This window comes from Calliopsis andreniformis, chromosome 5 (genome assembly GCF_051401765.1).
Source record: "Calliopsis andreniformis isolate RMS-2024a chromosome 5, iyCalAndr_principal, whole genome shotgun sequence".
NCBI classification, from domain to species: Eukaryota; Metazoa; Arthropoda; class Insecta; order Hymenoptera; family Andrenidae; genus Calliopsis; species Calliopsis andreniformis.
In genome coordinates this window covers 21,272,722-21,499,456 of record NC_135066.1, presented here as the reverse complement: position 1 = coordinate 21,499,456, position 226,735 = coordinate 21,272,722, and the positions used below count along the sequence as shown (strand labels likewise).

The 226,735-nt window shown below is 32.4% G+C and overlaps 13 protein-coding genes and 2 long non-coding RNA genes across 32 annotated transcripts; 7 read left to right on the top strand and 8 right to left on the bottom strand.

Moving 5' to 3' along the window:
* Positions 1–33,202: 33,202 nt before the first annotated feature.
* On the top strand, positions 33,203–46,257 carry Sans (SAM_USH1G_HARP domain-containing protein Sans). Its single transcript, XM_076378979.1, has 7 exons — positions 33,203–33,324; positions 33,858–34,019; positions 39,897–40,169; positions 40,355–40,628; positions 41,347–41,652; positions 45,330–45,528; positions 46,001–46,257. Exons 1-7 carry the CDS (start codon positions 33,203–33,205, stop codon positions 46,255–46,257), a joined length of 1,593 nt encoding a protein of 530 aa, XP_076235094.1.
* A 2,514-nt stretch (positions 46,258–48,771) lies between these two features.
* On the bottom strand, positions 48,772–55,686 carry LOC143179266 (HUWE1-associated protein modifying stress responses). 3 transcript variants are annotated; one of them, XM_076378405.1, is made up of 6 exons: positions 55,064–55,660; positions 54,770–54,841; positions 52,443–52,614; positions 52,075–52,220; positions 51,415–51,570; positions 48,772–51,333 (listed from the first exon to the last, which is right to left on the bottom strand). In XM_076378405.1, the coding sequence occupies exons 1-5, from the start codon at positions 55,254–55,256 to the stop codon at positions 51,428–51,430; spliced, it is 726 nt and encodes a 241-aa protein (XP_076234520.1). In that variant the 5' UTR covers positions 55,257–55,660; the 3' UTR covers positions 48,772–51,333; positions 51,415–51,427. The 3 variants fall into 3 exon arrangements, with proteins under 3 accessions (XP_076234520.1, XP_076234521.1, XP_076234519.1); XM_076378406.1 differs by having other exon boundaries at positions 48,772–51,570; positions 52,075–52,217; positions 55,064–55,686; XM_076378404.1 differs by having other exon boundaries at positions 48,772–51,570; positions 55,064–55,654.
* A 6,532-nt stretch (positions 55,687–62,218) lies between these two features.
* Positions 62,219–64,947, top strand: LOC143179441 (regulation of nuclear pre-mRNA domain-containing protein 1B). 2 transcript variants are annotated; one of them, XM_076378674.1, is made up of 5 exons: positions 62,219–62,481; positions 63,161–63,465; positions 63,544–63,678; positions 64,151–64,426; positions 64,526–64,947. In XM_076378674.1, the coding sequence occupies exons 1-5, from the start codon at positions 62,331–62,333 to the stop codon at positions 64,673–64,675; spliced, it is 1,017 nt and encodes a 338-aa protein (XP_076234789.1). In that variant the 5' UTR covers positions 62,219–62,330; the 3' UTR covers positions 64,676–64,947. The 2 variants fall into 2 exon arrangements, with proteins under 2 accessions (XP_076234789.1, XP_076234790.1); XM_076378675.1 differs by having other exon boundaries at positions 62,405–62,497.
* A 1,640-nt stretch (positions 64,948–66,587) lies between these two features.
* On the bottom strand, positions 66,588–68,139 carry Cnep1r2 (CTD nuclear envelope phosphatase 1 regulatory subunit 2). Of its 2 annotated transcripts, none has more exons than XM_076378089.1 (5): positions 67,908–68,139; positions 67,483–67,578; positions 67,242–67,333; positions 66,955–67,089; positions 66,588–66,869 (listed from the first exon to the last, which is right to left on the bottom strand). In XM_076378089.1, exons 3-5 carry the CDS (start codon positions 67,267–67,269, stop codon positions 66,712–66,714), a joined length of 321 nt encoding a protein of 106 aa, XP_076234204.1. In that variant the 5' UTR covers positions 67,270–67,333; positions 67,483–67,578; positions 67,908–68,139; the 3' UTR covers positions 66,588–66,711. The 2 variants fall into 2 exon arrangements, with proteins under 2 accessions (XP_076234204.1, XP_076234203.1); XM_076378088.1 differs by having other exon boundaries at positions 67,262–67,333; positions 67,908–68,137.
* Positions 68,140–80,245: 12,106 nt separating this feature from the next.
* Positions 80,246–122,076, top strand: LOC143179664 (uncharacterized). Its single transcript, XM_076378978.1, has 12 exons — positions 80,246–80,303; positions 83,068–83,137; positions 85,477–85,790; positions 88,606–88,688; positions 90,663–90,852; positions 91,873–92,099; positions 94,118–94,407; positions 97,137–97,922; positions 98,211–98,357; positions 103,912–104,013; positions 119,091–119,394; positions 121,887–122,076. Exons 1-12 carry the CDS (start codon positions 80,246–80,248, stop codon positions 121,959–121,961), a joined length of 2,646 nt encoding a protein of 881 aa, XP_076235093.1. The 3' UTR covers positions 121,962–122,076.
* Positions 114,032–154,418, bottom strand: LOC143178725 (uncharacterized). 4 transcript variants are annotated; one of them, XR_013001845.1, is made up of 6 exons: positions 154,063–154,418; positions 152,620–152,896; positions 152,264–152,547; positions 151,936–152,176; positions 151,695–151,854; positions 114,032–114,050 (listed from the first exon to the last, which is right to left on the bottom strand). XR_013001845.1 is itself a non-coding variant. In XM_076377526.1 (5 exons), the coding sequence occupies exons 1-5, from the start codon at positions 154,249–154,251 to the stop codon at positions 151,793–151,795; spliced, it is 1,053 nt and encodes a 350-aa protein (XP_076233641.1). In that variant the 5' UTR covers positions 154,252–154,418; the 3' UTR covers positions 150,494–151,792. The 4 variants fall into 4 exon arrangements, 1 of the variants encoding a protein (XP_076233641.1); XR_013001844.1 differs by lacking the exon at positions 114,032–114,050 and adding an exon at positions 143,654–143,895; XR_013001843.1 differs by lacking the exon at positions 114,032–114,050 and adding an exon at positions 149,055–149,919.
* Positions 122,077–142,555, top strand: LOC143178726 (uncharacterized). The gene is made up of 3 exons (XM_076377527.1): positions 122,077–122,270; positions 124,359–124,580; positions 141,619–142,555. Exons 1-3 carry the CDS (start codon positions 122,124–122,126, stop codon positions 142,090–142,092), a joined length of 843 nt encoding a protein of 280 aa, XP_076233642.1. The 5' UTR covers positions 122,077–122,123; the 3' UTR covers positions 142,093–142,555.
* A 724-nt stretch (positions 154,419–155,142) lies between the features above and the next one.
* Positions 155,143–157,249, bottom strand: LOC143179116 (RNA-binding region-containing protein 3). Its single transcript, XM_076378166.1, has 6 exons — positions 157,196–157,249; positions 156,528–157,007; positions 156,295–156,439; positions 155,772–156,221; positions 155,493–155,643; positions 155,143–155,407 (listed from the first exon to the last, which is right to left on the bottom strand). Exons 1-6 carry the CDS (start codon positions 157,214–157,216, stop codon positions 155,248–155,250), a joined length of 1,407 nt encoding a protein of 468 aa, XP_076234281.1. The 5' UTR covers positions 157,217–157,249; the 3' UTR covers positions 155,143–155,247.
* A 1,039-nt stretch (positions 157,250–158,288) lies between these two features.
* On the bottom strand, positions 158,289–159,582 carry LOC143179063 (uncharacterized). The gene is made up of 2 exons (XR_013001891.1): positions 159,429–159,582; positions 158,289–159,063 (listed from the first exon to the last, which is right to left on the bottom strand). It is a non-coding gene; the product is annotated as an uncharacterized LOC143179063 (long non-coding RNA).
* An 89-nt stretch (positions 159,583–159,671) lies between these two features.
* Positions 159,672–166,487, top strand: LOC143179062 (putative ATP-dependent RNA helicase DDX5). Of its 4 annotated transcripts, none has more exons than XM_076378063.1 (7): positions 159,672–159,986; positions 161,134–161,385; positions 161,461–161,698; positions 162,519–162,799; positions 162,862–163,355; positions 165,261–165,309; positions 165,624–165,762. In XM_076378063.1, coding segments are annotated over exons 1-7 (1,326 nt in total). In that variant the 5' UTR covers positions 159,672–159,984; the 3' UTR covers positions 165,634–165,762. The 4 variants fall into 4 exon arrangements, with proteins under 4 accessions (XP_076234178.1, XP_076234177.1, XP_076234175.1 ...); XM_076378060.1 differs by lacking the exon at positions 165,261–165,309 and adding an exon at positions 165,969–166,487 and having other exon boundaries at positions 159,673–159,986; positions 165,624–165,866; XM_076378061.1 differs by lacking the exons at positions 159,672–159,986; positions 165,261–165,309 and adding exons at positions 160,604–161,050; positions 165,969–166,487 and having other exon boundaries at positions 165,624–165,866.
* A 702-nt stretch (positions 166,488–167,189) lies between these two features.
* Positions 167,190–174,500, top strand: LOC143178856 (uncharacterized). Its single transcript, XM_076377756.1, has 6 exons — positions 167,190–167,313; positions 169,404–170,611; positions 170,685–170,744; positions 172,433–172,663; positions 172,748–172,921; positions 172,997–174,500. Exons 1-6 carry the CDS (start codon positions 167,306–167,308, stop codon positions 173,161–173,163), a joined length of 1,848 nt encoding a protein of 615 aa, XP_076233871.1. The 5' UTR covers positions 167,190–167,305; the 3' UTR covers positions 173,164–174,500.
* Positions 174,501–175,745: 1,245 nt separating this feature from the next.
* On the bottom strand, positions 175,746–176,392 carry LOC143178857 (uncharacterized). The gene is made up of 2 exons (XR_013001860.1): positions 176,043–176,392; positions 175,746–175,946 (listed from the first exon to the last, which is right to left on the bottom strand). It is a non-coding gene; the product is annotated as an uncharacterized LOC143178857 (long non-coding RNA).
* Positions 176,393–178,598: 2,206 nt separating this feature from the next.
* Positions 178,599–186,313, top strand: Pect (phosphoethanolamine cytidylyltransferase). Of its 7 annotated transcripts, XM_076378176.1 has the most exons (8): positions 178,603–178,654; positions 178,744–178,780; positions 180,562–180,699; positions 181,144–181,323; positions 181,424–181,850; positions 181,938–182,158; positions 182,337–182,444; positions 182,595–182,637. In XM_076378176.1, the coding sequence occupies exons 3-7, from the start codon at positions 180,569–180,571 to the stop codon at positions 182,437–182,439; spliced, it is 1,062 nt and encodes a 353-aa protein (XP_076234291.1). In that variant the 5' UTR covers positions 178,603–178,654; positions 178,744–178,780; positions 180,562–180,568; the 3' UTR covers positions 182,440–182,444; positions 182,595–182,637. The 7 variants fall into 7 exon arrangements, 5 of the variants coding, with proteins under 5 accessions (XP_076234293.1, XP_076234289.1, XP_076234290.1 ...); XR_013001897.1 differs by lacking the exon at positions 182,337–182,444 and adding an exon at positions 183,140–186,313 and having other exon boundaries at positions 178,599–178,780; positions 182,595–183,064; XR_013001898.1 differs by having other exon boundaries at positions 178,599–178,780; positions 182,327–182,444.
* Positions 186,314–186,910: 597 nt separating this feature from the next.
* Positions 186,911–199,773, bottom strand: LOC143179121 (uncharacterized). The gene is made up of 5 exons (XM_076378173.1): positions 199,495–199,773; positions 197,037–197,173; positions 193,861–194,311; positions 188,028–188,202; positions 186,911–187,730 (listed from the first exon to the last, which is right to left on the bottom strand). Exons 1-5 carry the CDS (start codon positions 199,771–199,773, stop codon positions 187,489–187,491), a joined length of 1,284 nt encoding a protein of 427 aa, XP_076234288.1. The 3' UTR covers positions 186,911–187,488.
* Positions 199,774–218,954: 19,181 nt separating this feature from the next.
* Positions 218,955–222,903, bottom strand: Exu (maternal protein exuperantia). Of its 2 annotated transcripts, none has more exons than XM_076377889.1 (6): positions 222,793–222,903; positions 221,315–221,619; positions 220,937–221,218; positions 220,543–220,735; positions 219,958–220,100; positions 218,955–219,876 (listed from the first exon to the last, which is right to left on the bottom strand). In XM_076377889.1, the coding sequence occupies exons 2-6, from the start codon at positions 221,600–221,602 to the stop codon at positions 219,562–219,564; spliced, it is 1,221 nt and encodes a 406-aa protein (XP_076234004.1). In that variant the 5' UTR covers positions 221,603–221,619; positions 222,793–222,903; the 3' UTR covers positions 218,955–219,561. The 2 variants fall into 2 exon arrangements, with proteins under 2 accessions (XP_076234004.1, XP_076234005.1); XM_076377890.1 differs by lacking the exon at positions 222,793–222,903 and adding an exon at positions 222,447–222,577.
* Positions 222,904–226,735: the final 3,832 nt, after the last annotated feature.

Here is a 226,735-nt window from a genome sequence, read left to right as displayed (position 1 = left end):
TAGGACCACCCTATTCTAATGTTATATTGTTTCTTATACTTGGGTAAATGCGGCCTATAAGATTGTATTAATATATACGTGTATGTATAAGAATCATATTAATCCCTTAACGCGTAACATATGTACGTGACCCATGAAAATTCCTAGGGTATTGCCTCTAATACTTTCCAAGGGATTTCTCACGGGGGAATAATACTTGGGTACGCCGAAACGTTCAGTTTGTGCAAACTCCTAACAACCATAAGCACAGCCATAAATACAATGAACGTACCAAAATACTTCGCACACCACTAGAAATGTAAAAAATGTATTACGTCTAAAGGCTAACAGTCTATACAAGAAAGATTTGTACATTTTTGGACGATAAATGTGAAAAAAATCTGACAGTGGGCGTTAAGTTGTGAACACGGATCTTAAATTCGATTGAAGCGTATTTCGCAAATATGTTAAAGAGAATAATGAAATTAACGAATTTTATACAGTGCTTAGATCTTACATAGAAAACTACTTAGTAAAAATGACAATCTATTGATACCAAGTGATAAGCGTGTTGTTTTTTAAAACGAGAAGCTTGATGGTATGTTATAAATCTATTTTTATATCTCCCGTACGGTAATACGATGTTGACGCAACACAGTTATGCACTGAGTTAAGGAAGTTTCCATGCAACCGATTAGAACTTCATAATGAATTTATTACAATCTTGCAATACAATTGAAACCATTTTTTTAACTTACTATGATCGATAAAATCAGAAAAATTTGTATGAACAGAATTCATGTGTAATTTGTGTTCTATAATATTAAACAAAGAAAAACAGAATTATACAGAAAAAGCAGTAGATAAAAAACGTTTTCATGCAGAACAGTTATTACTCGTTAAAAATAATTCATAATTCAAAATATATCGTATTTCTAGTAAGTGGTGTAACCACCATTCGCCCTTATAATCAATCGTTGACCTTGTATCCTTGAACTAGTTGTTTGTTATTTCTAAGTCAATTAAATTCTATTCTATTACTATTCCATTTTATGAGTCTTTTTCTTACTTGTAATGTTGTATCTTTGCAACTTGTAATGCGTATCCTTTTATCTATTTATATCCAATGGTTACGGAGACGTACATAACTACTTCGGTATATTATATACAGGGTGTAACAAAAATGTCGCAGTTCCTTAAAAGGGGTGATTTAGGGGGTGATTTGAAACAACTTTTTCCTTAGCGAAAATGTAAGATGAGGCTTCGTTAACGAGTTATTAACGAAAAACACCGGCCAATGAGAGCGCGAGTTTGCCGCCCGAGCGACCGCGATAGCGTTGGGTACGCGCGCTAGATGCTACAGTTGTACTCCGAACAAGAAAGTCGTCATACATCGAAGAAAATAGCATTAGTATGAAAACTGAAAGCGACATAATAAATAACACCGAGTCCTTTTTTTGTTTATCACTTGAAGTGAATAATTACTTAAAATCGAGGAAAACTACGTGCAACGTAAAAATACAAATATGTAAATCTCTTATTCGCATAACGTATAAACGAAAAAGTAATACAACGAAAAATAAAGGAAGAAGAGAACAAACTTCACCTGTAGTTTGTAAACCTGTGTCACTGGGTCACTGTACCGATCCTGGTCATCGACCGTCGAAATGGTTTATGCTAGGGCACGCGTTTAGGTAATTTATGGCTTTATTGTTTTGGTTTCGAAGGAGACATGATCTCGGAGTGTCCGAACAAAGAAGGTCTGAGGTGCTTAAACTACGTGGGGGGTACAAGGAGCTTCTTTGGAAAAATTCTACCCTGCCATAAACCATTCCAGAGGTCGATGACCAGTATCGGTACAGTGACCCAGTGACACAGATTTACAAACTACAGATGAATTGCATTTAATTCATTAATGATTATTATTTTTTAAATCTAACGCAGACTACTTTCAACGTTTCTATCTTCAACGTTAATTCTCCAATTCTCCGTTCATTTCTTTTGTTGCATTGCTTTTTCGTTTATACGTTATGCAAATATTTTCACACTAATGCTATTTCCTTCGACGCATGTCGACTTTCTTGTTCGGAGTACAACCGTAGCGCCCAGCGCGTACCCAACGCTACCGCAGTCGCTCGGGCGGCAAACTCGCGCTCTCATTGGCCGGTGTTTTTCATTAATAACTCGTTAACGAAGCCTCATCTTACATTTTCGCTAAGGAAAAAGTTGTTTCAAATCACCCCCTGAATCACCCCTTTTAAGGAACTGCGACATTTTTGTTACACCCTGTATATCTACTTTTTGCCTTGTTGAAACATAAGTACGCAACCAACTTTTATTTCTTACATATTCCTTCAATATATCTGAATGAACACATCTAAATAAATATATTGAATCACTATAATTCAATAAATTTTAATTCATAATTCCTGAAAAGCTCATATTCCTTAAAATAAAAGTAACTCTTCCTTTCTTTATGTATGACTACAGGGATGTTTCCAATTAAGTTTATTAATATTTCATTCATTACGCTATTATTTTCTTATTGGATTCAAAAGTATTAAAATTCGAATTATTACTAAATGTTACAGACTTTTACAAATGAGAGTGCGGTATTCTAATAGCTAACTAGAAATTCTAGTTAGATGAATGGAAATTTGTTTGACGCAGGCTAAAACAAATCTGCATAATCCAAATCGTCTAAAACGTCTAAGTTTCTAAATGATGAAAAATTCAATACATGGCAATACGATACTTTTCGTAAAAGGAAACTATTTTGTTCGTTTCTTACGCTGTATGACAGAAGTATGTTTTAAACTGGAAATAGAAAATTAGAAAAGAACGAATCTTACTAATTTAAATAGTAAAATTATTACCCATTTATGAAAGATAAACGAATGCTAGGGAAGTAACTGGTTCTGTGCTCCTTTGTGCACATTCTTTACCACTACTTTAGTACTTGTGTATTTGAATACGCATTAATTTTAAATATTATAACATTTTGATTTGTGAAAAATTTATTATAAAATGAGTACGTAAATATTATTTGCTTTGAAACTTTAAGCCGAATGAAATCATAAAATTGCGATCAAATAAAGATTTGTTACACATATCTAAAACACGTAGAAAAGCAACACAATTTTTAATCATGTAGTAGAACTTCGATTAATCGACTGAAAAACAAATTTGAAACTAAAGCAATCTTTTCAATTCTTAATTTTCAAAACTTCCCTAGACCCTCATTGCGCCGAATAATCGAAACTTTGAATAACAAAGAACATGGACAATCGTGATCCAGTTAATCTAGATTTTATTGTAATAATAAGCTTTATCCTTTAAAATGTAACCTTCGTGCAAAAGTTGACACTTGTATACTTCTTGAATAATTATCGAAAAATATAAATTGAATATTGGCATCGCTCTGTTCATTATTTATGTCAATATAATGTAAATGTATGAAATACATGGCTACTAGTTAACGAGGAAAACATAATCAAGCTGTGATGAAATAGTAATTAAATAAGAATTAATAGCAGTAGACAAGTTTGTTTGTTACCGTAGTCAGTGCTGTGAACACTTTGCAAGATATGTATTATTATGTCAGAATTTAACCACTGTAAATTGTATACGGTAATTAGTGGGAAATAATTATTAAATATTGGGTTGATGCATAATTTTGTAGCGTTTTCTTTCTAATGGCAGTTTGCTCAAGAACAAAATTTTTATTTTTGATTTAAATAATCTTTTTTAATTACAGGTTAACAATTATGGAGTCTCAAGTAGAGCAAAGAACATTCGTAATACTTATGTTTGATAATAAGTTTAATCAAGAAGTCAGTGCAGCGGAGATGACTAAAAATATTTGTAAAGTATACAGGCAGGTCTTAGTTGAGTAAAACATTGTAAGAAAATAGTTTTTTCGTCTTTTCTGAAATTTTCACGTAAAGGATACTGCACCATCAGGACAAACATGTGACTTTGACAAGTAATGTGAGCAAACTATGTTTCTAATTTTTGAACTTTTTTCGTAGGCTGTGGATGGACGATTGTTAAATGGTTGCAGCACATCATACTGGCCAATTCACTAATCAACTGACACGGAGATCATAGATAAAAGAGTTTAAATGGTCTTCGTCAAAATCACATGCTTGTCTTAAGTTTTTTATGGCGAAATTTCATTCTCTAAAACAAGACAGCTATTTTGTTATCGTGTTTTTGGCCAATTGCTATGTCTTTGTACATACTACAAATGAAGAGCTCGTAACAAAGTTAAAGTTAAAGTTTATTATTTTTTTAAGTAAGAATATATTCTAATGGTTAGAAACGAGATCAACCATATAATGAAATCGATCTCATAAAAAACACAACATGTATACTATGATGAATATTTTGTTAAAAGGAATATCAATTAATTGAACAAGAATTAAACATGCTACAGTATTTTTTACTCTTTTAGAAAAAAATTGAGAAGGTCCGTTTTTATTATGAGCTTTTCAAATGTTTTTAAAAGTGTAACGTCCCTAAAGCGATGCTACGTTGTCCATGGAAGAGCGGCTTTCTGATGGACGAAAAGTGGGGTTCGTGTGGCGTGCGGTTAAGGAGTTAAAATCCAAAGCTTAGATCTTTCTTGACAATAATTTATTCAGTAAAACCCTATTCTAATTATAACGTAAATACAATACTAATGCCTATTCTAATTCGTTAAATATTTATAAGAACAAATAAGGTTAATTATTATGTACAGACGAGGTTATGTTGATCGTAATCGTTATGCGATATACTTCTATCATTTATCTCGATAACGCGAGAGTTAGGTTATGTGTCTATGCTTAAAATTCGTGAATAGAAGTTAGGTTATGTGTCTAAGCTTTTACATTCGTGAACAAGAGTAATTATGCTGTTATTAATTATTAATCCGTATTAATTGCGGTAGAGGATCCTCTATTTTAGACGATACGCAGTGTAAGTGTGTGTGTGTGTGCAATAGATCTTGTCTCGTATGCCCTGGTCGCTGCCGAAGTTATAGGTGGCTATAACCTAAGAGCGGTCTCAAGGTTTCATGAAACATATAATCTTTGCTTGATTGCCTAAGCATCCGTAAGCCCTTCGTTATCTTTTCTACATCAGTCGCTACCTTCGAGAAAAGACTCTTCAGGAGCGGTCTTAGAAATGCGTCCGACTTGGAATGGCTTCTAGCGCTTGTTGGCAAGCGATTCGTCTGCTTACGGCAAGCACGAACTCTATATTAAAGGAGCATCAATTACTATTTGGTAGAACGGTCGCTACCCCTAAAGGAGCGGTCTCGATCTTTAGTATATCAGCTACCTCCAAGATGTCGCCCGTACTACACTTGCTTAGAATCGTCGTAGTGCACCTGTCATAAAGTTACTCAAGATTGAACCTGTAAAGGAGCATCGAATACTCTTGATCTCTGGAAAACGGTCGCTACCCCTAAAGGAGCGGTCTCGATCTCACTGGACGAGTATCTCAGCTGCCTCCCAGATCTTTGTCTATTCGGAACCTGATGCCAGAGAGAAGTGTGTTCCTGCTGCTTTCGCAGCTCCTTTTATACTCGCCAGTCGGAGTTCGCACATGCGCAGTTGTTCTAATTCTAATGGCGCTCTTATTCTAATAGTGACTGTTTTAATATGAAAACGTACGAAATATGTTATACTTATATGAGAATGTAATTAAAATCTATAATATATAATGTGTGTCGTAATACAAAAATGTTTATTAGTAAATGGATAACAGAATACGCGCTTATATACAGTAATAAGATAGAAATAGAAAGAGATAGATATGTTTACAATAAGATGGAGAGAGACAGCGATAGTAGAAAGAGATAGAGTGAAATAGGAAGAGACAGAGACAGAGACAGAGACAGAGTCGTGGGGCGTTACAAAAGCCAGTACTACAATAACTTCCCAAGTAAACTCAAATAAAAGTAACGCAGATATTTTTTCTTTTCCAGTTAAGGGGGTACAGTAGTCACGTGACTTTTCGAGGTTAACTGATCGTTATCTGCTGTTACAATTTTCATTATAATAAGAACAGTATTACCTACAGACACGCCGCTATCTAATGAAGACGAGATGGAGTCACTCCACGATTCTGAGTTGGGAACGCAACTTAGAAAATTTCCCCCTCCATTACATATTGTTACGGATTTGAGCGCGCACCGCGAACTCGCGAACGCCGGGACATAACTCGACGCGCTTATTTCGTTTAACGACTTTATTCACTACTTATCTGTACCAAGTTCTATTTACAATTCTCGTTAATATCTGATTTTTCTGTCGTAACTCCGTATGTCCGATCGTTGTGACAGCTGTCAACGGACTCTCTCTCGATCGATCTTTTTGACGTCTCTTCTGCCGTCTTCTTCTTATTCTTGGTGCGAGCGCAGCAGGCACTGTTCGCATACCTGGTGCTCGCAACAATATATTAGTATATCAGTAACGTGTACGCGAGTTTGGCATTTCAGACAGTCACGAAAAATTGAGGGAGAATGCAGATATGACCCTTATTCTTTCTCTCTTGAAACGTTGAGATCTAACTGTTCAAGTTGCTGGCAAGCAACACAAACCAGGCACAATTTTTTCATTTACCCAAATATTTTCTTCTTCTCGATTTGTAAAAGGGGACAATCGAGGATCCAATCTTCAAGAGGCGCAGAAGATTCAAATTTCTGGAATCTCATTAAAATAAATAAATTATGGAGAATATGTATTGATTTATTTTTATGTAAAATTAGATACGCATAAAATTAAGAATATTTAGGTCAAGCATTTGAAAACACATCTGTTTCACATTTATTGCGATAATAATGTATCTATATAATCCACACTCTAGATGTTAAAAGCTAACAATAACTCCATAAACTGACGTAAACTATCATCTGATTTGCTCGAAATTTTTAGTAGTAGTTGCTAATACTATTCTGTTCGTTTACACGTATGGAATTTCTGGTTTAACGATGTATATTTTTACTATTGTATGGGGAGTCTCTGTCTTATGGGTCCCGGGACAACCACCTAGTGTCCGTGCGTACATTCGCTACTGATGCGATCTCCAGAAATTTTTATGAAATTTTCAGGGACGAATTTTGAGATCAAGTGACGACATTCTGGAGAATATCTCTATGTGTATTTTTTATGAACAATTAAAACATTGTCTGTCTATATGTACTCTGACGTGACCGCCCCGTCGAACCATATTCGGGCTAGGACGAGCGTGCAGGATCCGGTCACTACGCGTCCCACTCCTCGATTTTTCTTGTGGGCGCCAGGTATCTTGCGATTCCGGCGTGGAACGCGTTTCCCGTTTTCCGAATCGCAGCCCAGGCTAGCTTTTAGCGCGGAGAGGGGCAAGGTTCTTTCAGGGATAAGGTGAGGAGCATGTCTAGGATTTTAGGTTCTTACAGCGAGAACGCCAGTCAAAACACGGTTTTCTGATATAAAGAAAAATATATTCTACCGAGAAACGTACAGGTCTTAATCGAGATTATTACACGCACTGTTCCGCGTCACGTGATCGCAAGAAGATACCCGTTTCTCGCTATAGCGATCGTGTTACAAAGGTTTACGGACGGCGACAACCGTTCGCTATTACGCCGCTAAGCCGCGGGCTCGCTGTTCGTTCGAGCCCGCAGACTCCGAGAAACCCGTCTGCGAAGGCTTTCTTCCTGTCGCACAGCCTACACAACCACCAGGAGTCGGCCCTCTCGAAATTTCGCGTTCGATCCGAGCTATTACGAGTCAACCGGGGAGAACAATGGGGGAAGACTTACCATCTGCGACCCAGTCGGCATCCCGTACAAGAAGAAGGCCGAGATCGCTGCGTGCGGCAGGATCGGAACGCGGAGCGAGGTGGCCAACTTCGTGCGTATCGGCTGGTTTCCATCCATCGATGTGTCCTCATACATCCGTGGTGTTGCCCTCCCATCGTGCGTCCTCCCTGAGTTGGCTCGATGGGCAACGACAGCCTCCCAATTTAGGCATCGCGTCACTCGCTGGGTGGAGTGACCCTGGAGCGGCTGGTACCCTAACCGCTGCCCGATTCCAAAGATTCGCCGCAAGAGACGGCTTTGATGGCTCCGTTGTTGTCTAGCCCCTGTCTCCTGCCAATGTTCGCATCTAGGCCGCCGAGATAATCATGGTAGCTTGAGCGTAAAAGAGATGTTAGTAACGCATTAGTATGGTGCACACTAAAGGCCCCTCTTGCCCCAGGAAGGATTCGGCTTTGTGACTGGCACTTGTGCCCCATCACAGTACTTAGAAAATAATAGTCGTCACAAGGAAGGCTGCTGGGTAGCTGCGGATGATGATTTTTTTTTAAATGACAGATCATATGTTCAATACCCAGTATAGAAAAGACTTTTCTATTTTTTTTTTTAAATATTTCAACTGTATATAATATTACTTCACAAATACTGCAATTTTGGTATACAAATTTTCACATTCGCAACGTTCTCAACTCAGAATCATAGAGTATCCCCATTTCACTTTTATTAGACAGCTACGTGTCTGTAGATAAAGCTGTTCATACTACCCGCGATCTTCTAATTAACGTATTGTGGAGCTCACTGTACAAATGAGGCAACTACTTTTGATTTCCGTACCTTCTTCAAGTGAAATAGAGTAATGTTTTCTAGAGATTTCGTAATTACCGAGAGCTAGAGCATTCCTAGAAATTGGACAACTACTTTTGATTTCAGTAGTTTTTTCTAGTCAAATGCTAGTAAACATTTTTTGGGATGTTTTTTAATAATATTTTTTTGAAGCTTATTATTTTTTGGGTTTCATTTTTGTGGACTAATATTTTTTAAAGGTACTTTTGGGAAGCTTATTAATATCTTCTAGATGTTTTTGGGAGTTATTTGCTATCTTTTGGATACTTTTTGGGAGGCCGGGGGATTAATATTTTGATGTTTTGGGGTGGGGGCCGAGGCGGGGGAGGGAGGGGGAATTTCACTTATTTTTACTATTAATGTGTAGAAAATTATTTCTAAACAATATAGCGTGTTCACGTGTCTTCTTCTTACTTATTATTAGGCGTGCGATTATACTCGCATATTCGAGTAACTCAATATTCGAACCAAAGAAAAATTCGTTTTGCGAACCGTGTCGAGCACTGGAAAGAACCAAGCAACTTGGAAAAATCAAGTCGTTCCCAAAACAAGCGAATAGTTTCAATTGTTTCGAGCGGCTCGAGAGAATCGAGTAGCTCGAACTATTACGAGTTGCTAAAAGAAATCGAGTAGTTTGAATTGTTTCGAGCGGCTCGAAAGAATCGAGTAGCTCGAACTATTACGAGTTGCTAAAAGAAATCGAGTAGTTCGAATTGTTTCGAGCCGCTCGAAAAATCTGAACAGCTCAGTTCGACGTTCGAGCGTATTTCAAGCGGTTTCAGCTTGAGATATCGTACATATGTACATATATCATACACGTTTCAGGTAAATGAATATCATGTAATTTATAACATTTTAGTCATAATTTCGATTTCGATAACCTTGATTTCATAGAAGTGCTCTCACAAAGCTATTTCTGCAGAGGTGGTGGGGTACTAATTGCCATCAAACGTATTTATCAAAATATTTTGGTCGAAATTACCGCCAACATTCTTGAACAATTGTTTCTATCAGTTGTGTTGGGACCCCACCGCCTTATTCTAGGCACGGTTTATATACCTCCCACTCCAAACCTCACTATTTACGAAAAGTATCTCATCAGCATTAAAAAAATTTTTCTTCAATATTCAAATTCACTTATGCTAGTTGTTGGGGGATTACAACTTTCCCTACCCCACCTCCTACCCTTCTCCAACTCCTAATATTGACAATATTTCTAACTCCATTCTTCAACTGTTTACTAATACTTGGAATTTATGTTATCTTAACCAAATTAACAATATTAGCAACTCTTATAATTCTATACTCGATCTTGTATTCACAAATATTTCTAATATACTTATCACCCATCTTTAGTAATTCAATTTTCTGGAACACATCATCCTGCATACTCTTCTCCGTACCATCCAACATATAATTTTAAAAACTGCAATTATAACGATATACTTCCTGTTCTAAATTCTGTTCAGTGGGATAATTACCTTAGTGGTCTTTCGGTTGAAGATGCTGTTTTTTTTAATATAATATTTTACAACATGTTATTGGCTTATGATCCTTTGCGTTATACTAGCACACCAAATGTTCTTACCTAGTTTAATCCTGAACTCAAGCGTCCTTTGCCCTATACGTGCAAAAAAAGCGCACATTACTATTACAAAAAATCTAACGACCTGAATGATTGTCTTACTTTTAGCACCGACCAGATAATAACAAAACTAACATTCAATGGAGTTTTGTATCTTAGGTCAAACTGCCTTACCGATGCATAGTTTGCGAACTGAATTAGGCGACCTCTACTCACGAATAACGTTCACTTGGAGAACTACTCCAACCTGTGGTAAAATATCAAATAGTGTGTGTGCTTACATACGTGTGACTTCTCAGAATAGAGTCGAATTTGACAGTTCATTCAATATAAAAAAGGAACTTTGGCCACCCACGCTTTAGCTCACATACTATGTGTTACGAATTGAAACATTGTAAAAAATGTTATTTTGCATAGTTATACATATAGTCACTTCGTTACTTTTGTCTCCACATTATATATAAATATAAATAATATATATATTAAAGTATAATATGTTCTTTTACATAAAAATAATAAACTAACTAATTAAAAAGACTATGAAAAACAAATTCCAACTTAAATAATTAAATATGTTAGTGTCAACGTATTTTAAGAAAGAATTTGGGACGGTTAGCCGAACGAGAACGTGTCTTTGAGGAATTTATGATAGGGTCTCAGTCTGTCTGTTTGAGGGTGCATGAGATTAAACAGTCCCGTTGGTGACTGATGGCTGATGGCTACGTTTAACCTCCCAGCTATCGGGTGTAGTGTGACTGTTTGGAAGAAGAGCGAGTATTTAGAGAAGGCAAGCGGCCCGACAACGTATTGCTAAAGAATGGGAATATTGTTCCTAAAGGATCTGGCCACGGAGTGGGGAAGGCTATGCCCTTTGGTAACAGGACTGTGATGAACCCCACGGCACTTACCCTAGAACCGTCGTTTAAGGAACACCTTTCTTATTCTTTGTGTTTTTCTGACAAATAAATTTCAATACAATTTCTTACAAATTTATCCAAACAAATTGAATCAGAGGACCATATCTAAATTTTAAAATTGTTTATTATTATAAACAATAATCTAACGAATTTTTTCCAGTTCTATTTAAAAGATCAGAGCGTTATTTATAGCAAGTCATCTTGCGATTAAATAATTCAAACGTTACGAGTATTAAGAAAGTTAAATATACATATTTTTATAGATATCCTCTAGAAGAATATAGAAAAAAATATAGAATCTCGTTTCAAAAATATCAGTGACCTTGAAATCTCGTAAGAAAAAAATGAGTGGGAAAAATTCTTTCCATTGTTAAATTACATTGTGTAATAATAAACAGGACAAGTATTTAGGTGCTCTCATTTAGCTTGTTTATATACTATAATTATTATGTTTATTTATTATTTCTATTTACATAAAATTATGTTTACAGAAAATAATTAAGGGGTTACATTACTTTGAAACTTTATAGAGATTGCAAGTTAAAGTAAGCTATTATATAATTATTACAACATATAACAAATATTGTTTCTTAGTACCATGATATTTTTTTAGTTATGTACATTAATATATATACATTAAGAAGTTTTTATAGTTTAATAGTTCAAATCGTTAGAAAATTGTATTGTTTAATAGCTTAATACATTAAAATATTTCAAAATTTAATATCTTAATAGCTGATATGTAGAGTATTGTAGAGTATAGTTATTATTTATGTAAGTAATATATTTAATTATACTAATACATAAAATTCAAAATTCTATAATCTCAACACAGTCTTTACTGCCCTAGCTGTATGTACTTTGCATTTTGCATTGTTTTATTGTATTCCATTCTTCTGTGTTATTGTGTCAAATATATTTGTAATGCAATTTTAAAGTTAATATCATACTGTGAACTTTTATTTGAATTAAAATTTTCAGGAAACTTAATAAAGGAATAAAACTTAAATAATCGTATGTCTTATTTTCTAAATATTGCAACTTGATTTATATTCTTCATATTTTGTATATTTTAACATAAATGAATGAAATTCGCAATGTAATTATTAATTATTACTCTTAGATAACCATTCAAAAATTGCGGGCTTAATATAACCTGCCTACTCCATTTTAATTGTAATTCCAAAAACTCGTAGCGTTGCAATCTGCTTTGAGACTTCGCCGGTAATATTGGCGGTGACACTAAAATGATAATGGAGTGGTAGCACACCAAAAATCGGGAACAAAAAAATACAGAGGGTGTTAGGTCTATTATTATCTAGTCGGTGCTTTTAGTCGTCTGACAAGGAAAGTTCGGTGAGTGTTAATCGCCGATTTTAATGAAACTTTGTACAATTATTCTATGGTCCTACCTAAGAATTTTGCCGTACAAAGTAGCTGCCCATACGCATCTTTAAGGGAGAAACTACCCCTTTAATTCAAGTCGCCCTTTTCATTTCAGTGCTTATAGCTCACAAAGTATAAGCGCTATAAAAAAATGTCACATACAAAAGTTTTACTGATTTTCAAGATCTATAAGATGGCTGTAACAAAATCTTGAAAAAACGGAGGTAAAATTGAATTTTTATAAACAATTCGGTTTTTCAAAATTTTTTTACAGCCATCTTATAGATCTTGAAACCCAGTAAAACTTTTGTATGCGACATTTTTTTATAGAGCTTATACTTTGTGAGCTATAAGCACCGAAATGAAAAGGGCAACTTGAATTAAAGGGGTAGTTTCTCCCTTAAAGATGCGTATGGGCAGCTACTTTGTAAAACTCTTAGGTAGAACGATAGAATAATTCTACAAAGTTTCATTAAAATCAGCGATTAACACTCCGAACTTCCCTTGTGAGAAGTCTTTGTAAATCTGCTACTAAAAAAACTATACTAGTTATATAACTAAGACTGAATCTATGATTTAGAATAATACAAAATCCTTCTGGAAATTTATAAATTCAAATTGTCGCTCATCACCACTACCTAATGGTGTGAGTAAGATTTGATGGGCGAATATATAGATAGGAGAATTAGGAGTGTTTTGGTCTGTGGGTCGCCAGTTTGCGGTCCCTGACCTAATACAATGTCCTTTAACAAATCTGCTAAATCTATGAACACTGATGTTGCCGAATTATTTGCAGATTGGTTTTCACAAAACTGTACTCTTTTTACTCACAATTATAACTGTAAGATTACAGCTCACAACATTCTTGACCTCCATACTTTCGATACTTATATTAACAATGTTTTAAAGGAAATTGGCAATCTTTCCAGTGATAAATCACCAGGTTTAGACGGTATCCGTACAATATTTTAAAAAAAATGTAAATACATATTATCTAGACCTCTTTGGATTATTTTCAACCGGTCTTTATCCACTGGACGCTTCCCCAGTCAATGGAAAAAAAGCAATGTCATCCTTATTTTCAAATCCGGTGATGCATCCAACATCACTAATTACAGACCCATGTGCCTGATTGACACTATGGCAAAGATTTTTGAGAGCTTAGTTTCTAATAAGTTAAAAGCTCTGTTACACAATATGTTTTCGGGTAATCAACACGGTTTTCTTACTGGATGATCAACGGTGACTAACCTAGCGATTTACTATAAAGACATTGCCGCAGCTCTCCATATTAATTTTACGTTGACTCGGTTTACTTAGACATAAAAATGGCTGTATGAACCATTACACTTTGATTGACAAATTCAGCAATCAAGGTTTATGTGGTAACCTTCTTTGCTGGATCTTCTCATATCTTACCGGTCCTACTCAATTTATAAAAAGTAAAGATTGTCTTTCTCATGATATCCATGTTCCGTCTGGCGTCCCGCAGGGATCCCATCTTGGACCCTTACTATTTTTATTTTTTATTAATAGTATAGGAGATTCTTTGGAACATTTTCGATATCTCTTGTTTGCAGATGCCTTAAAGACCTATAAAATCATGAATCTTAAGAAACTAGTTGATTGGTGCGATTCTAACGGAATGGAGTTTAATGCAGATAAGAGCCGTTATAAGTGCTACGGTTCTTCCGAAATCATAACCCTTTTTTCTTCAATTACTACCTTGGTAACCTAACACTCTCAACCCAGCCCAGCATTCGTGAACTTGTTGTGACTTTTATTTCAAATTTTTCATTTGATATGCATATTAACAGTATAGTGTCTGAAGCCTATAGATCGTTAGGATTCATCCTTAGAAATTGTAGAGAGTAAAAAAATCCATACACCATCTTTTATCTCTACAACGCAACGCCCTTACCTGACCTATATTGGAATCCACATTGGTTATATGGTGACCTTCGACTCTCAAATGCAAACGGTTAATAGAAGTTATTCAGCACAAAATACTTTGATATGTTGCCTATAAAATGGAATAACCATTATCCAAATTTGAGCACAATTTTAATTCTCTAATGACTCTTTTGAATGTTCACATTCTAGATTTTAGAAGAACCGTAGCTGATCTTTGTTTTCAATACAACATCATTCATGGACACAAAGCGATCTGATTATAACCTCTTCCATTAACTTAAATGCTCCTTTCAGACCTACCTTGCACCTTCTCTTATTTAAACTACCAATCCTTGCATCTAATTTAAACTTTCTAGACACATTTACCTGAATCTGCCTAACGGCCAATAATTATAGTAACCAAGTTGACTTTTTTACTAATAGCATCAATATTTTTAAATCTCAACTACATAAGTACCTACCTGATTAGTCTCATAATAGTCTTATATTTATTTCGATTTTCTTTGTATGTGTTTCTGCCGCTCACCTTTATTGTAGTTTTGTCTTTTACAAATTGGGTTTTTTACCCATTAATAAATAAATAAATAAGTAATTTGTTATTTTTTTATTTTTACTTTTCGTTCTATTTTTTATTTTATATATTTGTAACAAAGGTTGATAAAAATATCAATATAAATAAAAAGAATTAAAATAACTATTTAGATAGCTATTCAAACATTTGCAAATATTTCATAATTGCAATTTCATAATTTTTGTTAATAATCACAGAACTCGAAAATATTGCTACAAAAGAGGTAGAAAAGTGAAATTGAAAAAAAAATGTTGATAACGAATGATAAAAAATAATACATAGGTAATTCATTCATTATATCGTAATTCATAATCAAAAACAAATCAAATGTAAAAAATAACTGTTACTTTAGTAACAATTTATTACTGCGTAAGTTTTCTTAATATATACCATGTGTAACAAAAATGTTGTAATTCCTTGAAAGGGGTGATTCAGGGGGTAATTTGAAACAACTTTCTCCTTAGCGAAACTGTTAGATGAGGCTTCGTTAACCAGTTATTAACGAAAAACGTCGGCCAATGAGAGCGCAAATTTTCCGCCCGAACGACCGCGGTAGCGTTGGGTACGCGCGCTAGATGCTACGATTGTACTCCGACCAAGAAAGTCGTCATACATCGAAGTAAATAGCATTAGTATGAAAACTGAAAGCGACATAACAAATAATACCGAGTCCTTTTTTCTTTATCACTTGAAGTGAATAATTAATTAAAATCGAGGAAAACTACGTGCAACATAAAAACACGAATACAGTTTTATCGTTTAAGCAGAATCAAGAATAATAATTACTTAATGTGAAAGGACAAGGAATACGTAAATTTCTTATTCGCATAACATATAAACGAAAAACAATGCAACAAAAAATAACGGGAAAAGAGAACAAACTTCACCTGTAGTTTGTAAACCTGTGTCACTGGGCCACTGTACCGATCCTGGTCATCAACCATCGAAATGGTTTATGATAGAGTAGAATTTTTCCGAAGAAACTCCTTCTACGCTCACATAGTTTCCCATCGTTCTATTATGAATTAACTTACACTACGACAACAAGATTGAGAGAGAAAAAAATCAGTATCCGCCAAGAAAACACATACTTTGCAGAAGTGCACAACGAACGGACCATCAAGCAGTTTTGCAAAAGCGGTCACTCCACTCTTTTACTGCCTACGTATACAATGCTTCCAGACAGAAAACAGACACATCGTGCATCGGTCCAAAAGGGTCCGCGAAGAAGAGAAAGTCTTTTCCGTCCCCGAAGAATAAGAGTAAAATTTTTAGCAACACGTGTCGAGTTGTCGCGGCTAGGACCAGTCTAACCACCTTAGCAGAGATCAGGATCACGCGTTTAACGTATATCACGAAACATTAAAATCAAAAAGTGGAAGTACAAGTTCATTAAACAGACATTTGAAAGATAAACATTGAGACAAGGTGAAATTCTCAGTATGATATGTTCCACCGTTTAATAAAAATGCGACAGGCATTAGATATTACTTATATATGTAAAATAATATATAATTCAGTATTATATACATAAAAAGGATAAATGATATGTAGCGAATTAGTAAATCGAAGCATGAACGAGTAAGCTATTTCTTTCCACAAATAAGTTACTAAGTATGTATCTTTGTTATAAATAATCAGAATAACGTTATGTTTGGTATCATTTTCATCAGGAAAGCACAAGGAATTGATTGGTGTTACTTGTATGAAAATCCGTTTGCAAATAAGGAACTTCAATTTTTCCTATTCTTAATCCCTAATGCTATCCTTGTCTTTTATGACTTCATTGATTTAGGGTAGCTCGAGCATTGACACTAGAGTGAAACCCTTTTTTGTGACTTCTACTGTCGTGACCAATAATCTCCGCGGCCGAGAGCAAAGGCAGCCCAATCGATTACCAGTTACGATAGAGGCTTGCGCCCAAACCCGAGCACGGCTCTCAATCGAGCAACTACTCTACCAGTCACGATAAAGGCTCGCGCACAGACCCAAACTGCAGCTCTCGATCGATAACTACTGTATCGATGTGGCCACATTCGTCTAACATGAGCTAAATGTACTGTGTTACGAGACGGGACGCGAGGAGTGCGAGAGGTCGATGAGGATAAATATATTTCCAAAGAATAATATAGTGGTTGAAATGTTAGTTGGTACAACGGACAAAACTGATGCGAGGTCAGTGAGCTGTTGGGATTACTGTAGATGAGGACGAACCTGATATAGAATCAAGGACCCTCTGAGGGTAGATGTGCTTGCGGACGAAACTAATCTGCGATCAGTGAGCTGCAGGAGTGTGAGTTTCGTACACGCACCTGATGCGAAATCAGGGAGTCATCAGGATCAATTTTACAGATGAACTCAAACTAAATTGAGGTGCTGTTAAGGAGGTTGGCGAGTCTAAAAAGACGAATCTGATGCAAAATCAGGATGCTGTAAAGAGGTTGAATAACGTACAAGGTAACCTATGGTAGAATTAATTTCAATAGGCGGCTCAGGGTCATTCAGCTCCTCACGCGCCTTTCTGGTGGGTTCCCCCACCGCGGCAGTTCCCCGTGCGCGCGGGCGCACTTGCCGCGCGTGTGAAATATCCGTAAGCTCACTTCTCTGTTTCACCAGAAAGGCGCGTGAGGGGCTGAGTGACCCTGAGCCGCCTGTTGAAATTAATTCTACCATAGTGTTACAGGTAGCTGTAGAATACAGACGAATCTGATATAAAATCAGATAGCTGCTGGATCGGTTAACTTTCGTGAACGAACTCGAATAAATCGAGGAGCTACTAGGTTGAATATAGTTTTCTTCGGAAGTAAGGGCATGCGGACGAATCTAATGTGGATGAGAGAGCCACAGGAAATGTTAGTAAGCCTCGTAACTTGTTAATTATTAATTGATACAACTTGAATGATTAAGTTGTATCGTGGAGGACCTGTCAACTTCGAATAGGATCGCTTATGGTAATTATAAGTTTCAAAGCAATCTAGTCAAATTACAATGAATACTTTAGTATATTCTAAAATCAGTCTTTCCGTACAGATGTATAGTGTAGTGTTGTCGCCTAGAGTGTATAATTCTAATGCTCGGTGTTAACGCACCGATGGGGGGACTTACAGAGAAGTCATAGAAATTGCCAAATAGAATTTATGCCGACCCACGGATTCTGTGAGCTTAAACTTTAGACTCGAAATGGAACCTTAGCCAGATCTAACTGAATAGCAACCAAGTCTGACGAACTTGACTGTCAACGTGACGGTACTGTTCTGTACTCGTTAGAGCTAAACTCTTGGGGTTTATATAGGCCGAAAAATGAGTAGGGACTCAGTGGAAATTTCCAAATAAGGAAAGTCTTCGTGGTTGGTACAGCGTCATGGTTGCTACCCAACTGCTTGAAGTCGCGCTTCTATTAAAATAACGAAAAACGCTAGGGCGTTTTCTTTTAACAAGCAGAGACTCGAATATTTGGGAAAGTAACGGAAAATATTCTCCGTACGTAACAACTGATATATTTAGTTTATAACCCGTTCGTTGTAAGGTCGATTGCTAAGAAAAGGAATATTTTTTTAGAAAATTGGAACTAGAAATTGGTAATCTGACTAAATTATTAAATCTAATTCATGAGAAACAACTGCCAACAGAGTCGATTAATGCTATTAAACAAAAAAAGTGTTTCCATTATTAAACGTGGAAAATCTTGCACTATTTAAGGAGCAATTGAAAACAAAATAGTAAATAATGAATTTGTAAGCAAAAAAAATGTATAATTCTTAACATGAATTACATATCTTTTCTTTAAAAAGTGGTATTATCAAAGATTTCTTCAACAATAATAAAATATTAGCAAATTGAGCAATATACTAATAATCGATTAATTAATTTTATTATATTTTATTGTGCAAGAGTCTCTTTGAAAATACTCACTTCTCATAAACAAAATTGGTGGCAATACGTATAGTATGTATTTTTAGGTACTGTTTTGATTTTAGATGTTTCATATGTAATATATGTGTATGTAATAAACAAAATTATCTATGTTTAATGAATTTGACTGTTTTTTTATTAATAATTCAAATCTAAATAAATAAAAGACAAAGTAACAATGTTTCTACGTTACGTAAGTGTGATATAATGACGCTACGTAACAATGTTCCTTGAATGAGCGGGAAATTGTGAGTCATATGTAACGCATACTTTACATTCATGTTGCAAAACATGTGATTTTCAAATTTGTAACATCTATATAGCATGAACATAAATGTGTTTACTAGGAACTCTTTGTCCCAAGAAAAGTTATAAAGTAAAGCGTATTTCACAAATTTTTGTACGAGAAACTTACCTTTTCTTGGAAGTAGAAAAAGGTTCCAGTTAGATAAGAACATTTATTCTGCTTTCAAAAAGATAAAGTTCTGGCAAGTAAATTTTTCGTGACAGGATACATGCGTTTGATGTTGAAATCTTGAAATAACCCTTTCTTTAAAATGAACCATTTTCTCACAACACAATATGCAAATGCTACGTAAGATAAAAGTCACAATGTTCTGTAACTTTTGTTATCTAAATAGAACATGACATAACTCATGAACAGATTTGAAATACTCATCTCAAAGTCACATAAAACATATAATTTTACGTAAAATTTTCTATAAATATTGCGGAACGTAGATGTCACAGAAATCAGATATATAATTTATTAAATTTATTACATTTATCATATTTATTAAAAGCATTTTCGAAAAATCATACACACATACCTATTGATGCGAGCACCGGGTACATAGACATTGCCTGCTGTGCTCGCACCAAAGAACAAGAAGACGGTCGAAGAAGACGTCTTCGATGATCGATTAAACAGAGTTGCCTGACAGCTGTCAGAGAGAGCACGTCAAGCCAAAACGAGAATTGTAACATAAAAGCGTTGTAAATTCCCTTATTATTGTAAATAAAATAGTTCAGTAATTAGTGTAACCGTAATAATATCCCCGCAACAAACGCGAGCTTGCGACGCGCGTGAAATCCGAAACGTTCGTAACAATATATACAATACAAACATCTAAATAAATTTTTCCTACTTTCTCAGATAAAATTCCTCAACATTAATTACTCTAAAGCTCGAATCTTTCTGTATATATAGCATATGACTGGATAGTAGTGAAAAATGGAACTCTAAATGTCCATTTTGTCGTATAAGATGCAGTAACGTGCAATTTGAACTGCAACAGCGTAACAGCCAAAATAAAACTTTTGTAAAAATAAAATGAACATCAAATTTATGATTGGTAAAAATAAAGAAAAGTATTTACATATTGAATTTATCGGGTTTTCATAGTAATATCTTGTACTAATATATATTAATATATAAAACATTTTTTTTTTAGATAAAGTCCTAGACACATTTGAAAACTTCAGAGAAGTGGATTTTGATAGACAAGGCTAGGAGTGGTTTCACTTAGGATGGTAGCGGAAAACAAGATTTGAAACGAAACAAAAAGAGGTTAAGTTATGTATGATACCTGACAACATATAAAAAAGAACTCTGTACAAAATAAAAAATAATAGTTTAGTGAAAAGAATTCAAATATATTTTATTTGTTTAACTAATAGCCTATAAATATTAATTATAAATAATTATTCATTATGTAACAATATGGTTAGTGCTATTACTCTGGGGTTACATCAAATTTACATAGCAAATGTACAATAATTCACATTTATGTAGCCTGAGGTACCTGGTGTAAGTCACAATATTAGGTTAATAAGGCAAACATTTTTACCCATATGTTATCTTTATGTGATCCTCAGGTTACATAACCAAAATAATTTGTACGTAATAAATATACTCATGCACACACTCTATTATTCTATTACAATATAAAATTGAGAAAAAATGTCCTGATATTTAAATATATAACAAAATAAACCCTAGTTTCAATTCTTTAAATAATGCTAATTAAATAACATTACTTAACAAAAATAAATTACCTCAAAATATCTGTTAAATAATATAAGGACATATCACCTTTCCAAATTTGTACTAATTGAATATAAAATAGTTGTTAAAACTGAACTTTTATAAAAGAGTTAAAATATTAAAGTACAAAGCTAACCAGAAGAAAAATAATTTAAAAGTTAAAAGTTCAATATATAACCTTTATTTATAAAAATTTACAGCTTCACTCGATCCCTGCTGTAAATGTACATATACATACATACCAGGCTTGGGTACATTTTATTTAAAATAAAATAACAAAGAGGAAATCATTTAAAACAATGAATTATTTCAAGTACTTATTATTTATATTTACAAATAACATAAGAAGAGTAATTTTATTTTGTGACCAGTTCAAACATATTACATATTTTCAAATACTTTTTTATTATTTGAGTCAATTCGTTTAAATAAAATAACAAGTAATGTGACAATAGGGGATTGTTAAACTAAAGTAATTATTAAACTTAGAATCCGGATATTTTTACAATAAATAAATTTACAAAAAAAAGTTCCTCGGAAAGATATTCATATTGAGCGCTTTAAAAATTATTTGAATAAATATTTGATCAAATAAGAGATAAAATAGAAATTATTTTATTTGAGAATCAAATAACGAAATAATCTAAAGAAAAATTATTTGTCTGTTTAAACAAACTAACATGTGATTATATCAAATAATGGGTTTCCAAATAAGGTAATATATTATTTTAATGATCAATTTCAAATACAGTGTAACCTCGAAGTTTGACTTTAGTTTGTTTAAGATAAACGATTCACCTTTCAAGTTGTATGATTTTCAAGTGAAATTTTCCTATTTGAAATAATATAATATGAATGAATCTTTTCCAGATGCCCAAATTTGACACAGTACGAAACATTTTAAATGCCTATTTCAAAAGATCATATTAATAAATATCTATTGATGAAATAAGTTCAATAATGAAGTATTTGTTTATAATATTACATGTACGAAAAATACTGGATAATAATTAAGCAATTAATAGTTTTAGTCTGGTATCCATTAGTGGAAAATTAATATTAATATCTCCACGACCTAAAGAGACATGTGACTCTTTGAGTTTCAAATTGCCCGAACTTCGAGGTTCCACTATAGTTTATTTCGATAAATCCCAAGTCTAATACAGTAGAACCTCGATTAACCGAACATTGGATATTCAAAATTTCTGTTATTTAAGATTGCACATCTTGGATGTAATAAGAACAAAAGCACAATAGAATATCGATTAAGACTCGAAAAGTGAGATAATAGTATCTTGCTAAAGGAAATAAAACTAGCTATCAAGTTTGCTGTTTCAAGTTTGAATTTTGTGGTACTTCGATTAATTGAGGTTCTACCGCACACGTATCAAAAAGCAATGTCGATAGAGTAGAAACAAGTCGCACGGTAGCGCAACGGAGCAGCCAACGCCAGGTGGCGGGTGATATTCAAACTGAGACACGGCGCAGGTGAGAGACGGCGGGAACTGGTAAACGAGCGAGAGAAGGCTTATCAAATTGACGGAGAAAGCAAGACAGAAATGGTGAGGGGCACCATACACCGTCGTACCTTCGTTTGAACAGTATATCGGTGGACGCCATACTCGGCACGCGTGGTTCCTCCGCTCCGCTGGAGACATGCATGATCTCTGATCCTCGTGTTCGTGTCATTACACAAAGCAACCCTTATATAAGAAGTACCCGGGACCCTGCCCCTACTCTACGGCAGGGATGTTTTGCCATCAGTAACGAAACTTTCAAGAGGATTCCGGAACAGGATGACGTCCGAGCGATTTCACAAGTGAGTTACAGGAACGCAGACGTTGTACGCTTAGCCCCGAGTTTTCATGCTTTTGTTTCCTGACCATTAGCATACGTTTACGCTGCATGGAGATAGCTATTATATCCGAATCAGACCCAGAAAGCAGAGAAATGTCGCGAGTCCAGGTTCTTGTCTCTGGTATGAAAAAAATAACATGCCTGGTTAACCATGAGAACGGAGCATACCGCGCTGAAATCTTGATCATTCTGGTTCGATACAGTCACAGAGAAACTTATTGTTTCGTCATTTCTACAATATCGAAAGCCAGACTATTGCTTTTTACTTCGATAAAAACTACTACAAAGTTTTCTTTATGCAATAGAATAATATTTCGTAAAATATTGATCGTTAGACTGTGAATGTTTACGCATTTACGAAAAATTTAAATGTGTAAAAAAGGACAGAATGCACATAGTATGCAAAAATGTACAAAGTATTGAAAATGCAGCTTATCTTATAATATTTGAATAATGAAACAAATCTTTACTTACAATTAAATTCTATTTCATTATATATGTTGAAGATATGAATTTTCATAAATGTTCACACGCTATTGATTATACATTATTTAGTTCGTTATACTAAAAGTGAACTGCTAATTTATTTAAAATTTTTAATTAGAGTTATTTTTAATGTTAAATTGAATGTTAAAGAAAATTACCGTGTTAAAAGCATGTTAGTTAATTAAAACCATGTATACGTTTCATAAAGACAGTAAATGTAAAAAAAAAAAATCTAAAGTACCTATTCACCTAGGGGCAATAGCTAGCTATAATCCCGATTGTATTCCGCTGCAATACATACCTACAGGATGACATAGAAATACTTTGCTAACTGATTCTATTCTATCTAAGGAAAAAAAGAATCGTATAAACATACGTTCAAAAACCTTTTTTTCCGAGATATTAACACAGTTTTTAGAAAATGAACATTCTAAACTTGCTATAAGGGATCATACCATTAGCAATACAACGTAAATGTACTCGAATTTGATTTAAACATGAAAGAACGCTGGCCCGCTTTCGTCGATTTTACTGCCGTTTGATTTTCTAGATTTGAGCTCTGGTGGTTGGGTCCTCTAACTTGCGATGTTGTCACTTCTCTAACTCGTGAATGGTGCTTCTCCCACGTGACGCGCGCCCTACTCATTATGCCTTAACCAATTATCTACGGATACTTACAATTAGTTGTGTGTCCTCATAGATCCTTGCTTGCTGCTGTCGTCTTTCCTTCTCAGCGGGGCTATCTAGCGCTATTTCAATAGTGGTTGACAAGAGTGTCTAATCCTATTAGCAATTTAAGGAGGCTCATGTCGCGCAAAAAAAATTATGAACAATTCGGTTTCATTTAACTCAAACTCAAAACAAGTTAAACAGTGTCTTAAACTACCTCGTAACTTCTTGCAGGCCCGTATAATATTAAATCGGTTTCAGAATCCCTTAGATTGATAAACGAATACGAAGAAAGTAATCAATTTAGCATGGGGTGTCTTGCAGGTGAATGAATCTGCTTTATCGAGTCACTGAGAAAAACGCACTTGCTCCTAAGGATAGAAAGAGAGATCCAATCGCCTACACAATCTAACAACGTTCCTTGAAATACGCATCTAGCTTTAGATGCCGAGCTATGTATCGTCCGCTTGGCACGCGCAAGACTCAACTTTAGAAAATCGCATTGCAACAATTATACTAATTGGTGAATTGATCAAGAAGAACCAATTCCAAGACCTCCCTGATATAACTTCTTTGGATTTTTATTTACATGCATATCTAAAGATTTTAATAATATACAAGGAATTTTTGACGGTCGATGAAATGTCAGTGTAAAGCGTGTACTGTTGCAGAATAAAATCATTTTCAACAATTTCTTTAAAACAATTTAAAATTATTAAAATATACTGCCCTAAACAAAAAATATGTAGATCTCGAAAAAGAACTACTAGACCTGTATATCTGTGATCTTTTTTCATTCTTAGGAAGTGTAGAATATGCTATCAAAATGGAACCAAAGAGGTACCTATTTCAGTGTCACCTTATATATAAAGCATCAGCAGAGCGTGTGGAATTTATGCATAAGGACAGCTTTGCTTTTATTCAATTCAGCAGAAAGATTTATCGTTCAACTCACTTCGATGGGACATTAGTATCACGTTTCTAGTTCTAGAACAAGAACAGTTGTACTTAACTAAATGTCATAACAATTCATTACTCAAGTAAATATATTAAATAGTATAATAATACAGAATAGTTATAACTTTATACATATATGAAATGAATTGTACACAAACTCATGAAAATGAAAAGGAAACTGCTAAGTAGTGAAACAGGGTTTTAAACGAATCGTCTTCCTATTATAGAATACGAATATTTTGTTCTTGTAGAAAGTGTTTAAATCGTACGTTGAACCTGAAAACACGACAAAAATGTCTTTGAAGAGAATTGCTAATAATATTTTATGGTACTACTACCTTAACGCACATTATACCTAATTACCAAATATAAGAATGTGATAATTACAGCAAACACGTAACGATAATATGAAATTATTGAGAAACTTATTTCGTTTAAAAACATCACTTTTTTCATTTAATATTATCATACATAAGTACCTATAGTAAGTATTCTGATACAACTTTTTAATTTACGTGCTGACAAAATAGGAGACATCAAGTGATGATATAGAAAATAAGGAATTTTTGCACAATTTATAATTTAATTTATTAGATAAGTTTATTTTCTGAAAGACCATACATGCTGACTTAGTGTCGGTAAATCTACGATATATATTTATATGTGTCGAGACGCGTGCACAGTAAATGATTTGTAACGTGGAGGAAATTATCGTGCTCGTTACAACTTCGCGCGTACTTTCTCCAACTCCTTTGCTCTCTTTTCTCGGTAACCTTTATTGTGACCATCGTTTTTTTTTTAATTTGCGTGTAATACTGTCGCACAGTGTCCAATTTAAGTAATCTACATGAGTAGACAAATTAAGAATACTAACTTTTTTGTAATGACAGAAAATCAATTACTCTGGTTTTTAAAACAGAGATTTAAAACACCTAATCTCACTGAAATCGATTCGTAAATAATCGATGTAAATAATGTTACATTTATCTAGAAACTTATAACTTGACTTAACTTGATATTATTGAGAAAACAAGTTATTGTTTCCCATTAGTTTATATTTATTATGTACCTAAACATTTTTGGAGACGATTTCATTTAATCAACTGTATACATACATGTTCTGGTTCTATTCACTAATCATCTATGATGATTTTTTAATAGCTTACATTGTTTGAACCAAAAATGATAAATTTTAGTTACAAACTTTTTATAAAAATGAGAAAAAGTAGCATTTTTCAAGTAGTTTACCTAATTAACCTAACATTTTTTAAGTAGTTACTTAATAATACATATACATTATATACATAATTATTCCAATTAAAAGTCCTATTCCTCTCTACATCTTTATTTTCTTTGTTAATATTCAAAAATGACAAAAAATATTCGTAAATACGTCTTTCAACAAATTTGTCGATTCTGTGTCGTCTAGCATTCAAGATTAAAGTCAACAAAAATTACAGAATAATAGAGAGTAAATCTTTTACGCCGAATGTTTATAGAAACGTATAAAGTCTTGTGTAATGAACCTTAATTAGAGAAAGACTAATTAGAAGAATAGAATACGTACAGCGAATAAGACGTATGTGTCGTATTGTTGTGCAATTCAATTCGTAATTAGAATTAGAAAATTATCAACCAAGATTATCAGGTAATTACGTATCAAGATACGGATAAATATAATACGGAGACGAATTTTAAAGAGCAATGACTTTTTAATATAATAAACTCCTTTTTATATGTACAATATTTTAATTATACTATTGACTAATTGAGAACAATATTTTACTTCTGCTGTAGTAAAAAAAGAAGTTATGCTTTTATGCAAAATATTTTATGTACAATAGTGAATACAAAAAAATTTTAATTGCCATTTGTGTACGTCAATAATCTTATTCATTAGTAAACTTCTGTAGTATAAATTTGATCTTATAATGATCAAATCCATATATACTGTTTTTTTAAATAATTTTGTAGAATATAACATATAACTAAAAAATAACGGTCACTTTTGAAGTTGAAATAAAATCGCTTCTACATTTTAATTACGTTAATTTTGTCCATATTCATAATGAACTACATTTTCCCAATAAAAAAAATGTTTTAAATTTAATTTTTGTAAAATTCATACTTGTTATTACGATACAAACAATCTCATCTTAAATTCAAAAGTGACAGAATTTTCTTGAATATCTGCTAAATATTTCATAGCTTTTTTTATAAAATTATGGTATTTTATCTTATGGTTTATACGTCTTTCAACTTTTCTTTTATGTATTACTTCATTTTAGCTTAATATTAATTACATTAGTACAGTGACAAACAATTTATTATTTATTCTTGGGCAGTTATCCTTGCTTAGCTAAGCTCGTGGATTTTCTGTACACGCACTACAGTCCGATTTTCTAGAGTTCAGCCCTGGTGGCCGGGTCCTCTAACTTGCAATGATGTCGCTTCTCTAGCTCGTGAATGATGCTTCTGTCGTGCGACCCGCGCCCTACTCATTGAGCCTTAACCAATTATCTACGAATACTTAGTTAGGTCCTCACAAGTCCTTGCTTATTCCCTATCTTTGTCTGGCGTCTGTCATCTCCTTCTCAGCGAGACCATCTAGCACTATTTTAATGATGGTTGACAAATGTGTCGAATCCTATTAGCAATTTAGGGAAGCTCGCGTCGTATAGGAAAAATGGCGGAACTCGGTTTAATTTAATTCAAACTCAAAACAGATTAAACAGTGTCTTAGGTTACCTCGTAACATCTTGCAGGTTCGTATGAACCTTTCTTGATGAAAAAATACGCAAAAAGTAAACAATTTAGCATGGAGTGTCTTACAAATGAAGAAATCTGCTTTATCGAGTCACTGAGAAAGACGCACTTGCTCCTAAGGATAGAAAGAGAGATCTGATTAGCAACACAATCTGGCAACATTGCTTGAAATGCGCATCTAGCGTTGGGTCCCTGCTGGGCCTTGTGTCGGTCACTTGGCACGCCCAGGGCTTAACTTTGGAAAATCATACTGTATATGTATACATGCCGTGTCTATATGGTCTAAGATTGGGCCTTAAGGGGGTAGATCCGGATATGTCACAGCAGGGACATTACCGACAAAATTAGGCAAAAACAGTGGTTTACGACCTGACACTTTTGGCCATTATACGAGAAGATTTTGAGCTGGAAAAGGGTTCAGTAAAAAAAAAAAAGTTCAAGGCAGCGCGGTCTGATCATGATTTAACAAGGTTCTGCTGATATTTACTAATATATGAACCTTACAAAGTAGAGAAAAAATCGACCATTTACAGTCGCGGAATTTAAACACTTTTATGTAATTTAAAGAGCGTTTTGAACGAAATCATGACCAGACCGTGCTGCATTGAACTTTTTTCTTTCGAATGAGCCCTTTTCTAGCTCAAAATCTTCTCATATAACGACGAAAGTATCAGGGCATAAACCCATGCCCCTCAGTATCGCTTCTTGCTGAGTTATCGATAAAATAGAGTAAAATATATGACAAAATTAGTTGGGCTTATGCGAATCAGACAACGCCTAATTAAAAAGACTGCCGATGTGGAGTCGGAATCTGTGATAACTAAATTGGCGTATCTTCATCGTGGGTATCTTCAAAATAAGCGTTTAGATAATTGCACATGATAGTTTCATTGTAAATAACATGTCCCAGGTTCGATACCTGGTCTCGAAAGAATTTTTTCTTTCTTTCGTTAGACATTTAAATTCCATATAACGCTATTTTATGAACGTTGAAATTTTGTTATGCAAATTTTCATTCATAAATACATATTTAACACATACATATAGGGTGTTTCTAAATTCGTGGGAAAACTCGGAGATGTAGGTAGTAGACAAGAAAATAAACCGAAAACTTCCTATACAATATTCTCGGAAACGCTTAGTTTGTTAGTTATAAGCGGGTTTATATTTCGTAAAATACCGATATGACAGTGGCCCATCCCCTTTAAAGGACTAGGCATCTCTGGGCCTAAGTGAGCCTCTGACGACTCGCAACGCATGTCGAGAGATACTTCATCAAATGGAAAAGCGTACTTTCTAATTGAAAATACTATTGATATTTATCTACGATTAAGGGGTTGCTTTGGCATTTTTAGAAAGTCGAAAATTTTGCTTTTTCATAAAGGGATATCTTGAACCTGTTTAAATAACGTGGAAAAGATTTCATACTAAAATATTAAAAATAACCCCCAGAAAGCGAGCTGTATAACTGAATTTTATCGTATTCCCGTCGATTTTGATTTCCGTTTGTCTCGGTGATATGTTTTTGTTGTTAAAATGGATCAGGGTAGTTTTTTCTGGTGACAGTTATAATCCTAAATCTGCAAGGTTTCTCATAATCATGTTTACTGATCTTTCAACTAAGTTTCTGCATTTATTTATCGGTGAAATTTTTGAATAAACTGCAATGTCGTCTGCGAATTTGGAGACGTTAATACTTTTCGGTAAGTTGTCGGAAATGTCTCGAACGTATATCATGTATAGCAGCGGACTGAGAACGCCTCCTTGTGGAGTGCCTGTATACTGATCTGTATTCATCACTGGTGTAGTCGGTATAAACTAGTCTTTCATATGTTAGGAATCTGATGAATCTAATTAAGTTTTCTGAACATCCCACTTCTGCAAGTTTTGTTATTAGTATGTCACTGTTTACATTATCGAACGCACCTCTAACGTCCAAGAAGGAGACAATGACATATCTCCTGAATAACATGGCTTCATCCACTTGCAGGGTGAGATTGAGCAGATTATCAACGCACGATCTGCCTTTTCTAAAGCCGAATTGATAATTAGGTAAAAGGTTATTGAATTCCACCCACCATTGTAGCCTATTTTTTATAAGAGTTTCAAAAAGTTTGCATAGGCAGGAGGAAAGGGTTATTGGTCTGACGGTTTTGCCATCTGGTTTGTCAATAAAATGAATGAAAGAGTTTTTCCAGTTCTGTGGGTAATCTTTATGTTTGAACATTTCATTGTATATGTCCACGAGTATTAATTTATATTTTATCGGCATATTTTGTAAGATCTCGTAGTTGATTCCGTCCATTCCAGACGCTGATTTTAAATTTTTAGACTCTAAGGCTATGTTAAATTCGGTAAAGTCGAAGTTTGCGTCAAAAAATTCGTTTATGTTGCAGTAAATATGGCAGTATGAATCCGTTCCAACCCACGGAGGACTTATCTTATTTAAGGAAGTTTCTATTTTCAATTTTGTTTGGAGGTTTTCTGTAACATGCGCGGGATTAATTTTGATCCATTTGTTTTTAAATATCTTGCATTTATTCCAGACGTATTTCGGGTCAGATTGAAAGTTAATACTTTCTGCAAACTTTTTGAAGCTCTCCCGTTTTTTACTTTTAAACGTTTTAGTCGCTAGGGCGCATGTTTTTTTATATGTTATTAATTCCTTTAGATTTTTGGTGTGTTCCCACTTTTTGAGTGAGGCACGTCTGAGTTTTTTGATTCGATCACATTGGTTGTCCCACCAGGGTACTAGGTTCTTTGCTTTGAACTGATTTGGTTTATTTTTAGCTGGGGTATTGGCTTTTACTGCTTCGATAATTATTTTAACAAATGATTCATATTCATGTGGTCCGAGCCACAGGTTTCTTCATTTACTTTTGTGATAATTTTGTCTACTATGTTCATGCTAGATGAGACAAGATCAATGTTTGAATTTAGATTTCTTTGAGTGTCTATGTGGATAGAAGAATTTGCGTTATGTAAAAAGAGATAGTTATCGATACTAGTCCAGAATCTTTCACCATTTTTGTCGGTTTTTCTCCAATTCCATATTTTGTTATGAGAATTAAAATCTCCTACTAAATGCTGTGGTGATTTGGGTTAATATTTTCTACTATTTGGTTCCGTTGCTCTTGCGTTAAAGTGAGACCTGGGGCTCTATAGCAAACAATCAGATCAAAGGATGGAATTGTGTTTGTGATTTGAATTCCACTTATTGCTACAGATTTATCAGGGGATTTTATTCTAGCTATTTCTACAAATGCGTATTTCTTACGGATTAAGATGAGGATGCCTCCCCCTCGAAAATGAGTCCTGTCTTTTCTGAAAGATACAAAGCCTGTAACTTGGAAGTCTTCATCTGGTTTGAGCCAGGATGTATGTGTTTCAACACATACAAGGATGTCGATTTCTTGAAGGATAAATTGTATTTCTTTTTTACGTTTCGAAGCGCTTCGCGTGTTCCAAAATAGAATTTTTAATGTTGCAAGGTCTTTCTCCATGTTCGATATTTTGATTTGGAGTATTATGTGGTGTAGTCGTCGCTGGAGTTTATGTCGTCGCTGCAAGAGTTGTCTGGATCTCCTGATTGAATTCTTTTTTTAATTTGAGTGATGCAATTTTTTATATATCGTTCTTCAAGGAAGTTGTATGACTCTGTGAGTTGGTTGATTAGAGCTTCGGTGTCCATTGTGTATCTTTTTGCGATGTTTAATATATCTGGTTCGCCTTGCGTTTCAAATATAAAGTTTACGAAGTTGTCATACGTTAGCGGATGTTTTTGAGCATTTGATGTAATATAGTATTTTGCTGGTCTGAGTTTTTTCTCGATATCGCTAATGGTATATGTTTTAACGTTTGAATTTTTAAAACTTTTTTTTGGTTTTTGAATCACTTTTTTGATTCTCTCTTCTTTGCCTGTATCGTTTGTATCTATTAAATTAGAAAGCTGGTGGTTGATGATCCCATGGACAATGATCTTTTGTTTTTATTGGTGGTTGGAGGGAGCATAGTTTGACTCGTATGTTTTTCTAAATCGTTCGCGTTGGACACGCGAATACTGGACGTATTCCTCTGTAAAAGCTGTTTATTTTGGGGTATTGGTGCATTCCTGTCTTGTGAGTCTTGATTGTTGAATTCGGTATTTTTGCAGTATTTTGCCAGATGACCCTCCTCTTTACATAGAAAGCAAGATACTTTTTTCCGTTGAAAAGTAAATCCAATATACTGTATTGTCAAAGTTTATTTGCAGCATATCTGGTAGTTTTTCAGTATCTTCGGGTTGTATGTACATTTGCCTGTGAAAGCTAAGTACATGGGCATATCTAGGGGTGTTTATAGTTGCTCTAATGTTTGTGATTTGTGAGGTAGGCTTAATATTTCGTTTTAGTCATTCTTCTTCTATAATGGAAGAAGGAATGATTAGGCAAACATTGGATATTATGATTCGTTTCGATTTGGAGATTAACGGACGAACTTCCAAGGTATGCTGACCGATGTTTACCTTCGTGTGATTATCCGTAAGTTTATCTGCTGTCTCTTTCGTGCTTAGGTATATACAGACTCTTCCATGGGATATACACGCGATACGTAGCGAACGTTACTTGGTTGTACTATATTTCCAACTGCCCCTGTATAGTCTTGTACTGTAAGGCCTTCTAACGAGTCTAAAATTATTGCTTGATCTTTTGTCGGATACTGAACTTGTTACGCCATTTTTGCGTACGACATTGAAGGATTGACTGTAGTTGTTGTAAATACCATGTTTTAAGAGAAGGTGTTGCAAGTGCCTCCATAGTCAGAGGCGAATGCAGTTCTCTTCTCCCCTTTTTTCCCTTATTTAATCTAAGGGAGATTAAAGAGGTGGTGTACTATCACTGCTCCGTTGTCACTCCCGATTATAGACTTTTTCTTCGGTAATACTACTTTTGAATTCACTCGCTGACACTCTGTCGTCAACACGTCTTACCTCTACGAAGGTTCGCAGAGAACCACAAAGCTCAATTCTTCTACCAAAACCTAACGATTACTTACTTCTTCGATCCCTGCCAGAGGCAGTCATGTGTATTTACAGATACTACAGTATCTTTCTCAACTAACACTGCTTCAATGATTGGTTCTTCAACTGACCATTATTCATGAGCAGAGGACGCTAAAAACACCTCTGAATTTCTAAGTCGGTACTGTAATTTGATTGTGGACACAAAACTCTATAAGATGTACAATCAGTTCGTATACTTACAATTGGTCAATCCTATAGACTATAGGTATTATTCCTGTAACGAAAACTGTAACAGCAGATGCCAACCTGTCAATCTCGAAAAATCACATGACTACTCTATCCCCTTAACCAATTATCTACGAATACTTAGTCGTAGGCCTTCACAGGTCCTTGCTTATTCCTTACTTTTATTTGGCGTCTGTCGTCTTTTCTTCTCAGTGGGGCTACCTAGCGCTATTTCAGTGGTGACAAGGGTGTCGAATCCTATTGGCGAATGAGGGCAGTTCATGTCGCATAGAAAAAATGGCGAACAAATTGTCTTCATTTAACTTAAATTCAGAACAAGTTAAAGAGTGTCTTAAATTACCTCGTAATTTCATACCAGCCTGTATAACATTGAATCGTTATCAGAATCCCTTGGATTGGTAAAACAATACGCAAAAAATAATTAATTTAGCATAGGGTATCTTGTAGATGAAAGATGCACTAGCTCATAAGGATAGAAACATAGATCCAACCGAATATGTATCTAGCGCTGGGTTCCTGCTGAGCCACGTGTCGGCTGCTTGACACGCGCAGGGCTCAACTCTGGAAAATCGCACTGTGGTATGACATTACGAAAAAATCGGAATATTACGAAATGTACGAGACTATTCGAGGAACTTGTGCTTATGAGTTCGCCATAAAATATTTATGATCGTGACTAATTTTAAGCCACAAATTAATCAACTTATTTCAATTTAAATTTTAAAACGTACATATCAACGAAAGGAGAATGAAAGGGATGGTATTAGAACGAATGAAAATTATTAACAATTTTACTTTAATTCTGTAGTATTCCAATTCAAAGGTCTGAAATTCAATAATCAAGTAAATATTTGAACGTTGTTTAGATAATCCTAAACTATTTCAACTAAAGATGTAATATTTCTTTGAATGGTTGCACATAATCGACAATTATTGATTTTTTCTATAGAGCTGCACGTGACGGCGCCTTGGACATCTTAAAAGAAACAACTAAAAAGGATTGTAACGCACGAGATGACGGAGGAATGACCCCGACATTATGGGCAGCCTTCGAAGGTCATATAGATGCTCTGAGACTGCTCGTCGCCAAAGGGTAGGCTCGCAAAGCTATTCACTTAAGAATATCTTCGAGAAATATTCACGAATCGTATTCTATACTTACTCTTTACACGCTTAATTCTTAACAAACTGTACAACATTTGTAAGAAGTTGCACAATACTATTATCAATTGAAGCGTTCGAGACAATAAGGATATAATTACATAAGCCATGGTTTAACAAATTCGAGATACAAATAGAAATATGCACCACGATGATCGCGAACCACTTAATAAAAATTATACAAAATATGAAAATTAGAGTCACTACGCTTCAATGTCTTTGTCTGCTCAATTAAAATATTTACGTTCTTTTAAATCATCAACATGCTATACATATAAATCACATACAATTCAACATGACAGATAAACAAGAAACTACTCGTATATAGAAACTATATGAAAATGCGTTATACATACAGCATAATTTCAATAAATTTTTACTCGATTCCAGGATTTAATGAAACCCTTTTTAGTTGATTTTCTCAATATGTATGTATAAGCCCAATATGGCATTTGTCCTTATTGTCCCAAACACTTGAAATAATATATAAATCTGTATCAATTTACCGTATCTCTTCCGAAAATTGACAAGAAACCAACATTATATGTACTGTAACAACATAGTAAATCTGTCCATTCTTCTAAGCTGTTCACCAATATTTTCCTCACTTCTGGCTACAGTCTTGTTCTACCTGATTTATAAAGTACAAAGTAGTTAAGTTTTCCACGGGAAAATATGAATAACTACGCATGCATACTGAGTGCAGATTACAAATTCGAATTTATTGTTACTTGGCCTGATAAATGGTTGAAATTACGTTTCTTAATATTTGTAGAAAACATTTATATTTAATAAAAACTATTAATCTGTTCTATAATTGTACTAAATCAATAATAATTGTGTTCACACATTTTTACATACACAAACAAAGGAAGTATGCATATATACGTGAGAGTTGAATTTTCGGCGAGGATACAAAATCATATGAACACTGCTTTATTATCGATTCGGAAGAAATTACTGAACGATCAAAAAACCGCATCCTCTGAATTAGCTGCTATTGGAGGAGCGAGAAAATTTAAAAAAGAAATGGTATGATACCGAATAGTGTTAGGGACGACACAATTAATATGAATTATTTAGTCATCTTTAACAGGTATATTTAACTAGTTATTAATACATTATAATAACTGTATGTATATCTAGTAGCTTCGAAATAAAATAATATACTTCGGCTTTTTAGTTATTTTATGCGCATGTACTTAATTTCTAATTTCATGGAATACAAGAAATTAGCATAACATAGCAATTTTTGGGAACGTAACTATCGTATTATACGGTATTACCTGTAATAATTAGAGAAGTTTCATTTAAAATTGTATACAAAATATTTTTATAAGAAAATATCTCCAGAAGGACAGTATTTTATTACTGAATTTCTGCAATGAAGAAATGCATATATGCTAACAATTTTCAAAGTAAGCTAACAATTTAACAAAGAAACTTTAAATTCCAGCGAGAGTGCCTCGTTTAATCTTGAAAGTGAACATGCAAATTAAGCGCGAGGTCGTCGTGCCTACTGATTATGAAAATTTTAACAATACTTTGCAGGAATAACATTCTCGAAGCATCGAGAAAATACTATCCAACGGTGCAATCCTGTGAGTATTGCCAAACATAAACAGTCGACAAAGCGATGAACCTATTTAAGATCGGTATATGTAGTTCTACGAGGGTCAGTCAATATGTAAAAAGACAAACGACTACTGCTCCAATATAGTTTATACAATTATAATTTATTTGTTTTTGAATAGAATCCTCTACTATACGTTCATTTTCCAAATCGGTCAATTCCAGAAAACCCAAATATTTATATTTGTTTTACATATAAAAAGTTAAGCATCAATCAACTGCTTTGACACTAGAAATTTAAACAATTCACAAAGTGAAATTAATTTCTTTGACTTGTGAACGGTTCAATTATGCACTTTTGCCAACACTTTATTAACGTTTTTATACCAGTAGCAAAGAATTATTTATCATGTTACCTAAGTCAATTTTGCACATTTTTTTCACTTCTTCAATGCTGCAAAACTTAACTCCATGTAATAACTCTTTCAGAGACCACACAAAAAGAAATCAGATGGGCTAAGATCTGGACTATAAGATGAACATAACAAAATACTCCAGACTATTTTGTTCGATATAGTGTTAATTGTACAGTACATAAAAAAAGCACTCATTTTCTCTGTGAATCTCGTGGGTTTATCTAAATCGCAATCATCACATTATCTTCAAGCATTGTATTAAATTACAATTTTTTCTATAGCAATTTATCTATCGCCAAGAATAAGTCCATGAATGTGAATTTCTAGAACTGGAGTTCACATTTGTTCGGTAGCCCCGCCTGATGCCTATCGATAACATCCGTTCGGCAACTTTTCAATCAAACAACTCATTTGTAAAAATTTGCAAGATTCATACAACTTGTATATACCATATGTATTGTTTAAGCATTCTAGAGTAAATTTCAGATAATTTAACACCTTTAGAAACAAAATATGTTATTACAGAACGTTGATCTTCCAAAATATATACACCTTTCGAGAGGAATTGTGTTTTATAATTGAATGATTATATATACTAACATAAGTGACAAATGACTGTTTTAAATAAATTATAAAGATACTAACTTATGAGTCTGAAAGTATCATAGAGGAAAAGTGACACAAATGAGATACTTCTATTTAAGAGAACATAACAAGAAAATTAAACGATCATTCTAATTTTAATTGATACCATTAAAAAAATCCGTTATTCCATTATAATAATGGACGGTACCAATAAATACATTTCTACATATACCGATATTATTTTTTACTGTTTAGAAATGTGCATTTTGCCCCATTCATAAATTGATTATAGATATGGAATGAAACAGATAACAGAATAAAACAATATAATATTATCATTAATTTTATAATTATTGTTGCTTTAGGTATTACAATTATAATATTATTGATTTTTCTTAGATTTTACTGCACTAATAAGTTTTACAATAAATCTATATATAAGTACATTTTAAAAATAAAATATTTTTGTAAGATTAAAAAACTTGTAAGATTAAAAAAGAATAATCTATGATCTCAAAATATTAATAACACAGCTGAAAAAGCTTTGAGTAACAATATCCTTAATAAATATAAAATGTCTATGTGTTCCTTGCATAAATATCGTTATCACATTGGAAATTTAACTTGTTTAATTACTACGTTAAAGAAAAGGTACCTGACGTTTTATTTTATTATTCTTGAATAAATATCTAATCAAATGTGATCATTAAGAAATGAATCAAAAATAACAATACTTCACAAGACATTTTGAGTAAGTAGGAAAAATTTTAGTTTGAGACACGAAAAAAGTGAATCCTAAATTAGGTATGGTGGTATGGTGGAACATGTCATAATGTGGATCCAAAACAAATATAATTTCATCGTATGCAGGTTTACCATTTTAAAATAATTGCAATGTCCCATTCATACCATCTCTCCCCTATTTCTTATTTGGATATTATTTAAACTAGAGGTTTTATCTCTTTACTTATTAAATGATCCTCGTATTTACCTATTACATACACGTCTTCGTGAAATACTCATATAAAATGATGACAGATGGGGGAAACCGGAAATATATACACTATAATCTGGCATCATGGCATCTGTCGCCCCCACGAACGGAAATTGCGGCCAAGTGAGCACCGATGAAAAACAACTGAATGCGATTTGGAACAATGCTAAGGGGAAAAGGGTATGAAAGTGAATAGCGCAAGGGAACCAGAAATTGGTATTTTTAAACACGCTTGTTAAGCTTCTTTATGGCGGCGTGGCATAGTCTACGCTATCGACATTTTGTATGAAAACATTTCAGCAAATATTTCAAGAATTTGAAATCATGATCACTTAAAATTTATAACTTTAGATCAAGGAGAGAATGATATTTAGCAATAATCTGATCAGAATAGTTCGATATAGTTATGTGAAAATAATACTCGAATGACTGCTGACTGATTGAAAATTATTTGGGCCTAAAACAGAAATAGACAAAGAAAAAAATGTAAAAAAAGGACGAATATAGTGTTCCTATGGACCTGAAGTTTTTCGTTGTGTTCCGTGCGTTTTGTTATTATGTATAGTTTAACAATAAGTTACGTATACATGCATTTCCTTCCGGTTTAGGAGCAATTTACCCTAGTTGTCTAATCACTTCCTTGAGAATCATTACTCGAATCAAACGAGCCCTTATAATATCATATGTAGCTTTTCGAAGTATAAATCAATTTATTGTTAATTGAATATTTAGCATTACAATTGAAGTACAGTATTCTTAGAAAAGTCAAGTTTGAACAAATTAAATGTATACAATTATGAGACGTATACTTCGACTCAAAAGTATTAGGATACTTGCTTGACCATAACAAATATTTGGAAAATGTTATGAAACTATTCAATTATGAATGTTAAGTAATTTATTTGATTCCATATTAGAATATAATATTCAGTAATTAATTTATTACCAGTGACTCCTTTATAATTTTTTATACAAACAAATATTATTTAAGATATGTTTAACATATTTAAAACATAAAGAGAAAAGAGGAAACGTACTTTGAAGAAAACGATGATTCTTAAATTTAAACGTGTAAATGAATCAAATAAAAAAAGACTACGAATGAAATCTTACTAACAATATAATATTTTATACATGACTCCTAATAACATAAGATTTTGAAAACTTCATTTCGAACAAGATGTTGCGTTCAAAACAACTTGAATTTTGCTCTTAAAGTGTTTCAAAAGATCACTTGTGCTCCGTGGAGAATAAAATAAAAATTGAAACACGTGTCTTATTGTAAACAAGATCAGGTGTTGTTCGATTAACTTCGATGCAGTTGGGGTACGACGGAAATTCAATATAATACCTGCTATCCCTCTAGAACTTCGTTTCGCTCATATGTCATTGCGTGACAGGATAGGGGTTTGTAGGGCCCATTTGTGCATTGCAGTCGTTTTCGGAGAATCGATCCCTTCCAACAAAAACATCAATTTGTGCAAAAACGAAATAAATACACAAATGTAGAGATAGAGTTTTTCAATATTTTATTAACATAATAAATAAGAGCTTTTTACTTCAAACTTTACACTTTTTCACAAATTCGTTCACACGTACTTTTAGAATTCTTTTTAATTGGGAAAACTACTGCTAGGATTTTTTCTTATTTGTCCCGTTGCAAGCTTTTATGTTTACCTCTTATTCAATTTTCTTAATTTGAATACAAAAATTTAATTTATTTTTAATTTTAATTGATTTTTTTACAACTTATTTACGTAAATCATTATGTTTAATAGACATATGTTCCACAATGGTTTAACACTAATCAATGACTTATAAATCAAACTTTCATGTACATAAGCAAATGTAATGAACGATAGCTGTGCAATAGTATTCTCTTTCTAAATTCATGCCTACATGTACTACATAGTAAATACTAGTTCATTCGAAATTGCTACTTTGAATTAGCAGGATCGAATTTTAAAATTCTTTATTTCTTGCTTTTTATGTTAAAATTAATTGTTATAAACCGACAGACGTATTTCCCAACATTATGTAACAAATAATAATAATAATATTTAACATTATTTGATAAATTTACTACAACATTGTTCTTTCATATTCCATACCTACTTTCTTCCATCTACATCTAATTTTTTCATCTTTTTCATGTAACTCAATGCAATTTCACATGCAACAATTCAGATAACGACAAAAGGTAAAGGCAAAGTTTTGTATTTTTTAACGATCCTGTATGCAGGGGTGATCCAGACAAAACCGATTATTTCGGTAACACGGCGCTTCACCTGGCAGCAGCGAGGGGTCACGAGTACTGCGTGAAATTCCTCGTCAAATTCGGCTGTAATATCTGGTCATTGGATATCGACAGACACTCTGCCAGGGATTTAGCTGCTATAAACGGAAAAGAGGTAATTCTTCAATTTTTGGATCTCGCCCAGGCAGATCAGGAAATAAACAATCGCAAAAAATGTCGATCTCTTCGGGAAAAGGCAGAAAAGGAGGCAGAGAAAAGGTATTTATACAATTATCGTCAAATCTAAAGACATGAATTATCTGATAAAATAATTAAATTGATAAAAATGTATTTGCATAAAAATCCGCAGTCTAATGATAACCATAAAAACTTGACGATAAATTCTAATTTAGCTTACGCAATAATTGTGTTACGATGTTTTATTTTATTGATTCTGTAAACAGATTGAAGGAGTACATGAAAAAACAAAAAATGGCAGAAATTAAGGCTGAGAAAGAGCAAAAGAAACTATCGAGGGATCGATCGCAATTGGACTTGACTACGGTAAACGAAACCGGCATGCTACCTCACAAACCCAGTATATTGACCTTCAAAGGTCGAGTGAAGCCTTCACCAACGTTCAGCGATATAGTCGGCACTACCGCTAAAAAACACGGTAGTGCAGTCGGTAGAAAGGCCTTAGCGAAAAAATCTGTCGACGATTTTAAAGTTGTAGAGGTACAATATTTCTTAAAAACTATAAACTTCTATGTCATAAATTGAATTCCTCATCATCTTTGTTTTTAAATATACGGTAACACTAAACTAGGTGGCCTTACCTTGATGACATATCTGATCTTTCTAAAAATAAAAAAAAGTCACACAAACTCCGGAAAGAATTCCGGAAACTCTTCCTTTACGAGATATGAACACTTTTTATATAAAACGGAATATTTTAGAAATATTCAAAACTTACTTAAAAAAATTGTTGGATACGATTTGCTTTTGAAAGAATAAGTACTTCGCATCAACGTTTCGTACACATTTCTGCTGTTTGTCTCATTCATATCTGGATATCTCCATAAGTAAAAATCTAAAGGAGTTAGATTGGGAAACGTGCAGAGAATTGATTCTCCTCTGTCAATTCACCGATTGGTATAATTGTTACTAAGATAGTTTTCAGCCACTCGACTACATCGGGTTGGAGCTCTATCATGAGCAAATCACATTTAAGTACATATAGGCAACAGTATGGCTTCTCATATAGAAAGTTCCCCTTTTACAAATTAGGTTTATATCTCTGAAAGAAAGACTTTTTTGAACCAACGTTTATCTGATCTTTATTCATAATCAGCAAGAGTACAGTACGTTACCAGTATAGAACCACCTGTTTCTGTGTCATCCTCTATAATAATATGCTTTGCATTTCTGACATTTTGCATAATTTTGTTCCCAGATTGAAATGAATGGGAAAAAATCGATCCGCAGCCTTACTGGTTTCAGAAGAGATTCCGAAGTGATGTATGTAGGAACTTACGAGACTCAGATCCAGCAAATTGGAAGGAGAGGAAAAATCTCGGATGTGTGGGGCACTTTGAGCAAGGCACAGAGCACACCTGATCTTCTAGGCGACCGCAGCTTTGATGAAATTCCAGAACAACGCGATGAAGACACGAATGGCATGAGAGATAATAACTTCTTGCAAGAACCTGCGAGTATTTTTAATAGACCTGGCTTTGGTTCTGTGGCATTTAGAAAAGCGGTATGGTATAATAAAAATTAAAAACATACGTGCGTGCGTGCGTGCGTGCATGTGTGCGTGGGTGGGGGTGGGGGTGGGGGTGGGGGGGGGGGGGGGGCTGAATTATCAGGAGTTAAGTAGTTTACTCATAATAATTGGAAGGGCCTGTATGAACTTCCCCAATACAGGAATTTGTGAAGGCCATCACTTAAGTCTTAGATCTAATCAGTCACAAATGAATAGAGAGAAAACAACGTTTAAGCAACCAATTAAATACAAGTTAAAGAGGTAATTTAAAAAACTAGAAATAAGATATAATAGAATTGAAGAAAGAAGGAACTCATTTCCATAGAAAGAGAAAATTATGAATAAAGTGCTAACATGATTCCTTTCAGAAAGTAGAACCTATGGGAATATAATCTAAAGGTTACCTTTCCAAGGGTGAAAATCATGGGGCAGGGGAGAAAAATCTCGACACCCTTTTCTTCTTGTTATACCTACTTCAGCTATATTAAAATCAAACCTTATTAACAGCACTACTATTGAAGTGCGACAAGTCAGTATACAATTAACATTAAATAATAATATACAGTATATTAGAATATATCATCCATCTATACATATAGTGCTCCGCGTTAATCAAGAAGCGCAAACAATCATTCAGATTAATCAACTCACCCTTCTATTGTGATTCTATCGTGCTTATAATTTATTATAATATTTATTATAATTATAATATAAAATTATATTATATATTTGTGAACCTCTACTTTAATACGTTCATCCACTACAGTGAGATTTTCCAGAGTTAAGCCGTGGGCGTTCTAAGCGGCCCGCACATGGCCTGACAGGGAACCAACGCTAGGTGCGTATTTCAAGTAAAGTTGTCAGATTGTATAGCCAATCGAAACTTACTTTCTATCCTTAGAAGCAAGTGTGTCTTTCTCAGTGACTCGATAAAGCGAATTTCTTCATTTGTAAAGTACTCCCTTCTGAATTGCTTACTTTTTTCGTATTCGTTTATCAATTTACGCGATTCTGATACCGATTTAATATTATACGGGCCTACAAAAAGTTACAAGGTAGTTTAAGACACTGTTTAAACTGTTTTGAGTTTGAGTTAAATGAAACCGAGTTGTCCGCTATTTTTTCTGTGCGACACAAGCCTCCCTAAATTGCCAATAGGATTCGACACCCTTGTCAATCACCGTTGAAATAGCATTAGGTGACCCCGCTGAGAAGGAAAGACGACAGACGGCAGACAAAGATAGGGAATAAGCATGGACCTGTGAGGACCCACGACTAATTGTAAGTATTCATGGATAACTGGTTAAGGCCCAATGAATAGGGCGCGCGTCGCGTGGGAAAAACACCATTCACGAGTTAGAAAAACAACAGCGCAAGTTAGAGGACCCGGCCATCACGGCTCAACTCTAGAAAATCGGACTGTAGCAATGTTGCTGATTTATCCAATTACAGGGTATCGTCTCGCTTAGACGTTTTTTTTTACCCTAACTATTATCGAGAGGATTTCATTTTTAGTGGGTGACTTTATTTAATAATTTGAGTCTAAAGCAGAGGGAGAAGTTTTCATGGTCTGAAGGTCATGTCTGAAACCCTAGTTTGTCAGGCCTACTCTGATCAGCTAATGTCTGATCCCTATTAATCATTTACTTGACTAATAAGGAGAATTTCGATAAATCCTAGAGAGCTCAGTATCGATTTGGGAATTAGTCTCTCAGCGAAAGAGACAGTCCCAAACTAGTTCAACGTAAATAAGTATGTATAGTATGGATAGGGGACTTTTGATTAAGAAAATTCTACTCAACAAAGGAGAGAAGAAAGATAAAAACTCAAATACTTTAGCAAGTAATCTGACAATGAGTTTTTGAAACTCATCCTCTATTAACATTTTTGAGCGCACAAGTGTACACTCTTTGAACAAGAGTCCTACAATAGGTAGCAGTCAAATACACCGATTCCTTCACCGATTATACTCCATTGTATAATATATCCTTTGATTACCCACAAGCGTCGACGAATCTAAAAAGTGAGGTGCGCTGGGGTGCCGCATCTTTTGTAGTCTCTGAAGAAAGTATTTTCGGGTTTGTAATCAGGAAAGTTGTGAAATTAGAGTAAGGAGGAATTAGTATATCGAAGGATAGAAGTAAGGGGGTTAATATTAATAGGTCTGGCTAGACTAATAGATACTGCCTTGCACCAGAGAAGACGAATCGCCTAATGTAAATAATAAATACCCTTTTAAGTTTAAGCAATAAACAGGTACAGTTCGTCTCTGATGAAGATGCTACACTCAAGAATAGGCCGTCATTCTATGTGGGCAGTGCCCGAGCGTATAAACAGAATACTGGTCATCGAAAAACAAAGCAGAATTCGGAGGAAGTTGTGAATAGCTGGGTAGAATAGGGAACTATTTAATACCTTTACCTAGTAAACAGGGTAACGCATAACCTGCTCATTTGAGTTTATAATTTAGCACTCCATCGGGACTAAGAGAAGCCTCGAAAACCTCCTTCCTGTTTCACTTACATAAAATAACATAAAGTGTCTAAAATGTTATAAACAAATGATACTTAATCTATTAAAACATTATCCCAATTTGTTGTTAAACTGTCGTAAACTTTACAAATCATACCTAATTTACTGAAGTGTGAAATTGATCAGAATAATAATAAAACAGGATTAAAATTAAAACCATCTGTTTACTAAATAAATCTCAGTACTGAAATTTTATCTGAGAAATAAAACTAACACAAACAATAATATCAGTGATTATACAGAGTGTTAAAAGAAAGAGTTCGAGACTTTAAGGACTTATAGTACTCACCGACAGGAGTAGAAAATGTCTAATCAACATACAATGGTCCTAAAATCAATCCTTTTGACGAAAAATCGACTTTTATTAATAATGAATATTCGATACCGTGAGTGAGTTTCTCCACGGCACATTCGATGTATATAAAGGAATTGATTCAAAAATACGTTCACGTATGTCAATCTACGATTCGTAGCATTGAGTTTTGCATTGTAGCGGAAGGAAAACACATCGAACATTTACTATAATATGTATAACAAAGAATAAAGTAACTTAGCAAGTATTAGTAATAACCTTGTGTTGTCAACCTTGAATATTTTTCTGAATCAATTCCTATACTTACATTCAATGCGTCGTTGGGAAACTCACAGTATTAAATATTCGTAAATAATAAAAATCGATTTTTTGTCAAAAGGATTGACTTTAGAGCCCATGTAAATTAGATATTTTTTACACCTATCGGTGAGTACTATAAGCTTTTAAAGTCTTGAACCCTTTTTTTAAACAACCTGTATGTGAAAGTAAACATGATTGTCTTAGAAAAAGAATAATTTTCAGAGACACTTTTTAAGGAATATCCTAATATAATAATTATGTAGATGTTCGCGGGTACCTGACTCAGGTCGGATCGAATTGGGACACGAAAATATTCAATGTTCGGTTATCTGTAACTTTTGGGTACCTGAAATTGAAATCGGATCGGGTCGAACTCAAGATACCAAAACTTAGTAACTTTCGAGCACCCAAATATAAAGTTGGACTCTCGTATACTCCTAATAATGATTTATATTAATCATTCTAAAACATAATTTGACATTTATTTAAACTAACTTGAGAAAATATTTTTATTTTTCAATTTCAGATAACTACTTTCGAAAATCTACCAATCTCGCAAGTGGAAGCGCATCAACAAAACGGTAACTCTTGCATGAATGGCTCTTTAAACGGATCTTTAAATGGTCACAGGTCCAGTTCAAATGGGCATAATGAAGAAATCAGCTTAGGCAGCGCAGGTAGCCTAGCACGAAGGCAAAGTATGTGGGATGACGATTTACTTTCAGGTAAATAATGATTTTATCATCTTAGGAAAGTCTACATAATTTTATCGAATGTTGTTGCTCAATTATACTCTATAATTATAAATTCAGTAAGTGGCTTATGATTCGACTATGTAGAATCTAAAATATAAAAGTTTAATACGTTCATATAACCCATTTGTGGACCAGAACAATTTTAACAGTGATTTCTAATAATATTATCAGATCTGTTCATTATTTTTCAATTAAAATTTTTCATAATTTTGAAAAACATAATACATAGAAAACTGTTGTTTGCTTGTGTACTGTTCATAATATGGATCTCGGACTATATAATAAGCAATTATAATGTTCATTATTATCAATTAAAATAGTTACTATTTATATAAAAATCAGCGAATTTTATGTGAATTGAATTCTTGCCAAAAATCATCAAATTCCAATTTTAATTTGAGCTTAAAATTTGTAATAAAGATAGGATTTATAATTGTAGAAGAGGAAGAAGAAGAAGAGGAAAGTGGCGAAGAATGGACACCCTTACAGAGATTCTTAGTTGCCAATAATCTATCGTCCATACATCCCATTTTAGAATCAGAACAGATTGATCTGGAAGCTTTAATGTTATTAACCGAAGCTGACATTGCGGCCTTGAAACTTCCGCTTGGACCTAAAAGGAAGTTGGTAAATGCGATAGCGAACCGGAGAAAGGCATTGGATGCACCGGAAAACATTATTAAGGACAGCAGACTATAAAGTTTTAGTATTAGTATAAAGAAACCTGAAGAAGTTTTAAAATATCCTGATATTGTCTGATAAAGTGCCTAAATCATTAATAAAATATTATATAAACAACGTTTAACATGAAAATAGCTTGTATATAGAAGAATGATAAAAAAGCCATAAAAATATTAACATTTGCGTTTGGATTATAGTTCGTAGTAGAAAAACAATTATATAAATTAAATATACATACATTTGATTGAAATTGGACTAATAAGCACAAAATAATATATTCTACGAAGATGGACTAATATATACGTGGAATACAGAATGTGCAAAATAAAAAGTAATATTTAGTAGGTAGTGCCTTCATCCGAATACACTTGTTACATAATTTAACAAGGTTTCTTAAGGCACTAAAAAAATTATTCTTAATTTTACTTTATTTATTCTTCTCTAAATCCGTCATTTCGCGAACATATTGACCCATCTTCATATTTTGAATCAAATTTTTTGTTATGATTAGACTACGTAAATGAATGAAATATGTGACATTTTTAGCCATTTATTTCAATAGACTGTACAAATATTTGTTTACTTTTGTAATAAAACTGATTTGAATTATTGTCGCCATAAAAATGTAAATCGTTCACTATGATAAATGAAGGCGTGCAATAATATAATAATTCTTAATTCTTAATTCTCGTTTTTTGTATGGTGCTTTAAAATAGTAGAATAGAATGTACGCTAAGTCTACGAATGTAAATGAAAATGTATAAATGTCGATTTAACAAAATATGTTTCTTTATAAGTACAATAAGCAATAGAAAAACACAAGATTCAAGTTTCTATTATTCAAATGTTATTCAAGTGCGATAAACTTTATACAAACTGTACAAACTAAAGGTAGAATATGTAAATATGATAATTAACACTTCGTGCAGTCTATGCAGTACGACATCGTTTTTTAACGATTTAACCGCAATCTGTGTATAAGAAATAGGTAATAACGATAACATTTGTTTTCCTTGTAATTTTATTTGTAAATGATTATCTTACAAACAAGAGACGCAAAAATATAGAAGCTTCTTATGTTTGCAAAAAATAACAGCACCATTTCTCGCCTAACCGCAAACATAAACATCTTTCATGTCGTATCACGGCTCTTCTGTGTTCATGCAAGTAGAGAATACGATGGTACGCTTGTAGATACACAAGAATAATATCGCGTTGCGATAAAGGTGCATTAGAACGAAAAAAGGCTCGTAGAAAATTTGTTGGTGCTCCGTGCTCGTCACACGTACGCATATTTCTATGCACCTATATGAACAGCTGTACGAACTACATTACTGTGAAAAAGATATGGTATAGAAGTGATTTCCTCGCGATCTCTCATTTACTAAGGCTGTATGATTAATCGATTAATGGATCAATAAATATTTCATATCTGTTCAACTTATCCAATTGTTACTTTAAACAACTATCGATTTATTAATATAAAAATGGACTATTCAATTTGCCTTTTATTATTAATCGATTAATTTCAGAGCCCTATAAAACTACGTTTGTCTATTTCTATATGGATACACAACAGTCGGTTTTTTATAGTGGCCACTTTTTCATTGGAAACTCTTTTTGGCAGCAAGTACAGATTACGCATCTCTTCAAAAACAGACAGAAGTCTCACTGATTCACAACAGAATTACTTCCTGACGTAAAATCTAAGTTTCTTATAAAAGACATGCTATTCATATTTTTCCTATTGATTCATTATCTCTAACTTTCACTTGCGAAACGTATTGATTTACAGAATGTTTTATTTTAAATAATATGAACAAAATAAAACAAAATTATTTACTTTCTAAACGATGCGCAACGATATCCTGCATTGACTGCATATACAAAAGAAAAAATATTTTATCTCTTTGTGAGATACAGCACAGATTGTTAACAAGATTAACTTCCGTATGAGAAAAGGAAAGCTCTTTATGTATGTGGGAAAACTCTGTTTACTGACCTCGAAGTGTTTACTGACGTGCATGGTTAATTTTGCATTATGCAATCCAGAAAAATATCAATTATGTCGACAGAATCTTGCGAGTATTCAAACAGCCCCCCCCCCCCCCCCCCCCCCCCCCCCCCCCCGTTAAGACAAAAAGAAACAGGACAATATCTGTACAAAATGACTCAATAATCGAGTAGAGTATCTGGTTCCTTATTAATAAAATATTCCTAAATATGGCATCTTCAGCATGTTACTTTCTTCTATGCGTTTTCATTCTTTTATGCCGAGACTACCTTTGTACGAAAGATTCATTATCAGTGAAACACTTATCAAAGAAGAAATTATTTTCAAAAAGGTACTGTAAAGAATCTACAGCCCTTTAAAAAAAATATAAGATCTAAAAGAAGACTACTGATAACTACGTTTCTCCCGTGCAAGGATAGTCCTCAATATTGTAATTTGCATTTCGTTGGAATGGAACTTTTAGAACTTTCAGAAATATGACCCTGCATTGCCAAACTGGTCAGGAAAGTAGAGTCAAATGGAGTCCTTCGAGTTTTATTAACTGCCGATCGTATGATAAATATTATTAAAGCTATCGCATAGTTGTCAGTATTAATAATTGGTAATAGTATTAGCAATAGACCTAAGGCTATCGTTTATCGTTATCAATTATAAACGTACACTATATTTACAACGGAACAATAATTTCTGCTTGCCTACGGAACGGTGTTCGAACGATACTGAGAAGAAGAGAACGAATAGAAAGCAAATTCACTTCTAAATGACTTTCGAAGAACAAATGAAAGGAAATTGGGAATGTTTATCGTAAGATAATTGAATTTTATTCTTAAATAAATTTGTCGGCAGTTTGATGAATTAAAACATTCCTGAATTTCCTGTAACTTGTAATAATCTTCGAAATTCAGATAGAAGAGGCACGAAACACAACGCCTAAACATAACATACATTTACAGTAATGTTAAACACGGAGCGATAAATCAGTCCAGTACAAGTCTTTGAACATAATGCTCCTTATAAAATACGTACGTATATGTACACAGATACAATATATATATATATGTGTGTGTTTGTGTATATATATATACATATATGTATAGGAAAGAGCTGTGTCTCCCTGACAATGGCTACATCAAAGACGGAAAGCTTACTCATCGATTAGGTCCATATTAGCAGTCGTGGAAAAGCAGATCCCTTTGCATAAACTGTCTGTGCAGACGTTGTCCGAGATACATTTTAACACAAATTTTCAGCCCTTTACCCCTTAGCATATACGTTACAAAAAATAAATCAACATTACGCTATCATGACCTTTCATCACTATTCAATTGACATTGAATACTTAAAAATTGGAAGAGACTTTTTACAAATAAATCCTTCCCACCGGTCCGTTTATTCCATCCATCGATTCTGTTTGATATAAGCACTGCTTATCCTAACTCGTTTGAGATTTATAGCTACACGAAGTCTATTTAAGAACTTTATCAATAGTTACACAATGAGCATCCGCGACATATATGGAAAGAATAAGCGCGAATATCTCTCGCTTGTCTTGTTCAATATTTTCTTCGAACTTTCCTTCTGAACTCGACCTTATGTTATTTGAGACCTTAGCGTGAATGTGACACGAGAAACGTTGCGGTAGGTAAACAAACCTTTTTCGATTCCTTCCAAGGGATCGCACATGAATGTACATGTTAAAGTAGATATAAAATTACAAACGAGAGGATTACAGAAAACAAATATATTATCTAAAAGACAGTTTTATGGTTGCTCTACATATAGAGGTCGTATAAGAGAAAATGTAGATCCCTTGCTTATAAATGATAAATAGAATTTATACAGTACAGAAACCGAACAATTTATCAACGCAATTTTTTCATTACCAATATTTTTATCCTTTCTCCGATCGTTCAATCTTTTTTATTGCCAACAAAAACCGTATAAAATGATCTTTTTATTGATAAAAGCCTCCAAATATCAATCACCTATGATCACTTAATAATCATAACAACATTATAATCAGGGGGCTAAGCGATCCTTTGGATTATTAAAGAATATTCTACAATCGTCCTCTCCCTGTCCCCTGTTACCATCAAATTAAGATCACGAATAATAATATAGTTATAGCATATTAAATTATCATTTCACCACTTGTCAACATTCGATTTGAACATGTTATATTACATCATAAAACGGCTGAAAAATATCACGATTAGCTGCATATTTTAACGTACACACCGGTTATGTGTAAAATATATTAATTGCAGCTTTTAACATTTCATAGTGCATCTAAGGTCGGATCGCTCGAAGACAAGGAATGAACCTTCCATTTTTCTTGGCTCGTTGTTTATCCCTACAACCACCATTTCTTAACTCTACTTACACATTTGCTATAGGCTCTTCTTCTTACGTATACATCTGGAAGATATTGATTATCCATTGTACAGGAACCACAGAAAATGGACAAATAACGGAAATGCTTCCATCCACACAAGAGCTATTTGTTCAATAGATTCTCCGTAGTACTTGCCCAATAGATAATCAGTGTTTTACTTACAGCGACCCCGGAAGGAGAGGCTATAACAACAAATGAAACTGAAATTTAAGAAATGATGAAGCTTGTGGAGTTAAACTCAGAGCGGTCCAATCATAGAAGGCTTCGATACTCTCGGTTTATGGATCGATAAACTAATGATCATGTATACAGACTTTTTGTACATAAAACAATGAAATTATGCCTCGAAACACGTTTGTATTATCTCGCCACTAACAGAAATAAATAAATAAATAATTTTTTTAAAAAACTCTAGCGTAGAGAGGTAATCTGTCTTTGTGTCGCAACTTGAAATACTATTAAGATATCATTCTCTCAAATTGTGGCGATAATTTTGACGCTATAATTAATTATTTTCTGGAGTTAAATGAATTACTTTACTAAAGATTAATACCAGACTTGAAAAATACAATTACAGTCACCAATAGCGAGACACAATAGACTAAGATATTCGAAATATACGAACGTGTTCTATATAACAATGCAAACCACTGCCATCTTCTTCAAATGATTGTTTAACCAGGACCTATGTAGAGAAGTTGAATCGTTAATAATTAACTGATCAATTGATTAATTAAAAGGGAACAAGGGAGTGAAGCTACTTTACACATCGCGTGCTGTTACATGAAACGCGAACGTTTGTGCGTGGGAGATCCCATATCCACATCATGCGAAGCAGGTCGTTTGTGATGCCGAGCGAATTCGCTAGTAATAAAGGCTGACAATTCGGCTTGCCTTCCAGTACGTCGAGACATTGGTGAGCCTATCCAATTATTAAAATATTTTCATTAATTCAAGGAAGTGGTAAGTAAATCAAAGCAAGAATAAATTCATTATAAATACACATAATTATAAAAATATATAACATATGAAAACTAAGAAGTATTACTGATCATTTATATAGGAACTCAAAGTTAAACAAATAAACTGTATCAATATATTTTATAAACAGAAATAAGAAATAAATGTTATATAAGCACAAATCTGAAAATGCTTAAACAAAATTTATAATAGAAATATGTAGCATGAACACAATAGTGACTTTCCATTTTAAAGTTCTATTCACCATTTTTAATGTAATTTTAATATTGTTGAAATATTGAATTTAGTAACTTACATACTTTGTATCTACCTAACATTGTATCACATCACTTGTAGTCATAGAATACATTGATACAGTTTGATTATATTTAACTTTCAAATACTATATGTAGCAGTCTATACATAATGCTTACATACACGATTAGGAACACAAAAAAATTCTTACCAGATAATGCAATTGCTTCCCTAAATGTGTGTAACTCAGGATCAGGATCATTACCAGGTGTTGGTGTTGGTGCAACAACCATACTTGGTGTTGAACTTTGCGAAGGAGGCGAACCACACACCATCATTCTTGGCTTAGGTGAACTTCTGAAAATATATCAGTGATACATTTGAACATATTTATTCATAAATTCTTAATTATACTACATTTAAATTCTGCAATAGTAACACTAATATTACATTAACAATTACACTTATGTATGATAAAAATACTAAGAGAACATTTCTAAGCTATCAAAATTATTTATTATAAAAAATATTAATAATAACGCATTTGTTTACTTAGTAAAAATGTAACAAAGTATTTACCTATGTGAATGTGGTCGAGGCGGTGGTGGTTTTCCAGCAAGATATGCTAATAAGTCTTCTCTGCGGATCATACGCCTCCTTTTCCTTGCCCAATTCATTATTTCCTTACTACGTTTTTGTCGACCCACTTCTGTACCTAATTCACTACATCTGCGCATACTGTCCACTGAATCTATTAAGATGTTAATTATAATTAGAAATACAACTATATACAAATTATTTTATATAATTATTTATACAGTACATTAAACCATTAAGAAAATATTTGCAACTATTTACTATTTTATTAATAATGTAAAGAGACTTAAGAACACTGATATTCACTGAAATATTATTTAATTATATTCAACTAATTTTTCATTAAGAATCGACTTTTCTTAAGTTATAATATTAATAAGTGGAGACTCTATATATCAATATAAACTTAAAAATCTTGTTGAAGATACCTTGAGACAATTTTATTAAGGGTGTACAGACAGACATAGTATTAATACAAAATTAATACAAAATGTATCAAAAATTAAGTTTTAAACAAAACTAATGGTTTCTAACTCTTGAGATTTATGACAACTATAATTATTCAAATGAGGTAAAATACAGAGAAGAAATTCAAATATAGGAATACACAGTGTTACTCCTAATTTACAAGCAATACTAACAGAAATATCAACATAAATTCCCAAGCCAAACACAATTAGCAAATGCCAAATATAATATTTGCAAATATTGATTGTTAACATTAGTCACTATTAGACTATGGAAGTTTATGCAAATTCATGTTTTCAAAAACTGAACTAATCACCTGAAACCTAAATACAACCCTACTTCATTCTTTTAGTATAATGTGTACATTATTTTGGATATTTTATATGTATATTTTTGCATATTAAGTGCATTCTGTATTTGTTTCAACATTTAAACTTCCTATAAATACATAAATACCTGCAATCTAGTTACTACATAGCTATAAAATCATCTATCGATAAACTCTAGGTTTACTACTATTCTCCTTCATAAAAATCTGACCAAAATACCTTATCAAACAAAAATGATAAGTTTCAACTCTCACTATTCATGACAACAATAATCATTCAAATAAAGTAAAATACAAGTAAACAATCTAAACATAAGAATGCAGTGTCATTCCTAAATTAATTAACGATAAAATATCAATATCAATTTCTAAGTTACACAAAATTAACAAATGCAATATTTGCAATTATCAATTAGTAGAACATGAATATTTATACAAATTGAAATCTTCATTGATACTATTAAAATAACGAAACAACGAAAATAAATTAAAAATTCGTTTCAATTTCCAAATACAATATATTCTTTACTTTTGATCTTTTCCATATTTTTGCATATTTTGTACCTTTCTGCATACTTAAATTTTCCATGAATACATGAAAATCCAGTCTACTGATCATTAACATTAGTCATTACAATACAATACAATATTATAGTATAATATTGTATCTATCAATACAACAAAATTATTTATAAATCCTAAGACTTTATTTCTCTCCAATAATTTTAGTAAATTACTTACTAAACAAAAATGATAGGTTTCTTTCAATACTTATAACAAAAATTATTGAAACAAAATAAAATACAAATATATAGAAACATAACAATGCGATGTTACTTCTAAACTTAGCTAGAGTAACAGAAATATTAACTCTTGTGCAATGTTTTAGGACAATTTGATACCTTACCGCAATCTTAATTTTCATTCAATACTTCTTTAATAAGAATTCAATCTACATAAAATTTGTCATCTTTCAATAATAATACATAAGGTATATATTCTCATATAAAAATATAATTGCCATTAATTTATAGCATTGAAATTCATTTAATTATACTTGTATGTAACAGTTCTTCGAGTAGTGCATAGGATAATATTAATTTCTAAAGTAAACACAATCAGCAAAAATTAATCAGTAACATTAATTATTACATAGTTACAAGATTATCTATGAATACAACAGAATTATTTATAAACTATAAGAGTTTACTTTTCTTCACAAACATTCGTAATACTCTAAAAAATTCACATTAATTCGCAGCTGACCTTCAGTATTGGTCAGCTGTGCAAAGCGTTCCGCCGCACACATCCACACAAGACACACACATTAATAGTGCAAATGAGTGACGGTTGCACAAAAGGATGCCCAAGTGGCGGGGGCGAGGGTCCAGGGGTGGGGGAAAAAGCGACGAAGAAAGGTCGACATTGAGGCAAGGAAAATGCTTGAGAGTGAGAGAGAGCAGGAAGGTTTATCTCGCTCGCATTGTTGACAAGAGAAACGAAGTACACGCACCTTTGTACAACGATGTGACGGTGCCAGCGGCAGTTTGGAAGGGTAACCACAGAGAGACACCCTGCGTGCGATCTGCAAAAGAGCAAAAGTGAAATTGGTTAGACAATCAGATCGATATGCAAGGCGAAAAAAGGGAATCGAGGCAAACGAGGAGCGAGAACAGTGGCGTATCGTCTGAGCACACAAAATGGATGTCGACTGAAATATGAAACAGCAACTGCCAGGAACCAGAGACACGGACTTATCTCGCTGCTCGGTCCTCGTTCTCGGAGACAGTGTGAATGTTTAGCTCGCCTTTGTACAGCTGGGCGATGGCCGACGCCGTCGTCTGAAAGCTCGTCCACATCTGCTGCGAGTAGAGCTCCTTCTCGTTGTGCAGCTGCGTTTCGTAATCAGGCTCTGCCTCCAACGCCTCGATGCACTGTTGCTCCCAATTGTTGTACCAGATATCCATTATAGGATCCTCTTCGCTACGATCCTCGCTCATGGCTCACTTCTGTCGTATGCTCACGCCTCGCCCACACACTCGCGAGTACTCCGAATCGCGTAACCCTAAACTCCGTCGTATCTTCTAGGTTCTTGATTCCCAATGCACTCTTGCTTATAACGCGAAGTAACTCGCATGCACGCCACCCAAGTCAGGTCGCGGCCATTACGATGGGCCTCGCTCGAGGATCTCACGAGTTTTGGCAATATGCAAAACACGAATTGCTAGGCACGAAGAACGAACTAACGAACTAACCACTAACCCAACGATGATACATAATCCCTTTTCACCCCCTGAGTGGACGGAGTACGCACTGATCTCTGGGAAGCAATGCTGCTCTCTGCAAAATTATATGAGGCAACATCGAGACAAATCTTGTGCTGTCGATATGGAAGAAAATTATTTTGCCATCTGATATTTCTCTGCATGAATGAATGCTGCTGAGTTTCTCATATTGAACAACCTTATTGGCAGGGAATTTTCTGTTTTTTAAGAAAATTGTAACTATATTTCCTATATGCACATGCAATTTATATTAATGAAATACACCTATCTTAATTTATTTTTCTGTGTGGTACATAAATAAATTTTTTGAAATCTTTAAAACCTTATCTCCAGGGAACGTTATATTGTTATTGACTTAAGTATACGAATCACAAACTTCTATATAATACACTAGACTGCGAACTTAGATCATATATACTACTAGACACGGAATGTATTACGAGCTCGGTTAAGCAAAGATAACTGCCAAGTGTGACGTCACACTTACAACACACACAATACAATACGCACTTGTTAGATCATAAATTAGACCATATGTATACATTTATAGACACGACCTGTGTATAGTGCATGTATAGGAACTTCAAAAATTGAGTGGAGCAAAGATAACGTGGAAAGTGTGATATCGCATGTGAGCAAAAGATAATTTGACACGGCATACCGACACCAACATCACAGCATTCGCGCTACGTACGAGCTATGATCACCTTAGTTACTCCATTTCAATATCGAACTTACATTTGATTAAAAACGGTACAAACATGCTGTGTCGTACTTTTATTACTTATTTAAACTAAATTATGTTTTAAGAAAATAATTAGTCGGACACATTTTATAAAATATTATCAATATCTCAATATCGACTTGAAATTAATTTTGCAAAATTATGAGCATTATTTAAAATTGTATACAAATTAATTGTATATAAAAATTAACAACATATTCAAGTTGAGCATTAAAATAGTTTTACACATTTGAAACATTGGTATATCACTTTTTTGAAACCGCATAGGTAGTATACAAAGTGGAAATTATAAAGCGTTACAGACGAATATCTCCAAAAATATTGATTATACGCAAAAATTGTTCAGCACCGAGGGAAATATTATGTGGTAGAACTTTTATTTTTCTCGGTAAACGTGCAAAGATGAGGTAAAGGTCACGACCATTTTTCCAAATGAAACTATACTTTTATTTGTTGCTAGTATTGTAGCTTATTTTAAGACAAATTTGAAAACTATCTACAGAAGTTCGTTCAAGATCAAACTTGCAAGGAAATGCCAAAAAAGGTGATTGAAATAAATGTATTGATATTTTAACGTAATTGCGTTTTATTTGTACTTTACTAAATGTTCAAAATGATTGCCTTGTACTTCAATGCACTTAACAATGCTTTGTTCAATTTATTTCCAAAAACTAATTTGATTATCGCTTTACAAGTTTATTGTGTATTCATTTCATTCACACGTTTTATGCCTTCGAGGGCATGAGGCAATCATTTTGAACACTTACTAAAGTACACATAAAACGCAATTACGTTAAATTATCAATACATTTATTTCAATCACCTTTTTTGGCATTTCCTTGCAAGTTTGTTCTCGAATGATCTTTTGTAGATAGTTTTCAAATTCGTCTTAAAATAAGCTACAATACTAGCAAAAAATAAAACTATGGTTCCATTTGAAAACATGGTCATGATCTTTGCGTAACCTCACCTTTGCGCATCCACTGGGAAAAATAAAAGTCCCATCACATGACATTCCCCTTGGTGCTGAACAACTTTCATCTGAAACATTTTTGCGTATAATCAATATTTTTGGAGATATTCGTCTATAACGCTTTATAATTTCCACCCTGTATATCGTACTAGCACAGCTTATACACCTTGCCCGTATGTGACGTCATGATGATGTTTTATCTATACTTCGGGGAAATTATCTGACGGCGTATCTATAAATGTATATAGTCTAAGGGGCAAAAGATAATCATTCAAAATGGCTGACACCTCAAAATGGTTATACCTCTCTAATAGTACCTTTCGAAAATACCTTTTTTAAATTTCACCTTCACAATTTTTCCAACAAAAAATTAAAAACAAAATTGCAAATTTCGGAGATGAAAACACACTGATATCTTCTAAAATATTGCGTTCTTCGTATATCTGATTGTACAAAAAAATTGTACCTTTACTGTCCTTAATTGCACCCTTTTTACTTTTTCGAAATTCACAATAGTTTAGTCACAATCAGCAATTAAGTGATTTTCTAAAACAGGAAGTACCACTGCACATGCGCGACAAAGCAATAGGCGGGAAATTTAAGAGGTTTAATGTTCCCATACGTAATTAACACAGAAAATTAAGTGAATCAACTAAAATTTTATGATGATTATGAATTTTATAGAAATCTAGAATTAGCACCTTCCAAAAATGTACTCCTCCCCATTTGCACCTCTATAAATATGTGAAAAGATAGTAATATAAAATAGAGAATATAGCTAGTATGTTAGAAAACACACTGATAAATCACAAAAAACTGCATACTGTAAAACGATCTTAACATAAAATAAAAGGAATTAGACTGTATGAAATTGCACTCGTCCCAATTTTACAAAAGTCACAAGAATTTAGATAAGAAAGTATGTTAGGTAACTACAGCGACGTTAAGTAGGCTTGTGCAGTTCATATTATTCCTGCAGTGAATATTTTCGTTTAAAATATCTAAGTCAACATTTTGATAATAATACCCTACGAATATGTACATTTTTTTAATTGCACCCTCACGGTTTTTCCGGAAAGGCTGGAAAAAGTTCCAAGAGTGACGATATCATATAGTGTGCAACATCCATCTAGCGGAAGGCGGAACAAACAGAATATTTGAACTTTTAGACTAAGGATAATTACAGCAAATGTCATGAAATAAAACTTATTTTCGACCTTTTCCGACAGAATACAACTGTACTATAACACATTCTAATCGCATTTTCACAATTTTTCTAAAAAAGCCAAAGAAGGGGTACCCTCTGGGCTTGCTGAAAAACATTCATATGTTTCTTGGATTAAAATAATATTAAATATAATATAAATATTATGTATTTGAGTATTTTTTAGGATGTTAACTTAAAGCAATGTGAATCGTTTTCTCATACATCTTCATTGGACCTAGATAATCAAATTTGTATCATATCTTATGTCACTTTATCTCGCCACTTCTAAAAATGTAACTTAATGTTTTAGGAATATAACTTAAAATTGGTTAGCATATGTGAAATTTCATGTTTTCAATGTGTACAGAAAAGTCTGTCCTTTTTTATAGAGTCATTGTTACCTGAGTGTTGAAATTTTGACGCGGATAACTTGTCAGTCTTGCGACCAATTAATTGAGCCCGCGAGCGCGGAATAAAGTGGCTAGCCTCGAACCCTATGTGTCATAAAATAAAACTACCACCCTACTTTCCAGAACTTTCTTCCTTCAAAATAGTCTGAGGTGAGGGTAGTATCATATCGTGTGCAATATCCATCTGGAGGAAGGCGGTAATAATCAATTATATTTGTCATAAAACATGACAAAAATGATTGCTTTACAGTATTGCTAGAACGTTTTTAAAACAGTCTCCATGCAATCTTGTCCTGAAATATTACAGCCAGCTTGCAGTAATGTTGCGATATTACCCACTGCAAGCTTGAGATATTCCAGCAACGTAACTACAATATTCGGTGTTATGTGAATAGATATTTATTTATTTATCCCATATAAAGAATCGACAATACAGTTTTCAAGAGATTGGATATGTTTTTCATTTTATCCTTTGTCAGTAAACAAGTTTTAATTTTAGTCTTGTTGACTGACAGTGTCCACATCACCCTTAAGAAAAATCTTCAAGAAAGTCAAGAGGGCTGCTTTCTCCCTTTTTTTTACTTCCAAGTATTATTGTTAAAACATTTGGAACTGACTCGTCGAGGATCACCTTAAAATTCAGAAAGGATCGCATTTCGACCAAAAATGTTATAAATTTCACATACTTTACGTCTTGTAAAAATAAGGAATTAAAATTCAACTACGATTATCAATTCAATATTTCAACAAAACGCTTACAGAAGACTCAATCAACGCGTGAGGAGTTACGCAATTAGCAATTAACCCTAAAGGAGCTTTGCAGACAGACTTTCAAATCAATAATTGAGATCATCATAAATAAATAACACAAAAATATGCGAATAAAAATAAAACTGAAAATTCAAGTAACTCTAACATGTATTTATTGAAAAAATATGATCCTAGTTCTGCAAATGCTCTAATGCGAAATTCTCTGTTTATTCCACATTGCATGATTTCAATTCTTAATTTAAAAATCCTACAAACGCATATACGAAAACAGCTGATTTTAAAAGATTGATCTACTTTTATGCCTTTTAAACGAGAATATTCACTGCAGGCAAGCACAACTAATAAGAGTTATATAGTCATGTATTCTTTATACAAACATTTACGAACTTCGGAAAATTAGCGAGACTGCAACTAGAATGAGTCAAAGTGAAGTTTCTCTCCGTTGAAATCTATTGGAAACAAGCGGTATTTTACGAGATATGTACGTTTATCAGCAAGCTCAACGGTAAGAGTATCCTATTTTTTGGCTTTCTCGGAAAAATCGTCAAGGCGCAATTGAAAAGACGTACATATTCATAGGGTGCTTTTATCAAAATATTGATTTAAACATTTTAAACGAAAATATTTACTGCAGGAATTATGTGAACTGCACAAGCCCACATAACCTCGCCGTGGTTACCTAACATACTTACTTCCTTATCTAAATTCTTGTGACTTTTGAAAAAAAAGGAGGAGTGCAATTTCAAACAGCCTAATGCTATTTATTTTACGTTGAGATCGTTTTACAGTATGCAGTTTTTTGTGATTTATCAATTTTCTAACATACTAGCTATATCTTTTACTTTATATTACTATCTTTTGGCATATCTATAAAGGTGTACAGGGGAAAGAGTACATTTTTGGGAAATGCTAATTCCAGAATTTCACAAAATTCATAATCATCATAAAATTCTAGTCGATTCACTTAATTTTCTGTTTTAATTACGTATGAGAACTTTAAACCGTTTAAATTTCCCGCCTATTGCCTTGTTGCGCATGCGCAGTGGTGCTGCATGTTTTAGAAAATCACTTAATTGCTGATTGTGACTAAACTATTGTGAATTTCGAAAAAGTAAAAAGGATGCAATTAAGGGCAGTAAAGGTGCAATTTTTTTGTGCAATCAGATATGCGAAAAATGCAGTATTTTAGAAGATATCAGTGTGTTTTCATCTCCGAAATTTGCAATTTTGTTTTTAATTTTTTGTTGGAAAAATTGTGAAGGTGAAATTTAAAAAAGGTATTTTCGAAGGGTGCTATTAGAGGTATAGGCTAGTATTGTTTTTTCGAACTTACAGGCTGTGGTGGTGCGGTCTTAGATAGTAGCATCCCAAGCAGTCGTCATGTGCTATCTGGGATTGGACGTTATACTAACCATCGAGCATGTGTGAATCTAGTTTTGAAATAATTGTTAATAATGGTGGAAACCTGTTGTTTTACGAAATTATAATTCCCAAAATATACATAATTCATATTTAATCAATTCAATATGTTTGCTGAAAGTTAAACACGTTTACATTCCTATTAATGTCGAACAGTAAAAGTTTAATACGTTCGGAACATCAATGAGTCATTCTTTCGAAATTGCAGATATGTCATACTAGCATAGCTTATACATCTTACCCGTGTGTTACGTCAAGTAGATGATTTTATCTTTACCTAAAGAATGTTATCTGATGCTGTGTCTATAAGTGTACATATCGTGGGTCTAGCGGTCGATGCGTTTCAGGACGAGGGGGTGGTGATCACCACCGCTATTTGCCTGTGGATGATAAGTGGTGCCGCCTATGTCATATCATGAAACTGTTTTAAATTTAAGAATGATTTGACAGACCAAATAAAACGAGGTTAAAAACTCCAACGCTGACTCCTTCTAGTCCAAGCGTAATAGAACAAGCAATAAAAGTAAATACATACATACATAAATTTGATTTCTCATTGTTCAAGCTTTAGAAATATCAGTTTCCAGAAAATATAACAGAAAAAGCTGATAGAGGTATTATAGATGCATAGAGGTATTAAATTAACAGGGATTATAAGTAGTGCACTGTGTTTTTTATAAGGATAGTATTGTTTTTCACATTGTATAATACTTTATTTCTAATACTACAATTATGTGTTCCAAAATAAGAATTGAATGATATTTTTAAAAAATGTAGACTAAAGCAGTGTATATCACGATATTGTTTTATGTGACCACTATACAATGATGGCGGTACGTAGTACCAAGCGATTTCAAATCACGCGACTAGTATTAGTAATTAAATATAATTTAGTAATAAACTGCATGTTGTCCACATGCATATGACGGATGCTACTCCCTTTGTAACAGGTTAGCTTCACCTCCTCGTCTAAAAGTCCACCAAAGTCCACTTGATACTCCATTCTTTAAATCCCTGATAACAGGGTATGTTCAGTTATCGATCGCGAAAACCGATCATGTAATAGCAAATAGTTATGAATCTTAGCAGAAGATGGCACTTACATTCAGAGTAACGGAGATATGCGGTAGAGTGCAACATTTTGTTCGCCATTCGTGTTTGTATTTCAGCTGTGAGTCGTGCATCGTGCACTTGTACGGCTCGTGAGTTGGAATACGAACAGTTTTGTATATTTTCCTTAACGATATAGCATTATAATAAGAGAATGACAGGGTTTACTGAAAGTGCACTTGTGAAACGATTAATGGACTTGAATCCCTCTCAACAGAGTATTCAAACACTTTCTCTTTGGTTAATTCATCATAGAAAACATCATCCGACCATCGTGAAAGTCTGGTTCAAAGAAATGTGTAAAGGTACGTGGCAACTGTCGTAAGTATATTTTTCCTAACGCTCTTTTTATGCAAAACTTCAGATTCTAAACATTATTTTGTTAGAATATTTTGTCTCAGAAAATGTTCGAAATTGAATACGTGGAAAGTAGGGTTTGTTGAAATTTCTAGGTTAACTTATAAATTAGACTTTCACTGCGTAATTGTAGAAATATTTCTCTTAGCTGTATGTCAGTTATTCAGTTACATTTACATGGCTACTAGTTGATAATATATTATTACAATACAGCATATTTTATATAGTATTGTAACTTTGACGTAGAATTCGTTTTGGGTAGCACACTATTGCACATGATTATAACTTTAATTACTTACATATATAATATATATATATATATATATTCATGATAATATGTTTAAGGGTATCATGAACTTTTATTATTTATTTTTTGACAGTATCAGGACACTTTATTTTTATATCTTATAATTATTATTAAGTACTTAAGTGTACCAAATATATTCAAGAATTTTTATTATAAATCATAAATTGGATTTCATCACAGATAAACTGAGAGTTTATCATAAATATTCTTAGAATATGGTAGACTAAGGTACATTTTTTATATCCTTAGAGTTATAAATGTACATTTTCTTGCTAATATTTGCATTATTCAAAATATGTTTTCAATGCATCTTTTTTCAGTGAAGGATAATCGGAAGTTAATGTTCATGTACCTAGCAAATGATGTTATTCAAAATAGTAAAAAGAAAGGCCCCGAATTTGGAAAAGAATTTGAAACAGTATTACCAAAAGCTTTTGAGCACATGAAAGGATTTGATGAGAAAACAAGGGAAAGGCTAAACAGATTGCTTCAAATTTGGGAGGAAAGAGGAGTTTATGATAAGTCACAAATTGCAGAATTCAAAGCTGCTTTCACAGACACAACAAAGGATCCAGGAACGCCACCTCCAAAAAAGAAATTGAAAAATGATATAGAAAAAATAAAGGTAATATGAATTATTGATTTCATAACATATTAAAATCATTAGTTATCGTTAAATTAAAAAATCTATTGTATATTGCAGAAAGACAAAAAGGAGAGAAAGAAATCAGAGACTGAAGTTGAAGTAGATGGAACCAAAGAACTGCATGTTACGTTAAGTCCACGTACTCCTGCTGGAGATCCACCAGAAACAGAGGAACTCATCAAAGCTTTAATGGTTAATACCATTTATAAAAAGTACAAACATTCGGAATATGTATCGTTAGCAATAAACTATCTTATATATAGAAAAATATATGTTGAATCCATAAGGCATATTAGCAAGCATATTTACAGCTTGATGTATTTCCACCCCCAATAGTAATTTTATTCTATTTATCGTCACCGATTTCATTTATAATCAATCTCACAGTGTATTTTTTCATATTTCATTCTATCCTATAAATATTATTTCGTACTTGATTAAGAAATATATTGCGTTAATTTTATTTTAATGTAATACAATAAGTAATTAATTTATTATTTTAGAAATTCCGAATATTTTTATTTGACCGAGTTAATAGTTTTGTAATAAAAGGTTTATCATTCTCATATGAATTTTACATAAGTAAATCATATAAGAAAGGTAAAACAGTGCTTGTAACATAAAACCTCGAAGGCGATTACTAAAATGGCCTTCTCCATTTCAGGATTTGGAGAATACAGCGTCTTCAGATGCTGGTGTTAGAGAACGTATTGCGTCTTTGCCACCAGAAGTTTCTGAAGTTTCACTTCTTGCAAATTTGGCTGACAGAGCAGCTGCCGATCAATTGAGTGTTGCAGTAAATGAAGCTGCTGCATTGTTAGCAGACTACAATGGACGATTACAAGCAGAAATGGAAGATAGGAGAAGATTGTTAACTATGCTTAGAGATTATACGCTGGCGCAAAGACAATTACTTCAGCAAGCACAAACAACTTTAGAAGTATGATCTTAAGCTTGAATTTAAGTAGTTAATCTGATACTTATTGAAAATACAAACAGATATGCATAACACAATTTAATAATACATATTATGTTATAGGACTATAAAGAAAAATTGAAAAAGGTATGTGCAGTTCGGTCAGAAGTAAAGTCACATATTTCAAATCTTCCTGACTTGACACAGTTACCTGATGTTACGGGTGGTTTGGCGCCTCTTCCTTCAGCTGGTGACTTATTTTCAATGCACTAGCACGTAAGTTCAAAGACTATGGTCATTGAATTATTGTTTAAGTTCCATGCAGAGATGAATGCAACCATGCTATGTTAGCTTGGTTTTTGTAATGAAATCTTATACAATTACTTTCTATTTTTCAATATTTAATACATCAAATATTGGTCAGCTTTCTAATATAAATAATTGAAAATACCATAAAATTCTTTTACATAATACTTTACTAATGCAAATGAATAAATGATCTAGTTAATTCTATAACATTTTGAAATTTATAAAATTGTTATGCAAGTAGCCTTCAATGCTGTATTTTAATTGAAATTTATTAATTTAATGTTTTTTTTAAATATCGAATTGATAAAAGGAATACAAATTCATTTTTATAAATGAACTGTGTAGCAGTAAAATATTGAACAAATTTCATACAGTTTTATTTTTTACTAATAAATAAATCTATTTAATCAATTACACAAGTTTTAAATATATTACTTTTATTGAAATTATTACAAATTGTGGAATATGTAATAAATCCTAGCAAATATGTTCTAATTTTAAATGTTAAATGAGGAAAATTCACAGTTTCATTGACAATTGCTAAAGGAGCTCTAAAAATATTATTGTATAAAGACTTCCAGAAGGAAAGTAAACAAAGTGTACACATAGACAAGATAACAAAATATACTTTGCACATCCGAAATATGCTATTAGAATTACCCACACACTGAAAAAATTCAGTTGTCCAGTGATTGCTGACCAGCAATGTTTAGGATATTGCACTTATATTATGTATTTGATAATCATCCCTTCTGTATATATATATTGTAGGTAATATGTATAATTCTGGGACTGAGAAACACATCTTAAAGTGTAATGCTGCAATTGCATAAATACTGGTCTATATAAGTAAATGATATAGTGTACGTAACATTGTACGAAATAAATTGCGTGATTGTGGATTGCGAAAATTGTAATAATATGCAAAATATTAATATGAATAAATGTTTTGATCGTTATAATCTGTCTTTTATTTAATGTTATAACAAGTATTATAATCATTTTTCTCAGTCTTATCTTTGTTTTATGAAATAAAAATTGTTATAAATAGCTATAATAGTATTTGTACTACTAATTGTACTAATAAAAAGTAAGAAACTAACACATATTTTGTAATAAAATTTTATGAATATATAACGTAATTGTAATTACAACTATAATTAAAGTCTATCAGAATGAATTTTATCTATTTCTGATATATTTAACTTTATTTTTTACATTTATTGAACCAATATATAACTATATTATGTTTGTATATATAATTGCATTTTTATATATGTAATTTGAAATAATTAAATGATATTGTATGTACAAAAGTTAACTTATGTTAACTCTTGATAAGTATATTTGGCAAAAGTGGTATTGTGTTTTCTTAACTGAAGGTTAACTAATATTCATCACAATACTGCACGATTACATTTGCAAATTTTGTATTACTATATGTACAATAAATAAGACTACTTATAAAAATATTTAACGTGTTTGCAATACACACACTCTCGCAATTAAAAACTATATAATTTAGGAAGTCATGATATCAACATACATATAATATATATTATATATGTAAGTTACCATTGCATTTACTATTACACAAAATCTATTCACAATAACTCTGCTAATTAATATTTGGTACGTATTTCTAATGTTATTCATTATTAAAGAGTGCTCAGCATAAATATGTATAAAATATATGTAAATTAAATATTCCCCACACTTGACACTACATTTCTCAAATACAAAATCTTTTATATACAAATGATTTAATCTAACATAGTTCTTATTTTAAGTAACTCAAATTATCAATCTGAAGCTTCTAGTATAATAACGTTATTGCATCTATTGTGAGAAAAAGCTAAGAACTTTGTAAACTAAAACATTTTTAAGTTTCATGGTTTTATCATAAATGCGTTTTGTACATACATTTTTTATGGACACTCTGTACAGTACTTAAAATATAAATAATTTCTGAAATTAATATAAATTCTACATATTCTTTTTTAAGTTTCATGAGGATGTGGTGGCCTTGTTGGTTTAAGAATTAACTTTCCAGTATCATCACAGCTCATATTAAAATCACCAAGGACACTCCTAGCTCTCTGAGTTATAATACTCGGTGCTATTACTCGTCTATGGACTCCCATCATGAATAATATCACTGAAAGTAAATGAATTTTGTTCACATACATATGAAAGAAACGTACTTTAATCAATGCCAGAATAATACTATCAATTGCACTCACCTAAAACAATGCTTGCAATTGCAAAAAATGGATGATTACATAAACTTTGAGTAAACGAAACAGCTGATGTATTTGGATCTGTTAACCAATGCCATGCACCCACAGCGGTGCAAACAGAAATGAAACCCAAAAGCACTGCAAATGTTATGTATAATTATAAACCTACTTCACATTTCAGTAACTATTAGTTATTATTTATGTAAGAAATATATGCGCGATTAATATGAAATTTTGTTATCATTTTGGAGCAATATTTTGAAAGAACAATGTTCGAGCATAACACGTACAGAGAAATAGAAAAACGTACTTCTCCATCGCAGAGTAGCTGGTTGCAAGCTAGCGATCACTTCAGTTAGCCGTCTCTCGAAAGCTTTTAAGTCTGGAAACAATTAGAAGAAAAATAGGATTAACCTCTTAGTCTTATTCATTCGTTACTGCACACTGTATGTTATTCCGATGCAACTACGTATCTTCTATTAAACGTAATAAGATAAATTGATATTGAAATCAGTAACTCCTGGTTTTTACCTTCACAGACTGTTTGATCCAGAGACATTTTTCTTTATTTCATATATGCATTTGATTGAGAGGGGTGACAACAGGTTACACAATAAACAACTCTCGCTGCAACAAAATCGCATAGACTATAGACATTCGCATCATTCATGCCACTAATGTTAAAGAGCTTGAAAAAATAAATGGTGAACTCCATACTATCGATATAATTTCTATTTGATTTTTCATTAATTTTTTATTTTTAATAAAAAAGTTAATGTAAAATTGTATTGGAAAATACTAATGCATTAAAGTTGTTACTATTATCTCAATTTATAAAGTTTTTATTTCATGCACTTGTGGTTTTTGAATAATGTAAAGCGTTAAGAAATTTAATCAAAATCTTATATAATTTTGTGATTATTATAGTACCGACGAGATATAAAAAGGAATTTTACATCGCCAATATTTTTTCCGGTTTCCGAAGCCAAGGAATTTGAACCCTTTATCATTTTCATGTTACTCCCTGCGTTACCGATTCAACAAAGTAAGATTACTGAGAGCTTAGACCATGTATACTTATAAGACACGGTCTGTGTATAGTGCACGTATAGGAACTTCAGGAATCGAGGGAGGCAAAGATAACCAAAGAGGATTAGATAGAGCGGAAGGTTCCATAAGAGCCCTATGTTAAAAAGTGTGGCTCATTTCGTTAATCCGTCCCCTTGCCCCGCACCCCGAAAACAGTCCTATCCTCAGTACCACATCTGACGATTTGCTTCACAATAAAGTTTAAGGCCAAATTTTTTCTTCCATGTTCTAAGGTTGTTCTAACGAAGTTCTAAGGTTGAACTTGAAATTTCATACTTGAAAGAAAAAATTTGGTCCCAAACTTTATTGTGTAAAATTCTAGATACATACATACATATATCTGGCATTTTTGTATACTTTTAAGGATAAAAGACCAAAAATATCGCGATTATCAACCGCTCACAGTAGTTTGATCACAAATGGCATACACGGGTGGCAAGGGGACGCATGTTTTCAGTTGACATGCATAAGAAAAATACAAGAAGAGAAATCAACTCATAAAACTGGAATACTTACTTTGGTTTCTCAAATAGTAGATGGCGCTGCAAAAAGATGATTCAAAAGATGATGGCAAAAGATGATTCAAAATCGTTAACACGGCATTAATTTACATTATAAATGATTAAAAATGGTGCAAATATGTTATGTTCAAGGATTAAGAAAATAATTAATTAAACACCTTTTACAGAATATTATCACTCTCTCAATATAAAATTCAAATAAATTTTGCAAAATTATAATGTCCAAAATATATTATGATGAGTACTATTTAAAATGATGAAACTAAAGTAAAAATTAATGACTAAAACATATACCTATAAAAAATATTATCGTGTATACTTTAAAAGGAATGTATGTATCCACTTATTTATTTATTTTTTACAAAAATTAGCAACACAGTCAAACTGAACATTAAAATAGTTTTATATGTTTGAAACATTGGTATATCGCTCGTTTGAAACTGCATAGATAGTGCATCGTACTAGCATAGCTTGTACATCTTACCCACATGTGACGTCACATAGACGTTTTATCTTTCTATCAGGGAAATTACCTGACGTTGTGTCTATAAGTGTATTCAACTCTAAGGCTGACAGCACAGCGAGTGTGCAGGCATTGACATTGACTAACAAAGAAAGTTCGGTGAGTGTTAACCGCTGATTTTAATGAAACTTTGTACAGTTATTCTATGGTCCTACCTAAGAATTTTTCCGTACAAAGTAGCTGTCCATACGCACCTTTAAGGGAGAAACTACCCCTTTAATCCAAGTCGCCTTTTTCACTTCAGTGCTTATAGCTCACAAAGTATAAGCGCTATAAAAAAAAGTTGCATTCTTCGTTGTGCTTGGTATAAAAAATACTTTTGCTTTAAACATTTTTACGAAAAATATCATTATTGTGAAAATTACGTACAATAAATACATGAATAAATTAATAGAATATAATCTCGGATTGTATTGTGGAATCCTATTCCATTATTGTAGACGGTGAGATCGAAATATTACACTACTGTCACTCCCTGATTGAATGTTTCTTAATTTTGAAATAAATAAAAATTATAAAAAATCATGGGTAAAATTAACTGATATTGCTATTTTTTCTCCCCTTTTAATTCTTTCTCCTTCGTCCAGAGCTGCCAACTATAATGCAAGTTGTGCTATTCCATACACAAGCCATATGTATACAAAAACTATATTACATTATTATCGGTAGCATTCAAAGGTCAGAAAATAAGGTTTGTTATTATTGTCGGGGCATTGTAACGAACAACGATAACAATAACACCTGAAAATCAGAATGAAAAATGTAATAATTGGATATTTACTTCAATTTACCGTACCAATAATGGCGAATATTACACTATACAGAAATGATGCAACGTTTTTGTATACAAGAAATAGAATAATTGTATATTGCTATAAAACACTGAATTCGCAACAAAAAGCTCTTTATTTATCTGAAATAAAAACATTTTTTGTTAGAAACCGGGGGGGGATATTTAATTTTTATAAACAATTCCTTTTTTCAAAATTTTTTTAAAGCCCTCTTATAGGTCTTAAAGAACAGTAAAACTTTTGTATGTAACATTTTTTTATAGCGCTTATACTTTGTGAGCTATAAGCACCGAAATGAAAAGGGCGACTTGGATTAAAGGGGTAGTTTCTCTCTTAAAGGTGCGTATGGGCAGCTACTTTGTATGGCAATATAATTATTCTATATGACTATAGAATAATTGTACAAAGTTTCATTAAAATCAGCGATTAACACTCACCGAACTTCGCAAGTATACGAATAGATCAAACATCCAATGTATTTTTCTGTCCCGGGCAAACGGGGGTCTAGAGCACCTTTACAATTTTTGTATTATTCTCAACGTTGTTGATTCAGTCAGAAAATTTTGTTATTTCGCTAATATTTCAAACGTAAATTGCTATAAATCTTAAGTTTACTTTCACTTTCTTAAAATTGATTTTATTAATTAATTTCAATAAATAAATAAGTGTTTGCTTCTGGAAATTTTTAACACAAGAATTATGTAAATGTAACTGAGATCATTATGAGATAATATTTGCCGTTTTAAATTAATGAAATTGATGGTAAAGAAAATAAAAAATTTCCTGTTAACTTTTAAAATATTAAACGAAACATAAAGAATTTAGATGTTTTGCTGAAACAGAATCTGCTTATAATTTAACACTTATAGCTTAATATGAAAAATGCGACATTATGTTTATACAAAGGATACGGTAAGAGTAAGAATAGGTAAGGATACAACGCATAATAACAAAGTTGATATTTTGTGACAAAGTCATAAATCTTCAGCTGCGAGGCCTTAATCCACCTGCCCTGCCCCTTATATCGAAAAGCGAGGAATCCTGAAGCACAGACGAGTATACAGAATAGACCGGACATTTAATGGGTTTTTGTGTCTCATGTTCTGAAATACCGACTTCCCAAGAAACAACTGGTTTTCGAGTGCCCTCTGCAATTTTCGACCGATGGATGTAGAAAACACTTGCGTTTTCATTACTGGCGCTGGTAACGCCAGTAAACGAGGAAATATGCCTATCATACCATCTACTATACGAGGTGTCCTACTAAACTCTTCCTCTTATTTATCTCTATAATTTTAACTAGTAAGCGGAAATGCTATTTACAAGGGATGTATTGTTGCTTATACCAGAGTGGCAATATATTTATTCTAAATGAAATGGCTAATTTTCTTGATTAAATTCAGTGGAATCAGGAATTCTACATAAAAATACTATGAAGGAAACATCCCAAAGTGTCTGATTTTGATGAAAGACATGTTTGTCGATTAGCCAAAAATATTAGATACGTATTCTTTTTATCTGCTGGTACACACGTTGAAGGTTTTAAAACCACCCCCAATTTTGGGGGTGGAAAACATATTTGGTTTAATATTTCGAAAACTATTACGTCTAGCGAAATGGTCTACTAGAGTGATTGCATATTTTTCAACGACGAATCCATTTATGTAAACAGTTTTTGAAAATATCAATTTGTTTAAAAAATATATTAAAAAATAGTATATTTTTGCTGTCTTCTTTGATTAAAAATTGATTGATCTCTTTACAAATTTGTATGTGAATATTATGAACCAATACTCAAAATACGGATAAAATGGAATTTTGAAGTTTGACAATATAAACAAAATAATAGCAATCCTAATTAGATTACATCTTGTGCGAAATTGAAGCCTGAAACGAGAGGCTTTATGAAAAACAGATATCTTTATAATGCTTTCATCATTATGTTATGATATATATTGTTTATTTTTCACTAAACGTATAAATAATAACACCGCTAGTGAATACTCGCAATGTCTCGCACTCGTTACAAACAGTTCAATTGGTTCAGTGTTGGTGACTTTCGCATTGATGAAAATGTAGTAAGTGAAGAAGTTATTCTCATCAATAACGATTTACCACATTCAAACAATTAAAGTTTCGCTAATTTGATTGATGATATTTTTAAAAAATACTTATTTATATAGTGTACGTACTACGTGAAAATCTTCAGATTTTAAAATTATTATTTTTTAATACATTAATGAATCTATGTATTTAACCATTTTCTACAAAAAAGGTGTTAATCTATCTATGTCAAAAAACCGTTGAGTTACTAGATATTTAAATATCAATTTCTTCAATCACTGAATATAGATATTCTAATATAAATCTATCTATAGATATAAATATTAAATCTATCTATATACATATAGATCTATCTATAAATAATATATATATATAGATCTTCTAAGCTAGTGTTTCAGTTACGAAAAAGCTAGTTATATCAAATTATGTTTCTTTCGAAATCATTTAACTTGTATTTACAACATTTTTTAATATCATCAAAAATAAGTGATATATTCCCAGATAATAAAGTTAGGCGGACCATTTTATGTATAAATGGATAGTGTAAAAAGTATTTCTACAGCAGTCAATAACAACAAAACATTCCATGGGCTTGGAATAGCAGATTGATGCAGAACAGTTGTAAGTTTCCAATTATGGGTATCTCCAATATAATATACTAATATTATAGACTGTATACTAATACGGTCTATTCCACGCGAACTCGATCATTTTTGTGTCTATATGTCAGTGATTTTGATGATATTAAAATATATTGTAGTCCATGTACAATGAAGGGGGCCAGGGGGTAAAATTAAGTCATCATTTTGATAATGTCGAAATTATTTAAGAAATACAAGCCTTCAACGTTTACAGCTTTTGACGATTTTTACTACTGCCTTCACGTTTGAATATATCTCCAAAACTGCTAAAGGTACAAACTTTTTCGTCAAAATTGCTACCTCTTCTTCAAAGTATCACCGTTTTTTCAATTTTGCATTATTTTCTTGCAAACTAGGTTTAACCACATAATACTTATACTTATAAAGGAGATAAATTATTTTAAATTTTTTACTTTGAACAAATACCAACAGCGTGCGCTTCATTGCACGCCGATATACTATATGATCTTAACTCCTCCAGGCTAAATTAATATTATTCTCAAAGAAAGGATTTATTTTTGCTAGAATAAAATTTTTTATTAGTTTATACAGATTTAAAAAAGATTTTTATAATAATTAATAAAAATTAGTACAATTTCGATACAGAACAAAATTCCTAGTAAGTAATTAATATTTTACAATTTCTTCTTGTCGTTACTACAGAAGGCTTCGTCCTATATCCCGTACCCCATGTAGAGTAGTACACCACGCTTTTAAGAAATCATGTTAAAACTGCACAGGGGATTTGAAAACTATGTGTTTTGTTTAAAAACTGAACATACCAATTGAACCATTAGTATAGAATCAACCATTTTTGAAAGAATATACATATATAATTGTTAGGTATGCAGATTTTAAGCGTAACTGGAAATGTGGTCGCAGGCATACGGAAAGCTTTCTGTAACTATAAAATAAGAAACGGTAGAAATAATTATTTTATTTTTTTATGCACTACTTTAGTTCTCGTCGTGGGCAAGTCATTTACTTCAATGAACTGAAAAATTAACTAAAATTTTAAAAACCTGAAGTTTTCAAACCCTCTTTGTTAGGACTTTTCTTTACATTTGGCAAGTATTGTCTACCTTTGATGTTTTAAACCCTTTTTTACGCCTTATAGTGCACAGTATTTCATTTTTTCAATACAGTCGTAATTATTGCACATTATAGAATTTCAGTATATATTACAGAATGCAGTCATACCATAATCGTAAAACGCGGTATACGTTTTTGGTACAACTAGAAACACAAGAAACAGAAAACAAAGTTCTTCCATGTTGTACAGAGTATTGAACCCAGGCTTTCCGGTTAAAAACTAAGTTCATTCATACCTACCTAGCCGCCTTTCTACTATGTAGGTGTATCGCTATATTTACTGTAATTGTTTATAAAAATGCGCACAGTTTCGATACGGCACTTTTACCTTCTTTTTACTTATATCTTTAGTTTTGTTTTCCAGCTTTACAATAAAAAAGGGGTTTGAAAACTTATATTATATATGAATTATATATATTTTCAAAGTTTTGATTTTTTATTAATGATGGTATTAATAGTTGACGTAACTGTAAACTGCTACAGCTAATTAACGTACAATATTACCTTTTTGCTTTTCAATCCATAGGCAGAATTAGACAAGATAACGGTATATTTATACCACTTTACGTTTTATACTATACGATTATGATGAAGGCTTTAATTACATATTTATCTCTGTTTATAAATAGACAAACAGAGAATTAACATCGCATGTCAGTTAATTGTAGCGTTTTTTGATAATGCCTATTATGTTATTTATTACTTATGCATCGCTTAATATATCTCTCAATTATTATCGATACTTTATTTGTATATCGTGACACAAAATACCGTTCTTAAACAATCGTCAAGAGACAAACAAGTGGGTATGACTGGCTGCCGACTCCTCGTCGCTAAACACACCAACCCTTAAAACTAATTGGAAGGGCAACGAAAAGAGAGAGAAAGGAGGAAGAAGAAAGTCGAGGGTGTAACAGACGAAAAACAGATTTGAGAAAGAAGTTCGAACTGATGAAAAAGAGTAATAAGAGAGAAAGTTGAGTGACCCACTCGGGCCTGGCGCAGAATAGTCAACCAGGCCCCAGCGAGACTTTGGAAAATAACCATAAACATAGGAAAGCACAGAGAAAACTAAGAAAAGACTATCCCCTAAATTTCGCATAAGTCGGGTCGCCAAATGCTCATTCCACCAACCAGGCTCGTTCGCAACTGTGAGAAATTCCGGAAAACGACTGCAAGAATCTCACACTCAAACATTGACAAAGGCGTAGTGGCAGTATCATAGCTGCCACAGTACCATCAATATTAACGAGAATAATGCTCTCTTAAAAAAACTGACTGGAAGTGAACAACCCAAAAAGAAACTAATCAAAATAGCACTGGAAAAAAATATGGAGGAAATACTCCAATCAAGCAAACACAAAATAGACGAAACTGATAAATTGTTGAACTGCGACCAGCTTGAAAGCTTTATAGGAAGTACATATAAATCATCGAACATACCAAAAATAGTCCAAAACTACGTAGAAGACCTCTCAGCTCTGCATGCACGTATGAGAGAGTTATATCCTTATTTAAAAGATAGGTGCATCAAAAATCAATTTTCTAAAACTATAAAGAAACTGGGCACAACTACGGATCTAGACAATGACTAGCAAGAACTATCAACATAAAAGAGAAAGAACTATTAACCTAAACTTAATATACAACTTAAGCAAATTCAATATGGAAAATAAAATTTTACAGAATGTTAATGGATTAAACCCTCGCTCCGAATTCCTCTAAAACCTCATAAATACATACTAGCCAAATATACTCTGTATTCAAGAAACCAATTTTAAAGAAAGTACCTCAATTGCAAGTAGAGGATTAGTAATCTACTATATTAAGAGGAATCTGTATTTCACGACGACTCCCATACAATCTGATCTAGAAGCTGTTGCCATAAGTGTCTCATTTCCTTCAAGAAAAATTACAATTTGCAACATTTATATCCCGAATAACCATAACCTCCACATTAATGAAATAACTAACCTAATTGCACAACTATCGAAACCCATCGTAATAATAGGCAATTTCAACAGTCATAACCTGCTATGAGATTGCAAGCATACAGACACAAGAGGCAAAATACTGGAACGTACTATTCAAAAACGTGTTTTTGAATTCGTGACTAATACAGTGGGTAAAAAAAGTATTTGTACGCCTTGTTTTTTGGTAATATCTCTATATAAACAAATGAAACAAATGACTATGTGCTAGGTAACAATGTGTAATAATGCGTTACAAAAAAATAATACAGAAAATACTTAAATTTAAAGGCCAAGAAAGTATTAGTATATTTATCTATATAACGATTTTATACGTATAATAATTGTACTACTCACTGGTTAAAACTATATTACCGACTACTTCTCGAGTTTGTACTGAAAGCAACTTCGAAGGTAAAACAGTTTCGAACGTCATGACGGGCAAGCGAAACGAAATACCTTTGTCAGTACAAGATAAAGTGATTTTTTTACGCAAACATGGCGAAAATTACAGAAAGATTGAAAAAATGTTAAATTTAAACTTTACTACAGCCCAGTATATTGTAAAAAAGTACGAAAAAACGAAAACTATAAATAATATGCCACGATCAGGTCGGCCGAATGCACTCACAGAAAGAAAACGTTAGAGCATCATCAAAGACACAACAAAATATCCACGTGTAAGTGTTCGGGCACTGCAATGATATTGCGACAATATCAGGGAAGAAAGTGTGTATCCAAACTGTCAAAAATGTTTTACATTCTGTTGAAATCAGAAGCTGCGAGAGCTGCGAGAAAGAAACCATCCATAAACAACACGAACAGGGAAAAGCGACTAGATTTCGCTAAAGCATATGTAAATAAACTAATAGAATTTTAGAAGCGTGTTATTTTCTTTGTCGAATCTAAATATAATATCTTTGGGTCGGATGGGAAGAAATTTGTCTGGAGAAAACGTAATGCTGAATTTCAGCAACAAAACCTTATACCGATTGCCAAATATGGCGGAGTACACATGATGTTATAGGGTTGCATGGTGTACAGTGGCGTAGGCCAAATTGCATCTATTGAAGGGAATAAGAATACATACTATGATGGACATCAAAGTATTGCGTGATAATTTGGAACAAAGTGCAGTTAAATTGGGTCTGGACGAAAATTATTACTTTCAACAGGACAACGACCCGAAACACACGGCTATGAAAACAAGAGAGTGGTTACTGTATAACGTCCCTAAAAATTTATGAACTTTTGAAAATTTATGGCACTTGCTGGACATAGAAATCAGGAAACGGAAGATATCAAACAAAAGTGATTTGGAACGAGTTATTCTAGAATAATAACTACACAGTTCGAGCTACACAACAGATTCTCAAAAAAATCCAGTGAAATCTACGCCATTAAAAAAGCCATAAACTACATCAAAAGCAGCAACCAGAGCAAGTTTCTGATTACAATAAATACTAATTCGGAATTATTTCCATCGGACATGCAAACTGACAGAATTCTATATCCAACAATACAATAAATCATAAAAGAAGTTCATAAACTTAAATTGGAATCCAAAGATATTCTACTTACGATCACTCCACTCCAAGAAGATGCAACTTCAAACAAGCCACAAACAACTAACACACAACAACCAAAGATCGTCAAAGCCAGCAAGCAGACACCAATTTATCACCAAGATTTCCAAAAAGTCCTCCGACGAGCACTAAAATATTATGAACTATGTGTTACGAGCCGAGGGCTAGATAGTCTGACCGAGGGTCAGGGTTTTGGAATATTGTTATTTTTTCGTGGATGAACCAACGGGTAACTTTGCACCCGTTGGGAGCCACCTCACGGATGTGGACGAACCAGTGCGCAAAGGCTAACACCGGGAGCCACTTGTAGGTTAGGAAAAGGATCTTCGCAAGGATTGTGAAGATGTTAGTATAGCCTCGTAACTTTTAAATTTATAGTATATCTCGAGCGGTAAAGATATATTATTTGTGGGATCGTTACGCGTTCGCTTCTTATTGGATTTAGGAAAGTTCTTGATTGAACTAAGTTCAATTTAACAAACCTTATAAAAATGTATATTATTACGAGTTTAAGTTGACTCAAAGGAATACAAGTGTTTATGAATTTAACGTGTCGCGGAACTAAGTCCTCTCTCTCTAGATTACGCACAGAGGTATGCGGGAGACGCGTCGTTAAGACTACGTTACAGTGAGTTTACTTTACGTACTGTACTCTATAATTTTGCTTGAAGGAGAACTAATGCTCGATCTTGCTTTCCAGTCTAAGCCGCGTACTAAACTCAAACTGGATTACGAATGAGCCCGCTAGACCGAGTTTCTTAGCCTTTTTATAGTCAAAAATCTATGAGAAAAATGGTGGGGACTCGGCTGCATCGCAGAGTTTCTGAGAAAAATTGAAAGATATTAATTTCGAAGAAATCTATTAATTTGGTGTAATGGAAATGCCTATCGGCCCTTACATGGTGACTTCCAGGCAAAGTCAAAGGTCAACGGAAGGAGCTTTGAATCGAGCCCTTTCATAGTTACTTTACGTAACTCGTCTGGACTCGTAACATATGAAAAAACACACACTTATCTCATATCTATTCTACTCGGAAAAGCTTATTTGACAAAAGTCCAGCACTTCTATTCAATAGAAGAGACCAAGTATCCTCATAAGACTGAAAATTGGACATACAAAAATAACACATGCACATCTAATAACGAAAGAAGACGAAAGCAAGTGTACCCATTATAACTGTACTATCTCTGTGAATTACCTACTATGTTGCGGAAATGTACTTCGCAAAAGAAATGAATTCCACCTCCCAAGCAATCCTAACGTAGTTTTAAACGATAAATTGCTGTGCAAAGACCTTTTGCTCTTCCTTAAAGGTACTTAAAGATAACATGTACAATGAAATATAATACAGGAACTCATACTCAAGCTTACATAGAATATAACACAGAAACATATACTAAATTTTAATCCATACGTCTATTGTTAACTTATGCGAGTACAGGGTACAAGGTAGACTTCTTACAACTCCATACATGATGTATTAATATACTTTTATATTTTTAAGTAACTGAAACATTACATGTAAATACTGTAATTGTGATGTGGTTACTAATAACTGAAAGATGGATGTTAAACTACAAAAAAAAGGTCATACCCTGCCGGTGACTGCATCAATTTGTAATAATCTAATTAATCTACTCTAATAAATTAACTTTTCGGCACACCTTCTATTTAATTTCTGATCGATATTCTAATTGTTATTCTTACTACTCACAGTGCTGCATTCTTATTTCATGCACAGCCGCTAACGGTGAGCGTGACACGAAAATGGTAATGGTGCTCTACAGCCCCAAAAATGTGAGACAAAAAAAGTATTGCATGTTCAATCTATTCTGTATATTCGTCTGTGATTTAATCATATTCCAAACTGTGTCGATAACATTGAGCGTGACTTAAAAATAAAATGAGTCCCAACTCATTGTCATAATTTATTAGATTATTCATGTGTTAACTTAGGGTACATACCTACCTAAGAATTTTCTACACTAGCCGCTTTCGAGAATACTTCAAATATGTTTCAATTTATAGTTTTGCATAATAATTGTTCTCTGTTAGCAATCTCAATACTGCATACATTAATAAATTTAATATTCAAAAGCAAATCGTGATAGTTATACTCTCAGGTGAATTTAGAGTACTGGCAGAATTATAAATTGACATTACAATTTGAGAGCACTGTCGAGAGTAACTATTATCTCTAGCAGATTACGTGTAATTCATGCATTTATATTGTGCCCTCACATTTATACATTTAGTCGAAGATGCGATCTCTGACCGCCAAATGGACGACTGGAGGTCATTATCCCTTATCTCGCTTGTCTGGTCAATATTATCGACCCTGACAGCGGTGTAAGAGTTCCGTGGTTGATTCACGATTGTTCCCATAGAAACGTGCTTCGCGATCGAATCGCGACCGCGCTCACCTTTCCTTTATCACATGTGTGTCGTTGCAAGGTAAACCTTGTCCAGTCTCGTGACTCTACCGCAGTCTCAAGACTGTGGCTGTAAGGCAGAACAACATGGATCACATTTTGAACACATTTGAGTTTGTGCTTTAATTGAAATCCATAAGATAGAATTTGTGTTCTTAGCGAATGAAGATTAAATTAAAGGAACTCTTTTTTTAAGAAATAGCGTAAGAAAACGTAAGTCCATAATACAGAATCGAGGTTCGACACTTTGAACATTGATATCTGGAAAATAAAAGTTTGTGACTTATATCGTTTTACCTTATGACCATAGCAATATTGACACGACCCACGATGACCCCGTACACCGTCTGCCGACGTCCAACAGTTTCGGACTAAACCAAAAGTTTGCACCGAACATCGTGGCGCTTCGGAAAATCGAGTGATCCTTCCTGTTTGGATAGCTAAATTGACACGTAGGTAGAATCAGCGCGTTATTGGTAAACAAAGGCTGGATGGTGTAGACTTTTTGGTTTCTTTTTCGTCTATTTAATTGCATTGTCACCGACTGCGCTGATTTCTTTCTCGCGCTGATTACGTCGCCAAGAATGACAGGAAGAATATCGCTAGTGGAGCAGAAGAGAATTCAATGGGCAAACGAGAGAGGTAAGTTTTTAAATTAACAATATTTAGTGTAAAGTTCATTGGTGTAATAGAGTTACAGTGACTTACAGGTTCGTTCACGTGTAATTAGGGATGGTATCAAGGTCAATATTTACTTACGAATTAAAGTGAATTACAATATTCAAACCGTGTTTCACAGATTTCGAATAGTACTCAGAGCCAATAATTTTTTAAAGAATATATTTGCAATGTGTCCAATCTATAGAAGTTAGTTTTGAACCCTAGATAAGTACTTGCAAGTTTGAAAAACGCATTTATAAGTACAGAACAGAGATGAGAAGTCCAGCATAACCTTGTATGTATTATTCTATTTATGAATTAATGACGAATCACTAATTTCATGAGTGTACACACACATGTGACTAGCAGAAACAAAGGAAATTAAATAATAGGGAAAAGTTATACTGCTAGAACCAATCGGATCTCCATTACTGTTGCTCGACTTCCTCTCATCTCTGAACAGTACTTTGACGATGAAAAGAATCGAAAATTTTACAAGTAATACTCGAATGTTGAAAATTAGAACTTTATAACAGATGTTGGGAGTTGAAGGAAAGGGCATTTACACCGCGGAATCTGAACGCACGATACTCAAATCTACGAACTGATTGATAATTTCAAATTTCAACATTTTTTAATTTTTAAACATTCAAATATTTTAAATAGTAGTCTTTAAATTTTTAAATTTTTCAAACGTCAAACTTTGAAATATTGAAATTCTTAAAGTTTCAGATACTTAAATATTTCATGTACAAATTTTTAAAACTATCTTATATATTTATTTGAATTTTCTGAATTGGGATTCCTGGAAATTATTTAAAATATGTATAAATCCTCAATTTTGCAACTGATCTAATCTTGAACCTATATATATGTATATATTAGGTAAACTTTAAAAATATGAATGAATTAGACAACCTAGACAATTAGGTTGCTAAGTGTAGTCTACACATGTGCGCTTTAAAAACATTCGACTTCGTACATACAGGGTGACCCATTTGAAGTTTCGCACGTAATTATCTCCTACACTATAGCCCATTTCAAAAAATGTTTTAAATAAAGCTTATCCTGTTACGGATGAGACATCATGATGGTTATCAATCTTCTCTCGGTGAACGTTTTATTTAAAGTATTTTTTTAAACGAGCTATAATTTAGGAGATCATTAGGGAAAAGTTACCGAATTTGCACTATTAAAAGATGCTACATAGATGTCAGCATGCCTAATTTGTAAAATCTGATAGTAAAAGTCAACAATTTACGCAATAATATTTGTTTAATTTCGTATCTATTCCTACAAAGTATATGAACCCAAGTGAAACATTTTGTGCACTTTACCATATTTTTTTCCTTGATTTCACATAAGGTACAAAACCACTCAGAATCTTTTCTTTCTTCATAATTTGCTCCTTTGAAACGGGTCGGTAGGCTTCGATTCTAAAGAGGGTTCGAATGTTGCATTGCGTTATTTCACTTACACTTTGGTTGGTTTTAAAAATATCTTTAAAAGGTATATTGGTATTTTCGAAGAAATGTGGTCTTATAAAATTTTTGTACATTCTTATAATTTCAGTTATTGTTCTGCAGAGTGTTCCAGAGTTAATGGTATAAACGGAAAAACAATAATTCTAAATACACGAAAAAGTAATATAGAATAACATTTCTTAATATTGCGTTTCAGTTTCGAGAAAATTGAATATGAATTATAATCGAGTACAAGTAAGGAGAACACTCATGGTCTAACCATTGACTTTTTCTATTATAAGCTGTTAGATACATTCGCTTCTCCTCGCTTACCCTTCAGATGCCTAGAATTGTACTTCGTTATTCATTCTTAACTAAAATTCAAAGTCAATTTTCTTGAAAATGAAACATGATATCAAAAAATTATAATGTATATTTTCGTATTTTTTTATTTAGAATTATCACTTATCCGCTTGTACCACCAGATCTTAGATATCCTGTGTAACTAAATCACGCATAAATAGCATCATAATTGACTTTAAAGATAGCATAGAAACAGTAATTTGGAAGAGCATAGAATATTTGAGAAAATGTTTATCAAACTTTCGAACCTGTTTGATATGTATTGGAGTCTACTTGGAAGTATTGCCTTCGTTTCCCAGAGTACTCATGAAAGATTCAAGTCTATCTAAATTAAGTTTAAGTGTATGTGAAAGTATTGTTTTTATCAGTCAAAGTTTAAACTTACATATAAAATGATGTACTTGATCCCATCTCTACATGTAATTGCAAAATGAATTAATTGCAAAATGAATTAATTGCAAAATCTATTATAATGAAATATCTTTCATTGACCTCGTTTCCAATTTTTAACTTAGCTCTTGTCCAGTTTCCTTAATTCTGATACAAAAAGTAAAATATCTTTAGTATTAGAACTTTGTAAAGTTAATAATTTTTCGTGAATAAATTCGTGAATTATAATATGTGTATAGACAATAGAGATAGAACATGAAAAAAGTCAATAATTTTATAAACCATGGCCAAATGTATCAGAATTCCTAATGAGTTCCGTGTGCTACTTTTTCTATTCGTGTTAGATTGAAATCACCGAAACTTCACTAACTTTATGCACGAGATTGTCTAAAATTGTAATACAAATAGTCAATGGCGACTTAAACAATGTTTATTTACGTGTATATTGAATTGTATGTATATGAAGGAGATATTAGCATCGATCTGGGTAATATTGGATAAGAAATTAATTATTTATACGAACATCATAGAAGAAATGGCGCGGCTTGGTGGAACTTGGGGAATTTTGAAAAATAACATCAACATCCGCACCACTAATCGGTGAGTATCAGTAATGTAAGATTGAAGTAGAAAAAAAGATAGGCTAGATTCATAAAATTAAAGCGTATTATGTTTTATACACTTTTTATAATTTTAACATGTCGGCCCCATTTCGTTTTAAATTCAGAATACAACATAGACTGATTATTCCAAACAATATGATTTGTATAAGTTTCGGTACCTAGTACTTACTACAATTTCAATATCTTTTTCGCTATTTTTATTTAAATTTGAATCGTAACGAATCGCGAATCACTAATAACCCGCATAACACGGGATATATCTGTGGCTTTAAGGCAAAATGATCTGTCACATTTTTGAAAATCTTGAGTTAAGGCTTTAATTGAGATTTAGGATAGAAGAAAGAGCGTTAAAAAAATTGTCTCACTTAAAAATCAGTGTTGGGGGGTATTGCCCCAAACTTTATCTTTTAAGGAGTCTTATTTTTTCATGTACTAAAATAAATTTCTGTAAATACTTAGGAAAATTATATTTTCCATGTACTACTTGCTCTCTCCAAAGGTCTTATCTGCTGTGAAACTTTGGAGTTTATTCTAGCTCAAAGATTAGAATCCTCTCCAAAAATAAGCAATATTTTATATAAATACCCTCTCCCCCTTCCGCTACCCAGTCCCGGGTTTCATAAAACCTTAATGCGGCCCTGATTGAAGATCAAAACTTTAAACGTCATATCTCAAAAACAAAAACATATGACTTAAGGGGGTACGGTAGTCGCGTGACTTTTCGAAATTGCCAGGTCAGTATCTGCTATTACAGTTTTCGTTACAGGAACAGTATTACCCACAGACAAGTGGCTGCCTGATAAACGCAAGACGGAGTTATTCTATGATTTCGAATTTGGGATGGAGCTTAGAAAATTTCCCCCTCTACTGCACACACTACTATACGAGTTATGTGTACGTGAACTCGATGCTTCGCGATCGACTTCGGACATTTGCGGAAACTAGAGAAAGTGCAAATATGTGTCTTACTCTCTCATCCTTGAAATGCCATATTCAACTGCTCAAGTTCTTGGAAGTGGCACGAGCCACGTACGATGTTTCCGATTGTTGAAATATTTTTACTGATTCAATATAGCACTGAATCGTGTGAATGTAGTGGTATTTATCAAACGACACATGTTATTTGTATGTGTATAACTTTTACACGTGTCACATTCTAAATACCACTACATTCATATTATTCATTGTTTGCCCACATCCATACGATCTATCGCAACGTTAATTACACAACACATTTTTAAAATTTTGAAACAACTAAACAATACATGTCTTAAAACTTTTTATTTAGAAAATAAATCTCTTGATATTCTGGTATCCGCCTCTCCCACTTCTGTAACCGCCGCTACGACCCCAGTCAAGGTTCGTACCGCCGTTCTTCCACTTGTGTTGTGTGAGTTCTTTTTCTATAATATTGAAAATTGTCGATCGCAAAGGGTTAAATATGTCTGGGCAAATGGAAATATCGCGCGCGGTTTGGGCCGTTTGTCGGCAACTTGGACAGTATTTCAAGAGCGAGAGAGTAAGGTTCACTTTACTTTCGCGTTCTCTTTTGACTTTCCGAGTCAAAAGTAGCCCAAAGCGCCGAGTTCATGTACACGCGATTCCTAAGGTGTATGTAGTGGAGGGGGAAATTTTCAGTAACCCGCATCGCCAATTTGAGTATCACAGATTTCGATTCCACATCGGTAGTCTTTCAAACTAGGTGCCGCCTGGTTTGCAAAAGCCCAACTAAAGTCACATTTTTTGCTCTGTTTTATCGATAACCCAGTCAACAGCAATACTGTGATATGGATTTACGCCCTGACACTTTTCGTCCTTATATGAGAACATTTTGAACTGGGAAAGGGTTCATTTGATAGAAAAAAGTACAACGCAGTGCAGTCAACTCACGATTTCGTTCAAAACATTCTCTAAATTACATAAAAGTGCTTAAATTTCTATAGCTGTCAATGATAGATTTTTGTCCTACTTTGTAACACTCGTATTACTAAATATCAACAGAATTTCGTTAAATCACGAGTTGACAGCGCTGCATTGAACTTTTTTCTTTCGAATGAACTCATTCCTAGCTTAAAATGATCTCATATAAGGACGAAAAGTGTCAGGGTGTGAACCCCTGTTTTTGCCTAATTTTGTTGGTAATGCCGCGGCTCTGACATATCTGATCGTACTCCCTTAATAGGTCATTTTGTCTTCCAACTACAGATATTAATAAACGTACTCAAATGAAGTATGGCGAGGCTTATCGATCCGAGTGTAGATCAAGTTGCAAAGCCCTTCCTACATAGACGATACATAATAAAACGCATAATGCAGCGGCTACCTAACCAGCGGAAGAATGTCCTTGGCGGAAACGAAGGACAAGCAGGCGCCCTCAAAACTCTTCCGTGCTGGTGGCCATTACGGAAGTACCGTCAGCCTAAAAAGCCTCGCGACAGAGAGTTCCGGAAACGGATCCACGAACCTGAAGTGTGTTGACTGCAACGGTGGTAGCTTGATAAATCTGCACGAGCAACCGGAACTGTCGCAAATCAGACACAGAAGCCCGAGTCTGCCGCCGATTTACAACAAGGATCAACAACAATATCTGTCTCAGGTCTGTCTGCACGAAACGCCTGCACAGGATATTCGTAAGCACTTGCTGAAACTTTTGCACTTTGCTATGTATATTGAAATGAAAATAAACTTTAATAAGCAGACTGTAAATATTTATGCAGCTAAAAAATGGAACACCAAGATCCAAACATACGAGAAATGTGCAAGCAATATGCTAAAGCTGTGCAAAATGTCTACCTATATTAAACTAATATTGCATACAAATTTACAAAATAGTAGTCATTTTATTATCCTTTTATTTATGATAATTTGTATTACAATATTTGTAGATACATACAACATTCGTCTTCTTAAAGAAATTAGTTTGAAAGTAAAAAGATGATCCTCTACGATAAATGACACAATTAGTATTTGGATCTAGACATTTAAAATGACTTAAGTAGTACACTGAAACGACCTCTTTATCTTTTGTTAGATGAATTACTCAAAATTTTTACAATTTTTGACAGTGAATGATAACCAGGATCTTTTTTAATGATACGATTAAATTTCTTTTGAACTGTTTTTCCAAAATCACCGAATATATTTTTTATAGTTCCAACTATTTCAGTCGCTATTATTTCAGTTTTATAGTAATGGGAAAAGTCTCAAAATAGATTTTTGTATACACACAGGGTGTTTCCAAACATGTGGAATATTTCTGGAGGGTAAATTTAACACAAAAAGACAATGAAAAAAAGATCATATTGGCATATGTCCGGAAACAATTAATTATACGCTATTTTATATCGTGTACGATGTGGTACTTTCTTTAAGACCTGTCACTGTGTACTGTGTGCCACTCATTTATATGGTCGAAATACCTCTGGGCCTAGTAGAACTTTAAAGGGCATAACACACCGTGTAGGCAAGAAATAGGTCAGCGTTTTACATAATATAAAATAGCATGTAACTAACAAAGTATGCGCTTTCAGGCATATGTGCATTTGAACTTTTTTTATTATTTATATATGTAGAGTCTATCCCCCAAAAATCTCCCTTATATTTGAAGACATCCTGTATATGTCTTAAATATTAACTTTAATTTTCATTCTCGGAAAGTTTTGAAATTTGTAACATATTCATTCATCTGTCGTTTTCGTAAAGTATGCAAAACATGTGTAATATGAAAGCTACATTTGTATTTCTATAAATATCTGTTGTCTAGGTATAATAATAATTGGACGAGAACTTATTTATTTAGCAAGAATAGACATAAGAAACAGTGTAGTCCAACAGGCATAAGAAAATTAAAATTATTATGGACTAATATTTAGGTTCTCTTAAAATGAATGTAACCCTTTATCTTAGATTTTTCTTTCTGCATGTGTCAAAGTTAATTTAAACGAATAATTTAAACGTAATTTAAACACTAATTTAAACTATGTAATTTCTAAATGAATATAAGGATTTTTGAACTCTTCCTTCTTTAACGAAAAAATTTTTTATCGTTCCATGTATTAACATGGGTAATTATATGCTAAACTGAGTCACGAACGGTGAAGCTAGATTTATACGACAGAAAATAAAACATTCATCTTTCCTTTAAAAGATGTAGAAGCATATACATTAATGAAACTGCAGTAAAGTAGGGCAGCTGATAGTAGGTACTTAGTATTGATACTATTATGAAAGAAGGACAGGTCAGTGGTTATTTTCGGTTTACTGGAAATGGTTTAAGAATTGAAAAAAATTCTTTATCAGAATAAGGCTTATAATTCTGTGATTATACAGTAAAACAGCTTAAATTACACAGCTTAATTATTAATTATTTTCAACACATTAGTATCGAGAGTTTAAAATTTCAAATATTCATGAAATATTTGAATATTTTATAATATATAAAATTGATATTTTATAATATATATATACCTAGTCGTTTTTAAGGTAAAAGTTCTTTTATATCTTTTTCTGTTAAAAAAAAGTATCTGCAAATTCTATAATATTTACCTTATAGATTTCAATTATTTACATAATCTCAAATGTTTTGAAAATGTGACTTACAGTTAATCAAAATATTTGGACACTTATACAATGTGTTTTTAATACTTTGCATTCACAATAAACATGCAATAAATCGAAAGAAGCACTATTTTATATGACATAGTATAATGTATGAATAATAAAGCAAAATAAAGCAAAAAAAAGTAATACTAAATACCGTGCTTTTAATGTTGTCGTGAGAGTTCAATATAACTTCTGTGTAACTATATCTCTCGCGTAGGGAAAGCAAAAGTAAGGCAGTCTGGCAAATCGATTCTCATCGTCGAGTTCATTCACCTCTTAAGTTGTCACTTAACACATGGAAATCTTAATGATTACGTTCCCTAGTAAAATTACGATTCATCTTTCTATAATATAACTTTTCAAATTAAGTATACATATACAAGGTATGTCGTAATAAGTGAGCAATAATAGGCTGATTCAACACCTACAAACAATAAAAAAAGTTCATATAAACATTGGTCTATTTTATTTTGTTTACAAGATATAGCGAGTTTTGTGTTCTGTCATTTCGTATATGTATATATATCTGATTACCTTCACAGGAAATGCACGAAATGAGTACTTTGCATTTCAACATGTGCCTGGAAACATCTTGTCATTGATATGATTACTCTTTTAATATTTCTTGATGTTCTCTGAATTTGTTGAAAGCTCTGTTCAATGTTGTATCCGAGTACCTATTTCGATACTTTCAATACGCTTTGCGTATACTAAGGACTATTTCACACGTATCTCGCATCGGCCATCCAATTTCGGATATAAGGATTTCAAATATTCCCACATATCTCGTAAACAAGGTGAAATAGGACATATGTTTACATGAACCTTTTTCATTATTTTTAGCTGTTGAATTAGCCCTTGAAATATTGCCCTCTTTCAAATACCGAGATTGTCGAGAAAAGCAGTTCGCGACGAGCGTGGAATACGTAAATAATCAAACCGAATTTTCTAATTATTTTTTAGTTATAAATATTCAAATATCCGACAAACGGTCCGTAGGTGCTAGTAATTGATGTAATTATGTCTCTGTGTAGTTATTAAGAGTTTTACAAATACGGAATTAGCCGATACGCATTTGTGTTATCGTTGTGTGTGACTTTTTCGAAATATTCACGTAAACTTTCTGTAGTTCTTTCATAAATTTCTAGCGTGTGTGGATTGAACAGAAAATTAATAGGAGGGTAAACACATTAACCCTTTCTATTCCAAAATCTCAGTGGGAATGTTTTGATTTGCCTTATGCATTATTATAAGTAGGCAAGTTTATTGTTAATCAACAATAGGCAGGTTTATTGTTAATCAACAATCTCCTACGATTTTATACAAAACGGTTCGCAGAATTATCTAGCCGAGACAAGCATTGTCAAATTTTGCTATATCTCTATCTGGTAAGTGTAAGTCATTCGTTGTTTCAATGGCAATGATCACCACTGCGATTCGATCAGCTGCATTTGCCGCGCGCCCGATGTGATCGATAATGTGAGACAGTTTGCCTGATTACAGACGGATTTTATCAAATTTTTAATAGCTTATAAATAATTAACGAAGCTCTAAACAACAGACCATCATTCTTAATTTTCGTCTTATTGTGATTTCGAGAATCGCATCTTAAAATTTCTTCTACCTGTAGCCGAACACTATGTAATGGATGTTTCATAACATGTGGGACCCACTTTAGGAATTGATTGTATGGCTAAAAACAATGAAGAAAAATTATACAAACACATGTCCTATCTTTTTTCGTTTCTGAGATATAATGAATTTTATAAACAGAGCAAACTCTCTGTTCGGTCTCCCTTTCCATAGTCCGCAATTGTTCGTAAGCAAGATTTTTAATTGAACCTTTTTTCTTAATGAGAAACTAACAGGCACAAAGTACGTTGATCTTTTGAGCACGCATTTATAGGAAATATTAGAGGAAGTTCTTGTCGATATTAGATTTCGTATGTGGTTAATACGTGATGGAGCTCCGCCGTATTTCAGCTGAGTAGCTAGACAATTTTTAACTCAACATTTTGCAAATAAATGGATTGGTCGTGGGGGACCTATTACATGACCTGTTCGTTCTCCAAATTTGAATCTATTAGATTTTCATTTGTGGGGACATTTAAAATCTATTGTATACGTAATATAGATTGAAAATGCTGAAATACTACGAAATAAAATAGAGCAAGGCTTAACCACCTTGAATATCTCGCTTACTTTTTGTAACAGGAAGGAATAACAGAGGAAAAAGTTGCTTAATTTGGAGGAGCAAATATTATGGTATACAAAAAATTTGTCTGCATGCAAGACAAATGACATGTTGCACATGAGCTATCATGCAACAATGATAAAAATATGTCGTTCTATTTAAAAAAATTGCGATAACCTTGAAATCTAAATAAGTGTGACCTTGAGCCAAATTTTTTGCATACAATAATATTTGTCCCTCGAAATTTTTTCTTCTGTCATTTCTTCCTATTACAAAATGAAAGCAAGATATTCGAGGTGGTCAAGTTATTTTGTTCACCCTGTATATTAAGAAAATGTTATTCTTGCATCTTCATATTTTAGAATGTAACTCATATTATATTACTGTATTTACCACGATTTTTGACAGAATGGAGGCAACTTAATATAATAAACAAATTTTTATTTATTAATATAAAAAATTTCGCTAATAATATGGAAAATTTTAGTAGGGCATTCCAAGGTTAATAAACGATACAGTGTCCTACCACGGTTTGCCACCGCTATCTCGTGTTGGTACAGTAATCAGGTTCAGTGTACTTATATGTATGTAAGTTTATGTCGAAGAGAACACGCTTTGAAGATTGATACAGATGTGAAATTACCGCTTTGTCACGCAATCCTTTTACTATTCTTCCAAGAATAAATTCCTGTCATCCGTTTTTTAGGGCCAACAGAGGGATTTTGCCGTGGAAGGTTTACGGTATCAGAAAGAAAAGTCTCAGCAGTCTCATCATCGATTTTACGATCGTCACGAGAACTCAAGGAACAACTACGGTTCCCAGGTCGAAGAACGCGAAGGCGAGACTTCTGGTTATGCTAGCGACTCTGTCGACGTGCCCGTCTCGGCCACAGGAAGTAAGATTTCTATTGGGTATTTAATATGCAATGTACACTGTTAGTCAAGTGAAGAATGTAATAAATATAGCCTTCGATATTTTAAGGGGTGCATAAAACAAAATAATAAAAGCAGTGGTGATCTGCTTTCGTTTTGCAATGATAATGTCATAAAGTTAATATCCTATATACTAAACTAACAATCAGAGGATTCTGTAACTTACAGATGTAGTCTTACAGAAGGGCAAAAAGAGAATAAAAAAGTGTTAATATATTTTGTTATATCTCTTACGGATTAATTTTTAGAAAGTTTCAAAAATCAGCGATTCTTTTCCTACAAATATCTCGTTTGACATATTTCCTGCAATTATGTTACAGAACATTTTGTGATCAAATTGAGGTACCCTACCACCGTTTAAAATATTAAAACGTTTGCACATTTGTTACATCTTGTATAGGTATTGGTATTGTTATATTAAACAAAGCACTTAATGCAAATTATTTTTTTCTTAAATCCTATGAACATTTTCTTCAGAGACTGTACACGTACTTATATATTTATTTAGGAATTAATTATATATTTAGGAATAATTATATAATTATTTTTCTTCTATTCTTACATATTGCGATCAGGGAAATAAACTCTGAAATTATCAAATAATGTTTTTCAAATTACATACCTGTAAATCTCCCTATATGTACAATACTTATAGCTGTAAGGCAAAATGACATAAGTCACATTCTCAAAAAATTTAAAATAATATTTTTATTGAAATCTGTAAGGTAGAAGCTGTATTTTGAACAAGAGAAAATTGAATTAGAGGAACTTTTCCCTTAAAAAACAAGTATGCGTATAATAAATTGTAAGTCCAGCATAAAAAATTAGGGTTCTAAACTTTAAACATTAATATTTGGGAAATAAGAATACATGACTTTTGTTGTTTTGACTTATAATCACAAGTAAAGTAGCCTTTTGTAGTTACTGTATCGAATTAAGTAAAAAACAACTGCATACAAATTCCATCTAATTTTTTGTTTTAGCGCAAGTAGGTGGCTGTAAAGCACCAGAAGTAGAAATGATTGAGAAGACTTGGCAGAATCCTTATTATACAAGATCTGAGAGTTTGTTGCCACCATCAAGGAGATTATCTGATGGTAGAATAGGCGAACTCAACAGGCCAAGGTGGGGCAGTGTCTGGGGTCAGGAGACAGTTCGAGGGGATCCACCTCCGCCATCTTGGTTGTCTAGATTAGGACATTCGAGCCAAGTATGATCAAAACTTTCTACAATTTTGTTTTAATCGCCTCCTTTTTTCGTTCAGAGCAATCTTTATTATTTAAACGTTTTTTATTGGAATTTAAATCAAAGGAACTTTTAATGGCGGTGTTACTTCAGTTGTGTAAAATAATTTTAATTTATCATATTAGTATTCATGATTTAGTTTGAAGAATTCCCTAAGTATACAGGATTACAAAATGGAGATGTACATATGTTGTTTCTTCTTTTTATGGCATGGTATCTTGAATTTTCGTTTGGTCAGCATTATAGGACTTACACGTCTATGGTTGTGTTTCAATTTCACTGCGAGTACTGCGAAAATGATGTCATCATAGCAACTTGTCAATAGAGACTTAGTCAAGCAAGTTACTGTGATGAAGACATGTTTGCAGTACTTGCAGTGGAAATGGAACAAAACCTATATCAACATTAACACAAATTTTTACCTTTCTACGTTTAACCGAGATTGTTTATTATCTGAGCCGATGGGCTTGTTTTGAGATACCTTTCACTTGTCGAAATTGTGTTGATCTTTTGTAGTTCAATGATATAAATCCTACATAGGGTGAGTTCCTCTAGCTCTTTAAACCAGACATTAGCTATATGTTTAAAAAATGAATCGGGACAAAGCAGTCACACTGCAAAAATAATAAAGGGGAATTTCCTCTTTACTTTTGCAATTTAGTCGCTTTGTTGTGTTTCATTTTTAATGATATAGCTAATGTCTGGTATTAGGTACCGTCCGGTGCTAGAGAAACCCTACACTACATTCGTCGACACTCAAAAACTGTAATTAGAGCACGCCAGCAAATGTCGTGCTGTGCCCGGATTCAGGTAGGTGCTAACAATGAAGTTACACTGTTAAGTTTGCTGGCATGCGTTAATTGCAGTTTATGAGCATTCACGAATTCAAAAATTGTAATCTAAAGGGAAAAGACCAGAGAATGCAGGCACATTTTCTTCAAATTTCTTGACACTTGAACCGGGTTGAAAACAAAAACATTTTTATGTTTTTTACATTGAAAAAATCTTTTCTGGAATATGAAAAAATTAATTTAGATGTACATATATATCCTGCAAGATTAATAGAAAAAAGCTGAATTTTGTATCTTGAATAGTTTTGGAGATATAAAAATCAGTAAGCCGGCAAAAACTGTAAATTTTAGAGGCTTGTATTTTCTAAATAATTTTTAAATTATCAAAATGATGCCCCCCCCCCCCTCGGTTAATTGCACATGTACTACAGTATATTTCAATATCACAAAATATTATTTTTCTACCTTTATTTAAGAAAAACCTTAAGTGTCCGGTACTAAGGGAACTCGCCCTCGTAGATTATTCGTTCTTTATCTTCCATCGTGTTGCAAATACTGTTGAAAACGTTGCTCCCCTTACTGCATACTGCATACATAGCTCTACTCTGCTGACTTAACGGACTGTAATGTGTTATCGCTTTTAATTTTTCAAATTCTTCTACAATATGTTGTTTGAAGTGTATGTTTTCAATATCCCTTTTATACACCTGTTCTTTAATATGCTCTCATAGATATCTTTAAACAAAAACTTTTTAATTGCTACTTACATTATTTATCTTTAACAAAAGATACCCTTCATTGACTTAATCTTCCGTAGGCAATCTGGGTCATTAACGGCAAAGGCAAAATTGTGTATATTCAGGCTTTCCTTTAAATTTTCATTTTTAATGAAAAAAGTTTTAAATATTCGGTAATTATGAGGATACAGGTGCATCTCACCGATTTCAATGGCCTGTCAACATTCTAAACAACTTTTTCTTATAGATATTATGGTCGCTAGATTTTGGTTTCTAAGATATCTGCAAAAAATTTTTTTACAAGATGGATAAACATTCCAAAACCTTTTCAGATTTTTTGAAATCCTAGAACATTAAATAAATTTGGCTTGGACAAAAACGATCTAGTTTGCCTTCGGAGTATGAAAAAATGCGTTTGCTTGCAAAAGATTAAATTTTACCCAATGTTCATGAAGGTATTAGTTATCAACCACGAGAGTACAAGCAGTTCGGACAGTTCGACAGTAGGTTCTACTGGGTCTGATAACAACAAAACTTACCTTCGTGGTCAAAATATTCCTGTCGATGACAGCATTCTCCAAGAACGCGAGGCGAAAAGGCAAAAAGCTTTAGAACTTCAGAGCGCGATCAAAAAGCAACTCGAAGATAAAGATCGTCAAAGGAAAGAAGAAAAGGAGAGAAGATTGAGAGAAGATCGCTTTGAGGAGGAACGAATTAAACGAGAGAGGGAAAAAGAGAGGGAAAGGTATAGTTCTACTCTTATCACCTTTAGTTCTAACTTCCTAACCACAGGTATAGTGAGAATTGCCAAGCTAATATTTACTTAGTTTTAAGGGGTTACATCTACCTAGAAATTCAAAAAAGCTATACAACTTTGGGAATTTTGTTTTCTTTAAACATGTATGGAAATAACGCTCTTGTTCCACTAAAAGATACATCTTTTAAGTGTATTATCCTAAATTCTCATGAAGAAATATTAACTAAAGGAGATATTATCGTTAATAGAAGACTTATTTCTTTTTCAGGTACTTGCTGGTGGACATTCCCTAGCCCAAATAATGCATCTGAAAGCAAAAAGTCAAATGGATATTAAAAATAGATGAAATTTAAAAATCCTTGACGATCTCAAAATTTTTATTTTATATTCTATTACAAAATACTGGCTGTGCGAAGTTGAAATGCGGAATTTGAATGGAAAAATCGTCCGTTCTTTTTAACTATTGGAAAATTAGGAATAACATTTAAAAAAGTGAAATTGTCAAGGACATTGTAATGTTCATAAAAATATCTCTTGTAAATTTGAAGTGAATTGGTCAAGTGGTTTTTGAGATGTAATGTCCACCGTATATGAAAATCATGTTTCGAGAAACACACGTTTAAAGTTTTAAGTATAGTTTTTTATAAATTTGTTGATTTATCTTTAATTATATATTCCAGGCCCATGTGAGCTATCTTCAGTAGCAAGAGCAGTTTCTTGGTATTGTAATTTTCTTTTTCTGCGAGCTATTCTTTCTTAGCGTGTTGCTTCTCGAGTTTAAATTTCTGTCAAACGATTTCGCCATGCGTCTTCTTCGTTACAATATGTGGCACAATTCCTTCCAATTTTAATACTTGTTGCATCCATAATCCGTTTATATGTTATTGCACCTACATTAAATAGATAAACCGCAATATTTGTTGTAATGTTTACAATAGGAGCCCTACTAGAAATAACTTTCGGTGCCATTCTCCAGACAGTGTTATTGAAGTTTTCGTTTGTATTGTATGTGTATCCGTCAATGCACTTCGCTAATAAATTTTCATCCAAAAGTTTCTCAAAAATTGGCCGAATAGCTTAAATAATACCTTTAGGAAGAGGCGGTTTATATTCATAACTATGTAGTGTTTCTTCGGCATTTACTCTTTGCCTAGAGCACCACGACTCTTGTCCTCGGGAACAATAATCATGCTGAGATTTTTCATATGGCCTATAACACTAGGCACTTCGTGTAAAGAACTGAATCCGCGTTTCCTTCACGTTCCATCACTTGAAACTGTGAGCCCTTCCATGCCGTAACCTGCATTTGCTTCCTTTGTCAATTTCTTTTCTTCTTCAATACTTCGGTATAACACTTACTTCTAAACAGTTGATGAAGCTTTTAGTAAAGAAATTACAATTAAATTATATGTGGCCTGAAAGACTGGTTTGCGGCAAGAAGACCTATAGCAAACACAAATCTACGATTTAATTCGTATGTGTTTTTCGCATACAAATAAGACGGAATGCTTAGACTTACACGTAATGAACCAAATGACGGACTTACACGTAACATTAATTTTGAAACCAAGACAACGCATAGCCACACAACTAAATCGTATATTACTTTCACAATGTTTGCATTTCACATGTTCACTTATCATAGAAAATACAGTATTACAGTTTAATATAATATAAGATATAGTTTAATTTATAGAAACATAGTCATCTATTGCACTTCGATGCACTAGTGGACACTTTTTCTACCGGTTCTTTTTCTTTTTCTTTATTGGACGCTTCCTCTTCCTCGAACGATCTTTCTTAATGACTGTAGAAGTTCTAGCTTCGCGAGAAATTTTCACTTTCGATAGCATAATTTTAAAAAAACTTCGTTTTACTTTTTTTAACCAGATGCAAGGAATAGTAGACTGAATGCGTAGCGAAATTCTTCCTAGTCTTGACTTTGTATGCTTTGGTAGTAATTCTCAAAATGTACTCAAATGTTATTGTACCCCAAACACCACCTCATTGCTGTAAAAAGCTAATAAAAGTCAAAGTGGGGGTGCATCGATTTTTCCACCGGAAATCCCAATCAAACGGTTACCTATTCCGTCCGCCGTGGCCGTCGTGACTGCCGCGCGAACCTGTATCATTCAAAGTTATATACATTCATTACTTTTTGAGATATCGATATACAATTTTCAGGATATATTCTTGAAACCTTAGTTTTTCAAATATGTAAATTGATTTTTTTACCCATTTCGGTAGATGTAACCCCTTAATGCATCAAGAAAAAATTCTGTATTCGCTACGAAATTTTTTCTATGCCTTGACAAATACATCCAGGGTACTTCTGCTAAAGAAAGTTGTATTTTTTCACACATTTAACAATAAACAAGTTAGAAGTTAAAAAAGTTTTAAGATAGATATGAATACATCGGTCTACGGAAATTTTTAGCACTGTATCCTACTATGGATGGATCGGTACCTTGGCACTAAGAGGATTAAATAATTAACTCCGATTCTACATTTTTCACAAATTTGCAAATTTTAACCTAATGCTTCACGAATATTTATATTTTTACATAAAAGATTTCAAGAGAATATAAAAGAGATCGTAATATAAAAACATATCGAAAATATAATGTTCTTGAAGTTTAAAAGTAGAAATTTTCTCGAGTACATACCAACAGTCGTAGAAATGTAGATAATAAGAAAATAAACTATTTTTGCTTCAGATTTGAAGAAGAGCAAAGACGGTTAAAAGAAAGGGAAAACGCCAAATTCAGGCAAATAGAAACTATGCGTGAAGTTCTGGAGGCAGCAGAGCGTTTGGCGAAGGAACAAAAAAAATCTCGAAACTCTCATCGTAAACATGAGGAAACTTGCGAAGAAAACGCCATCACTTCGTCCAAGAATTACGAATCGAATATATCAGGCACCAGTAGGTTTGACAAAAATTGCTCGAACGGATCTTCACAAAATATCATTTCTAATAACGATGCTCTAAATCTAAACACTGAAAAGGAAGTTTTGAACAAGGGATTCAACAATAGCGATAAGGAAATACCAAAGATTTTGGAAAAATCAGAACAAAATGAGAAGGATATAAAATCGGTCCAAGTTCCTATCAGCAAGGACGTAGCTATTGTACTGAGTGGCAGACTCGAGGACTCAGAATTATTGAATAAAGCTAATCTACAATTAGTTAACCTGGTATTGACTCCTACGCCGAGGAGATTCGACAATAATTCAACTAATTTATCTGTAGGTGTACACACTATCATACACAATTCAGCAGGTTCAGGTTTCCTTTCGAACTCGTCCAAGATGCCATCGACGATCGTAGAAAACAGACTGCTCACACCCAACAAGTACAGAATCACGAGTGGCCGTGATTTTGGCACGCAGACAGATATAGAAAACGATCTTCAAGATATCGAAGAAAGAATGCCAGAGATCAAGGAGGTTTCTATGAAGGACCGCAAGGACGCGACGAATGCTAGTAAAAGGGACATTGAAAAGTGAGTCGTAATATGATGCATTGAATCGCTTCAAACCTTGAAGAGTCGTAGAGGATATTATTCTTCTGTCTTTCAAATAGACGTGGTAATTATTGTTACATTTCGTTCCATGACATCCTATTTTTATCGCACTTTTAAGAAGAAATTCAATTATTTTACGCGCTTTTTATTGTTATAACTATTTTTCAATTGGTGATATATTTAATTTCAAGAGTACTTCTTAGGTATTGTAAATGAGTTAAGCTCTTATGAATTTTATTTATATTTTTTTATGAAGTTTTTTTTGAGTATTATTGATTTACGTGTGAAAATTGTTTGTGTAATTATAAGGTCGAACTTTGGCCCGATGGGAGAAATTAGTGTTAAAGCTCTGCCACGATCGAAAGTTCAATCTCGAACAAGAATCGAATCTAGACCACAATGGAATGCCAACAGGTAACTTTTTTATGTATCTACTAGTAATTTAGTTTCTAACTTTAAGTAAGAATTATCTTAACACGTTCACCAAAAGGATATTTACTAACTCATTTCTACATTCAGGAAGTTGATACAAGTTTCATAATTAGAAATACCAAGTGAAAGAAAGTGAAGAGTATATACAGAGTGTCTCAAAATAATGGGACAATCTGAAACATGCTTATTGTTCATGTGAAGAGAAATCGAAAAATTGCTTACCATTTTGAAATTTAAGGCTTCGTTTCCAAAATATTAGCAGTCGAAAATTGAAAATTTGACTACCAGGGCGCGGTTTAAAGAGCAAACGATTGTTCGCGCAGCGACATGCGTTCGTAGTTCGTAATGTCACACAAAAGACACGCGTATATACATGCTCGTACAAAGTTTACAGTTGATTGCGCACATTCATAGTTTTTTAATCATCTTATATTTACGATATAGTTTTTAATACACTTAATTGTCAAATTTTTCAAAAAGAAAAAATGTTCAAACATATACGTTGAAGCACCTTCATAGTTTTTAAATTCACTACATAAATATTAATTTTTTATAAAAGGTGTTTAAACGCATCTTCTTGCACTTCTACACGTTATTGTAGTCTTCTTAACAAAAAATTGCGCACACAATTGCACATATTCTTAGTTTTTATTTGATCGAACGCATTCGATATAAATCACCGTAGTGTTTGTTCGTTATCAGTTTTGATAGCGTATACATTCTCTTTAACGTAGCTCCATAAGAAGAAACCTAATGGCGTATGTTAACTCTTTCTTTTGGTCAGAACATACGGCTGAAACGAAACCAATAACTCGCTCAAACCTCTCAATAACATTGAGAGCAACCCGTCGTGTCATTTTGATCGGCTCTCTGACCTGACCGTGACATAACCGTAATTCTTTCGATCTCAACTCCCTATTGTCCACACATTAACGGTCTATCGATGTTGGAAATTATTTGTGTGAGTTTCGTGTGGGTTTACATAACTCCGCATGTGCGAATTTGGAGAGTTGAACATACCACTTTTCGTAAATGTACTTTCGTCCATCCACAAAATCTTATTTAAAAAGTGCTGATCATGTTGGCATGTGTTTAACAGTCACGTGCAAACCTCTAGCCTAACACGTTTATCGCACGACTGTAAAGCTTAGACGTGGTACAAATAATACGGATAAAGCCCTTCTTCTTGTAGTATGCGTTGAACTGTACATTCCGAGTACGCTCTACTTGCCGTACACTTGTTCTGGGGTTTACAATTCCTTGGAGTAACCTGTCTTCAACTTTGGTAAAATTAACATCTCTTGTTCGCCCCCTCAATATATTGTACATCTTCCTCATGTTGTGGGTGGACGTGTGGCGATTTCGTGGAAGGAGGACAAGAGGCTTTTCGGAAAGTTGTGTCGTAAATTCTATTGATTGCCCATGGTTTTGCACTTCCTATTGGTCATTGTTTAACTTTAGAGAAGCTAAATGATAGAAAGAGGAGAACAAAAGGTCAATACTTTCTCTAGTTTTCGGATAAACTTTTCTCATAATGTTTTACGATATATCTTAAAAAAATAACTCTTTTATCCTAAAAGAAATAAACTGAAAGTCACGTTTTCGGATAATAGAAGTTTCTGCCACTCATATGGTAAGAAAACTGTAAGCCCTGTGAGGGATTCAAGTTACCAAATTTGTCCAGCGATGTCTACATTTTTTGCCAGGTATAGCTCACGTGTAATTACGGAAGATTAAATCTGGCTTTTACTGGTATCAAAGACCGCGGCGCATCCCGCGCTAGGTAGCCGATACACACATTCCATTATTATTTATTTTCAATGATTTTATTATTTTATTATTTATTTTCATTATTTATTTTCAATGATCTCAACAAATAATATTTGTAAATCTGATCCTTTATGCCATCCTTTATGTCGTACACTATTACGGCACGGTTGATCGTTTTTAGTGAATGATACCTTTTCTGTAATAGGTACCCTTACTTACAAATTGTCACTTTACTTAATCTTTGATGCAATAGTTGCAGTAAATTTTTAAAAATAACGGTACATCTCGTTTTCGATAAAGGAATCTGTGTTTTCATGAAATCACATGTAAACATTTACCTCAGAGATTAACAAGGGAACATCGCGAGGTGTAAATCTCCAATTCTGACATATTTTTTGAAACGATCGATCAACATTTACTCAGTGAAAACAACGAAAATATACTATTTGTTAATATATTTTTTAAACAAATTGATATTTTCAAAAACTGTTTATATAGGTGGATTTGTCGTTCAAAAATATGCAAGGGCCCATTTACATCATTTTGCTGCACGCAATAGTTTTCGAAATATTAAGCGAAATATGTTTTCCACCCTCCACTTTAGGGGTGGTTTTCATCCCCCTAACATGCATCAGAGCCGATAAAAAAATACGTGTCGAATATTTTCGGCTGTTCTACAATCCTGCCAAGTTTCATAAAAATTGGAGATTTACATCTCGCGATGTTCCCTTGTAAGTACTGACAAATTGTATTTTGTATTGTGTGTTCCATTGTTTACATACGTGTTATGTAAAACAACTACAGAGAGTTTTGAAGACGTGGTTGTTAAACACACACCAGCATGATCCGTACATTTTAAATAAGATTTTGTGAATGGACGAAAGTACATTTACGAGGAGTGGTATGTTCAACTCCTCAAATTCGCACATGTGGAGTTATGTAAACCCACACGAAACTCACACAAATAATTTCCAATATGGATTGACCGTCAATGAGTGGGCATTGACGGGATAAGTGACGGCAAAATTATGGGATCATTCTTTCTCCCTCATAGACTGTTCGCAGAATCGTATTTCGATTTTCTTATGAATCAATTACCGGGATTATTAGAAGATATTTCGTTGAACATTACACCACGTATGGTTTATTAGAAAAACCCTTGGAAACGAAGCCTCAAATTGCAAAATGCTAAGAGACTGTTCAATTTTTTTTTTTCATGAACAATAATCATGTTTCGAATTGTCCCATTATTTTGAGATATCCTATTGTATATGATAAATACTCAGACACTTACTGTGTGAAATATCCCAATAAGAAGACAACCTAAAAATGCATGTCCCGATACTTGAATTACATTCCAGTAGTTAAATATACTATTTTATGATGCTATTTTTTGTTTTTTCTTTTTAATTTATTAACTACAATGTTGCATTAACTAAAAAGACGCTTTTAAGACATCCGTGTAGTATGTATTACAGTACGTCTTATGAACGCAAATTTCGGAAGTTTTTAAGACATCCACGTAGTATGTCTTATGATACGTCTTACAAACGTTAATTTTAGACATTTTTAAGACATCCACGTGGTATATCCTATGATGCATCTTAAGAACGTAAATTTCGGACATCTTTAAGACATGCATGTACTGTGTTTTTAAGATGTCTTGTAGACATAAATTTCGCAAGTCTTTAAGACATATGCCGTTGGATGTTTTTAAGACGTCCAAATTATGTCATAAGACATTCAGGCATAAAATGGATATAAAACATACGTCTTCAAGACGTTGAGTGCTATCTGGGTAGGTACCATGACGTAGTAGATTACTTGGATATTTACTTTATAAGATTTACATATTTTTTATTCAGAAATTCAGCTAAAATTCAATAAAAACACCGCGCAAGCATCTAAGGAAATTATCTTTTAAATTTTTCTGACTCACATATGAATCATAGAACTGTGAACTTGTGAAGATTTTGATCTTATTGTTAGATGATTGAATAATGTCTCTCACAAGTTAAAAATAAAAATAAAAATAAAATTTGCTGATATCGCTTTCCTATTTTGAATTACAGAAGCATAAGCGAATAATAACGTATTTATATTTTTCACTTCTTGAAAGGCCTAAATGATATTCTCTTTTAATTCATGAGAACTTTAGTTATGTTTAGAATACGCTTTTAAAAGAAATACACTCGTCCACAAAATTAAAGAATCACTCAATATTGTGGCCAAAAAATTGTTCATTTTTTAACTGCTGTAACATTCTGAATGAAAATCGTACAGCAGTCCACCTGATTGCATTCTAAAGGGTGAAGTCTCTACTTTCATATCTCTGAACTGAATTGTTTTGAAAATTGTTCACACTAGAAGAAAATGGAATGAATAAATGAACTTATATTTTTTAAAATTTTACAAACTTAAACGACTCTACGAACCTTAACAAATTTTTTGCCGATTTTTTTACTATAAATTTGTAAAGGCGGGCTTCCCTTCATAATGTTCTTCTCAAAATTGATATACGATTCTTTGTTACCGTCTTATTGCATTTTAAATGAAAAATGTTCTTTATGATGAAACGACATCAAGGTCGACATTTCCAGCAATGTGTAAACTACCAAAATAAATTAATTATTGAAACTTACTGCTTATAAAAATTATGTCAAATCTTGATTGATATTGTGCATGAACACAAATGATAGTAATGATAATTAACTGGATTAGGTGAACGAAGCAGATTGTATCTAAATACAAGTATACTTATCGAATTTTCTTGAAAACAAAGCCCCATATAAACAAATTTTATTTTATATTTTCGGCTTATTTTTATACCAAGAATCGTCTCCTTCTCGATTGTATTAAGATTTGGGAAATACCTTGCATACTTTTTGTACTTTGCAAAATTGCTATTTAACTGACAATGAAGATAGTGAACAAATATACAGGGTGTCCAATTACGTATGGGAAGTATAGTAGAGGTGGATTCTACACATTAAAATAAAACAAGTTTACATTTATAAAAGTAAGCTCAATATAATCATACGTTTGAGTTACAACTTATTTCTTGTTGTAACAATGGCTTCAAAGACATTGCTTGAAATGACCAACTACAGCTTTAATACACACGTAAATACATTTTACATTACATGTCCATAATTGTACTATTTTCTATCTAATTCATTTTCTACACAAATTGCCAATTATTCGCAATTCATAATAAGCATATCTTGCATCATTAGAGGTAGCCTGGATACTGACATGACTGTTCTATTTATAATAAAATAAAACTATATACAAATTCGTCTGATCTTATGACAAATCATGTCAGATATATATTTATATAAACTTTCTTCTAATTTAAGTCTGTAAAATCTATATTCTATCTATATGCTATACCAAACACTCTTTATACATATGTATATAATATGTACGACAGCAGGTGTCAGAAATTTTAAGGCTTCGTTTCAGAGTTACTAATTGTTGAGAAAACGTTTAAAAGGGCGAAATGAGTCTGATTCAGGACTTATCTTACTGCCGGTTTGCATTAGGCAAATCAGATACAGCGAAGTTCATAGAATAAATCTTGAATCAAACACATTTAATTTCTAACTCTGAAGCCTTAAATGCATTGTAGCCATTCTTGAGTTTCATTTTATTTTAGCGTGTAGAATCACTCCTTATAATTTCTGACACCTGTCATTGCACACTCTGTAATGTATTTTTCAGTGAAATTAATGGAAAATATCTGAATGATCCAAATAATTTTTAGACCAGGCACTCGATATCGTACGCAAAGTGAAAAGGATCCACATTATCAGCGTCGATTGCGAATGAGAAGACGTCAGGTTGAATCTAGCGACGAAAGATCCAGGTACAAGTAACTTTTCCTCTTTTGCTCAATCTTCAACAGTTATGATGTTAATGTTAATACATAATATGATCACAATCACTACGTTTTTATTATAAAAAATAATTAATGGATTGAAAGAAAGTTTACAAAATTTAACTTTATTCATCTCTGTAAGTTATTCACATATGGGGGAAGGACACAAAGCTCGTCTCCCAGTTTATTTATGGTGCCAACTTTTGCAATTTGGTGGGGATTGTGTAATTAATAGTCACATGACATTTTAAGATTGATAGGTCGATATTTGCTATTACAGTTTTCGTTACAGGCATATTACCTAGAGACACACGGCTGTTTAATGATGGCTACATTGAGTCACTCAGTGATTCCAAATTAGAAACGCGACATGGAAAATTTCCCCTTCCACTACATATATTAATATACGAGTGCGAAAAGCCGTGAGTTGAGAGGAGGCAAATGTAACTCTTACCACTGACTAACAAGGAAAGTTCGATGAATGTTAATCGCCGATTTTACAGAAACTTTGTACAATTATTCTATGGTCCTACCTAAGAATTTTGCCGTACAAAGTAGCTGCTCATACGCACCTTCAAGGGAAAAATTACCCCTTTAATCCAAGTCGTCCTTTTCATTTCGGTGCTTATAGCTCACAAAGTATAAGCGCTATAAAAAAATGTTGTACACAAAAGTTTTACTGTTTTTCAAGACCTATAAGATGATTTTAAAAACATTTTGAAAAAACGGGGGTAAAATTGAATTTTTATAAATAATTCGTTTTTCAAAATTTTTTTAAAGCCATCTTATAGGTCTTGAAAAACAGTAAAACTTTTGTATACAACATTTTTTTATAGCGCTTATACTTTGTGAGCTACAAGCACCGAAATGAAAAAGGCGGCATGGATTAAAGGGGTAGTTTCTCCTTTAAAGGTGCGTATGAGCACCTGCTTTGTACGGCAAAATTCTTAGGCAGGACCATAGAATAATTGTACAAAGACTCATTAAAATCGGTGATAAACACTCACCGAACTTGCCTTATAAGTATAGAAATAGCCTTAAGAGCCTAGAATAGTTACGTGTCTTTTCGAGATTGCTTAATCGGTATCTGCTGTTACAGTTTTCATTACAGAAATAATATTACCTACAAACATGTGGCTGCCAAATGAATACGAGGTGGAGTTAGGCTGTGATTCTCCCCCCACTATACACACTACTGCACGAGCCGCATCTATATGAGCTTGGCCCCTCGGACCGCTCCGGATAGTTTCGGCAAGTTGCGAGAGAAGGCGAGTATTAGCCTTACTCTCTCATTCTTGAAACGCTGTATTCAACTGTTCAAGTTGCCGGTAGGCGGCACAAGCCACGAGCCTCGCGATTTTTACGATTGCCCATATATGATCACTTTCTGATTTATGTTAGAAAGAGACCATTCGGTGAAACTCTCAAAGATTTTTATGACACTTTGTGTGACGAGTGTGAAGCTGAATATCTTGTATTAATATACGTTTTTTCTAAATAATTAAAACAAAGTCTATAGACATATGTTCAGAAAAGAATACATTACTCAAGGAAAGCGGTTGAATAACCGTAGATGATAGTTTCTTTCCATTTAGATAGAAGTGCCAGATCCTGAGTTCCATACGTAGTATGGAAAATCAATTTTCTTTTTTTGTTTAAAATATTTAAATTATTGCACGTAAAGTTATTTCATAAATACTGTAATTTTTTTATACGAATCTTCATTTATAGATACATATATAATAAATATATTTCAAGACTTCTGTAAAATGAATACATATTCCATGTATACGTACGTGCATATTGTACATATGTATGTATTTGTAGGTTTTTCGGGGAATTAGAATTACATATAGGTGTTTCGAATTAACAATAAACAATTTAGCTGTATAACAAGTAGTACAAGTAACAACATCTTAACAATAGTCAATACAGTTCGATTGTTTGAAGTTGCTTGTAAAAGTTCAAGTATCTCAGTTACATATGGATCTATAAACAAAAATTTGCATTACAAATGATCGTATTTGTGAAATTATGTTACACGCAATTTAAATTATAAAAAAAATTCTTTTAACGTCTTGTATCGAATGTAGGACCTGTCATTATTAGAGAATAATAATTATCTGCAGATATTCAAACCTTCCTTGAGGATATCATGAATTTCTAACTATAAGAAGGCATGTAAAAAATAAAATTCTTTTATAAGACGATTGGTTTTCGGGAAAATTGAATTTAAAGATTCGGTTTAGTATGCGTGCACTTGACTATCTTTTCATTAGTAATTGTATTGTTTTACATTTACATTACAGAATGAATTGTTGAAAGTGTGACCGTTCTTGATGTATACAAATCCTTGTTCTTCGAATCACAGAGTCATAGAATGATGTTACCGTATTATAATACTTTAATTTCTCAAATACTAAGCTATTTATCGAGTCAAACGAAAAAATTAATGTACGGTGCAGTTTTAAGCAAAATTAATGTACGGTGCAGTTTTAAGCAAAATTAATGTAATGTGCAGGACGCACTCTAAATATTCTGCAGTTAGAAGAAATAATACTGGCTTTATACAAATTAAAATATCGGAGCACCACAATATCAGTACGTGATTCTCTGATTCGGAGAAGAAGGATTTGTATGTATCAATAATGATGGCAGTTTCAACAATTCATTTCAACATACATATACAGTGTGTCCACTGTATATGTATCTATAAATGAAGATTCGTATAAAAAAATTACAGTATTTATGAAATAACATTACGTGCAATAATTTAAATATATTAAACAAAAAGAGAAAATTGATTTTCCATATTACGTATGGAACCCAGGATCTGGCACTTCTATCTAAATGGAAAGAAACTATCATTTGCGGTTATTCAACCGCCTTCCTTGAGTAATCTATTCATTTCTAAACATATATCTATAGATTTTGTTTTAATTATTTATAAAAAATGTATATTAACACAAGATATTCAGCTTCACACTCGTCACACAAAGTGTCATAAAAATCTTTGAGAGTTTCACCGAATGGTCCCTTTTTAACATAAATCAGAAAGTGAATATATATGGGCAATCGTAAAAGTCGGGGGCTCATCATGGCTTGTGCCGCCTACCGACGACTTGAACAGTTGAATACAGCGTTTCAAGAATGAGAGAGCAAGGCTAACACTCGCCTTCTCTCGCAACTTTCCGAAGCTATCCGAAGTGGTCCGAGGGGCCAAACTCATATAGATGCGTCTCGTGCAATAGTGTGTGCAGTGGGGGGAGAATCACAGGCTAGCTCCATCTCACAATCATTTGGTAGCCATGTGTCTGTACGTAACATTATTTCTGTAATGAAAACTGTAACAGCAGATACCGACCAAGAAATCTCGTAAAGTCACGTGACTACCCTAGGCCCTTAAGGGGTTTCGTATCAACAGTCAAACTGCAGTACCAACTTAGAAATTCGAAAGTGTTTTTAGTGTCATCTGCTCATGAATAAGGATCAGTTGAAGAGCTAATCATTGAAGTACTATTAGTTGGGAAAGGGGCTGTGGTGTTCATAAGTACATATGACTCGTCTCTGGCGGAGATCTACGGAATAAGTAATAAAATAAGTTAGGTTTTGGTAGAAGAATTTGCTTTGTGATATTTCACGCTACGCCTCGACTCAATCTTGCTTTTCAGAAAGTATACGATTCAGATGGTATAATAAAAATGATGAAAAATGACTGGATTATGTCGCAATTGCTATCATTTTTATTGGGTGAATATAAGGGGCTCGTTCATTCACATTTACCATTAATTATGAAAAAAATGGGCTACTTCTCTGAATTTTATGAAATTGGAAGAACTCAACTCAAGGCATCCTCTAGATCTATTGTGCACGTGAAACATCTTGAAAGAAGTAAATTCGTTGCTGTTTATATATCTTCTACTTTAAAATGTTCCGTTCTAATGAATCTGTTAAGTTTCTTCAGATTTATAATAAATCTAGAAGAGCCGTCTGGTTTCGGAACTAGGAAGTAGTTAGATAAGAATTGATCTTTACATAGACTACAAAGTTCCACTACACCCTTCCGGACTAACCTGTCTATGGCCTTTTTCATTCTTCGTATCTCTACGGGGGAGGTCAATCTCGCTCTAGGTTTCCTGATTTGTTTAGGCTTTTTCTGAAAACATAACTTAAAGCCTGTTATGCATCCCGGAATAAACTTATCTGGACTGATTTCTTTCAATTTTGATACAAAATACTTGAGTCTGCCAGCTGGAGCACTTACATCTATTTGTATTTACCCTGACTCCTGAACCTGGGATGACCCTAGTAAGGGGTCGTTTGGTTGTACGGTTGTCTTGTCTTGAATGGTAGACGATATCTTAGCTGTGGATATTGAGGTCCCTGTTGGTAGCCTGATCTTCCCAGTAATAGCCTCTTTCCTTGTAGGCTGCTTACGTTTAAAGACCTCGGTACTAAGTCGATGGCAAATTTTTTAAGGTTAGAGGTTTCCTTATAGAGTCGCTACTTTTTCCATAGACTTTGCCTCCTTGAATGTTTCTACTAGATTATTTCCAAATAGGAATTCTTCAGTCTGAGTATTTTCTAAAACATTCCTCGTATTCCTGTCAACTCCTGCCAGGATTAAAGCGACTCTTGAGTCTGCCAGGCTATGCATTAACTCTACTGGTATTCTTCCTGCATTGTATAGTCTCTCCATAAACTCCACTTTATCAAGAGTCTCTTTTTCCACAATTAGGGTTGTCATTGATAACCCAATGGATGCTACTACAGCACCAGCCAATTGATGTCTTTCAACCATTCATGTGTTCCTCTTCTTGGAGTGTTTGGAAAGTTTTAGTAGAATCTCGGGATTTAATTTTGACGTTTCAAGTCCTTTAGGATTTCGATACTTTTCTAAAAGTTTTCCTTTGTCCTCCTTACTTACGCCCTTTCTACTCCAGTGGTTCCATATGCTAAGAATATCTGCATGTACCTTTATCTCTAAGGCCTTGGATTTTGATGGATCTTCTCCAAAGATCGATGTGAATTCGTCACCCAGAGGGTTTTCTTCTTTTCCTGATAATATTACTTCTGTTGTATTAACAGATTTTCCTTGTCTTCTATAATAGAGAAAACGACAAACTAAGGATAGCGGAGAGGCGTTCAGATATGTCCTGCGAGCGTATTACAATGTCTGATTTCTAATTTTTCCGCGCTAGCATGGAGGTTTGTTTTTAAAATGTTAATATATAATTTATATTCTATAATCTCTTCTATGAAATGTAGTTCTTCAACTCCAGCAGCACTCATGCAATCCTAAACACTAACCGACCCACCACCATATGTAACAGTAGGCTGCAAGTTTTGAACATTATAAGTTTCATTCTTTTTTTCTCCTTACAGTATAACGTCCATCGTAGTCGAAGATGTTCAATTTACTTTCGTTTGCAAAAACTACATGATTCCGGTAGTTTATGTCAGCATTTCTATAAGTTTCGTGAATTGTAATCTCTTCGTTCTATTTTGGCCACTGACAAAACATTTCCTACGTGCTACTCTTCCATGATATCCTTGTGTCCGTAAAAAATTTCTTATGGTACTAGATAAAATGTTACTATCTAAGAAATTATTAAGATCATCTGCAGTTTTGCGAGCATTTAGTTTGGGATTTTTGTTAATCATACGAAGAATAATCTGTTCGGCGAGCTCACTAATTTTTCGTGGATACCTATTTCTAAAATTATTTTTTATTGTTTTACGTAATCCGTATCAATTAATTATGTCTTGAATCGTAGATCGAGGTCTATTAATGATACGAGAAATTTCTGAAAGAGTTTTATACTGATTATGTAAATTTATAATTATTTTCCTCTCCTCAATGATCGTTTCTACATTTTTTCGACCCAATATGCTGTTATAGCCGTTAATACTGTGAGATTATAAATGCTACTAATCGTAACAGTGATTTCAAATATATTGACACTGTTAAATATCATACAGAGGTGACCGACTTTTATTTATAATATACATTGTAGTCCTAAACAAAAGCTGTACAGAATGAAATTGTGTTGACTTTTTTCGAAAACTATTTGAATATCTATAGTTTCTTTAAGAAAGTGATTGATTATCATTACTATTGCTTAAAAATTCATGGATAGAATGTTCTAAAATAGAATTTTGTCTTTCTGTATTTTCTTTAACTTGAAGATTTTCTACAGAAATATCGTTTTCAATAACATTATCTAAGAAAGAATCTGAATAAATTAAAATGTTTTCATTAATATTAATAATTGGATTATAACTTGGAGATTGTACATCGGACATTGAGGTAGAAGCTTCCTGATCAAAATTAACATACGACAGATATAAAGACTTTTTAGCATCTTTTTTTTAGTACACCTATAATACTTCTGTAGTTTCCTTTTTCCAGACATATTTAAATGAATACAAATAAATAAAAACTTATCTGAAATACTGAAAATAACTCTTACTTATTGTTTGTATTTCGAAAAAAAATCCCGGAGCCGTGCCAAGCAACCGGCGCGGCGGTCAGCTCGGAAGGGACACAATACCAGATGCACATTTTCCGCAACGTTGTCAGATTACGTAGGTGATCGAATCTCTTTTTTTGTCGTTAAGAGCAAATTCGTCTGTCTGACAGATCCAATAAACCAGATTTCTTTTTCTGTAGGTAACTCAATGTAATGGTGCCCGTGTGAAATCGACTATCTCACTTTTATGAAATTTAAATTATGGCTATTAGTCACTTTTTCGACAAATGCAGGGAATTCTGATCACGATGCAATATTATATAGATACTCAGATGAATTCTAGTGCATATTATACTATTATATGTGATAAAAATGCATTTATTTTATGTAACACTTATTTAAATCTGCATAGTTTACAGTTTCTCCCTATCCCTATTGTACTTTTTTTTTATTTCTCATAAAAGATACCAAACCACTAACGGTGTGTTACTTATATTAATTTAATTCTTAAGCATTATTTAAGTAACTGTTACATACAAATATTTGCAATATATACATTTCTGTTGCACAGAATAGCATAACTTGAACTGTTTTATGAAAAGACATTCTTCAAGTTGTCCACCATTTCTTCCGTGCCTCGCGAGCCTTCCTAAATTACCTGTAGAATATGATATGTTTCTCAGCGACCATAGAAAGAACGTTGAAGGTGTTTGCGAAGAAGAGAAAATGATAGACGCCAGATAAAGACAGAGAATAAATTAGGTCCCACAACTAAGCAGTCGTAAGTAATTAGTTAGGACTCATTGAGAATGATGCGTGCCGCGTGGGAGAAATACCATTCACAAGTCAGATCCCCAGCCACCAGGGGTCTTCTTTCGAAACACAGACAATAACAATGAAGTACTATGGTACATACACGACACACGATGAACAGTGATCAACAACCGAATGCAAATTGACGCCCTCGTGGGCCCGTGTGCCTCCGCAATAAATGAAAATCTCTCGTTTGAGGATTGCCCAACGCGATATTTGTTCCATTATTTTAACAGTTTTAAGGATGTTCATTAGCCATCGAGAAACACATATGAGACGTTTCGGGTAATAAGGGTGAACTCAACAATTTCAGAAATATTTTTGATTTTATTCGCCCTTATAGAAAATTAATAAAAAGCATTTCTCTTGAAACTTGAGTTTGTTATTATGTACTACATGTGTACTCATATATGCGTAGGAAATTGTTCTCAAGAGTAAACAGCCAGAATTATCAGTAATATTAAAAGTATAAATAGTATTATATACACATAACTTCCTTCTATAAACAAATATTTGAAAGTACTCTCAAGACCCGAAAGTAACTAACCGAAGTAATAGAAATTCTTTAAATATTATGCAATCTCATAATACTCCTTCTAATTTATACATGTTATATACAGGGTGTTCATTTGAAATCTTTAAATATCTCAAAAGCAACACATTTTCGGGAAAAATGTTAAATATAAAAGTTACTCGGTTTCAAAGGGAAAATACAATTATTTTTTTAATTATTTTTTTTTGTTATTGAACACCTTCAAGGTTATTTGAAGCGTAACCTCGTTTTTTTTAAATGTAAACCTATATTTTTATTTACAGATTTTTATTCTATGCCAAAAAAGAACAAACTTTTGTATGAAACATTGTTTAATCAAATTTTATCTTAAAAAGATATTTAATAAAATAACGATTTTTTTCAGTTTTGGTACTTCGAAAGTAAACAATGGAAAATTAAACGATAAATATTAATGAAACTTTTTTATAATTTGTTATAACTAAATTATGACAAATCAATAATAATTACACATTCTTACGTGACTTTTTTATTACAGAATAAACTATAAATGTTCTTTAAGTCTCTGAGGTCGTGCTCATCCTGTACAGCAGGCTTTATACATATGTATATCCAAAACACAAACAAAGACTCAAAACAGCAAACTGTCGTCGTTCCTAAGATAAAATGATAGGTAGTTGTTCTTTGGAAATTCAATTATAAACTTGTATGAATTTCGTTTGTCTTAACCATGATTTATATCTTTGATGAAAGAACAGAAATTATTTTTATTTATATATATGAAAATCAATGTGTTTTAAATATGGCTACTATTTTCAATCAAAGACATCCGAATAAAAATTGTTCTGCTTCTTTTCTGTTGAATCCCCTAAAAAAATGTAAGCAAACTGGATCTGTGAATAACAGGAAGTGAACTCATCGTCATGTCCTAAATGAATTAACTCAAATCGAAATTCTGAGTATTTTGTTGGACATCCAAATAATTCAATAATCAATGCGTCACGTACTACTCGTGTATCTATTGGTTCAATTCATAAGACGCGAAAATTAAATAGATATCATCCCTATAAAATGTAAATACATCAAGTATTAATTGAAGATAATCCTGATAGGTGAATGGAATTTTGTGAAAAAATGATTGATTTATTGAACGTTAAGCCGACATTATTAAAATGTATTTGTTTCTCTGATGAGTATATGTTGTAGCGACGAGCCACCTACGTCAGGCTCGCCACCGCCCATGTACAAGGGTTTTCTCTTAGGCTTAGAGTACATGTACCACGATCGCAGTTACGATTATGACTGACAGCTGTCAAACTATCAGCGCAGTCGATTTTCTGCCGTCTTCTTGCGAGAACCAGTTGGCTGTGGCTGCATACCGGGTGCTCGCAACAATAATTGTAATCTCAATAGTCTGTGAATAAACAGGTGTCCCAAACTAAGTGCAGGAGCCAGAAATGGGAGATTCCTGGGGTGATTCTAAACAACATTTTCCTTTGCAAAAATATCCTCCGAAGCTTTGTTAGCGAGTTATTAACGAAAAACCCCGACCAATCAGAGAGCACGAATAGCGAGCGCTCGGCCGACCAGCGACAGGGCACAAGCTACGCGGAGCGTCTGCTATTCACCGTGCTCGAGGCTTGTACAAGAAACTCAAAGTGTTTACGTCAATGCTCAATTTCTCCTAAACTATTGGATGAAAAATTAATAAAAAAATCAGGGCCACGTTAACTATTGAGACACATATTACACAATTTTTTCAGATTTTTAAATTAATTATCCAAGTTGTAAAAAATAAACAACGAGAAAAAAGAATTTAAAAATGCCGATTTAGTAAAGTAATGTCATAGTAAAAAAATAAAAAGCAATGTTTTCGTAGTTCCTACGGATTGTACGTTATTTTACTGTGCATCAAAACATTGAAAACTGTACAAGAATACTTATTTCATAATGAATGAACGAAAATTGGACGTATTAGTTGCTGTAATCGGTAAAAAGTACGGAAACATTGATTTTTATTTTTTAATTATGATGGACCAAAGCAAAAAATGTTTAAATGAATTGAAATTAATAATATGACTCTAGTAATATGAGTAATTATTATCGGTAAAACTTACCCATTCGGAGAGGAATTCACTTGCTGCTTGAACACTTGCTCCATTGGGTCACTGTGCCGATTCCGATTACTGGGGGATAATGCCCAAGTAGCGTTGATCGCAGGTATAACACTACAAAAAGCCACCTTACATTTACAACACTTCGCGGTCACTAACATTGATTACTTCACTAAATGACCACTTGACCTTTTAGTGACCGACAACCGATTATTTTGAAACGTTCTGCAGCATTCCGTAAATAAAAACAAGATGTTACACAGTTCGGCAGCGAAATTACGATCGATACTGACGATTTTTTCCGAAGTCTCTTTCCTCGTGCCCTCGCATTCCTCCAGCGCGACTTCTCGGGGTGTAGTTTCGTCAAAATACTCGAATTTGATTTGTTAGTTGACACCAACGAGGTTGGATCTTTCTCGGTTACTTTTTTTAGTGGAGGTGGTACTCTCTTCTTCGGGTCGAAAAAGTCGCAAGAAATTCTTGGGGGAAAGCAAAGGCATATCGGATTAGTGTAGGAAACCGTAACGAGTATCTCGCAGATGTGGCCGTTTATGATCACAGCTCTGACTTCTTTCCTTGCGTTCTTATCTAAGACTCGAATGCATCTCCTCAGTTTTTTCGGAGTCCGTTCTTCATCCCCTTACATCCCCCAAAACGCGCGACTTTAAGGGCGTCACCGATTTTGTACGACGAAAACAAATCGGCATTGATTGGCCTTTGACCTAAAGAAGGAAGATCTTTCTAGTCACCCTGACGGGGGCAAAGGAACCGCCCTGATTTTCTCGCGACAAAGGTGGAGGAGACCTCTCCTTCAGGTCGAAAATCAGCCGCGAAAATTGGGGAGGAAGAACGAACCCCGGAATAGCGTGGCTCGAGCGGGCCCACGCGCGTATTTTCCGAATGTTTTTATGGCCGTATTGTCCCGCGAATCAGCGTCAACCCTCTGAGTCCGAAGAGGATGAGCTGGCGAAGGCACCGATTGCGGGGCAATACGGCCCTCGATGGTTATTAGGGAGGAACATTCCGCTCGAAGAAAGCACAAAATTACTTTATTCTGCCAGATGTGGAATTTTTGAAAGTACGGATGAATACACAAGGTATTTAGAAGGAACTCGGATTCCCACATCTGGCAGAAATAAACGCGATTGTCTCTTCGAACGGAACACATTCGAAGGCGACGCGACGTGGCATCGGTCTGTCGCCACCACATTACACCTTTGTAAGATAAATCTTTGTAAGATAAAATACGATTAAAAAATGATTCATACAAATGTTTATTCTTTCTTTGCATAAAATAAAAATCTATAAATGAAAATATAGGTTTCCATTTAAAAAAAAAAAAAAATAATTAGAATAATATTTCCCCCAAGGAATCTAGTAACTTTTGTATTTAACATTTTTCCCGAAAATGTCTTATTTTCAAGATATATAGATTTAAAGTTTTCAAATGAACACTCTGTATACATACATCAATAATATTAATTATGGATATCAATATCGCAAAAAATTAGGAAATTAAAAACCATATACTACTGAATATTTTAAAAGATATTTTCCAGCATTTTAATCATTTGTAAAACCTTCTACGAGATAATTGTTTTTTGATCAAAAAATTTAATTTATCAGGAAGTTAGCGAGAGTTACAAAAAGAATGTAAAAGATTTACGAGGCGGATGTTCTTAGAAGAGTACATCCGTAGGATTTTCCAAACGGACATTTCTACAACGTGCGAAGCTCAAGCCTTAGGAACATTCGTAGAACTTTTCAAATAGACGTTCCTACAACATATAAAATTTAAGTCCTAGAAATATTCTAAGGATGTTTAAAATGGACATAAGACGTTTAGATGTAAACCGAACATGAAATGGACGTCCTTTGGATGTATGGTGCTATGTAGGGTACTAATACTTTGAAAACTAAGGCCGAGCAGTGATTACATGTATAAAAAAGTTGTTCAGAATGTTGAGTTCAGTTTTACAACATATTCTAGTTTCATAAAATTCAGAGAAGTAGCCCATTTTTTCTACATAATTAATGATAAATGTGGACAAACGAACCCCTTATATTCACCCAATAAAAATATTAGCAATCACGACATAATTCGGATCTTTCTTAATCATTCATAATTCATATCATACTGTCTGAATCGTATACTTCACGAAAAACAATGACTAGTTCTTCAACTGACCGTTATTCATAAGTAGAAAATGCTAAAAACATCTTCGAATTTCTAAGTCAGTACTGTAGTTTAACTGTGGACACGAAACCCCATAAGATGTTAAGTCTATTCGTAGACTTAGTCAATGCCCACGTGCCAAATTTGGGCATCACGGACCTCCTGATTAGGCGCCACCCTCTGTGTACTAGTAACTAAACTTGTCACTTTTTTACTCTGTTTTATCTCTAATATGGCAAAAAGCATTGCCGAAGCGCCATTACACTTTTCGTCCTTAGAAGATTATAAATTAGGAAAGGGCTCATTTAATAGAAAAAGGTTCAATCGAGAGCGCTCTGGTCATGATTTCGCCAGATTCTGCTGATATTCAGTAATATGAGTGTTCAAAATAAAACAAAAATCGATAATTCATAGCCATAAAATCAAAGCATTTTTAGGTAATTTAGAGATTGTTCAAAATAAAATCATAACCAGAGCGCACTTGATTAAACCTTCCTCTATCGAATGAGCCCTTTCCCGACTCAAAATCTTCTAATATAAGAACGAAAAGTGTAATGGCGTAAATATCTTTTTTTTGGCCTAATTTTGTGAGTAATGGCACCGCCTTGTTAAGGTCTACCTCCTTAAATAAACAAAAGAATCCATCAATTTCACTGCAACTTATGACAGATTTTTGTTTTACAAATATTCCAGTGTGATGGTTCGTTATATTTAATATCACGTTTCAATGTCTAAAGTATATAATTTGAAGTGGCAAGCTCGTTCTGAAATTTGTTAAGTAGAATTGATAATTACATTGAAAAGTTATTTTGTGCCTAATTTTGTTCCCTTATACTGGTTCTAATGTTTTTGTGTTCTATATGGTATGCAGCTTTCGAGCGATGTAAGAAGAGAAAAATGGATCAGATGTACTAGATGTTTCAAATGTTGCACCTCATATAAATCAGTTTTTGTATAATTTTTGTACATAACTGTACTGTTTACTTCTTGTTTTATTTACACTCAATTGAAACACTATTTGTTGGATTTTATAAATCAATCATTTTCTAAATATACAATAGACAACTATAACATTTTGTCAACCTACTAAAAACTGTTTTGTTACCATTACACTTAAGGAGGATGAAATTAGGAACATTTTTTTACCAAATGAAAGGCTGTATAACTAAGGTTTTTAAGTGATTATGCATATTTTTTCAAATTATAACATACATTTGCTTTTGAAGGAGAAGCAGAAAACCGATGCAAGGCAAAGAAAAGTAGATTACATTCCCGAAAAAATTAAGTTTATACTTTGATTGAATTCTACTATCCTATTTACTCGTTACTTGTTGAGCGCTTTTAAAATTATTTATAGATAACATATATGACTAGAGATATTTCATACTGAGGTTAAGAATTGAGGTAGGAGAAAATATACATAGCTCAAGATTCTTGTTTGAAAGAAGGATAGTCAAACATAACAAAATTTATTATTCTTTAGACATTTAAACTTTTAGTCAAACAATTCTATAGGTTCCAAGATAGCATGTATGTGCAATTATTTCTAGGAAATGTGATAGTGAAGTTATAAACAGTGTAGATAAAGTTGTCGGTATATCGAAAGATGTATTAAAACTTTTGGTGACTTTTAATGATCATAACTTCGAAATGAATGTACCTATAAAATTCAAAAATCCAAATACTATTTTGTAAAGAAAAGACGATATCTATATGTATAGCTTATCAAAAAATACCCAAATTGTTAATTAAGGTAAGGTGAGATAATTCAGGTATAAATTCAGATAAGGTATTAGCTACAAATATTTTGTGAAATATGTTTCTAATTATACTACAACACTTCTCAAACAAGATGGATAAACTCCTTTACAAAAATCTACCATAGTGATAATTCTATTATACTGTACTATGTGTGCTATGTGTATTTGTATATCGCTCATTTGCTGCCACAATGATATAACTCAAAAATTTGTTCCTTTTGACTTATTTCTACAGAACGAACTGTGTTTCCGTTAAATATGTAGTTACCTATATTATCACATTTCCCTAAAACTCGTGCGTCTTTAGTTATGTCATTGTTGCAGCAAATGGTCGATACGTACTCTAAATTATTGATAAGTAAATATTTTGCTAAGTTTTGTTTAATGTGTCGATTACTGGGTACCTAATCCTAGTACATACAAACTCTGTGATCTCACCTGCAGTCCGATTTTCTAGAGTTGGGCCCTGGTGCCAGGTCCTCTAACTTGCGATGTTGTCGCTTCTGTAACTCGTGAATGGTGCTTCTCCCAAGCAACGCGCGTCCTACTCATTGGACCTTAACCAATTATCTACGAATACTTATGTAGTCATGGGTCCTCACAGGTTCTTGCTTATTGCCTATCTGAATCTGTCGTTTATCGTCTTTCCTTCTCAGCGAGGCTACCTAGCGTTATTTCAATGGCGATTGACAAGGGTGTCGAATTCTATTGACAATTTAAGGAGGCTTGTATCTCACAAAAAAATGACGAACAACTCGGTTTCATTTAACTCAAATTCAAAACAGGTTAAACGGTGTTTTAAACTACCTCATAACTTCTTGCAGGCCCGTATAATATTAAATCGATATCAGAATCCCTTAGGCCTTAGACTGATAAACGAATAGGAAAAAAGTAATCAATTTAGCACGGGATATCTTACAGATGAAGGAATCTACTTTATCGAGTCAGTGAGAAGGGCACACATGCTCCTAAGGATAGAAAGAGAGATCCGATTGACTACACAATCTGAGAATGTTGCTTGAAATACGCACTTAGCGTTGGATCCCTAGTCCCTAGAGTAGGGACTCCCTACCGGGCCATATGTCGACCGTTTGGCACGCCCAGTGCTCAACTCTGAAAACTGGCACTGTAGTATGGACTAACTACAAGTTGATGTCCTAATAATAAGCCTAAATACCTTATGAAGTACTATTACAGTTTCTTTTCTAATTTAATTAGATCACCGTCTCCTGATAGGCGAAAGCTAATAAATCTCAAACCGATCAGTCGAACAATAAGCAAGCATAGAGTAAAACTCGACAGCTATGATGCCGATTTATCAATGGATAGCTTAAATTCCGTCGTACAATTGCGAAACGACAAGAAGGGAAGCGTTATTATCGAAGATAAGACTGGACGAAACAAAACTCAAACAGGCAACAATCGAATTAGTGAGATTGATAATGTGAAACAGTCAGAAACTGAGAATTCTAATATTTGGTGCGGACAAGAAATTCTATCTAAATTATCAACCTTGAAAAATGTATGTATTATAATAATAATAATAACGATTAAACCAAGGTGTTTCAAAATTACAAGTAAAAATTTTAAATAATAGAATACTACTTACATAGTTAATAAATGGGTGTTAGTACTAGTTCATAATATGGGTATTAGTTTATAAATTTCATCAAATAATAACTGACAAATCGAATAGTTTTGTTGTTTTTATTCACTAATAATTGAAAGTATTCTCCACTTAAATAATCTATAGATAATTATTTTATGGGATCACATAAGTTAGAAGTGCAGTGACTGGATAAAATTGTCGACAATAGTTTCCTTTCTCAGCTGCTTAGTATCAAAACGTAAAAGAATTCATATCGAGTAGCTTAGAAATTTGCTTAAATGTTTGAAAATTTAGTACCTAGGAAATTTTTATTATAAAATATGTACCATTAAAGATAATTTAAAAATTATTTTTTTGGTTCTGCACTAAAGTGTATGACAACCTTTACATACATGAGTCTCAGGATTGAAAAAGCTTAAAATGTTTTTTTAAAACTGTCTCAGTAAATATTTTTGCAATTCATTATGATATTGTAACAGTTAGATTGTAGTGATTATATGTATAAATTCAGATTTTCAGAAATACTATTGGAATAATAAGAATAAAATAAGAATTCGTTTCAAGGTCAAAATATTATACCATATAATTACTTTACTTTTGATATTATTTTATATATATTTTAGCATATTAGACTCCGTCCAAACAGAATCGTCGCAAACGCGAATAGAGTTGAAAACAACCTAAGAGGATAGATAAATGAAAAACACGTGCTACAGACAGAGTTAGAAGATTCCGAGGATGACCAAAAGTACCCGAAAATCCTCAAAACGCATAGGCAACATTCGGGGCAAACATCTCGGGTCTCGAAACAGCCCCGAGATCTCTCTGAACGCGGCCTTACAGTATTCTCGCAATAGCGGGCCTCTGAAGCTACACGTCAGTGGTACCGGATCTATCCCCACTCCTAGCGAGGGAACCTCTTGAAACGGGTAGGATTCTGGCGACAGTTTGCCTGTGCTAATCTATTTAGGTTCTGTATAAGTGAGACCATACTAATGGTGTTGATAACAGTTTTTTATTTCTAGTTTTTTATTAATAAAAGTTTTAAAAATTGATTAGTGAGATTTTTCTGATTAAAATGATACCAAATACGATATCATTTCGATCATATTTACTTTTTAATAAATGCTAATAATTCATTCTGTTTCAATATTACCCTATAATGATGCACTGTGAAAATTTTTAGAATCATTTTCTATCCTTCGCAAATTCTTCAATTACAGGTATATACTAAAAAAAGAAATGATATACATACATACATACAGTATTTTATCAGTATAAAATAATATATAAACACAAACTTGTCTGACACTTCAATACATACTCAGCTTTAATAGTATATTGATATCCTTATGACATGTAGTTATATTTATAATACTTTATAGAACCGATTTTGTATACTCTGAACCGTTTTGGTTTTCGTTTTCGTAATCACTTACAGGTTTTTTAGCTCAGATGTTACAGCAAGTGAAAATAAAACTAAGCATGACATAATTTTAACCATTTGTAAATTATGAAGAGTGATATGAATGTAATAAAAGATATGTTAATATACATTGAACTAGCAAATATAATTCAAATTATATCATGTTTGGTATCATTTTGATCAGAAAATTCTCCTCAATATGATAGTAAAATTATTATTTACTAAAAAAACAAAAATAAAAAAGTTTATACTTTCTAATGACGTTATGTTAATGTTGTCTCACTGATACGTAGATGTTTAAACCTCTTCGGGACCTCGACATTCAGTCCTTCTCTCTCTTTCAATCACTGTCTTTTTCTGCAAGAAAAGCAAGCCGCCAACTCTAATTCCGAGGTAATGTGACGCCAAAATTCGTAGTACACGTAATTTCATTGATTCTGTCAGAACTAGATTTAGGGGTTGCAGGGACGTTCGAATAAGCTTATGTTCACTTGCTAGAAACATAGTTCTGAAAACCCTCTCAGTAGCTCGACGAGAGGATCCCCGTTGAGTAGTGGGGATAGTCGCGAGCCTTTTTCGGGGTTTGAAACTCGGTCGTTTTACGGGACAGTATTGTACCCACTCGATAGTGGCGTCAAACCAGTTCCAAAGTTGGTACCACTATTGCGAGAATACTGTATATGTATTCAATATTTTTTTGCACATTTAAATTTTCTATAAGTGCATAAACATCCACATTTTAGTAATAATAAATTTTAATTTTACTGAATCAAATACTTTAAAATTTTTAAATAGCATCAGCCAAACAAGTTTAAAGGACGAGGATTAAGAGATTCAAAATATTATGTTATCATATTATTTTAATTAATTCTTACAAACTCATTAGCAGTACTAGAAGCTATTATTTGTAATATTGAAACGCTTTGTAAGAAATAAGGTAGTGAGTTTAAGATTTTACATGAAATGAAATTGTTTCTAGGGCCTCTTAATGAAACAGCTAGAATGGGATTCTGAGAGATGCCTAGTCTCTCCCGCTGCATCAGAAATCTATTAACAATAACTATGCACTCGCGTTCTCGAGCATATTTTCATTTTCTTTTTTGTTTTGTTTTTGTAGAACGTGAGATTGTGCGAGAAGCATGAGATGACGAGAAAGTAGCGATTCCGAATTTAGAGCAGACATTTTAGTATTTTTCTTGGATTACAGATGTAAATAATGGCCTTCCAGTTGGACGATCTTTTGAAGGAAGACAAAAAGGACGCAAATTTATTGCCCGATTTAAGTAAAGCGACTTGTAATTCCCAAGACGAGTTCCGACGACTTCTCGAGAACTGCCCTGAATTTAAAATTAAACCGGAAAAGGTTGGGTTGAACTTGTTAAACCAACTGCTTCTCTAAAATTTGCACAACTAACACATTCACAGTCCAGTAAAATATTCAGGAGATTGATACAAGAATTATTAGAAATATCAAATCATACGAAATGAAACGCATACTCTATTAACAATAACATTTTTTTAATCAAAAATTCAACAAGAATATGATGAAAATGTTATAAGGAATCGTTCAAATTGTTCTGACCTATATGTGAATTGTAGGATTGTAAAATTGTTAATTTGGTAACTTTCCAAGTGCTCGAACATACAACCAAAACGAATTGATCATAAAATGTTCCCTTCAAAAAACAATCTTTGTCCAAAACAATTTTTTCATAGTTTTGCAATTTTAATAGTTTTGATGATATCAATATTTAAGAGATATTTTGATTTTGACACCCATTTTTAAGGAATTTGGACGAATTTTTTTAAAGAAAAAAATAGACTATTTGGTACTGAACTTTTGTATACGTATTTACTAATATTTAAAGTAGGTATACAAATTATTTTTTTCAAAGGAAAATAACACTGTTCAACAAATTTTGACTTTTTTTCGATTTTGTAAACGTGAATAAACATTTCTTATAGATTTTGACGTGCTGATTACGAATCTGCAAACCGTTTTGTTCCAGAACGTACAGTTTTTGAAAAAATCAATTTCGAAAAAAATGACAAATTTTCAACTTTGGGATTTTTCTGTGCTTTTGCCGTAGTAGTTATTTAGTTGCTCTTTGCACGAAATAATTCTGTGAACTCTCCCGAATAAAATAATATAAATAGTTATTAGATTATAAACATCGAAATAGGTTTAAATAACAATTAAAGTGAAAAGGACACCCAAAACGCACCCATTTTTGCTGATATTTTTCACTTTATTTCAAAAAGTAAAGGTCTAGGAGAAAATTTGACTATAACACGCGATAGAGCAAACCTTTCCACTAAGGAAAGCATCAAGCGAATGTTCAAAATTATTTTTGTTTTCAATATAGAAATAAAATAGTTTGGCGAAACGCGCGGCGGCGGCAGTGGTACTCAATGATGTCATGCGTATAGGGTCCGCGGAACGGCAGGCGATAGGCGAGGCGTCCAGCGGCGCGCGCCGCCGTCATTGAGTACCACTGTCGCCGCCGCGCGTTTCGCCAAACTATTTTATTTCTATATTGAAAACAAAAATAATTTTGAACATTCGCTTGATGCTTTCCTTAGTGGAAAGGTTTGCTCTATCGCGTGTTATAGTCAAATTTTCTCCTAGACCTTTACTTTTTGAAATAAAGTGAAAAATATCAGCAAAAATGGGTGCGTTTTGGGTGTCCTTTTCACTTTAATTGTTATTTAAACCTATTTCGATGTTTATAATCTAATAACTATTTATATTATTTTATTCGGGAGAGTTCACAGAATTATTTCGTGCAAAGAGCAACTAAATAACTACTACGGCAAAAGCACAGAAAAATCCCAAAGTTGAAAATTTGTCATTTTTTTCAAAATTGATTTTTTCAAAAACTGTACGTTCTGGAACAAAACGGTTTGCAGATTCGTAATCAGCACGTCGAAATCTATAAGAAATGTTTATTCACGCTTACAAAATCAGACCCGTGTTGAACAGTGTAATCAGAATTATACGAGCTATGTGTTCTTATACGTCTTTGTAGTAATAGTATAACCTAAAATCCTCAAAATATTGTAATTTCTTTAGTCTGCAAAAAGCGAAAAAATGTCTAAAAAATTGGAACTTAAGCTCTGAAATACCACCATTTCTTTAATTTTTCAATCTTTCTATTTCATTTCGATTCACACCATAGACGCATCCGCATCCATAATCCATACTAATGTAGATGCCTATTTACTATTTACTCATTTGCTTTAAACATGTACAGAATCTCAGTAGGAAATAATAAAAAAATCAGTACAAAAGAAAATCTCAAAAATGTCATAAAAAACGCACCTGCAGACCAGAATACTCCCTTTAGAGGTTAAACGAAACATGTTTTTAATTTATATACAGTATAAGTATTTAAAAGAAATTAAAAATTGTCAGCAGTATCAAAATTAAACAAAAACTGTGAATATGTAGGTGAAGAAAGATGACACGAAAGTTCGTGACAAGGAATTTTCTTGGAAGCCAACTCGAAAAGAATTAAAGGCGCTTGGGAGAGAATGGAACTACGGAAATCCAATACCTCTCGAAATGAGAGACTTAAATCTTCACGAGCTACAACAGGTTGCCATTGATTGGAGAATGCTGACGCCCATCAGACCAAAACATCGACAGGATGAGGATATATTTTCGAGATTGGTACGCACAACTCAAACAATTGCAACCGCATCGACACACACATATTCTCTCTCTATCTCTCTCTCTCTCTTACTCTCTTTTATTCAGTGGCTCTTGTATAAAATAGAAAAAGAGTGCTAGTGCGACTAGTCAGAATCATATGAGTTAGTCATTTTATAAATCATTCTCCATATCGTATACTTTATCTACAATACATACAACTGATTTGCAAACGAGTTATTCGTATCTTGTTAATTATTATTATCATTATAAGCTAGTTACAACCTTAAAGAATACCAAATGGCTTAAGAATTGACACACAAACGATTTTTATCATTAGAGAATAATATATTCAAAATTAATATATGAAATGTTCAAAATATCTTTAAAATCTTTAAGGAGTTTTAAAACAAAAGACAATTCGAATCTCGATAACTAGTAATTGCTCGTCCATGAATTGCTCATTGGCTCATTGGGAACTCTCTTCTATTAATCACCATGAAGTGAGCTTGAAATCATAATTTCATTCTGTAGTCTGAAAAATTTTACTACGCCCTAAAATAAGACGAAAATTATGAATGATAGAAATGTGTCTGAAGCCTCGTTTCAGAGTTATCAATTGTTGAGAAAATACTTAGAATTCCCATAAAATATATCTGACTTGGGACATATTCTACTAATTTCACTATACTCAACCAGGTTGCTGTATATCGACAGTAAAATAAGTCGTAAGTTTGACACATGTCACGCATATTTTACATATTTTCTCAATAATTAATGACTCTGAAACGAATCCTTAAGGAGGTAGTGACTTTTCGAGATTGACAGGTTGATATCTGCTATTATAGTTTTCGTTAGAGGAATAGTATGACCTATGAACACGTAGCTGTCTAATAAGTCGAGAGGGAAGGCAAATGTGACTCACTCTCTCGCTCTTGAAACGCTGAGATTCAACTGTTCAAGTTGCCGCCAAGTGACACAAGTCACGCACGATCTTTTCAATTGCCATTCAATTTTAAGACTGAAAATTTTTTCTTAAAACGGGGTAATAGTGAATCTACTCTTAAAGAGATCCAAGACCAAGGTCCGAAATCGCTTGCAAGCGACCTAGCACGAGCGGCTTCCTCACTCTTTGAGGAACAGTCGTAGAGCAGGGTCCCTTTGTGAATGTAGATGTCAATGCCTGTTACAACTGCAAGTATGCTCACGATGGACGTAAAAAAACCAGCAAAGATGCGTGCTATTCGTGTTCCACTAGAGGTCTCGTGGAATACCTTAGGTGCAATACGTTTCACAAGACTTCCTGTGAAACAAAAATAATCCTGTACTTATTCATTTTCAGTGTTCCTGAACAAAATAAGCTCTGAAAAGAGTTGATTTGTAATTTCCGTCGATCTGTAAAAATCTGTCATAGTAGCTCTTAAAAGTTTTGTGGCCGTTACTGTTCCTCATTAGTACGATTTGGTAGCTCTGAAAAAAGCTGTTTGTTTTACATACACCATTCATTCTCTTTCGCTCTGTTAACTACTAATTACAGTACTTATTTCTAAATATGTATAACGTTACCACTATCAGTACAGCAACTACGACCACTACCATCACCATCACCATCACACTATTACCATTACTAGTAATATTCACCCTATCTTCTGACTCGAACTAAGAACGAGACAGTATTTTAAATATACATATAATAATCTGCTTTTATGAACAGTCTTCGCTCTTTTCATAAAAGAAAAATGCTGTTCGCAAACATATGTAGAACCAAACATTAATTTTACTTTTACGATAAGCTTGAAGATTTCGGGAAACAACGGTGATAAATGGGCGTAGAAGTTTAAAACATTTGGGTCCTTTTGATTTTTTTATTTGAGTCGATCAGGGCGGACGAAAGACAAATATGGCGCCAACCTTAGTAAGAAGAAAGAAATAAAAATATTTCAAATAATGACAGTTTTAATATTGTTTTGTAAAAAGTGTAAATTCCTTTGGTATTCATTATGTGTAGTGCATGTGTTTAAGAATTCGTTCCCTGCAAGAATAAGAAAACAAAACCTTTCAATATTCAGAACGTATTTTCCGCTATGTATCATAAAGCTTTATCTGCAACACACAGCCGCTGAACGGACAGGTAAATACCATAATGATGAGCGGTTCTGTGATAATGGAACAATACAACGACAAGTCAAGATAATAGGAGTCACTGTTAATGTAATCTCCAAAACTGTAACTACCAGCCAAAATATAGTAACTATAATACTACCAGCCAAATATAATAAAAATTTCTTTCTTTCACTGTAAGAATAAACTGCTTCAAATTTTGAAAGAGTACATGTGCTAACGATTGTCCTCTTGATTTTTAAACAATTAGTATTATTACAAATAGTTTTCGAAATAATAATAAAACATTATAATTTACTTTTCTACCATAGGGAATAGTTGGGAAGCTTAGAGACCTTGATGCCTGATTGCTTCATAGAAAAAGATATTTTCACATCTAGGACCATATCATTCATAGAAAGTGTTACAGTGTGAAATTACTTTTACAATATAATCTCTGTTTATGTACAAAATATTTCCAAAAAGGAGAATGCTTATTCGTATCGTTATATGTATACAAAATGGTCTCAGAGCATTTGGGAGTTCATTAATCCTTAAAAGCGTTGCTAAAAAGAATTATTTTATGTTCTAAAAATTTCGAAGAAGGAAACACCAGTTATGATCGTATTATTGCAAGAAAAGTACCTTTTCAGGGTACCGTATTGTTTGAAAACCTAATTAAAAAAATGAAGGATACGCGGCAGATAATAATTCACATTTCGAGTGGATCACCAATGAAAATAGCTCGAATGTGCAGACACCCTTATTGTCTGAATCTTCATTGATAAAGGGTTTCTTCATATAATATATTATTTTTATTTACAGTTACTGTCACTTTAAATTTCTGCTCTCCTAATGAAAGTGATATCAAACACGTCATTATTCCGATTATTTATAACTAAGATACTTAAAACATTAAAACTTAAAACTTTGTTCTTAATCTCTAATGCTATCCTTGTCTTTCATGGCCCCATTATTTTCAAATGTCGAGCTCGAGCTTCGTTCGGTTGTCAAGCGAGACTCTTCTTTTTTTGCTTGTGTTGTCGTATACTACCAATTATCTCCATGACCGAGATTAAAGAAAGCAGAATCGACTACCAGTCACTATAGAAGCTTTCGATCGAACCATTACGGAAAGTTCAAGGTCCAGGCCATTGTATCACGAACTTCAAATTGGACCATATACATATACGTAGTCGTAGAACATTCTTGTGCAATTTTGGTGTTTGAAGTGTAAAAGACAAAATATTTACAAAATTTCAGTTTTCTTCTGAAAAGGACGAAAAATTAACCGAATTCGTCGCCTCTTATCGTGTTCTGTATGATGCGAATGATGAAGATTACAAAAACAACATACTGAAAGAAAATTTATGGAAAAACATCAAATATATTAAAAAAAAACACGTAATTATAAATTATGTAATCATATTGTTATTCATAAATATTATAAAGCTTATACATAATAAAGCAGGTATGTATGTACATATTAACCCTTTGCACTTCGAGGTTCTTATTTTCCATTCATTTTATCCTCTTAGAAGGGACAACGGAGTGCAAAGGGTTAAATGTTTTTTCAAATGTTAATCATATACGACTCCCAATACAATTTTTCTGCTATTGTACGACTACCCCTGGTGTATTGAAATACAGACGAAAATCCCGTATTTCGAGTCTTTCGATATTGGCAAAGTCTCCTGACCTCGCTAAAGATCTAAACATGTCAATAGGTTGCATTCTTAATTCATCATTTTGCCGTGAAGTGTTCTTATTCATGTATTCCTTACGCAACATATTATGTAAATAGCATGTTCCGATAACAATTAAGTCTGTGGTTTCCGGTAAAACCACTACTGGCAAATACAATATCTTAAAGGTCTGCGATAAAACTGCAAAGGAATTTTCAGAGACCCTTCTGGCTCTGCAAAGACGATAATTGAACATTGATTTTGTGACATCTTCTATAGCTAGGTTTTCTGTATAAGGTTTTAGAATATGGTTACTAAGTTTGAAAACTTCATCTTCTAAAATCACATGCGGTACTATTATGGCAGATGCTGGCAATGCTTTTTCGACGAGAAATGGGAAATTTCCCGAACAAATATTTGGACTGTAAGACGAAATCAGGGAATTTCTTGAAATAAAAACACAAGGCGTTTTTAAGACTGCACGTTTACTGCACACGGCGAAAGTCAGTACCAGAATGGTCTTTTTGACCGTCTATTAGCTGTGAGGACGCCTTTGTTTACCACCACCCTGCCTGTGCCATTATTCATGTCCGTCTAGTTCGGTATTAACGTTGATGAAATGCCGTTGCATTCATCAATGGTCGCCTAAGATATTGGTATATCTATGCTCAGCAAAACTGATACACGTTGCGTCGTGACGCACGTTGCATCTTTCTTTTGATTTCGTCTGATGTTGACGAATATCCCTTTTTATCATCTTACGTGTACGTGGTCGTTTTTTTTTTATTATGCAGCCTTAAGCTTTTAGCCGTTCTTGTCCTTTCTATAACATAACCAAACGAATGTAAAACAGTGTTTAAAATATTTAATTAATCACTAGTTTCTCTTGTCAGTTATCCTAACTTAGTAACAAAAAGAAACAACATTAAAAAGATACAAACAAATACAAAAGAAAAACATTACGCATCATGGTCCTTTCCCTGGATTGTAATACACGGTTTGATTTTATCAGCGGCAAAGATTGTTCGTAATCGTTTGGCTCCTTCTCGTAGGTCTTCTACGCTATAGAGGTCATTTGGTAACACCGCTTGAACACGGAACGGCCCCTTATATTTGGGGAGTAATTTCCGACTACCCCCGTTGAGGGTTCACTGATTATACTAACCAGCACCAGTTCGTCCAGAGTATACCTGCGATCTTCTTTTTGCGTTCTATCGTAACGTTCCTTCTGTACCATCTGTTCTTTGGAAATATGCTCTGCAATATCTTTGCTTAATGCATTCAAATCCAAACGATCCATGTTTTCTCGTACAGCGTTCATTACCACTCCTTCTGCTACAGTTGTGGTGTCACACCTATTCAACGCCTTCATCAGTGTTGTATTAATGCTTTTATTGTGCATGGTCTTTATAGCACTTTGCACTTTTTTAACCTGAACGTCCCAGTCTCTTGGATCTTGACCAGCAGCATTTATTGCCAAAGCATCAAGAATAATTTTATTATAGCGCTCACATTGTCCGTTCGCTCTTGTAGCCACTGCGTTAAGTACATATTTGATACCATAAACCGAATATAGGGCGACAAATCTGTTGGACGTAAAGCTCGTTCTTTGATCACTTATTATAGTTTATTTTTCTTTAGCGTGTATTCCTTAAAATAATGTTTTGTTTCAGAAGATTCTTCATTACTAGTACGGATTGTTCTAATACGCGACAGCTGTTCGTCTTGCATTTGAACTGCGACAATCCATTTAGCTTCGGTGACATTCACATAAGCAATATCAAGGATGGTCGTTTGAGGGTTTCTGCTAAGTGCGTCGCGTGTGCCATTCTTACTCCCAGCCGGTACAAAATGTCGAACGTGTATTCTTGGACCTCTAGCCACCATCGACCTATGCGTGGCAATAAATCTTTTTTCGAGAAGGTCGTTCTTAACGCGTTACAATCAGTCACTATTTTAAATTCTATGCCCAATAAATAAACTCTAAAATGCTGTAAAGCGAAAGCAACAGTCATCGTTTCTAACTCGTAAGAATAATAGCACATTTGATCCGCTATTGTTTGTTTGCTCAAATACGCAACTGCTGTCATATTCCCATCTTCCTATTGCTGTAATAGTATCGCTCCCACACCTATAGGAAACTTTCGTTTCCGCCCAGGTGGTAGCAACAATCTTGTCGCGACTAACCGCATGATACTTAGATTGTCACATGCGTACCGATGATAATTCATCTACATGACGCACCCAGTTTTCAATAGTCATGTCTTCTTTGGACGGATCATACAGCGAAATCAATTGCTCATCACCCGGACATGCATAACTCGGCGATTTCGCACGAGACGTAGGACTACGCGCATTTCCAGTCGCCTGCTCTAAGTGATCAAAAGGATCATCAACGCGTATGTTACGGGATCGCGAATCGCATTTACGCGGACTATGCGATCGTTCCCGTGAAGTCCGCCTCTTCGTGCTGCGCGAACGCGATCTGGATTCTCGCCATCGTGGAGTACGCGATCGTGCATGCGATTGCGATCAGTGCAAGAATTGTTCTAACATATATTTCGTATACGTATAATTCTTATACGTATATTACGTATAATTCTTGAAGTATGTCTTTTACAATGATACTTATGTATGAATGTGCGAAACGTAAATGACAATGATCGAAATGTTTCTCTATTAGCAAGAAACCTGTAAAAAATAAATTACCTATTTATTTTAGCCGCTAATTATAAAAAATGGTGAAGAAGAAATACATTTATGAAAGTGAAGCGGAACAATAAATGCTGCACAGGATCCGCAACAATAAAATCGAAATAGTCGTTATTGGAGCAGTTAAATTTTTTAAACAATGTATCTTATGAAAGAAGGCAAGTATATTCTATGGACAATAAAAATTTCGAAATATATCTATACATATATATAATAAATTAAAAAGTATGTTTTATAACACTCGCAGTAATATGCAGTTACAACAAGTACAAGATTCCAATTCATTGTCTTCAGTAGCAATATATACAACCGACATGTCAACAACATCTTCCATACTTTCAATAGATACAACAAGCACAAATACATGTTATTGTGTCGTATACCCGGAGGATGGCAAATTAAACACGAATTGTCGAGATATATAATTCAATACTCTTTATTACAAAACGATGTGTTCAGTTCAGAGGTCTAATTCTTTCTGACAAAATAAGGGGGTGCAAGGACAAGGAAAAGCTTAGTGGGGAAAAGAGGGTAAAGAGAAAGTTTTGGGTCCTTGGCAGGGAGGCCGTTTTTATGATGGTATGAAGTGGTTGAAAAAAACTCTTGGGACTTGACGTTGGCCAGATGCCTACATTTCTGAAGAAAATAAGAAACGAATTCTAGGAGTATCTGACAATGTACAGACAATCTGCTCCCGAAGAATCAAATCCCATTGTAGACCCAGTCACACAAAAGAGAAAACAAAACTCGCCCAATACTAATAAGAGTAAACGACATGAAAATGACGGTGGTATTCTTAGAATTTTAGAAAAAAGAAGTGTAGACAGAGAAAAACTATTAAAATCCATAAGGTTTTTAAAAAGTATAGCAGCGACAGTACTGACGTTTCCACCACACTTAATTCGACAAGCAAAATATGAAGTATTGAATATAATAAATCAATTGGAAGAAGAAGCCATTCAATTAAAAGAAAATCGCGAATGGAATAGTGATCCATATCAATTAACTCGATTATAAAAAAATGATTCATATAATGTATTGCACGATATTATCAGCATAATAAAATAGTACTAGTATTAAGTATTATTAAGTATTACTAGTATTAGTTATTATTAAGTATTATTAGTATTAACTATTATTAAATATTATTAGTATTAGGTAATAGTATTTTCAAGTATTATATTATTTGCAATGTACATGTATAATTAGTGTTATTGAAAAATATAAAAATTATTTTTCAAAAATCATCTTACCTTAATGTCAGAAGTAATTTTTCAAGTAGTGAGATAGGACGTTTCATTCTTCCGTATGATGATTTTCGTAGATTATTGCCGACAAGGTTGTTACGAGACGGGAGGCGAGCAGCGCGAGAGACCGTCGAGGATAGGTATATTTCCAAAGAATATAGTGGTTGATGTGTTGGTTGGTACACGGACGAAACTGATGCGAGATCAGTGAGCCGTTAGGATTATTGTAGACGAGGACGGACCTGATGTAATATCAGGGAGCCTCTGAGGATAGGTGTGCTTGCGGACGAAACTGATCGGTGATCAGTGAGCCGCAGGAGAGTGAGTTTGTGAACGTACCTGATGCGAAATCAGGGAGTCACTAGGATCAGTTTTACAGACGAACTCAAATTAAATTGAGGTGCTGTTAAGGAGGTTGGCGAATTCGAACAGACGAGCCTGATGCGAAATCAGGGTGCTGTAAGGAAGTTGGATAATGTACAGACGAACCTGGTATCAGGTAGCTGTAGGAAGTAGACGAAACTGATGTAAAAATCAGTTAGCTACAGGATAGGTTAGCTTTCGAGGACGAACTCGAATAAATCGAGGAGCCACTAGGTTGAATGCAGTTTCTTTGGAAGTAAGGGTAAGCGGACGAAACTGATGTAAGATCAGAGAGCCGCAGGAGATGTTAGTGAGCCTCGTAACTTTTTAAATTATTAATTAATACAACTTGAGCGGTTAAGCTGTATCGTGGTGGATCTGTCAACTTCGAATGGGATCGCTTAAGGTAGTTATAGGTTTGTAAGCAATCTACGCAAAACTACAATGAATACTTAAATATATTCTAAATCAGTCTTTACGTACAAGTGTACAGTGTAGTGTTGTCGCGTAAAGTGTATGATATTAATGCACGGTGTTAACGCACTGGCGATGCGGGGACTTACAGAGTGGTCGTAGGAATTGCCAGATAGAATTTATGCCGACTCGCGGATTCTATGAGGTTAACTGTAAACTCGAAAGGGAACTTTAGACCGATCTAACTGGATAGCAACCAACTCTGACGAACTTGACTATCAACGTGACGGTACTGTTCTGAACCCGTTAGGGCTAAAATCTCTGAGTTTATATAGGCCGAAAAATGAGTGGGGGTTCGTTAGAAATTTCCATATAAGGAAATTTCTCACGGTTGGTACAGCGTCGTGGTTGCTACCCAGCTGCTCGGAGTCGCGCTTACATTAAGATAACGAAAAAAACGAGAGTGCTAGGGCGTTTTCTCTTAACAGGCAGAGACTTGAATATTTGGGAGAGTAGACGGAAAATATTCTCCGTACGTAACAAGGTTTAAGATAAAATCTACTTGTCCTTTATTTAATCGAAAAAAATGTTCTATATGTTTCTTCATCATCCAATGAATGTTTCCTTATTAATATATTGCAATAACCTTCTGTACCCGATTTTTATACATCTTCTTCATCACTTTCTCTTTTCCTTTTCATCAGAAGTGCTATAAAAATTTCAGCATTCTCTTCTTTTTCTAACAATAATTGTAAGAAAAAATTTCTGTTCATTTTAATAAATTAATGCTATATCTCCACACACTACAGGCAAAATGACTTTCCTAATTCGATAAACGAATTTCGAATGGTGTGGGGGATTGATGAATGCGAGAATACGCGATACATACTATGTATCGACTAGCGATTGTAGAGTGGGGAAACAAAAAAAGATAGACGCTATGGTAGAATTAATTTCAACAGGCGGCTCAGGGTCACTCAGCCCCTCATGCGCCTTTCTGGTGGGACAGAGGAGTGAGCTCACGGATATTCCACACGCGCGGCTAGTGCGCCGTGCGCTCGGAGAACTGCCGTGGTGGGGGAACCCACCAGAAAGGCGCGTGAGGGGCTGAGTAACGCTGAGCCGCTTGTGAAAATTAATTCTACCATAAGTCCCTAGACGCGGCGTCTGATGTTGACAAGAAAGCCACCTTGCGTTTAACGCTGCGAATCGTAGAACTCATTAGGACGCATTGCGTCACAGAGGCGCAATCGTATGCGTCTGACGCCTGCAGGAAATCCTGCCTTTAGGCTACGCACATAAGCTCATCGCTCATACTATAGCTCTCCACTTTGTTGCCCGAGTCGTTGAAATAATTTCGAGGATATCCTCTCATCCCTAGAGGTAGAACGTTTTGGCTTGCAATGGCAATGGAATAAGCTTGCATCAGTAACAACTGACGGAGCTCCTGCTATGATTGGTTAGTTACTCCGGATTTGTGGACCGTCTTTGGACAAAATTTTACAACACCTCTAGAAATAATTGCCTAACATTGCATCATTTATCAGGAACATTTATGTGCTAAGGGCGTTAAATTATGCAATATTATGGAAGCTGTTGTCAAAACTACTAATTATATTAGGAATTTTGACAACAAACGTAGACAGTTTAAAACATTTGTAGAGGAACTGGACGCTGAGTATAGGGATTTGCCAGACCATACAGAAGTCCGTTAGCTTAGTCGCGAAAAAGTTTGAAATTGTTTTTTTCATTTGCGCGAGGAAATTCTCTTATTCATGGATATAGCAGGTCGTCCAGTTCCCCAGTTCAGTGACAAGATTTGGATAATGCATCTTGCGTTCTTATCCGATATTGTCGATCACTTGAGTGACCTAAATCTTTCTTTACAAGGCCGAGATAGAACAATATTACAGTTAATCGATTCAATTCAATTTTTTAAATGTAAATTACAATTATGGATGGGACAATACCGTGCCCACAATTTACATAACTCATTTTAGTAAATTAAAATCAGTTTCAGTAGAGTCAGTAGTAGATTTTGATAAATTTTAGAACACTTTGCTATCACTACACACAATTTCTTACGTATTTTCAAGTTTTTGCTAAAATAGATACCTATTTAGATATAGTCATGGCATAATTTCAATTTCAAGCTCATAAGGCTCCAACAGTTTTACTATTAGAGTTTTTAGAATTACAGAATACCAGGTTACTAAAGTTAAAGTACAAGGAGGAATCAAATGTTTTAAACTTCTGCGCCCATTTACCACAGTTAAAATTTTCCGAAATTTTCAAGCTTGTCGCAAAAATAAAATAAATGTTTGGTTCCACATATGTTTGAAGACTGCTCATAGAAGTAGATTATTAGACGTGAATTTAAAATACTGCCTCGTTCTTAGTTCAAGTCAGAAATTATTACCTGACATTTCTGCACTAGTCAACAAGAAACAGTTTCGAAGATCAAAAGAACTACTAATACTAATAATGTGAACATCACTAGTAGTAGTAGTGATGGTGGTGATGGTAGTGGTAGTAATAGCAGTACTGATAGCGGTAACGTTATATATATTTAGAAATAAGTACTGTAATTAGTAATTAACAGAGCGAAAGAGAGTGAATGGTTTATGTAAAACAAACAGCTCTTTTCAGAGCTACTACGACAGGGGTTCACAAATCGACGAAAATTACAAATTATCTCTTTTCAGAACTTATTTTGTTCAGGAACACTCAAAATTAATATAAGATTATTTCTGTTTTACAGGAAATCTTGTGAAACACATTGCACCTGAGGTATTCCATGAGATTTCTCGTGGAACACGAATAGTGCGCGTCTTTGCTGGGCTTTTACGTCCATCGTGAGCATACTTGAATTTGTAACAGCCATTGACATCTACATTCACAAGGGACCTTGCTCTATGGCTTCCTCAAAGAATGGGGAAACCGCTCGAACTAGGTCGCTTGCAAGCGATTTCGACAAGTTGACCGAAAATTTGTATTACAAAATTACAATGTTCTTAAAATACTGTTACGTGCAATTTAAATATTTTAAAAAAAAGAAAAAGATCTTTCCAAACTGGGTATCGAACTTGGGACATGTCACTTACAATCAAACTATCATCCGCAATTACTCAACCGCTTGTTTTGTGTGGTACAGCAGAGAAGAGAATGATTGGATGAAGCTGAAAGTAAAGGATATAATCTTTTTATAAAATCCTTAGTTTTCGGAAAAATTGAATTTGAAGTTTGTCATAGTCATATACATATATTTGACTATCCTCGGGCTTTATACATACACTTACTGACAAGGGTTAAGAAACAAAATAATCGTTCAGGAGTTACTGTATATTTTTTATCTTCTATGATACATACATTAATCCACAATAAATTTTGTTTTGAATATGCATATACACTCAACAAAAAAATTAAGGGATCACTTCTACGAAGCCGCAAAATGGAGCCAAGTTCAAATAGTCTTAACTTTGGCAAAAACGGTCGTATTGATAATATTGAAAAGTCGTTTGAAAGCGTGAAATCTCTACTCTCGCATACTGTTTTCAGATTTTAATTTTACTATTTTGTGACAAAGTTATAGCGATATAAACGGAAGTTTAAACTTTTTTTAAATTTCAATCAACTTTCTAGTACTCCATAGGGTACAAATAATTTTTTAGGCACATCGCATATTTATACTAGTCGAAAGCGACTTCCTTCCTGTGTAAAGTAAGTGTTTACTGAATGTTGTACAATTTTTTTGGTAAAGTTATTCAGCTTTGAAACAGAAACCGTCTCTTTGACTTTAATTGCTACTGAAAGACGATAGAATCATCGTAGAACGTAGACCAAAAAAGCAGTAGAAAGTTTAAGCTTTCCTTTTGATGATACATTGTTTACTTCAGCAATTTAATTAACATTTCGGTACACTAGATCTTTTCGAAAATATACTTAAAAATGGTACAATCTACAGTTTTTCTTTATCTCGTTGCATTTCGACAACAACTGATCGCAGCATCATGATCTTAATCTCATTTTAAAGCGGAAGGTCTGCCGATCGCGATATTTCAGAAAATGCTGCCATTTTATAACGAGACAACGTCAGCAGAGTGGTCATTTCAACACAATAATAATCCAAAACATTCTTCTAAATTAATTAAAACGTTTTTCATGGAACAAAATGTTAATGTAAATGTTCAAGTGACCAAGTCAATTTCTAGACTTCAATCCAATTGAAAATTTGTGGAATTATGTTAGACGTCAACTGGGAAGTTATTCTTTTACCAATAAAGCGGAATTAGTGCAAAAAATTACAAAAATATGGTCTAAAATTGCAGTTGAGCTCCGTGTTCGATTAATCTAATAATCTAATCAATACCACGCAAATGCCATACAGTCATCAAATTCAAGGGTTGTCCTACATCTTACTAGACTACCAGAAAAATTACCTGCCATTGTTTTTCTTCAAAGTGGTTATCTAATTTAAACAAAGTACGTTTCTTAACTTTTGTCATAGAAATTTTGTTATGTTTCTTCGACTCAATATTAGCTATAGTCTTTATACATGTATATTCGAAACAAAACTTAGTGTCCGTTAATATATGAAATGTTATCTTTTTATACTATTTTTAATTCCAATGTATTTATCGTAGAAAATAAAAAAATACACCATAATTCCTGAACGATTATTTTGTTTCTTAACTTTTTTCAGTAAGTGCATACGGAAGAATAAGCGGTGCTAATGTCATTATTTTATGTATATCTTCCCGGTTGTATCACGTGTCCTGCTATAGTCTGTGTGTAGATTTGTTTTAACTGTTACTCAGAAATACGCATGAACACGAGATACTTCACAAAATATCATCGTTTAATTTCTAGAATCATCTTTCAGAATTTCATACAACCCGAGAGAGTACGCTTCACTTTACAATGTAAAGTGAAATCGCTCCTGAAACTCGAACGTTGTTCAAGTTGCGCCCCAGCAGCGGCATAAGCCATGCGCGATTTTTTCGATTGTCCAAATATTTTCACTTTTCAACTTACAATTAGAAGGAGATAGTGAAACACAAGATTGGTGGAAATATGATATATTTCATAACTTCTTAGAATTAGAAAAATACAAGTACGAGTAAATGGCCAATTATCAGATCCTCAAAAAATTGAAAACGGTGTACCGTAAGGATCATTGCTCAACGTCACACTCTTCCTCATAGCAATCAACGATATAATCGCTACCATCTCACCTCCACTCAATTGCACGATATTTGTAGACGACATCACAATATTCACTACAGGCAAAAACATTCAAACAGTACAAGAACTGCTCCAAAACACCCTCGACAAATTACAGAAATTCTCAAGAAAAACTGGGTCCAAAATATCTAAAAGCAAAACCACTACAACTCTATTCTCCAGAACCAACAGGAAAAATGCACAACCAGAACTCTATCTAGGATCTCAACAACTACTAGTAATTTTGTATACAAAAATCTTAAGACTGATATTTGACCAGAAACTTCCTTGAACGCGCCATGTTAAAAAACTTACAGATGAATGTAATAAAAGACTAAATATTCTGAAAAGTCTTGCAAGCAAAAATTGGGGAGCCAAAGCTCAAATATTAACGACCACATATAAGGCTTTCATTGTATACACCTCTGCAAAACCTAATACAATATTATCAAAATGATCAACCCAATCCATAACGCAGGAACTCAAATAAATATTAGAGGGTCATTTCCACGCCAAATCGATCACTTTTTGACCTCGATATCAAGGATTTTGTTCAAAATTGAATATGATGTAGTCCACATGAAATTAGGGAGGGTTTAAGTCATCATTTTGCTGTTATCAAATTTGTTTACAAAATACAGGCGGTCAAAGTTTTCAATTTTTGCCTATTTTCGTGAAACCGGGGTGTACTTTGGAATTTTTATCTCAGGAACTATTTGTCGTATTGAGTTAATTTTTTTTTATTTTAATCGGGAAGGTTTGGCCTATTTTAATAATATATTTTTTAATTGGGAACTCTTTTTTGCAAATTTCCCTTAGAGGACCGGGGGTCAAAAATTAAAAAAAAAATATGACCATATTCCTTGAACTTTAGCCTACAAAATAAGCTATTGCCGAAAATGGAACTCGTAAAACTAACTCCGCAGTGAGCAATTATAGGTAGTGGTGCGCGCCGCTTCAGGTAAGCGGCCCGCGCGCCCGGAGATTACGGTCGCCCGATCGGACCTCTCGCATCCCATATTATTTGACTGAGGTGTAAAAACAATATCGACAGGTCGCGTATCAGTCTTAATGATACATCTACCCAGCTGGCAATAAATGGAAAGGAAGGTGTTGAAGGAAAACATTATGTGCCACAAGACCTTTTGGCGCAGCCCTTGTTTAAATACATATTTCAGGTATAAATGGTACCATTAAGACTGATACGCGACCTGTCGATATTGTTTTTACACCTCAGTCAAATAATATGGGATGCGAGAGGTCCGATCGGGCGACCGTAATCTCCGGGCGCGCGGGCCGCTTACCTGAAGCGGCGCGCACCACTACCTATAATTGCTCACTGCGGAGTTAGTTTTACGAGTTCCATTTTCGGCAATAGCTTATTTTGTAGGCTAAAGTTCAAGGAATATGGTTATATTTTTTTTTTAATTTTTGACCCCCGACTCTCTAAGGGAAATTTGCAAAAAAGAGTTCACAATTAAAAAATATATTATTAAAATAGGCCAAACCTTCCCGATGAAAATAAAAAAAAATCAACTCAATACGACAAATAGTTCCTGAGATAAAAATTCCAAAGTACACCCTGGTTTCACGAAAATAGGCAAAAATTGAAAACTTTGACCGCTTGTATTTTGTAAACAAATTTGATAACAGCAAAATGATGACTTAAACCCTCCCTAATTTCATGTGGACTACATCATATTCAATTTTGAACAAAATCCTTGATGTCGAGATCAAAAAGTGATCGATTTTGCGTGGAATGACCCTAGAGCATTTAAAACCAGCCCCATCGTCGAAACACTGACCGAAGCTAATATGATACCATTGTCCTTCAGAAAGAAACAACTAATTGTAAGTTTCAACTATGCCGTCTCATTAGCTGCGTCCCCTATCAATCCAGCGTACCATCTTTTGTTCACCAATAACGAACCAGAACAGTCAAATAAAAAACGCAAATTACCTCAACCCTTCAACAAGGATTCACGAGTAGCTGGAAGATATTGGATTGTTGCTTTCAAACATCAGAACAAAAAAACAAGTTAAGATTCCGCCCTGGAAGATCTAACCACTCAAAATAACCCAAATCAATAGTACAAACAAAGTAAAACAGAAGCCCAACATAAGTCTAACCAAACATAACAATACACAACAACTCCACCTAACTGTAGATGTATCCCGATCTCCAAATGAACCAAGATGCCACAAGCGGAACACGGAGATTCCATATATTGTCTAACTACCTTTCAACCAGCTCTTGGAAATTATATGCCACTCTAATGATTCTCGAATATATCAAGCAAGCAGAAGAACATAAATACATTATGTATACAACAGAAATCAAAGTGCCAACTACTATTACCTCTAATAGCATGAACCCCTTAGCCCAAGAAATTTTGGAAATATTACATGAAATGGAAAACAGCGAACGAACTCTGGAAATACTATTCGACGAAACACCGTTGACCCCCAAAAATACCTCCTTGCCCACAGAAGCATTCAATTCATCCTTACAACCGGCTTATCATAAGGATCTCAAAGCAATTATTAAAAACAAAATAAAACTAGTGTGGAATTCGACGTGGAAAAATACCAGTCCTAGAGCAGCAATACACGTGGTCCGAGATGAATCTAGAAATTAAACGATGACATTTTGTGAAATATCTCGTACTAATGCGTATTTCTTAGTAACAGTTAAAACAAAACAGATCTATACACTAATTACAGCAGAATGCATGGTACGACCGGGAAAATGTACATAAAATAGTACCACTTAATCTTCCATATATGTATGTTTAAAGCCCAGTGATCGTCGGGCTAAACTAAATTACATAAAAATACTTGAATTCCGCAACTGTAAACGATTGATTTTTGCTCTACTTTGTAACACTCGTAGTATTCAATATCAACAGAATTTCGTGATTTAACGAAATTCATATAAGTATTATAATCTCTCAAATAAACCCTTTTGCAGATCAAAATCTTCTCATAGAAGGACGAAAAGTCGCAGGGCGTAAACCCATCTTTTTGCTTAATTTTTTCGATAATGTTACCGCCTTAACATATCCGAATCTACCTCCTTAAATATATTTTCGTCATTCTTGATTTTCGTCCTATTTTATCATGTAGGATTATGCTTTAAAATTTCTGATACCTGTTGTCAAACACTCTGTATACAGTGTTTTAGTAAACATAAGTCCACAAACTAAACCAAGGAAGCTCACTACATAGATATCGTTTTATCCTTAGATTATACAACAATGGACACAAAGTAATAAAAAGTTCTATTTTCCTGTACATTATAATCTTCTTTTGTAGGTGGAAATGGGAAAACTAGAATTAAAAACGATAGCCAAAGAGCGTCAATCGACGGTCAGTCCATTCAGACGGAGCAAAAATCGGGCTGGCATAATCGAAAGCAGCGTGAAGATTTGCACAGAGTGCGGAGAAGAATTTTGTTTCGGCGAATTCTGCAACGATATTCTTTACGATTTATTCGAACGGGTTTCTATTACGATTAAACAACCGAAAGCAAAGATATCTGCTGATACGGAAGCAATAATAGCCAGTTTAGACCGCAAGAAGAGGCGTAAGAAGAAAAAAAGAACGAAAAGTAAGAGCAGGACTCCTAGAAGGAGTGTCAAACTGTTAATTCGGACTAAGGGAAAAAAATCTATTGGTAATGACTTAAAAAAAAGTAGCAAGGATCAGATTAGAGACAAAGGTCAAGAGTCGAAATCTGTTAAACCGTTCAAGAGAAAGTGTAGCAAATATACCAAAAAAGGATTGTGAAAATAATAGTAAAATATTGAATAATAAACATAAATTCGATATTTACTAAAATTAAGTTCGTTCATTTTGTAAACTACATTAATATGTCTATTTATTTGTAAGAGTGTTTAAGTATCTTGATAGAACTACTTTAAAAATATTGTAATTACAAGTATAAAGTACATATGTATTATCAATTTATAATACTTATATGAATATAATATCTATGTTACTAGAGACAAATTGTGTAAGTGTTTAGTCGGTAAACTCGTTAATGAAGTAAAAATCAAAAAGAATAATATTCTGTGGTCCCTTGAAACGAAATATTCTTTTGTTGCAAGATTTTCATAGGACGTAGAAATCTGACTTTCTTTGTGCAATATCTAGCTTCTAAATGACTATAATATTGGCGGACAGGCGCAGTGAAAAGTTGCAACCGAATACTGGAAAAATATAATTTTTATTTGAAGTTTACCTGTTTTTTACTTTATCTACCTTGTCATCCATTTTATTTCTTTCCTTGTCCATATTTTCCCCGAAATGTCACATCGCAAATAAACATTGAATGAGAAATGTTCTGCCATCGTAATTTCGTTGATGAAACATCAATTTGTATTTTTATACAAATTTTGAACTCGAAGTTAAAATAGACTTTTACAAATATATTTTAGAGCATTTTAAATGATGATACGTAGTCTTTACGAACAAAATATTTCTCTCACAAATCGTGTATATTTTCACTAAATTTAAAAGAAAATGGTCACTTATATTAATATATGTATTATATATGCTTCACTCTTTCTTTCTTTCAATTTCACTCTCTTAATGCAACTTAATATTAAATCGTACGCTAATAATGAAACTTGAACTGACCGAAATTACGCACATTTTACACAAATATATTTACACAGTTATGATATTAACAGTAAATATTAGTACGTTATATTTTCCGTAGGTTATTGCAGCAATTACAATGCTTTTGGTGAATAAAATACTAAATACTAGTCTTACGTTTACTCACTCTGCACTCTTTTCTTATTCTACATTCTGCGTCATTTTCTCCTATTCTACTTCTGCGTTTTTAAGTGACAGACATATGTGCATCTATAAAGTAACAATTATTTCATAAAAAATACTTTATTGTGTCTTAAACTAAACATAACATATCAACTACTAAAAATACAGCAGTCTTACAAAATTACAGTTAAGGAAAGAATATAGATACATGTATATACTATGTATATACGGGATGTCCCAGGTTTTTTCAGCCAGACGGTGTCAGTATATTCTACAAGCATATATATATATATATATATATATATATATATATATATATGTATTATATATATATAGCATGATGTTTTCGTTGGACACTGATCGACACTTTTGAAATATCTCTAAAATCTTAGTAAAAGACAATATTATTCGATCGTTATTTTTTTTCTTTTTCTCCTATCTTTTTTCGTTTAAAGGTACATACTACTACCATAGTACACGATATAGTTGCACACAGATATATAATTAAAAGAACATTGCTGCTTAATATACATATGTACAATAGCAATAATACTCTTCGATTGTAATTAAGCTTCAAATTCAATATCTTAGAGAGAATTTCTTGTCAATGGTACGAGATTACGTACAGAGCAGTTTTTATTATGATCTTGTGACAGCAAAAGTGTTCCTTGACGATTTATATTTATAACAATAAAATTACAATTTCTCGAATGAAGTACGTATAAATCTTATCCAAAATATGATATCCTTCTACCATTCTTTTAAAATTGTTGCACCTAATACAATTAGATCTGAGCAATCTTCAACCTGTAACAAGCGATTAACATGGTATCAGCTCCGCACTGATCCTAAAAATATCATAACTTGTGATACTCTTTTCTTTATTCTGATTATTGAGTACCGTCCAAAATTGTATCCAATAATTTTAAAGGATTATTACGCGAAAAGTACTGAAACAAAAGGGCTTACAGTACTGACAAAACAAAAATGGAGGAAAATACAATAACAAAATAAACCATTTTGAATGGAGAGGAGTGGATATCATTTCAAATTGTTATGCTTCAGTCATTTTATAGCAGTAATTTAAAGAGATGAATCCAAATTAGTCTTCATTAAAGTCGTCAGAGGTGTGAAGTCTTCATACGAAATGTTTTGCTTAATTTTGGATAAGTCTAACAAAAATTCATTACTATACTATTGATAACTTGAAATTTTCTGCATTGCCGTAGACTGTAGACTATACTTCCCCACATACTTTAAATCTAAATCTAGTACATCGCCTTATTAGTTTCAAAACATTCAGTTTCATTTTGATATTTCATTAAGTTTAACACGTGGAGAAGATTTTGACAAAAGAATTTTTTCAATTTGAAGTAGTTAATGAAGTCATGGCAATGAGAAAATTTGCATGCCGTACTTAGAATAATATGGACATGAAACTTCAAGTACATTTTTCTCGAAATCATAGTTTTTGACCTGGTATTAAGTAAATCTCTGAAATTATTCATCCGATTTACTTTTAATTTGGAAACATTATTTCTTATAAAATTATTTACAATCCAATGTATGTTTCTTTTGATATCTTAATTTCAAATGTGACGAAGGTTTAAAATTAAACTTTTTCAGCAAAAACATTTTTTCCTTAGAAAGCTGCTGCTTTAAAATTAGTTTGAAATCCATGCTATCCTACATTTTACATACATTTATAAGGAACAAAATTTCCAAATTTGAAGTTTGCTACCTGCAAACACCGTACGTACCTACATAGTTTGAAAGCAAGATAGTATTGACTAATAGATGACAAGTATGTAAGCATGTAAGCCAAAGACTCAAGTAATTCTTAATTAAATAACTATTGCAAAAATTTATAATAATTTTAATATTTGGATCCTTCATTTGTGTAGTGAAAATACTGTTACCCTAATAACTAAATGTAAAATAAATTAAAAAATTAAAATCTAAAAAGGTTAAAGGACAGCCAAAAATAATGTGTATGTATTTCTTGTAACTGCAATAACTCAAATTTTAGGGGTGAAAATACCCTCTCAAAGTTTGATCCACAAATAACTAACTACAGCAAACGGTTAGAAATAAGAAACAAATTTATTAACAAATATTGAATAGTTTTTGACATACTAGAAGAAAATGCTAGAGTTAATAAAATATATTCAAAACTATTTTACAAAATGCGTTCGCCATGTTTGTGTGAAATGATACAGCTATTGTTTGTATAATAAATAAGATAGATCTTTTTATTCCAAAAACAACAATGTACATATATTTATAGTATCCTTAATATTTTAACAGAAAAATTAGATTTCTTGTGCTACCCGTCCGTGAACTCGCATCAAAATCGTTTGCTTGTAATACTCGTTGGTATGGTTTGCAATTTATATGTACCTACATATGAGTACAATGTATGTAACTATTGAACTGCAAAAATTTATGCATTCTAGTGATATATGGGTACCTGAGCTACGATTCAAGTCGGGCACTAGTCTAGTCGGATCGAGTTAAAATGATTCTTCATGACTTTTAAGTCGGAGTTTGGACATAAATTTTCAAGTTCAGAAGCACAAAAAATACATATCTATTACTTTTGGCTGTTCTTTATGTTTACAAAGTTTCATCCAAATCAAAGTCTGCGACTTAAAAAACGACCTTCCTTTATAAATATTAATCAGAAATGTATTGGGCACAACAAAATTCTCCAGCCTTAACTGGAATCAATGTTCCCAAGCCCTGCATCGTTAAACTGTCGTAAGTTTATAATTAGATGAACATTATATATAAAAATATGGTAATATTGTACAGACCTTATCTACAGATTCGACACCTGCTCAAATTGTTCCGATAATTAAAGTTAGATAAGTACCTCAGCAATAAACGTTTGCGATCAGCGTTGAACTGTGAAAAGCTTTTCTGAAGATATTCATTGTAATACAAAGTAAATATTATTAAATTATAAATAGAACAAATACATTGATTGTATAGTTTCATTACTTGATCCACTAACTATAAAAGAATAACATTCAGTTTTTTTCTTCTTCACACTCACTATTATATCAAGAAATTATCCTATGAAATAAAAATATCATAGCCTGAATAAAAGCTTACTTTAAACTGTTTAAACTATAAGTAAAATCTTGTAGATACTTTTTCCTAAAATTTTTACTTGTTTAACAATAGAGGCGTTCTTCACTTATCTATTTTTTTATATTTTTTCAACTCGTTAATTCTATATTAGATATAAAATAATTCGTGCTCTCCCTTAGGAAACAAAGTTAGCATTATATTCTTCAATTTAATTAGTGCTGTTTATGCAGCTATATAACATTTTCTACGTGCAAGGAAAGCGTGCATCATATAATTCAACGCTGATCGTAACATTTACATATTTTTACCCTCTGTACGTTTAGACAAGCCGAGTGATTCATTCAAATAACTACCCATGTGACGCATATAGTTTCTGTACTTCAAAAAATTAAAGATTTAAACGTGATGACACTCTAAATAACTGAAAGTGACTTTTGCCAAAGATTATTGCACAACAGGTATCACAAAAAAATACGTTTTTTTTTAATAATTAACTCAAAAATAAGGTCTCAAATGCAGTTTTATCATTTTTCAAATTAAGATGAGTGATGAAGAATGATCATTCTTGATTCAAATTTCTGACGCCTGTTGTCGAACATTCTGTATAAGATACAATTTTATTTATATTATTTATATTTGAGGTAAGTAGTTGAGATTAATTTGATTTTGTACAATAATATTCCATTATCTCGCACTATTTAGAGAATCGAGTTTGTATTCGTAACGAGAAATTTCTGGATATTTATGTCTTGAAGTTCAGATATTTAAAAAATGATACTTAAAACAGATTAAATCACTCTTGCGAAAATAGATTAAGGATAAAAATATAAAATCTTAATAGCTATTTAAACATATTATTTTTTTCATTTCCTCTTTTATAAGTGGAAGCTATAAACGATGGTATTACCACTTAGTAGTATTATTTTACAACGCTTATGTAACCGTCAGGTATATATGTATAATGTACTTATCACAATATTTTGTTTACCATACACCCCAAATAACATTCATTCTGTTTTATTATTTATCGGCCCCTTTGCATATTAATACACAACACTAACAAATTGTTACGAGCAACTGGCGTTATTATAGTATGCATTACATGTAGCACTGATAAATTGTTATAATAATGTATTCATCATAAACACAACTACATCTAACATTATTCTTTTAAAGATTCTTTTGTTCTTGTTTTTCTTTCCAGAAAATAGACGTCTAAGAGTTTGGAATAATACACAATTCTCGACTTTAAGTATGTTCAAAGATATCCTTAATTCCAATTCTTCTGTTAAGACATTACTGCCCTTGTAGAATTTAATTCTATTTATTCATATGGGACATGACAATATATGCATACATGCATATGTGTGTAATTAACAATTAAATAACTGTTACTATATGATATAGAAAATTACTTCAGATACAGCTTCTGATGTGTAATCACATATCATATATGCTCTATATGTATCCTAGACATGAAATTTCCTTCTTTCAACTTTTATATAAATATAGATATTAACTTGACTAACTTTAGAAATCTTCTGAAACCTTTTTACAATTGCTCCTACAAGCTTCTCAAAGTAGCAATTATAAAGCAATTCCAAATTTTAATCTTCAATAGATGCATTAGATTTATTTAGTATTAAGACTTGTCTACAACATGCAATCAGTTGGAGACTGTGTCAACAAATTCTTTCCTAGCTTAAATGAATTAAATGAAAAATTAAAAATATTATTTGAAAATTAAATGAAAATTTTTCTGTTAGGAGAAACTATAAAAAAAGTACAGAAGATTTCCAAAAATTACAAATCTAATATCTAAATCCATGTCAAAATTTAAAGAAGAAAATTTAACTATATTGTCAAATACAATAAGTGAATTATACTAATTAAAGTTAGGAAAGCAACGAATTCAATTCTTCAGTTATAACTTTCATTTAATAGATTCCAAACATATATTAGCAAACATCTTAAATCTGTACCCTCACTTTGATCCGAGCAAGGAAAAAAATTACATTTTTGAGATTAAATGTCAATTCATGTAATAGACAGTCAAAAATCAAGTACAAAAATTGGTTGTGACATTTAAAATTCAGAATTTGGTAATTTCAAGGAAAAAGAAATAGTATGTACTATTGAGATGCATGGTAGGTAATCAGGTACTTAGCAAATCGTTACATGATTCTATGATTCACATGTCAGGTTTGCTAAATAATATTATCCTATCCAAACTAACTTATACTCCAAGTCCAACTGCTCAGAACACATCACTACTAAATGTGATAATTTCTCCATTACAAGCTGCATACACGCCAATGAAGATCAAAACTCAACTGAAAGATGTCCTAACAGAGAAGCTTATGCAAAATAGTACTTAGGTTAAAATTATTAACTTGGGAAAAGTTGCAATTGCTAAATCATGTGTCTAGAACATTTCTTGAAACTTGTAGAGTGTGTTGATGACCCTAACTCTTGCATACGTAATAATTACAGAACAAGCCGATTTGACATTCAATTAAATTGCATATAAAATCGACAAGACTGTAGGAACACCATGTGGCATTCATGATAACTAATAGTACATTACACAAATTAATAAAAAAAGTAAAGGCATTAAAAGTTCAGTTCTTGGCCAAAAGCAACTTCTGCCAGGAGGTAAAGAAAGATCTGACACCAGAGATATACTAGTTCCACTACATTTTTAGAATGCAAAGTCAAGTGAAAAGAGGAACGAAACATTAAAAAGAAATAAAAGCTATTTGTGAATTTCTTGCACAATACGGTAGTTTGCAAATATTTTCATTCTTAGTTTCGCGAGTTACAACTAAAGCAAGGAACACAGCTTGGAAAGAAAAAAAATGAAGAAAAGATCTTGGTAAAAATCTGTTAAAGATGTTCATTGCAAATGTCCTTACAAAAAGATACAGCTAAAAATCTGTTGTAAAATCCATACAAGAGCTTTGCCTTGTCCTTTGCATCAAAATACAAATTAATGTAGATCAGATCAAAAGAAATGGTACAGTGCCTCTCAGAAATATAGTGACTTAGGTGGGACTCACGAAAATGGCATGATACTCTTGTGGGTGCAAGCCACCAAATGTGTTCCCCGCTACTTGATTCAGGGCTGTATCTTATTTGGTCGCATTTGTTTTCTTAGTCCCCACAAGGCTTCCTGAACCGTTTCCGAGTGCATGATCAGCCACCGAAACACTCATTATCAGAGGCTTGAAGAACTCGAACCTGCTGTTTTTATGAAGTCACTATACTTTCGATAGACATTATACCATAGTATCATAACGTGTCACCGGAAGAAAAAAAAACAACCACCGGTAATAATCGTGCAACAAAGAATGAAAGTTCAATATGGAAGGCACCCATATTTTCCAAATCTGCAAGTAGGAGCCTAAAGAAGTAGAAGAAAATATATACATGAAAAATATATGTACTATACGTATATATTAAGGATAAATATGTATAGTTATACTGGACTAGTTATAAGTGTAAATAGGTAGATTAAGTAATTCCTTAGTTTAATTTTTGTAATGTAATATTTTGTACATAGAAGTTCTGCGTAAGTTGTGTGTGTTGTCACTGACAAGGGAGCGATCTAGCGGTCAGGTAACAGAGCACGTAACACATTCTAGTCATTGCAACGAATAAAAATGTCTTTTCAGTTCGTAGACGCAAGAATTGAGATAGATAGTTCGACACACAAAGCAAAACAATCGAATCCCCCTAAAGTAAACAACAAACCAGTGTAATCGATAAACTAAATCAATAAACTAAACATGGCATAAAATGTAAACAGCTGGATTAGATTGTTCGTAGAAAGATTAGAATACAACAGAATAGTATAGATCACTTAATTCATTTTTTTATCAGATTCATTTGTAAAATCTCTCCCAGGTTGTGTATTTTTATTGAAATTATTTTTCTAAGTGAAATGATAAAACTGACAAAACTCAGTATTTTTGTATTAAATATATAAGGGTTACACTTAAAATTACTATCCTAATTTACATTAACGTTATTACTTTTTCAAAAACTATTAATCAGTTATATTTCTTATTTTAAATGAAGATATATTCAAATGACTTTCATTTCTATGAAATAAATATTACTATTAATATAATATACGTTATATTTCTACTGTTTGGAAGATATATTTTGATTTAAAAAATGTTACTCAAACCGTTTTATAGAGGAAAAGTTCATTTAATTTACAATATGTAATGTTTCCTTTATAACCGTTCAATTTTTACTTAACTTAGGTGTTTCTAAAGATAATATCTATGTAAATTCGAAATGGTAATTTTAAGTGTTTCATCTTGTATATAATAAATAGGTACTCCAAAAGTCAACATACAATTTTTTTATATAATTACACTGTAATGGATTAAACTATTAAATACGTTTTTTTAAATAAAAATTAAATACTTCACTTATACATTCTTATATAATTCTGTAAACTGTATCATAATGACTTTCACAGTACCTCATTCCATTTCTTTTCACAACTTGGCACAAACTTTGTCACAGATTCGTATATTCTTATATATGTATATGTATATATACATATCAGATATATATAATATATACATATATTATATTATATGTATATTGTATATAATGTATATATTGTATGTATTGTAAATATTGTATATTGTACATATATATATACATATACACATATGTATCAATTCTTGTAACTCATTACTGATGTACTTTGTATGGTAAAATAGTTCATCATTAGAAAGCATATAATTTTGGATCTATATGCTGAAGTAAGTTATTCGCTATTGGGTATACGAAAATATCTCTCTTACAGTACATTAAAAAGGACATGTACATCAGCAATGCGAACTTTTCCCCACATAGAGATTGTCCTGCACTTTATTATTTTGGAATATATTTCGTACTTTCTAAGTTTCAGCTTTCTATCGTTCACACGTATAACATTTAAATTAATTACAGTGGGTAATATAAAATCAGCATTCAAAATATAGACAATATAGATATAAACACATTTGTTGTTGTGACAGAAAATTACAATTAATCTAACAAAATGTTTTTGTTAAGATTTCTGAATTAAATGTAAAAAAAAAAAAAAAATAAGTACTATTCCTTAATAATTCAATTTTAATTTGAAAATTTTATAAATATACACTACAAATATAGCTGTAAATTATATGCTACTATGTAACACAACATTATGTGTACTCACTAGATTTTTGAAAGAATATGTGTAATAATTATTTTATGATGAAAACTATGACCTATGCCTCTTTCGTTAAATGCAAGGCAACTCTGTTAACGCAGACAATCAGTATGTTGAAAGAATCAGTAATCTACAAAGCCCTTTTTCCTTTGTATATCAACTTATACACCCGCAATTATGAAGTCTATAAAACGTAATCGACTGAACAACCTAGTCCAATTAAAGTCCATTATATACAAGGGAAAGGAACAATTTGGTCAGGTGGTCGATTGGTAAGTCACTTAAAACGCACCTGATGAGTCCGAAATGACAAACGTCGTTTGGACTAAGCAGGATTCTCACTCTATTCCTCTTCGCAAGGAACATAATATTCATTACATTTAATCATCTTCAGTTGTCCTTACGAGCTTTCTTTTTACTTTTCTTCTGTGGTTTAGCTTCCGTCCAAATATCTATATTTCAAAAAATATTGAAATTTCTGATCTTAAAATTCACACTTGCATTAATGTTAAAATACATGTAGAAACAATTACCTCCTAGTTCATCGAACACGACACCACTCTTTTCTTGTGTTTGTATACCTGCAGAACTTTTTTCTTCAACATTATCAAAAGCTTCTATATTGTCTTTTTTCTTTTGCGTTTTCTGTTCTTGGATTTTATTATCTACCTTTGGTGTAGATTGAGTTAATGCAGGTATATTTTCACTTTCGGATACTTTTTTATTCTTCTTGGACTTTGCAGGTTTCTTCTCTTCTTTTTCTATTTTTTCAACCTTAAATAAAAATTTACATTAATTATTACAATATCAAATAAATATAACAAAGAATATTTGAAATAACTTCATGGACGTTTAAGCTACCTTAGGTTGTGCTTCTTTTTCATGCTCTTTCTCCTTAATTACTTCTTCACTAGAAATAGGTACAAGAATTACATCTTTTTTTTCCTTTTCTTTTAACTCCTTATTTTCTGTTTCCTTAGCAAGTTTATCTTTAATCTCAATCTTTTCTGATTCTCTTTGTTTAGCTACAGCTTCATTAATTAAATCAGCTTTCTTAACAGCCTTCTTAGTCTTCTTTGAAGGAGATTCTTCCTCTTTCTTCTTATTCTTCTTATCCTTTCTAGAATAAGCTTGTTCCCAATCTCCTAAATTTCAAATGTAGAATATATAAATATTACAATTATCAAATACTTATGAAGAATTTAGTGAAAGCTTACCTTCATCAAAGTCTACTGGTTTCTCTTGAAACAAATTCTTCAAGTTCTTCTTATTTTTTACTTGTTCAATTTTATTTTCTTTACCAGCCTTTGCTACAATTTGAGCCTTATCTTTCTTAAGTATAGAAAGTTTATTATCATCTTCTTTTCGTTCTTTCAACTTTCCTTCTGTATCATCCACTTTAGACACAGCTTTCTTTGAAATATCTGTCTTTGCTGATATGGTTTTTTTAACAGGACTTGCTTTCTCAGTTGAAACTTGTCCATTGGCAGATCTCTGTAATTTACATAATTATATTTATTAGGTGTCCATTAATAATACCATTATATTTTATAACAAGACCTCATTAATTGGTTTAAGATTATATTCAAAGGGTTCTTTTTAAGATTTATCATTCTGTCATTAAATCGTAGTTTAAGTTCTTATCTTGGTTTTGTCTTGGCCCTATACCTTTATCATTAATACATTAAATAATCAAAACCCTAAATAATAGATTCTTTTAATTCAAATTGTAAGATTCTATTTTGTATTTTTTACTTTTTATAAAACTAGAAATTATAATCAATTATACGATAAGTATAATTATTAACATGTTTGTAACCAAAAGTTAAAAGTATTCTTTGGAAACATCATGTAATAGTGTCTATTTGATATTAATTAAATATATAGACTATATAGAGCATTAAATAAATATAGGTTTTCACATTTTGTGTGTAAACTTCTCTGCCAAAGCTGCGTTGACATTTGTTGAATACCCAGTCAGTATATCAAATACATATATGTTTACTAAGAAGAAAGTAATGATATATCCTTATAAGGAAATAAAAAGATTCTTGTACTTCTAAAGATGAAGAAACTATTCCATTATTATTGAGGTCTAAATGTTTCTACTCAGAAATAAACAAAATGATGAACAGGTAATAACCATTAACATACAAAAGACAGAATTTTATTCAGATAAAATACTAAATTTAGACTAAAAATATACACGTAAATGAAAGAAAAAAATTACATACTCATCACAGAAAGGAAAAAACATTTATATGCGAGTTACGTTGATTCATACACGAGTCAGGGAACTCAGAGCGCGTTAAACACCTGTGAATGAACATGGACACCATACAAGAAACAAAGTAAAAGTTAACAGAGAAGTTTAAGAAAAACTAAAGTATCAAGTTGAAATTATACACATATACAGTTCTGAATCGTGTCCTAGGTATCAAGAACAACAAATGCGCAAATAAACAAATAACTATTTAGCACGACAATGCCAGCTGATTATCAACCATGTGTGCGTGTAAATCATTCGCCACGAATAAGCAACCATATGGAGACAGACGTATGGACACATATGTATTGTCATAGCGAGACTGTCAGTTGTTTCGAAAAAAGCGAGCAGATACATGTATTGTTCAACTGTTTCACTTGCGAACTGTGCTAACCTTTTCCTTGATCTTGCTGCGTTTTTTGCTGGCAAATTTCCGGTCCACGTCGGAGCCCGTCGAGAGCTGTGCAAAAGGTGGTTGTTCGGCCTTCTTGAAACCAAAGACGAAAACGAGAATCGCGCATACGAGCACGATACCCACGGGCAACGCATATTGTGAGTGCTCTAGTAATAAGCTGATGTCCATGGCAATATAAGGGACGTGTCAACGTGTGCGAGACCGACGACGAAAATGAGGGACGGCAGTGGAGTAACGACGACAGCACATACGGTTACAACTCGACGGTGAACCGGACGCTCGGCGCACACAATACAAGCTCCCCTAAATTCAAAACATAGCGCTCCAACGGGAGGCCCGCGAATTACTGGATGCCAGGCGGGCGGCAATCTCCGCTGACGCGGCTGTAACATGCTACCACATGAATCAAACGACCTTTTATTAACGAAGGCCAGGCCAGACTCGATCACTTTTCATACATAATAAATCATAATTATCAAATTATTTTCACTAAAAAGTAAAAACACTGATTTATTTGAAATTTGAAATAATAACAATTTTAAATAGTGAATGATTTCATTATTTCTTTATTTCAAATTTAAAAAAGAAACAATCATCAAAATAAGCAAATACATGTGTGCTAATAAACTAATATCTTGAAATAATTATTTCAAATATTATGAATTTTATTTACTTTAAAATAAAGAAAAAACAGGTTTGAAAAAACAATGCTATCAAAGCCAGGGTTATGAACTATTACAGTATATACTTTTATACTATTAATTCCTATTATTTCCTATATTTTTCTAATAAATCTGTATTTCCTATATTTCCAAATAATAATCTTCAAAGTAACAATTCGAAATATTCTTTGGAATAGTTATTTCTTATTTCAATTCCATGCTACACCTCCATTTCAGGTGTAAATGATTAATGTCTAATTTCAATGATTTTAAGAGTGTACGTATGTTTACGCATTTTATATATTATATCTATTTGCACGCAAATTGTATGTAAAAAAAATATTGTAGGATTCGTAAATCCAGAATTGTTAGGTTTCAAATATAATGTACAGCAATTTACAAGCAATATGTACAAAATGAAATTCTTTTATTAAAAATATTTTCATTTATCGATAGTAACATATAAGATATAAGATAATATAGGATAATAATATAGTTTTTCTTAAGTTTTAACCACTTTAGCGAATTGCACAACCATTGGCTTATCTTTTAAAATATAACCATTTGTTTCATCAAGAGCTAACTGCGCTTGTTCTGCATTTTGTAATGTAATAAATGCTTGACCTTTCATTCTACCCTCTTGCATAAGTCGTACATCGTATCTAAAATTATAAGAGTTCTTAACTGCTCATGTAATAATTGAAATGAGTTATTATCATATTTTAAATAGAAATAAAAAGTTCTTACTCAAACTCTGTTTTTAAATCTGGTATTACATATTTTCTATAAATGAAATGAAGATCCTTTTCTTCAACTTGTTTCGCGAGGTTTTTTATATATAAACGATTTGATGGTTTACCAGGATGATAATTTTTAAAAACTGGTAGAAGCCTTTGATCTATAACGTAAATAAATTATTTTAATTTTCTTTCAAAATATACTTTCTTGATTTTCTAGTCTAATTTGTATTAGCGTCATAAACAGTATTTATGCTGTAAATAATAAAAAGGAAAATGTGATTGTTACCATTGGTCGAAATTTTATTCTCTGCTAATTCTTTGGATGTAATTACTTCTTGCTGCGTAGATTCAATACTTTTACTTTCGTTCGTTTCAACATTTTTAGAAGATGGAAACAGTAAACCAAATCCACTGTCCATAGCATTATCTGTTTCTGCACATTCATCCTTATTTGAAGTAATTAGTAACTTTTCCACTGTTTTCAATTCAATTTTGAGATTCTTTGTTTCTGTACGTTGTACTGGTTCAAACATATCTTCTGCTTTTATAATCTTTTGTGTGGAGCTTGTAGCTGTTATTTGTTTAGCAGGATTAACAAATTTTGGTATTTTTAAGCGTTTTGTAGATTGTATACGTTTTCTTTTTGCTGGAATAATTTCTAAAGGTCGCATTGCATTGTCTTCATCATTGGATTCTATTTCAGATTCTTTGTCTGTGCCGTCCTCTTCATTAGAATCTGATGAGTATAATGAATTACATACACAATAATATCTATAACCGAGAAGAAAATAAGGTTGTAATTTTATTACCATCATTTTCCTTATAACAAAAATCTCCTTTGCCAAATATATCCTTATATTTCTCCATATTATAGACTTCTTTAAGCATTGGAAATTCTGCTTCTAATTCTACAAAAGGAGGTGGTAAATTCATCCTGTTCATTAAGTGCAAAACCTAGAACAGGATACTAACATAAATTGTGCTTTAATATAGATATAAATTCTATATAATAAATATTAACATAAATTTTTACTTAATTTACCTGTGTATAAAAAGCTGGTTCTCTCAATAATTGTATGGCTATTCTGATTAATGTATTCTTTGTTGGAGGTGAATATCTATATTGTATATTTGGTGGAGGTGGCTGAGTGAAAACTTGATTCATAGTCCAACTATTTAATTTTTGTAAAAATGCTTGAAAATTGGATCTATTTGTTGATTCTCTTTTGTTTTCCTCTTTTGTAACTTTCTCATTGTAAATCCCATTTTCTGTATTGTCCACTGATATAGATTTCTTAGCAAATTCAACAGTCAAATGTTGTCCTTTAACATTTAGTTGATGCAAACGTAATAATGCTTCAGTGGCTGCTTGCTCAGATGAAAATTTAGCAAAAGTTATAGTATATTTTTTCGATGGCCTTAGAGTTCGTATTTTAATAGCACCATATTTTTTAAATAATTCAGTGCGTCGATCATTAGACAGTTCTGGTGGTAAATGAAGAATTCTGAGAGTATCAGATATCTAAAAGAAAATATGTGAAATATAAAATACTTGAAATAGCATTCGCATACTATGTTCTAAGTTCAAAACATAAACAGAATTAATTTCATAGGTTAGATACAAAAGGATACTTTAGAACAAAAGCACAATAAATGTTTTAGTTTACTCAATTATTTCCTAGTTATACATGTGTAAAAACAAAAAATTACATGCGCTATTTTCGATGTCATTATAAATTAATATACACAATAATGAGTTTAAAAGTAGTCAATCACCAACACCAACAATTATTATTGGCTTAGCTAGCTTAGACCTTAGACCATATACACATGTATGTGCATACATATGTGGGGCCTGTGGCACTCATGTGAAGTAGCTCACAGTAGTAACCAATTTTAATAAAACATAAATCAAAAAATTGCTCTTTAATTACCTATAATTGCTTATCAATTACTTTTAATTATTCGCTTTTAGTTCTCGACATATTTCTAAAAAACTTTTTTTGGAAATCTAGAGTCTTTTATGGGTTGGTAACGAACATTCAATATTATAAAACCTTTAAAATAATGCACAAAATAATCTAGCGAGGCTATCCAAAAATTGCACAAATAATTGCTTAACCCTTAATAAATAACAATTAGGTCAATAAACAACATATTTTATAAATAAAAGTATGAAACAGAAATCTAGTAATTTCTAAACGCGCATGCGCAGATCCCTAGTAACTTTAATGCAGATCATACATTCACATCTACATGAAAACTGAAAAATTTGTTCCGTCATATCGCGCAGTGACTTTAACAATTGCTCTTTAATAGTTCCTTACTGCCCTGTAATTACTTTTAATTGTTTATTCGTAGTTTTCGAAAACTTTCGAAAAAATGATGATGCTATTACAACTGTGTTAAGTTAGCAGTACATACAAGTTTACAATTTTACACCCTTCCAAAAAATTGCTCTATCTCATTACAGAATGGCTTAAATAATTGCTCTATAATTACTTTTAATTGCTCACTTCTAGTTTTTGAGAAATCTGTAAAAGTCATCGTGCTATTCGCACCGAAGCGAATATGTCATATGTTGCACATGTCAATCTTCTAGGTTACCCCGATGCATAAAACTTGTATATCAATAAATAATGGATTAGACAATTGCTCTTTAATTGCTCCTTACTGCTCTATAATTACTTCTAATTGCTCAACCGTATTTTTGCGAGGAATGGCCAAAAAAGTATCACGCGGTTATGACCAAGTGAAGTCGGCTGACAATGCTTCTGGTATTTTCAAGAATTTTACACTGATGCACATAGTACATACTTTATGTTTTTCTGTTAATTATTTGGTATACAATAATTTAAACTGATTGAGAAAGGTAATGTAGCTACGTAAATACGATTTGGCGTAGAATGATTCATCATTTAAAATTTTCAGTTTGCAGCCTATATCAAAGACTGTAATGAAATTAAAGAAATTATCATTCTCGTTATTTTAAATGTAATTGAAAGAGAACAATATTTATTTCCAAGTTTTTGTTATGACCTGCGAATTAGTTTCACGTTGCAAAAATTATAAATGAGTTTTTATTACAAGTTCACTAGCATTCTTAAATCTTTCCACCTTATTGAGGTGTGAAGTTTTGTACTTCGACAATATTGATGTATGGTTCTAAAAGTGCAATTCTTAATAGCAAACAGTATATCTAATATTTTTTGTTATTGCAGTATATATATATAATTTATAATGTAAGGTACATGTGTGCAAGCCAATTAATATTTAATATTTCACACTTTCTTCTCATAATTTATTATGTTTTAGTTATGGAGTATGGCTTACAGGTATATGTAAGCTACAGTTTCCTATTTATTGAATCAGAAATATATAGTTTACTCTTGCAAGCCTCATTTACTACCAACATATAATAGCATTGGATGCAAACAAATGTGTAATTTAATATTTCACACTTTGTTGAATATTCTTATTTGCAAGTGTGGGTTGTAGGTATGAGCCAAGAGTTTCTGTACATTCAGTCAAAAATACAGTTTATCCTTGCAAGCCTCAACTACTCCAATGTATAATAGCTGTAAAGCAAAGTTATAAAATGATATATGTGTAATTGTACCAATTATATTTTTACTATTCACGTCACTATTTATATTATATTGTAATATTCTCTTTTAATATCACATTGTGTAAAATAATAATGTCAAACGTAATTATTAAAAATGAAAAAAAAAATGATTAAAATGATACATATCTCCGTAATACGGTTGTATATACTTTTCTCAAATGCTTACTTCTGGCATAATCTTTAATTAGAATATTATTTGTTAACAAACTATTAAAAAATAATTGCTTAATATGATATTACCACAGAGGCTGTGATATTAGGCTTGAAATATACCGCGTTTTCCACTGTTTCTTCGATATCTGTCTTTCCTCTTACCTACAATTCCATAGAAAATGATGGAAACATATTTTTTTAGAGAACTGACAACGCTGTCTCTATGGTATGTACGATTTGTACGGATTTTGGGGTACGACATTAAAGGTTCCGACAGAAATTTCGCTTCTGTAAGGATGCTCTATACCTGTGCCCATACTCCATACTGTATCCAGATATAGAAATCAGTGGCTAAAATCTATTGAGCCGAGTGTTGCTTGTTTGATTCACTCGTTGCGCGTGTATTACTACGCCGGCGCTGTCATGGAAACAGTTTACAGGGAACTACTTTCGGAAGTTCACTTGTCATTTGATCTACCGGATTTACCGGCAAGTTTAAAGATATTAAAGTTTCGATTTTATGTGCGCTACTTTATTTGCCTGTTCTTCGACGAGAAACCCAAGAATTGTTCGCTATATATGAGATTTAGTACTTTCAATAGGATTAGTGATCAGTCTTTTATTCACTTCTTCCAAATTATTGATTGGTTTTCGTGGAACTAACCGCAAAACGGAATAATCTGCTGCTCGTTGGGTTTGAGGATATTCTCATTTCTAAATGTAAGTTTTCCATGACAATTCAATTTATTGATAGGAAATAGAAATTGACGTCCAACTTTTTAGTTCTATAGTTCAGTTATACTTTTTAATATACATTTTTCAAAGTAGAAGTAATTTCTTGTAAGCAATGGTATTAGTAATCAATAATCTAAATTTATAATAAATAATAATTGAAAATTCTTATATATTATTGTATACACATTTAAATTATTATATATACATGATAAACTAATGAATCTTTAAATATGTTTAATTTTTAATTCTTAGTTTTGCTTAATAATTTAATTTTTAATTATTAATTTAGTTCAATTCACTTAAAAATTTCAATCTGATTAATTTATTATGTTCCATTTAATGTGGGTCAGAGGGAAATAGAAATTAAATACAACATGAAATGCAAATATATAATGGTACTATCTTTATAATGTATATACAGCGTGATTCATTTAACTGTTTCACCTGAATCTACTTGTAAACTATATGCTATATAAAAAAATGTTTCAGGTAGAAGGTATTTAGTGTAAAGAGGAGCATACAGTGCAATAATTAAGTTTTTTGCTATTTCACTTTTTTATCAAAATATGAAGGTCACCTTAAGTTTTTTAACTACAATATGCAACATTTGATCATGTCATTTAAATGTCTAATGAATACAAAATAAAAAATTAGTAAGGTACATGGGGTCAAAAATTAATAGTTACTGAGGTATTCTCCAGTGAAGAATGGTGAAACTCTTGTGCATGAGAAATCCACACAATGCTTGCTTCGATACAATGCTTGCCACACAAGCTATGACCATTGCAAATATAAGGGACTGCATGGTCAGAGCATGTAATGCAATAATTCAAAAACAGTTACACATGTATCACTCATATTGCTCGATTTCCTACGTGATTGCATTGATTCTAGTGGACAATATTTTAGTTTGAGGAACTTCAGTATTACCAAATGACATTGGTAGTACTAATCTAACATTCCTGCATCCTTCTCAAAATAATTAAACTTTTTTAAACATTTTTTCCTATCATCAAATACAAACAAGACATACAAGAAACTTGAGTTAGGTGGGACACTTATATGATAACTTGACCTATCTGACTCAGTATATTATATAATTTAATTACATTTACATAATATGTGTATTTAGGTTTAACCATAACAGAGACCACAGCAGAAACCGTCGTGGTGGTAATAGCCGAGGTAATAGTAGAGGAAGTGGAGACAGTCGAGGAAACACTATGAGTAGATTTGGTACTCGTGGTAGAATAATTAGTAATAGTAATAGCGGTATAAAAAATAAACAACCTGGAGGAGGATTGAGAAAAGTTAATTGGGATATAAGATCTTTGGAGCCTTTGCATAAAGACTTTTATATTGAACATCCTGCAGTTAAAAATAGGTGATAATTTGAAATTTATTTTACTTCAAGTTTTGATCTATAGTATTTTAGTTTCAATTTAATATTCTGTATTAGATCCAAAGAAGAAATAGGTCAATTTCGAGCAAATGCTGAGATAACTGTGAAAGGTGATAATGTACCCAATCCAATACAACATTTTGAAGAAGGAAATTTTCCCCCTTACATTTTGCAAGAAATACATAAACAAGGATATTCTCAGCCTACAGCCATTCAAGCCCAAGGATGGCCTATTGCACTCAGCGGCAGAGATTTAGTTGCTATTGCTCAAACTGGTTCTGGAAAGACTCTTGGAGTGAGCCAGATAAAAGATATATTCATTTTTAATTTCTAAAAATGTATAGATGTTTTTTTTTCTAGAAGTTTTAGCTTGCATATTAAGTTTCAATATACAGGGTGGGTGGCAAATCATAGTACAACTAGCCAGGGGGTAATTCTACGTAAAAAAAAATAAGAAAAACATTTGGTACTCAATTTTTTCATCTAAGGCTTCTTACTTGTTTACTTTTCGTGTATCCTATTACCAGTTGTCTCTGTTCATGCTAGTGTTTAAATATTGATAATGATAGGACACTTCAATGCTGTTGTACAATCGTCGACTATGACTACGATTTTCATGACACTCTGTATGACTCTTCTATCTGGATGTCGGCAATTAGAAAATTGTTCTGCGTAATATCTACTCACAGCAGTGAGTACCTTGCTATAACTAAATAATTTGCAACAAACAAAATGAAATAAACTGTTACGCAGTCAGATAAACTATGACTTCTATTAAACATCAAACTATCTGGCTATTTCCTACAGTATCCTATCATTATTAATGTTTAAATACTAGTACAGACAAAGACAATCGGCAATAGAATACACGATAAGTAGATCGCATTGCGTACTTGAGTAAACTTCAAATTCGATTTTCTCGAAAACAAAACCTCAGATGAAAAAATTGTATGCTACTTTTTTTTTTTTTTTTTTTTTTTTTTTTTTTTTTTTTTTTTTTTTTTTTTTTTTTTTTTTACGTAAAATTATCCTTTGGCCGGTTGTACTACGATTTTCCTCCGACCTTGTACATATAAATGAAAAATATTATTTATATTAAGGCATTTTCATTTCAGTACATTTTGCCAGCAATTGTGCATATTATACATCAATCACGTCTAAGTACTGGTGATGGCCCAATTGCTTTAATTTTAGCACCTACAAGGGAATTAGCTCAACAAATTCAGGAAGTAGCTAATAGTTTTGGTGAATCAGCATCTATAAGAAATACTTGCATTTTTGGTGGTGCACCTAAAGGACCACAGGCACACGATTTAGAAAGAGGTGTTGAAATATGTATTGCCACACCAGGTAGACTTATTGATTTCTTGGAGAGAGGAACAACAAATTTGTCCAGGTATAATATTACTAAATTTAGTTGAAAATCTAGGTTTATACCATTGAACATTATTTTTCCAGATGCACATATTTAGTATTAGATGAAGCTGATAGAATGCTGGATATGGGATTTGAACCCCAAATCAGAAAAATCATTGAACAAATTCGACCTGATAGACAGATTTTAATGTGGTCAGCTACATGGCCTAAAGAAGTTCGAGCTTTGGCAGAAGACTTTTTGATTGATTATACACATCTTAATATTGGTTCTCTGACATTGTCAGCCAATCATAATATTATCCAAATTGTGGATGTTTGTCAAGAATTTGAAAAAGATTTGAAATTATATAAATTGCTTCAGGAAATTGGGAACGATAAGGAAAATAAGACAATCATTTTTGTTGAAACAAAACGTAAAGTAGATGATATTACAAGGAATATTAGACGTGATGGATGGCAAGCATTGAGTATTCATGGTGATAAAAATCAGCAAGAAAGAGATCATGTGTTACAGGAATTTAAAAGTGGAAGAGTTCCTATTCTTGTTGCAACAGATGTGGCTGCTAGAGGTTTAGGTATGTACCATATTTTAAATTTATAAATTAGATATTAAGATATCGAATAAATCTGGGATTTGGCAACACTTATTGGATTAGCCAGTGATGCGTTATTAATAAGACCAGTGGACAGCTATGTATGTAGCAATGTGTGATATTTTATGTAATTAGTTAAAAATTTAAGTACACTGATTAGGCTATATTCTCAGTTAGTTTTTTATATTTAATCGTAGTTACTTTTTAAACAGGTTTGTATTTTTGTATTAATACCTAAATAACATTTAGATATATAAGTGAAACAAATCAATTTTAATATTAAGACTTTTATAAAGGGTTCTAAAGAAATGCACACAAGCTACCACTAAGACTGTCTGCTTTTCTTTTTCAGAGGCACAGAGTACCCTAAGTGAACGCGGTGTACTGCCAGTATTGGGCAGACACAGTGAATATATTATTTTCCTTTGTTCATATTGTATTAATAAAAATATTCAAATTTTAATTTTAATATATTTTTCAAGTAACGTGTCTTCAGTTCTTAACATTTTTTCAATATTACATGTACCTTCAGAATCATTTAATATAAAATCAGAAACTTTATTTAATTTTATTGCTTTGCAAATATTCGCAAGAAAAATGAATTGTAGATAGTAACATTATTTTATATAAAGAGTGTTTCATAACATGTGGGACCTACTTCGGGAGTTGATTGTATGCTTAAAAACAATGAAAAAAAGTCATATAAACACATGTCCTAGCTGTATTTTGATTGCCTGTACATAAAATACTCAAAATGACCACCTTGCATTTGAAGACAAGCCTGCACTCATTTTGTCATTGATCTGGTTACTCTCTCTATCATTCCTGGTACCTCTCGAAGTTGTTGGAAGCCTTGCTCTATTCTATTTTGTAGTATTCCAGCATTTTCAATCGATATTGCGTATACAATAGATTTTAAATGTCCACACAAATGAAAATCTAATGGATTCAAACACAGAGAAGGAACAGGCCATGCTATAGGACCTCCACGATCAATCTATTTGCAAAATATTGATTTAAAAATTGCTTAGCTATTCGATTAAAATGCGACGGAGTTCCATCATGTATAAACCACATATGAAGTCTAATATTCACTGGAATTTCCTCTAATATTTTGTGTAAACGCGTGCTCAAAAAATCAAGTACTTTGTGCTTGTTAGTTTCTCATCAAGAAAAAAAAGTTTAATTAAAAATCTTGCTTACGAACTAGTGCGGTCTATGAAAAGAGAGGCCGAACAAAGAGTTTGCTTAGTTTATAAAATTCATTATATCTCATAAACGAAGACGGATAGGACATGTGCTTGTATAACTTTTTTTTCCTTCATTGTTTTTAGGCATACAGTCAACTCTCGAACGGATCCTACATGTTATGCAACAGCCTGTACATTTACATTTAGATTTATAACGGTACTTACCAAGATGTTAAATTAGTTTTACAAGAATTATCATTGGAAGTTACGGCATTCCACTTTCTAATAATTGAAATGAATGTCTGCATTACACTTAAATTCACTGACATTCGTTTCTATTACTAGAAGATAAAGTGTTATAATATCCAACCATTCTTTTTTTAAAACTAATTCAATATGTGGCTAATTTTTCTTATTAAACTCTAAATTAGCAACTATCAAAATACTTCTAACTTACAAAACAAATTTATTTTCATATTTACTGGTTTGTTGGTATAATAGTTTATGTATCATTCTTAAATATTTTTTGGTGCCTCTAATTTTTAAAATTATTCTCTGGTATCTGAAATAATTAATGCATTCAGGCTTAAACCCTAAAATGCTGCCTTTATCCCAAAGCAGACACTTCCGCTGTGTCTGTCTAATCTCTAGGCCATCATTTCCATATGAAACCAACTGAATAGCCCTACTTTAACAGTAAATGGGGCTGTTCTTGCTGATTTTACAATGGAATTTCCAAGGAAAAGGTGGGTGGTTTTCAAACCTGATTTACAGATTAATTTTGTTGCTAAATACAAACCTGGGGTTTAAGCTCTGTTCCAATAAAACCTATAAAGATTACTAAGAACCTGATGTAATGTAATTATTCAATATATTTATAATTTATTCTACATTGTTTATAGTTTTAGCAATCAAGATTTTGTATAATTAATTCCACAAGTTTGAAGATCATTCTATAAGTTTGATGTAATCAACAGATGTGGTGATGATTGCTATAAATTCTCATGTGCTTACCAGCAAATATTAAATGTTTTTATTTTTTTTAAATATTTTATCACAGATGTAGATGATGTCAAATATGTGATAAATTTTGATTATCCATCATCATCAGAAGACTACATACATAGGATTGGTCGTACTGGAAGAAGGAGACAAACTGGAACTGCCTATGCATTTTTCACAAGCCATAATATGAAACATGCTGGAGACTTAATAGAAGTATTAAAAGAAGCAGGACAAAATGTAAATCCTCGACTTACTGAAATGGCTGAATTAGTTAAATCAGGAAATTTTGGAAGTCGAAGTATGTTTTTGCATTATTTTTGTTAAACATTAGATAAGATTTTATTAAATGTGTATATATATATATATATGTGTGTGTGTATATATACGTGCAATGTATAAGGTGGCAAACGATTCACGGATAGTGATAGAAATAATAGTAGAAGAGGAAATAATGATAGCAGAGGAAGAGGAGGTTCTTTAAGAGGAAGAGGTAGTGTTGGTGGACGTAATGGGAATTCTTATCACTTTCCTGCAAACAGTTACTCAAGCTCAGATTATAATAATTATAATATGAAACAAAATAATTCAATTAATCAAAATATAAGTTACGGATATAATACACAGAGAATATATGGACAGAGTAATTTAACACAAAGTTATGGTTGTGACGATAATTATAGCAGTAATTATCAGTACAGGGGAACAACACATTAAAATTGAATATATACTACTAAAGAACAGATTTCATCGTGAAGTGTCAATTGTTATATATTTAGTTAAATTTATGTTCAAATAATAATAGAATAAATCTGCTTAAACTGTGTAAAGGTAAGCTAGATACCAAAGAAATGATGTTATGTATTTCATACATATTATGAAAGCATATATATTAATGTAATAACAGTCGAAATAAAATTTGTTAAATAGATGTGTAGTTTTTAATGTCCTACTCTGAAGTAAAACGTGGAAACATAAAACAATATAAAACAAATAAGGTAAATTTTACAAGGTACTGGCAGTTCATTGTTTATGAAAAAATATATATATATATATATAACTGGTTTTTATAAACATGTATATATTATCCCTAGCTTGCTCACTTTATTTTAATGTAACAACATGGTAACAACCGGTCTTAACGGAATTTTTAAATTTACAATTACGATCAATCAAGCCAATGTATGATACGTGTATATCAAAACTTTTTATTATGTAAATATTTTATAAAACTAAATTAGAAGTAACTTAAAATTATAGGTACATAAATATTTTTCTTACATTTTTGTATTTTATACATTGAATTAGGAATAATGTTTTTTCTTATTCAAATATACAAAATATAAAGGCGCCAAAGAGACATTTGAAATACCTTACTTCCGTATATCCCTACCTAAAGCCATTACTTCCGGCGTTTCACACATTATAGCATTTAATTAAATATGTACATACTTATTACTAATGTTCCAACATTTCTATATGTAAAAAAGTAAGCAATTTTTTTAAATACCGTTAAATTTTATGAAAGTTGTAATAACCATAGTGCATACATAAAATACTTAAATGTGAAATAAAATGGAACTATTTCTTGGTACATTTGGACGCCATGACATTTGTTTTACAGATCTCCTTTGGATCGAGTAACGATTGAAGCGTACCTTTTGGTAGCTTCGTTCATTGGTACGCCGATTTAATCAGGAAATATTTTGAATTTCCAAATTAAAGATATCACGTATCTCCATGAGAATGTAAGTGAAAGAAATTTTCTATTAATATTGCGAAAAATTTCCATTTTCCGATGAATTTTATATTGTCATTTAACGTCTCTGATTGACTATAAGTTACTCCATATTGCTTTCATCTTGGCTAAATTCTTTATTCTTATAGAGTGCATAGAATTTTTATAGTTAACAATTTTCATAGAAATATCACGCTTTTTCTTATGTTAAGATCATTTATATATAGGTTATAAATTTAAGTTTATTCTATGAACATAATATAAATTTCACGTATCTGATGTACATACATGTACAGGATACAATAAATATACCTTTCAATAATTTAACCCTAGCATACTCTTCGAGTCAATTTAATATAAAATTGAAATTTGGCATTAACAAATTTTTTAATAAAATCCCTATTTTACAAGATATGCATAAGTACCTGTTACTCTAATGTAACATGGGTCAATTTAATTTAAAAATTTTGGTAGCTTGTGCAAATAATGTCTCATTAATGCAATCTACTATGTATGTGTATATCACTTATAGCTACAGGAACTAATAAGTTGTAATAGTTGTTCTATGCGTTTCTTTACTATCAATAAAAAGTCAAGTATTATATAGTTGTTGCTTTCAGATATGTTTAATTTTTGTTTTCCATGTGAAGGTAATATGTACATAATATAAAAAATATTATATTTTTTGTGGAAAATGCATAAGTAAATTTTAATTTAATATAATTTAGTTTTTGATTAATATTTTAATTCATTTTGTTAGCTATATGATAAGAATATTCATAATTTTCAATATAAAAGCAAAGTAAGCGAAATATTATAAAAATATTTTTCATTCTGTATATATGCATAATATATAAATTTTATATTTTTTTTATGTGGGTTAATTTGATTTGAATAGCTCTAGTGAAGCAATTACAATTTTACAATTAGTATGCAACAATTAAATAATAATAGAGGAAGACAAATGGATTGCAAAATACTAGCTTATTTTTATAATCTTAATTGATTTTTCTTTATTACTTTCAAATCTTCTTCATCAATATTTTTCTTAGAACTCAAATATAGAAAGAAACTTGCCCAAGTTGATACAATAAGGTTTTAAACAGTGTCTATAAGCTATAACTGATCTCAGCTGATCTGTGACATAAAACTATAGGCTTTCACATAGTAAGGTCCTGTATAGGAGAAAATTCAAGAAACTATATCATAGAGATAGTTCGTAGGACCCTGAGTGAGGCCTGGAGTCTTTGTGTCATAAAAAAAGTGTCAAGCCTATTATACAAAAATCTGAGAGGTGTAAAATTTGAGACTACTTCCTTTATGATCTTACTGTATCTCCTTAGGCAAGTAGTAATAGAAAAAAACCTGATTCTATGGCTTAAGATAAAGCAAAATTGAAAAGCAAAGTAGTTTTAGTAAAAACAGTCTCCTCTGCTTTTAGCGTGAACTTAAGTCTACTTTATACAGGATGTTTCACAAATACATGTCAATATTTCAGAAGTTGAATCTACACACTAAAATAAGCAAAAAATGTCATGAACATGTCTTATATACCTTACTACTCGAGTTATGGATCATTAAAGAAAATATTCAAAATGTTCACCACGTGCCTCAACACATGCTACTGCATGCCTTATAATTAATATAGAATTTCATACTGGCTCGAAAACATTAGGGGTTCCTCAAGTAGTCTCAAATCTATTTTGTATCCTTTGTTGCAGTTCGTACATATTATTCACTTGAACTAAATACTCATATTTTAAATGGCCCCAAAGGTGGAAATCTAATGGGTGACGGACACTTTCGAACATTTTGTTTAGTTATCTATAACTTGAAAAGTAATGTATGTAGGACATATGTTCAACATTTTTTATTTATTTTAGTGTGAAGATTCAGCTCTTGAAGTATTGACATGTACTCTTAAAACACCCTGTATTGGTCAATAATCATTCATTAATACTTTAAATGATGCTTTCATCAAATTATGATCACTTCCTATTATATTTTTTTGTCAATTGTATTTTATATGAGATGTAATTGACATAAAATATTTCATTTAAATTCAATTCTTAATTGTTAATTACCAAATGTTTGATATAGGGCGTATCGTGACCGTGAACGTGGCGACAGAAGAGGAGGTGGAGCCCGTGGAGGTGGCCGTTTTGGTGGTCGAGACGGAAGTAGTGGAGGTGGTAGATTTGGTGGAAGTTCAAACAGAGATGGTGGTTCTTTTGGAAATAATAACTTCAAGAATCGACAACCTGGAGAACGTCTTCGTAAGCCAAGATGGGATTTAAGCACATTGCCTCCATTCAGGAAAGACTTTTATCAACCACATCCTAATGTTACGACTCGAAGTCTGCATGTAGTTGAAGCATATCGTTCAGATAAAGAAATTACTGTAAAAGGTACAAACGTACCAGGGCCAAATATATACTTTGAAGAAGGTGGATTTCCTGACTACGTTTTGAACGAGATCCGTAGACAAGGATTTGGAGAACCAACTGCAATTCAAGCCCAAGGTTGGCCTATTGCTTTATCTGGGCGCGATATGGTTGGAATTGCTCAAACAGGGTCTGGAAAAACATTAGCATACATTTTACCAGCAATTGTACACATAAATCATCAACCTCGGTTGAATCGAAATGATGGGCCTATAGCACTTATTTTAGCACCAACAAGAGAACTTGCACAGCAAATTCAGCAAGTCGCATCAGATTTCGGAGTTTCGTCGCAAGTGAGAAATACTTGTATTTTCGGTGGAGCTCCAAAAGGACCTCAAGCTCGTGATCTCGAACGTGGTGTTGAGATTTGTATAGCAACGCCTGGACGTCTTATCGATTTTCTAGAACGTGGTACAACAAATTTACGTAGATGTACATACTTAGTACTTGATGAGGCTGATAGGATGCTCGACATGGGCTTTGAACCACAGATTAGGAAAATTGTTGAACAAATTAGACCTGATCGACAAACTCTTATGTGGTCTGCAACATGGCCAAAAGAGGTTCGCAATCTAGCAGAAGAATTTTTAACAGATTATATACAAATTAATATCGGCTCGCTACAATTGGCAGCCAATCATAATATTCTTCAAATTGTTGATGTATGTGAAGAATATGAGAAGGAGGGTAAACTTATGAAACTCTTGGAAGAAATTTCGAATGAACCAGAAAACAAGACCATTATTTTCGTCGAAACTAAGAGAAAAGTGGATGATATAACGCGTGCAATTAATAGATATGGATGGCAAGCAATTGGCATCCATGGAGACAAAAGTCAACAAGAAAGAGATTATGTATTAAACCGTAAGTATTAAATAAAACACTTATTTCCGAGTATGTAGACAAATTCTGCCTAATACCAAAGAACATGTTTCAGAATTCCGGAATAGCAGATCTGCCATTCTAGTAGCTACAGATGTTGCAGCAAGAGGATTAGGTAAGAATCTATTTACACATGAGTGGGTACGATGTAAGGGTCAGGCTGCGATGGTTATTTCACGTTTGTGAGAGTTGTATTATTGTGATGTGGCAACGGATAACGGCATGTGCCAGACTGATTGACATTAGTCCTTTCTTGGTGTGAATGGAAATTATATACAAAACAAATAAGGTTTCAGAACAATTAATTAACACAATCAGTGATTCAAATTTCCTATTTATATTATCTCTATTAACTTATTATCCAGGGAATTCAGTGATATTATGTGAAACACACTTAAAAAATTAATACTATTCTCATTTTTTCAGCACGACAATAGAATGATACTTTATAATTTGTTCAGATTAGGTGGATTTTGGCATACTTTTAATTTTTGAGATATAATTTTAATACATGTAAATCAGTAGTAGAATATCTTCTCAATTAAATTATGTTGGATATGGTGAATTAATAGTGAACTATTATAAGTTTCAATTATATAAAATGCAGTGAGAAGATATTTATTACTACCATATAAATTGAACTAAAATATTAAATTGGATTAGTATCAGAATTAAAAGTAAGTCAAAATATTTCAGCAGTAGAATTAGAATAGGTGAACAGGTAAGAGAGTAGGAGGTTGATCTCTTTAAATTTTGTTCTGATTGAGAAAAGTCTTGTCAGTCTGGTATTAACGTGCTGTTCTATGTGTTTTCAGAGGCACATGCGACGGAGTTTTATCAATGATAAGAACTCTGGAGAGCTTGCTTTGGAATATATAATTGAATGGGGCGTGACTGCTGGTCTCTGTCCCCGTGCAACAAGCTACCTAACGCTGTGCCTCGGCCCACCGTGCCACTTGAAAAAACACACTCTCACTCTGTACCTGCGACGGTCCAAAGTATGGAAGTCATAGTGTTAGGGCGTCTAGCATACAAGGACTACAGAACAGGATAGATTTTGATCACTTTCTTAGATTAGAAAGATAGGGAATGGCACTATATTGTTTTGCAGTGGCTGTGAAATTATCTTCTGCTTTAAATTTTTAAAAAACTGTATCGTTATGTCCATGCTTATGTCTTTCTGATAGTACTTTTAGTACATATTTGCAATAATTTATATTGATAATGAATAATTTGTAAACTATCGACATTGCAAAACAAAATTGATGTTAAATATGCCATGGAATGCATGTGGGGTTGATCGGAGAATGCACATGGTGCTCATCCAATGTTCCAACCTCACCGAAGCAATAACGCAAGGACCAAATTTTCAAAGACCAGCACAGATCCATACTTTGGTGCGGGAGAGAAGGGTGTGAAGTTGCTAAGAGTAAATATACAGCTCGCTAACGCATAAAGCGAGAATTCCATGAGAACCATCTGAGCTCTGATTCCTCTACATTTCCAAAAATGTATTTACGTTTCCAGCTTTTGGCAACAACAGGTAAATAATATAAAAACTTGCTCTTTGTGGTCAATGTTCTTCTATTCTATGTGATCATTATAGATGGAATTAAAAATAATATTCACATTATTTATTTAATTTTTCTTTAAAGTACAAAGTTACATTCCATAATTCCATCTATATTACACATTTTAATATATGTATTAATGCTTTACTTAATTCGCTTTGTAAGTTACTTGAACCACAAAGACAAAAATAGTTTACAGTTTCTATGATTATAAATGCATATTATTGCACAGATGTGGAAGATGTTAAGTTTGTGATAAATTTGGACTACCCGTCCAATTCAGAAGACTATGTACACCGTATTGGACGTACAGGACGATCACAGCGTACAGGAACTGCTTACGCCTTTTTTACACCTGGTAATGCACACAAGGCTACTGACTTAATTCAAGTTTTAGAAGAAGCAAAGCAAGTTGTGAATCCGAAACTTTATGAATTATCAAGGAATCCAGGAATTTATAAAAGTACGTTGTTTTTTTTTTCTTTTTTATTTTTAAGTGGACCAATTTAGTATTATTATTTCTTATAAAATTACTTTCTTTTCATAGGAGGTCGTTATGGAGGACGCAGTGGAGGTGGAAGTGGACGCGGCTCTGGAGGTCGTGGAGGTGGTTCACGAGGATCTCGTGGTGGACGCGATGGAGGAGACAGAGGTGGCAGATTCGACCGCTCTAGCGGTGCTGGAGGTGACCGAGGAAACAAATGGAATGGAAATAGTAGCAGTATGGCTTTTAATAAAAATTATAATTTTTCTAATTTTAATCGAACAATAACTGAACTGTTTCTTTCCTTTTCAGGTGGTATGGGAGGAGGTAATTACAATAGCAAAGCATTTTCTCAAAATAATTATGGCGGAGCTTCTGGTGGAGGCTCTGGCACTTATAGTCAAAACGGCGGTGGATATGGAGGAAGTGGAGGAGGCGGAGGTAGTGGGAGTAATTATAGACAACAAAATGGTTATTAATTCTAAAATAATTAATTTCGAAAAAAGTCTCATGTAATATAGTTTTAAAAAGAACGAAAAGAAGAGTGGTTCTATCTGATATAGTATGTTTTCCATATAACGTGCTTCTTATTGTGACTGGATACAAAGTAGGGTAAAATGCATGCGGCATCGTTACCAATCAAGGTAAAAAGATTGATGGTATTACAAGTTCAGATTATGTTGAGTGAAGGACACTCAAAAAACATTCTCTCTTCTAGTAAAAATAAACATAAGTGTAACACTAGGTAAAACATTATCGATGATCTTCGACTTATGATTCTTACAATTACGACCATTATCTTTCTTTATAATGTAGCTTAGACTAGTGCTGTCAAAGTTTGGGTTGATATAGAAACAAAGAAATGATAAAATTTGGTAATAATACCAACTAGTATTTATTTTATGAGGCATTTTTATGAAGTAAAATATTTCTTAAATGAAAAAGTTAACTTATAGCAATTTATTTTGTGATTCTGTAGAAAATAATTAGGTCGTAAGTGCACGAATCATTGTATTATTTAAAAAAATACAATGCACTGCACTGTATTAAGTTTAAGAGCGCACAAAAGTTTTGTGCGTTGTAGTATTAGAAATTTAATAAAACAGTATAAATATGAAATCTAAACGATTCTGTATAAAATTTGATTACCATGTTTTACTTTCCTTGTGCGGAAAGTGAAATGCTTTATTTATTAAACTTTTAATTGGATTTATAAATATACGTTAATATAATTTGATAGCCAATAGTAATTCAACGCGTAATTTATTTTTAAAAAGTGCTGAATCAAAATTTTTGTTCTATAGTTATTTTTCAATTTTTTTTTATCGTTAATCGAGTATTATGATAATAAATCAATAGAAATGATCAGTGTTATGCTTCATAAGGAAATAGCTTATTGTTTGAGGCATTTATCAGAAGTCATACAATCAGGTCAGAGTTTATTAATTCATTCCAATATAACGTCTTTCTGTACAGTTACAATTTTTCGATTTTATGACTGCCGATTACATATGCCTGTCTAATTGTTTTGGCAATAATAGAACTTTTTATTGTAAAGTCATGAGTCATTCTTCGTGGTATTTAACGTATGTATTAATGCGTATATTTAAATGTTTTATGGTATTGCGGGGATATATTTTTCAATGTTAGATGGGTAAATCGAAGTTAATACGTCGAAATTATAAAAACGTTATAATAAAAGTATTAAACGTCTTATTGATACAGAAAACTTTGTAGATCTGAAATTGTTCTAGTATTTTTATATTGTACAATGTTATCCAATAAATAATCAAATATCTCAGTTTTGCAGTACTGATATTGCAGTGTATCATTGTACTGTGTATTCATGATTCTTTTGTACCATATGATTTGTAACATTCTTCTTTTGGTTAGTTACAAAAAGTTTAATAATTTTCAAATTCTGTAGTGATTTATTTCAACTTATATTATCTAATTTACACAGTGGTTTGTGTGTAATGTAATTTAGATAATATGTGTTTGAATATGTATGTTGGCTGTACAATATTGTTTCAATACAATGGCACAAACATTCTTTCTTGAAACTATTTGTTCATTTCAACTGGTCCTCGCCTCGGAAGACAAATTTAAGTTCATAAAGCATTAAATAATTTTAGAAATAAGTTTATTACGATTTCGGAACTTAAGATCGGGATTGTACTGTAATTCAGTCGAAAAGTTGCTTGTATATGGTTTAATTGCGTTTTTCCTATTTTATATAATGAAAAATGTTGAGTAATATCACTGAGCTTTTCATATATTGTGATACAACATTATGGTGAAGCAGTGGCTCTTTACAGCTCTGTTAAGTAAGAGCAATGTAATCATACGACTTAATGCCAAATGTATATTTTAACGCAACAAGAAAATGTATATTAATGTATATTAAAGGTGTAGCAAGGAATTATCTTGTTGATAATCTTGTGCGATTAAAATATACTTTTTAACATATTGGTCATTGGCTTTATTTTATTGTGTAGAAAGTTGTAAAAATATGTAGGACATTTTAAGTTCATTTTTTAATCTAAATAGCTTAAAGACGTACGAAACGATACCTTCTAACAATATGCATATGTGCATAGTTACACGTTTAAAATATCTGAATTACCTTAGGATCCTTAAAAACTATCAAGAGTGAGTTAACTTTTTACGCAGATTCTATACTGACAAATTGTCTCCTTCACTTAGTAATATTTAGTACACATTATTTAAAAAATTGTATTATTTATATTTTTCATTAGCTTAATAGGAATAAGAAAAAAGGAAAATAAAAATAGTTTCTATATCTGAATATTAGATAAATTTTTTTAGGAAAATTTCGTGAAGGCTTGTAACAATTTAGTGAATTAATTAGAGTCTGATTAAAAATGTTTTGAAGAAAACTTTTACAATTAAGCAAAAAGAAAAATTTCGAGTTTTAGAAAAATCTAGTAGTGTTAAACCTTGATCGATCATGCGATCCATTATTATCTATATTTCCTATCATTCAAGGTTACGATTTTTTTATCTATTAAATGATAAGATTGAGAAGTAGAACTCAAGCCATGGTTTACGTATATCTATTTTCTATTTATAATAAACATTAACGGTATTTGTTTAACTATTTTTAACATAATTAAATTTAAATATATAGTGTGATTATTTTATCTGAAAACTCTCGAAACTGCTGCCCCGGTCTTGTCTCCATTCTAGATACCTCTTGAACGCTGGTTGTAACCTATTATGGAGCTCTCAATTCTATAACCTAAAAAAATACGAATAGAAGCCATTTCTTCTTAATAATTATTTGCATTGTTAGCGCACAAAATTTTTAGTTGTAAAATGTTTATAAACTATTTACTTGGCTTCACTTCAAGTTTTTGCTCCATGTCATCCAAAGAATATGAAAATGATAATAGATTGACAGTGCACATAGATTAATGTGTGTGATTGATAATCGTTTGGATGTGGCAATATGATACAATAATAAATACTAATAATGATGCAGTAATTTTATAACCTTCTAGCATACAAATGAGATGATGAAACAACATATTATTTAATGGTGGAGCAGCAGAATAGGTTATCCAACCTGTTAGTCTGTTAGATTGTTACATCAAGAAACCCGTGAATTTATTCTGTCTTCTATACTCTAACATATTTATAAAAAATCTCTCACAACGAGTATCTTCCGTGAGATATAAGAGTTAACTCTTGTTACTTGCCTATTTAAAAGTGAAGACAGCCTTTTGGTTTCTAGTTTTAGGTAGACAAATGAATGAAACCTTACGTCAAGGATATTGGAGAACATAGTCTCTCATAGGTTATCATTTTTATTAAAAAATGTATTAACTAAAGAACAACACGTTTCTGTGACAGGCTGTTCTACTGTAACCATTTTAATAAATTACAGTCGATCTATTATATGTACCATTGAAGCAAGACATCAAGTTGATACATTTAATTTCAGAGGGGCTCTTATATCTCATTCCATATTACTATCTAAACTGTCTGCTATCGACTGTAATGGTCTCCTCTTTGAGCGGATCTCAAGTTTTGTAACAGGTTGATCATAAATAGTAAAATTTACTAATAAGTACATTAGACAATTTTAGCTAGTTCAAATGTCCCTCAAGGATTACATTGTCAGACCTCTGCCGTTCAATCTCTTTCAACGATACCTGTAGGGTTGTTACTAATATTAAGCTTCTCCTTTCTGCGGTTAACTTAAAAATCCTTTATGCTATTGTAAATGGACATGACACCATTCTGCTTGAGATTATTTTCTAATCCCAAGATTAGATTTTTTCCAAAAAAGTGGAGTCATGAAAACAATCATAGATTCAATATATCCAAGTGTGTCAGGATTCATTGTTGCCAGTATTCCTCCTTTGGATATTATATTTACCTCCTATCTATCTTTTAATGATCACTATCAAAAAATAGGCAATTCAATTTTCTAGACACTTCGATTTATTCATCGTTTTTCCGTACTCTGCCATGTCGGTCCACGCTTCGCCCGTGATGACTGTTCATACAGATACACCTGCTTGTGTTTGTTGAATGACAGGGTTCTGACTTGGCAGGGGTGCAGGAAGGAAGGGAAGGTGACGATAGCGTGTCGTCCCGTGCTGAACACGCTAATTCGAGGTTCTCCTATTTCCTACTTTCCTACTTGCTCCTACTCATGGCCCGAGGTCTGGACCTCTCCCAGCTTTGACCCCCGCTAACTCTCCTCAATCTGTGTCCGTTCTCTTTCTGCCATTTAGTTAATGAGTGCGAAGGAAGAGTAGGGACAGAAAGCGATAACTCGAGGGTGGGCAAATGGTTCAAATAGAAAGACAAGTAGGATTTTTCTTTCTACAAATCAAGTTTTACGTATTTGCGTTATAAATAATCGGAATCATATTGTATTTAATTGGAAGAACACAGGGGGATCGATTGATATTATCTGCATGAAAATCTGTTAGGTTACAGTAGGTTAATACATTTTTTAATAAAAATGATTATCTATGAGAAACTATGTCCTCCAATATCCTTAACGTAAGGTTTCGTTCGTTGGTCTACCTACAACTAGAAACCAAAAGGTTTCACTCTTAAACAGAGAAGTAACAAAAGTCAACTCTTATGCCTCACGGAAGATACTTGTTGTCAGAGATTTGTTATAAATAAGTTAAAGTATAGTATGTAACAATATAACAATTTAACCGACTAACAGGTTGGATAACCTATTCTACTGCTCCACGATTAAATAATATGTTGTTTCATCATCTCATTTGTATGCTAGAGGGTTATAAAATTACTGCATCATTATTAGTATTTATTATTGTGTCATACTGCCACAATCAAACGATTATAAACACGCACATTACCCTTGCGCACTATTTAACTTTGAATGACATGGAGCGAAAACTTAAAATTAAGCCAAATAAATAATTTGCAAACATTTTATAACTAAAAATTATATGTGCTGATGATGCAAATAATTATTAGCAAGGAATCGATTCGTTCGCATTTATTTAGCTTACAGAATTGACAGTTTCATAAAAAACTACAACCAGCGTTTAAGAGGCATCTAGAGCGGGGACACCGGAACACGGGGACGAGCCCTCCGTATTTCCTGCTCTGGCCGATAGAGGCAGTACTTTCGAGGTTTTTTAGTTAAATTGGACACTCTGTATTCTGTATGTACATACATATATTATTTTGCAAGCGTAACTGCACTAACAGGTTCCTCTAGCTCTAGCACTCGAACCTTACTCAGAGTAAAATTTCAATACAAAAACTTATTTCAATTTGCAATTCTGTTATATAAAATTCTAAGCTCATATAAAATTCATCATTTGTATAAAGGTCGATAGGTGGGGACGATGAAGTGGGAAGGGATGTGGTTCATTAAAAGTGTAGGGTGCGCGAGTGAATGACGCGCACTGCACGCACACAGCACACAGTACATTCCAAAATCTTCTCGGTGTAATATGTTTTACGATTATCCGTAACTAATTACTGAAAAAGTTCCTTTTTCTTATCTTAGAATATCCTCATTTTTATCGTTATGACAGAGAACCGTAAAGAAGTACGAGTTTGGTGCGATGGATGGTGAGTTCTAATCGAATTGGCTATATTGCTCATTCAGTGTATGTTTCACGTGCTTGTTTTTCAAAATCGTTAGACGACTGTGATTTTTTGGTACATAGTTAACAGTACACTAATAGATAATATGCTATTATATGTGAATTAGTGCGTCGTGTTATTATAACATAATAATAATGTTATTATAACAATGGTATTGCATTGTAATGATTTCTCGGGTATTTTCCTTCTATCTACGTTTTTTTAATTCGACTGGCACTTATTTGTGCTCTTTTATCAAGGTTTCCTTATCTTGAATTTTATGGCAGCAAATCTTATATTTGGCAAATTGTTTAAATTTGGCTTTTTTAATTATCTGACCTTTGATATCGCGTCGGCTACTTGTAAGTACTATTTATTGAGAACAGAAAATGCTTGAAACTTTTGGAATTGGTGGCATTTTGTCAAGTAATTTCAGTTTTTTGAAAAAATTTCACATATTAGAAATTGTCTTAATAGTACAATACTTTTTTTAATATGATTCAGTCTGATTCATTTAATAAATAGCGATGATAGCTTTATAATAATAGCTTTATAATATTATTTTATTCTCTTTGAACAACATTAGAATTAGTTCTTATTTCTGAAAATTTACTTTTTCATTCATTTTCTTAACCAACTTTAAGTTAGTGTAAAGAATATTTGAGCATTTTAGTTAACACATTCATAGCCCATTAAAAGAATGCTGATTCACTCCTACCTTCAGGATATATAGGGTGTCAGAATTTTTTCTGGCATAACTTTGCCAGCATATTCTATAAGCAAAATGAAGAAAAAAATGCATTCTCATTATAATTCCATTTCAAAATATGCAGTATCAGTATGGTAATAGTTAATTGACCATTATTCACAATAATAGATAGGTTGAGAAGGAATAATTTCCTGTGCGAAAGGAAAAGTTTACTAAAAGGATTTGTGATGTATCTGCTGCAATTAAGGAAAATGAAGAAGAAATTAAAGGTGCATTAAATTTTATTTTTTTATATGCCAGTTCTATATCTGTAATAACAGATAGCGTTTTGCAACAGAATTATAATGCAAATCCATTGAGAAAGCAGTTTATTGTTATTTTGTACTTTTATTATAACTTCTTAATAAAGTGTTTAAGAGCATATGTTTATGTAACATCTTTTCTTCGTTTGACTTGTAGAATATGTTGGCTAATTTATATTGGAAAAAAGTGGGATATCCTGTATAATATATCAAATTATATATTTTTTAATCAGAAATTCAATAAGAATCTAATAAAAACTATAAATCAAGGTTTAAATTATCCTAATCACACGTGGATTATGGAACTATGAACATATTGATCTAAATGAAACATTCTTGAGAAATGAAAACAATTGAGCTATTTTAAAGTTTTATATTTTAAACTCTGTATAATCAAGTCATAGTCTACATTGTAATTGAATTTATAATTATTGAATAGAACTGAGTAGAACATGAAATAAAACCAGTTTAAGAAATAATTAGATACAATAGAATATAATATCAATAAGAAACAAATTTGTGTTTATAGTTAGTTTTAGGATATTTATACACATTTTTATAAAAAGTAGAATTTAAGTAAAGTTTTGTTTCATTCTCTATATATTATAATGTTTACATTACATTACTTTAAACATTTTTTTATTTTTTCGCTTATTATTTTTATTCTATATCTTTTTACATACTTAAATTTCTTATAATTGCAATCTACGTATAGTCAACTGAGTATTTCAAATACGAACATTTTTCTGCTGCAGTTATGATATGGTACATTTTGGTCATGCAAATTCTTTGCGACAAGCAAAGGCATTAGGTGATTATCTAGTTGTTGGTATACATACAGATGAAGAAATTACTAAACACAAAGGACCTCCTGTATTCATGGAAAAAGAAAGGTATGTTCCTAATATAGGAAAACCATAGATTCCGTCATTAAAATGCAGATATTTATTCAAATTCATATTTTCATAAACTCAATTAAAAAAATGGAACCTATCTAAAAATTCATTTCACTCATATCTTTACTGTATTAAGTGTATTAATACATTTAGTATATTAAAATTTTCTATAAATGCATAAAAGTTCGCATCACAATAACTTTTTTTAACTCTGTGCTAAAATGAATTTTTTTTCTACTTTATAGAAACTTAAATAATAAGTATTGAAGAAATTAAAATGAGAAAGAAAATATTTCATAAAATCCTTAGTATCGTTCACTTTAAAAGAAATCTTGTAATCAATTTCATCTGGTTAAAAACATTTTATAGAAGAGAGAACTTTTGTATATTTTTAAATTGTTTTGCATAATTAATAATTATAATGTAAGTATCTTATATCAGGTACAAGATGGTCCGTGGTATTAAATGGGTTGATGAGGTGGTTGAGGGTGCACCATACGTTACAACATTGGAGACATTAGACAAATATAACTGTGATTTTTGTGTTCATGGAGATGACATTACTATGACCGCAGATGGTGTAGATACATATCATTTGGTTAAAGCAGCTGGTCGTTATAGGTATATTTCAAGTGATAAATCAGTATAAAAGTATCTCCATGATTTTACTATAAATTAAATGTAATAAATTGAGCAATACAAATAAACATGATTATTATAGAGAAGTTCAAAGAACAGCTGGTGTATCGACAACTGATTTGGTAGGACGTATGCTTTTAATGACACGACAGCATTTTAAACAAGGAGACAGTGAATATTGTGTTGACAGGGAGCCAAGTAAAAGTATGGGTCAAGATCGAACAGCTCGAAGTCCATGGACAGTGTGTTCACAATTCTTACCTACTACACAAAAAATTATTCAATTTAGTGATGGAAAAAGTCCACAACCTGAAGATAAAATTGTTTATGTGGCAGGAGCATTTGACCTCTTTCATGTTGGTCATTTAGATTTTCTTGAAGTTGCGAAAAAAGAAGGTGATTACCTTATAGTTGGACTTCATACAGATCCAGTAGTTAATCGGTACAAATGTGGTAATCATCCAATTATGAACCTTCACGAGAGAGTACTTAGTGTACTAGCATGCAAAGTAAGAGATGAAGTGTATTAGTTTGAAAAATGAATCGAACATTAGATCAATTACAACATGTTTAATACGTATTATTTGTTTTTACAGTATGTTAATGAGGTGGTAATTGGAGCACCATATGAAGTTACCAAAGATCTTATGGAACATTTTAACGTTTCGGTTGTTTGTCATGGTCAAACCCCTATAATGCCTAGTGAAGATGGCTCGGATCCTTATGCTGAACCAAAAAGGCAAAACAAATTTAAATTACTGGATAGTGGTAATGATATGACAACAGAAAAAATTGTTGAACGTATTATTCTGCACAGGTAAGTTATTGTTATGTAATAAAATTGATTGTGCTATGTTATATTTATAATTCTAAAAAGTTCCATACAATTATTAAGAAATTGATCAATTAATAATTTGTTGAATTGTGCCATCTTATATTTTATTAGTTTTCATTTAGTTCACAGTAATCATTTTCTGACTTACAGTATTTTACAGCCTTTTTTTATCATTCATCTATTCATGCTTTATTAATGGGATATGCAATTTAATGCTAATAAAACACCTCATGGACTCATCTTACATTTCCACTTATCTTTAGTTTGCGTAAGTGTGTATGTCTTATATTTTATGAGATATTTATAGTTCAATTATCTTAGAATAGCAAACAAAAATAAAATAAGAAAAAACACATTTGCATATCCCAACTTATTTTAAAACAGGTTTATCATATTTTGATATAGTGTTTAATTACAGATTGCAGTACGAGGATAGAAACTTACAAAAAGAGAAAAAAGAATTAGTAGCTTATGAAGCACTTATGAAGTCTAAGAAAAAAGAAAGAACTGAGTAGTTTACTTTGAACATTCAAAATGTGTGATAGTAATATTTTATAAGTTTCCATGATTACTCAAAAATGAAATATTGATTTGCAAAGTGCAAAGCCATAATGACACAATGATTATGGGTAATAGCCTTATAATATCAAGCTCATGTAAAAGATTTATGAATGATTTTAACGAATAGGTTTATCTTATTATTTTATATATAAAACATTAGTTAGTTAGCAGTCATTGTTGATTTTATGTACGTATGTGTTGGAAAAGATTAACTTACGCTTTTTCATAATAGTAAAACTCATTGTGCAGTACCTGTATGTATTTATTGAGCACCAAAGAATAGTAACGTTTGCAATTGTTACTGTTAAATACATATATTTAATTAACGTAAGTATACAGTGTAGTGTAAAGTATTGCCTCCAACAGTGATCACTAGAGCTACCCTCATCATTTTCTTCGTAGTTCCTCGTGATGAGACAGTACAGTCGGAGCGAGCGAGAGGATTTCGACAGCTACAAACCATAAATTTTGTTTGGCCCCATCATTGTATCGTATATAGAAAAAGAGGACAGAATAGGATATATTTTCTCACTCTAGTACTAGCGCGACTCTGTTCACGTTTAAACTCATATGAAACATATTCTCCAACCTACTGGTTTGCTATCGCATAACTTTGACTTGTGTACAATAATTTAACGATTATTTTATATTAACACACAAATGTTGTTATAATTCCAAATTCATAGTTTCATTTTTACAAATAATATACAAGTTGTTTATTTGTATCATTTTAACCTTTTGTGGACAAGACCATTGAATTTTAAATTTAGATTCATTTCCAACGAGGTATAAGTGTAAGAAGTAGTTATAATGAAATGTACTAAGACTTGCTTGTTCTATTTTCGCTTTTCAATGTATCTGTATAATTATAGAATCCTGATTGTTAGTCTGGCATGTAGATAAGTAAGTATATTAACTTTAAAGAATTATGATTGCAAAATGAAAGCAGATCCGACATTGTGTCGTAGGATATTCTGTGTTCCATTTGAACTCCCCTATCACCCTTTAAAATACTGTTATGTAAAGTACTGCCTTGCAAATTTATCGAGGTTCGAGAACGTATGTGGCCAATTTTTAAGCGTGGTAGATCTGGTAAATCTTGAGCATGTTTTTTCTTCATTGAACACAAGTGACATAGATGTACATGGGATACTGAAGTTCTACAGTAGTTTGTTGAAATAAACATCCTTGGCTGTGGAATAATGGGTCTAAGGTACACTTATTTATATGTATATCTTAAATATGTTATACTGTAGACTCACTGTACAAAGTCAGTTTCAAAAACTGACTGGGACATGACTGGGATAAAGACGGTCAACTTCGAAGACAAAATCCCGAACAGTTTCCAAGGTATTACTGTATATTGTTTATACTCTGTATGTGCATTCCTCTGCAGCTTTTACCGCAAAGTGATGTCGAACGAAATTTTATGGCTTGTAACTGTCGCGGTACTTTTCACTCTAAGCTTCACAACGTCGAATATACAGTATCAAATTATACAGCGCGCTAAATAGTCTACTCGTCCCTAAAGCTGTACATCTACACTTGGCCAACAACGAGGAACATTTTATTGCCTCTCGTGTAAAAAATAAGGAAAATATAGAGCACTTTTAAAGTATAGATTTTAGACACAAAGGAATGAAAAGTTCAAATGCATGTATGTCCGAAAATGCAGTTAGACCCTATGTATAAATAACAAGAGGTGACAAAATATTACATACTTGTTGCCTCAGTGTAGGTGTAAACATAGCTGAACGGAGATCGCTGATAGTCCCAAGTACATGTATACTTTCGAGCGCAATCTCCGTTGGAGACAGTACTATGGAAAATATAGATTTATAGGTAAATGTACACTCGTATTAATTATAAATATAGGGTACTTCAGAAATAGGTGACCAAATTTTGGTATCGTATTCTGCTTTCTCTTAGAATGAAAAAAGTCATATAAACATAAGTCCGAGAACTTTTACTTTTCGAAGATACTGCATGTGATGAAATTCGAAATACACCAGAATTTTTTGAACATCTTTAACAATTTTTAAAATGTTGATGCCAAGTGTGTATTATTGCACAAGGAAATTATTTTTAGCAATTTCTTTAATTAAGTTTCAAGTATTTATAAAATATTTCTTCACAAAAAAAGCGTGTTCATCTCGAAAAGAGAGTTTTCGGACCTATGTTCATATGACCTTTCTTCATCCTTAGGGAGAATAGAATACGATACCAGAATTTGGCTATCTATTCCTGAAGCACCTTGTATATACATACATATGTATAAAATAAATTATAAGTGCCACACTTTGTAAAATAATATATTATTTTTATTCTGTACTATAAAACATTAACCAAAGAAGGATTTCCATCGTACGCAGAATGTGAGATTGTGTAAAATGGATATAATAGAATTATTTATTTTATTATAGATATTATTTACATGTATGTTCTAAATAATACATATACTACAGTATTGCCCCGATCGAAGTCGGTTGAATGAGTCATCATGCCATTACGAAAGTAGCATCAATGAATAAACCTAATCATTTTTAAGGAAATAATTTAAAAGTTTTTTGAAACCACTTTTTGCGCGATATTGTTAAAAATAGTTCATGTATTTAACATATTCTCATAGCTGTGATGATGGTCATTGTTTATCGCCACTTTGAATTGATGATTTCTTCTAGCAATGCTTGTAATAAATGACATTTAAGGATAGTACAGCATAGCATAGCATTTAACTTTTAAGCAACCTTAATAAGGTTACAGTTACAGTACTAGGTAAAATGACAAGTGTATTATTGAATCATAAAACACTCTAGGTTTTATTAATATATATTTGCGTGACTAAGAGGATGTGCAAAAATATAGAAAAATTGCCTGGCGCTAAACGTGTTAAGATTGAATTATTTTTGGTGATCAGGTTTCTTTGGACTAAAGTCGCTGGATTCTAAGTTAACGAAAAGTAGTGGTGGGGATGATCCACCGTTCTCGATCAAGGCACAAAAGTCGACGTCAATTGAAACAGCATACTGTATGTTTTAAGGTGTCCCACTAGAATTAATCACTATTCGTTAGAACATGTATGTACGTACTGTTACTTAAGCAGATATAGCGAGGTCCTAAAAGCCCAAAGATTATCAAGGAGTCCCAGAGTTAACAACTCTGACGTTTCAAAACAAACGCATACTACCTTTTTTATGAGATACGAATTCTAGACCTCACTCAGGGTTGTCTTTACAATTTGAAGTTTCAGTGTTCTATACTATACCACAATTATATATCGTCTAATAAGACCATGGATTCCTTTCGGTAGTTGAAACCGCTACATAGGAATACAGTGTACGATCCTAAGTCCCATACGACTTCGTTATATTTCCTTGTGCAACAGTTTTGTGTGATTGCACAGCGTTGTTGCACATTGCACTAACTATTTATAGGAATGTATGTGCTACAAGGTATTACAAAAGTAAAAATCAATTTAATTTTCTATAAGCGATCCAGTATTCCTGAAATAACAATGATATTGACAAGAATGTAATAATACTTTATTTCATAATAAATAATCAAGCTATGCGGTCATGTACACAATTAAATATTTAATTGTACTTATTTAGCAAAAATACGTTACTTAAACGATTAAGTTCCATTTAATGATTTTATCTTAGGTATGTACATACACCATATTGGAGTTATACAATCACCTCAAAGAAACTCGATATTATGAGGTTGATAGTAACAAGTAGGAATCTACTTATAGGACAGGATCCTACAAATGATGTTAGATTACTATTATAAATAAATAAATATACACACTGTCTCAGGTCACGTAATAGCACTGCACGTTTGATAAATTTATCAATGCTGAATGAACAAGGATAGTTTTCAAAGTCATATATATTTAATGTGAAAATTGGAATGAAACGAAGTTCTTGTGCAATTTCTTATAGGGAACGTGCAAAGTGAATGAATTATTAAGAAAATAGTGGAAAAGTTCAATTATTGCAGACTGTAAATTCCTATAGACTTTCGTGAATTTTTGCATTATAAATAATATAAAATACTACTATATAAATAAATTAGATTCTATTAACTTCTTAAAGGGTTAAATTTGTTCCATACTAAACATTGTGTATTTGTATATCAATATTCTTTTAAAAATCACTGATATGGAAATATAGCTATAGGTTTCTCAGGGTCGCATTTACAGTAAGGCGCACTAGGCGCAAACTGGAGTTTCTCTAGATATAGAGCTACATTTTAAAACTTTGTTCCTTACAAACAATAATATAAAAAACAGTCTAGTGTAAGAAAATTCCTTAAAATATATCACGTTGCTACAGCTCCTTAGATACGACACATGTATATTTATTTTAACAAATCAATTTAGTTGCTACTTTTTTAAAAATTGCAATTTGAAGTGATTTATTTTGATACTTTTTTAAGTGCAAAATTGCAAATGTATATACCAAAGTTGAGTTATTTTTATTTTAGTAAAATGAGTTATGAAAATTTGGACTTTAACTAAAACAGACTTGTTCTTTTTAGACCTCACAATGATATTGCGCCTAGGGCCTCCAGAAATATAAATAAGGGCCTCTAAAAGTATAAATATGGTCCTGGGTCTTTTCATAAATTATGTATCTAATTCCACACACACTGTGGATTATTTGGTTGATTTCATTTTCTATATCGTTGCATAAAATTTACTTGATCAGTACGAGTAAGTAAAATACAACGCTTACAATATTTTGCTGTTATTGTACAGTAGATCGACCAGTGTATCCTGGTGTCGTTTCAGAATACTTCTTTGCTCGGTTTCTTACAAGATCGTCGATTGATTTATTTTGTGATAAAGTCGATGATAAATTATGTAAACGAGATGCTAGGTAGCACATAATAACGGCTGATAACACGAGAAGTGTACCGAATCCCGATGCAACATATAGAAAAGTACCACAGCTATTTTCCAGTCCAGCCGTCACCTTTTGATATAAATCTGGAAATTATTATACTTATTAAAACAAGATTAATGAATAAGTTTATATTAATTATAAAGTGTAAACAAATCCGTTAAGTAAATTCATTAAATTCGAAATTAAGATGGCAAGATGATAGTTTTCATATTTTCCAATATTTTTACATATTGCACGAATTTTATACTTTTTTGTACATTGAAATTTCTCGTAAATTCATAGAAGTCCACAGTCTAGAATATCTAATCAAATTAAAGTAGAGTATTTGTTTACAAGTCTGTTTCACGGTAAAGTAAATTTTGAATTTTGTTTAAACTCACCATCAGGCATTATCACCGTGTATTCGATGTTTTCCTTAAATTTTGTGTAAGGAGATGAGTGATTGTATTCTCTTATGGAGCGCATGACTTTAGATGAAGGTTTATTTAATTTTTCCGCAAATCTTTTTCTTCTTTTTCCATGCCCAGATGGTTCATACAGATCGAGACAAAAATCCTGGAAATATATTAAAATACTTTCATTTTTGTAGACGATATACTATAACCAAGATTTACATTTAAGGTATAATGAAATTTTCTGCTTTATAATTCGTGAAGAAATAATGAAGCGTTTTGAGGACGCAAGTATTTCTTTCCTGCTACACCTAAAATCTCAACATTCTTCATTTTATTAAGTATACAAATTAACTCGGTACTCTTAAACTGAACTAGTTGTATTTTTATTTTAAATTTACATTTCTTCTCATACTTTTGCAATTTTTGAGTGGTGACTTATAAAATTTGTTAATGAGATAAATTCATTAAAAATTTTGAATGTTGTCTTCGTGCAAATAAATAATGAATTTTGTGAAACAACGTATCCAATTAATTTGTACACTTAATACATTACAAACTGTGAAACACTTTTTTAGCTGTTGTGATATACATATGTAGGATTTTAATATGTTTATTACTGGCGGATTAAGGTATACTGGGATCGAGGCGTAATACAAAATATGACATAAAAGTGAGCTATTATTAAAAAGATTCAATTATAAAAAAAAACTGTTACGATTAAGAAATTTTATTTCTTCATAACAAAAAAGTAAGTAATCTTTGGTCAATTTCGACTTTCGCCTTCAAGGCCCTCTCGTCAAGGGAGGTATAATCCGCCACTAATGTTTATTCTGAGAACAATTTTTGTTAGTTTCGACTATAACCAGGTGAGCGTTATATCAAAATTGTTAATGTTGGTTTATCATACATATGTTATAAGCTGGGTTATTTCACAGCAAATCGGACACTTTTTGAAATACCACCTCGGATTTTGTTCAAATTTTGATATGTTGTAGTCTGCAGTGATATTTAAATGTATGTCGAAGGATTTTTCAAAATTTTGGAAATTGAAAATATTATAGCTACTCAAAGTATAATGCTAACTTTTTTTCAAAAAAATTGTAACTCTTGAATCAATAAATACACGAGAATTGGCTTCTGGGTAGTTTTTGTGAACACATAAGGGTATTAAAAAAATATTGTTTCAATTTAGAAAAAGTTTTTTTGACCCTTTTTTTGTAATTGTTTCAAGCAAATGCAATTTTTTAGTACCAGGCACGAATCTAAATATTTCAAAAAAATTAGAGATATAGGCCTACTCGTCCTCTTAACGGACATATTTTCAAAAATATGGACATTTGAAAATTGATTGAGGGTGACGCTGCGTCACGTTGAAGGGTACTGTCTGCAGCTTGATGGTAAGGCACTAGTGGCTCAACGGCTATACTTGCTATTAACGTAGGGGGTATACGACTGCTGTCAAGTATAATACGGCCAATAGATATTAAGACTTCACTCTTTGTCAGTGATACTTATTTGGAATATTATTATATATTATTATTTGGAATATTAAGTCGTCATAGTCGAATATTATTATTTGGAATATTAAGTCGTCATTATTTAATGGAAACCACGGGGGGGGGGGGGGGGGGGGGGTGTATTCTTTTATCGGGGTAGGATAGAATATGGTAAGAACATGGGTTATTGGATAAGTATTGTACCATATCGTATAGGAAAGTATACTTATATAATATAATGTTATATTTAATATGATATATTATATTAATTAATATGATATATTATATTAATTAATATAATTAATTATTTAATAATTTTAACAATTTTTAAATTTTCACTGTTGGAGTAAACTGTAGCCGACAAACCAGACAATGTGTCTGTTGGTATATATAAATAAAAATAGTAGGTTCTAGAAGTAGTTCTGAATGTTCTTTATATTCTTTAACTGAGCAGAATGTAAAGTTAATATTCTCAATGTTAGAAGTCGCCCAATCCAACAATTTCTGTGGCATTATGATTTGATCTTGTAATGATTTTGTAAACTAGCTCGAGCAATAAGGCGTTTTAAGAACCTGCCAACACTATCGCATGCATTTTTGTCATATGAAGTTGCGAAGGAGTGCCACTCTGCATGGATTCCTTTGAAATAAAAACTGAGATTAAGTAAATTGTGATAGTAAAATGAGTAAGTATCAAGTAAATTGATTTAAGTAAATTAAAATAATTTTTGTAATGCCAGTACCGTATTTTTCTATAAAAAATTGTTTTAAAAGTGTTTGAAATAAGTGAACAGCTATACTATCATGTTCGTGTGAGTATGTAAACTTTGCATAAAACATGACAGAGTTGTCATATTTTAGACTGTTATCCATTCGATGATAAGCAACCAATGTGTGTATTGTTGCTTGTTTGTTAGACAAATGGTAACTCTGAATTTCATCGAAATGAATAATTTTATGTGAAATCTTCAACAACAAAAAATTCATTAGGCATTAATGTCTAACATTAATGACAGGTATAGCCACTGAGCCGCTAGTGCCGTACGATTAGGTGGCACACAGTACGTTTCAACGTGACGCAGCATCACCTTCAATCAATTTTCAAATGTCCATATTTTTGAAAATATGTCCGTTAAGAGGACGAATAGGCCTATATCTCTAATTTTTTTGAAATATTTAGATTCTAAATATTATTAAGGTACTAAAAAATTGCATTTGTTTGAAACAATTACAAAAAAGGTGTTAAAAAAACTTTTTCTAAACTGAAACAATTTTTTTTAGTACTTTTGTGTGTTTACTATAACTACCCAGAAGCCAATTCTCGTTCGTTTAGTGGTTCAAGAGTTATAATTTTTTGAAAAAAGTTAGCATTATACTTGTTGTAGCTGTAAAATCAACAAGTTTCAACATTTTGAAAAATTCTTCGTTTAAATATCTTTAAAAACTACAACATAGCCACGTTGGAACAGAATCCGAAATGATACTCCAAAAAGTGTCCGATTTCCCATGGAATGACCCAGTTATTAATCGGCAATAACTCAATAGCCATTCGTCCAGCCATCTTTTATTTATTAATCACAACAGTAGTTCAAGCTACTTATGTATTATTAGCCAAAAGTTTGGAATTACTTGTTAATACTCTATTAATGTTATACTATACTATATACTATATAAAGTGTTTCATGCAACTGGGCCAGGCTATAGCTCTTAAATGGTAAGAGATAGAAAAAAATTTCATTAGACAAACTTAAACAGTATTGGATGATGCGTGTTTCGGCGTATGTGTATGTTGTATCTGTATGTTAACAAATGACGTTCATGAGTCTGACAAAGACGGCAATTGTCAAACGTAAACTAAGAACAATGAAGTTAAAATATCGTCTGAACAAATTAATTTTCGACCCAAGTGCCTTAATACTTTTTGGTAGAGGATAAAGAGAGGCATCCGATGGTGCACAAAAATGTATAGTTTCGTAGAAAGAAAATAGAGACGATCTTAAAATCATTGAAACGCTTCCATTTTCGGAGTAAACACATACGCCGAAATACACATGATCTAATACTGTTTAAGTTTGTCTCATGAAATTTTTTTCCATCTGTTACTGTTTACGAATTATAGCCTGGTCCAGTTGCGTGAAACACACTGTATAGCAAAGTAGATTCAGCTCGACGTTATTTGCAACAATAATTATAACGTCCTGTGTAATCAAAGAATGTAATAAAGTAGTGCATCTGATCTTTATTTTTCTTGATTGTGTAAGTTGAAAATGTAACAAAATACAATATCCCACTCATTTTATGTCAATTTTATGTGACAAAATAAGTAAAAGATTCAATTGTACATCTTCACGGAAGCTTAGAAAAATAGGTGAATTATATAGTTTTTGTTTCAGATCATGTTAAGCAACAAATTAGCTTGAGATTTGACTCTTCCGCAGCCATAATTATTCAAAAAATTCATAGCTTCCGGATGGATATCGTATGATACGTATCAGAGCCCCTTACCCTTGATACACACTGCAACGTTTGCACAATAATGCGTCGGCAACATACTGAAGGTAGATGCGACATTCCTCTGGTAGCCATGAATGTTATTTTATTATTTTTGTACAAAAAGTACAAAATGTTCTCATTTCATAAAGTTACAAAACGGCGAAATTTAAAGTAGGAAACTTAATTTATTCCTTATAAATGTATTTAAAATGTAAACTACAATTTTTTACTAATTTTGAAAAATAAAGAAACGGTGACTTTCTAAAGAAAAAATTTAAAAAAGAGCTGGAAAAACGACTTGAATTGTTCATAACACTTCAACAAATTAAGATGTCAAAGTATAAGCTAAAGTAATAATTGTTATAACGTTAGAGTTAAATTGAAATTCCAAATTTAAATAAGAAAGATACATATGTCAATGTCGGGATGTGCTGAGTGCCTGTTAAAAATGTATGGCATCGAGAAAAACATGTTTGAAGTTCTAAGTTCGCATTATTCTGAATATAATACACAATCCTTCTCAATGCTTTAATTTTACCAATTACTTCAATTTCAAAAAATCCTTTTAACAGAAGCTTCTATACGTATGAAACCTAACAAACTAGCAAATTTTTGTAAAAACCGGTACATCGTACTGGTAAAACTAGTCTGATGTATGTCGTGTTTAGGCTTATTTTAATTGAGAAAGATTCACCAATTTTCTATTACTATTTTTAAAAAAATAGGATGAGAATGATAAAAAATCAAATTTTTGTCATTAGACAGCATTCCCTACATTATAGCGTCACCAGTATGTCTCCGAGTTTTCGCCATCGGAAGAAAGATTTGAGGTAAAATACATCATCAAATAAAAATACTGATAAAGATTAAAAAATTATTGAATGCTTAAGATGAATATTACAAGAATAAAAAAGTTATTTTCGGTACGTGTGTAATTTAGCGGCCTTTTCTAATTTTGCTTATTTCGCAAAAGTATTTTTTTAAAACACTTTATTTTATTATTGAAACGAGAAATTAATCGGGGGAGATGATAAAGGTGCTCTGTTTGTTGTTATTTTCATCTAAAAACGTCAAATTAAAAAATTTTGTTTGTTTTTTAACAATAAATATATAGTATGTATAATATTTCTTTCTTTTAACGTATTTAATAATAATAATAATAATATTTACTTACGAGATAGATAACTCATTAGTGAAAAAATAAATACCAATGTATATTATTAATATATTCTTAAAATTAAATGTTTAAGAACTTTATGAGGTGTAATTTTATCGAATAGGTATCGAAGTTATAGGTTTGGATTAAGTTTTTTAGGGGTGGTTTCGAGTTAGATTTAGAAAAATCTAATCCAAGTCTGTAACGTCGATCATTATAATTTCAGTCATCGAAGGAATGTGTTATGCTTTATTCTTGCAGGACCGTCGAAAATATAGAATACTTAAACATTTTTATCTTACCGTATTGGCAAAATCTAAAAAAAATTCTTAATAGGTCACTTTTTTAAGAAGAATAGTAAAAAGTACATTACTTTTCTGAACCCTTCGATTGACTTTTCGTTTTAGTCACAAACTGAAGTTTTTTAAACAATAACTAGAGTGAAATACCCAAAATTGGGAAAAGCCGCTAAACTGCACATTTACTTTATCCTTATCCATCGAATGAATTTTGTATTTGTAACTCTTAGAATAAAGATATTGAGATCATCTTTCATTTGATTCGTTATTACGACGACACTTTTATAATTACTTTTATAACACCATTTTTATAATTACTCAATTTAGAAAATAATTCCAAACCGTTGGCCAGTGTACATTTTAATTATTTTTACCGGTTGGCAGTCTTGTGGTTCCATGCAGGCTTTAATCTGCGAGTGAATCCACAACGTGGATCGTTCTCTCATGGAGCTAAGAAGGAAAGCCTCGAAGTCGAGGAAAACCTCGTTTTTTCTCTCCCGATAGCGAGCTGGTTGATGAGGAATTATCGACGCGAAGTCGCGGTTCCTACAGCCGTCCTTCACCAGTACAACACTTCCTGGTGCGTGTGGCTGATCAGGGTCAGGACTAACAGTCACTTCTAAGAGTTTAATATAGCCCCATGCACTATCTGGGCTGATTCTTGCTCTCAGCTGAAGTTTTGTACCGATGGGTACTGCTTGATCGACTGTTTGAGATCCCAACGAGTCTGAAACGTTGCCAGTGGCCTCACGATAAAGGGCCACTTCATATTCAAGCCGTCCTGGAGTCTCTTCGACCACTCCTGACACCCTTGCTCCGTGTGGACTAAAAAACATTTTTTTTCAAAATTAACGTCATATCAAGTACACGGTTATTAGAGACCAAACTTGTATGAAAATTGTTATTATATATATTACTTCTTCTTATTAGTTTCTTTAACGAATTTAGGCAGTTATGAATTTTATTATTTTTGACAGCATGTATCCTTTAGAACAGATTCCAGTTTGTATTTGCTGCGAAGTACATTATATTTCGGTCAATTAAAGATGAAGTGAGCTGATTCCTTCAATAACAGCTAGGATCGAAAGATTTTTGAGTAACCTATTCTAATGCGAGTTATAGTAACTTGGTTTCTTGTAGGTAATGAGAGGATTATTTCGCATCTTTCGAAAAAGGATTCATGAATATTTTTCATTAATTTCACTTTTATTTCATTTAGTTTCATTTCATTCCATTCCATTTCATTTTATTTAATTTCATTTCATTTCATTTCGTTTCATTTCATTTCATTTCGTTTCATTTCATTTCATTTCATTTTATTTCATTCCATTTCTTTTCATTTCACTTCATGTTTTCACTCTGTTTTCCATTGAAATATTTGTCTTTTGTGTTTGTAAATCTTCTCTGAATAGGTCATTTTAGTAATCAATTGTATTCAGGGTACTTATTTGTGGTTTCCTTTGCAGGAAAGTATTAATTTCATGAAATATTTGCATTATACTGAGTAATACGAATCCTTTTATCTACCTTTTAATAGCCAGGATGGGATCACAGAAAATCTTTTGTTCCTTTTCTTTACAAATTTAATTGTGCAAGGTATTGTATTAGAAAAATCTGAACGAATTGGTGGGTCATAAACAGAATAAAGCTGGTCCAGTTTTAAAATATTGTTTTAAAAAAGTGGCTCGAAGCGAGACTGGCAATATAGTGATAACTATACCATTTAAAACGTAATGTATGTGATATGAAGAACATTTCGTTTAACAAGATTGAAATCTATTGTACAAAAACTAAATGTGCTAGAATATTCTTTGCTGTACTGGAAAAAGACAAAAGTTAACAAAAGTCGTTTCTGTTATGAGCCGCTTTTATCAGTCAATTTAGTTAATTTAGTGTTTCTTCGATATAGACTCACAGTTTACTGACAAATTTATAGTGAGGAACATGTTTCGCAAGTCAGCTCATGTTCAAGATACTTTACTTTGGTCCTATCAAAGCTGTGAGTAATACTACATACATCTAAAGCTTTTTGTGTTAAATAATTTCAAGCTGTGTATAAACCATTAACGACAATTTTATAATGAAAGAACATATATTGTATTATGTTATTTGCTGTTAGTAGAGTTAACCTAACCCAATTCCGAATACCCTAATATTCGAACGTTCTGTGATCTAAACCGAATGTCTACTAACAACCTTGGCCTTTTCCGTGACAGACATCCATATAACATAGAGGGTGCTCTCGAATTAAATGGCCAGATCTGAAATATTAGCTTATGGCTTCAAAACAAGGAAATTTTTCTCTAGAACTATGGTTACTGACGCTTCCTTTAAGAGATATTGGCTTTAAAAATTACCAGACTAAAAAAATAATGTGATCAATAATATCGTCAGGTGTATCTCACTGTCAGTTATTGTTTTGCAGAAATGGAAATGTAACTATTATCTAAATATTTTGTTCAAAACAATGGCCTCCAACCCAGGAACACGCATTACACTTTATTGATGAGGGAACATATGGCTAACTGACATTGTACATCTGTAATTTTTGTACCCGTTTGCACTATTCCCAATTTTAAAGATAGAAAATTATTAACAGATACTTCATACACTTTTGTTTCAAAGCTTCTAATACAAAAAAATCAACAACTGTTCGGCTGGTGAATGCGGGGTCCAATTCACAGGAGATGTTTTAGTTTTTATTTATTCATTCTTATAGTTTTATAACTTTAGAAATCAATATCTCCCGAACGAAACGTTTGCCAGCACATTTCCAAAGGAAAAATTTTCTTATTTTGAGGTCCCAAATTCATATTTTAAGTCTGGCTACTTAAGCTGGGAGCACCCTGTATATTCATATGTATATTTTACTGTATTTATAGTATAAAATATAAGAAATACACATACATTCTGCGATAAAAATGAGAATAGTTAGAGAGATATTGTGCACATAAATTTTACTCAAGCTAAATCAGCAAATAATAGTGATGATGAAAATATGCCTTCTTACGTTGCACCGTTCCAGATATGTATTTAGAAAACAGTTTTAAGAAGAATGTTACTCTGCAGAATTACTTAAATTAAATAACTTAAATTGAGTTTTTTAAATATTGCTGAAATTGTCATTTTTGTTAGTTTCTATTTTTTTAGTAACTGAGCCTTTGTATCAGAAAATTGATTGTTCTATGATTCATACATTCCTTTACTGGATCATTTTTGTTTACATATTGCTTCAAATATGAGAGGATCTACTTCAAATTTTACTGTACCATCAAAACCATAATACCTATGTGTAATATGATGAATACTTTGTTAAAAGAGAAATCTAATTGAACGAGAATTAAAGATGATAGAGTACATATTCTTTGCTTTTCTAGAGAAAGACAAGTTGATAGGAATCGTTTCTTATGAGCCGCTCAATTATTATTCATTTTAATATCGTATTATGTTATTTGAAGTTGATATATTTTGTATAATTACATATTGTAGTTCCTTTGTGAACATGGCAGGGGTTGTTGATAGATTTTAGCAAAGTGAAATATCGACTTACAAGGTACCAGCAAAGCCAGCTGCTTTGTGTCGAAGTAGCGTTGGCTCAGGAGGTCGACACATCAGAATCAACTCTTGATCAGCTAGCATTACAACACCAGGAAAGGCCGGAAACCATATTCGCAGATGAATGAATCCCTGATGATAATATAATCTCATTTACCTTGTTAACCTGCGTAAACAGAACCTGTTTCTCTTCTAAAATAATTACCTACTAATTAATGTCATTTGCACTTAGTATGTTTTAAAGATACAAGTAAGGAAGGCTTGATTGGATTTGCTGCTTTTGATTTAAGTTTTCTATGTACGAATGAAATTTTAACCCATTTCATAAATAAAAAAATTTATGTTTCTTGCTTCTCGTTGAGTCTTTGTTAAGATGGTAATAATTAGTTTTTAACGCTTTTTTCGATAAAAATAAATTCAATATTATGATATTTGGATTTTAAGGATGCAAGATGTGAAATTATAGTGTGTGGAATTTAAAAATTATTCTAATTATGTATAATTATAATTGAAGACAGTAAGTGGAATAAAGTTGTGTTTCGACTCATTTTCATTCTTTTTTCTAAAAAAGAAAGGACTCAGAAACTCACTGGTTCCACTTTCGTGATGTTTCATAGTAGAAGAAAGTTGGTCAAAACAAGATGATCAGATAAAACGGGATACTCACAATTAGTGTTCTAGTGAATTCACTTATAACGGCATTAATATTTTTTATCTTTAATTTAAACATATCGTGAATTGCTAAAAAGAATGTATCACATATAGTGGACGCATCAGTAACAATCTTGTGTAAAACAGTATGCCTATTAAAATTTTCTTTGATGAATTTTTTATGATCCCTTCATAACTAAATGTTAATTTTTAGTAGAGCGATGACAATAATTATCTGTATTATATAATTCGAAAAACAGATCTGCTACTTACTTTTATTTATTTTACTGTTTTATTGGAGATAACTTGGAGTGGATTGCTAGACAATTTTGAAGGAGCGATGGTTCGAAATCTGACATTTTAGCTAATGTATAGTTTTTATATTAGCTGGAGCTAAATGTGAATTTTTAACCAAGTAGTAATAATAAAGTACACATCTAATATTTACTTCAATTTTTCTTTGAATATAACTTTCAGCTCCTCTGTTGGACAATTTAGTAGGACAATTTAAACAGTTTAGCTAGAAATCTGACATTTCAACTGAGGTATGGCTCTTATATAGTCATAAATTTTCAATGCAATTTACAAAAACTTAAATATACACATGTATCTATCCCTTTAATTCTTTACAATCATCTGGACAACGTAAAAGGTGAATTTAGCGGTGTATAAAGTACATACGTGTATAAAGTAAGAGTTTTTGAAGCTTTATAGCTCAATTTTAAAGGCTGTATTTTTAAAACTAATATTATGTGAAATACTTAAAGCTTTCAAATGGAATTTTTGTTCGCAAGTCTCAGTCCTTAAAGAGGTTAAAGTAAAAAAATTAACAATAATTTTGTGACATGTCTTTTTTATTTTGTCTTGATTTGAACTTTAAATCTAAACTAATTGCAAGAAATCGTTACATGTAGCCTATTTCAACTAAATTAGTCAATGTTAAATTGTTTTGATAACTAATAAACTACTTTTATGAAGATATAATATGGTATATTATACCATACTATATGTAAATATTGCAGACTTCAATAAAAGTATACAGTGTGTACATTGGGGTAGTTTTTACTTTTTAAGTTCCAAATTTTTTCGGTTTCATCTCCTAAAATGGTTCGTAGTAGTCCGTATTAATAAAAAAATAATATGTGCAAAAGATGGACCCGATGCAATAACGTGAAAATGTGCCTCCGGGGCCTTAAAGTTGTACATGTAAAATTCCCTAAGTACAACTCCATTGTTATGCCAAGTCTTTTAACAGAGCTGTTCAGTTAACTACTTAGAGGTGTTCTTCTTTTATTTTCTTTATTGGTAATTAATGCCTTTGTTATTGTGCCTATTACTGTAAATTATTTTATATTTGTAAGGACTCTCTTGCTGTTGAAGCACCAAATCCCGAATCCAAATCCAGATTTTAAATTTTTAAAAAAACTGAAGTTCTGAAGCTGTTATGCTTGCATACTTTTATCTGCTTATACCGCGTATAAAATTATTAACATTGTTAAAAGTTAAATAACTGCATATATTTAATTTACAACACTATCGATGTGTATCTCATTTTATCTCACTATCCTGTTTTGACTAACTGTCCTTTAAATTTTTGTTTAAACGGGAGTTACTAAGAATATCTAGAATTAGCTTTTTTCTTTCTATATTCAATATTCAATAAACATAAACTGACTAGATAAACTGACAAGTTGAGGCACTTGCCAATTGATCGGTCCTCATTCCTTCAGAGAACGCAAAATCTAAATAATAAGTGGAACTCTTTCATCGCGTGAGAAACAAAATCTGGATCGGTGACTCACGTTTCTTCTCAGGATGCCACATTTCGAGAAGTCAGTCACCTTCAGGAAGTAGTTATCTTCTTCGGGATCGTTGGGATCTGGCCTGATCTGGCAGTGAATGTCAGTGAGCGGATTGGCGGCCCTATCGTCGGCAAAGAGCGGCGCTCCTCTGAAGCTAACTGGTCTTTTGATCTTAGCTGTCAATAGATCGGCAGCTGATCCTGCGCCGCTGCACTGGATGTCAGAGACCTCGTAATCCTGGGCAACGGTAGCTACAACCTGGAAGAATACCACTGCCATTCATCTTTTCTTAAGAAAATGTAAACATTATTGTATTTGCATTTTTTTATTAATTTAGTGATATATTTAGGTATAAGAATGAATACTTTTATATGGAAATATTTATGATGTACTCCAGTAATATGAACTAGTTCCAAATGTGTAATTTGCTACAATGAATTCTGGCGCCTACTTCTACGTCCATAAGTTTGATCTGGATGTGAACAAAAATTAATTTCTTGAAGTATATTAAAAAATGATGTTTTTAAAATGGCAGTTGGAATTTTGCATAATTTTATAAAACTTGTGTCGCCTTCTTCAATGGAGAAGTGAAACAGCATGTTTTTGGTGGATTATGAAGTCTTATCTTGCTGAAGTAGGATCACTCAGAATTTATGTATAGATTTTCAAGAATTAGAACTCAGAAAAATTGATAGAAATACTTAAAAAGACGTTGAAAATTAAAGATTTTAATATTTGAAAATTTGAAAACTTAAATTCGATAGCATTGGGGTCCCTGATTGTTGTCATCTTAGTACGTTATGGATTATCCATATAACAGAAAAGCTGGTCATTTGAATAACTAATCAAATTTTTGGTGTAGATGGTTAATGGCTATGTATTTGTTCCAAATACATATTATGTTTATAATAGAAAACTTTTAATTAAAGATAAAAGTTACAAAATTAAACATACGAAAATAAGAATAGAAGTTTAGAGAGCGCTGTAAATTTTGTGTTAAAGAAATTACGTTTGTGTTTCAGGGTTAATAATCCTTTAACAACAAATTTTACCCATAAGAATATCTGTATAACTATATCACTACCTAAATTCTTCTATTTCGGACTATCATAAGCCGTAAAGCAAGGATTAAAAATAAAAAAAAGATTCTTCTATATTAAAAAATGTGGGACCAACATATCAATTAACCTCACGATAGCAATGTTCTAGCAATTGCCTTAGTAATACGGCTCATCACAATCCTTTCACCCGATATGGCCCCAAATGCACCTTTCCACTGCTTATCGTAATGACTATAGTCTAGCGTTAGTTTCGATATGAAACAAGGTGACCAACATGCGAGAAGAAGAGACTTCAATACGAGTAACGGTGTAAAGAAACGCTCTGGTGCCCGCTTAAGATATTCGTTACGTGTACCATGCAGGTACGGTCAGCCAGACGGGTAATCGTGGTACAGGTCATGGTTATTTCTTCAAGCTAGGCCAATCAACCCATCAAGATTACACCGCTCTTTGAGATAACGCCGATAATTCTGATGGGTTGGCGTGTCTATTAAAATCTACTGACACCTAACATGGTCTAAGTCTAAGGACAAGTAAAACAACAGTGAATGATGAATCTGTATCTGAAAGCAAAATCAATTTAAGTCCTTTTTTGTTATTTTTCAGAAGAAACGAAAAAGAATTACTGTGATCAGATAGTTCTTAATATTGTATTTATAATCATAGTGTGATTATAAACTATATTTATTATTTATACATGTACTAAACTTGAAACTTATTTCTAATAAATGTTTCACGAATATTTAAATTAGATTATGAGACGTCATTTTTAAATAAACAGGGTGGACCACTTAAATTATTTTCGTTACTAGTGGACCGATCAAAATATTCTTTGTCATAGATAACACGATTTCGAAAAGCCTTAAAGGCGATAATGCGTGATTTACTTATTTGTTTTTTATTTTTTTAATAAATTTTCAAGGTCTCTTCCTTGCTAGATGTTTCTTTGAACATGACCTTGGAAAGCTAAGAAAAACATGAAAAAATTAAATGTTATTACCTTTAGTATCCTTTGAAATTACATTATCTATGGAAAAAATTCCAAAAATGCACCAATATCGAAAATAATTAAAAAATAATTTAAGTAGTTGACTTTGTATTTTCAGCAACTTTTATCTTAATTTTAGAAATTTCAATTCATAAGAAATTGATTTGACTATTCCGATTATTCTTGATGTTAAATAATAATGTCCAAGTAATATTATCAAAAATTCTATTAATAACTAACACTTACGTAAATCAACAAGTGTCTTTATCTTCAAAGTGATTTATAAATACTGATGTATAGGCAAATTTAATACACAATAAGTATTAGTTCCCCTATTTCAAACTATAACTAAAAGATAATTTTTAGTAAGAGAACATTCACAATCTTTTCAAGTTTCTAAAACAAATCAGATTAATGTCGAAAATAGTCTATAATAATTTACAGTCGATAATAATTAAAGAATTGATGCGATTTTAAAACACAAAAAAAAAGATATTTTCTTACCCGCATGATCCAACCTGACTTTTTTTATTTTTGAGGAGAGTAGATATTTGAAGTTAAACTTTCTGTACTTATAACGTAACTTAAATAGATTCCTACTTTTTTGGTATAAAATTTAATTTTGAAAAAATTTTGAAAAAACGGGATGGTTTAGCTTCCAGATACAGATTTCAGCTGTTTCCACAAAAATCCTAACTGAAGACAGCTGAAGCTGAATTTTCACCAGCGTTCACGAACTGTTTGCGCACAGTTTGGGAATTAAACTTTTTAGAAACTGTCTGTTCAAATACCTGTTCACATGTTGTTCTTAATGCTCGTGAAAAAATCGAGTAATATTTATAAAAAGTTTGCGAACTGTTTGTGAACACTGTTCGTAAACTGATTTGCATCGAAGCGTACCGTGTGCAGCCTGATCGTACGGCACTAGCGACTAGGCGGCTATACCTGCCATTAATGTAGGGGATATATGACTGTTGTCAGGTATAATGCGATCAATAGATATTAAGAACTCACGCTTTATCAGTAATACCTATTGTTCGAAATATTAGGTCGTCATTATTCAATGGAAACCACGAGAAGGTGGTGAGTATTCTTCCATCGGGGTAGAATAGAATATGATGGGAAGATGGGTTATTGGATAAGTATTTTATCATATGGTATGAGAAAGTATACTTATATAATATAGTATTATATATATAATATGATATATTATATTCATTAATATAATTAATTATTTAATAATTTTAACAATTTTTGAATTTTTACTGTTAGAGTAACTTGTAACCAACAAACCAGACTGGGTGTCTGTTGGTACATATGAATGAAAATGTCTTTTTCTGGGAATTGTTTCAGCTAATGGGTGTCTCTATAGAAGTAGTTCTAAATATTCTTTATTGTGTTGTGATCTGATCTTGTAGTGGTTTTATAAACTGGGTCGAGATGTAAGGTGTTTCAAGGACCTGCCAACACTATCACATGCACTTTTGCCATGTGAAGTTATAAAGAAGTACTATTCTGTATGGATTCTAAAATTTTTGAAATAAAAACTGAGATTAAGTAAATTGTATTTATATTTGTATTGCGAAGAAGCCGCTCCAGAAAAAGTATTTATTTAATTTTTGTAATGCCAGTACCGTATTTTTCTATAAAAAATTGTATTAAAAATGTTTGAAATAAATAAACAGCTATACTATCACGTTCGTGTCAGTCTGATATAATGACAGAGTTGTCATATTTTAGACTGTTATCCATTCGATGATAAGCAACGAATGTATGTACTGTTGTTTGTTTGGTAGACCAATGGTAACCGTAAATTTCATCTTAAATAAGAAATTAATAATTTTCTGCGAAATCTGCAACTACGAAAAATTCATTAGGCTACATCAATGACAGGTATAGCCGCTTAGCCGCTAGTGCCGTACGGTCAGGCGGCACATAGTACGCTTCAATGCGACGCAGCGTCACCTTCAATTAAATTTCATTTAGTCAATTTTCAAATGTCTATATTTTTGAAAATATGTCCGTTAAGAGGACGAATAGTCCTATATTTCTAATTTTGTTGAAATTTTTGATTCGTGCCCAGTACAAAGAAATTACGTTTATTTAAAACAATTATAAAAAAGTGTTAAAAAAGCTTTTTTTGAAGTGAAAACAAATTTGTTTTAATACTCTTATGTGTTCACTATAACTACCCAGAAGCCAATTCTCGTGCATTTATTGGTTCAACAGTTACAATTTTTTGAAAGAAAGTTAGTAGTATACTTTGAGTAGCTATAATATTTTCAATTTTCCAAATTTTGAAAAATTCTTCGACATACGTTTAAATATGATTAAAGACTACAACATATCAGAATTTGAACAAAACCCGAAGTGGTACTCGAAAAAGTGTCCGATTTCTCGTTGAATGACCGCATTACACGCACACATTCAGACAAAAAGAGCTAACCATGTTTCATTCGTCGACTCTTGAGATCATCCGGCGAAACTCGTTGCCCGTCATTGTATAATATATAAGGCAAACTGCTAATTGTTAAATAAGGTAAGCTGTCAAATTTTTAAAATGTCATATGTTTGTATACCTATTACCTTACCTTAATTTGTAACTAAACTATATATTTTATGAATTTATAGCGAAGTTAAGAGTCAAACTTTAAATCGCCATATAAACATACAATGTCCTATCATTGTACTGTTGAATTGCCACCAAGGCAATCTCAATCATAAAATAAGTTGACAAAATTTGAATTGCTACTTGTTTTTATACCATCCAAATGTGTCTAACTTGTAACTAAATTGCATGTTTGTGAATTTATAGGAAATTCAACTCAATTGAAAGGCAGAGTATCAATGGATTTACTCACTGAATTATAATTTTCCATGTGTTAAACAAGGTAAGTTGTCAGAATTTGAAATATCCAGTGATTTTGCACCGTTACACTATAAATATTTATTGTTCTAGAAACGACAATACAATAATTTGGCCACTACCTCTACTATTCAACGCGTATACATATTATACATTTTATATACATACTATATACATGTATACATATTATACACGTTGAATATAAATACAGACAAACAGGAAATAAACTTTGTTATACTTTTTATTTACATTTTATAAGAATATAAATTTGGTTTTTTGTACCATTATTCTCCTCCTCTTTCTTCTATTTTCTCCTTTTTGTATTTTTCAGTGGATTTTAGCATTGGTTAATTTTTAGAGAAAAGTCGAAACATTTTCAACTGGAATGATGGCGAATCCTTGTAATTTATAATATTAAAAATTATATAAAGGAATTCCCCATGCAAATTATCTTTTTAAAAAAAGTGAGATTCCAATAAAAAACTTCAAAAAAGTAAAAAAATTACACCAAGTACATGAAAAAGTCTAAGATAAAAATATCCCAACAGTAACCCAAAAATACATGTACAAAAAAGGTGTGAAATTAGAATGAGCTAAAAGTATATTTAAACGTAGTTTAAAACTTTAAACTTTTTATACATAAAAAGATTAACATGTTAAAATCATGTGTTCATGATATCGTTGTTACATCAATCGCTATGGGTATCGATGAATGATCTTAGAATACTACCTTGCCTGGCCACGCTAAATATTTAACTTCCAGGCAACGGACATCAAAGGAAATCTCTAAATGTTACATCTATGTAAACTACACATTAAAATGTCCGCGATATGAGTAGATTGCATAGTAAACATAGCGGTTGGTGTAACAACGATGTCATAAACACATGATTTTAACATATACATAAAAAGCTTAAACAGTTTTAAACTACGTTTAAATGTACTTGTAGCTCATTCTATTTTCACATCTTTTTTATACGTGTATTTTTGGGTTAATGTTGGAATATTTTCGTCTTGGACTTTTTTATGTACTTGACATAAGTTTTTTACTTTTTTGAAGTTTTTTTATTGGAATTTGCATTAAAAAAGAAATCGTCTGACGGAATACAATATAAGAGAGCTGCGGTTGTCACAGCAGTGTCATTCAATTTGTGAAGTTAATAGAAGTTTAATCAAACCTTGTTTCAAATGGTCAACTATAGGTCGACTCAAGAGGACTTTTATCGAAAGTATCGAAACGCTAATGTTTTTTCAATCGAACGGGTAGCACCGATCGCGGTGAATGTGAAAGTAGGGTGGAAAATCGGGAAATTCAATTTGGGCTGTGAATAGTGATGGAAAGTATTATGGCAGCGTAACAGCGATTGTCTATATTCGTGGAAGTAATAAGTGTGGAATATTGGTCTTACTCTATATATCTCGAATGAAACAAAATCGAACTTCGAAAAATCGCAATACAATATACTGTACAAACATACGTGTTTTAAGTAACGGTATACGAATGATGTATTATTCATTTCTATAGATTATGTTTACGAACATGTTGACTTGCTTTATGAACTATAACTTATTGACAAGTTTAAACTTCATCATTCCTACTATAAATGTGTTCGCAATGCTTTACAATTTAACCATTTAGATTGGGATATGTTTTTCATACGCGATGGTTACTTCAGCCCAAAAGTAAATTGCATGTCTCGCATACGTGACATGATCTTTTTACTTTGATAAGGGTTGTTTGTATGTCTTGTCGTAATAATCAATTTTTATTGAAATTCAGGATTCTTTTATGCATAAGTAGACCATCTTAGTCCTTTCGGTGCTGTATATTTTTTATAAATGGGTCACGTACTCGCAGAATATTCTACTGTGCATGGTGTGTATACACGTCTACAGTTGTTTTTATTGTTACTTTTATATCAATCGAATAAACATTATTTTATTATAATAATTTGTCTGAAATAAATACCTTGGTTACTCACATAGTACTCATGTTTAAGTTAAGTCTATACATTATAAACAATTAACTCTAAATAGTGAAATGTGATGTTTATACGACTATAATTGGAGAAACAATACACACTTTATTTTATTACTTTATTGAACATTTTCCTCAGTTAATTACCTACTGCAAAATTAAATAGCCACTTATGGCTCACGTATTCGTCGATTAAATTCCATTTTAAGTGGTTAATATAGCTTTTAGTTAAGCAGAAATGTATATATTTTAGAAATGTCCTGTATAATATAGTCATACACGCGGGTAAACCTGAAGTATATGCATATGTAACAAATCTTCTAGCAGAATCTAACAAATTACTTTTATGTTTATACGTTGATGATTTGAGTTATGTGAATTTGTTCCTCATAAGTGCGACTGCGGAACGTTATGCATTTATAAGAAATTTACAAAGAAGTACTGAATCCACATAATATGCAAAAAGAATATTTGGAATATGAAATAAATCTTTAATTAGGTTGCGCTTCTCTCACTGTTACTTATGGAAATAGGAATTTGTATAAAAATCTGGAGTCCATAATTTCATAAGTACAGGTTTATACTGGACAATTTTTCCTTTTATTGCTGTATAAGTGATGACCTCAATTGAGACTTTTGCAAATTTAAAGTATTATAATTATGCGTGTAAAAATTAAATTGAAAAGTAAATTAATAATAAAACAAATAGCTATCGAACTCTTAATACTTAAATTGAAGTGTAAACAACTTAAACAATTTAAGTAAGCAACTTAAATTTTGTACTTAACTAGTGTCTTTTATTTACAAATCTTTACAATATTTTTGTTATTAATATAATATTTAAGAGTCATTTTTGTCCTCGGAATAATAAATTTTTTGAAATGCAATGCACGAAATTCGATTTCTCGTACCTGTGTAGCGTGCGCGAAATATCCTATTCTCACACTGTGATTGGGCCGTGCGCGAAATCATTATTTAATCATTATTTCGTTTTGCGCACTAGTTGCACAATGTACTATTCTTTTTTGGTTTGCAAAACTACCACCTGTAAAGTTGTGTGTCCATTTGTTGTGTATCCGTGCATCAACGCAATACTTCTCAGTCCAGAATGATATGTAACGGTAATACACAGCAAACGGATACACAGTTTAGTGCGTTCAATTTGTATTTTAAATAATTTATCTATACAATCAAATTGACTCGGCTAACACATGTGTATTAATTTAGAATTATTTATCGTTAAGCCTAAGCGCACACCTACTAACAATCGGAAACCGATAGTTTTGTCGGTCTAAAGGTCGATTTCAAATTTTACATGTTGATTGTCTTCTCATGCATTAGGTAGAAAAAGAAAGATTGTTCAGTCTGTAATCGATCTTTAGTATAGACGCCCACGACCGACAATTTTGTCGGTTTGATTTAAAGTCCGATTATAGACTGAACAATCCTTCTTTTTCTATCTAATGGATAAGAAGACAATTAATATACAGGGTGGAAATTATAAAGCGTTATAGACCAATATCTCCAAAAATATTGATTATACGCAAAAATGTTTCAGATGAAAGTTGTTCAGCACCGAGGGGAATATCATGTGGTGGAACTTTTTTCCCCGGTGGACGGGTAAATGTGAGGTGAAGGTCACAACCATTTTTTTAAATGCAACCGTACCTTTAGTTTTTGCAAGTATTGTAGCTTATTTTAAGACGAATTTAAAAACTATCTGCTTTAAAGAGCTGCTTTAAAAATCGGAATTACTTATTGTGTACGTGCACAGTGCGAGCTGCTGTCGTCACTTGAGTTTATGGCTTCGTAACGCCATGAGCTTGACTCATCATATGGGGCCAATGGGTTAATAAAGTTTGTTAAAACCGATTATTAACTTCATTATTAGTTGATACATTTTGATACATGATTTGAGTAGATACCTATGTATAATATTGATGGATGAAAGTGACAATGTAGATTATAGATGCGTGCAGGTTTAACAAGATTTAAACGCCAATAGAAACAAGTTTTATCAGTGATGGAGAGTGAGCTAGAAGTTCATTTTACACGCATCATTACAAAATTATTCGCAGAACTTTACATGTTTCGTCTTGTTACTTAAATATCTCTATTACTTTGAATACGAATTAACATACAATTCTTATTGTTGAAGTGTTATATTCTACATATCTACAAATTATGTAGTTCTGACATCTTAACTCTTAATTTGGGTGGTGCATGTTTTAGCATTTACACTAATGCAATTGTCAGTATTTGGGGCTATAATGGGAGCTAGGGAAGCGTATTAAGAAATAAAATTGATTAATACACGGTTGAATTAATAAGATTAAATATCAATATGTGAAATAATAGATATCATGTCTAATTGGTATCTGGTTGTCTATAAATAATATCTAAAAGCGTAGTTTCAATTGCATCAACGGAGATGATTAGCAAAATTATTTACTAAAACTATGAAAAATACTCGGTATTTTGAAGTAAAATGCAAAAATGCACTGTTAAATAAAACTATATTGTTTGTATATTCCTTGCATATTTCTTATAATAATTGTAATTATTTAGTACTAATAAGTATTAATTATCTGGATAAAAATCAGTGGAGATTCTAGTGTAATTTGTTCTATTCTAATCGCGAATTCTAAGTGTGAATACTTCAATACGAGGATTAAATCATAACGATTTGTGCACGTGAATTTAACAAGAAGAGACAAACAGCCGAAATCTGTTACATGAAACAAACCTAAGATTGCCTTCTTAGATAATGATACTTATACAAATGTAATACGGAATAAATGTAAGAAACGTTATAAAACAAGTACTACTTGACCAATAATCTTGTGCTTTCATTTTTGCATGTCATTTCCATCTCTCCTCCGCCTTAGTTTTTGGCAACGCGTGATAATAAGCGATTCTTCGTATTTTAACGTTTTATTGAAATAGTATATTAAAAATAAACTTGAATGGTCTGTTTCAATTACGTATCCTTTTGTTCTGGCTTCATAAAACTGTTTGACTTTTTTTTGTATTGCATTCAATAGATATTGACCTTATAGGTAGGTATAAAGATTGTTATGATTATAAGTTAGATTAGTATGTAGAACACGTTCATGATAAAAACTGTTAGTAGGGATAAAAGTAGCAAGTTGTTACTTTTGTTCCGATTGTAACTTGTGACTTTCTTCTATGTATGTTCTTTGCTTTGTCGGATATGTTAATAAAATTTATTGAGGAAAGAACTTGTTAAGTCACATTTTCTAAATTCTACAGACCAACGGTTTTGAAATTTGAAACAGAACACTATAAAATAACAAAAAGGAGTCATGCAATCAGTGTAGTCAACGTCTTTCAATACAATTATTAGAAACTATTTAATAACTTTGAGTTTCTCGTTAATTTATCAAATTATTCTTCTGTTTCGTATAAAAAAAAGAAAATCGACAAAAATGGACTTATTAAGTTCTTGAACGTGGTCTTCAAATACGGGATTAATGTTTACAGAATGTCCAACATTCGTAAAAGAAAAACAGATCGAAGGCTGGCTTCTTAAATGTCTATGTTAAGTTTATGTTGATATTTGTACTTATTTTTACCTTCAGAATAAGTAGAAATATCTTTCAAAAGTATTTTTTCTATTACTTAATTTAATTTTCAAAATTAAATAGAATGTTATCGTCGTCCCTGCCTCATATTATTGCATGTTACTTTTGTCCCTACCCCTAGGCACAAAGGTAACAAATGACATACTTTAGAGAAAGGTTTATTTAAAAAAAATTGGTGTAATATATTGCTAGCTTTGGGGTTTGATTGTGTTGTTTAATAATGTAGGTTTACTGTCATGTACGATCTTTTTAAAAGTTGTATACAACTTAGAAGTTATAAAATTAAAAACCTAAATTGTTACGTTTGTCTCTAGTCTCCCCTACCTATATATTTTTTGTTTTGTGCGGAGAAACCACAATCTTCTTTTTATGGTGCCATAAATTTCGTCGTTTTTCTCGTGACTACCTTATCGGGAATATATCCAGTTCCTATTTGTACCATTTCATACAATTAATAGTTTCACGAATGGTTTGTGGGTCATAAAATTTGTAAGTTGTCATTCCCCGAACGGAAACATATCTACTCTACTTTCCAAGTCGCCATTTTTATTTTACGATTGCGCGGTATAAGCGGTACATATTTTGAGAGATACATACTTTAACTGCGTCGTTTATGTCCAATTTTTGTACAGTAAGTTTCTCTTGATTGTTTCGTAAGGTTCGTCACAATAGTCTAGAATATTTATAAGTATTTATATTTCTGTAAAATATAAATTATATTCTACAGTTTGATACTTTTACGCTTAAAACGAGTCTATTTAATATGTGCAGACACGTAATTTTTCAAATATGAGTAGATAAATCTATAGTACAAAATTGTAAAAGATTTTATAAAGGATTTTTTTATCACTTCTTCAGAATCGCTACTGTACCTATTTTTGCAATGCTATTTTAAAGCGGTTTACAAATGCATGGTAACATTGTAAAGTAACATTGAGCAAGCAACTGAATAAAATATAAGCAGGTAGTCCTTTGTTTATTTTAATTCTGATCTAAATATATATATAATTTCTATTTATTATTTTGCTTCTGTAGTTAGTACTACTTGCTTTCTCTCTGATCCCATTTGAATCCACTGTCAAACTCACATTAACATTTGAGTATGTTTCAAAGTAAAAACACAATCTATTCTTCAATTAAAATTGTTTAGAATCTTTATTTTGAATTTTGTAAAATTTGAAACAATAACATTATACATTTTTATCATTCCTATTGATTTAATTTTCCTCATTTACAGCAATATTCCCTTAAATCTTTTAAAAAATATTCACCTATATTACCAATGTTTATATAACAAACAACTGAACTACATTTTAAATTTTAGATCATTTTTAAAATATTAAAAAATCATGAATCTCATTACAAAATAGTATTACCTCCATATTGTCCAAAAATTTAATTTTTGTAGATTAATTAATTTTGTTTTATCCTTTACATTTATTAAATAACCTTATATTGTTTACTGGTATTTATTATTTCTCTTGCTCTCAAATTTGATATTATCATACTTTGTTAGACAGTTTTTACTGCTTTCTCAGTCTTGTACCACTAACATCCATGTATACTACCGACGAGCTAAACACGAGCCGAGCCGAGCGATTACACCGACGAAACAATTATCGAGTGTGTTTTATCATTTGCAATTGTGTATTTTTGATTTTTCACTAGTATGTATAATAATTGCTTGGCTCGTACTCGTCTCGTCGGTTGTATAAATGGATCTTTAATTGTATTTCCAGTAGGACCTCCATTAATCAAATTTCAGTTATTCCCTGCAATGACAATCATGGTGGCAAAGAGACCAGAAATTTCACACCCTTCCCAGCTAACTTGATGTTTATTAGGGATACAGTGAAGAGATCTATTCCCAGTATTCACTTCTATTAAACGAGCAAACATGGACAAATTAGCCCTCATCCTAAAAGGAGTTGTTGGAAAGGGTTCAAAGGACATCATTTGATCTTCTAGCTGGAAGGAAGTTTATTTCAAGTGGGATTTTGAGGAAATGCATTATATTCGGGACTCCGCCTAAGTTGCTGTAATGATAATAAAAATACAATCTATTGCAAATAATAAAATTAACCATCTGGAGGGTGCTTTACGTTCAAGTTTCCAGGCCCTGCTGTACAAGTAATAAATTGAATAAATAAAGCGCCAAATAATAATAAACACGTCGTGCAGACTATAAATAGAAATCCTATATAAAACCTAAATTCTCTATAAATCGTAGTACATAAAGACTCCAACGAGTCTAAGAATAGAGCACTTAATAATAAAGGTTCAAATGATGAAAATACTGAAATTACTTTGTCCTAGACTCAATAAATGGCTTCCTTCAAACCTGAAAACTTACGTAGTTTTCATCTAAGACTTCAAAGGCGAGTACTTACCGTGCAAAATCCCGCGATCAGCACCGTCCACATGGTCTCGTTTGTTTGCTTTTTATCCAGGCAGTTGATTGGCGGCGTGTGACACACGAGAACACACTTGCTGGCAGGAGGGATCGTACGTAGAGGGATGCAATTTTGACGAAGATTCCCGGTGAACTGAGCCGCGTGTAGCACTGAAGGATTCTCCCTCCGTGGTTTCTTAAACGGGCACCGTCTTCTGGAGGGAGGAACGAAAATCAAGGAAGCAGAGAAGCACCGACCTATCCAGAGTACTGTTAATCCATGCTTGCTGCCTCCACTAACAACTATCTTTACCGCGTCCTTTTCTTCAGCGACGGCCTCGAACGGATACCGATTCTGTCTTCTTCTGTTGCCTCTTTCGGACCATTTTGGATCAGTTCTTTTGCTGGAATTTCTGTTATCTCAACAGTGTCCTGCTAAATGTTCGAACGTTCAAAATAATGTCACTTACGTCACTTGAAATTGTAAACGGTAAGGGGTTCCTTTTTTTTATTCTAAGCTCCTGATCTAAGCTATTCCTATTGTAAGTTTGAAACCAAAGGATTTTCTGGTTTTAAGTTTACAAAACAGTGTCATGTGAAATTTACAAATGAGAACGAGTTCATACTCTTTCGTTGTAAGGTCTTCATCTAAATTGTCCTTATTATAAGTCTGGGACTAAAGTACTCTATCATAAATTCGCAAATCAAATTTCATACACAGTTTGCAATGTGTTAATGTGAAAAGAGAGTGTTAGTGAAAATCATGAAAGAGAAATTTGTTATTGAGAAACGAGATTGCATTTAGAGCAGATATATTTTCTTCCCAATTTTCGCGCTTGTTTTTGGAGATAGACAAACACAAGCTATGAGCATTACGGATTACATTTGAAGAACGAAATGCTACGAGATGCTGATGCATCAAGGAAGAAATCTATGGGAATATTTTTCGTCCTGTATTTATTCATTTTCTTCATTCAATTTCGTTAGAAAAAGAACCACTAATTAACGTGAAGCAGAAAACATTGCCAGTGAAACATTTTTGCTGCATATCAAAAGATCATTTCGGTTTTCTTTACTCACCGAATCCAGGAAACACCAGTGAGCTGACGGAATCGCGAAACATTACGTGATTCTGACATGCATAAAAGGCGAATAGCTTAGTCGGTTGCTGACTTTTCCGGTGCGTTGATTTTGGGTCAATGCCAGTACTCCATCGAACACGATGGAACTATACTGAAGAAGTGCAGTTTAGTGGTAGGGATTCGCACGGATTTGTTTCCTTTGTATCTACTACCCCTGGAAAACAGTTTTTGTTCAAACGCAACAATATGGAGTTATTTAAAAATATTATTTCTGAAATGTGAAATGTTATCGTTTTAATATAGTAAAACGTATGGGAATATTAGAGTAGAGTAGAGTAACAATATTTTTTAATAATTCCATATCGTTGCGTTTGGTCGACAATATTTTATTAGTAATAACTTGAATTAATCTTCTCAGAGGCGAAATCGAGGGTTTAGATACAGTGCAGTCCCGATATAAGCTCGTGACATGGAATTAATTACCAAATTAGAGAATGAAGAAACTTGACTTTCACAGCACTTGAATTTGTCTCCTCGGGGTTGAGAATAAGGCAAAGTAAAAGAATAGTTTCAAGAACGGGTAGTAATTCCATGGTGTATTATCGAGCTTATATCGAGACATCACTGTACAGACGTTTGGAATGTGTCGCATCTCACAATTTCTTTAATAAAATAGACCAAATAGAAAGTTAATGCAGAGTCTTTAGACTTATGAAGTACCTATTTGAGAAATTTTTTAATACATACCTATTAAGAAATGTACAATGAATCACAGATTCGTTCACGTAATAGTATAATACATAATAATACAAGTTAATCGTAAAAGTCAATGTGGTGTTTGTTTCCCTGTTGTCTATATATATCTAATTTTTACATGAATCCCTTATGAAGTTTTTTCAATTTCGAACAAAATATTTTATGATCTAATATTTTATGAACATATTAATAAACCTAATATTTTATGAAGTTGAATGTATGAATTTAAGAGCTCTTCACGGAGAAATTTAAAAAAAGTTATGAATTTAAATATCTATCTCCTAACGTTTAATAAGATACATTGTGCCCAAAAATATTCTATATTACAATTTAACTATTGAGAAAAATCTGGTCTCTCCCTTCTTAAATATTCTTGCTAACTCTCGTCGTACTCCAGTCATTTAATATTGTAGTAAATAGCTATATTATCTATCTCATCTCATACGGATCAAACAGATGTCGGAAGTAACAAAATTTCGGTCTCTTTTTATGCTTCATTTTACTACTATTGCTGTTTTCGTTGGCAGCGTTAGATGTTGCGTAAAAACTAAGTACTTAAGAATGACGTCGTTCTCGTGCCTGATGATTTTTGTGCCGAGTTTACTGTACTTGTCACTGACTGAACGACTAATGGTGTATAGTTGCGATGTCACGCGTTTGAACGCGCCGAGATTCTCCAACTAAATTGCTCTTCCGTTATTCTCTATCGGTGAACGTTTGTCCAGGACCTCGACCACCGTGCGAAACGATTTGCTTTTTAACTAAATCGAATCGTTTTGTCGGTGGCGTCGACTCGCTCCCTTAACGAGAGAGAACCCGTTTCAATTACGGCACGCGTACTCTTTGTAATTACGTCTGTTATGTTGGTTTGCTTAGAATGGGCTGGGTTAGGTTAGCAATAATAGTCGACCGTTATCGTTTGTTATGCTTCAAGACAGAAAATGTATCCGTTACTCGAAAGTGTTCATGATGACATTTGAAACCTCGTATGTACTATGTACTTACATACCTACGCTCTTCTCTCCTCTTTTCATTTCTTCTTTCTTTTTTCTTAGTGTTTTCCTTAAAGTAAAGAATATGTATAAAGAAAGCATCCTTACTTAAATTTATTTGTAGGAGTTTTATAACTGAGTATATTTGATGTATCATGTTTATATTTGTTTAAGATTACTGCTTTATAAGCCGTTAAATTAATTTTACATATTCATTAGAGGACAATGTTAAATCTGCAAGGTGTGAACAGACCCAAAATGCGTGCAGAAAGATCATTGAAAAAATCTCGTCAAGATGAATCAATTTATACAATTTTTAACTTCAAAATCAGATGGGGACACCGTGACAAAAGGCCTAAAAGTTTATGATCTTGCAATTTTTAACAAAAGAAACCAGTAGTAAAATCCCACCTGACTCAGGGTCCAAGGCTCGACGATCGAGGAAAATTGGGGGGTGTCAGCGATACTCTAGCAGAGGCTTGATTGCCAAATGTGACTTCTGACCTTCGCTTCAGAGCCATTTTGGGCCTGCGTACTTTTTCTAATGTTTGAAAATTAAACAAAATCGCCTGTAGGTCTGAACAAGGGTCAGAAGGCACATTTGGTGACCTAACCTGCGCTAGAGTATCTCTTTCATCTCCGAATTTTCCTCGAGCGTTGAACCTTGAACCCTTGGGCCAGATGAGATTTTTCACTGCTTTCTTTTGTTCAAAACCGTCCTATTCTCCAACTATCCTATCCTATTCTCTTCCGCTGTTGCCCATGGCGAAATTATAGTTTTACCTCTCGAATATTTATTTCGAGCAAATATTTGCAGTGCGTGGAAAAACATTGTTACGATAAGGTTAACATAAAACTCAATTACGTATTATCGTGAAAAATTTACAGAAGAGCTTTTAATTATGTTGTCGAGAGCACGTTCCTTTTTCAGATTTTTAAAAAACGGTCGTAAAATATAGCTTTACCGTTTTGTGTATATAAACATGACTTAAAAAATTATAAAATGTGGTCAACGATTTGACCAATAAATTGTGTTAATATATTGTATGAATGGAAGTGTGAAGAACATTATTGATATGTAAAAAATGTACGATATAATTTTATTATTTAAATCCTAAACGTATGATTTTTTCAATAATAATAAAACATTCTAAAATTGCTATCTTCGGTGTTAAAAACAAAAAAAAATAATCAATTAAAGATTACAGTAGGTTCTTATACCACTTTTATAACGGAAGTGCAGCAAAATGAGCAAATATATGAGAAACTATTGAAAAATTATAAAATAAGTAATGGATGCACAGTGGATCAAATAAGGTACTATACGTTCTTTTCTCAGAATGTAATGAAGATATCAACTTCAATTTTAGTTCAGGGGGATTAATCTTTTACTATGCAACAAAGTTTTGAATCGATTGTTTGGGGGAAAAAGGGGATTCTATAGATTTTTAAAAATTGTACATGGTATTAATTTTTTGTTATTCGGATAGTTTTTATGAAACTGAATAACATTTACTTGAATCATTTTTTATTGTGGATAGTTTTAGAGAATTATGAAGAAAAATTAAAATCGACTCTAGAAAATATATTTAAGAATAAGTATTGTGAACTGCCGTGATTCTGTTTAAAAATACTATATTTTTATCTATATCTATAGGTTTTTGCTTGGTAATCGGAACCCGATTTCTTCAATCATTTCATCAATGATTATATATTGTTTAGAATAAAGAAAGGTAGGAAAGAAAATAGATTACGGGCTGCCTATGCATCATTCATTCCATTAAGATTTCATAAAATGATTCAAGAATTATGTATATTTACATTTTTTCCCTTCCTTGTCTTTTTTGTCTCCACGTAGTTCTTTCCCGGAAAACTTTTCACCATCATTTTTTTACTATACAGAATACAAAAAAGTGGTTAAAGTAGATGGTATTTTGTTTTGTTCTGAATAATAAAACGTTATATCAGCTTCCATTTCAAGAAATCTAATCCCTTTTACCTTCTAGAAAACATCTCCGAAAAATTTGATGCACGCTGAAAGATCCCTCTCACTTCGCGAATCATCTAATTCAAAAAGAAAAGGAAGGTGGTATTTCGATTACTTTCTGAGAAAATGGAACGTAACATATTGTTTACGCTTCTCTATAATATGTATATACATATATGAATCAATTATTTCCTTTCATATTTTTTAAGAAGAAATAATAGGTACTTGTATTATTTATGCAATGATCCAATATAAATTGCCAAATTGTAGTATTGCGCATTTAAGAATTAATTCTGTAAGGTAAGCTTCTTTTAATTAGTTCATGTATCAATATTGAATTTAAGTATGATAAATGGTGGGCATTGGTGAGTTGAGAATTCCGCCGACGCAGAAATCCGAGACCTGCAAAAAATACAGCATTACGGTGTAATAAAATTGTAAAGAGGTATTTATCTTCACTTCCTTCGCACCGCTGAATACGTTCGAGAAGGCTTTGAGCAGTTATGTTACGGTTGCGTGCATTCTTTTACAGAATTAATTTTTTATACGACAAATTTGTATTAAAGGTGCTCTAGGAAATCTGTATTATACATTTGCACGGCTGTGAAAATTACAATATTGCAGTGTCATAAATTTCTTATTTGCTCCTAAATAGAAAAAGAATTGAATACTTCGATATACGTCATTAGTACTTGTATACATATAACGTACTTGTAAGTTAGGTTTCGTTAGTTTTGAAATTTTTCGGTAAATTTTGTTAAATTTTTTCTTCACTTTTCAGTAACTTGAACAAATCAACAAAAACCGATTAGAAGTCAATTAGTTTTCCGAATTTGCTATAAATTCGCAATGAACTAATAGTCGTAATAATAAACCTTTGCATTGAATATGAAATCTGTAGCTTTTTCTTCAAAGAAATATAATTTAAATATCGAATCTACCTCCCTTTTTTGTATCAAATACAGAAAAGTAATATTCACTAAAGAATAAATAAATTTATTGTAATTAATATGATTGTTAACGTTTTTAGGAATAATATTCCAATAATATGATGAAATATATCTTTAATTTTCTTAATATTTTCGAAAAGTCCAACTTTTAATTTTAGTCTTTAAATTTCGCAATATGTAATTGTAATGGTAGGGACTTTTTGTAACTAGATTAGTCGTTTGAATTAGTGTCTTTTATGCCTAATATTTTCATTTCCATTTTTTTTATTTATAATATAGGATAATATAGGATAATAATAAATAAATTATAATATATATAGGATAATAATAAATAATATAGGATATATGTATAATGACAAGTACATAAAAACTGGATCTACTACTATACTGCTACAAGAAGCTTTTCAATGACTAAAACTCACGTGTTGATGATTGTTTTACTTATTGTTGGCTGATGTATATTTCTTGTCTTCCAGACTGTGGACGCTGTACTTACTATACTATTTACGGTTCGAGGCGTTTGGCATTCTCTACGAAGTCCATAAGCGGATACAACGGTCCACTGCATAGGTATTCACATATTTAATTCATTTCTGATTTTATCTTGATGACTGCACTCATTCAAGATGCGGTTTATATCTCGTAGAAAAGTTAGACTAAGGACTTCTTTCTTCTTTAATAGTGTAGTTACTATTTTCAGAATGATAAGAAAATAATACACATTCTCCAATGTAAAATTAACTGACAGTATAATAATTTCACAAACGAATGATAGATTGATAAGAATGCTAAAAACAAAAAAATTAGTTTTATGTCTTTTATTAATTTATTCAATACAAATGAAATTCAACACGGGAATGCAACATATGCATCATTCGTTTGAATAAATCTTGTACAAAAATATATTTTTTGATATTACTACATTGTACGCAAGCTCACTATTAATGAGTAAAAAAGATACGTTAATCTCAAAATCGTTAAAAACAACTTAGAAAAACGCGTTTCTTCATCGAACAGCGTCTAAACGTCTCTCGTTGTTACAACGTTAATCTGATTAAATAAAAAAAAAAAAAAAGAAAACAACGATAATAAAATTAAAAGTCAAACAAAACAAATGTTAAATATCTCTTTGTATCATAAACTAAAAGTAATTAATGTGTTATTTGTACATATGTTTGTTAACTAAGTCGTGTTTCTGTATCTGCTCAAGATACAATTTTTGCTTTGTTATAACAAAAATAAAACTTAAATACAATATTGCAACAAATAACACACATTTTATCACACTTGAATAACGTTATTATAGGTATAAACGGAATGATATTTAAACTCAGTTATTAATAAGAATATTAATTTTATAATTAAAAGGAGGAACGGTAAGAAAAGTCACTGAATTATAATATTCAGTCATTATTCTTCTGTTAAAATAGTATCGTTTTCGGAAGGCTCGGAGTTTACTTTAAGTGGTGAACTAGACGTAGTGGTATTCAGACTTTCAGTCCCAGAATCACACTTGTTATTATTCTCCTTGTCGTCAGATATTTTAGAGTTTCTCGATTTTACTTTACTCTTATCCGTTGACACTGTTAATTTAGGTTTTTTCTCGGGATCAAAATGGTCTTCAAGGATGACCATCAAGTCCTCTATTGTTTTTTCTTTAGTCGTAGTCAATCTTTCTCTAAGTAATTTTTCTAAGCCTTTCCTTTTTTCATCATTCCAGGCTTCCTATGACCCAAAGAAAATACAGTTAAAGTCTGTACAGGGACAAAGTTCAACTAAAAATAATTTCTTGCAGAATATACAGACCTGTAACTGGGAATATTCTATGCCTGCTTCAGCTAATAATCGCCGCAACGGACTAGCATGTTGACGTTCACGACGATTCACACGAAACAAACTTTCGAAAATGGGTCTTAAAGTGTTTTGACGCTCCAATACCATTTTCAATTCTGAAAGAGGGTTAATATTTATATTTGAATTCCACACAATCAAATTTTGGTTTTTAGCAGAGCTAGGTAATGTTTTATACAGAATTATAGATAAATAAAAGTAGAAGAAAATTAACTCTAACTAATACGATGGCATCATAACGTTTACATTCGTTTAATTATTAATATTTAGTATGGATATGGATAACTTGCAGAGATTTAGTAACTGAATAGTTGTGAATTTTCTGTATACTACTGTTATCATGTATTTAATCTTTAATAATGTCTACACTACTATTGGTACATATTACTGTACCTTTTTCTGTAACAACTTCATTTTTGAGTGATTATTTTTATTTATTAATTTTTTTATTTTTACATCTTTAGGAAGAGTAGAATATACTACCACAGTGAGATTAGCTATTTTGGTGTGACTCTGTATATTTTAAGATAATTTATATACCTGCATATTCCTCTTCTTCAATTTCCACTGGTTGAACAAATTCTCTAATAAATTCTACAGTTTTCTTGATGGCACTATCGCTATCACCGCTACCGTTCGCGGTAGTTTCATTTGTAACTTCTAAAGAACTAAAATGTTGTACTATTTGTAGAGCTAGGCACGCTCTGTCTTTCGCATCATCTAATTGTTTCTCCTTTAAAAGAAAAGAAGACGTTGTATTTTTCTGTATATTCAGACTGTTTACTTCCACGAAAGAATTAATTCTTTCAGGAACATTAAAGATTATTACGTTCGGGTCACTATATTTTCATTGATAATAACAAATAAAAATTTGTCATGAACATGACATCATTGCAGTGATATATGATAATTTTGCAAATTGAAATTGCCTCACCTGGTTGAGCAACACTCGAGATAATGTTCTGAGAGTAAACGTGTCAACTCTAGTCACACATTTTGTTTCAGCAACATTAAATCCATTTACGAATCCTTTTACAATCTGTTTAAATCTTTCCAGAAGATTATATCTTTTCAAGGATTCGATTAACACAGCAGGAATAACTTTACGTGGCTCGTGATAAACCAATATTATTCCATCTGTTGCATCTCCTCTAATAGATTCTAACCATATCAGAAATTCTGTTAACGCGGACACCTCGCTCTTAGTTTTCAATACCTAAAATGTATATAATAAAAAAATATCAAATTAAAAAAAAATTCAAAATTAATAAATATTACAAAAATATTTCTTATAATAAAATGTAATGAGTACCTTATTAGTTTTATTATCCTTAAGTACACGAAACTTTCCAATAGTCACAACTTTCATATTATGCCTTTTCATGGCTGGAGGATTGAGATCCTTATATGGCATAACATATTGAGAATAAGTACAACTTGGTGTGTAACCAGCTATTTGGCATATTTCGTCTATAACTCTTTTGCCTGTGGTATCCATGTCCCATCCAACTATTCTATAGTTTCCTGGACCAATACCAATGGTAGAAGGCTTCCTTGGTGAGCTGGATTTCCCATTTTCCACTATTGTTGTGGACACCATTTTGTAGAATTGATAATCTATAAATAATATATCAGAATATTAGAATATAAATTACTTTCTACTGATTCTTTAAAACAGAGAGTTGTTTGTTCTATTTGTTCAATTTAGGTAAATTAAAATGTGTATTTTATGTTGATAGTGATTGAAATTTGTGTGTAAATAGAGAATGTAATATGAAATAATAAATTTGTAATAAAATGCGTTTAAAAATATTAAAATACAAAAGATGATAATGTTATGTTTTTCATTTCTAAATGAAAAATAGTTTTTAATACTAATTAAAGGTAGAAACATGTAATGAAGCTTAAGGGATTTTTTAAAGGACATGAATAGATAAATGCATAGTTTCATAAACATAACTAAAGAAAAAAAACCCAAATGAAAACTAGTTTCACTCTTTAAATAAAATTTTTATATTTTGTACACTTTTCTATATTATATGCATTTTCATAAATGCATAATGCTCCGTATTCTCTCAAATAATAAATTAATAATTTATGAATTTATATGTGAATAATCTAAAGATTATTATTTCAATGTTTCAAATTTTCCTTTAATAACCGCGTAAATCAAGCCTTCTTTCGCGCAAGGGCACTTAGATATTTTGGTACGTGAACAGAGCAGAGATTACCCACGCATCAGCAAGGTCGACCTTGAACTACAATACGTACACAAATAACAGTCGAATATTTGCAAACACGACGAATAATGTCGTCCATCATACCTTCTAACACGTTTACCAATTATTTACCGAAACAAAAACAACTTATTAAATTGAACGATCCTCTTGTTCAATGCCATCTATTTAAAAGCATGATGTAGATAAAATGCTACAAATATTTACCAGAAAGAAGAAATCATAAAGAACGGGCCCCCGTCTAAAGATTATCGCAACAAGACGTGAACGAAGATTCGTCGATGATACAGCTACGCCATTAAACAATAGAAGGAGGCCAGAAACAAACGACAACCTAACAGCTGGTGTCTTGCGTCAGGTGCATTCACCGACCAATAAGAAAATTGTCGTGATTCCACGCAGCCCGTTACAAGTCGGCGTATTGCGCGAATCGTGTCACGTATGCAAAATAGATATTCTTGTCGCACGTGGGTCGCTCGCGACACATCACAACTTTGATTTCGCTAATTCGACGTTTTAAGCTATTTTGCTCGATGTTTAGATGTTCACTTACCGATTCACGTGGCTACCAAGGTTTTCTTCTGCGATAGCGTTTTCTGAGATCGATGATAACGGAGGAAAATCTTAGGAGATACTGGAAACTGCTGGAAGGCAGCTAGATCTGTTTGAACGCACGTGCGAGATTGCCAGCGAAACGCCCGCTCGATCGTCTGCGCGTGCGCGATTGACTCTAAGGTCACGTGGTTTTATATTACGGCTGGGTGAAGGAAAGACGCTGACAATCCCGAATCTAATAGATTTGCTAATTCAGGAGTCGATTGGATCGAAATCATTTTCTGTGCTAATACAATAAATGAAGAAATTTTCTTCTTGTTTATTCGAGATTGAAGATCGTGATGATAATTAAGGTGATTTTATCGAAATGATGTAAAATATTCTCGAAAATCGAAATTTGCATTTTAGATATTTCAGAATTTGTGGATTTGGAAATTTGAACGCTTCGTATACTTGAAAATTCAAGATTGAAGCGTTTGAGAAAATGAAGATTTATAGTTTCTAACGGATTCCAAGTTGTGATTTCCATGGAAATGTGAGTGTATAATCCAGCTTGCGTATCCATTAAATGAAGAAATTTTCTTCTTATTTATTGAAGATTAAAAATGAGAATCACGGCGATTTTATGATTAAAACTAATTCGAAATATGTACTATATTAATTATGTGCTATTTCAAAACGGTCGTTAAACCGCAAAAAAACTGTTTTAATTGAAATGAATATTAATAATCGAGAACAAGTAAAATCATTGAAAAATACAAGTTTTTAAAACCCTTTCAATTATAGATTTGGAATATTTCAAACAAACCTTAATGCAATTAAAAAGCAAATATTCCGATGTTGTGCTGATACTATTTTACTTGGATTTGCATTTAATCATATTCAATCATATTAATTAAATCCATGCTGGCGGATCCTGAGTAATAACATATAAAAATATTATATCACATTTTGAAAAACTTTTAAGTATACACTTAATGTATAAATAATTAACATGAGTTTAATTATTTAAACTATGATATCAGATAGAAATATTAAAATATTAAGTACAAGTAAATTTCAAATTCTGTAAAGGAAGGTTAAAAAATGTATATACTTTAAACACCTCACCCTGCAAATTCATCAGAAAAATTAATAATATAAACGTTAGTAATATAAGTAAAGCAAAGATACTTTGTATAGATACATTTTTCATTGTCAGTGAATTTAAGTCACGTTTTCTGTGTGTTCTAAATTCTGAAACACACTACATATTTAATAGAATGTCTCAAACTATTGAATAGTGGATAATAGATAATGTTTTTCGTGATCAGGTTATTACAAATTATCCATGAACTGTACACAAAAATCGAAATTGAATTAAAGGTAAATCTTGTGGTACTTTTCGGTATAAAGTCTATGATAATAATTCGTTGTTAATAGTATCGTTTATAAGGAGAACGTAATTCGGTAATTGTGAATGTTATTGCTCAAGACAGTAGACGTTACCAATTTCTACATTCACATTACTCTCTTAAAATGATTTTCATGGAAAAATAACATCCTCAGTACGAATCTTTAAGGATTTAGAAACCTAGCGTGTTAAGTAACTTGTACGTATGTATATGTATATATAGACGTAAAATACATAATCTATTTATAAAAGTAGAATTTGTCCGTCTTTGAATCTCGACAATTAAAAAAATACTAACACTTAAATAAACTATTTGCATATCAAATTTTCGTTTCTTAAATTTCTAGCACTCAAAAATTAACGATAAAATGATAACTTTTTAGCTTTCCTCGTGAGATTTGAAATTCGAAATAATTTTACACAATTTCTTATATATATATATTATTGTCTTTGGAATTATTAGCATTATTGCAAGACCTATACAATTGAATAGATTTGTAACTATGTACATGCAACTTAATTGTACACTAATACACTACACTTCTAATTACCTAACTAGAGTAAAATCAAAAGGTCTGTCAAATTTGCGTAGGGTACATTTTCTTGTGTCCAGTATATACTAGCTACTTGTTGCCTAAAATTACATTTTTCCCTCTTCTGTGTTCATGACATTATTAAATTTTTGAAATAGATGAATCTGTTTTGTGCATTATAAAAAAAACTTATCAGCGAAATCAACTTAGTTTTTCTCAGCTCTAATTCTTTTGATACACAAGTTACATCATTACTAGATAGCGGACGTTTAGTCTAGGTCAACAATTTTGTTGAACTAACTGAAGACCAGTTACAGACTGGATTATCCTTTTTTTCTATCTAATGAATACGAAAGCAATCGATAGATAAAATTCTATTAAGTTTGTAATTGGTCTTTAGTTAGACCGACTAAAATTGTCGATCGTGTGAGTCTAGGTTTATACAAATTCCTGTTTTTTAAAATATAATTCGAAAAATGGGACTTAATTAACTATTTGTTTCGCCCTTCAAATATTATAAACTCGATTTAACTTTCGATATCTTGTATAATTTTGCACATTATGTAGGTTCTGTATGTTTTTATATATCGAAATTTCAAATGCATAATTATCTGCAATCTAGTCATTACGTACAACAACGATTAGCACAATAGTAGCTAGAATCGATTAAAAATTCGTTCATGCGCATGGGAAGGGGAAGAGTATCATCGTTGATCCACGTCGGTGAACGTCACTTGATTGCAACGTTCTAAAAATACACGCGTGTGTCATTCTTATCTAGTATGTAAGCGACTGCAATACATTGGAGTGCAAAGATTCTTAGTTACGATCTTAGGTGTGGGTATCGGTTCCGATTGGCTTTAGGAGAACCAGTTTCTCGAGCGGGATTTATTTGCGCGTTGATCGGTGTTCTCATTTAGGGAGGAGCGAAACTGCATAAAGCTTTCCACCTGACGCGTTGTACTTTGTAAAATTGGTGATGGTAACGATAAATTTGACCGTGGCTTATCTCTCGTTATCTGTTATTTATCCTTTTTTCAGAGCAAGGCACGCGCATCTAGCGTTGATAAATCGTTTCAACTAGGTTATATACTTACGCTCGCTCATGACTCGACTTTTTGTCTTTTACATGCGGAATTCCTGTCAAGTTATTATATTGAATTTGTCGATTTTTCTTGCTACTAGTTAACACGAGTCAGAAGCGAAAAAGTAAGTACTTTCTTGCTGTTCACGTAATGAAGTTTTTGTGTGATTTCGTACATTTTTATTTCACACTGGTACATAGAGTCATCCCGATAGAAGCCTTATGTTTCCCTTGACTAGTGAGTAAATGGATTTTAGAAACGAATTTGTCGCGATCTAAGTTTTTAATACAGATTAATTCGTGAACTTATATCGCGACAATAGTATGATTCCAAGAAAATGTGAATGTACATTGTTGCCTTGATACAACCTTAATGAAACCCACATTTTCAGTACAGAATTTCAGAAATTCGAATTCTATAATTGGAATAAATACATAAAACAACTTTGTATATTTGAAAATTTTGAAAATCTAAAAGCTTCGTACCTACATTTGAAAGTTTGAAATTTCAAGATTGAAACATTTAAAAAATTTCGGATTTATATTTTTATTATTTAAGAATTTGAAAATTTGTAAATTTGAACATTTAAATATGCCAAATATTTAAATATTCAAAATTTAAAAATTTGCGAAATGGAATGTGCGTATTTTGATATTTGAAAATCTAAAGATTTAGAGATTTGAGCATTTGACTATCCGAATACTTCAATTTTTCATGGAAGTTCAAGATTCAAGGTTTATAGTTATTAACTTATTCAAATCGTTGGATTGTACCGAGACAATGCTATAGTTGTTATTAGCCTATTATTTAATTACATTCGAAATTAAGTATTTTCTAATAATTTATGCGAAAAATATATATTATTTTACATAAAAATATAATTCGTGGTAAAATAACAAACGCTTCCGTTGTTATGTCACATCAGAATAT

Coding starts and splice junctions, on each gene's coding strand:
- LOC143179121 (XM_076378173.1), bottom strand. CDS start 199,773: ATGGCAGTGGTATTCTTCCAGGTTGTAGCTACCGTTGCCCAGGATTAC. Junction 197,174..199,494: donor GTGGCATCCTGAGAAGAAAC/GTGAGTCACCGA, acceptor TATTATCATCAG/GGATTCATTCATCTGCGAAT. Junction 188,203..193,860: donor AACCACAAGACTGCCAACCG/GTAAAAATAATT, acceptor ATATATTTCCAG/GATTTTTGTCTCGATCTGTA.
- LOC143179441 (XM_076378674.1), top strand. CDS start 62,331: ATGACAGGGTTTACTGAAAGTGCACTTGTGAAACGATTAATGGACTTG. Junction 62,482..63,160: donor GTTCAAAGAAATGTGTAAAG/GTACGTGGCAAC, acceptor ATCTTTTTTCAG/TGAAGGATAATCGGAAGTTA. Junction 64,427..64,525: donor AAGCACAAACAACTTTAGAA/GTATGATCTTAA, acceptor ATTATGTTATAG/GACTATAAAGAAAAATTGAA.
- LOC143179664 (XM_076378978.1), top strand. CDS start 80,246: ATGACAGGAAGAATATCGCTAGTGGAGCAGAAGAGAATTCAATGGGCA. Junction 88,689..90,662: donor TCGCGACGAGCGTGGAATAC/GTAAATAATCAA, acceptor TCCGTTTTTTAG/GGCCAACAGAGGGATTTTGC. Junction 90,853..91,872: donor GCCCGTCTCGGCCACAGGAA/GTAAGATTTCTA, acceptor TTTTTGTTTTAG/CGCAAGTAGGTGGCTGTAAA.
- LOC143179266 (XM_076378405.1), bottom strand. CDS start 55,256: ATGAGCGAGGATCGTAGCGAAGAGGATCCTATAATGGATATCTGGTAC. Junction 54,842..55,063: donor CATCGCCCAGCTGTACAAAG/GCGAGCTAAACA, acceptor GCTCTTTTGCAG/ATCGCACGCAGGGTGTCTCT. Junction 52,221..52,442: donor CCTCGACCACATTCACATAG/GTAAATACTTTG, acceptor ATATATTTTCAG/AAGTTCACCTAAGCCAAGAA.
- LOC143178856 (XM_076377756.1), top strand. Junction 170,612..170,684: donor AAGAGATTATGTATTAAACC/GTAAGTATTAAA, acceptor AACATGTTTCAG/AATTCCGGAATAGCAGATCT. Junction 172,664..172,747: donor GAATCCAGGAATTTATAAAA/GTACGTTGTTTT, acceptor TTCTTTTCATAG/GAGGTCGTTATGGAGGACGC.
- LOC143178726 (XM_076377527.1), top strand. CDS start 122,124: ATGGCCTTCCAGTTGGACGATCTTTTGAAGGAAGACAAAAAGGACGCA. Junction 122,271..124,358: donor TTAAAATTAAACCGGAAAAG/GTTGGGTTGAAC, acceptor GTGAATATGTAG/GTGAAGAAAGATGACACGAA. Junction 124,581..141,618: donor AGGATATATTTTCGAGATTG/GTACGCACAACT, acceptor CTTCTTTTGTAG/GTGGAAATGGGAAAACTAGA.
- LOC143178725 (XM_076377526.1), bottom strand. CDS start 154,251: ATGGACATCAGCTTATTACTAGAGCACTCACAATATGCGTTGCCCGTG. Junction 152,897..154,062: donor GCAGCAAGATCAAGGAAAAG/GTTAGCACAGTT, acceptor TGTAAATTACAG/AGATCTGCCAATGGACAAGT. Junction 152,548..152,619: donor ACCAGTAGACTTTGATGAAG/GTAAGCTTTCAC, acceptor TTTGAAATTTAG/GAGATTGGGAACAAGCTTAT.
- Cnep1r2 (XM_076378088.1), bottom strand. CDS start 67,510: ATGTCTCTGGATCAAACAGTCTGTGAAG. Junction 67,334..67,482: donor GGATCAAACAGTCTGTGAAG/GTAAAAACCAGG, acceptor AATTGTTTCCAG/ACTTAAAAGCTTTCGAGAGA. Junction 66,870..66,954: donor AATTGCAAGCATTGTTTTAG/GTGAGTGCAATT, acceptor ATTTACTTTCAG/TGATATTATTCATGATGGGA.
- Pect (XM_076378174.1), top strand. CDS start 178,737: ATGACAGAGAACCGTAAAGAAGTACGAGTTTGGTGCGATGGATG. Junction 181,851..181,937: donor TTAGTGTACTAGCATGCAAA/GTAAGAGATGAA, acceptor TTGTTTTTACAG/TATGTTAATGAGGTGGTAAT. Junction 182,159..182,336: donor GAACGTATTATTCTGCACAG/GTAAGTTATTGT, acceptor AGTATTTTACAG/CCTTTTTTTATCATTCATCT.
- Sans (XM_076378979.1), top strand. CDS start 33,203: ATGGCGAACAAATTGTCTTCATTTAACTTAAATTCAGAACAAGTTAAA. Junction 33,325..33,857: donor TATCAGAATCCCTTGGATTG/GTAAAACAATAC, acceptor ATAATCGACAAT/TATTGATTTTTTCTATAGAG. Junction 40,629..41,346: donor ACGATTTTAAAGTTGTAGAG/GTACAATATTTC, acceptor TTTTGTTCCCAG/ATTGAAATGAATGGGAAAAA.
- Exu (XM_076377889.1), bottom strand. CDS start 221,602: ATGGTGTCCACAACAATAGTGGAAAATGGGAAATCCAGCTCACCAAGG. Junction 221,219..221,314: donor AGGATAATAAAACTAATAAG/GTACTCATTACA, acceptor TATACATTTTAG/GTATTGAAAACTAAGAGCGA. Junction 220,736..220,936: donor CTCGAGTGTTGCTCAACCAG/GTGAGGCAATTT, acceptor TTTCTTTTAAAG/GAGAAACAATTAGATGATGC.
- LOC143179062 (XM_076378060.1), top strand. Junction 161,386..161,460: donor CATCCTGCAGTTAAAAATAG/GTGATAATTTGA, acceptor ATTCTGTATTAG/ATCCAAAGAAGAAATAGGTC. Junction 161,699..162,518: donor GTTCTGGAAAGACTCTTGGA/GTGAGCCAGATA, acceptor TTTTCATTTCAG/TACATTTTGCCAGCAATTGT.
- LOC143179116 (XM_076378166.1), bottom strand. CDS start 157,216: ATGACATCGAAAATAGCGCAT. Junction 157,008..157,195: donor TGACATCGAAAATAGCGCAT/GTAATTTTTTGT, acceptor ATTTTCTTTTAG/ATATCTGATACTCTCAGAAT. Junction 155,644..155,771: donor GAATAAAATTTCGACCAATG/GTAACAATCACA, acceptor TTTACGTTATAG/ATCAAAGGCTTCTACCAGTT.